General features: G+C 42.6%; 1 protein-coding gene across 4 annotated transcripts; it reads right to left on the bottom strand.

Annotated features, from left to right (window-relative positions):
* Positions 1-34,198: 34,198 nt before the first annotated feature.
* Positions 34,199-219,020, bottom strand: DGKA (diacylglycerol kinase alpha). 4 transcript variants are annotated; one of them, XM_075852117.1, is made up of 25 exons: positions 218,692-219,020; positions 129,330-129,415; positions 116,097-116,187; positions 115,896-115,972; positions 115,041-115,179; positions 100,948-101,028; positions 88,704-88,753; positions 87,891-87,965; positions 84,451-84,570; positions 82,799-82,916; positions 80,697-80,785; positions 80,370-80,489; positions 79,135-79,233; positions 78,146-78,232; positions 77,730-77,803; positions 77,134-77,208; positions 76,776-76,861; positions 75,259-75,348; positions 67,078-67,238; positions 60,618-60,682; positions 58,905-58,995; positions 55,427-55,619; positions 50,124-50,244; positions 37,601-37,661; positions 34,199-35,068 (listed from the first exon to the last, which is right to left on the bottom strand). In XM_075852117.1, exons 3-25 carry the CDS (start codon positions 116,167-116,169, stop codon positions 34,988-34,990), a joined length of 2,226 nt encoding a protein of 741 aa, XP_075708232.1. In that variant the 5' UTR covers positions 116,170-116,187; positions 129,330-129,415; positions 218,692-219,020; the 3' UTR covers positions 34,199-34,987. The 4 variants fall into 4 exon arrangements, with proteins under 4 accessions (XP_075708232.1, XP_075708231.1, XP_075708233.1 ...); XM_075852116.1 differs by lacking the exon at positions 129,330-129,415; XM_075852118.1 differs by lacking the exons at positions 129,330-129,415; positions 218,692-219,020 and adding an exon at positions 129,251-129,325.
* Positions 219,021-267,335: the final 48,315 nt, after the last annotated feature.

Here is a 267,335-nt window from a genome sequence, read left to right as displayed (position 1 = left end):
CTAGCTTTAACTTAAATTGCGCCACTTTTGATATATGTGCTAGACTAGGAGTGGTTACAACTTTTTCAGTATGTGATCTACTTTTTGTGGAGCCTGAGTTGATCTACTAGGACAGCTGTCAGGACCAGTGGCTTTGCTACCAGTGGGCATCCAGGGCAGAAGCACAGTTGTTGACCCAGGTCCCCAGGCAACTTTCACATTAAATTTTATCTGCGTCCTCAGGACACAGATACAATCGAATATTATGATGGAGCAGGGAGCTATCAGCTCCATACTTCACCACCCACTAGGGTGCAGGCCACGTTAGGCCTGCAGCCTAAGACGCTGGGACGTTGCGCTGTCCGTCTCGGTGTATCATAGGCTGCAGGGTTGAGGAGGCTGAGAATCTGTAACGCCGTTCGTTGTGGGAATGAGGCTAGGTGAGTACAAGCTTGTTTTATTTGGTTAGGGGGGGGGGACTATCTACATTGGGCAGGGGTGTGGCACTATCTAAAAGGTGCAATGTGTAGCATTGTCTACAGGGGACACTGCGTGTCTCTCTCTACAGGGGACAGATAAGCCTCAGAGTTTTGCCGCAGATCCACAGTTGGAATTGCGTATGGCAAATCCGACCTGTACGATAATAAACTTAGGCCCAATTTAGATGACAGGGATAATCGGCCATCACACAGCTGCATTAAAATTAATGCATGTCTATTGGACTAGTCACACGGCCTTTATTTTTATTTTTTAATGGACCGCGTGAACAGCACAAGAAAAAATAGGACACGTCTCCTGTACTAGGAGAACACTACTGCAATGCTGCCCCCCACATGTTTCCTTGAGTCAAATCTTTCCATATTGAAAAACTAAAGTTCAAGCAACCTTTATACCCAGTGTAATGATGGAACGATATTTCTACTCATTTAGAATTGCACAATAAAATTTATTTCCTATAAAGTAAACATCTCTCAGGCCATTGAACTGTACAATCAAATGTTGGAGGTGGCGGTTTTATTGCAAAGTAGTGTATAAGTACCTCAAGATAAATTGACCATTTACACATCATGTAGCTTAATATTGGTCCAAAATCTACATACATAGCCTAAAATGTTGTTGGATGAAAACACTTTTCTATAGCACAGAAAAGCTGAATGTGTTTCTCAATGTTATCAATAACAGTTCTGCAACAATCTACCACATGTGATACATCCATAGGCTCTGTTCACATAGAGCTTTTTGGCGCTGATTTTGATGTGGAAACCACGTCAGAATCCGCTCCAAAAAATCCCCGAAACCGCCTTTCATTGATTTCAATGGGAGGTGGAGGTGGTGCTTTTCCCCTCACGGTTTTAGCCGCTTGCGGGGCAAAAAAAGTGACATGCTCTTTCTTCTTGCAGTTCTGTCTCTGACCTCCCAATGAAATCAATGGGAGGCAGAGAAAGGGGTTTTTGCTGCGTTTTTTTGCCCGTGGCCCCCTCAAACTTACACAGGCTGCGGCCGAAAAACTCAGCGAAAAACGCCGCTAAAACCGAAGAAGGTGCAGGCAGGTCAAAATCTGCCTCAAAATTCCTAAAAAAAAACAGGGCCTTAGGCTTCGGCCTTAGGCTGCATGCACATGTTGCATAATTTAAAGGTCGAAACTGCACTTAATATTGCAGGGATTTTATGCATTTTAGACTAAAAAGCAAGAAAAATTGACATGCTGCGGATTTTAAAATACTTAAAGGAAAAATTGGCAAATGCCATCCAAAAATTTTTTAACAATCATTTTATAAGAAACCACAGAAGGTGTACACCCCCAGTTAATAGAGCGTAAACTGGAGGGGGGAGGGAAAAGATAGGACATTGTGTGGTTGTGTTCCCATTGCTGTTAAAATATCTTTATTAACTGTTGATAATATTTAAAAAAATCAATAGTCGGTAAAAATGTGACGAATGTGAGACCCGTATTTCTGCATTCTTAAGGGACAATTAGCCCCAATATCCAATATGTGCCCAACCATGTTATTCTGTAGTTGTCACGTTATATTAACCATAAATGATGTAGGTGCCTTTTATGACGGATTGTAAATATCGTACTTGTCCACACCTGGATTGAGATTGAAGCACCTATATCTGCACCTCAGGGGCTTTGCTAGGGTCTTAAAAGATCAGGGGCACAAACCCAGAAACATATGCAAAGCACACTGATGCAAAATGCAACGCATGTAAATCTGTCACGCTCATGTGAAGGTAGCCTTAGATACAGGGCTCCAGCAGTAAGTATCCTTGTACTAAGCCTCTGGGGCAAATTTGGCATTTCTGGGGCCTCAAGCAAAGTTATGTCCCGGCGCTCTAATCAAAGACACCTGTAGAGCGTTCCCCACACAATGCCCCCTGTATATAGCATCACAACCCCCCTGTATGGTTCCAAACACATTACACCTGCCATACATTTCCCTTGTAGACAGTGCCATGCAGTCCCCTGTAGGTAGTCCCACATATGCTCCTTGTCTCAGCAGACAGTATCACACAAGATAGGCTTAGATACAGAACTATGATTAAGAACTGAAAAGTTCGAAACGCATAGGCGTTCTCTCCCAGGATTTTTTAATTTCTTGTTTTAATTTTGACTTAAAGAGGCTCTGTCACCAGATTTTGCAACCCCTATCTGCTATTGCAGCAGATAGGCGCTGCAATGTAGATTACAGTAACGTTTTTATTTTTAAAAAACGAGCATTTTTGGCCAAGTTATGACCATTTTTGTATTTATGCAAATGAGGCTTACAAAAGTCCAACTGGGCGTGTTGAAAAGTAAAAGTACAACTGGGCGTGTATTATGTGCGTACATCGGGGCGTGTTTACTACTTTTACTAGCTGGGCGTTCTGATGAGAAGTATCATCCACTTCTCTTCAGAACGCCCAGCTTCTGGCAGTGCAGATCTGTGACGTCACATCGTGTAACGTCAGATCGTGTCGGCCACATCGGCACCAGAGGCTACAGTTGATTCTGCAGCAGCATCAGCGTTTGCAGGTAAGTAGCTACAATCGATTTACCTGCAAACGTCGATGCTGCTGCAGACTCATCTGTAGCCTCTGGTGCCGATGTGTCCTCGCTCGTCTGACACGATGCAGGACCTGGGGAAGTGACGTCACAGCGTGATCTCTCGAGAACACGGCTGTGTCTGCACTGCCAGAAGCTGGGCATTCTGAAGAGAAGTGGATGATACTTCTCGTCAGAACGCCCAGCTAGTAAAAGTAGTAAACACGCCCCGATGTACGCACATAATACACGCCCAGTTGTACTTTTACTTTTCAACACGCCCAGTTGTACTTTTGCAAGACTCATTTGCATAAATACAAAAATGGTCATAACTTGGCCAAAAATGCTCGTTTTTTAAAAATAAAAACGTTACTGTAATCTCCATTGCAGCGCCTATCTGCTGCAATAGCAGATAGGGGTTGCAAAATCTGGTGACAGAGCCTCTTTAAACAGTTTTGTATTTTTTCACATCATATCGAGTGCTGGACCTCTACATTTTTTCCTTGGATTTCTACCTACTCCCGACGTAGCTCTCTTGCCCGTACACCGAATAATCATGGAATGTGGTGTCTTTACTTCGAATGAGTGGTGAGTGAACCAATTTTTCTTGTATATTTTTTACTTAGATACAGTGCCCCAGCACTAACACCCCCCCAAAAAAATTTGTGTGTATATGTATGGGCGCGTGTGTGTGTGTGTGTGTATGTGTGTGTGTGTGTGTGTATATATATATATATATATATATATATATATGAGGCAGCATATCTGTAGCACTCTGACCCTATAGCTATGGGTACGATTAGACATAGTGGCTCAGCAGATAGTATCACACATGATATTAGATATAGTGGCTTAGCAGACGGTATCACACATGATAGGATTAGATATAGGGCCCAGCTTGCTGATATTGCGGCTTCAGCGCTGGACCCAGGAAAGGTAAGAATAATAATTGCTTTGCTTTTGCATGTGTTACTAATTGTTTTTGTGTGTTTGTGTGTTTTTTACGGGTTTGATCGTTGGACTACGTTGGATTTGAGGACTACTTCGATGACAGCTTTTTTTATTCACAATAAAATGGTTACTGAGGGTTGTTTTTTTTAATAAAAAATACAATAAAAATTTTTATGTCCTTGTATTTTTTTTAACTTTATTACTACTGCCATATTAATAATAGCTGCTGGCTGATTGACAGCGTCGATTACTAAGGTGGGGCTTAGTGTTAGCCTGTGCAGAGGCTAACACTAACCCCCATTATTACCTTGGTACCCTAGAAAAAGCCGGAAATGCCAGCGAAACGCACGTTGGGCGTTCAAGTTTTTTTAAATAGTCAATGTTGGTATCCAGCCCTATAACCTACCAAGACCATGCTGATATCGTGTCTCTCTCTAGTCCTGGTCTGGCTTGCTTCTCACTCTAGCCACCTTGCTGCCTCCACTCTGTACACGAGCGGAGTTGCTACAGAGCAAGGTAGCAGTGCTCATTGCTTGCACATACTCTGTATCCAGCCTCCTCTTCCCTGCTCTCGCTTCTCCTGTTCAGCACACCAGCGTAGTTACAACAGTGCTGGGGAATAGTGCTTAGCCCTCCAGCATACAATCAGAGCGCTTTTCACAGCACTAATACACCAGGGACAGAGGCTCATGGATGTAACCGCAATTCTGTTTGCCTAGACCAATAAATAAAGCACCTACAGCAGAACTAGCTGTGGGTGCCAAGTTAAAGCAAAGCACTTTCAGCTGCCTTGCTGACTCCACTCTGCACACGAGCGGAACTGCTATGCTCTTCCCTGGCACTTTCTTCCTCGGTTCATCACATGAGCAGAGTTATTATAGTACAGAAGAGGCCGTACTGCAGACAAAAAATAGAATAAGGGGAGGCTTCCAGGACTAAAATAGATGGGAGGGGTAACAAGTTGGTTGGCCTATGGGAGTTTAGGATTGGGTCAGAAGGAGGGCTAGTAGGGTAAGGGGTGGGGTGTGTAGGGGCATGTACCTTCTCCTTGTGTTTTCTCTCCCTCTCTTCGCCAGGACGCTGAACCAGGAACATGTCCTTCCTCTCCTCTTCATCCATGGCATCTGATGAGGATCTTCTGCAGCAGCTGCTGACCGCTGCTGCGTCCAGGGACCCTGGATGGCTCAGTGCGCAGGTAGCGGCGCCCGGCTTCCTCTCAAAGCCAGGAGTCATCGGAGGTTCAGGGCGCAGGCCTGGAGCGCTCCCCCGCTGCGTCGGCTCCATCTCTGCCAGTTCAGCCAGAGGTAAGAGCACGGCGCTCCCGGGAGACAGGTGTCAGGTGGAGAGAGCCTGTCTCCCCGGTGACGCCAGATGCGGCCGGCACTTTCGCTGCGACGCGCACCTAGAGGCGCTCGCGAGCTCCTGTCCGGCTGAGTCCAGAAGTGATCCCGCGGGCACGGCGCTGCACGCGTAGCCCCTCTGTGGACCCTTGAGGCCGGGCTGCAGGGCGGACGACTGCTGCTCTACGATCCGGTCCTGGGAGGAATCGCAGAACGCGGCGGCACCCGGCGGCTAGACCACAATGATGCAGCCTTCACTTCTGGCCACCCCCCTCCTTCCATCCGGGGTGGAAGTTTGTCGGTGGCCCTGCATGGCGAGGTTCCAGCCAGAGGGCCAGCTGGGCTAGAGGCGGAGATGTCGATCGGTGATGGTGTCAGTGGAGGACGCAGACTGCGGTCGGTGGTGTGGGTGCCAGGCAACAAGCAGAAGGTGACTGGTGCTTCAGGCTAGCGGAGGAGCGAGGCGAGCCGCCAGGATGATGTGATGTCTTTTTCCCAAGTCCCATCCAGGAGCTGGAATTCCCCGTGCACACATTGCCAATGCGGACAACGCCACAGCGGGAACGGAGCAATGGATGATGGTGAGCTGCGGACCTCTATGCGTGGACACACGGGTCCAGCTGACGGGATCACAGCCCCTGGGCAGCCTGGTGAGTTTGACGCCTACTTTACCTTTTCTTGCTTTATTGATGTCGGGTGTCGGTTCGAATTTAGTCGTGTCGGGGGTGGTTGCCGTGGGGTCCGGGGTACCCGCGTCGCAAGCGCATGGGGTCTGGATAATCTGGCGGATTTAGTGGGTTGCTTAAAAGAGTTAGTGAGGCGGCTGGGGGGGTCCCCATCCCCAGGGCAGGCAGTCGCGTCACCAGTTGCAGTTTGGGCGGGTTCTCACCTTAGTGCCCCGGTTCTTAGTGTCTGGGTAGTGACACGCTGTGGCGGTTTTGGTGCAGACGGAGTTGCCGAAGGAGGTAGACCGGGTGCGTTTGGATGATCGTGCGTGGGGAGAGGTTTATGTATGTTATGAGGGCTCGTTAGGGGCCCATTTAAAACAGGAATTTAGGGAGCGTATTTGGAAGGATGAATACGTTGAAATATTTTCTCTTCTGCCTTAGGAGAAATTTAATTTGGATAAGGTTAAGCGTGATGAAACTAATAAAGACGAGGAGGAAAAAAGGAGGTACCGGTTGATCCCAAAAATATCCGTTAATTGGTTGCAGGCTTTTGCTATATTGGCGTGTGTTATTGGGGAAAAGGCCCCGGACAATTGCTGGGCTCTCTTTTGTTATTTGGACGCAGTGGGGGAGGTGCACATGGCTTATGGGGGTCAGACGTGGCTCCAGTATGACGAACAATTTAGTCAGATAAAAGCGGTGCGGCCAAACATACGGTAGGACCATAAGGATATAGCCTTGTGGTTAAAGGTGACGGCGCTGTTTAAACAGGGTCAGTCCTTTCCCCGGAGCGGGAACGTGGCGGTAACTTCCAGTCAGGCAGGTCAGGCCTCGGGTTCCAAGCTTGGAACGTGTTGGCAGTTTAATGAGGGACAATGTAAATTTGGAGGCACTTGCAAATTTAAGCATGTCTGTTCGCACTGTAACGGTCAGTCGCATGGGGCTTCCAAATGTTTTAAAAAAGGGTGACGACAGGGGGAAGCCAGTGTTTCCTCTGGTCATGGGGGAGACGCCAGTGAGGCTCACAAAGATGGCCCCCTTTCTAAGTAGATACCCCGATAGGGAAGGAGCTCTGCTGATTAGTTCGGGTTTTGGTTCAGGTTTTATTATTCCGCCTCCGCCTCATGTGGTTCCTTTTACACAGCGCAACCTTCGGTCTGCCTATCAGCATGCAGTGGTGGTGTCGGAAAAACCTCAGAAGGAGGTTGAGCTGGGTAGAATGTCAGGCCCTTCCACGACTGTTCCAGTGCCGGGTTTGGTAGCATCGCCCCTGGGTGTGGTTCCGAAACGGGAACTGAACAAGTTCCGTCTTATACACCATTTGTCGTTTCCTAAAGGGGCGTCGGTTAATGATGGTATAGATCCGGATTTGTGTTCCATCGTCTATATGTCACTTGATGCTGCGGTAGCACTGATGTGCGGTTACGGAAAAGGGGCTTTGATGGCAAAGACCGACATCGAGGCCACTTTTAGTTTACTGCCGGTGCACCTGGACAGCCAGCGGCTGTTGGCGTGTTACTGGAACTGGGGAGGGGTATTTTGTTGATCGTTGCCTACCTATGGGCTGTTCTCTGTCGTGTGCGTACTTTGAAGTTTTTAGTTGTCGCTGGGGTGGATTCGGTTATTCTCTATCTCGACTATTTTTTGTGCGTCTGTCCGGCGGGTTCTGGTGTATGCGCAAACTTGCTGGAGATGGTTACATGGGTGTCACGGGAGTTTGGTGTCCCATTGGCGGTGGAAAAGACTGAGGGCCCTGCGACGTCCATTTGTTTTTTGGATATTTCAATTGACTCGGTGGCGATGGAGTGTAGATTGCCAGATGATAAGCTGGTTGCTTTGCGTTCTGAAGTTGACAGAGCTTGTCATCTTAAGAAAATCACGCTACGTGAGTTGCAGTCGCTGCTAGGGAAGTTAAATTTTGCTTGCCGCATCATGCTGATGGGTAGGGTGTTTTGCCGTCGGTTATCGGCTTGCCATGGCGGGAGTTAGGGAGCCACATCATTTTATTAGTTTAGTCGCTGATCACAGGGAGGACTTGCGAGTGTATCGCTGATGCGCTTTCTCGCTCACAGTGGGATCATTTTCGTCAGCTAGTTCCGGACGCGGAATAAACTGGTGTGGACTGTCCCAGTCATCTTTGGGAGCTGGTATCCGGGCTGCAGGTACCTTAATCGAGCGATCGCTGGCCAGCTCGACGTGGGCGGCGTATTCTGCCGGATGGCGTCAATGGGAAGAGTGGATTGGGTCTCTGGGGGATATGGTGTCTGATGATGACAGGATACTTGCTTTGTTGTTTTGGTTGGGGGATGCTTTTTCTGCTGGTTGCACGGTTGCCAAGGTCAATCGCTTTGTGGCGGCCATTGCTTTCGGTTTTAAGCTCCGGGGGTTAGTGGACGTCACAAAGCATTTCTTGGTGAGCCAGGCATTGCGGGGACTGAGAAAAGGTGTGCTTGTGAGGGATCAGAGGCGTCCAGTGTCATTCCAACTGCTTTGTGAAATGGGAGAGGTGGTGTGGCAGGTGTGTAGATCGCCATATGAGAGCAAGCTGTTTCGATTGTCCTTCTCGCTGGCTTTCTTTGGAGCTTTTCGGGTTGTGGAATTGGTGTCGCCTAGTTCGGCTAGACCGGGGGGTTTGATGGAGGATGATGATGATTTGTATGAAGATAGGGTGGAGATAGTTCTCCGTTGTTCAAAGACTGAACAAATAGGTAGGGGAAGACGGGTAATGTTGTTCGCATTGCCGGGAAATGCGGTATGTCCAGTTTTCTGCCTCAAGGAGTTTTTAGCGTGTAGAGGTCTCTCGGATTCCCCGTTACTTAGGCATTCGGACGGTACTTTTTTGTCTAGTTTTCAGTTTGTCTCGGTGTTTAGGAAATGCCTGGTGGGGTGTCATGTGTGGGCAGACCAGTACTCTGTCCCCTCAAGTAGGTTGAAAAAAGTGGTGGTGGGGGGGGAATGCATCACGGGATGCATCCCCCAATTAGTTGGAAATCTGCTTCTTAGGGTGTTACCACTTTTGAAGGCTGTGAGATATATGGTGGAGGTCATCTACAAAAAGGTAATCGGTGCCCCCGAGCCGGGTTACGGCTGGGGGTAAGGTATTGGTGGGCAGATGACCAGTAAATAAAATATTGGTGGCTTCAAGGACTTGTCCCTGTCATTCTTTTTGGTTTGTTATGACCCTGATAGGGTCACAGGGTGTTATTTATGTTATGATGAATTCCTCTGTGGGAATTCAAAAGTTATGTTATTTTGTTATTTAAAATTCATTGTTATTTAAGATAATAAACGGCTGCTGTGGCCATTAAAATCCAACTCTGTTTCGGTGTCTGCTTTATTAAAAGGTAAGGGGAATATAGGGGTACATGACTCTACTTATTTGAGTCATGGGGAACAGCGCTTAGTGCTCCAGCAAACAGTCAGAGCACTTTCTACAACACAGATACAACAGGGACAGAGGCTCTAGGATACAATTGCAATTCTGTTTGCCTTGTTTAACCCCTTGAGTACCCAGCTCATTTTGGCCTTGAGGACCAGACCCATTTTTTCAAATCGGACGTGTCACTTTATGTGGTAATAACTCTAGAATGCTTTTACCTATCCAATTGATTCTGAGATTGTTTTCTCGTGACATATTGTACTTTATGTTAGTGAAAAAATTTGGTCGATAAATTCATTGCTTATTTGTGAAAAACACGAAAATTTAGAGAAAATTTGAAGAAATTATGATTTTTCCAATTTTAAATGTATCTGCTTGTAAAACAGATAGTAATACCACACAAAATAGTTACTAATTAACATTTCCCATATGTCTACTTTATGTTTGCATCGTTTTTTGAACATCCTTTTATTTTACTAGGACGTTACAAGGCTTAGAACTTTAGCAGCAATTTCTCATATTTTTAAAAAAAATTTCAAAAAGCTATTTTTTTCAGGGACGAGTTCAGTTCTGAAGTGGTTTTGAGTGCCCTATATATTAGAAACCCCCATAAAATACCCCATTTTGAAAACTGCACCTCTCAAAGTATCCAAAACAGCATTCAGAAAGTGTTTCAACCCTTTAGGCGTTTTACAGGAATTGAAGGAAAGTAGAGCTAAAATTTTCAAATTTCATTTTTTTTTTACAAAATTCCTATGTAATAATTTTTTTTCTGTACCACAGAAGGTTTTACCTGAGAAACGCATCTCAAATTTTAGAAATCTCCCACATGTGGCCCTAGTGTGCTAATGGACTGAAACACAGGCCTCAGAACCAAAGGGAGAGGTTTATGTATGTTATGAGGACCCGTTAGGGGCCCATTTAAAACAGGAATTTAGGGAGCGTATTTGGAAGGATGAATACGTTGAAATATTTTCTCTTCTGCCTTAGGAGAAATTTAATTTGGATAAGGTTAAGCGTGATGAAACTAATAAAGACGAGGAGGAAAAAAGGAGGTAAATGTGAAAATGAAAATCTACTTTTTTTCTGGAAAAACGTAAAAATTTCTAATTTTTGCAAGAAATAAAGGAGAGAAAGCACCCCAGCATTTGTAAAGCAATTTCTCCCGACTACGGAAATACCCCATATGTGGTAATAAACTGCTGTTTGGACCCACAGCGGGGCTCAGAAGGGAAGGAGCGCCATTTGGATTCTGGAGCTCTGATTTTACTGGAATGGTTTTCAGTGCCGTGTCACATTTGCAACGCCCTGGAGGGAAAGGGACCTAAACAGTGGAATCCCCCCAAAAGTGACCCCATTTTGGAAACTATACCCCTCAAGGAATTTTTCTAGTGGTATAGTTAGCATTTTGACCTCACAGGTTTTTTGCTGAATTTATTGGAATTAGTCTGTGAAGATGAAAAGATACTTTTTTTCGGGAAAAAAAACTGAATTTTCTAATTTTTATAAGGAATAAAGGAGAAAAAGCACCTCAACATTTGTAAAGCAATTTCTCCTGATTACGGTAATACCCCATATGTGGTAATAAACTGTTGTTTGGACCCACGGCAGGGCTCAGAAGGGACGGAGCACCATTTGGATTTTGCTGCTCAGATTTTGCTGAATTGGTTTCTGGGGGCCATGTCGCATTTGCAGAGTCCCTGAAGTACCAGTACAGTAGAAATTCCCCAGGTGTGATCCCAATTTGGAGACTATACCCCTGAAAGAATTAAATTAGAGGTCTAGTGAGCATTTTGAGCCCTCAGGTGTTTTATAGATTTTATTAGAATTGGTCCGTGAAAATGAAAACATTTATTTTTTCCAATAACCTGTAGATTTAGCTCATAATTTTTCATTTCCACAAGGAATACAGGAGAAAAGACACCCCAAAATGTGTTACACAATTTCTCCTGAGTAGGTAAATACCCCATATGTGGTTGTAAACGGCTATTTGGACATACGGCATGGGTCTAAACGGAAAAAGTGCAATTTCGTTTTTGGAGTGGAGATTTTACAAAATTTGTTTTTGACTCCATGTTGAATTGCGCTGAGGTACCAGTACAGTGAAAACTCCCGAGAACTGACCCCATTTAGGAAACTACACCCCTCGAGGAATTCATCTAGAAGTGTAGTGAGCATTTTGACCCCCAAAGGTTTTGCAGAAATTAGTGCACAGTGGATGTTGCAGATTAAAAATTGCCATTTTCCACAGATATGCTATTTCAGTGCCCAATGTGTTGGGCCCAGCTTGTACCACTGGAGACATACGCCCCATAAATTGTTAAGCGGTTCTGCAGAGTACGCTAATACCCCATATGTGGTCATAAACTGCTGTTTGGGCACACTGCCAGGCCCAGGAGGAGTGCCATTTGGCTTTTGGAGCGCAGATTTTGCTTGGTAGTAGTTTTGTTTAGTGTTTTACTGGTGTTTCAGTTTATAATGTGGGGGCATATGTAAGCTGGGCGGAGTGCATCAGGGTATATGTTAGCTGGGTGGAGTACATCAGGGTATATGTAAGCTAGGTGGAGTACATCAGGGTATATGTAAGCTGGGCGGAGTGCAACAGGTCATACATAATAGGATGATGTAATAATGGGGAGAATGAATAATAAAATTAATTATCCATGGATAGTGACGTACGCTTTGAACCAATCCTTTATGCACAGGCCGGATTATTGGGTGTAGGAGTCGCACTTCTAAAGGGTTGTCTGTGGTGTTGTACAAAACATCCGCACTCCAGTATTGCCTAATCTTTGACTTCTTCACTAGCCCCATACGTAGCACAGACCCCAAAATGTCAGTTTCCGCTGCATTTACAGGGTCTACTAGTGGGGGCTGCAAATAATCACGTGGAGTTCTAGCTGAAGAACTGCTACGCATATAAATTAGTTTGGGCCGTCGTTTTGCATTATTGCGTTCCAAGAGTCATAACTTTTTATTTTTCCGTTGACGAGCTATGTGAGTGCTTGATTTTCATGGGATGAGCTGTCGTTTTTATTAGTATAATTTTGGGGTACATGCGATAATTTGATCAGTTTTTACTCCATTTTTTGTGAAGTGAGGAGACCAAAAAACAGAAATTCTTTCACTGTTTTTTTTATAATTTTTTAACGCCGTTCTCTGTGCAGTATAAACAACATGTTTACTTTATTCTGCGGTTCGATACGATTATGGCAATACCAAATTTATATAGTTTTTATATGTTTTACTACTTTTACCAACTAAAAACACTTTTTTCTAAATAAAATGTTTGTGTCACCATATCCTGAGAGCCATAACTTTTTTATCTTTTTGTCGACGGAGTTTTGTGAGGGCTTGTTCTTTGCGTGACACACTGTAGTTTTTATTGGTACCATGTTTGGCTTCGCACGACTTTTTGATCACTTTTTATTCCATTTTTTTGGAAACAAACGAGACCAAAAAAGGAAATTCTGCCATTGTTTTTTATTGTATTTTTTTTACGGTGTTCACCGTACAGAATAAATAATATGATATTTTTTTAGGTCAGGCCAATACGAACGCGGCATTACCTATTATGTCTAGTTTTTGTCTTTTTTTCATTTTTTTCTAATTATAAACGGCTTGATCAGGGAAACACGGCGATTATTGTTTTTATTACGTAAAACTTTTATTTATTTATCTAAAACTTTTTTTCACTTTTTATTTTACACATACTAGGGGACTGGAAGATCTGATCTTCTGATCCCCTGTACAATACACTGCACTACTGTATGTACTTGTGTAGTGCAGTGTATTGTAACTGTCACTTTACAATTGACAGTTGAGCCTATTACGTCCTGCCTTGGGCAGGACCTAATAGGCTCCCGTACCTGGCAACCAGGAAGCCGTTGCTAGGCGTGGGGGGGGGCAATGGGGTGCAGAGGGAGCCCCCTCCCTCTGTATCAATCACTTAAATGCCGCTGTCGCTATTGACAGCGGCATTTAAGGGGTTAAATTACAGCGATCGGAGAGGACAGTGATCGCTGTAGTTGCAGTGGGATGTCGGCTGTATATTACAGCCGACAACCGATGAAGATGGAGCGAACACAGCTCCTGTGCCCGCTTCATCCTCTGGGCGTTACTATACGCCCATTTTCGGGAAGGGGTTAATAAAAAGTGTTATTTTTTTTTTTTTTACACCGCTTTCTCTGATCTCCTCACGGATCTCACAGAAATGAGGAGATCAGAGAAAGTGACCGGAGCTTTCTCCTGTAGACGACGTCAGACGGCTGTGTTTGGTCAGTCTTCAGAGACTGACCAATCACAGCAATCGCCGGCATTGGGGACTGCTAATTGGTCCCCAGGCCGGTAACAGAGACGGTTAGCTGTCAATGACAGCTGCCGCCGCTGTTATATCACTATGTGATTTCACATAGTGACAGTTTATTCCTTCTCCGCAATAGTACGGCGAAGGTCTGCTGCAATGAGCGCCCTGCGACGTACTATTGCGGAGAAGGTACGCAAGGGGTTAATAAAGGGAACCTGTCACCAGCATTTCACCTATTGAACTTTACTTATCCCTCACTGGCCGCTGCTATCAAAAGTTCATTACCGTTATCCCCTCTCCTAAACTCCTCCTCCGACTGTAAATAAAGGTCTGCAAACATTTTGCGCCTTTTATCGTAATAATCCAGTGTCCCATTGTGCGCACGCACCAGAAGAGGACATCAATGTGCAAGCGCAGGATTTTGTGTGCTGGGGGAAGGCGTGGAGCTGTCAATTAAATCTAAGGAGGCGGGGTAAACTCGGAAAGGCTTGAGGAATGAAGATATGACTCTTTTATGCTCATTAGCATACGTGTGGGAACACTAAATAACTGAATACTAAAGCTACAGAGCCGACTTAGAAGACAATTATAGGTTAAATAGAAATTATTTTTCACCCACTTTCACCAGGTATTGCTGGTTTAATAGGTGAAATGCTGGTGACAGGTTCCCTTTAACCCCTTAACGCCGAAGGACGGATATATCCGTCTTCTGCAGCTGCTAGTTCGCGCAGGAGGACGGATATATCCGTCCAAATGATGGCGCGGGTACTGACACTGTACCCACGCGATCAGCGGCAGGAGCACGGCTGTTATACACAGCCTGGCTCCTGCTGCAACTGCCGGAATCGAAGCGCGCTCCGATTCCGGCAGTTTAACCCATTAAATGCCGCTGTCAATAGTGACAGCGACATCTACTGTGTTTGACAGAGGGAGGGAGCTCCCTCTGTCACCCCATCGGCACCCCCGCAAAGAAATCGCAGGTCGCCGTTGGATTTCCATGGCAGCCGGGGGCCTAACACAGACCCCCAGGTCTGCCTTCAGCAAATGCCTATTAGGCCATGCCGGAGGCATGACCTAACAGATTGCCTGTCAGTTTTACGCTGACAGGCAATAATGCTTTGGTATACTAAGTATACCAAAGCATTATATATGCGATCAGCAGATCGCATAGTGAAGTCCCCTGGTGGGACTAAAAAAAAAAATGTCAATCAGTTAAATAAAGTTAGTTAAAAAAAAAAAAAAAAAAGTTTGTCAAAATCAAATCAAACTTTTTTTTTTTGTAAAAGTGTCAAAACAAATAACACATGCATATCATAACGACTTGAACAATAAAATTAACACATTAAACCGCCGGATGAACGGCGTCCAAAAAAACCGCAAAAAACAACGGCAAAATTCTCTTTTCTCCCATTCCCCCCATAAAAAAATTAAATAAAAGTTAATCTATAAGTCCTATGTACCCCAAAATAGTACTAATGAAAACTACACATTGGCCCGCAAAAATCAAGCCCACATACGGCCACATTGACGAAAAATAAAAAAATTACGTCTCTTGGAATGTGGCAATGCAAAAACAAGTAATTTTTTTCTAAAAGGCTTTTTATTGTGCAAATGCAGGAAAACCTATAAAACCTTTACATATTTGGTATCCCCATAATCGTGCCGACCCATAGAATAAAGTTATGTTATTTACGCTGCATAGTAAACGGCGTAAATTTATAACGTGAAAATCAATGCTGGAATAGCTGCTTATTTTCAATTCTCTCCTAAAATAAAGTTAATAAAAGTTAATCAATATATTATAAGCATCTAAAAATGGTACAATTACAAAATACAACTCGTCCCGCAAAAAACAAGCCCTTATACGGCTATGTCGACGGAATAAAAAAATAAATTACGACTCTTGGAATGCGACCATGAAAAAACAAAAAATAATCCTTGGTCATTAACGTGCAAAATCGCCTGGTCATTAAGGGGTTAATACATGTTCAAAAACAATGCACCTACAGCAGAACCAGCTGTGGGGGCTAAGGCCTCATGCACACTTCAGTTTTTTCCTTCAGGGTGCTATCCGTTTTTGTCACAGATAGCACCCTGAACCCATTAATTTCAATGGGGCCATGCACACTTCAGTTTTTTTGACGGTCCGTTGCTCCTTTCCGATCCAAAGTAGAGCATGTCCTACTTTGGTCCGGGATTCCGTGACCGTGAGGCCCATGCAAGTCAATGGGGCCGTCAAAAAAACTGAAGGCACACGGAAGGCATCCGTGTGCCGTCCATGTGTGACGGAGCCGTTGCCTAGCAACCGCCAGGCGGGCAGAAAGACATTAGAAAAATATTACACTAATCGGCAGCCATTTGTCTCTATCAATAACTGATAGAGAAAAGAGGCTGCTGATTAAAAATAAAATAAAAAGCATTTCATACGTACCCGGTCGTTGTCTTGGTGACGAGTCCCTCTTCTTCCTCCAGTCCGACCTTCTTTTGTGACGCGGCAGCCTGTGATTGGCTGCCGAGGCAGCCTGTGATTGGCTGCCGAGGCCGCGGCGACATGGATTGAACGTCATCGCTGGAGGCCGGACAGGAGGAATGTAAGTATGAACTTTTTTTTTATTACATTAAAATTGTATTTTCCGCGCGCCGAGCATGGTACTGTCCAGGGTGCTGAAAGAGTTACCGCCGATCAGTGCAGCTCATGCACTCTGGACAGTACCATTCTCGGTGCACGGAAACGGAAACATGGAGTGCACATGGCCGCTAAAACGGGTTCACGGACCCATCAAAAGCGGCCGTGAAAACGGTGACGTAAGTGTGCATGAGGCCTAAGTTAAACTAAAGCACCCATTCTGCATCAAACCTTTACTTCCTCAACACACCTAAGCCCTTTATAGTGATAAGAATATCTTCACAACAAAAGCAGATGTAGTAATCAGGTCTCTCTTGATACTGCATAAGTATTCTACTAACACTATAGTGTTTTGAATATGATTATTATTCTCATATAATCAGAGAGCAATGCTCTCACATATAATTATAACATAGGATGCTTACATCAGGGCAAATAGCAGCAACAGGTTAAATAGCCAACTCACCTCCAAACAAACCACCGATCCACAATTCGCACATGGCAGTATCAGGCATGGATAAGTCCAGAGCAGGACACACACAGGGATAGGAGAAATTCCAGCGATACAAATCCACGGCAATGTAATAAAATCTTTTCTTCTTTATTCTAACATTTAAAACATCCACAGCATTACCAAGGAACACAGGTTTCACTTACGCGTTTCGGATAAACATCCTTAGTCATAGCTAACCTCTGATGGAAGCTGGAAGCTTTATAAGAGTGTGCTAATGAACACCTGTTAAAAACAGCCTGTTCTAGTGTCTCATCGTATTCCCAGCAGTTCATACTGGAATGAAATTCCATTCTTTCAGACTGCTCAATCAAGCTAATGCGGCTGATTGTTAACCCCTTAAAGGAACAGTGTCACCAAATTATTTTTTTTAATATGTTAAAGAGGCTCTGTCACCAGATTTTGCAACCCCTATCTGCTATTGCAGCAGATAGGCGCTGCAATGTAGCTTACAGTAACGTTTTTATTTGTAAAAAACGAGCATTTTTGGCCAAGTTATGGCCATTTTTGTATTTATGCAAATGAGGCTTGCAAAAGTACAACTGGGCGTGTTGAAAAGTAAAAGTACAACTGGGCGTGTATTAGGTGCGTACATCGGGGCGTGTTTACTACTTTTACTAGCTGGGCGTTCTGATGAGAAGTATCATCCACTTCTCTTCAGAACGCCCAGCTTCTGGCAGTGCAGATCTGTGACGTCACTCACAGGTCCTGCATCGTGTCGGCCACATCGGCACCAGAGGCTACAGTTGATTCTGCAGCAGCATCAGCGTTTGCAGGTAAGTTGCTACATCGATTTACCTGCAAACGCTGATGCTGCTGCAGAATCATCTGTAGCCTCTGGTGCCGATGTGTCCTCGCTCGTCTGACACGATGCAGGACCTGGGGAAGTGACGTCACAGCGTGATCTCTCGAGAACACGGCTGTGTCTGCACTGCCAGAAGCTGGGCGTTGTGAAGAGAAGTGGATGATACTTCTATACACAACGCCCAGCTAGTAAAAGTAGTAAACACGCCACGATGTACGCACATAATACACACCCAGTTGTACTTTTACTTTTCAACACGCCCAGTTGTACTTTTGCAAGCCTCATTTGCATAAATACAAAAATGGCCATAACTTGGCCAAAAATGCTCGTTTTTTAAAAATAAAAACGTTACTGTAATCTACATTGCAGCGCCGATCTGCTGCAATAGCAGATAGGGGTTGCAAAATCTGGTGACAGAGCCTCTTTAAAGATGTTAGTGCTTTATTAAAAACGTTTGGATTAATTTGTGTGTTTGTGTGTTACTTTTTTTTATTTTTACACTTTTTCTTCCCTATGGGGGCTGCCATTTTTTTTTCCATTTCTGTATGTGTTGATTAACGACACATACAGACATGGAATACGGCAGCTCCAGTCCCATAGGGACTGCGAACGGGGCCCGTTCCATCCACTTTCGTGTACGCCGCTGTGTGGGAACAGCACATACACCGCACCCACACAGTTCAATTTGAAATGCGCGCCGTCCGGCGCCATTTTCCTGTGGACCGGAAGTCGCGGCCGGACAGTAAGATTACTACTTCTGGTCGCGGCTTCCGGACTTGTGCACATGGAGCAGCGGCAGCAGACGGAGCGGATGGACCGGAGGGAGCGGCGGTGACTGGAGCAGGTAAGTTATTTCTATGTATGTTCGTGTTTCAGTGTGTTTACTACTGTATGTTAACCTTCTACACTGTGTGTTAGCTCAAAAAATGGCGACACACAGTGTAGGAGGTTAGACCGTTCAAACCCCTCGTTTATCCCGGCACTAGCCAGGATAAAGGAGGGGGGGATTCGGAGAGCTCACTAGAGCGAGGGATTTTTACCCAATTTTGCAGCATAAAGCAATGTGGTTGCTTTACCACATGCAATGCTGCAATTTTGGGAATGGCTCCATCTAGTGACCAGTGCTGGGAAATATTATAAATTGAATCCAATTTATAATATTTCCTGACTCGTGAAAAAAAAAAAAAAAAAAATTAGAACAATGTTTAATCACCTATACACTAACTGTTTAATTAAAAAAAAAAAACATGTTTTGCTGGCAACACATTCCCTTTAAGGACGCAGCCACTTTTGGACCAAATGACACAGCCTCATTTTTTAAATCTGTCACTTTATGTGGTAATAACTCCGGAATGCTTTTACCTATCCAAGTGATTCTGAGATTGTTTTCTCGTGACATATTGTACTTTATGTTAGTGAAAAAATTTGGTCGATAAATTCAATATTTTTTGTGAAAAACACCACAATTTAGAGAAAATTTGCAAAAATTAGCATTTTTCTAAATTCAAATGTATCTGCTTGTAAGACAGATAGTTATACCACACAAAATAGAGACTAGTTAACAGCATTGTAATAGTGCCAATAGGGAAATCAATAAGAGAAAACCGAGATTTACCTTTACTTTCCAATTTAGCCCTTTTGAATCTGTCATTAGATCATCTATCTATAAAATCTGGCATATTATAGAGAGAGATCCTGATTTGAGAGACTTGGCTTTGAATAAACCACTGATTAGCTTCAGACGTAGTAAAAACATCAAGGACAATGTTGGTAAGCAGTACATTTAACCCCTTCCCGCACCTTGACGTTAATGCACGTCAATGTGTGCAGTCACTTTGCGCACCTTGACGTGCACTAACGTCAGTGCTTTGACAGTTAACCGCCGCGCGGCGCTACACCGCAGCGGCGGTTAACTGTGCAGGGTGTCAGCCCTGCTCTCCCCGTTGCCGATCAGCGGCATTTCGCCGCTGAAATCGGCAATTAACCCCTTCGATGCGGTGGTCGATTGCGATCACCACATTGAAGAGGTTTACAGAGGATCGGCAGCTCCCCACATGTATTTGCAGGGGCTGGCGATCCTTCTCACGGCAACCAGAGGCCAGACAATGACCTCCGGGTTGCCATGTACGGAAGCCTCGGAGGATCAGCCTCCGGCTGGTCCTCCGATGCTTCCTGTCAGTGTGACAGTTACATCACAATGACAGTTAGAACACATTACACTACGTGTGTAGTGTAATGTGTTCCAGCAGCGATCAGAGCAACAAGTCTAAGTGTCCCCGAGTGGGACAAGTAAAAAAAGTAAAAAAAAGATAAAAATGTTTTTAAAAAGTGTAAAAATAAAAGTTAGAAGTGACATAAACAAAGAATGCTTTTTTTCCTATAATAAGTCTATTATAGGAAAAAAATTAACACGTTAAAAAAAGTACACATATTTGGTATCACCGCGTTCGTAACGACCCCAACTATAAAACTGTAATATTATTTTTCCCGCACGGTGAACACCGCGAAAAAAATAAACGAAAAACAGTGCCGGAATCACAATTTTTTGGTCACCACCCCTCCCAAAATATAAAATAAAAAGTGATCAAAAAGTCGCATGTACGCCAAAATGGTACCAATACAAACTACAACCCATCCCGCAAAAAACAAGCCCTTACACCGCGTTTTTGACTGAAAAATAAAAGTTATCGCTCTCAGAATATGGTGACACAAAAAATAATTTATTTTATAAATAAGTGATTTTATTGCACAAACGCAGCAAAACATAAAAAAAATTATATACATATGGTATCGCCGTAATCGTACCGACCCGCATTATAAAATATAATGGTAATTTATAGCCCAGGGTGAACGCCATAAAAAAAAAAGAATAAAAAACATTGTCAGAATTGATGGTTTTTGGTCACCTTGCTTGCCAAAAAATGGAATAAAACGTGATCAAAAAAAATTCTGGTACCCCAAAATGGTACCAATGAAAACTACAGATTGTCCCGCAAAGAATAAACCCTCACACAGCTCCGGTGGAGAAAAAAGAAAACAGTTCTGGCTCCCAGAATATGGCGATGCAAAATGTGCAGAGTGTCCAAAAGCGGATAAGATTGGGCGCCATTTATCAGTGCGATACCGGCCACATATCTGCGGATTATTATTTATTTACTGCATTATTATACCCTGTTATTATACCCTGATGTACCCCGCACAGATAACATGTACCCTGATGTACTCCGCACAGATAACATATGCCCCCACATTATAAACTGAAACACCAGTAAAACCCCAAACAGAACTACTACCAAGCTACATCTGCGCCCCAAAAGCCAAATGCCGCTCCCTCCCTTCTGAGCCCTGCAACATGCCCAAACACCAGTTTACGTCCATAGATATGGCATTGCCATACCCGGGAGAACCCGGTTAATATTTTCTGAGGTATTTGTCTTCAGTGGCACAAACTGGGCATAACATGTAGTGCACTAAAATGGCATATCAGTGGAAAATTGTAATTTTCACTCTGCACCATCCGCTGCTCATTAACCCCTTCGCGCACCATGACATAGCATGTCGTAGTGTGGGGGGTGATGTATGGAGCGTCTCATGTGAAAAATAAAGCATTTAAAACGGCAAAATCACTGTTTTTTGGTCACCTTGGCTCTACCTAAAAATGTAATAAAAAGTGCTCAAAAAGTTGCATGTACCAAAAAATGGTACCAATAAAAACGACCGCTCTTCCCTCAATAAATAAGCCCTCATACCGCTCTATTGACTGAAAAATAAAAAAGTTGTGGCTCTTGGAACGCGGGGAGGAAAAAACTAAAAAGGAAAAGAAAAAAATGGATTAGTCCAGAAAGGGTTAATTACTTTCTAATGAAAAACCATTTATGACCACACGTGGGATATTGCCATACTCGGGAGAAATTGCTTTACAAATGTTGGGCAGCTTTTACCCCCTTTATCCTTTGTGAAATTGAAAAAATGCAACATTTTAGTGGAAGAAATGTAGATATTCATTTTCACGGCCTAATTCTAATAAATCCTGCAAAAGACTTGTGGGGTCTAAATGCCCACTATATCCCTAGATAGATTCTTTAAGTGGTGTAATTTCCACTTTTGGGGGCTTTCCACTGTTTTGGCCTCTCAGGGGCTTTGCAAATGCGACATGGCACCCAAAAATCATTTCAGCTAAATTTGAGCTCCAAAAGACAAATAGCGCTCCTTCCCTTCTAAGCCCTGCTGTGGGTCCAAACAGCAGTTTATTACCACATATGGTATATTTCCGTAATCGGGAGAAATTGTTATACAAATGTTGGGGTGCTTTTTCTCCTTTATTCCTTGTAAAAATTAAAAATGGCTACCTTTTTTCAGAAAAAAAGTAGATTTTTACCTTTACAGAATAATTCCAATGAATTCAGCAAAACAACTGTGGGGTCAAAATGCTAACTTTACCCCTAGAAAAATTCCTTGATGAGTGTAGTTTCCAAAATGGGGTCACTTTCCAGGGGTTTCCACTATTTTGGTCCCTCCAGTGCATTTCAAACGCGACATGGCACTGAAAACTATTCCAGCAAAATCAGAATTTCAAAATCCAAATGGTGCTCCTTCCCTTCTGAGTCCTGCTGTGGGTCCAAACAGCAGTTTATTACCACATATGGGGTATTGCTATAATCGGGAGAAATTGCTTTACATATGTTGGGGTGTTTTTTTTTCTTTTATTCCTTGAAAAAATTAAAAATTTCTAGGTTTTTTCAGAAAAAAAGTAGATTTTCATCTTCACATACTAATTCAAATAAATTTAGCAAAAAAACTGTGGGTTCAAAATGCTAACTATACCCCTAGATAAATTCCCTGAGGGGTGTAGTTTCCAAAATGAGGTCACTTGTTTTTTTTTATTGTTTTGGCCCCACAAGACCTCTTCAAACCTGACATGGTAAAATAAAGGAGGCCCCAAAATCCACTAAGTGCTCCTTTGCTTCTGAGGCCTGTGTTTCAGTCCATTAGCACGCTAGGGCCACATGTGGGATATTTCTAAAAACTGCAGAATCTGGGCAATAAATAATAAGTTACATTTCTCGGGTAAAACCTTCTGTGGTATAGAATTTTTTTTATTACAAATGAATTTTGTAAAAAAAAAATGACATTTGTAACTTTCACCTCTACTTTGCTTTAATTCCTGTGAAACGCCTAAAGGGTTAAAACACTTTCTGAATGCTGTTTTGAATACTTTGAGGGGGTGCAGTTTTTAAAATGGGGTGATTTATGGGGACTTTCTAATATATAAGGCCCTCAAAGCCACTTCAGAACTGAACTGGTCCTTGTAAAAATCGCCTTTTGAAATTTTCTTGAAAATATGAGAAATCGCTGCTAAAGTTCTAAGTCTTGTAATGTCCTAGAAAAATAAAAGAGTGTTCAAGAAACGATGCCAAACTAAAGTAGACATATGGGAAATGTTAACTAGTAACTATTTTGTGTGGTATTACTATCTGTTTTACAAACAGATACATTTAAATTTAGAAAAATGCAAATTTTTGCAAATTTTCTTCAAATCTTGGTGTTTTTACAAATAAATATTACATTTATCGACCAAATTTTTTGCCTAACATAACGTACAATATGTCACGAGAAAACAATCTCAGAATCGCTTGGATAGGCAAAAGCATTCCGGAGTTATTACCACAAAAAGGGACACATGTCAGATTTGAAAAATCGGCTTCGTCCTGAAGGCCAAAACAGGCTTAGTCCTGAAGGGGTTAAATATAACAACGTAAATTGGCTAGATAAATCTATCCCAAAAGGGAATTATAAATGTGGCCACTGTAATCATTGTCGCTTCCTTCTGAAGTCTAGATGTTTAAAAATAGGTGGTATAACTGTCAGGGTGCGCCAATTCATTAATTGCAAAAGCAAATTTGTGGTGTATGTCATTTTCTGCCCATGTGGTCATTTTTATATTGACAAGACAATACACTGCCTACATGTGAGGTTCCGGGAACACTGCAATTCTATTGTAACGGGTGTGGGAGCCCAAAAATTGATAGAACATATTAGGAGCACTCACGCAGGCAGATCAGATGTCCTTACATTTGCAGGGATATAAATGGTTAATCCACCACCAGCAGGTGGTGACCGCAATAGATTGTTACTTCAGAGAGAGGCCAGGTGGATTATAAAAACAAATGCACTAGGTAACCTTGGCCTCAATGACCGCAATGATTTAGGTGTGTTTTTATAACTTTTGTCTTTTTTAACTTGTGCCGTGTTTTATGTTTATATGTTTCTATGACAACCCACGTAACTCACGCATATAAGGGCGTGTAGGCGTGTGATGTCAGCAGAAGGCTTGAGAAAGCGTGTCTACGCGCAACAGCAGTTGCCTGTAATCTGTGTACTCAGTCTCTCCCCCCACTTCATTTTTTGAGCAATAAAGCATTTGAAAACATCTAATACGGTGAGTGCGGCTCTATTTCCTTCTTTATACATTGAGTGACTAGTTAACATTTCCCATATGTCTACTTTATGTTTGCATCATTTTTTGAACATCCTTTTATTTTTCTGGGACGTTACAAGGCTTATAAATTTAGCAGCAATTTCTCACATTTTCAAGAAAATTTCGAAAGACTATTTTTTTAGGGAACAGTTAAGATCTGAAGTAGCTTTGAGGGTCTTATATATTAGGAACCCCCACAAATCATCCCATTTTAAAAACTGCACCCTTAATGTATTCAAAACAGCATTTAGAAAGTTTCTTAACCCTTTATGCGTTTCACAGGAATTAAAGCAAAGTGGAAGGGAAATTTGAAAATTTCATTTTTTTTGCAGAAATTCAATTTTAATCCATTTTTCCTGTAATAGTGAAGGTTTTTACCAGAGAAACACAACTGAATATGTATTGCCCTGATTCTGCAGTTTTTAGAAATATCCCACATGTGGCCCCAGTGTGCTACAGGCCTGAAACAAAGGCCCCTGAAGCAAAGGAGCACCTAGTGGTTTTTTCGGCCTTCCTTTTCTTAAATTATATTTCAGGCACCATGTCAGGTTAGAAGAGGTCTTGTGGTACAAAAACAAAGGAAACCCCCTAAAAGTGACTCCATTTCGGAAACTACACCCCTAGAGGAATTCATCTAGGGGTGTATTGAGGATTTTGACCACACAGGTATTTCATAGATTTCATTAGAATTGGGCAGTGAAAATGAAAAATTACATTATTTTCCAATAAGACGTAGCTTTACCTCAGAATTTTAAATTTTTTCAACAAATAAATGATGAAAAGCACCCCAACATTTGTAAAGCAACTTCTTCAGAGTACGGAAATACCCAACATGTTGTCATAAACTGCTGTTTGGGCAGAAGGGAAGGCACGCCATTTAGCTTTTGGAGTACAGATTTTGCTGGTTTGATTTCTCGGCAGAGTAGGGAAATACCCCACACGTGGTCATTAAAGAGGCTCTGTCACCAGATTTTGCAACCCCTATCTGCTATTGCAGCAGATAGGCGCTGCAATGTAGATTACAGTAACGTTTTTATTTTTAAAAAACGAGCATTTTTGGCCAAGTTATGACCATTTTCGTATTTATGCAAATGAGGCTTGCAAAAGTACAACTGGGCGTGTTGAAAAGTAAAAGTACAACTGGGCGTGTATTATGTGCGTACATCGGGGCGTGTTTACTACTTTTACTTGCTGGGCTTTCTGATGAGAAGTATCATCCACTTCTCTTCAGAACGCCCAGCTTCTGGCAGTGCAGATCTGTGACGTCACTCACAGGTCCTGCATCGTGTCGGCACCAGAGGCTACAGATGATTCTGCAGCAGCATCAGCATTTGCAGGTAAGAGATCCCGCCGTCAGAAATGATGGATAACCCAGTCATGAATATATCCAGTTATAAACTAACAGAACAACAGATATCCCTGTTATCCAAGGGGATGGGATTTGCTCTTACCAATGACTATGACGTATACAACACCTTACTGGACGTTAACAGATTTGCCATATCTCGGACAGTCAAACTGCATTTTTCTCTTATGAAAGCTCAACAATCAGATGAAACCACAGACAATACAACTGGCAACGGTGACACCACAGCTATCTCCAGCGCATCCAATACCATCAATACGTCATTCATGGAACAATATAACATCCTTTTGTTGCGACAGTTGCAGGGCGAATCCATCAATGGCAGCAATAATCTGAATAATACCTTCATGACGCCCAATCCAGATTTCTACCCTGTCCAGTCATGTCCTTCGGTCCTGGATAAATTCCAGGAGATTGTAGTAGCAGAACTTGTCAAATTAAAACAGAAACAAACAGAAATAAACAAACCTGCGTCCAATCTCAGCCTACGTTTCCAGAAAAGCGCCCTCCATCACTTCGTTACTTTCCCCCAGCCTCTTTTCTAGTGACCCTAATATTAAACCACAAAAAACCTGGCTCACTACAACTGGCTTTTATGGCTGTGGACACAAAAAATTTATTACATGCAGACATGCCCACAAATCGCGGGAATTCAAATCCACTTCCAATGACAGAGTTTACCAGATCAAAAGTCATATTAACTGCAATACCAGCCATACAGTCTATCTGATCACATGTAAATTATCTCATATCCAGTATGTAGGCTACACAGCAGGTGCCTTGAAAATTCGTATCAGGAGACACCTGTCTGATACCACGAACAGACAGGTCACGTCACTTTGCTGATGTCCATTCTGGTGATGTTGCAGCTTTTTTATTTCATGGCATTAAAAGGGTTACTAAGCCAGTGAGAGGTGGAGATCATAGGCAAATGCTTCTGAGCAGGGAAACTTTCTGGATCTTTATGCTTGAAACCAGAAATCCCAAGGGTATGAACAAAAGACAGTATTTAATATATTGATTATGTATAGATCATTCATATGTTATTCCATGTGTACTATGATTGGGAATTTCTATAGAGGTTAACCCCATCATTGCACTAATGTCTCTGTGCAATTACCTGAGACACTAGAATAGGCTGTTTTTGACAGGTGTTCATTAACACACTCTTATAAAGCTTCCAGCTTCCTTCAGTGGTTAGCTATGACTAAGGATGTTTATCCAAAACTCGTAAGCAAAACCTGTGTTCCTTGCTAATGCTGTGGATGTTTTAAATGTTGAAATAAAGAAGTAAAGATTTTATTACATTGCCGTGGATTTGTATTGCTGGAATTTTTCCCTCTATCAGGGCAAATAGCCCACATTCTACATAATAAGGTGCAGATCATGAAAATTTACTCACCAAAATTGTTATTTCCTGGAGTCCGTTGGAAGCACAACACATATAGGTTTTAGTCCCCCAGGGGTACAATTAAGCAGAGACAGGTTAATTCACAATAAGCATTAAGCAATTAAGGACTTCCCCTATAAGTATGTACCGGTAACCGGGCCCCAGCGTATTTTTACGAAGCAATAGACATAAGTTCTGCCAGGGAGGGAAGCTTGTGCTGCCTACGGACTCCAGGAAATAAAAATTTCGGTGACTACATTTTGGTTTTCCTGATTGTCCTTGGCAGCACAACACATATGGGACTTGCCAAGCAATAGCTATATGGGCGGGATAGCAGATGCCATTTCAAGCACTCTTTTGCCAAATAGAGAACCCTCTGATGCCAGTGAGTCGAGCCAGTAGTGTTTGACAAAGGCTGATGTGGATCTGATCCAGGAGAATATGTCCGAATTCTGCCCATGAGGTAGCTGTAGAGCATGTGGAATGTGCCCTGATCTGCAGAGGAGATTGAAGGCCACTGAGATGATAGCATTTTTCAATAGTTGACCTAATCCACCTGGCTAGGATGGCTTTACTTGCTTTTTGCCCCTTATTAGGACCGGCATGTTGAAGGAACAGTTTTTCTGCTTTCCTAAAAGCCTTTGTCCTTTGAATATAGGTGAGTGCTGCTCTTCTCACGTCCAGTGTATGCCAGTATTCCTGATCTTCACCTTGGGGATGTGGGAAAAGAACTGGCAATAATATTTATTGATTTATATTCCTAAAGGAAGGAACTTTAGGCAAGAACCCAGGCCTACGAACCCTGGTACGTAGTAGAAGACAATCTCCCAGGTCCCTCAAATAGGGTTCTTTGAAGGAGGGTGCCTGAAGCTCGCTTATGCAGCCTGGACTACGTGATTGCCATTAGAAAGAAGGCCTTGAAGGAGAGAAATATGATGGACGACTCTTACGTGGGTTCAAACGGTGGCTTTGTTAGAGCCGATACCACTACTGAAATGTCCCAGAAAGGAGATGGTACCTGAGAGACTGGGCTAAGGTTGCTTAAAGGGAACTTGTCACCAGCATTTTAGCTATAAAGCCAGCAATACCTGGTGAAAGTGGGTGAAAATTCATTGTCATCTAAGCTATAAATATGTTCTAAGTAAGCTCTGTAGCTTTAGTATTCCGTTTTTCAGTGGTCCCACGCCGTATGCAAATGAGCAGAAAAGAGTCAAATCTTCATCTGAAAAGAGTCAGGTTTTCATTCCTCCAGCATCTCAGAGTGGACTCCACCTCCTTTTTGATTGACAACTCCTTAGCCAGTCAGGGCCGGACAGGTGGTGGCAGTGGGCGTGGTTAAGAAGCTCCGTCCCAGAGGGAGAAATAATTACCATAAAAGGCGGGAAAAGTGTAAACGACTATATTTACCGACAGAGGAGGACTTCAGGAAAGAAGAGAACAGGAACGAACTCTGGACAGCTGCGGCCATTGAGGGGTCAGGCTAGTTTAACAGGTAAGATGTTGATGACAGGATCCCTTTAAAGCCTTGAAGAAGGTTTTCACCAACTGCTGGTTGGAGAAACGATTTTGCAATTGGGCATTGATTGCCGTGAACTGCACCTTAAAGGCAATGTGTTGCCAGAAAAACATGTTGTTTTTTTTTAATTAAACATTTAGTGTGTAGGTGATTAAACATTGTTCAAATTTTTTTTATTTTTTTCACGAGTCAGGAAATATTATAAATTAATTCTAATTTATAATATTTCCCATTGCTGGTCACTAGATGGAGCTATTCCCAAAATTGCAGCATTGCAAAATTGGGTAAAAAGCCCTCACTCTAGTGAGCTCTCAGCATCCCCCCCTCCTTTATCCTGGCTAGTGCCGGGATAAACGAGGGGTTTGAACGGTCTACACTGTGTGTCGCCATTTTTTGAGCTAACACACAGTGTAGTAGGTTTACATACAGTAGTAAACGTACACAAACACGAACATACATAGAAATCTCTTACCTGCTCCTGCCGCCGCGGCTCCCTCGGGCCCGTCCGCTCCGTCTGCTGCCGCTGGTCCAAGTGCACAAGTCCGGAAGCCGCGACCGGAAGTAGTAATCTTACTGTCTGGCCGCGACTTCCGGTCCACAGGAAAATGGCGCCGGACGGCGCGCATTTCAAATTGGACTGTGTGGGAGCGGCGCATGCGCAGTTCCCACACAGACGGCGTACATTGAAGTGGATGGGACGGGAGCCGTTCGCAGTCCCTATGGGACTGTGGCTGCCGTATTCCATGTCTGTATGTGTCGTTAATCGACACATACAGAAATGGAAAAAAAAAGCCAGCCCCCATAGGGAAGAAAAAGTGTAAAAATAAGAAAAAGTAAAACACAAACACACAAATAAATATAAACATTTTTAATAAAGCACTAATATCGTTAACATATTAAAAAAAAAATTGTGATGACACTGTTCCTTTAAGGGTATTTAACTTCAACCCTTTATTGAAGCCCTCCTGAAGAAATTGCAGGATAGTATTAAGAGAGACTGTGTTTGCTGTATTCCTAGAGCACCAGGTGGTGAACAGGGTCCAGACTCTGTTATATACTTTGACTGTTGAGGGGTGTCTGGCTGACAGAAATGTGTTAATGACTTCAGACGAGAGCCCCATTTCCGTCAGATTCTGCCGGTCAGTCTCCAGGCCGTGAGATGTAGACTGCAAGGGTTCGGGTGATATACCCCTCTCTGGGACAGGAGGTCCAGTGATACCGGCAGTTTCAGAAACCTGCCTTTCGAGAGAGACAATGCTAGGGAGAACCAGGCCCTGCGGGGCCAAAATGGCAGGATTGCAATGGCTTCCGCTCTTTTGTCCCAAACTTTTCTCAATACCCTGAGTATTAAGGGGAGGGGAGGCAAAATATAGATTCATTTTTCCCTCCAGCTGACAGACAGGCCATCTACTGCTACTGCGGTGTGGGTGGTACAGAAAACAGAAGCCCGAGGACCTTGTTGTTCTCTTCCGATGCCATCACATCCAGGTCAGGCATTCCCCATGTGGCAGCTAAGCTGCTGAAGACCTGAGGGTTGAGACTCCACTCCCCCGGATGGAGGATATTGTGGCTGAGGCAATCTGCAGTGTGGTTCAAGGAGCCCTTGATGTGAACTGCTGAAATTCCTAACGAGTGTTGTTCTGCCCAACTCATAAGTCGTCTGTAGTCGGCCGACATTGAGGCACCCCTCGTCCCTCCTTGCTTGTTTATATAGAAAACAGTTGCCAGGTTGTCCGACTGGACCAGGATATTTCCTAGATGAGATTGAAAGGACATTAGCGCCAGTCTCACTGCTCTGAGTTCCTTCATGTTGGAGGATATTGACACTTCCTTCTGACTCCATCTGTTCTGAAACCATAGGTGATCTACATGGGCACCGCAGCCCCAGGAGGAGGCATCCGTTGTGAGGACTTTCTGTGGTGGGGGAACAAGGTACTTGCCGGACCGGAGAGTGTCCGGGATTAACCACCAGTTGAGGTCTTGAAGGGTGAAGTTGGAGACTTTGAAGAAAGCATCCAGGTTCCTGAAATTTTTGTCCCAAGATCTGAGGATATCTAGCTGTAGTGATCTAATGTGGGCTTTGGCCCAGGGGACCACATCCATAGATGAGGTCATCAGACCTAGGACTTTCATAGCTCCTCGAACAGATATATTCAGATGGCAAATAAGGTGTTTTATTGAACCCTGAATTGCCATAATTCTCTCCGGAGACAACTTAACTGTCATCGACCGGGAAATCACCATGAATCCTAAGAGTTTCAGATTATGTGATGGCGAGAGCTGTGACTTTCTGAAGTTCACAAGGAACCCGTGAAAAGTGAAGAAATTCCAATGTAGTTTGAAGATGTTCTTGGAGCAGGGTCTTTGATGGCGATTTTATTAGCCAGTCGTCCAAGTAAGGGACCAGACATATCCCCTTCAGCCTCAGCGCTGCGGTTAGGACCACCACAATTTTCGTGAACACACGAGGTGCCGAAGGGCAGGCAGGTGAACTGGAAGTGTTGTATTCCATCCTGCGTTTGGACCGCAAGTTGAAGGAACTTCTTGTGAACAGCCAGAATAGGTAGTATGCGTCTGTAAGGTCGATCGTTGCAAGAACATCGTTCCTCTCCAGAAGGTTCATCACCGACCGGATAGTCTCCATCTTGAGGGTTCTCCTCACCTGATATTGATTGAGGAAGATCAGGTCTATAACCAGTCTCCAACTGCCATCTGCATTGAGCACCGGAAACACCCTGGAGTAAACTCCTTGCCCCCTTTCTGAGACTGGAACATCTTCCAGGGCTGCTTTATGGAGAAATACCAGTAGAAGCTGATGGACTATCGGATTGTGATGCCTGTTGAGGACAAAGTGGTATGGGGGAAGCTTTTTGAACTCCAACGAGTACCCCCTCTTGATGGTTGTCGTCACCCACTCGTCGGATGAGGTCACCGACCGAGAGGAGAATCTCTTAAGCCTTGCTCCTACTTGAAGGATCAGCTTGGCGTCATAAATGGTTTGGATTATTGGGGTTTTCCCGCTTCGTTTTAAATGTGCGCTGACAGTCTGGAACCCTTCTTTTGAACTTTGGGGACCTTTTTTTATCCCGAATTTAATGCCTGGTATCCCTCCTTTTAGGTTCGGGAAACCTGGCCCCTTTGCCTTCCCCCATGGAATTCAAGATATCCGTAAGTTGGGGACCAAACAGGGATTCTGGCTGGAAAGGGAGGCTACAAAAATAATTTTTGGTGAGATTATCCCCTGACCATAATTTCAGCCAATGAGCCCTTCTGGCCGCATTCGACAGGGACAAGGCCCTAGATGCATATTTGACGTTATCCAGCTGGGAGTCACAGCAGAACTCTGAAGCGGACTTCATTACTGGGAGGGACTGGAGAATTTCTGCCCTTGAGAGTCCTTCCTCTAGATCCCTCGATAGGTGGCTCAGCCAGACCCGGAGTGCTCTAGCCACCAGCACTGAAGACAAGGACGCTTTGCACGAGCCCACTGCTGAAGTATACACCTTCTTCAAAAGGGAGTCCGCTTTGCAGTCCATAGGGTCTTTCAGCAGAGCTGATTCATCGGATGGAAAAACAGCTTTCTTTGCCAATTTAACCACTGGCAAATCCACTTTTGGTACATTTTCCTATTCTTGGGAGCCAGATTTATTCAGCCTATAGAGGTTCGTGAACCAAGAGCCCAGTTCAGACTTCCTTTCAGGCTTATTCCAATCCCGTTTCATCCATTCCGTTAGGACAGGATGGCTGGGAAAATTTTTCCCTTTGGAAATAGGGAAATAGAACAATCTGTCCTTTTTAGGCTTGTGCTCAACCTCTTTCCCCGTCTCCAATGTATCCTTCACCAATCTGAGGAGATCATGGAGCTTATCCTTACTCAGGATATAACATTCTTCAGGGTCATCAGAGTCTAGGCAGTCAGAGACCACCTCTAAATCTGAACCTCCTGCTGGTATTGAGGAGGTGAAGAGGAAGACCGCCTGGCCCTTTTAGCATGGTGTGCTGTTTTGACATCTTCAAAAGCTACAGATGACTTTTTTTTGAACCATTGCATAAATCCCCTAGAATCCTCCCTGGGAGGGGAGCCGACTGGGGTGGAGCATGATACACATAGATCTGACACAGTGTCATCAGTCAGAGGCTCGAGGCATTCCCTGCAAAGCCTGTGCCTGGATTTGTGGGTCCTTTTCCTACCTTCTCTTCTGGCAGACATCTAGAGAAGAGTAGAGACAAATGTATGGTAGGAAATGTGCATAGCCATCAGCATCAAGACACATCAGGACCCATCAAGGTAAACAGCCGTACTGACCTTAGCAAGCAGAGGGCTGTCCAGAGGCAGAGCGCGCAATGATTCAAATGAGACGCCGGTATTATGAGCCCGCTGCGTCAGCACGTCACATCCGGGGGCGGGGCAGCTGACATCTTTTCCGCCCCCATCCATGCCTCGGTCCGGCAATTCACCTCGGACCCAGACGAACAGGGGATGCTCCAACCCCTGCTACCGTTACCTGGATGAGGTAAGGTGCCCCGTCGCCGTGTACCAAGACTATGTCAGCCATCTTGGTACACCTTCGCGGCTGAGGGACAGAGGCGCAGCCTTGTATGCAGCCCGGAATAAATCTTGTCCTCAGTGGTAGGAAAGGGAACCGTCTACGAACTGATCCTAGAGAGAAAAATACGCTGGGGCCCAGTTACCAGTATGTACTTATAGAGGGAAGTCCTTAATTGCTTAATGCTTATTGCTAATTAACCTGTCTCTGCTTAATTGTACCTAGGGGACTAAAACCCACATGTGTTGTGCTGCCAAGGACGATCAGGAAATAGGTGCCTCAATCTCAATCCAGGTGTGGACAAGTATGATATTTACAATCCATCATAAAAGGCACCTACATCATTTATGGTCAATATAACATGACAACTACAGTATAACACGGTTGGGTACATTTTGGATATTTGGGCTAATTGTCCCTTAAGAATGCAGAAATAGGGGTCTCTACATTCTCATTTTTACCAACTATGGATTAAAATACGCACCGCAGGTCAATTTACGTGTGTGAAAAATTCTGTGAGTGGAGAGATTACTTGAAATCTAATTTTCTTTGATCATACTGTATTATGCTGCGGGTTTGCAGCAGGAAAATTAGCGCTGCAAATCTGTGCATAAAATGCATTGTGTGCATGTGGTCTTAAAGTATATTACCATGCACATGTGCTAATTTTATCCAGCCCAATAGTCTCTTTGTATTCACGCGTAATTATAGTGTGTTTTTACCATTAGATTTTACGTTGTTTTTTTTGCCCATGTGGTAATTACAGGTAAAACACATGTCAAAGTGCAGCCAAGACCATCAGTAATTATAGGAGTATCTTAAACACTTACAGCATGTCCTCAGGATATTTTAAATGGCTAATAGGTGGGGTTTCGAAGTGAGAGATATATACACACACACACACACACACACACACACACACACACACACAGGTATGTGGTACTGTTCAGTTTCACAGCAGCTGCGTTACCCATAGAATTAAATAGAGAGACGTTCATATGCAACCACCTAAGTTCTCGTGAATCACCTATCTGGCATTTATGGCAAATCCTGTGGATATGCTATAAATGTTTAAGATACCGCTTACCTGTAAAAACATACTAGCAGCACGTACCGGCATGTGTGAACATATTCACCTACTTTGAACAAGCAACCAAACACCAGTGAGATATATATGTCCCCACTAAACAGCATCCAATAACTATAGCAGTATTGCTGATACTATTCACTCAACTTGAACATTAAAGTTTAAAAAATAAATAAAATAAAACTGAAGCTGAAAGGTTTTACAATCAAACACAAGTAGATGAATTGGGGAGGGTAATGTAATGCACTGGACAAGGCATTTATTACAACTACCAATCACCGGCATATATTTTATTTCCTACTGCTTACATGATTCTCTAAATCAAATTTGGCAATGTTCATATTCATTCTCAATATAAGCATCATAAGTTAAAAAATATAAATAAAAACAGTGCAATGTGATCTGTTATCCCAAGTTTGTGGTTCGTACCTGTTTCAACTGCAATAAAAGCCAGGACGTGGACAGTCTCCATTTTATCCTGCTGTATCCTACACATGTTGGAAAGTTCATATATGATATGTTATTTCCTACGCATAAAGCTTTTTTTTGTATTCTAAAAATATATTGTAAACATACGTACAATCTGTATGGAATTTTTTGTCCTGGAACAAAGCAGTGAAAAATATCTTATCCTAAAATTTGTACTATGAGATTATCAGTACTGTATAATAGCATTTAAGGGTAAGCTAAATAGGAAAAGGAACATGCTCAAGGGGCATCTAGAGCATAATCGAAATATGTTGTGTATTTTCATTCATACAGTATATAGTGCTCCTATGATAGAGAATTATTATTTCTCTGATGCTCTGTTCAAACATGATCTTTGACAGTTCAGCTGGTAAACAAGATGGTCAGAAGCATTGGTGATAGCAAGGAGGCCAACCCTACAGTTTGGTTATAAGAAGAATCTGAGGGTACAAGGTTAAGCTCGTGGTCCATGGACACTTGGTTCCTTACAGTAGAAGAAGAGTCCATCATCGATCAATAGATATTTAGTCCCACAGCCTTATCTGCTATTTAAGAGAAAAAAAACTTGAGGAACGAGGTGGAGGGGCTAACATCATCGGTGCCTGGTTCTTGTGGGTGATCTTAATCTAGAAGACAAGATGTAATATGTCAGGACAACTAATAAATTGCACAAAAAAAAAATAAAAATGCAGAGCCATGTGTATGAGCCCTAAGGCCCATTTACACGAGCAGATATTCGTATTTACCAATCTTTAATACAATCGAATAACTATTATAGACAAATATTTCCACTCAACATTATCGTCTCAATAATCATTAAATGTATTGTTTGGTCACCTATTTAACAGTATCGCATGTCAGCTGTCAATGAAAAATTCAGATTTACGTCCCACTAATGTTGGCATAAATTATTTGCAGAAGTGTTTTACCGCTAGTCATTCAGCTGCTACACTTTACATTAAGTGATCATCGTATTCGAATCTGAATGATTCTCTGCTCGTGTAAATAGCTCTAAAAGGCGGTCATATGACGGACCTTATTGATTTATAATGGGGTCCCTGATGAGGTTTTCTTCATTTTGACGGCAAAAATAGCACTGTTTGCTGCGCTATTATTGCCGTCAAAATTAATGAAACCCCTGCTGGAGACTTTTATTGCCAATGTGAATAAAGCCTTGATTGCAAAGAAACAGGAACATCCCTTAAGTTGTGCAATATAACGTGATATAAGATGCTCTTTCTATTTAGTGCAAAATTTTAGCACATTGGGTGGAATTTACGGAACAATTTTCTGGCAAAGAAAAGTTACGTTTTGTGCAAAAATGTAGCGCCTTTTCTAGTTTTATGCTGCTCACGACACTTTTGAAACAAATGTTGGCAGGGCTTAGCGGAATGGGCGGGGCGACACACGGCCAAACAATTGCTACAATTTACGCCAGAAACTGGTGTAAATTATAGCGGAAATAGACACCAGCTCCTAGTGAGGATTATGTAACAAATTCATTAAGAGACGTCCGCTTCTTACTAACTTAGCCGAATCTTACTCCTGCGGGCTTCATACTTTGGCTGGGTTCTCATGTCATGGTGAAAATTCATTTTTGACGCTAACTGCAGGAAAAAATGCATTTTGACCACAACGTGAGAACCCAGTCTAAGACTGATGTATGAAACTCCAATCTTAGTATATTTGCCCCATTGAATGGAGAATTTTGTGCTCCTATGTAGGTTGCACGAATATGTATGTTTTTGCTAAAGTTTTTTTTAGCTGTGGTGTCCTTTCAATTAAACACCTAAGTATAGTCATCTCAAATCGGATTTATTTTATTGGGTTAAATGGATGAATCTTCTGGGACAGAACTATTGGCATCAAGAGAAAAATCATTTTCTCAACCATATTTTATACTGATTCTAAGGTAACAATTCTATGCCATATGGTCATGTGGATATCTAATCTTCATACAGGCCAGCCTAAAATGGCTAAAATGTGCCTATAATCAACAAAAGATAAAATAAATATTGCAGTGTTTGACCAGCTTAAAGGGGATTCCTCACCTTATTAAATTATAGTATATCATTAAGTAACTAAGAACAAAGGGTGGTGCAGAACCTTTGGCACTTTCTCTGCATAACACCACTCCCAGCCACGTGCTGTGCACAGTTTGGAGAAGTGCTGAGCTTAAAGAGGCTCTGTCACCAGTTTATAAGTGCCCTAGCTCCTACCTAATCTGATAGGCGCTGTAATGTAGATAAGTGGTTTTTATTTTGAAAAATTATAATTTTTGAGCAAGTTATGAACAATTTTAGATTTATGATAATTAGTTCTTAATGACCAACTGTGCGTTTTTGAACTTTTTACAAAGTGGGCGTTGTAAACAGAAGTGTATGACGCTGACCAATCAGCGTCATACACTTCTCTTCATTCCAGTCCAGCTTGTTTCACTGCACAGCGTGATCTTGCGAGATCACGCTGTGATGGGACTTTCTCCCACAGGTCCTTCACCGGAGTGATGGAAGAGTCAACAGACATCGCCTCCCGCCATGCCAGGACGTTTATCCAAATCTGCAGTGGCTGGAGGCGAGGTCTGTTCAGTCATCCATGGCTCCAATGAAGAACCTGTGGGAGGAAGTCCCGTCACAGCATGATCTCGCGAGATCACGCTGTGCAGTGAAACAAGCTGGGCATGAGTGAAGAGAAGTGTATGACGCTGATTGGTCAGCGTGATACACTTCTTTACAACTCCCACTTGGTAAAAAGTTAAAAAAACGCCTAGTTGGTCATTAAGAACTAGTCAGCATAGATCTATAATTGTTCATAACTTGCTCAAAAATGATCGTTTTTCAAAATAAATATCACTTATCTACATTACAGAACAGATTAGGTAGGTGATAGGGCACTTATAAACTGGTGACAGAGCCTCTTTAAATATTGCTGATGTTCCTTCGTTGGTCAGGCCCCACTGATCAGTAAGTTATGGAATAACTTAGTAATGGAAGAATCCCTTTAACATTGAGATACTTAAGAATGTTGGCCCATGATTATTATGTAGCTTATGCCAGGTTTTGGCGTAAACTGTTCCAAAAAAGAGACGCAAACGATGACGTTCAACAAATTTGTAGCAAAATTAGCGATATTTTCCATAGACAAGCGTGCATTCTTACTGTGCATGGTGGCTGCATCCATGGCTCCCCATCAATCTGCATTGGAAGCGGTTTTGTGGTTCTATGGAAAGTATAACACTTTTAGGTACAGCATAGTACAGGATACATGTAATAAAAATAATAATACATTTTATATAGCGCCAACATATTCCGCAGCACTTTACAATTCAGAGGGAACATCTGCAGACAATATCAGGCATTACATTACACTAAATTACAAAATCACACAAGAGAAGTGAAGACTCTGCTCACAAGAGCTTACAATCTATGAGGAAATAGATGGGGGAATATTTAAAATAAAATAATTATATTTTACAAAATGTAAAGTGCTTGTTCAGTGCTTATGCAATGGTCCAGCCATCTTTTATAAACATAGGGTAGTACACATAGAGCTGCATGAGCCAGTCACCAGCTAGTGTCTGTGTATGACAGACATGAAGTGCATTAGAATGCAAGGAGTGTGGGGGGATACTGCTGACTGAGGGGTCAGGCTCTGATGACTGTGATGGGTGGCAAAGGAAAGGAGTCCGATTAGGGAATGTTATAGGCCTCTCTAAAAAGAGGTGTTTTTGGGGCACACTTAAAACTGTGGTTGTATATACACTACCGTTCAAAAGTTTAGGGTCACTTAGAAATTTCCTTATTTTTGAAAGAAAAGCACAGTTTTTTTCAATGAAGATAACATTAAATTAAATCAGAAATACACTCTATACATTGTTAATGTGCTAAATGACTATTCTAGCTGCAAACGTCTGGTTTTTAATGCAATATCTACATAGGTGTATAGAGGCCCATTTCCAGCAACCATCACTCCAGTGTTCTAATGGTACATTGTGTTTGCGAACTGTGTTAGAAGGCTAATGGATGATTAGAAAACACTTGAAAACCCTTGTGCAATTATGTTAGCACCGCTGTAAACAGTTTTGCTGTTTAGAGGAGCTATAAAACTGACCTTTCTTTGAGCTAGTTGAGAATCTGGAGCATTACATTTGTGGGTTCGATTAAACTCTCAAAATGGCTAGAAAAAGAGAGCTTTCATGTGAAACTCGACAGCCTATTCTTGTTCTTAGAAATGAAGGCTATTCCATGCGAGAAATTGCCAAGAAACTGAAGATTTCCTACAACGGCACAGTGTGTACTACTCCCTTCAGAGGACAGCAACAAGACAAGTATATTAGAGTCTCTAGTTTGAGGGGGCGTGGCCTAGCAGCGCATGTGAGAAGAAGCAGGATCCGGAGCTCCCGCTGCCATTATCCTTAAACTATATCCTGCAGTTGTTAATTTGAACGGTGAATCACGTAACACGAGAGGAGAAGTGGTGGAGAACCCGGGGACGATATTTTGGAACAAAACCGACGCTCATAATGACCCGATCCCGGAAGTCAAAGGCGGCAGAGGACGAGGAGCTGAAGAAGCAAGATGGCGCCGACGTGGGCTCCTTCACGGAGCGTAGAGATGTGAGAGGGGCGGCAGCATCGAGGTTAGAGCGCTTCGCCCGGCACGCACCTACGAAGCCGGCTGTAATCAGGGGGCAGATGAGTAGTAGGGAGAGGATGGCGGAGGGTTCAGGCTCCGGGTCCCGGTTTGAGCCACTGAGGACGCAGATGGAGTCGGATGATGAGGAAAATGGAGAAGGGGTGCCGGATAACCACGCAGACGGATCGGAAGGAGGCATACATGACAAGGCAGTGCCTGGACCCACCTTGGCAGACGTTTTTTTTGGCGGTAAGCCAGTGCAATTCCACTCTAGCCAAACTTACCTGTCAGGTGGGGGGGATCAAAGAGGACATTTCTATTATACGACATGACCTGCAGAAGGTGTCTGAACGTACAACGGCGGTGGAGGGTCGGGTCAGTGAGCTGGAAGACAGAATGCTGCCCATGCGGAGAGATGTGAATGCAACGGCTGTGGATGTAAATTACCTTTTTTCCAAAACGGACGACTTGGAGAACCGTTTGCGCCTAAATAATGTGAGGATGGTGGGGATCCCGGAGAAAGTGGAAGGGGCCCATCCAGATTCTTATTTTGAAAAATGACTGCTAGAAGTGTTTGGCAAAGAATCCTTGACGCCATTGTTTGCAGTGGAAAGAGCACATAGAGTTCCCACTCGACCTGGCCCACCTGGAAGGCTGCCCAGGCCAGTTTTGGTGAAATTGCTCCATTACAAAGACCGAGATCTGATTCTTAGGCAAGCCCGGGAAAGCCAAGATATTAGTGTGAACGGGGCGAAAGTCTCCTTTTATCCAGATTTCTCAGCTGAGATTCAGAAGCGACGACTACAGTTCCTGGATATAAAAAAAACGGCTGAGGAGTCTTCGGGTCCAATACTCCATGTTGTATCCAGCGAAGCTGCGGGTGGTGGCGCTGGGGACTGTCCAATTCTTTGAAAGCCCAAAAGATGTGCTCAGATGGCTGGACAGCCATGAGAATCGTCTTAGTCAGGAGAGGGAAGAAGCTGCTGTGCGCACCTGAGATGGAAGGTTCCTGATGGGACTGTTGCTGGTGGGGGGAGAGGAGAAAGAAATGCGGTTGTGCGTTGAAATGTTGAGTTGTTGGAGGGGTGTTGAAATCCTTTTCTTTTAGAAATGGGGAAGGAAGGGGGGGGGGGATACTGGAAGGTTGACCGTGATATGATTATTTGAAATGTGAAGATAACATGTATATGCTGTATTCTGGTGGCGGGAGGATCGGAGCTTCTGAAGTACAATGCATAGAATATTTTACATGTATTTATACATTGTGAATAAGGTGCTGAAATGTCCTGATAAGGGCGAATTGTTCGCCTGCCCTGGCCCTCTTAGGAGGGTAAGTTTATGGCAAGGTGGGGAGTTGAGGGATATAAAAGGGGGGAAGGGGATGTGTTGCGGGGGGGTGGGGGGTGGGAGGTTAAAGCGTGCCGTATTCAGAAGTGTATTATACTATATGGTATATCTCAATGTCAAATCCAAGCCTTGATTAGATGGGGGGGAAGGGTAAATTTTATGTCCTGGAATGTCAGGGGTATGGGGGAGGCTACAAAACGCAGGGCTATTTTTGATTCATTGAAAAGACAGTCTGCTGGGGTGATGGGATTGCAGGAGACTCACCTGACCAAAGACACGGCCCATCAGGCGCATAGAACCTGGATTAGACACAGTTTCCACTCTTTTCATTCCACATACTCAAGAGGGGTTAGTCTCTTGATACATCGGAGCCTGCCGTTTAGTTGCCTGGACTCATTCAGTGATCGGGAAGGTAGATATGTAGGGGTACATTGTAAACTTTTTAACTGGGAATGTATTATAGTGATACTGTATGTGCCTCCCCCATACTCTGTGGTCCCCGTACGGGAAGTGTTAGAGAAATTGGCTGGCTGGCCGATGGTCCCCACTATACTAATGGGGGACTTTAACAATATAATGGATAAGGCGCGTGATAAGTTCCTGGGGAATGGAGGGGGAATGGAAGCCGGGTTGACATCGTTTGGAAAATATATGACGGAGGTGGGGTTTACGGATGTGTGGCGAGCTAAATGGCCATCTACTGTGCAATATTCCTGTGTCTCTTCTACATATGGATCACTGTCCAGGTTGGATTTGATATTCAGTAATAGTCTGGGAGTTATGTGTGTTGAAGAGGTGGAATACTTGCCGCGCTCGCTGTCGGATCACTCTCCAATGCTAATGAAAGTCAAAACCAGTCCTCAGGAGGGAGGACTTAGAATGCATTGGCGGCTAAATCCGTTCTGGATTCAATTGGTAGGGGGGGGGGGAAATAGCCTCGAGTTTACAGGAATATTTTGAATTTAATTCTGGCACGGTGCCTGTAGACGTCTTGTGGGATGCGATGAAGGCGTATATTAGAGGGGTATATATACACGAGAGATTACGGCCATTAAGAATAGGACTAAACAAATGGGTGTGGAATTGTCAAATAGGGTAACACTAACAGAGGAGAGACATGTTACACATTGCACGGCAGATACGCTTGCTCAGTGGAAGAATGCCCAGAAATTATTGAGGGAACATGTGATGGAACAGGCGGCTAATAAACGACTTTTTATGCAACAGAAATATTATGAGGAGGGGGAAATGACAGGTAGATTGTTGGCCACTATAGCTAGACCTGCACAAGATAGTACGTTTGTTCATTGCTTACAGGACGGGAAAGGGGGGGTGGCCAAAGACACAGGAGGTGTGCTGAAGGTGTTGAAATCTTACTATACTGAACTATATAGCTCTAAAGTTGACTATACGGGAGCGTTATTTGCAGACTATTTAGAGTGCATGACATGGGTCACACTGACGGCAGAGGATAGGGAGGGGCTGGAGGCACCACTAACTCTGGAGGAAATACAACAAGTGGTGAGTTCAATGGCAAATGAAAAGGCACCAGGGCTAGATGGCATACCAGTGGAGCTGTATAAAACCTGCGGTGATGTACTTTTGCCAGAGTTATTGACAGTGTTTCAGGATGGTTTTGAGAGGGGGTGTCTGCCCCGGTCAATGTCTGAGGCTGCCATAGTAGTTATTCCTAAGGAGGGGAAAGACAAGACTATGCCTGAATCTTATCGGCCAATCTCCCTGTTGACCTCGGATGTTAAAATTCTTGCAAAAATTCTTGCTAATAGGCTGGCGAAAGTAGTGACCACCATTGTTGGCCCAGACCAGTCGGGGTTTATGCCATCAAAATCTACGGCAGTTAATCTGAGAAGGTTGTTCCTGAATATTCAGGCAGATACTGAAGATGCTCGGTCTAGAGCAGTGTTATCCCTAGATGCTGCCAAGGCTTTTGATAGTGTAGAGTGGGGGTATATGTGGGCGGTGATGGAACGCATGGGGTTTGGGAACAACTTTATTACCTGGGTGCGACTGTTATACAAACAGCCAATGGCAAGAATTCGAGCTAATGGAAGGATGTCTGAGATCTTTGCTCTGGAAAGGGGGACGCGTCAGGGATGCCCGTTATCCCCGTTGTTATTTGCTTTAGCAATTGAGCCCTTAGCGAATGTTGTGAGGCAGCATCCGGATATTGAAGGATTTCGATATGGGGACTTAGAGGAACGTATAGCCTTATATGCGGATGATGTTTTGTTGTTTTTAAGGGGACTAGATCGGTCGTTGCCGGTAGTTATGAATGTGCTGGAAAGCTTTGGTAAATTCTCGGGGTTGAGAATCAACTGGAATAAGTCAGTGCTATTGCCGCTTACCCCTCTGAGTCTGCCGGTGGTGGTGAGAGGGGTGAATATACCCTGTGTGAAGGAATTTAAGTACCTGGGGATTACAATTTCGGCAAAGGTGCAGGACTTTGTTGCCCTAAACGTGAAACCCTTATTGGAGAAAATCCGAGATAGATCAAAAATCTGGTTGAATTTACCGCTCTCAGCACTGGGACGGGCGAATTTAATTAAAATGATTTTAATGCCCCAGATCCTTTATGTGGTGCATAACGCTCCAGTGTGGTTGCCTAAGTATTGGTTCAGGAGGATTCATAACCTGTTCAGGGACTTGGTGTGGAAAAGGGGGATTCCTCGAATTAAAATGGAAAAATTGCAGTTACCAAAGGAGCAAGGTGGGTTGGCTATCCCAAATGCGTGGGTATATTACTTGGCGGCGCAGTTGCAGCACTTTGCAGGATGGAAAGATAGAGAGGATTGGGATTCCAGGGGGAAGCTGCTATTCTACCTGGGGCAGCGCATGAGTATGCTAGAGGCCTTGGAATCCCATAAATTGAAGAGTCTCTAGTTTGAGAAATAGACGCCTCACAGGTCCTCAAGTGGCAGCTTCATTAAATAGTACCCGCAAAACGCCAGTGTCAACGTCTACAGTGATTAGGCGACTCCGGGATGCTGGGCTTCAGGGCAGAGTGGCAAAGAAAAAGCCATATCTGAGACTGGCTAATAAAAGTAAAAGATTAATATGGGCAAAAGCACACAGACATTGGACAGAGGAAGATTGGAAAAAAGTGTTATGGACAGACGAATCGAAGTTTGAGGTGTTTGGATCACACAGAAGAACATTTGTGAGACGCAGAACAACTGAAAAGATGCTGGAAGAGTGCCTGACGCCATCTGTCAAGCATGGTGGAGGTAATGTGATGGTCTGGGGTTGCATTGGTGCTGGTAAAGTGGGAGATTTGTACAAGGTAAAAGGGATTTTGAATAAGGAAGGCTATCACTCCATTTTGCAACGCCATGCCATACCCTGTGGACAGCGCTTGATTGGAGCCAATTTCATCATACATTAGGACAATGACCCAAAGCACACCTCCAAATTATGCAAGAACTATTTAGGGAAGAAGCAGGCAGCTGGTATTCTATCTGTAATGGAGTGGCCAGCGCAGTCACCAGATCTCAACCCCATAGACCTGTTGTGGGAGCAGCTTGACCGTATGGTGCGCAAGAAGTGCCCATCAAGCCAATCCAACTTGTGGGAGGGGCTTCTGGAAGCATGGGGTGAAATTTCTCCCGATTACCTCAGCAAATTAACAGCTAGAATGCCAAAGGTCTGCAATGCTGTAATTGCTGCAAATGGAGCATTCTTTGACGAAAGCAAAGTTTGAAGGAGAAAATTATTATTTCAAATAAAAATCATTATTTCTAACCTTGTCAATGTCTTGACTATATTTTCTAGTCATTTTGCAACTCATTTGATAAATATAAGTGTGAGTTTTCATGGAAAAACACAAAATTGTCTGGGTGACCCCAAACTTTTGAACAGTAGTGTAGATACATGACTAACATTTAAGTAGAACCCATCCAGGAAACCACCACATTTGGGATGGGATTCCATCGGGTGTTTTCCCCGCGTTTTTATAGCAGTTTTGTTGCGACTTTCATGTACTTCTTAATTGCTGTGAAAAATGCATTGTAAAAACCACATACGGTTTTTACCGCAAATCGCTGCAGTTTTGCAATGCGGTTTTCGACTGTACGGCTATTACAGACGAAGCACATGGCTTGAATGTGCTTCACCTGTGATAGCTGCACAGCCAAAGACCACATTAAAAAACGGTGTCAATTTGCAGTAAAACGGTTTCCACAGCAATTAGGAAGCACATAAAAACGGCAATAAAAACGCGGTTAAAACGCACTGTGGAAACCCAGCCTGAGGGCATCATGTATAAAACCACTTCAGGGGAAAAATGGTGTTTGTTGCCCTTAGGCCACTATTTTCTGGTTTGACACATGAGCACTTCAGAGTTTTATTTTGTCTACATAAATGTATAAATTAATATAGTTTAGCTGGTCACCTACCCGTGCCTTCCTCCTCGCTTGTGTTATGTACCACAAGATGGAAAGAAGGGAGAACTTATTGTTTATCCGATACATATTCTCCCACCTGAACCACTTAGTCTATTGACATAGCGAGCTTAATAGTTAGAACTATGTTATACCTTTTCTTCCTCTTAGGCCCCATGCACATGACAGTGCTTTTGCGGCCACAATTCCCCCGAAAATCTACGGGAGAATTGCGGTCCCATTCATTTCTATGGGCCCATGCAGACAACCGTGGTTTCCACGGTCCGTGCATGGCCCAGGAGCCTGGACCCCAAAAAGATAGGACATGTCTTATTACGGCCGTGTTCTGCGGTCCAGGCTCATAGAAATTAATGGACGCGGCCATGTGCACGGCCCGCGATTTTCGAGCGGCTCACGGATGGCACTCTGCGGCCGGCCGACCCGAAAATCACGGCCGTGCACATGGCTACGGCAATGTGCATGAGGCCTTACCCCCTTAATGACTCGATATCCAAAATGATAATGTTATATTTGTCTGACTTACATTGGAATGTAACTAATCTTTTTTTTTACAGCTCTATTTCCTTACATTCATACTTCCCCCATTCCCCTTCCCCCTTTTTATTTTCTGTACCCCTTATTGAAAAATGTTAATAAAACAGTTTGGAGAAACATTTTTTTAATATAATAAGTTATTTTTAATGATTACTTTCTACTGAGTGACACAAACGCCAATAACTTTGGAATAACTGATCTAAATTCTGCACACAATAAGATGAAGAACAATTTACATTGTAGGCATAAGCTGCATTTTTTAGTAGCTTTATAAGGGAGAAATAGTGTGAATAGGCAATATGAAATGTCGAATATAATTGAACATTTTTCAATACAATGTTTCTTAATGGCCAATACCCGCTAAAATATGTTCTGCATTCTACTTAGCTGAAAATATGCTGTGTCCAACTAAGAGGATGGTGTTACTGCTGCTCAAAGAACAATGGCACTACAATATAATAATAGCAACCATCACATATACACCATACAGCCATAACATTAAAGGGGTTTTCCCATCATGGACATTTATGACATATCCGCAGGACATGTCATAAATGTCAGATAGATGCAGGTCCCACCTCCGGGACCTGCACCTATCTCTAGAACGGGGCCCCCTAAACGCCGTTCTACAGCTGTGTTCCGGCTGATGTATGTGATTCCCGATCGGGAAGAACAAAACAACGTAGCTCGCTGAGCTATGCTGTTTTCGTAAGTTCAATAGAACTGAATGGTAGTTATGGAAACAGCGTAGCTCGCATGCTACGCTGATTCCGTAACTGCCATTCAATACTATGGGAGTTACGGTACCAGCGTATCTCAGCAAGCTACACTGTTTTCTTCTTCATGGTCGGAAATCACACGCTTCAGCCACAACACAGTCTGTCAACTACAATTACAGCAGTTCAAGCAAGGAAATATGCTCTTTTTAGGGGGCAAAGGACAGTCTGTGTATCTTTCTTTTGACTTTCTATATCCGACTTCACTAATAGATCTTTTACATTCTTAGCCCTCCGATACGACATAATGGGAGGTGCATTCAATGCAGCAATTCCACTGTGCCCCTTGGATACAATTGGCCAGTTTTTACGTAGAACATGTGAAATGCGACCACTTAGACGCCCAAAAGTGAATATAAAAGGTATCCTTTCCTGTCTGACCTTATATTTGATTTGTACTGTTTCAGTTTTAAGTCTTTCCTTATGTTTTTGTATAAGATGTCTGGGGTAACCCCTTTGTTTGAACTTCCCAGACATTTCCGTCAATCTGATCTATTTCTGTGTGTTTACAATGCGGTCAACCCTCAGGAGTTGGCTCCATGGGAGAGGTTCAACCATGTGTTTTGGATGATTACTATTTTTAAAAAAAAGCTAATTATTACGGTCCGTCGGTTTAACAAACAAATCCAATCGTTAATCTACCATCTTTCAATTGTACCAGTGTGTCCAGGAACTGCAGCTCACTCGTGGGAAAAACCATAGTGAACTGCAGCGCTGGGACACAGCTGTTGAGTACAAAAAGAAGATTATCCAAGGAGTCACTGTCACCATCCCAGATGACAAAGATATCATCAATATATCTCCACCGGCTTGGATGCGACCCATAAATGTAGATGTGTAGACGTATTCGTCCTTGAAGGAGGACATAAAGATGTTGGCATATGTGGGGGCCACATTGGACCCCTTCGCTGTCCCCCTACGCTGCTGGTAGAACCGGTCACTGAAGAGGAAATAATTCAATGCAAGTCATGTACACCTGTGTGAATTTCCCTATGACATACTGATGTCTCCATTGGATTAACTGTACCATGTGATGTTGTGTACTTACCTATTTAGGCCTTATTCACACGAGAGTGTTCGTTTTTCCTGTGTTGCAGTTCCGTGTGGCATACGTGTACGGTGCACGTCTGCATTTTTTACGTGTGTATGTCATCCGTATCTCACACGTTTTTTCCGTCAGCAAAAAAAACCGTAGGAGGTGTTATTCTTTTTCTCATAATTTCTTTAGCAACTGTTGCGTGAATCACGGACAGCACATGGATGTGCGTCCGTGTGTTGTCCGCGATTTTCACGCACCCATTGACTTCAATGGGTGCGTGATGCGCAAAAACGCACAAGTATAGGACATGCAGTGAGTTTCATGCAGCTGACACAAACTGCGTGAAAAACACAATGTCTGAATGGCCTCATTGAATTGCATATGTCCGTGTGACGTGCGTTTTTTTAATGTGCATAACACGGACGTGAAATACGCTTGTGTGAATAAGGCCTTAAACTCACACTGTTAGACGCATTGTTAGGCTTGAGAAAGACCCTTCACTTGTCACAGGACGAAACGTTGCCATTTTTTACTGGATGTTTGACCAATAAAAGAATCTATTGATTGAAAATGGGAGACGTGCGGCTGTTCAACTATGCTTTTTCTGAGGATATCCTGTGGATATGTCATAGATGTCCCTGATAGGATAACCCCTTTAATACCACCTGCCTAATATTGTGACATTTCCCCTTGTGTCACCAAAACAGCCCGGATCCGTTGAGGCATGGACTACACAAGACCTCTGAAGGTGTGCTGTGGTGTCTGGCACCAAGACGTTAGCAGCAGATCCTTTAAGTCATGTAAATTGCAGACTCCATAGATCAGACTTGTTTGCCCAGCACATTCCACAGATGCGGATTCGGATTGAGATGTAGGGCACAGCTTCTCAATCTTTTTTTACTGGGGCCTCACCATACAGAACATGGTGATGTCTTGGCTTCACCATTGGTCATAGTCCATGCCTTACCTCAATTTATCTTAGAATGTGTCTCCTAACCTCAGAAGAACTGTAACGGCCACGGTCACGGACCGCAGCTTCCACTTACCTGACGACCGCAGATCTCTCTTCCTGCCGACATCTCCCTCCATGGAAACGTCAGCACATGCGGCTGCCCTGCCCTGTAGTGTCCACTAGGGGCGCACGCGCGCTGATTCCCGGTCTTAAGGGGCCAGTACGCAAATATGTAATTAATTATCTCCAGATCACCTTGAACTATAAAAAGAGTTCTGCCCTTTCACTCCTTGCCTGAGCGTAGTTGTAGTCTTCCCATGTCTGTATCGAAAAAATTGTCCCTTAGTGCTATCCTGCTCCCGGTGTTCCCGTGCCCTGCTACCTGTATCCTTTATCCCATGCGGTGTTTTGTGCCTGAGCCTGTCTAGTGTTGGAGTCGTGTTGTGCTGCCTGCTGTCATCCGCCACGTATGGTGCAACATGCTAAGCCTACTGCTATACGCCATGTCTGGTGTCATCTGCCACTCCTGGTGGCATCCACCACGTCTGGCGCAACCTGCTACACCTACTACTTTACACCACGTCTGGTGTTATCTGTCACTCCTGGTCTCAGTTGCCATGTCTGGCGCAAACTGCCCCATCTGTGCTAAAGCCTCTGACAATGTCTGGACTATCTCAGGTACCCTTGTGCTACGAACTCTTTGTACAGACTTTTGCATTGACTGTAACTTGGCCAGCTGCTTCTCCGCTACGGCAGAGCGGCCTAGTGGGTCCACATACCCCTAGATCATGACAAGAGCATTGTAATAAGCACAAAAGAAGTCAGTTATGTAGCTAAACCAAATATTGGTGCAACCATAGAAAAGTCTGTGCAGCATCTAATGACTTCTGTCAAAATTGCCATACCAGCTGCGCCTCACCAACAACTGGGAGCGCCTCAAAGTTTGGGAAGCACTAATTTTGGGAATTTAGAGCGATCACCTTGAATTCTATGGCATGTTCCTCAAACCATTTCTAAACAATTTTTGCAGTGTGGGAGGGCACATTATCCTGTTCTAAGAGGCCACTGCCATTAGGGAATACTATTGCCATGAATGCCAGGACCCAAAATTCCCAGCAGAACATTGCACAGTGCATCGCACTGCATCTGCCAGCTTGTTTTTCCCCCCCATAGTGCATCCTGGTGACCTATTTTCCACAGGTAAACGACGCTCTCGCGCCCAGCAGTCCACACGATGTAAAAGAAAACGTGATTCATCCTACCAGGCCAACTTCTTCTATTGCTGCATGGTCCAGTTCTGATGCTTACGTGCCCCTTGTAGGCACTTTTTGGGGTGGACAAGAATCAAAATGGGCACTCGGACCGGTCTACGGCTATACCGCCTTACGCATGTTATGACGTCTTTCTATCATAGCCAGCAGTAACTTTTTCAGCAATTTCTGCTACAGTAGATCTTTGGGAGATAGAACCAGGCGGGCCAGCCTTCTCTCTCCATGAGCAAAAATGAACCTTTGGCACCCATGACCCTGTTGCCAGTTCACCGGTTGTCCTTCTTTGAACCACTATTGGTAGGTACTAACCAGTGCATACTGGGAACACATTAATTGAACACAGTAATTGGGGACCATTGTTTAGCACAGTTCATATTAGAAACTAAAATGCTACATGTGCTCAAATATTTAAAGATGCACTACAATTATTTCTCCCATGCATCTAAAACAAAAAGTGAATCTACTTTCCACATATTCTTGAAAAAAACAAAAAAAAACTACTGTTGTGTATACAGCTCACAGGTCTACATGATGGTTGTATACACACAAAAACTAAGATTTTCTTTAAAATTAGGACTATTTACAAAGTTGCTTCATTCTTTTTATTTGATATCTTGTACAAATGGATATAAAAGTGTTCATTGCCTAAGATCTTAAATAAAAACTGGTCATACAAAAAGAGGGAATATGAAACACGAACACAAACTTACCGAATTGTAAGCGCTGAGCATTTGGCCAGTCTCTTTCTTGCACTTTTCAATCCTGTATAAATTTGTCCCATCTCCATGGCTCCCTCCAAACCGACAACTTCTAACCTCTTATCACTAAGATCTGTCATAAGAGGAAAAACTTAGTGTAGCAAGCAGAAGCTATGATTTTTTTTAATGATAATAATAATTTGCTTTTCTCATATACTCAGGTTTTCATTAATGCCTGCCATGTAATACGGTTATACTTTACTCTTGCTTACCTTAACCAAAGATAATTCTTAGGTGGAAAATGACCATAGTAATTACGAAAGTTATGGCCACTTACAAACATATATTCCATAATGTTCCACAGTAGTGATCTGGTTAATTACAATAAAAACAAACAAAGGAAAAAGCAGGTATTAAAAAAGGGCACTCACCTCCACTTCAATTAAAGAGGACATTTCACTAGGTCATACAAGTTCAACTGGTTTACTGACCTGAATAGTGTGGTTTCCCTAATTCCAGTACGGTTATTTTTTTCCTGGACCCCTCCATTCCAGAGAAAAGGCCCACTGTTGTGTTGGTTCCCTATATGCGAATTTGCTGTAGTTAGCTTCCCTGCCTCTGATGCTAACCAATCTGTGCGAGGCATCTTGAGGGTAGTTCACGCCCTTTTGGCTAACTATAGCAAATTAGCATATTTGGAGCGAACACAACAGTGGGCCATATCTCTAGAACGGGGTCAGGAAAAAACCAAAAAAACTGGAACCAAGAAGACATTGCTATTCAGGTTAGTAAACCAGTTACATTGTGTAGCGGATACGGGCTCAGATGCGGAGCCCACACCATCACCAATGGGTGTCAGGTGTATATTACAGCGGACACCCGGCTGCATGGCCAGGACCGGAGCTAGTCTCCAATCTGGCCGATTAACCCTTTAGATGCAGCACTCAAAAGAAAACGCTGCACCTATGGTATTTCCTAGCAGATCGGAACTCAACAATGCAATTGCGGGGTTCCGATGACTGCTCTGGCCGGCCGGAGGCCTAACAATGGCCTCCTGTCTCTCAAGTATGGAACCCTGCTAGGTCCCGCTCAGAGGTGGGGAGTAAAAGGCTTCTGGCCGCAAAAGAAAGATGGAGCTGGCTCAGGAGCTGAGCCTGCGACATCAGCTGCGGGTGTCAGCTGTATGTTACCCCCTTAGATGCCGCGAACAAAAGCGGTCACGGCATCTTAGTGGTTTGTAGCGATCGGCATCGACACGATGTGATCGTGAGGATGACGCTTGTTACTATGGCAACCAGAGGCCTAACAATGGCCTCCTGGTCTGCCACATACGACAGCCTATTAAGCCCCGTCCAGAGACGGGACCGAACGGCTTGCTGTCAGTGAATGACTGACATCTCTAATGCATTGCACTATGTGGGTAGTGCAAAGCATTCGAGTAAATAACAGAGGTGCAGGCCCACAAATCCCCTAGTGGGACAAAAAAAATTTATTTGAAAAAAGTTAATAAAAAAGTTGAATAAAAAAGTGTAAAAATAAAAGTTTCACGTTAATAAAAACAAACAATGCCTTTTTTTCCTATAATAAGCCTTTTATTATAGGGAAAATATAAAAACGTTTAAAAAAGTACACATATTTTGTATCGCCACGTCTGTAACGACCCAAACGATAAAACTATAATGTTATTTTTCCTGCACGGTGAACATCGCAAAAAAATAAATAAAATAAAAATCAATTCCAGAATCACTACTTTTTTTATCACGACCTCTCCCAAAACATGGAATAAAAAGTGATCAAAAATTTGCACGTACCCCAAAACAATACCAATAAAAACTACAACCGGTTCCCCAAACAACAAGCCCTTACACAGCTTTTTTGACTGAAAAATAAAAGTTATGGCTCAAAGAATATAGTGAGGAAAAAAATAAAAAAAAAGCGATTTTATTGTGCAAACGTTGCAAAACGTAAAAAAAGAAAGATATACATTTGGTATCGCCGTAATCGTATCGACTCGCAGAATAAAGTAAAATGTCATTTAAATTGCATGGTGAACGCTGCAAAAAAATGTAAGAATAAAAAAGTCAGAATTGCTGGTTTTTGGTCCCCTTGCTTGCCTAGAAATGGCATAGAATGTGATCAAAAAATCGCGCGTACCCCAAAATGGTACCAATGAAAACTACAGATAGTCCCGCAACAAATAAGCCCTCACACAGCTCCGGAAGAGAAAAAAATAAAAAAGTTATGGCTCTGAGAATATGAGAACACAAAATGTGCATATTGTTCCAAAAGAAGATAAGATTGGGCACAATTTATCAGTGCGAGACCGGCCACATATCTATGAATTATTATTTATTTACCGCATTATTATACTCTTATTTTTCCCTGATATAATCTGCACAGATTACATATGCCCCCAGATTATAAACTGAAATACCAGTAAAAGCCCAAACTGAACTACTACTGAGCAAAATCTGCTCTCCAAAAGCCAAATTTCGCTCTCTCCCTTCTGAACCCTGCAGCGTGCGCAAACAGAAATTTACGTCCATATATATGGCATCGCCATACCCGGGAGAACCCGCTTAACATTTTATGAGGTATTTGTCTTTGGTGGCACAAACTGGGCACAACATATTGTGCACTAAAATGGCATATCAGTGGAAAATTGCACCATCCGCGGCGCATTAATATCTAATGAAAACCACCTGTGGGGTCAAAATGCTGACTACACCCCTTAAAATGCCTTAAGAGATGTAGATTCCAAAATAGGTCGTCACTACTTGGAAGTTTGTTTTACTATTTGACTTCAGGGCCCTGCAATTGTGGGCCAATGCTGTGAAAATCACCAAAATAGACCTCAAATGCACATGGTGCTCTTCACTTCTGAGCCCTGTCATATGTCCAGGCAAATGATAAATACCTTGAGGGGTGTGGTTTCTAAAATGGGGTCACTTCTTGGGGACTTCCACTGTACTCTTACCTCAGGGTTTTGCAAATGCAACATGGCGCCCAAAAACCAAGCCAGCAAATTTGCATGCCAAATAGCACTCCTTCCTTTCTGAGCCCTGCCGTGTCTCCACACAGCAGTTTATGACTCCATATGGGGTATTGCCGTAATCGGGAGAAATTGCTTTTCAAATGTTGGGGTGCTTTTTCCTTTATTTCTTGTAAAAATGTCCACGTTTTGTCAGAAAAAAATAAAATTTTCAATTTCACAGAATAATTTGACTAAATTCAGCAAAAAGCCTGTGGTGTCAAAATGCTCAAAAAATTCTTGATAAATTCCTTTAGGGGTGTAGTTTCCCGAATGGGGTCACTTTTGTGGGGTTTCCACTGATTTGGTGGCAGGGGTTTTGCAAATGCGACATGGCGCCCAAAAACAATTCCAGCAAAATCTGCATGCCAAGCAGTGCTCCTGCCTTTCTGAGCCCTGCCGTGTATCCAAACAGCAGTTTATGACCACATGTAGGATATTGTCATACTCGGGAGAGATTGCTCTACAAATGTTGGGGTGCTTTTTCTCCTTTAACCCTTGTATAAATGAAAAATTTCAACATTTTTGTGGAAAAAATGTTGATATTTATTTTCACGGCCTAATTCCACAAAAAACCTGTGGGATTAAAATGGCCAATATACCCCTCGATAAATTCCTTCAGGGGTGTAGTTTCCCATATGGGGTCATTTTTGGATGGTTTCCACTGATTTGGCCCCTCAGGGGCTTTACAAATGTGACATAGCGCCGCAAACCAATCCAGCAAAACTTGAGCTCCAAAAGCCAAACGGTGCTCCTTCCCTTCTAAGCCCTGCTGTGTGTCCAAACAGCAGTTTATCACCACATATGAGGTATTTGCGTGCTCAGCAGAGTTTATGTTACAAATGTTGGGGTGCTTTTTTCTCCCTTATCTATTGTGAAAATCTAAGCTAAAACTACATTTTATTCGAAAAAAAACAGATTTTCATTTTCACGGCCTAATTCCTCTAATTTCAGCAACAAACCTGTGGGGCCAAAATGCTCACTATACCCCTCAATTAATTCCCTCGGGGGTGTAGCTTCCAAAATGGGGTCACTTTTAGGGGGTCCCCACTGTTTTGGTCCCGCAGGGGCTTTGCAAATGTGACATGGCACACAAAAACCATTCCAGCTAAATTTGAGCTCCAAAAGTCAAATGGTGCTCCTTCCCTTCTGAGCCGTGCTGTGGGTCCAAACAGCAGGTTATTATCCCATATGGGGTATTTCCGTAATTGGGAGAAATTGCTTTTAAAATGTTGGGTTGGTTTTTCACCTTTATGCCTTGTAAATAATGAAGATTTCTACATTTTATTGGACAAAATTTAGATTTTAATTTTTACATCCTAATTCCACTAAATTCAGCAAAAAAACTGTGGGGTTAAAATGCTCACTATACCCCTTGATAAATTTATTGATGGGTGTAGTTTGCCAAATTGCATCTTTTTGGGGGGATTCCACTGTTTTGGCACCACAAAACCTCTTCAAACCGGACAGGTGCCTAAAATATATTCTAATAAAATTGAGGCCTCAAAATCCACTAGGTACGCCTTTGCTTCTGAGGTCTGTGTTTCAGTCCAGTAGCATACTAGGGCCACATGTGGGATATTTCGAAAAACTGCAGAATCTGGGCAATAAATGTGGAGTTGCGTTTTTCTGGTAAAACCTTCTGTGTTACAGAAAAAAAAATGAAAACAGATTTTCTGCAAAAAAAAAAACCCGCCGACACTGAACCTGTCAGGTCCACGGGACTGACAAATTCAGTGTAAAGCGAATGATACAGCTGCTCTGTTCAGAGAATACAGAACAGCTGTACCTCCAAAAGTAAAAGGAATTTTTAAAAACGGTTAACAAAGTTACACTAATCACATGGACTAATCTGTTTATTAATAAAAAAATAAAAAAGCCCTCAAAAGGTTTACAAAGTCTTTAAATCACATAGAAGCTGCCATTTGTGTGGGGCTCATTCCCACTTGGTCAAACAATCCCCCCTTATATTATTTTCTATATTTAGTGATTATTGGGGTACAATAAAGATTTTGCTATTTAATTGAAGTGGAGGCGAGTGCCTTTTTGTCTGCCCCTTTTCCTTTGTCTGTTTCTATTGCATATTTTAGGCATTTACATGCGCACCCCTTCTAGTGTTATTTTCACCAATATTCAGGATGGTGCCAACCATTTCTAGTATATAGTAAATATTTACCAGAAATGGTCAATAAAAAGTTATTTTTGCTGTTATTTTTAGAACCATGATTGTCCCTTACCTTCCTAGCATACATATTATATGTTATATCACGTTTATTACTCTCACCTTGAACACATGACTTTAGCGTTTCCGGATCAGTGATAGCTTCAGGCAGATTCTGACATGAAGCCTTTCGAGGTTCACCCAAATGTTTCTTTGTTTCTCCCCACAGATTGGAGCCACCATGCATGCTGGGAATATTAATAACAGCAATGCCTTCAAGAGACACTGAGCTAAGATCCAAGTGAGATCCACAACACTGTGGCAGATACAAGAACAATTACAGTATTATTGATGGCTAAAGATAAAGGTTTACTCTACATCACGGTATATAGAAAGCTTTAAAAACAGGACAGTTAGGGGTTCATACACAAGGCATTGCTGCATGCACAGATCCTGTATAATGGCACACAGAGTCTGTGCATTTATATTAGGCCCTCTCCTTTCCGGTGGAAAACCTGCATAATATCGGCATGTGTTTGAACACGGATTCATTATACGGCCATGTGCATGAGCCCTAAATCAGTATAAGATGGTAATAAAATGTCATTTAATGCCATTTCTACACACACTATATTCCTTTATAAAAATGATTACAAGTCAATTAACCTGTTCGCACAAATGGGTGTACCATTACGTCCTAATTATGGTTTATTGATCCCAATAGGGCTCAATGGTACGCCCAGTGGATGGCACGGGCACAGGAGCTGTGCCAGTGCCACCCGCAGCAGGTGCTGGTTGTAATATACAGCCGACAGCCCGCTGTAACAGTTGGGATCAGAGTTACATCCGATCATAGGCAATTAACCCCTAAGATGCTAAGTAGCTATAGAGGGAGTGGGATCACTCTGTTGACCCATCGATGGGTTGCCATGGCAACTGACCGGGCTTGTCATGGCTATATGCCTATTAGGCCTCGCCAAAGGAACAGCTTAATGGATTACCTGTCAGTTTTTTTTTTTTTAAACTTTCATTTTTATTTGCCTTTTTTCAATTTTACATAATAACATTTCAATACAACATTGAACTTTGAAAAACAATTTAACATTTGCCAAAATGTATCGACATCGTTACCTTCACAAAATATTACACAGTAGAACGTCCATACAAGAAAGAGTTTAGAGTTTACAATTAATTCCAACACATAGCCAACCCTCCCATTCCACCTCCAGTACCTGTCAGTTTTACACTGACAGGCAATAATGTATTGGTAAACGTTGTATGCAAAAGCATTATGTAAGCGATCAGTAAATTGCATTTTGAAGTCCACTAGTGGGACTAAAATAAAAAATTGGAATAATAGTTTATCAAAGTTTATTAGAGAAAAAAAGAACAGTTAAAATAAAGCCATTTTTTTTTCTTAAAAAGTGGTATTTAGCAAAGGTATTAAACAAATAGACATATATAGTATCACCTCGCTCGTAACAAACCCATGTAATAAAGTTAACACATTCAAATTATAAGACGAACGGCCTAAACAAAAATGCAAAAAGGAATGGCTTTTTTTTCCATCTCCCCCAAAAAAAGTTAATAAAAGTTAAATTAATAATTTATATGTACCCCAAAATGGTTCTATTTAAAAATATGACTCGTATTGTAAAAAACAAGCCCACATACAGCTACATTAAAGGAAAAATAAAAAAGTAAAGATTTTATTTCCATGAAATGTGCCAATATTGTGCAAAAGTAGTAAAACATAAAAAAGCTATACATATTTGGTACTGTAAGTGTAATGAAAGTAACATGTTATTTATGCTGCATGGTTAACGGCATACATTTTAAATGCTAAAAATTATAGTGAAATTGCTGTTTTTAACCTTTCCTCAAAAAAAGATAAGTGATAATCAATAAGCTATATATACCCAAAATTGGAACCATTTAGAAATATGACTTGTCCTGCAAAAAACAAGCCCTCAAACAGCTCCGTTGATGGTAAAATGAAAAAAAGTTATGGCTCTCAGAATGCCACACAAAAACAATAGAATTTTAAAATAAATCATTTTTAATGTGCAAAAGTAGTAAAACATAGAAAAAACTATATCAATTTGGTATCGCTCTAAATCGTAATGACCCAAAGAATAAAGTTAACATGTCATTATTACTGCACGGAGAACAATGGCGGAATTGCTGTTTTATTTTCATTCCCCTCCAAAAAAAGATAAAAGTTTTTTTTTAATACATTATATGTACCCCACAATGGTGCCATTATTAAATACAACTTGTCTCGCAAAAAACAAGCCCTCATATGGCTACGTTGATATAAAATTTAGAGAGTTCTAGTCCTTGGAACGCAGTAATGAAAAAAATTGCTGCGTCCTAAAGGCCAAAAAGAGCTGCGTCCTGTAGGGGTGAAGAAACTCGGCAGATTCTAAATTGTATTTTACGTCAGACGTTCTTGTCACAATTCTAGTGAGATTATCATTAGAGAATACAAAAAGGACAGTAATGCTTATTATTTATAGTGATATATATGATATATATATATAGATTTTTATTTTTTATAGAACAAGTTTTACGTTTTACCAGTAGTTTTCATTGATACTTCGTGAACAAACTAGCTAAACTAAAGCTTAAAGGAGCATTCCTATCTCTAACCTTGTGGTAGATTCACAAGATGTGCCATAAATGCATGATAGGTGAGAGTACCACCTCTGGGTCTCCCACCTATCAGGGTAACAGGGGTCACACGACCCCCATTCAAGTTTCACCTTAGCATCTTTTCCCATAAAAGTGATTGTAGAATTACAATAATATGATCCTAACAAAACAAAAACGTGGAATTACACTCCAATACAATATTCAACCTATATAGAGCTTCTATAGGGGTATACAGACCACAAAAATATTATTTTTTTTTGTAATAAATCAAAAAGTAAAATTTTATTAAATACATTTAAAAACAACAAAATCATAAACAGATAGATACATACATAAAACCGCTGGGTGCCGGTAGGTATCAGAATGAATAACAATGTGGCAACGGTAAATGAGAGGACACCAAAATTTAGAGTAAGAAGTATATCCTATATAACACAGCCTCTCATCCACAGCTGCCTGGTGAGCCCAAGAAAAAGTAACAGTCAACAAAGCGAATATTAATTACAGTGAAATGCTCACCTAAACACACAAGGGAACCTAGTTTACACCCAGCCACCTCGACACACGTTTCGAAAATGATCTTCCTCCACAGAAGTGCTCACCAGGCAGCTGTGGATGAGTGGCTGTGTTATATAGGCTATACTTCTTACTCTAAATTTTTGTGTCCTCTCATTTACTGTTGCCACATTGTTATTCATTCTGATACCTAAAAGGCACCCAGCGTTTTTATGTATGTATCCATATGTCTGTTTATGATTATGTTGTTTTTAAATGTATTTAATAAAATGTACTTTTTAATTAATTTATTACAAAAAAAATGTTTGTGGTCTGTATACTCCTATAGAAGCACTATATAGGTTGAATAGAAGTTATTGTAGTCTATGGAAGTTACAGAACGAGACGCAGCCAATCGAGGAAAAACGTCCTCAAAACAGTGAATGCTAACCTCAATAGTTACATACTCCTTTAATTTTTTGCATGTAGAGAACACAGTTTCTGATGTAGCAAACTCAAAATACCAGAGTTTATTCTTCATCCTGTTAAGAGAAAGCACATCACACCAACAGGTTATATAGTAACATTATATGCAAAAGTTCTATTTTATGGGTCTCTGGTGTTAAAGGAAAAATACCAGAATATAGAAAAAACCCTATAAAATAGATTGCAAATCTCAAAGTAGTTTCAACAGCTTACTTCCATGATGAGTTATCAGTGCTTGAAATTTCCCAACTCAGGGACGCACACCTATCTCTAGAACGGGGCCCCCCCTAAACCCCCTTCTACCTTTCTTGGCTCCCGCTGCCTCCCGGCCACTTTCTGATTAGATGGTCAGGAGTTACGAAAACAGAGTAACTTGCTGATCTACGCTGTTTCCGTAACTCCAATACTAGTGAATGGCAGTTACGGAAACAGTGTGGCCTGCTTCCTTAAAGGGAATGTGTCGCTAGAATTTTTTTTTTTTTTTTTTTTTTAGTTAAACAGTTAGGATATAAATGGTTATACATTGTTCTAATTTTTTCACAAGTCAGGAAATATTATAAATTAGATTCTAATTTATAACATTTCCCTGTGCTGGTCACTAGAGGGAGCAATTCCCAAAATTGCAGCATTGGCATGTGGTAAAGCAACCACATTGCTTTATGCTGCAAAATTTGAGAAGACACACTCACTCTAGCGTCCTCAAACAATCCCCCCTCCTTTATCCTGGCTAGTGCCAGGAGAAAGGAGGGGATTGAATGTTCAAACCTCCTACACTGTGTGCCGCCATTTTTTGAGCGAATACACAGTGTAGTAGGCTTACAAACAGTGGTAATCACACACTAAAACACGAACATACACAGACATAACTTACCTGCTCCTGCCGTCGCCGCTGCCCCCTCCGGTCCGTCCGCTCGCTTCAGAACACATGTCCGGAAGCCGTGACCGGAAGTAGTCATCTTACTGTCCGGCCGCGGCTTCCGGTCCACAAGAAAATGGCGCCGGATGTCTCTCGACCGAAGACTTTCCATTTGGACTGTGTGGGAGCGGCGCATGCGCCGTTCCCACACAGACGGCGTACACCATAGTGAATGCGAACGCCACCCGTTCGCATTCTCTATGGGGATGTATGTGCTGTATTCCATCTCTGTATGTGTCGTTAATCGACACATACAGAGATGAAAAAAAAAATAGCAGCCCCCATAGTGAAGTAAAAGTTAGAAAAAAAAAAAAAGTAAAACACAAACACACAAATAAATAAAATGTATTTTAATAAAACACTAAAAGCAAATGGATGTAAAAAATTTTTTTTTTGCGACACACGTCCTTTAACTGCCATTCACTTTTATGGGAGTTAGCTCAGCGAGCCATGCTATTTTCGTAACTCCCAACCATCTAATCAGAAAGTGCCCGGGAGGCAGTGGGAGCTGAGAAAGGTGGAAGGGGGTTTAGGGGGGCCCCGTTCTAGAGATAGGTGTGGGACCCGCATCTATCTGACATTTATGGCATATCCTGTGGATATGCCATAAATGTCCCTGATGGGCAAACCCCTTTAATACATGTGGGCCATTGTGTTTATTTAAATCACCATCCACATCCAACTGGCTTGAATAGCGGCAGATTTGTTTGTATAATACAGGATCATCACAAATATACCTGTAAAATATGACATCATATTTACCTGCTGTTGAATTTCTCAGGATATTTCTCCCTCATAACATGAAAACGGTGAGCGATGGAAGCGTCCTGCAGAAAGAAGACATCAGACATATTTACTAGTGGGACTCAAGTGTGTGATGGAATTCCCCAAGACTGTCCATGACTGATAAGGAACATGGCACAGCTACAGAACCATGTTGTGCCTGAAATTATTCAGAAACATTTTCTGGAAATCTTTAGTAAATCAGTCACAGACTACAACTTAAATGTTATGGTCATTTGTCTGATACAAACAAAAATGCCATTTGTGTTTCAGAAAGCATTGTGGTGGGCTTTACATGTAGTAAATTCGCATAATTGCATTCATAAATCGCCCCTTTTTTAGGAGCTTTCCATGCTTAGTATTGGATTTAACTTTAAAAAGAACCTGTCACATTGAAAATGCAGTCTACTCTGCATCATGTTATAGAGCAGGAGGAGCAGAGTAGATGGATATACAGTTTTTGGGGAAAAGATTGAGGATAACTTGTAATTTGTATTCATTCAAACCTCTGCTCATTCTGGGCATAGGAGTCCAGTGGGCGGTTCTACTCAGTGATTGTCTATTTATTCACACTTAAACAGGGAAGACTGACTATCAATTTTTGAGTCTGCCCACTGGACTCCTAAGCCCAGAATGAGCAGAGGTGTGTATAAATAACAAGCAGGGCTGACCTTAGGATAGATTCCACCTCGTGCAAAGTTTTCTTTTGGCGCCCCACCCCCATCATTAAAAAAAATGCCCCATAAAAAAGTATAATGCACTTTTTAGTGCCCCCACACAGTATATTGCCCCATAAGTTCTACACACAGTATATTTTCCCCTGTAGGGCCCCTGCATAGTATAATACCCCCTTAGTGGCCCCCACACAGTATAAGATGATCCCCCCTTCATGCCACACACAGCCACCCCTTGTAAATAGTGCCCCCTGTAAATTGTGCCATACAACCCCCAAGTAGATTCTGCCATACAGCCACCCACCTTCCCCCTCCCCCTCGTAGACAGCGCCCACCACCTCCTTTGTAGATAGTGCCATACAGCCCCCATCTTCCACTTGTAAACAGTAGCCCCCCCCAAACAAATAAAACAAAAAAAAATTGTACTCACCTAGGTCCTTTTCCAGCGACTAACAGAGCTGCTCCACAACGCTAACGGGATCCTTGCGTAGGCCAGCATGATCCAGTAGACTAGTAGACTGTAGACTAGTAAATGGCAGAGCAGGGAGATACCTCCCTACTCTGTCATAGGATTCATTGGTATCTGCGTCCTAGAGATGCAGATACTATTGAATGCAGCATCGCTACCACTGTAGTAAACATAGCGCTTTATAGCAGGGCCACCGGGCATGGGGGGGGGGGGGGAGCGTCCTGTTGGGCGGCACAGGCACCCTCATGCCCGGTGGTGCCGCTAGCAGCCGCTATGACTGATACAGTGGTAGTTACACCACTGAGCAGAAAAGGAGCGCAGCTTCACAAACACAAACCGGGGAAGGGAGCCAACGCAGCACCCCCTTCCACCTACTGGAGTGAGGCGCCCTGTGAGATGGCACAGGTCACACACCCCAGAGGCCGACCCGGATTACAAGTTATACTGAATCTTTTCAGACAAAACTGTATATCAATCTATTCAGATCCTCCTGCTCTATAACATGATGTCTGCATTTTCAACGTTGGAGATTCTGTTTATATAGTGTTAGTTTTGCAATAACAATATTGCAAAGTGTATGTCCGAATTATTCAACATGGCAAAAAAGTTTCTATTCAATTCTAAATCATTTTAATTTCTGACTCCACCTTTGAGCTACTTTAATATAATATTTAACTGCCTAAATAGCAATATGATAATATAATATTACGGAAACCAATATTATTATTCACGGCCTAAGAAAAAACTACTGCCTTCCCAACCGCACAAAACAGACTGCCTGGCAGCCTGTACATACTCTTTTGTATTTGCCTGTAGTTTGCAGACAGAAGATAATCTGTTGGGAATTTGATGTTTTCCCTGCAGGGAATTAATATATTTCTCGTCAATCATTGAGAGACAGAACAATGGATATATGCTCCTGCCACTAGGAGGCAACACTAGGAAGGAAAGAGTTTTTAGCCTAGTGTCATAGGAGCCAGATATGCCCTAAAACTCAGGTCTGCTGCTTTTTTTTAATTTTAGTTTTATTTCTTTTCTTTCCTTAGCTGCAGATGGGTTTTAAACTCGTTTACAGTCAACCCCCTGCAGATGCCAGGAAACCAGGCAGTCCTCTGCTCTGTTTCTTCCCCTCCACCGGTCATCTAACTTGTTTTTTCTGCTTCCGCAGACAGAGTGTTAGGTATATCATCAGCCATTTCCACCTCCAGCCACAAGAGGCCACTATAACCCATTAAACTTGCCATTTTCCAAGATGGCCAGTTTTACCTCGGAAGAATCCATCTTGGTTACCGTTTCCTGTTTGGGCCTATAAATCGGTACATCCTGATATAGCCTTTGCTTGAGTATCTGTTTGCTCTGCTCCTGCTGCTTGCACTTGCTCCTGTTGGAACATTTACCTGCTTGTGTACCGACCCGTCTTCATCTGACTACCTGCTTGTGTACCGACCCGGCTTCATCTGACTACCTGCTTGTATACCGAACCAGCTTCATCTGATGACCTGCTATATCTGTATGTTTGCTCTTCAGCTAAAAAGGACCCAGCTTAAAGGGAAGGTGTCACGGAATTTTTTTTTTTTTATATGTTATTGCTTTTAGTATGTCATTAAAATTAATTTTATTTATTTGTGTTTTTGTGTTGTACTTTTTTCTTTCTTTTACTTCTCTATGGGGGCTGCCATTTTTTTTTCATCTCTGTATGTGTCGATTAACGACACATACAGGGATGGAATACGGCACATATATCCCCATAGAGAATGCGAACGGGAGCCGTTCCATTCACTATAGTGTACGCCGTCTGTGTGGGAATGGCACATGCGCCGCTCCCACACAGACCAAAAGGAAGGTCTTTGGCAGAGCGACATCCGCGCCATTTTCATGTGGACCAGAAGTTGCGGCCGGACAGTAAGATGACTAATTCCGGTCGCGGCTTCCGGCCATATGTTCAGACGCAAGCACTAGGAACGGAGGCGGCAGCGACAGCAGGAGCAGGTAAGTTATGTTTGTGTATGTATGTTCGTGTTATACTGTCTGATTACCACTGTATCTAATCCTCCTACACTGTGCATTCGCTCAAAAAATGGCGGCACACAGTGTAGGAGGTTTGAACATTCAACCCCCTCCTTTCTCCTGGCACTAGCCAGGATAAAGGAGGGGGGATTGTGTGAGGACACTAGAGCGAGTGTGTCTTCTCCAATTTTGCAGCATAAAGCAATGAGGTTGCTCCCTCTTGTGACCAGCACATGGAAAGGTTATAAATTAGAATCTAATTTATAATATTTCCTGACTTGTGAAAAAATTAAAAAAATTAGAACAATGTGTAATCATTTATATACTAACGGTTTAACTAAAAAAATTAATAAATTATTTTCTAGTGACACATTCCCTTTAATACACCAGTATCGTGACACAAAGTATCAGTGCTCCACTATACAGTGCATTCGGAAAGTCTTCAGACCCTTTCACTTTTTTCACATTTTGTTATATGGAGGCCTTGAGATAAATAAAAAAAAATGTCACGTTTTTCCCCACCATTCTGCACTCAATACTCTCCATAATGACAAAGTGAAATTTTTTTACATTTTTGCAAATTTATTAAAAATGAAAAATTTCGCATGGACGTTAGTATTCAGACTATTTACTATGACATTTGAAATTTAGCTCTGGGGCCTCCCATTTCTCTACATTACCTTTGAAATGTTTCTACACCTTGATTGGAGTCCACCTGTGGTAAATTCATTTGATTGGACATGATTTAGAAAGACACACTCCTGTCATATAGGTTGATAATGCATATCAGAGCAAAAATCAAGCCATGAGGAGTAAAGGGCTGCCTATAGAGCTCAGAGACAGGATTGTGTGGAGGAACAGATCTGGAGAAGGGTACTAAAAAATTCTGCTGCACTGAAAGTTCCCAAGAGCACAGTGATCTCCATAATTCTTAAATGGAAGAGGTTTGGAACAACCAGGACTCTTCCTTCAGCTGGCTGCCCTACCAAACTAAGTAATTGGGGGAGAAAGGCCTTGGTAAGAGAGAGGTGACCAAGAACCCAATAGTCACTTTGGCTGAACTTATGGCAGAGTGGCCAGAAAGAAGCTTCTCCTCAGTAAATGGTACATGAAAGCCCACCTGGAATTTGCAAAAAAGCACCTAAAGGACTCTCAGACTGAGAAACAGGATTCTGTGGTCTGATGAAACCAAGATTTAACTTTTTGGCCTCAATTCTAAGCGTTGTGTCTGGAGGAAACCAGGCACTGCTAATCACCTGCCCAATACCATCCCTACAGTGAAGCATGGTGGTGGCAGAATCATGCTGTGGGGTGTATTTCAGTGGCTGGGACAGAAGACTGGCCAGGGTTGAGGGAAAGATGAATGGAGCAAAGTCCAGAGATATTCTTAATGAAAACCTGATACAGAGTGTCTGGACCTCAGACTGGGCTAAAGGTTTACCTTTCAACAAGACAATGACCCTAAGCACACAGCCAAGACAACACAGGAGTGGCTTAGGGACTACTCTGTGAATGTCCTTGAGTGGCCCAGTCAGAGCCCTGACTTGAACCCAATCGAACATCTCTGAGCTTGAGAGGATCTGCAGAGAAGAGTGGCAGAAAATCCCCCAATCCAGGTGTGCAAACCTTGTGACATTATACCCAAGAAGACTGGAGGCGGTTATCGCTGCCAAAGGTGCTTCATCTAAGTACTGAGTAAAGGGTCTGAATACTTATGTCAATGCAATATTTTAGTTTTAGCTTTTCAATAAATTAGCGAAGATTATGAACATTCTGTATTCATTTTATCATTATGGGGTATTAAGTACAGAGTGATGGGGAAAAACTTTTTTTTATTTTATTACAAGGCCTCAACCTAACAAAATGTGAAAAAATGTAAAGGGTCTGAAAACTTTCCAAATGCATTATATGTGTGAGGGTTACTGAGGACGTGAGACTGCGTGCACCCAAAGAAGTCTGAGGATAAGTATATTTCTATTCCTCCTCTGTTTCTTCTGCTGTCTGCGACAGTGCTGTGAGTCCCTTCTCTAGGGGCTGTTTTTTTTTTGTTATTGGGAAGCGATTCCTTCCGTAGGTGTGTTTCTACAGGTTAAGTCCTTACTTACCTTTGTAGCTTTGTTTCTGGTCCCTTACAGGACGGTCGCTGTTCTCGCTCCTTGTCCCGATGTCGCTGAGTTCTGTTAGATGGGCCGCATGTGTGTACTTTCAATTTGTTTTTTCCCAACTCTGGGACTGCTTTAGGACATCCCTTGGTATTGTGTCCCCCAATGCTAAACGAGAAAACAAGATTTTTGTTCTCACCGTAAAATCTGTTTCTCGTTGAATCCATTTTGGGAGACACGGATCCCACCCTCTTATTTTTTGTAGTTATTCAAGGCCCGGGACCTGTAGTTTTGTTTTTGTTTTTCCCAGGACTGTGGACGTGTCTGTATTCTGTTTCCCTACAGCTTTTGTACAAACTGAATTAGCCAGTGCCTGTGGGAAGGGTATGGCTTGCCTTGGCGGAGACCAGACTCTTTCCTACCTAGTATCGCCTCCTAGTGGAAGGAGCATATACCCATAATGGATTCAACCAGAAAACGATTTTACGGTGAGTTCAAAAATCTTGTTTTATTGCTACTCACTAGAGAGATTCTTGAAGCAATTTGCTAATGTTTTCTGAAAAGTAGCTCAATTGGAGATATGCTTTAATAACATTATTTTATGTTCGTTTTTGTCCTATTGTTTAGAAAGTAAATCAGTAGTATATATATCCCCCAGCAAATCAGTAGTATATATCCCCAGATAAACCTAGATTCATGAATATAAAAAATATATATATGTAAATGATATAATAACGGTACAGTCCACTTCAGATATGTCTGGCAATCCGGTTTTGTTTCCCTCCAGTGGGGTACGGAAACGCTGGAGGGAAACTGATGCTAGAAATTATGCCATGCATTTCTATGGGAGCAGCTTTGAAATACGATGCATCAGTTGTGATGTCAGACGTCTCGCTGCACTGGACAGAAAAACACTACATGAAGCGTTTTTCTGTCCGGCTATGGAAGCTTTACCGGTGCCCAACTTTGTCATTAGTGGTGTCTGGCTCAATCATAAAACAACTGGCGGACGCAACGGATATATCTGAACCTAGCCTAACCAATCAAATGCTTAATTTCAGGAGTATAACCTGAATCTGCACTACTGCTGTCTTTCTCTGCAATATTGTTTGTCTCAGTGCTGGCTAGAGGAGCCACCAGTCCCTTAAAAAAAAAATGCTGACCAGTGCCAAATGCTCAGTACATACCACTCCGATGGAAAAGTAGTTATTGATTATCTCATATGGGACAGGGTCTCCTTTTTCCTCAGGGTTCTCTGGTATAACCTCAATGTTCCATCGGTCCATCAATAAAATTGAACTACTTTCAATATCTTTCAACACTTTGACTAGATTTTCGCCATCATATCCTGCAAAGAAAAACATACATATCTGAGACTCGACCAGCATAATACTCATTCATGCTTGTTAATTTCAGAAAACACAACTGCCTCCCTATAGTCAGCTCTAGTATTCAAGTCACTATCATTAAGGGTGCATATGAAGTACACATGTATCCCCCTAATCTATTATACCTATTATCGGATGTTTATTTACATTTCAGTTGTCCTTTTTTTAACCATTTACTTTTTTTCTCCCCAGTTCAGCCTCAAGTTAACATAAAACCCATTTCAAGTATCTTGAAATTAATTCTATGAAAACATAGAAAAAACCCACAATGGTATCCTATATACATTCGAAATACCCTGAGAAAAAAAAATTGCATTGTATTGAATGTGATAACATGTGAATACAAATCTGTATACCCTGATTGGCCTCTTTATTAGAGACACCTGCCCTTTCAAAATTGGATCTTATCTGTATGGAAATTAGACATGTGACTTCGGGGTGCAGCATAAAATCAAGTGAGCAGGTTTTCCGTGGATCAGTTTCAGTGTCAATCCACATTACAATGGGAAAAACGAGCAATCTGAGCAACTTTGAATGAAGCATGGTCGTCAGTACTAGACTAGCCAATGCCAATATTTTAAAAAACTGCCAACCTTGTGGGGTTTTCCTGTGTAATAGTGTTGATTGGAATCCGAAAATGTTGTAATTAACCCCTTCCCCTTTTGGCCACTTTTGACCTTCCTGACAGAGCCTCATTTTTGAAATATGAAATGTTTCACTTTATGTGGTAATAACTTCGGAATGCTTTTACCTATCCAAAATTGTTTTCTCGTGACACATTGAACTTTATGTTACTGGCAAGATTTGCTCAATACCTTCAGTATTTAATTGTGAAAAACAACAAAATTTAGCGAAAAATTGCAAAAATGAGTATTTTTCTGAATTTACATGTATCTTCTTGTAAGACAGGCAGTTATACCGCACAAAATAGTCTCTAATTAACATCCCCATATGTCTACTTTAGATTGGCATCATTTTTTGAACATCCTTTTATTTTTCTAGGATGTTACAAGACTGAACTTTAGCAGCAATTTCTCACATTTTCAAGAAAATGTCAAAAGGCTATTTTTACAGGGGCCAGTTCAGTTGTGAAGTGGCTTTGAGGGCCTTATATATTAGAAATCCCCAATAAAAGTCACCCCATTTTAAAAACTTCACCCCTCAGTATTCAAAACAGCATTTAGAAAGTTTCTTAATCCTTTAGACATTTCACAGGAATTAAAGCAAAGTAGAGGTGAAATTTACAAATTTCAGATTTTTTGCAGAATTAAATTTTTAATCCATTTTTTTTTTTTGTAACACAGAAAGTTTTACCAGAGAGATGCAACTCAATATTTATTGCCCAGGTTCTGCAGTTTTGGGAAATATCCCACATGTGGCCCTAGTGTGGTAATGTACTGAAGCACAGGCCTCAGAATCAAAGGAGCACCTAGTGGATTTTTATTAGAATATATTTTAGGCACCATGTCAGGTTTGAAGGGCTCTTGCGGTGGCAAAACAGTGGAAATCCCCCACACCAAAATTGACCCAATTTTGGAAACTACACACTTCAAGGAAAATATCTAGAGGTATAGTGAGCATTTTGACCTCACAGGTTTTTTGCAGAAATTATTGGAAGTAGGCCGTGAAAATTAAAATCTAACTTTTTTTCAAAGAAAATGTAGGTTTAGCGACTTTTTTCCTAATTTCCACAAAGACTAAAGGAGAAAAACCACCACAAAATTTGTAAAGCAATTTCTCCCGAGTAAAACAATACCACACATGTGGTAATAAACAGCTGTTTGGACACACGGCAGGGCTTAGAAGGGATAGAGCGCCATTTGGCTTTTGGAGCTCAAATTTAGCAGGAATAGTTTGCGGAGGCCATGTCACATTTACAAAGCCCCTGAGGGGACAAAACAGTGGAAATCCCCAAGTAACCCCATTTTGGAAACTACACCCATTGAGGAAATTATCTAGGGGTATAGTGAGCATTTTGATCCCACAGGTTTTTTGCAGAAATTATTGGAAGTAGGCCCTGAAAATGAAAATCTTTAGTTTAGTTAATTTCTTCTCAATTCCACAAGGACTGAAAGAGAAAAAGCACCAGAAAATTTGTAAAGCAATTTCTCCCAAGTAAAACAATACCCCACAAGTGGTCATAAACGGCTGTTTGGAAACACGGCAGGGTTCAGAAGGGAAAGAGCACTATTTGGGAGATCACATTTAGCAGGAATGGTTTGTGGAGGCCATGTCACATTTGCAAATCACCTGATGGGACAAAACAATGAAAACGCCCAAAAACTACACCCCTTGAGGAATTCATCTAGGGGTGTAGTAAGTATTTTGACCCCACAGGTATTTCATAGAATTTATAAGAATTGGGCAGTGAAAATAAAAACAAACCCTTTTCTTCAATAAGACATAGATTTAGTTAAAAAAATAAATCATTTTCTCAACAAATAAAGGAAAAAAAGAACCCAACATTTGTAAAGCAATTCCTCCAGAGTACAGCAATACACCATAAGTGGTCATAAACTGCTGTTTGGGCACACAGTAGGGCTCAGAAGGGAAGGAGCGGTATTTGACTTTTGGAGTGCAGATTTTGCTGGATTGGTTTCTGGGCGCCTGTGGGACCAAAACAGTGGAAACCCGCCAGAAGTGACCACCTTTTGGAAACTACACCCCTCAGTGCATTCACCTAGGGGTGTAGTGAGCATGTTAACCCCGCAGGTGTTTTGTAGAAATTAGTGTGCACTCAATATTGCAAAGTGAAAATGGGATTTTTTTCCATAGATATGCCAATATGTGGTGCCCAGTTTGTGCCATCATAACAAGACAGCTCTCTAATTACTATGCTGTGTTTCCCGGTTTTAGAAACACCCTACATGGGACCATAATATTTTGCCTGGACATTTGATAGAGCTCAGGAGTGAAAGAGTACCATGTAAAATTGAGGCCTAATTTGGCGATTTCCAAAGTATTGGTTAACAATTGCAGAGACTCAGATGTGAAATAATAAAAGAAATCCCTGAGAAGTGACCCGATTTTGGATAACTACACCCCTCAAGGCATTTATTAAGGGGTGTAGTGAGCATTTTCACCCCACAGGTCTTTTCCACAAATGAATGCGCTGCGGATGGTGCAAATTAAAAATTTATATTTTTCGCTAGATATGCCATTTCAGTGGCAAATATGTCATGCCCAGCTTGTGCCACTGGAGAGACACACCCCAAAAATTGTTAAAAGGGTTCTCCTGAGTATGGCGATGCCATATATGTGGAAATAAACTGCTGTTTGGGCACGCTGTAGGGTTCAGAGGGGAGGGAGCGCCATTTGGCATTTGAAGGGCAGATTTTGCTTGGTAGTAGTTTTGTTTGAGTATTGCTGTTTTTTTCATTTATAATGTGAAGGCACATGTAAGCTTGGCAGAGTATATAAGGGGCATAGTCAGGTGGTATAATAATGGGGTAAAAAAACAATAAAATGATCCATAGATGTGTGTTACGCTGTGAAGCAATCCTTTCTGCACAGGCTAGTGACACACTGATAAATGGTGTCCTTTCTTATCCCCCTTTTGGTCCACACTCCGCACCATTTCAGTTTGGGGAATTTTGCTGGGAAAGTGTTGTCCTGGTATAATACGGGCACCCTCGCTTCCAGCAGATATATTTTGGGCCTTACCCTTCCTGGTTCCCTAATTTTAGGGCCTTGATAAATCGCCTCTTGAAACAGAAGAAATGTTCCCCTCAGACCTGCACAACTGCATATTTTTCTTTCCTGACTTATTGGAGCCTTAACTAAATTTATTTTTTTTATAGACGTAGTGGTATGGGGTACAAGCGACTTTTTGATCACTTTTTATCCTATTTTTTAGGAGGCCAGGTAACCAAAAAAACCGCAATTCTGGCATAGTTTCTTTTTAGTATTTTTTTCTACAGGGTTCACTACGCGTTATAAATTACATGTTAACTTTATTCTGTGGGTCAGTACGATTCCGGCAATACCCAATTTATAGCACATTTTTTGTTTTACAACGTTTTGCACAATAAAATTACTTTTGTAAAAAGAATGTATTTTTGCTTTCGACGACTTTTTAGTCAATGGAGCTGTATGATGGCTTGTGTTATGCGAGACGAGCTATAGTTCTTATAGGTACCATTTTTGTATACGTGCGACTTTTTGATCACTTTTTATTCCAATATTTGTAGGGGAAAGTGACCAAAAAACAGAAATTCTGGTATAGTTTTTTAAGGTTTATTTTTACGCTGTTCATCGAGTGCAATAAATAATATAATATTTTTATACCTCAGGTCGTTACGGTCGCGGCAATACGAAATACGTATGGTTTATTATTTTTTTTCAATAATAAAGGACTTGATAATGGAACACGGGGCGATTGTGTTTTATTGTATTACTTGAAACTTTTATTATGTTTTCAAACTTATTTTTTTCACTTTTTTTTTCAAGTTCCACTAGGGGACTCGAAGGTCGGAGGTCCAAACTGATTATTTTTTTTTTCTAATACATTGCGCTACCTACGTAGTGCAATGTATTAGATCTGTCAGTTATTCACTGACAGCAAGCCGATTAGGCTTTGCCTCCCGGCGGGGCCTAATCAGCTTCTATAATGGAAGAGCAGGAGGCCATTGGGTCTCCTGTTGCCATAGCAGCAGTCACCAGTCCTGATTGCCTGTCAGGGCTGGCGATCTGCTAGCAACTGCTAAGATGCAGAGATCGCTTTCGATCGCTGCATCGAAGGGGTTAATGGCAGGGATCGGAGCTAGCTCCGGTTCCTGCTGTTACAGGTGGATGTCAGCTGTAACATACAGCTGACATCCACCACTGATGACACCGGCTCAGCTCCTGAGCCGACGCCATCTCGCCGGCGGCTACAGAAGTCGTTCACGCTTCCGCCGGGCGTGTCCTGAACGGCTTCGGTGCTAGGCAGACCAGGAGGCTAGTATTAGGCCTCCGGTTGCCATTGCAGCCACCGGAACCCCGATAATTTAATTGCTAGCTGCAAACACCATAAATGCAGCGATCGCGTTTGAGCGCTGCATTTAAGGGGTTAATGGCGGGGATCGAAGCTAATTTCAGTCCCCGCCATCATAGCCGGATGTCAGCTGTAAGATACCACTGACATCCGGCGATGATGGCACCGGCTCAGCTTCTGAGCCGGTGCCCAGCATTTGTCGTATGGATACAGCAAAATGCTGGAAGCACTAGTTTTCCATGACGTATCCATACGACAAATGTTGGGAAGGGTTTAAGGAAAAACATCTGGCAAAAGGGGATCATGTGGACGTCAACAAATCGTCAACGAAAGGGGTCAGAGGAGAATGTCAAGAATCGTTGTGGCAAACAGTGGCAGTCATAAGTCAAGCAACTTGCAGCCGAATACAGCGCTGGTGCTCCAACTAATGTGTACGAAAGCACAACTCATTGTACCTTAGCACAGATGGGCTACAACAGTAGAAAACCAGGTGGAGTAAAAAAAAAAAAAAAAAGTACAGATGTAGCCATCTTTAACTTGATTCTGATAACTTGCTGCAGCATGATATCACACAGCAAAAGCCATTGAAAAAAGTCAAGATAAGAGATCTAGCCATTGTTTATTTAATGCGTTAAAAGTCACGATAAAGACTGCTACATCTGTTTTGGTCTGCACATCCTAACAAAATGAAAAATGTACAGGTGCACGTACGCTGGGACCATAAATACCACATCAAAAAAGAAAAAAACATTGCGACAGGACTCTGCGAACGCCAAGACTACCTAATACACACACATATATATATATATATATATATATGCATTACTGCTGAATCTACTTACAATAGTGAGGTTCTTAGCGCACATTTTGATCAAATTGTGTAAGCCCACCTACCACGACAAGCCAAACTTCTATGTGGTGGGTCCCTAAGCTAAAAATACACCTTCGTTCTTGGTCTAAGCCTGCAGAATATAGTGGGGTTAGGTAGGAAACAGCTTTACTCTAATTAAAAGCAGACTTGGGCAAATGGAAGAAGTGCTAGACCAAAAAGGAGACAGTCACCACCTCCATGCACAACATATATAGTTATATAGTTCGTACGGTTGAAAAAAGACACGTTCATCAAGTTCAACCAAGGGATGGGAAAGGGGAAGTAAAAAATTTCTACACATAGGAGCTAATATTTTTTTGTTCTAGGAAATAATCTAAGCCTTTTTTGAAGCCATCTACTGTCCCTGCTGCGACCAGCTCCTGCGGTGACTATTCCACAGATTCACAGTTCTCACAGTAAAGAAGGCTTGTCGCCTCTGCAGGTTGAACCTTTTTTTCTCCAGACGGAGGGAGTGCCCCCTTGTTTTTTGGGGGGGTTTTACATGGAACAGGATTTCACCATATTTTTTGTATGTGCCATTAATATATTTATAGAAGTTAATCATGTCCCCCCTTAGTCGTCTTTTTTCAAGGCTAAATAGGTTTAGTTATTTTAATCTTTCCTCATAACTTTGATTCTCCATGCCCCTTATTAGCTTTGTTGCTCTTCTTTGTATTTTTTCTAACTCCAGGGCATCCTTTCTATGAACATGCAAAAACACAAAAGAGAAAAATTAAAAAACAAAGGTATTGGTTTGCACCTCGTAGCAAAATGAAAAATGTACACGTGCACGTACACTGTGGCCGTAAATACTACATGTAAAGAATGCAAAGACTACCTAATACAATATAGTTCTTAGCACACATTTTGATGAAATTGTGTGGGCCCACCCATCACGACAAGGCGAAACTCTATGAGGTGGGACAGTTCGCAGAGTGCTGTCGCAATGTTTTTTTCTTCTTTACATGTAGTACTTATGGTCGCAGCGTACGTGCACCTGTACATTTTTCATTTTGTTAGGATGTGCAGACCAATACTTTGTCTTTTGTGTTTTTGCATGTTCTGCATGGAGGTGGTGACTGCCTCCTTTTTCGTCTAGCATTCCTCCCATTTGCCCAAGGCTGCTTTTAATTAGAGTAAAGTGGTTTCCTACCTATTTTTAAGTTAGGGACCCACCTCATAGAGGTTCGCCTTGTAATGGCAGGTGGGCTCACACAATTTGATCAAAATGTGCGATAAGAACCTTACTATTGTAAGTAGATTCCGCACTAATGCAGATTTATATGTATATGTATATATATATATATATATATATATATATATATATATATATATATATATATATATATATATAATATATATAATATATATGTGGTAGTCTTGGCGTTCACAGAATCATGTCGCAATGGTTTTTTTTCTTCTTAACCAGGTAGAGTGCCATTGTTATTTAAGGTAAACAGAAAGGCAAGACACCAGTGGGAAAAAAGAGTGCAAAAATTGGATCACTGAGCAATGGAAAAACATCACCTGATCAGATAAATCCAGATATCTAGTGCACCACGCTAATGGAAGGGTTAGAATTTAGAACAAACAGCATAAAATCGATGAACCCTTCATGTCAGTTGTCAACAGTTCAGGCTACTGGAGGTGGGGAATGTTTTCTTGCCACACCCTCGAAACCACTATTACCTGTGGATGGATGTTTGAACAGTAGGGCTACCAAAGCATTGTGGCCAGCCTATTTTATCTATTCCTGGCAGCTGTTTCTAGTATGGCAGAAGGATAATTTAGCGGCAACCGCGAGAAGCTATCCTGTCCGTATGAGCCAATATTCCTGCAGAATTATTAAGTAACCAAGTGGAATCTATGCCACAACAAATTGCTGCTTTTCTGACGCTACTAGATGACTGTCTCTAATAAAAAGCGGATGATTTAGTATATATGCAGAATATAAATGACAAGTAAACACACATAAAATAATACATTACTTTTAATGAGGTTGAAGTTTTATTTAAACTCAATATTCGAAATTGATAAAACATCAGCTGCGCCCTTCAACCAGTTGGTAGTACTTCTGGCTGTTTTTTAACAAATGACCTGCATGTGTGGCAAACTAAACACTAAAGATACTCACCACCTCCCCATCTAAGACATCGAGCAAGGTCATTCCCAGTACCCAGGGGCAGCACAGCTACAGGTGGCCTTTGTGGAAGGTTAGCTTTGTCTAGGAAAGATAAAATGGAATTAGACAGTATACACAAATGTAGTATGCGTTTCTTGATGTAGTTGACACAATTGCTTACATTATGGGTGTATGTTAAAGAGAACTCAATGTGCAAGTGTCTGTTCTACGGTTATATCAGTCATCTCGCTTCCATTGTGTGATCATGGCCACACATCATGACGTTCTGTGTCACAGTGGAGCGCAGTATCGTGTCCCTGATTATTTCATTATTCCACTTCTAAAAATAATATTGATGGAAGTGATTTCGATCCAGGTCAAGAATCTTAGCACTGCACCCCTTGATAAAGCATTTGTAAAATTAATATCAAAGTAGTAGATGCTCTGGATCTGACCCTTCATCACACTTTGTGAGAAATGAATACAGAAGGAGATAAAGAATTTATTCCACTTATAGATCAAGTATAGTACAGAGGTGTCATTTGAAGCTCCTGGGCCCCAAGGAAAAGTCTGTAACAGACTCCCCAACTATCAAACATAATTTACATTACTATCAGCAGTGGACCTTTTGGGTCGCCTCCCGATCCAGTGCTGGGTGTAAGCGCAATCTCTGAACCATACATTGCAGGTTTTTTTAGGCTCTGGCTTACAATTTTTTTTTGTGTTTATTAAAAAAATTTTGTTAAAAATAAACATAGATAGTTTTAGGTGAGTAGGAATATCTGGGTCAGACGGATATCATAAGGTCACATCACAACTTTATCCAATGCCAACCCAGAAAAAAATCTAAATAAAGCTGGCTCACTATTTTAAAGACAACTTTTATATAATTTGTAAATGGAAATATGTACTCTTCCAATGTTAGGGCGGATTTACACGAACGTGCTATACGCCCGTGCAACCCGCGTGGTTTTCACGTGGGTCGCACGGACCTATGCAAGTCTATGGGGCAGTGCAGACAGTCCGTGAGTTTTGCGCAGCCTGAGTCCGCTGCGTAAAACTTGCGACATGTTTTATATTTTGGCGTTTTTCGTGCATCACGCACCCATTGAAGTCAATGGGTGCGTGAACATGACGCGCACCACACGGAAGCACTTCCGTGGGACGTGCGTTATTCGCGCAACAGCAGTAAAAGAATGAATGTAAACAGAAAAGCACCACGTGCTTTTCTGTTTACAAACATCCAAACGGAGTGTCATAATGTTGGCGGCTGCTCGAAAATCACGCAGCCACGCATCCATATGAACATGATAGACGGAGCTGTCGCTCACCTGCCACGCGCGCAAAACGCACACGTTCGTTTAAATCCACCCTAACTTGATGTCTGCATTTGCTCTTTCTCTTTTTGGGTATTGTGATTTTGTTTGGTTATGTACCTATAGACACAAGTAATGGGAGAGTTAGTATTGGTATTAATAAATAAAATGTTTTTTCACCCACGAAAAAGCCCCACAATCGCTTTCTCTTACCAATGGCATCCAAAATCCATCCAACAGTACCATCCCCGCCACACACTAAAATCCGATAATTTGGAGCATCCCGGAAGAAATTGAGACTGGTGAAAAATAAGAGTAAATCTACAGTTACAAAATAGGATCCATAGTGTAAAAGGGGTTTTCCCCCAAAGACTGTTATTACATATCCTTTCCTGAAAAAGTAATGGCTGGGTTAACTGACTTCATATCTTCCAAAGACAAATATGGAAAGAAAATATGCCCATGCATACACCTCCCAGCCACCAGGTGCCAGCTGAATACTGTGTTTCAGGGTAAACATCTTTAATGTATTACTTCTTAAAAATGTATACATTTCCCTTTCTTTTCTTACCCTGGTGCAGGACCCCCTTTAAGTAGATTATACACTTGTCGAGGGTTTAGAAGATACTGGAACTTGCGAAGAACTCTGGAGTGAATAAGAGAGACATTCAGCATTATACACAAGTTTTTTTTACATAGAAATTGTATATAAATTGGATTTATATAAGATGGATTTTAACATATACCTTTGAATATTGGCTGAAATACATGTATTTATAGGGATATATATAAAAAAAATTGTGATCAATTTCTTCAATAGCCTGTTAGAAACATTTCCAGACTGGCACGATTATCTCATGGACCATGACAGTGTATTCACTATTATTTATTTTCACTAAAAGTTTTAATAAAACAATTTGTTATTTTTCTCTCCATTGTATTTTTTAAGAGCATCTCCACCTTTATATGCCAAGGAATGCTGGAGGATTTCAGATGGGAACTTCAATATTTCACATATTCTAAGCAACTAGTAGGGAGTTCAAACTTATTCTTGGTGGTTTATATCAACTTTACAAGGTTGCGCGGGTTATTATCTCTCTATATTCTCAAACTGTATACACACACACACACACATATGTTATTATATAGTGATTAGTATGTACTCACCTCTCACCCTGTTTTCCTCCACTCTTCGGATTGACAAAGACAAGTAAAGGGTGTGTTTCTAAAATTGGTACAATCTGAAAAAATAATAAATATTGTAAATTGTACAAATGTTTGCAGATTTAAATGTGCTGTTTAATGAAGACAATCCCTGTCGATATGCTTTATTAGGGCATATGGACGTCATAGAGAGTGGTTCCCTGCTCGAGACTTCCCCCATATAAGGCGGTAAAGTGCCCCTTTGTAAAGGAGGATCCTACGCTAGCTGTTCCCGCGCATCCATGCATTACAAACAAATGGCCCACATGTAAAGCCACAAATGCAGCGACTGCAGGGAAATGTTTGAGGCTTCACCTAGCTATAATAACTGAAGCGGGACCCACGGAGATTAGATGATCACCTGGCCGACAGGAATTTACCCGTAATGCCTGTCCTTCTGCTGTACTGAAACTCTGTGCCGTTTCTTCTGAGGCAGCAATAAGATTCTTCTGGCTGTTCTGTCGTTCCTGGGTATGAGAGAGCAGTAAATTAGTAATAAATTCATGACAAAACAGTAAACAAAATATTTACACAATAAGGAAAACATATGTGAAGTATGAAAGTTAAGAAATATGCAGTAAACTAAGGTATCGGTAAATGAAAAGATGAGCTATATAAATGTGTATCTAGAAAAAAATAAGACACTGCTCTTTTGTCAAACTGTTTAGTATTGTATTTAGTTGCTCCTTAGTTATATCTTTTTCTGTAAACAGCGTTCATTACAACTTTCACAGCGGCTGGCACACAGCTCTTCTAGAGTATTGAACGGGAAATCGGACTAGTTATGCAGCAATATGAGACGTGTATCACTGGATTACTGATGTTTAGTAGCTTGGGAAAGATGGGCAACAAAACCTGTTAGAGCTGCTATGACAAAAATATTGTCTGCCACCTGGAAGAATATAAATCATATAACTGAGCAATAATGAAATGATGTAATATTTTTTACATTACTTTAGGGGAATATATATCTTTTTTTAAAGATGGCATAGTGTGTGTGTGTGTGGGCGAGGGGGGGGGGGAGGTCGATGGGATGACAGAGGGGCCATCCCTTTGTCTAACGGCTTAGATGCCGCGTTTGCTATTGACCGCAGTATATAACTAGTTATACGGTCAGGATCAAAGTTATCTCCAAAGCTGGCCGCTAGTGCAAGGTGTCAGCTGTAATACACAGCACTCGCAGCATATGGAGTGGGCTTCATACTTCTCTCCCCATGCCATGACATAAAGTTATGTCATGGTGAAGGAAGGGGTTAAGGACTTATATTTACATCAGATTTTACACGTTCGTTATTTTTTATTTTTGATTAGATGCAAAATAACCACGATAGAAATTGTAGAATCTATTAATATCTATTAATAAACCTACCAAGATTACAGGATAAATAGAGGAAGGAGGTAATATGTGGTCCCGCAAGACACCACCGTCACACTTAGGAGGAATCATGGAAACACATTCATCGTGAACCTGAAATAAAATGTATTAGTGTATCTAGATTTAATCAAACTGTATTACTAAGTGTAATGTAAAACAGCAAACATTAGGGATCATCAAAGGTTTTTTTTCCCACAGGATGTAGGAGAATCTACAGTAAATTAAATACTTCGCCTTCCCTATTGAAAACTTTCGCTGGGAAAGATTTTTAAGGCATCCATTTAGTTTCTTATTTAACAAATACAGGAAAAGTAACATGTTATCATATAGAACTGATCCAACAGAGCAATAAATACAGCTAAGGGGGAGATCACACAGAGATTTTTGACAAGTTTTTTAACGCGGAAATCACGTCAGAAAATGTGCCAAAAAACGGTCGAAAATGCCTCCCATTGATTTCATTGGGAGGCGGAGGCGTTTTTTTCCCGCGAGCGGAAAAAACGGCTCGTGGGAAAAAGAAGAGACATGCCCTATCTTCGGGCGTTTACGCTTCTGACCTCCCATTGACATCAATGGGAGGCAGAAGAAGCGTATTTTGCTCAATGGCCGCGCTCAATGGCCGCGGGTGAAAAACGCAGCGAAAATTGTCGTGCAGGCATAGCAAAATCTGCCTCAAAATTCCAAACTGAATTTTGAGGCAGATTTTCTGCCTGCAAAAAACTCAGTGTGAACCCAGCCTTCAAGAGCTTCTTTTACCAAGAGGCTGTTTTTTTTCTCTCCTTGGAGCAGTCATTACAGAATGTTATGATGAATAGATTTCGCACTATGTGACTGTGATTTTCTTCCAGTGATTTACACTGCAGCTGTCCTCAATTTAATCTCTGTAACTTTAAAAAATGGCTGCAGATAATCACGCGCGTAGCATGGACGTATTTTACGTTCGTGGGAATAAGCCCTCAAACACATTTCAGAATCGCAACAAAAACACAACAAAAATGCACAATGTAATCCCAGCCTAAAGGGATAATTCTGCTTTGGAGGAATGCAACTCCTTATTATACTATTTCCAAAGGTGGAGCTTCACTTTCACTATGATTTGCCATATGAATGTACAGTCACACGTACAGTATATTATATGAGAGTAGCCCCTAAAATGTATTCGGTTCCCCGGCATGAATCTAATAAGTATACTCATTACTTCTAAACATTTAGTACAGCAGCATTGTTACCTTTGTATGGCACCAGACACAGCGCTGACCAGTTAGACTCTGAAAGCTTTTTATCTTTTTCTGGCATTTGTCACACTTGCCGGCCTCACAGCCCCCTCTCACCCATATGTGAGTCTGTTCCTGTGGCAGTAGAAGTAACATTAACATTGTTTAGCCAGATGAACATAAATAGAGTAAGTTAAGTCTCTTGGTAACTACAAAAAACACAGTGATGGGAGAATGAAAGTAAATGCCAACAGATAAGACAAGGACATGGCAACGGAGTTAGAAAACATACAAGCAATGGTAGCATACTGAGTGAAACTGGGCTACAGTCATGACACTTACACTGGCATCTTTGCGGGACTTGGCATACGTGCTGATGCAGTTATTCGGTGCCTTACGAGCACAGCGTTCATGAACAGTAAACTTACAGACTGCAGAGAAAAATGTAGATTTTACACATACGTGTGTTCCTTACTCATTGATGTAAAAAAAACTAGTGTACTTATTTACACAATAAACCTTTGTTTTTGTAATTATTTGTTTCCTTTATTTTAAGGGGTATTCCGGTTTCAGCAAATTAATGTTGCTTGTCTTATAACTAAAAGTTATACAAATTTTCCAGTCTACTTTCTGCACTAATTCCTCATGGTTTTCAAGATCTCCGCTTTCTCTGTTATTCAGTAGGAACGATCATTGTTTACTTCCAGTGGATACAATTCTGTCCATGGTCATGTGACAGACACACAGGTACTGGGGTCGTTAAAAAACACAGATCGGATACATATACTGTACAGAGCCGTGCACCTGTGTCCATCACATGACCATGAACAGAATTCTATCCACTGGAAGTAAACAATGATCGTTCCTACTGAATAACAAGCAGAGATCTTGAAAACCATGATGAATTAATGCAGAAAGTATATTGGAAAATTGTATACCTTAAGTATCACATTTCATTTCACAATCACATTCATTTGTTGAAACCAGACAACCCTTTGAAAGGGGCCATCTAGTTGCAAGCATTTAGATTGTGAGCCCCAATGGGGACAGTAAAAGAGGACCTCTATACAGCGCTGCGTAATATGTTGGCGCTATATAAGTAACTGAAATAATAATAATAAGAGTCTACTTCCCAAACACCCTTTTGGTTTTTACTTAGGTAAAGGGGCAGACAGCAGTGTTGAGAAGTGGGGATGTGTTTCTTTGAACTGGCGAAACAAGACCTTCCATATGGATAATAGTTGCCCCACAGAGTACCGCTATGTAGAAAGGGTCCTGTAACATGGTGATAAAGTTAAAGAGGCTCTGTCACCAGATTTTGCAACCCCTATCTGCTATTGCAGCAGATAGGCGCTGCAATGTAGATTACAGTAACGTTTTTATTTTTAAAAAACGAGCATTTTTGGCCAAGTTATGACCATTTTTGTAGTTATGCAAATGAGGCTTGTAAAAGTACAACTGGGCGTGTTTAAAAGTAAAAGTACAACTGGGCGTGTATTATGTGCGTACATCGGGGCGTTTTTAATACTTTTACTAGCTGGGCGTTCTGATGAGAAGTATCATCCACTTCTCTTCAGAACGCCCAGCTTCTGACAGTGCAGATCTGTGACGTCACTCACAGGTCCTGCATCGTGTTGGACACATCGGCACCAGAGGCTTCAGTTGATTCTGCAGCAGCCTCGGCGTTAGCAGGTAAGTCAATGTAGCTACTTACCTGCAAACGCTGATGCTGCTGCAGAATCAACCGTAGCCTCAGGTGCCGATGTGTCCTCGCTCGTCTGACACGATGCAGGACCTGTGAGTGACGTCACAGTAGTGATCAGGCAGAAGCTGGGCGTTCTGAAGAGAAGTGGATGATACTTCTCATCAGAACGCCCAGCCAGTAAAAGTAGTAAACACGCCCCGATGTACGCACATAATACACGCCCAGTTGTACTTTTACTTTTAAACACGCCCAGTTGTACTTTTGCAAGCCTCATTTGCATACCTACAAAAATGGTCATAACTTGGCCAAAAATGCTCGTTTTTTAAAAATAAAAACGTTACTGTAATCTGCATTGCAGCGCCTATCTGCTGCAATAGCAGATAGGGGCTGCAAAATCTGGTGACAGAGCCTCTTTAAGTGGGTTCAGAATTTCTTGACATTAAAACATTAAGAGACCAATTTCCATCATTAAACAAATATATTTTACAAAACGATTAACAGTAGGAGTCTGAATCAAACAGACGCTGAACATTCAAGTTTCCTAATTTTCTATGCTGTTAGCACAATTTGCGAAGTTTCAAAATATGCCAAAACAACAAATCCTCTATTTTTTTTTCTCAGACTGCACAAATGATTTTTTTTATATTGGTTAGTTCTGTCATTACAATTACTTCTGGTGTTTGCAGTTACAACAATAAACCACCCATCTGCGGTTACTATAAAGGATCTTCATACTTACAAGAGCAGCACAGGCCTTGCTTCCTGACCCCAAAGAGCAGAGCTTCACAAACATTGCAGTACACCGGGCGGTTAAAATGCTTCAGACGCCACAAATGCTGCCCATCATCCTTTATATTCTGTGAATGATAAGTGAAATACAAAACAATTTTCCGGAATATTTCTGACTGTAAAAGGCTCGTATTACGTTCTGAAATACACTTCAAATATGCCTGCAAACCGCTTACCATCGATTTCAATGAGAAATACACTGTAGTAAATACGAGCCGTTTTTTTTTACGCTACTAAATTAAAAACGCCTCGTAAAAATACACTTCAGAAAAAAGAAGTGGCATGTCCCTTATCGACGTGTATTACGAGCTTCCAATTGACACTTTAAAATGGACTTGAAAAAAATGCCTCAAAATATACTTGCAAATATCAAAATTGCTTTGAAAACTAGCTCCAAATATGCCTGGATTCAGACGATTTTCTCTTTAAATCAGCCTCGTATTTTTCAGCCTGCACATATGCCATTACCCTTAGGGACCTTTACACGGCCCGACATCGGTGTGTTGTTGTTTGGCATAGCAAGCAGGGTAGCCCGCTCTATGAATTATCAAGGCGTCACAAATAGGCTTCTACCTGGCTATACACGTTGTGCCTCATAACGTATACACTATCCCTCCATGTTTCACACACTTGCACCCCATTATCCATTTATTTCTATTGAGGCACTTCACTCATTACTGCCCCCTATATTTCACTTATAGTATTACACTTGCACACACACTATTCATTTATTATTTCTTACTACACATCCCATGCACCACACACCACTCCCCTCAAGACTAGTGGGAGTGGCTATTATTATTTAAAGCACCTGCTCACACTCCATCAGCGTTTCTGACCTGGCTGTGTCCATTTGCAAGTATGGCCTTTTTCGGTGTTTTCGTAGAAACAAGCGCCCATCGACAAGACAGCTCATTGATCCGCGCTCGTTTGCCCCTTTCACAAGGAGCAGTGATTGGTTATGTATCAGGGTGATCGATAGTTATTAGGATTTTTTGTCCACATACATTTCCAATATGTTGTCAGTACAGATGTAGCCATGTTTATCTGGACTCTGATAACTTGCTGCAGCGTGATAGAACACAACGAAAGCCATTGAAAAATTCAAGTTAAAGTTTCTTGAAACTGTGTATTTAATGCGCTAAGAGTCCAGATCAAGATGTCTACATTTGTATATCTCCCTGTGCTGCCGACTAGTGACACTTTTATTGACCTCATAAATTAGAGGATCAGCAGATGAATGAGCGCTTGCTTGTTCATCTGCTGATCGTTGCCCTGTTTGCACAGGGCAATGATCGGGAATAAGCGTTTATATGAATGCTTATTTGCCCGATCTTTAGCCTGTGTAAATGGGTCATTACATTTATAGACCTGTCTGTGAAACAATAGCTCCAATCAGCTTAAAGATATCATCACATAATTTTACATTGATGGCCACTTCCCGTGTAGAAAACCTCTACGACACTCTTTGATTGTACATGTACGTAAGGAAACTAACTGAATACTATTGGCCATTTTTCATTAGAATTTCTCTTTAAGGCAAACTTCCATTCAGTATTCATGAGTAGTGCATACAAATCAGAAACCGAAAAGTAAACTCACAACTTCCATTCCTAGCAGCACCAGTAGAGGCACTGTTGTAAGTCCTCCTTTCAGCCACTCCTCATAGGAAACCATGCCATTGCCATCAGAGTCTACTTGTCTCATCATCTCTTCCAGCATCTACAGGGAGTAAATAGAGAAGTCATTGGCAAAGCCACCACTGTACTTCATAACTATAACATAACTATTACATTGTGCTTAAATGTTCAACTTTGTTTTTCGGGATACAAAACTTGTGACCAACAATATATTTAGCAAATAGATGTACGATCTACTAAAGAAGTGTACCATCATTCATGAAAATACAACGCTCTTGTGACCAAGAGCATGATGAGTATTTTTGGTCTCTACTAAACTATTGATGTCCTTTAAAAATAGAAACATACCCAAAAGTGCAGAAATTAGGCTGAATGCCCAGATCTTGACGTGCATGGAAAATAGAAAGATTGAGTGCCACACAAAATGCAATCGGACAAACATATACTACAAGCGCTCAAAAGGCACATGGACATGGAATTCAAGATCAATTAATAAAAATGTATTTATTAAAATAAAAATTAATATTACTAATTAAAAATTAAAGTGGCAGCGCTGGTCATAGACCACTCGGGGACCTGAAAAGGAAGAAACGCTCTGTGCACCTGTACAGAGATTTATTTCCTATACAGTTTCCTGGCAACCTATAGCAACCGCAGTCAAGAATTCACAAAAAGTGCGGGCTTCATCCGAGGCCTGCAGCAGAAGCTAGTGAATCTCCTTACTAGTGTCATATACAAAACTGGTGCTTGTTGTTCATGAATACATTCCTGGTGTTGTATCTTTTGGAGGGACATTATATTACTTGTCACCTAAATGCCTCTGTCCCTCTTTCATCCTGAAATATAACCTTTTTGCAATTATTAGATCTAGATTTAGAGGAATCTAAGTGATAAGTATACTGATTTATATGTTATATAACCATTCCCCATGTAACCACAATGCAGCACCATGGGTGTTGTTTCATCCGGAAAAAAAAGCATGAATGACTCAAAAATCACTGAAAGAAGTTAAAATGGAAAAAGCTCGGGGGGCGTGGCCAACTGCCGACAGGACCAGTCGCATGCTCTAGGAGCTCCGCTCTCAGTCCCGATTTCCCTACCTTTATCCTGCTGACATTCCGCTACAATTTCGCAGAGCCAGCAGACGATCCCGCCGACGAAAAGAGGGTAGTATGAACCGCACACGGCAATCCCTGGCTGCAGAGAAGCTGAAGGAGTTTGCTCGCGCTGCTCCTCAAGATGGCGCCGGCGCTTCTTCTTCCTTGCCGCCTCCCTCACCAGAGAGAGAACAACAGGATGTCCCGCCTGCACCCGAGCCAGAGCTCACGCTGATACAAGTGGGCTCCACGAGCCTGTGGGCTCCACGAGAGAAGGTCTTGCTGTAGTTGATCATTTTAAATACCTGGGCATACATATTGCCAGAAAAGCGGCTCTTTCCCTACAACTCAATGTGTATCCTCTATTGACCGTTTCCAGAGAAAAGTTTAAGACCTGGGCAGCCCTTCCCTTGTCGGTCATGGGGCGAATTAATCTGATTAAAATGGTGATACTTCCGAAGAGTCTTTATATTCTACAACATATCTTCACTCCTATACCAAAGTCCTTCTTCCGACAACTGGAGTCTCACATCATTTCCTTTATATGGGGAAGGTCTAGGTCAAAACTGGCCTTACAGAAGCTACAAAGACCGAACGAGATGGCCGGTATCGCACTCCCGGACATTTATCTATACTATTTGGCTGGCCAACTCAAATACCTTGGCGCCTGGACTCAAGCCAATTGCCCTCCGGGCCTTGAGGGCATGTTACTGGACTATTCTGCGCATGAATCACTGTGGCCGGTGTTGTTTCATCAGGGAGTACCAGGGTCCTCTTTACTGCCTGTCTGTCGAGTGGCAAGGGGAGTTTGGAAAGTGGCTATGACTATTTCAAATTTTTCGGACATCCCCGCGGAAACTCCTCTGTGGCAAAATATGGTGCTTGACTCCCTGGTTAGGTACCCGAATGCCGCATACTGGATTAATGTGGGTATTACAGTGCTTGGAGAGGTGTATGAAAATAATATATTTCTGTCTTTTGAACAAATGCAGGAAAAATTTCAGCTTCCTCGACAACACTTCTTCAGATATCTACAGTTGCGTCACCTCCTTGCTACACAGTTTCCGGGACAGCGTCAGCCCATCTCCTCCTATCCGCTCATTGGGGTGGTCCATTCACAGGGCCCCAGAGGTCTGATATCTACTATTTACGCTCATCTGCTTGAACAGAAGGCTAATGCGGCCCCGTTGCCGATTGTTTCCAGGTGGTCTCAGCTAATTCCATCTCTGACGGAGGACACTATTGAAGACCTACTGCAATCACACTTGCATGTATCACCTGCTGCCAATAACAAGCTCATCCAGTTGTACTATATCCACCAGGCGTATCTGACACCTCAGCGTTTATTTAAAATGAAATACATATCGGAACCTGCATGCCCGAAATGTTCTCATGCACCAGCTGACTTCTGGCATATGGTATGGATGTGTCCACATATCCGGTCCTACTGGTCAGAGATCATCGGATTCCTCAACTTAATGCTGCCATTCCCTGTAGTGGGGTCTCCAGAATTGTGTCTATTCGGAATACTGGTCGATGATATATGATCCATTCATACTAGAATCTTTTTGCAGGAGACCCTATTTTTGGCCCGTAAAGGCATATCTATGAGATGGATGGATCGCCGACCTCCTAAGGTTGCAGTATGGAAACAGATGGTTAATTCTACTATATCGTATGAACGTATCATTTTCAAACATAGAGATAGGCCAGACAAATTCCATAAGATATGGGACCTGTGGTGCAGCAACTCCGACACCACGTACTCACCTGGGGAGCTGGATATAGCAGTAGACGCGGCGAGGGGGGGGGGGGGGTAGCTGGAATTTGGTTTGTCTGACTAAGCAGTGGATCTTCCGGACCTCTCACATATAAACACATTTGTATGAGCCTAATGATGTATATGATCTAATTGATAAATTTATTCTCTGTGATTTTTTATGCCTCATTTGTGTAGCGGAGAAAACAGTGTGGAAATGTTGTTGAGATTTGTACAGCACCTGCGAGTGCTCTGTTGTATTGATAGGGACACTGTTGTCCTTTACCTTTTTTATGCCTTATTTTGTGATGAAACAAACGTACTTTTCAATAAAACGAGTTTAAAAAAAAAAAAAATGAAAAAAGCTCATCATTTTGATTCTTTGCTAGGCCAGTTTCAGGTGGCCATAATATGGCTGCAAGACCCAGAGTAAAATGCGCCAGTATTGCGGCCGTATGAAACTTAATTTGCCCTATGACTACCATGTCTGTGTATGAAATCCATCCTGTCTTGGATTCAAGAAACTCAATGGCCAATAAAACTTACTGGTTTAAGTTCAGTAATATCCCAGTCCAAGTACTCGGCAACTCTCATCATCTGTGTTATAATCCGGTCCACTTCCTATTGTATATAAATTATATAAAATGTGTAAGATAAATAAACAGGTATTAATATTCCTAAAAGTAAATCATACAGCAAATTAGGTTTTTTTGTGTTGTTTTTTTTTTTAAAGAAAAAAAGAAGGGGGGGGGAGGGGACTTTTTTACATGCTTTACACGATCAATGTTTATGCCTAGAACTAATAATTAACCAGTTCAATTCCAGACTTGTAATAAACGCAATCCGTTCTTCTAATGCTGCAGTTTAATATCCCCTGTTTGGTCCACACAGAACATTGTTTTTGCCCTAAACATCCCAATATCTCATCTGTAACTACAGAGCTTCAAGGGCCTAATTTTAATCAGAGATATAAGAGCAGAAAAGCCATGGAAACATTTTTGTTTACAACCAGAGGCTGGAAACCCATTCTGCACATTCTGCAGAGGTGCATGGATCGTTGCAAGAAACAGCTTGGTGACATAATTAGGGAATGTATTTTTAGCCTCTGGATATAAACCAATGTGTGCAGCCCCTTCATTCTCAGGATTGGTAGGGGTCCCACCATTCAGACTCCCACTGATCAGAAAGTGATGGTATGGGATAGGAACATCCATTTAATATAATAAACGCTTGAAAACTAAAATTGTGAATATTAGTGGTCATCTGAAATGTGTACTTCTTTGTACTAGGTTACACCAACAATAGAAAGTGTAGTGCTGGGAAAGATGCATACATAAGAGGTGAAACTTTTAAACTCACAGAGCTGTCCAGAAGTTCATTGTTGTCTTTATCGTACAACTTAAAGGTGACTGTGAATGAAAAACAAAAACACAATTACCAAACAATTTACAAATAAGTATACTGTTTACCAAGTAGGAAGAAAAAACAGAACCAAGATCCAGCGCTGGGTGTGCGTTAAAAAGGAACTCCTGTTCCAATTTTATTGGTATAACAAGGATAAAAATGATAGAACTATATGGAGTAGTTCTGTGGCAGAGTACAGGAATGAATGTTTAGGTGAAGGATAGCAGTAAGCCCTGTTCAAATGTGCCCTCTTCCCCATTCATTAATTTTGTGTTTACCAAGTACCCATAGCGGGCATTCATACCAACTAAAAATCATGTGATGATTGAAAAACCGCTTATCATTGCATCCAAGAGTTCAGAACAGGTATTGTGATCAACACCTTGGTTAAGATCCTGGAAGAACACTTGCCATCCTTTGGACATCAAAATAGTAGATCATACTTCCAAAACTAGTTGTACTACCGTTTTTTTACAAGAAGATGGCAATGTCCTACTTTATATCTCCTCACATCCGCAGAAAGTAACAAGGCAACGGTCACTACTGATTCTTTTTCCATTACTCTTCCAAACAAACGTAAGACATTATTTTATTATGGTGAGATTATCACGGTTAAATATTTATGAGACAGCACGGTTTATTTATATGTCTGCTCTGCATTGTTTAGGGAAAATCTGTGTTATTAATACCGTGTAGTTCTATGGTATCATATAAATATTGCTGAACTAAATTAAATTCTAAGTACTCTCGGTGATAAAAATCAGTGCTGTGCGGACACACCATTGACCTTCGGAATGGTAACACGCAGTTGTCTTTTTATTCATACATTTCCAGGAGGAATAACGTATTTTTTGGATAACAGAAGTATTTACTAAAAAAATAAATAAAATAAAAAAAAGGATGTCAGGAGAGCTCGCAGGTCCTCTTTAATCCTGTCTGCCAACACAGTGACAATGTATGACCTTTGTCTTATCAGTTTTGCAGAAAAGCATAAAAAAGTTTATATATTCATTTACAAGATTTACTATTGAAATTACAATTTGTCCATTATATCTAGCACAAATTTCCCTGTATGCAGCAATCTCATTTGTTTTTATTGTCTTTTTTTTAGTACAAAAGCCTTACAAGCACAGTTAAAGAGGCTCTGCCACCAGATTATAAATTCCCTATCTCCTACATAATGTGATCGGCGCTGCAATGTAGATAACAGTGGTTTTTATTTTGAAAAACGATCATTTTTGAGCAAGTTATGAGCATTTTTAAATTTATGCTAATTAGTTTCTTAATAGACAACTGGGTGTGTTTTCACTTTTTACCAACTGGGCGTTGTACAAAGAAGTGTATGACGATGACCAATCAGTGACCAATCAGCCTCATACACTTCTCATTATTCCAGCCCATTGTTACAGTGTGATTGTGCAGTCAAAGAAGCTGGGCTGGAACAATGAGAAGTGTATGATGCTGATTGGTCACTGATTGGTCAGCGTCATACACTTCTTACCAACTGGACGTTGTACAGAGAAGTGAAAACACGCCCAGTTGTCTATTAAGAAACGAATTAGCATAAATCTAAAATTGCTCATAACTTGCTCAAAAATGATCGTTTTTCAAAATAAAAATCACTGTTATCTACATTACAGCACTGATCAGATTATGTAGGAGATAGGGCATTTATAATCTGGGGACAGAGCCTCTTTAAGTAAAAAAATAATCCTGGGAGGGGCCATGCAACTTTAGCTTGCCATACAAGTTAGATTAAAGTAGAACGAACACACCTTTTCTGCCCAACAATCCAATGCGTATAGGAGCAGCCCAACAGTTGGATATCAACATGCCCACACCCTTTCTTCTCTGTATTGAAATAAACAGGCCTGGTCTGCTGAGCGTGATTGTTTATGTAGGAGGGGGCATCGGGAGAAATAGAGCTGAACGATTGTTTGGCAACAGCGATCTTGCTTTACTGAGCGAAGGCCTATATATATATATATATATATATATATATATATATATATATATATATATATATATATAGTAGTGTTAAAAAAAAAATAGCAATCCAATATCAGTTACCTGATAAATCAATGATTTTGGTAGAAGTGATAATTCTACATAGCAAATAATTTACTTGTAAGTGTAGAAAAAAACGGAGCCAACAATTAGGACATGGATGCCGCTCCTTCAGAGTAATTGAATCATTAATTGAAAGGGGCTTCTTCAAAATAATAGCAGTGAGGAGTTCAATTGGTGTGGAATAACAGGTGTAAATTTTAGCCCTTATTTAAGGTAGGAGGGTGGCAATGTTGTGCATATTGATTATAGTGCATTTCCTTCTGAAATACTGGCGAAAATGGGTAATTCCAGACATTTATATGATGGAAAATGTACTTTGATTAAAAAGTTGATTGGAGACGGAAAAACATATGGAGAAGTGCGGAAAATTATAGGCTGCTCAGCTAAAATAATCTCAAAAGCCTTGAAGTGGCAACCAAAACCTGAAAGACGTGGAAGGAAGCGTGGAACTACTTTTCAAATGATCGAAGAATAGTCAAAATGGCAAAGGCTCAACCAATGATCATCTCCAGAAAGATCAAAGAAGATCTGAAGTTACCAGTGAGCACTGCTACAATCAGAAGACGATGAAGTGAAGCCAAGTTACTAGCAAGAACTCCCCGCAAAGTCCCGTTGATGAAAAAACATGTCCTAAATAGGTTAGAATTTGCCAAGGAACACATTGACTGGCCCAAAGAGAAATAGCGCAACATTTTGTGGACTGATGAAAGCAAAATTGTTCTTTTTGGGTCTAGTGGTCTCAGACAGTATGTCAGACAACCCCCGAGCACTGAATTCAAGCCACAGTACACTGTGCAGACAGTAAAGCATGGTGCTGCAAAAATCACGATATGGGGATGTTTCTCATAACATGGTATTTGGCTTATTTATCATATACAAGTGATCAGTTTGAATATATCAAAATACTTGAGGAGATCATGTTGCGCTATGCCGAAGAAGAAATGCCCTTGAAATGGGTGTTTCAACACAATGACCCAAAACCCACCAGTAAGCCAACATCTTGGTTACAGACAAACAGGATTGAGGTAATGTGGGAGTGGCCAGCCCAATCCCCTGACCTCAATCCCATAGAGAACTTTTCAAAAAGAAAAAAACAAAAAATATTTTCCAAAACATACCAGGCACTCTTTGGGATAAGAATAATTTTATATAAATTTTTATTAAATTCCATATAAAAATATATTTTAAAGATTTTTCATATATAAATATATCTCTTTCCTCTTTTATCCATAATACAAAGATTTTTTATAGGAAAAGAAAAGGGTTTGAGAAAACACATTTGTTTCAAACTAGATGTACATAATTTAAAAAAAAAAAAAAAAAAAAAAAAAAAAAATGTCTCCTGGCCAGGATACCAACACAGACTTTTATAACATTACTGCCATTAATTTATCCCCCTCTAAACACAATGACATGTCATGATGAGATATCTAGGTAATAGGTGTTCTATACATAAGCCAAAATCAGACCCATATAAGAGAATTGCTATAAGAACCGGTTCTGAAGATTTTTTTATCCAGACACCATTGGTCTCCGTTCACACTTGCGCTTTTTTCTTTTTACTCCTTTTCTAATTTTGGTCCGAAACCAACAGAAACAGTTCCTCTTGTGTGATAGCAATGCAATTGTATATAAGGAGTTAAATATTCATCTTAAAATCTTCCTATACTCGGGGGCAGCCGAGATTTCACCCAAAGGTGAGCAAATTTAAGCAATGGAGCACGCCCCTACATTTAAGAGTCGGAATCCTGCTATGCTGGTATCCACGTTAAATTTTTATTCAGACACCATTGGTCTCAGTTCACACTTGCAGTTTTTGCTTTTTCCTCCTTCTTTTAGAATTTTGGTCCGAAACCAACAGGAGCAGTTCCGCTTATATAATAGCCATGCAAATATAGATAAAGAGTTGAATACTCATCTTTATGTTGATCTCGCAACTCAAGGTGGACTGAAAGTTCACTCTTTTTCACTATGTTCCTCCTCCTGGAGCAATTGTAGAGTTAAGGCAGATTTTAAAAAAATATATCAATCGCGTTTTTCACCCCTTCAATCTCATCATTGGCAGATCACAATTCCCACATGGAAGGTTCTCCTTATATCCACTCCATCCACGGTCAATCCTTATGTTGAATAGCTTGGATCTTCCTATACTCGGGGGCAGCCGAGGTTTCACCCAAGGTGAGCAAATTATAGCAATGGAACACACTCCTCATTGGAGAGTCGGTATGGTAATATGCTGGTATCCACGTTGGTTTTTTCTGGCAACACTGGAGACTGCAAGACGAGGCAAGGTTGACGTCACTACCTGCCAGGTGTAGACTAATTGATCAGCTGACATGTTTCATCCCGAACCGGGATTTCCTCAGAGCCATTTTGTGAGTTCAGTAAAGTCTGGCATCTTTATAGTGCCAAATTTAAAGGGAACTGGACCCATATGTAAAAATATTACATTAAGTACTCATAGAATCCAATGATTCAAATCCAAAACGTCCAATTATACACATGTTTTGTCCATATTTATAGATTCCCCTCAGTATTTCGTCATACATTTCTATCCGGGAATATACATATATATATATATATAAAATACCAAAACATATACACACAGTACATTGCAAGTAAATTCCCATTTTTTGGATTAAGAAAAATTCATTTATCCCTAACAAACCCATTAGTGATCAGCAGTGTCTATAATAAATAAAATATAACAGAAAATTATATAAATAATAAATAAGAAAATAAAATAAAAAAATAAATAAAAATAAATAAAAAATCCAAAAAATTAAATAAATGATGAGAGATCCATGTTGCATTTCAGATGGTATAACACTAATTTGACGCTGCACCTGTCAACGGACTGTCCATAAAGCATTAAGCCCATAAAGTACCTATTTATTACAGTAATATGATAGTGTCCCGCTAATTTTTATCTGCCGAAAATCAGGCAAGGCATCCTCTGTACCCGGGTGACAGGGAGTGGGTTCAACCCCGAGAATATTTCCGGAGGGACCGAGTCCCCATCACCCAGGGACAGAGAACATCCATAGGACCTATCAATTTATCCAGAGAAAAAAAGTATTTATAAAAGGAAAATTAGTTCGCTGGTTGGTGCGTGGAAAAATCACGGGACGCTGTTACACAGCCGGCCCTTAAGGATCCACGCAACCCCCACCCAAATGCCAAACCTTGTGGGGTGACATAAAAAATGTGGTTTATGAGGCAAAACCCAAAAATGAAGAAGAACTGTGGAATGTCGTCCAATCTTCCTGGACTGGAACCTGTTCAATGGCGCCAGAAGTTGGTCGACTCCATGCAGCACAGATGTCAAGCAGTTCTCAGAAACAATGGTTATGCCACTAAATATTAGTTCAGTAAAGGGAAATCGAAAACATTTTTTCAGTTTATACATTATATTTTTTGAGTTTTTAAAGAGGCTCTGTCACCACATTATAAGTGTCCTATCTCCTACATAAGGAGATCGGCGCTGTAATGTAGGTGACAGCAGTGCTTTTTATTTAGAAAAACAATCTATTTTTATTTTCTAAATAAAAAGCACTGCTGTCACCTACATTACAGCGCCAATCTCCTGGCGCCTCTGAACAGGTTCCAGTCCAGGAAGATTGGACAACATTCCACAATTCTTCTGCATTTTTGGGTTTTGCCTCATAAACCGCATTTTTGATGTCACCCCACAAGTTCTCTATGGGATTGAGGTCAGGGGATTGGGCTGGCCACTCCCACATTACCTCAATCCTGTTTGTCTGTAACCAAGATGCTGTTCGCTTACTCGTGGGTTTTGGGTCATTGCTGTGTTGAAACACCCATTTCAAGGGCATTTCTTCTTCGGCATAGCGCGACATGATCTCCTCAAGTATTTTGATATATTCAAACTGATAACTTGTATACGATAAATACACATAATGTGGTGACAGAGTCTCTTCAAAGAAATAGCAGTGCCAGCGTTTTTCTTTAAACAACCTAATATTCCTTTTTCTTTACTTTCTGTAAAGGATGAACACAAACTGGATAAATGTTATTGTTTTGATTTGGAATTGAATGTGTAGTATTTCGAGTACATTTGCATTTAGGCAAATAAAAGTTATTAGGCTGTGTTCACATCACCGTCGCTTTCCGCTGAGGGGTTCTGTCGGAGGTTTTCATCAGGTTAACCCCTTAGCGGAAAGGCAAACCGAAAACTCAGCTTCCGTTTCCTTCACCATTCAACTCAATGGTGATGGACACCTAGCTAATGGTTTCCGTCTGTCACCATTGCGACATGGTTCCGTCATTTTGATGGAATAGCGCTATTGGTTCCGTCAAGAACAACGGGAGACTTGTCACGGCTAACTGCACCCTTCCACAGCCTAACTAAATGGGCTGAACATTCTTAGGATATTTAATGTGTGCATATAGGTCTATACATAATGGGTGAGTTTACTATGAGTGTGGGTAGGTAGGTATGTATGCTTATGTAATTATATACATAGTGTGGCAATCCAGTTAAACATTCTGGACAGGGCGTTTCTTTATTTAGAGTATACTTTAATAAAAGATGTATTTGGAATATTGTAATTGTTTTATTTGATTATTATAATCATTTTCCATGACGCGATACACGGCAACCCCAGCACGTATGTCTTTGTCTGTAAAACAAGGAATCTGTTGTTCAAAATTTTAATCCCACCCCTGCTCGTAGGCTTCCTTTTTGAAACTTGGGCCCTTAGAGTGTAGTTTTAGAATTTTGCAGGATTATGTTGTGTTTTTATATTTTCTCTACTGTACTAAAAAGTGTAGGCTGCTAGACTTTTCAAAAATAACACACACAAAAGGTTAAAAGGGAACGGTCAGGTGATTTATGCTGACCTATTTGAGAGCAGCATATGATAGGAGAGAAGCCGAGCGCTGTGATACATAGATTTACATGATTTGATGCAGGATTTCTGATAAAAAGCAGAGTAATTTCCGACAGGACAACTAGAAGAGACAGTTAGAGTCCTGCCAACCCCATTGACACACGCTGATTGAGAACCTAATCAAACACAAACACACACACACACACACACACACACACACACACACACACACACACACCTGTCAATCAGCCTGTGTGGGTCGGGTTAGCAGAACTCTCACTGTCTCCTCTAGGGGTCCTGTCAGAAATTACTCTGCTTTTTATCAGAAATCCTGCTACATGTCACATAAACGCATAGATGACTGTGCTCAGCTTTTCTCCCCCTACCATATGTCAGCATAAGTCACCTGACAGGTGCTCTATAAACATTAAGGTGTATTTTTATTTATTTTTATGGAAGTTAATGGCAGACATACATTGGTCACTTTATTAGTATGGAAATTAGACAAGTGACCCTGGAGGGCAGCATAAAATTAGGGGAGCATGTTTTCTGTGAATCAGTTTCAGTGTCCACATTAGAATGGGAAAATTGAGACCTGAGCAAAAGCACAACTCGTCGTTTTTTTTTTAGCATGGATCAGCTGTAACAGCAGACGACCAGGTCAGATGAATCCAGATTTCTGTGGCACCATGCTGATGGGTACAGCAGAATTTGGAGCAAGAAGCATGAATTGATGAACAGTCTGGTGAACTGTCAGGTTGCTGGAGGTGGAGTAATGGCGTGGGGAATGTTTTCTTGGTACGCTCAGCATTGGGGCCGACCAAGTTCATTCCTTTATGGCAGCTGTTTACCCAGTGGCAGGACACTTTAGCGGCAAATGCGAGAAGCTATTCTGTCCGTATGGGTCAATATTCCAGAAAAACAATATCAACACCTATTGGAATCTATGCCACAACAAATAACTGCAGTTCTAAAGGCCAAAAGAAGATCCAACACGCTACTATGTGGGTGTCTCTAATAAAGTGGCCATTCAGTGTATGTCATCGCATAAGGTATTAAGTTGCATACATTATCATCCGTATGGGCAGTATATATTTTTATTTTACGCATATGACAGCTTTATGGCCCAATCTTGTGTAAACTAAGCCCAACCTATATATATTTATTACATTGTTAATACAGTTGCAAAAAAACACATGAAGATCACTTTAAACCAGGGGATAAGAAAGAATGTGGATGAAAAGGGTGAAAGGTGTAAATCTGAGAAATTCATTAGGCATGAATCGATTTGCCCTAAAATTGTTGGGCATTCCTCCCCAACCGTACATAGGGTGCACTGAATCTCCACTCACATGCTACTTTCATATCCTCACCATGAGAGTAAAGACATTTACACTTGATTAATATAGAAAATGTAACATGAGAAAAAATTGTGATCTGCTGTCCTACCTCACAGATTGATCGACCAAAATCTGAAAATTCAAGTTTCAGTGAGGATAACGCAAATATTTCATATTCCCTCATTCACACTCGCTAAAGTCCTACAAATCTCAATTTATGGTGCTGTTTGGTTTCTTCAGATTGGAGATCTTGAAATGTGTAGGATTTTACAAAAGGTATCTCCATCCCAGACCCCCTTACCAAAAATACCTGTGCTTATGAACCTTCTTGTTCTCTTGAAAGTATTTGAATTGTTTATTCAGGTTTTTGTGCTCCAGAGCTGTTCTATCTACTGTGACTAGGGACAGGCAGCGGCAACCATAGTCAGCCATTTTCGAAGCTATGGAGAACTGTATTTTGTTAGCTAGTTACAGAAGCTATGTAGATGAATGCAGGTACACCAGACTCCCTCTTTCCTCCTTTCCCTCATGGTCATGCCCCTGTGCCATCTGAGCCCACCTTGATAAGTAAATATGGGGAAGGCAGCCCAAAAAGCAACCTAGGGCTAACTCTTCCTTTTAGCCTTTTCAGCCATGTCGTAGTAGACAGCTGTCAGATAGAAAAATGCTTTCCAATATGACAGATCCACTGCAGATCCGCTTTAAGTACAGATTGAAATACACATATTATATATACACACACACACATACATATATATATATATATATATATATATATACATACACACACACACTATTGTTCAAAAGTTTAGGGTCACTTAGAAATTTCCTTATTTTTGAAAGAAAAGCACAGTTTTTTTCAATGAAGATAACATTAAGTTAATCAGAAATACACTCTATACATTGTTAATGTGCTAAATGACTATTCTAGCTGCAAACGTCTGGTTTTTAATGCAATATCTACATAGGTGTATAGAGGCCCATTTCCAGCAACCATCACTCCAATGTTCTAATGGTACATTGTGTTTGCTAACCATGTTAGAAGGCTAATGGATGATTAGAAAACACTTGAAAACCCTTGTGCAATTATGTTAGCACCGCTGTAAACAGTTTTGCTGTTTAGAGGAGCTATAAAACTGACCTTCCTTTGAGCTAGTTGAGAATCTGGAGCATTACATTTGTGGGTTCGATTAAACTCTCAAAATGGCTAGAAAAAGAGAGAGCTTTCATGTGAAACTCGACAGTCTATTCTTGTTCTTAGAAATGAAGGCTATTCCATGCGAGAAATTGCCAAGAAACTGAAGATTTCCTACAACGGTGTGTACTACTCTCTTCAGAGGACAGCACACACAGGCTCTAACCAGAGTAGAAAGTGAAGTGGGAGGCCCCGCTGCACAATTGAGCAACAAGACAAGTACATTCGAGTCTCTAGTTTGAGAAATAGACGCCTCACAGGTCCTCAACTGGCAGCTTCATTAAATAGTACCCGCAAAACTCCAGTGTCAATGTCAATGTCTACAGTGAAGAGGCGACTCCGGGATGCTGGCCTTCAGGGCAGAGTGGCAAAGAAAAAGCCATATCTGAGACTGGCTAATAAAAGGAAAAGATTAATATGGGCAAAACGAATCAAAGTTTGAGGTGTTTGGATCACACATAAGAACATTTGTGAGATGCAGGACAACTGAAAAGATGCTGGAAGAGTGCCTGACGCCATCTGTCAAGCATGGTGGAGGTAATGTGATGGTCTGGGGTTGCTTTGGTGCTGGTAAAGTGGGAGATTTGGTAAAAGAGATTTTGAATAAGGAAGGCTATCACTCCATTTTGCAACGCCATGCGATACCCTGTGGACAGTGCTTGATTGGAGCCAATTTCATCTTACAACAGGACAAAGACCCAAAGCACACCTCCAAATTATGCAAGAACTATTTAGGGAAGAAGCAGGCAGCTGGTATTCTATCTGTAATGGAGTGGCCAGCGCAGTCACCAGATCTCAACCCCATAGAGCTGTTGTGGGAGCAGCTTGACCGTATGGTACGCAAGAAGTGCCCATCAAGCCAATCCAACTTGTGGGAGGGGCTTCTGGAAGCATGGGGTGAAATTTCTCCCGATTACCTCAGCAAATTAACAGCTAGAATGCCAAAGGTCTGCAATGCTGTAATTGCTGCAAATGGAGCATTCTTTGGCAAAAGCAAAGTTTGAAGGAGAAAATTATTATTTCAAATAAAAATCATTATTTCTAACCTTGTCAATGTCTTGACTATATTTTCTAGTCATTTTGCAACTCATTTGATAAATAAGTGTGAGTTTTCATGGAAAACACAAAATTTTGAATGGTAGTGTATCTATTTATAGATATATATATATCTATAAATAGATATATATTTATAGTTTTGAGAAACAAAAGTTCATGTGCATACCTTAAAGCAACACAATGTTCAACACTATTGAAACACAGTTACTTAAGATACAGAAGTAAAACATACAACGAACGGTGCCAAGAGATATTATGGCTGGCTTCACAGGATGAAAGATTAGGCATAAAGAGCTGTAGGTCGTATGTTTACTGAGCCACACAGAATCAATATGTTCCCTAAACCAGACTGAAGTTAAAACCTTAGAACGTGCTCACTGACTATATCAAGTGCCTCTAGCGTTTTCAACTGTGTGGAACGCACTGCAAATAACAGAGACTACTGTCTAACTAGGACTACAACTACCATGAGACATGGCAGTTAGAATACTACAGGATAGGTCATTTGCAACAGCTGACCTATTAAATGTGAAACATTCTATTAAACTTATCATTTCATGGTCACCGGGTATATCCCTGAGTATTTCTACTGAGCTCTTCTACTAACTATTCCAATAATTTGGACAAAGGCGTCATGATTTTGCAAGTTCTTTTTCTCCATATACATTGAGAAAAACACATCTCCGGGATTATACTAAGTTTAGCAATGCAAACTGGTGTTGGTGTTTCAATGACCTGATGAATTAGATAAAAATTACAAAGTATATGAAATAAAGAAAGGTAGCTCAATCTCTACATATCATCTATACAGACTTTCCAGTTTCTTCCCCACACATTGTATACCTGCAGCAAGCTATGAGGATAGGGCTAAAAGTACTCACATCAAACCCATGGTTATTTCTTGGAGAAGAGATTTTAATGAGAGATACTCAAATAGATGGACTCAAAATGTACAAACAGTTAACAGAACATTGTAGATATAGTGATAATACCCCTCAAAAGGGAAGATACAGAAGAGAGAGATTAAAGGTGGTTGATCCTCACTGGTAGTGGTAAATCAGAGAGAGAAACTTTTCACATGCAAATTGGATAATATACAGTAGGTGTCCACACTAACTATGCAGGATAAATTGATTAAAATGTATTTACACGGGCAGGTTTTGTGGAACCTTTTTGGCGTGACTAACACAAAATCGTGGCAAGAGAATGCAGCAGTTGTGCCAAATCATGGCAAATATGGCACATTTTTAAAAAATTTGCGGAACCGTAAACCCTTTGCAATGCGAATTGTGAAATCCGCAGCAATTATATGGCAAATGTGCATCAGATCTACATGTAAAACATGCAGATTTTGTGACTGAATGGCAGCGAACAAATCCATGTCATAAAAATACTCCAGGTGTCAATCCAGACTCTGTTTAGCTCTCATCCGTCAGAGGAAGAGGTGAACGAGAGTCCAAATGGAAAGAATCGCTTCCTTTAGAATTACCATTGATTTCAATGGTAATTCTTTTATTTCAGATGCTTTCCGCTTGCCTTCGTTCGCTGGGTTTACGTTTTTTTTCACAGAAGCAAAAATGCACTTTTGCTTCTGTCAAAAAAATGGAAACCTAGCGTACGTAGTGTGAACTTAGCCTAACAATGCTTTTCACAACAATTGTAAAAAAACAAAAAACGCTACTTACATGCAAGTTTATCCTCTGCTGTACCCCCTTCCAGCAAGGAGAAGTAACAGGAAACATCATTCAGGCTGACACGACCAATTTCTACAAAATGAAAAAAAACAGCATACAGAATCATAAACAGAGGAGACACAATCATTCTACAGAAAAGTACGCTTTCTGCATAGTCTTTTTGTCTTTATGTAAAATTGATGAAATCCATAAAAAGGACTGTCATTAGGAGAATAGAATTAGGAACTAGGTGGTGTATTAATTGCTGTGTGGTTAGTAAATTGTGTCTGAAATGCTTTTACTTCACCATTTACAGGACAGTAAAAACACTTTGCTTGTTATGGAAATGCATGTTGTTGTAATATAATATTCACAAAAGATACATCATAAATAACTCAATATACAAAAACAGTAATTATGATTAAAGTGGAGAGCAATACTTGTGACCTGGTTTAATTGTGTCTTCCAACAAATCCATAGGTGTAGCTATAATGGCGGCCATAATTGTGGGCCTGAAGCCTGTTGTGATCTCATGGAATATGGTCAAACATGGCAGGTTTGATGCAGAAATTTGTTTGCAACTGTTCCAAACAAATTAATGGGGATTGCAGAAATCCACGCACATGCTGCAAAACAAACCCATTTATATGTAACCCGGCCTCATACTAGAGCGAACGTCTGTTTTTTTCTTTATTTTTGACAATTATAGAAACACCAAAAAGGCTTGTTTCAGTCTTTGCAGAAACCACTAGGATGACTGCGCAGAACTAAGGCCCCATTCACAAGCGTATACGTTTTCTTTAAAAAAAAACGTGGACCATTGAAAACGTATACAAACGAGTACCATTTTCTGTTTAGGTCTGTTTTTTATAGCGTGTACGTTTAGCATATACTCATATGTTAGTATACGTTTCTGTCCGTTTTTTCCCTTAAAAAAAAAGTAAACTTTTTTTTTTTTAAAGTGAACTCTGATAGAAAAAAAATCCAAAAAGTAAAAAACTGATAGATTTACTGCATGCTGAATCCGGGACGGTTGGGAGGTATGAGTTAAGTGCTGTGGCTTCTTTACAACTGCAACCTCCATCCCTTTGTTTTCTGGATCGGCGGAGGGTCATGCACATTGGCACAGAGTTTGTACAGCAGAACATGCACTGCTGTGTAGACCAGTGTGTACAGAGATATTCTCTCTAGAAGCAATGCTCAGTCTCATGGAGTATGCCACATTTTTTTTCTTGGCATCGGACAGAAAAAAAACTTGTATTAATGTACCTCATGGGCATAAGCCCTAAAAATATTAAGAAACAAAGGAAAACATGGCAATCGCATGCTCAAGAGGTGACTCACCCACTTCGGCCTCTTTCACACTGCAGTATTTTGGTCAGTAGCAGGGAGCCGGGCTCCTAGCATCATAGTTATGTACGATGCTAGGAGTCCCTGCCTCTCCGTGGAACTACTGTCCTGTACTGAAAACACGATTACAGACAGCCTCCTAGCATCGTACATAAGTATGATGCTAGGAGCCCGGCTCCCTGCAGTGTGTTTGGTCCGGGACTTGCGGCCGAAATACGTTCCGTCCATTACGGACGTAACATGGTCGTGTGAATCCAGCCTTATGAGTCACTATTTGTAAGTCAAAACCAGGTGTGGGCCCAAAACACAAAAGAGGGGCAAATAATTCCATTATACTTTTTCTCTATGTACATTAGGTTCCACTACTGGTTTTGGTTTCCAAATACGAATACTAAAATACACCCGTGTGAATGAGACTTTAACCAGAAGTACATACTATTTATTTGTTTCACATTGTCATATTGCACTACAAATTCCGGGATTAAAATGGACACAAGTTTACATGTTCCTTTGCAGTTGTTTCTTTGTAAAGGTGTGTTCCCATCTGTATTCAGTAAAACGAAAATACCGGAAGCAAAGGATCCGTCGCATGACACCAATAGCGCCCGATGGAACCCACTGACTTTAAAGGGGTCCATCTGGTTTTCATCATGGTGTCCGTCGTTTTGCAACGCAAAATGGAGATGCACGCTGAGCTATTTTGTCTGGAAAAAAAAACAACTTTGCAATCTGTGACCGAGGCTCTTAACGTAGCCTGCAACGCAGATGTAAACAAACCTTAAAAAGAAGGGATCATGATGAATAATTTTTATGGGACTGAAACTAAAGCCAAAATGCATCAGTCTTTGTCAGTTATCATTGATGAATGGGTGATGGGCTGTAGAAAAACCTGGTCAATTTGACGTCAGTTTTTCAATTCGTTACGATCAGTTGCAGAGCAAAAACATATGAGGGTATATTTTGTCAGTGATTTTTCCGCATTCTTCACAAACGCAGCAAAACCGCACTATTTATGTAAAAAACACAATAAAAGCAATTTGGATAAATACATCCTAATGCAAACACAGCAAGTGTGAACCTAGCTCTAGACAACATACCGTATAGAGATCAGTTATGAGATTTCATGGTATAAAACGTAAAAGATTAAGTGGAGACAAGGATGTGCTGTTGCTACATCGCTACATCTAATTCTGTGGAAACCAAAGCATTGTATCACATCCTTCTACAAATACTTGAGATGTAATATGGGTACAACGCAATGACACATTGTAGTCCTGCTTCAATGCGCCATAGTATCACAGCCAGGAAAAGTAAAAACAGCAAGCAGACTGTCCCATATTGCTTGCTGACTATGATGCAGCAGCTGGACTACCAGTTTGGTTGCAGGGACCGATGTTGCCATAGCCCTAGTCTAAATGCTACGATACCAAAAAATCATACAGGTTGCAGCAAATTGGAGCCAATATACTGCAGTCTGATTTACCAAAACTGGTGCAAACGAAAAGTGCTAATAACAACCATTACAAAAAAACAACAAAAAGAGCTGGAGTCTGGTTGCTATGAGCAACTGCTTCACTATTGCATTGCATCAGTTTTGATAAATCTCCCCTAACGTACATTACGTCTGCTCCACCTGCTGAGGGAGATGCTAACAGGCATGGCGGGCCCGATGTGGCCACTAAGCTGCAGGTTGTGCAGGTTTGTACCAAGTAATTTTAAAGCCCAGGGTGACATTAACAGATCAAGTGTGTTTATGTGATGAGCCAGTGGCCATTTTCTCTTCCCAAAATTAACCACTTCCAGTGTGGCCATTAACATTTCAATCAGTAGCAGTTCTGCCATTAGTTATATCCTGTAATATTACAAGCAAAATTACCCCTTAGGTTTCATCTTTAACAGTGGGGCTGTCAGAGGGTCCTCGAATATATATCCCTTTACAGAAAATGACATGAAGGTCATGCCATTGGTTTCTAGTCAATTACTGGCAGCAACCAATGTGACGCTAACAAAGCATAACAAGCGTCATGACAAATGTTGCTGTGACAGAACTATTACAATCTTGTGCCTATATCCTTCCCCAGTCCAGTGTCACCTAGGGTATATAGGGCTGCCAGTCAGTCATCCAGTAAAAGAAGAAATAATATAGTATTCCCAGTGCTCCGATACTGCATCACTCAGGCCAATATACAAGACCTCATTTTATAGGTGGACAATAAGGGATAAGACAGTAGGTGAATTCTGCCTGAAAAGCGATGTATAGAACTGCTCATATGTTCTTTTTCATGTCCTGCATGACATCCAGTGTCCTCATTTTTTTGTGTTCCTATTATCACAATTAGGTTAATCAGTATACAGATTTTCAGGAGAACTACAGCTTAAGGGGAAATTATTTTGTAAATGCAATACATATTGGATTATGATTTGCGCATGCACAAGTTGCTGAGGGCGCTCCATATTACTGTAGTCTGTTAATAGACACCTTAAGGGGCAGAAAGCTATACAATTGTCTGTGTGCGACCAGAATTATCTGAAATAAATATAGCGACCCTAGTGACCCTGAAATAAAGTGCTGAAATATGACACACTTTAGAAATGAAGCAATCACTTACACCTTTCTTTTCCCCGTATCGGAAAAATACAAGTAAATGATTATATATATATATCTAGACCAGATTGTTTTGTGACGGATTTTCAATTCCCCTACATACTATGGAGGGAAGTGAACAACATTCTGCGCCAGTTTTCTGACTGCCCCGTTTCCCCTGGGTGGAGCTTAGCGATAGGGGGTGTAGCCATTCCCGGCCTGATGCATTTACTTTAAATTATGCCAGAATCTGGCATAAATTATAGCGTAAATCTATGCAAGCCAGGAAATCTACGTCAATTATTGTTGGGCGGACAGCCGAAGATGCAACAAACATATTAAGAGGCGTGTGCCCCTTAATAAATTTGCAGCATCTTACTCCAGCTTGTTTTATTGTTTTATTAAGACTAGCGCAGTTTTAATACATCTCCCCCTATGTTTTTAGCCCTCTTTTTTGAGAGGACCAACCCTCCAGAAGACATTTTTTACTGCAATTTTGTGTAATCGTCTATATATTAGTGTTGTGGACATCTTTCTTCATATATACAGTTGGGTCCAGAAGTATTTGGACAGTGACACAATGTTCATCATTTAGCCTCTGTACATCACTGCAATGGATATTAAACAAAGCAATGAAGATGTGATTGAGGTGGAGTCTTTCAGCAAACGTTTAGGAATTGCAGCCATTTTTTACACAGTCCCTTCAAGCGCAAAAGTAATTGTATAATTGACTGATAAGTAGTTTCAAACCCGAGTGTGGCCTCTTCCCTCCTTATTACATGAAAATGAAAGAGATAAAAGGTCCAGAGTTGATTTCAAGTGTTGAATTTGGCATCTGTTCATTGGAACTCTAAATATGCGGCCTAAATGAGGAGAGGTGTTAATGCGAGTAGAGGAGGCCATCATTAGACTAAAAACTAAACCTATAAGAGAGAGAGAGCAGAAACTTTAGGAGTGGCCAAATCAACATTTTGGTACGTTCTTAAAAAGAAGGAATGCGCTGGCGAGCTCCACAACACCAAAAGGCCTGGAGGACCATGGAAGTCAACTAAAGTAGATGATCGTAGAATTCTCTCCTTGGTGAAGATAAAAAACCCTTCAACATCTAGCCAAGAGAAGAAACTCTCGAGGAGGTGGACGTATCAGTGTCACACTCTGCACTGAATAGACGCCTTCATGGATGTAAATACAGATGGTTTATCTCCAGATGCAAACCACTGGTAACACAAGAACACAGAGGGCAGATTAGACTTTGCTAGAAAACATCTAAAAAAGTTGCCCAGATCTAGAACAAGATTCTGTGAACAGATGAAACCAGAATGATGGGAAGAGAACAGTACAGTACGGAGAAGGAAAGGAAGGGCTCATGATCTGAAGCATATCACATCATCTGTCAAACATGGTGGATGTTATATCATGGGCATGTATGGCTGCCAATAAAACTGGGTCACTGGTGTTTATTGATGATGTGACTGCAGATAGAAGTGGCAGGATGATTTCTGAAGTGTATAGAGACTTTCTGCTCCGATTCAGTCAACTGCTGTAAAACGGATGACACAAAACATACTGTGACCGCATCCCAAGAGCTTCTTAAGGCAAAGAAATTGAATACTCCTCGACTGAACATGCTTTTAACTTACTAAAGATAGGCAGAAAGCGGGGGCGTGGCCTAGCAGCGCATGTGAGAAGAAGCAGGATCCGGAGCTCCCGCTGCCATTATCCTGAAACTATATCCTGCAGTTGTTAATTTGCACGGTGAACCACTTAAAACGAGAGGAGAAGTGGTGGAGAACCCGGGGACGATATTTCGGAACAAAACCGACACTCATAATGACCCGATCTCGGAAGTCAAAGGCGGCAGAGGACGAGGAGCTGAAGAAGCAAGATGGCGCCGACGCGGGCTCCTTCACGGAGCGCAGAGATGTGAAAGGGGCGGCAGCATCGAGGTTAGAGCGCTTTGCCCGGCACACACCTACGAAGCCTGCTGTAATCAGAGGGCAGATGAGCAGTAGGGAGAGGATGGCGGAGGGTTCAGGCTCCGGGTCCCGGTTTGAGCCACTGAGGACGCAGATGGAGTCGGATGAGGAGGAAAATGGAGAAGGGGTGTCGGATAACCATGCAGACGGATCGGAAGGAGGCATACATGACAAGGCAGTGCCTGGGCCCACCTTGGCAGACGTTTTTTTGGCGGTAAGCCAGTGCAATTCTACTCTAGCCAAGCTTACCTGCCAGGTGGGGGGGATCAAAGAGGACATTTCTATTATACGACATGACCTGCAGAAAGTGGCTGAACGTACAACGGCGGTGGAGGGTCGGGTCAGTGAGATGGAAGACAGAATGCTGCCCATGCGGAGAGATGTGAATGCAACGGCTGTGGATGTAAATTACCTTTTGTCCAAAACGGACGACTTGGAGAATCGTTTGCGCCGAAATAATGTGAGGATGGTGGGGATCCCGGAGAAAGTGGAAGGGGCCCATCCAGATTCTTATTTTGAAAAATGGCTGCTAGAAGTGTTTGGCAAAGAATCCTTGACGCCATTGTTTGCAGTGGAAAGAGCACATAGAGTTCCCACTCGACCTGGCCCACCTGGAAGACCGCCCAGGCCAGTTTTGGTGAAATTGCTTCATTACAAAGACCGAGATCTGATTCTTAGGAAAGCCCGGGAACGCCAAGATATTAGTGTGAACGGGGCGAAAATCTCCTTTTATCCAGATTTCTCAGCTGAGATACAGAAGCGACGACTGCAGTTCCTAGATATAAAAAAACGGCTGAGGAATCTTCGAGTCCAATACTCCATGTTATATCCAGCGAAGCTGCGGGTGGTGGCGCTGGAGACTGTCCAATTTTTTGAAAACCCAAAGGATGTGCTCAGATGGCTGGACAGCCATGAGGATCGTCTTCGTCAGGAGAGGGAAGAAGTTGCTGTGCGCACCTGAAGGTTCCTGATGGGACTGTTGCTGATGGGGGGAGAGGAGAAAGAAATGCGGGTGTACGTTGAAACGCTGAATTGTTGGAGAGGAGTTGAAATCCTTTTATTTTAGAAATAGGGAAGGAAGGGGGGGGGGAATACTGGAAGGTTGACCGTGATATGATTACTTGAAATGTGAAGATAATATGTATATGCTGTATTCTGGTGGCGGGAGGATCGGAGCTTCTGAAGTACAATGCATAGAATATTTTACATGTATTTATACACTGTGAATAAGGTGCTGAAATGTCTCGATAAGGGCGAATTGTTCGCCTGCCCTGACCCTCTTAGGAGGGTAAGTTTATGGCAAGGTGGGGAGTTGAGGGATATAACAGGGGGGAGGGGGATGTGTTGCGGGGGGGGTGGGGGGTGGGAGGTTAAAGCGTGCCGTATTCAGAAGTGTGTTGTATTATATGGTATATCTCAATGTCAAATCCAAGTCTTGTGTAGATGGGGGGAAGGGTAAATTTTATGTCCTGGAATGTTAGGGGTATGGGGGAGGCTACAAAACGCAGGGCTATTTTTGATTCATTGAAAAGACAGTCTGCTGGGGTGATGGGATTGCAAGAGACTCACCTGACCAAAGACACGGCCCATCAGGCGCATAGAACCTGGATTAGGCACAGTTTCCACTCCTTTCATTCCACGTACTCAAGAGGGGTTAGTCTCTTGGTACATCGGAGTCAACCGTTTAGTTGCCTGGACTCATTCAGTGATCGGGAAGGTAGATATGTAGGGGTACATTGTAAACTTTTTAACTGGGAATGTATTATAGTGATACTGTATGTGCCTCCCCCATACTCTGTGGTCCCCATACGGGAAGTGTTCGAGAAATTGGCTGGCTGGCCGATGGTCCCCACTATACTAATGGGGGACTTTAACAATATAATGGATAAGGCGCGTGATAAATTCCTGGGGAATGGAGGGGGAATGGAAGCCGGGATGACATCGTTTGGAAAATATATGACGGAGGTGGGGTTTACGGATGTGTGGCGAGCTAAATGGCCATCTACTGTGCAATATTCCTGTGTCTCTTCTACATATGGATCACTGTCCAGGTTGGATTTGATATTTAGTAATAGTCTGGGAGTTGTGTGTGTTGAAGAGGTGGAATACTTGCCGCGATCGCTGTCAGATCACTCTCCAATGTTAATGAAAGTCAAAACCAGTCCTCAGGAGGGAGGACTTAGAATGCATTGGCGGTTAAATCCGTTCTGGATTCAATTGGTAGGGGGGGAAAAAAATAGCCTCGAGTCTACAGGAGTATTTTGAATTTAATTCTGGCACGGTGCCTGTCGACGTCTTGTGGGATGCGATGAAGGCATATATTAGAGGAGTATATATACGAGAGATTACGGCTATTAAGAATAGGACTAAACAAATGGGTGTGGAATTGTCAAATAGGGTAACACTAACAGAAGAGAGTCATGTTACACACTGCACGGCAGATACGCTTGCTCAGTGGAAGAATGCCCAGAAACTATTGAGGGACCATGTGATGGAGCAGGCGGCTAATAAACGACTTTTTATGCAACAGAAATATTATGAGGAGGGGGAAATGACAGGTAGATTGTTGGCCACTATAGCTAGGCCTGCACAAGATAGCGCGTTTGTTCATTGCTTACAGGACGGGAAAGGGGGGGGTGGCCAAAGACACAGGAACTGTGCTGAAGGTGCTGAAATCTTACTATACTGAACTATATAGCTCTAAAGTTGACTATACGGGAGCGCTATTGGCAGACTATTTAGAGGGTATGACATGGGTCACACTGACGGCAGAGGATAGGGAGGGGCTGGAGGCACCACTAACTCTGGAGGAAATACAACAAGCGGTGAGTTCAATGGCAAATGAAAAGGCACCAGGGCTGGATGGCATACCAGTGGAGCTGTATAAAACCTGCGGTGATGTGCTTCTGCCAGAGTTATTGACAGTGTTTCAGGATGGTTTTGAGAGGGGCTGTCTGCCCCGGTCAATGTCTGAGGCTGCCATAGTAGTTATTCCTAAGGAGGGGAAAGACAAGACTATGCCTGAATCTTATCGGCCAATCTCACTGTTGACCTCAGATGTTAAAATTCTTGCAAAAATTCTTGCCAATAGGCTAACGAAAGTAGTGACCACCATTGTTGGCCCAGACCAGTCAGGGTTTATGCCATCAAAATCTACGGCAGTTAATCTGAGAAGGCTGTTCCTGAATATTCAGGCAGATACTGAAGATGCTCGGTCTAGAGCAGTGTTATCCCTAGATGCCGCTAAAGCTTTTGATAGTGTAGAGTGGGGATATATGTGGGCGGTGATGAAACGCATGGGGTTTGGGAATAACTTTATTACATGGGTACGACTGTTATACAAACAGCCAATGGCAAGAATTCGAGCTAATGGAAGGATGTCTGAGATCTTTGCTCTGGAAAGGGGGACGCGTCAGGGATGCCCGTTATCCCCGTTGTTATTTGCTTTAGCAATTGAGCCCTTAGCGAATGTTGTGAGACAGCATCCGGATATTGAAGGATTTAGATATGGGGACTTAGAGGAGCGTATAGCCTTATATGCGGATGATGTTTTGTTATTTTTAAGGGGACTAGATCGGTCGTTGCCGGCAGTTATGAATGTGCTGGAAAGCTTTGGTAAATTCTCGGGGTTGAGAATCAACTGGAGTAAGTCAGTGCTACTGCCGCTTACCCCTTTGAGTCTGCCGGTGGTGGTGAGAGGGGTGAATATACCCTGTGTGAAGGAATTTAAGTACTTGGGGATTACAGTTTCGGCAAAGGTGCAGGACTTTGTTGCCCTAAATGTGAAACCCCTATTGGAAAAAATCCAAGATAGATCAAAAATTTGGTTGAAGTTACCGCTCTCAGCACTGGGACGGGCGAACTTAATTAAAATGATTTTAATGCCCCAAATCCTCTATGTGATACACAACGCTCCAATGTGGTTACCTAAGTATTGGTTCAGGAGGATTCATAACCTGTTCAGGGACTTGGTGTGGAAAAGGGGGATTCCTCGAATTAAAATGGAAAAATTGCAGTTACCAAAGGAGCAAGGTGGGTTGGCTATCCCAAATGCGTGGGTATATTACTTGGCGGCGCAGTTGCAGCACTTTGCAGGATGGAAAGATAGAGAGGATTGGGATTCCAGGGGGAAGCTGCTATTCTATCTGGGGCAACGCATGAGTATGCTAGAGGCCTTGGAATCCCATAAATTGAAGAGGGAGGCGAGAGGAAAACCTACCTTGTTATTGCTTCATAAGGTTTGGTGGGAATGTAAGGCCTTACTGGGAGTTACGGGGTGCTCTAATTACATGCCCATCTGGAACAATCCATACCTTGGGGAGGTTAGCACACTGGAGGGATTTCAGGAGTGGGAGCAAAATGGAGTTCGAATGGTGAGTCAGCTATATGATGAGGGAATTTTTAAACCTTTCTCACAGCTTCAGGAAGAGTTTGGCCTCCCCCATAGGTTATTTTATCAATACCTTCAACTGCGGCATGCGGCACAAGCACAGGCAAGGGTGCTGGATATGGGTTGTTCCAGTATGGGAGTGGTGGAACAGATACTGGGGGCAAAAGACACAAAAGGGCTTATATCTCTAGTATATGGCACGCTGCTTCTTAAATTTCTAGGAGATCCGATGGCAGAAGTTAAAACAAAATGGGAAAGAGATGTGGGAACATTGACAGAGGACGAGTGGGGGGAAATATTAGAGTCACCGAAAGTCCTCTCCCTTAGTGTGGCGCATAGGAGGTCGCAGCTTTTTCTCCTACACAGAGTGTATAGAACACCTAAGGTGCTCTGGCAAATGCGGCTTAGATCTACAATGGAATGTCAAAGATGTTTATTGGATGGGGCAGATCTGAAACACATGTTCTGGAGTTGTCCAAGGTTGCACGCATACTGGGGAGAGATTAAAGAAATGGTGTCTCGGATATATGGCAGGGAATTCCCACTGGATCCTAAGATATACCTGTTGGGCTGCATGGGAGGGGTGGAAGAAGATAGGGCTGAATTGCTATCCATTAAAAAAGTACTATATCACGCAAGAAAATTGATTGCTAAATACTGGCTGCAGTGGGATCCCCCGGAGGTTTCTGAACTAGTGAGTTATGTTACCTATACGGTGGCTTTGGAGCGAAGAATATATATGAAACGTGGAGCGATTCATAAATATGATAAGCAATGGGGTAAATGGGCACAATACTATGGATTGGGAGGTCAATAAAAGTGGAGTGAGATATACCAAGGGATAGAGACACGGACGCGCAGGGGGGGAAGGGGTGTGGAAGGAAGTTAAGGTTGGGGGGTGGAGATGTTATTAAAGAACCATATGGGAAATATGTAATGTATACACAGAATTTATACGAAAAGATGATATGTGTAATGTAAATTTTATTTCTCTGCTGAAAGTGGATTTATAGCAGATGACAGATGTATATTGTGTATTTTCAATAAACAGTTGTTTGATTTAAAAAAAAAGATAGGCAGAAAGACCCAAAAACAAACAACAACTGAAGGTGGACAGCAGTAAAGGCCTGGCAACGTTTCTCAAGCGAGGAAGCTCGGCATTTGGTGATGTCCATGGGTTCTAGTCATTGACTCCAAAGGATTTGCATCCAAGTATTAACAATAATCCTTCTTTTTATAACTTTGTTAGTTTGTCTTATTACTTTTGAGCCTGTGAAAAAGGACGGATGATAGAAAAAATTTCTGATATTCCTAAATGGTTAAAGGGGGTTTCCCATGAAGGACATTTATGACATATCCACAGCCCCCTAATCCCCGTTCTAACTTTTTGTGCCCACACGGACTACCGGCCTCATCCTGATTAAATAGTAGGGAGTTACGGAAACAGCGCAACTCGCTCAGCTAAGCTTTTTCCGTAACTCCCATAGTAGCGAATGGCAGTTACGGAAGCAATGTAGCATGTGAGCTATGTGGTTTCTGGAACTACTATTCAGTTCTATGGGAGTTACGGAAACAGTGTAGCTCGGCGAGTTACGCTATTTCCGTAACTCCCGACCATATAATCAGTAAGTGGCTGTGAGTCAGCGTGAGCACAAAAAGCTAGAACAGGGTTTAGGGGGGCTGTTCTAGAGATAGGTGCGGATCCCAGAGGTGGGACCCACATCTATCTGACATTTATGACATATCCGGTGTCATAAACGTCCTTCATGGGAAAACCTTCATTGCTTAGTTTCAAATCCATTGTAGTGTGTAGAGAGGATAAATGATGAAAATTGTGTCACTGTGTAAATACTTCTGGACCCAACTGTATATATACCTACGTACATAAAGTCGTATGCAGAAGTTTGACCATCTCTTAATGATATATTCTTTTGATTCTGTAAGTGAAATGAAGGTAGCACAACCTCTGCACGAATTTATTACAGTACAACCAATAAAACATAAAATGTACCATGTCAATGATTGGGGACGTTTTTATTTGATCCATTAGTGTTCATGTTTTTGTAAGGATGAGTTCAAAGTCACAAAAACTACTTTTGCTACGTTTCGAAAACTCCACATGAGATACCAGCCTAAAAGCTCATAACGTAAAGAGGACCTGTCCGTTCTCCCGACAATCGAGTGTTACCATTCCCTTTATTAATAGGATGTCTCCCTACTCAGTCTAATACGGTCAGCACTGATTGCACATTGTTAGTGTGTAGGGATATATCCCTTTGACAAGAGGAATAATAATGCCCATTTGTCATTTTCATTATGCATTTCCAGGAGGAATAACAGAGGAATGGCACAATGCAGGGTTTTAAGAAAAGATACCCCAGAATTTGTATTTTACGAAGAATGCAAGTATTCACTATAACAGACAAGAGAGCTGACAGATCCACTTTAATGAACTTGTTTGGCCTTAATCCATGTCACGTGTGAACTATTTCAGAACCGTGTGACCATTCAGGAAGCCCCTCCCCTAGGTATGACCAAGAACAAGCTATTACTGCGAATCACCATGGTTTAGCAATGCGTTTTTCGGGTTCATGGATTCAACGTGTTTCACCTGTACAAGTCGTTCAGCCGGAAACTGTATAGCCAAACCTTTGGTAATCCTCATTTCAACCTGTAGTGGTTTTTGAACGCATGGCACACAGTTTTTTTCTTTTGTTTTTATTGTTTTTGATTTTAACACTAATATTTAGTAACGTTTTTAATATGTGTTATTTTGTACAAAGTGTTTTTCCAAGCATTTTTGAAGTTAAGTTATATTGAAAACCCTATGGAGAAAAACGCCTGGAAAAAACGCCATCCCTTCAGCATGCTGCGTTTTGATAAAAATGACACTGACCCCAAAAACTAACCAAAACACTATGTACATAGAAATTCTCATATTATAATACAGACTTTCAACTAGCGTGTGGCCAAAGATATAATAAAGAAGGCTAAAAAAACATCTAAACACGGTGTGTGAAACCAGCCTTCGGGTATAAAAGCAGTGACCTGTGTTTGTATTAATTGTAATACATGTGGCCCTTTACAGGCCATGTTATTCATTTTAAATAGGGCTTTCCTTAAAGTCAGCAAATGTAAAATGTATTCTACTTATTGTCTCTATTTACAGTAGTTAGCACTGAATGCGCTTGCTAAAATATATCACCTGCAGTCTGACTTATTAAAGGGATTGCCCAGGGTTGGAAAAACAGGGCTGCTTTCTTCCAAAAACACCTGTCCATAGTTTGTGTCTGGTATTGCAGCTTGGCTTCATTGAAGTGAATGGAGCTGAGCTGCTGTGAACAGGAGTGGTACTGTTTCTGTAAGAAAGCAGTTATGGTTCTGTAACCCTGGACAGCCCCTTTAATTCCTATATTTATACATTAATCTGAATATTCAGACATTGATGAGTTTATGTGTCAAACCTGCAGGCCATTCAGAATAGTACATTCTTCGGCATTCAAAGTACTTAGCTTAGGCATATAATAAGAATAATAAGATCAGTCAAAAGCTGGCATGCTTGTTCATGGATTCCAGGTAGCAACAGGAGATTTGTTTCCCCCTTTACTACAAAGAGTAAGCATGATCTTAAAAATAAGTGAAAACGGCATAAAACGTAATAAAAATATATTACACAAACATGATAGAAGGTATATTTGCTCACTATATAGTTATAGACTATATATAATTCACAGTACCAAAGTATTTATCACAACATTTTTCCTCTTACTATATTGCAATGGGCATTTTCCAGAGATTTACTTACCGTTTGCCCCATCTGTTTCATTCCCTTTATTGGGTACGGCCTGGAAAGACATGAACAGCCGCTGGGAGAGATCACGAGAAATGTCATCTGTATCCAGGTAGGCTTTCAAGAAACTCTTAAACCCCTCAAAATCTATTGACTGGAAAACATAAAAGCAAAGTTTTAGACACATGTTGGCATAGAAATTTCTCAATAATGTGTGTTTTAATCACAGGTACTAAAATCTATATTCATATTCATGCTGTTTTCTGGAAGCAGCAGGACGCCACTTTGGATTTATGTTTCTTTCAAAACGGTCACGAAAAGGAACATTAGAGATTGTATGCGAATCCTACAAACTGCTTAAAAAACAACATCATATAAGTGAACATGTTCTTACTCATAAAATAAACCAACTGCTATCCGAGACATGTTGAAAATTATCAGCAAAATTGTCAGATCCTGGGGTGGATAAATAAATGACATACATATGTAGAGTATATGTGATGTGCCCAAACAACCCTTATATGTTTGCATATTGGGCTCATTGTCATGTTGAATGTAGAATAATTTTAATAGTTAATATAGTATAAAACGGACAATTAACAAATGCCTAGATTGAACTCATGACTTTATATCTTAGAGCACTGGATACTGCAGGATAAATGATTGTATATGTATATTTAGAGAACACATATTGCGAAACAAGCATCACATGGAAACCTAGGTCTTCGCAAATCATCTAAGGGCACATCTGTGTGACACAGAACTGGGAAACACCCTGACGTAATATTACTTTTAAGCTATACCCCAGCACAGGAGACACCCAAACACATGAAAAATGTAATAAGAATAGAAATCTGCAGAAAAGCTCACCTCCTCTGTAAGGTGGGGGCTGGAGGTGCCATCTCCGTAAAACTCCTGCAGAACATCTTGAACCTTTTTGGTACTGTCTAGAAACAAAATAGCATTTGATTTGAACATCTCCGGCACAATTTGCTTGCAGTCTTCTCCTCTGTCTAGGACAATTGAGCCTGAAGGTTGGGTAATAAGGATCTATAGGGGATGTTTACTCACAATCAATGTACTTCTGCAGTTGGGTGAACTCCTCTGGGCTGAGGATTGCCCACTCCTTGTTCTCCTCACACATTCTGGCTCTGCGACAGCCCTGCGGCAAGACAGCAAGATGGGGTGAGCTGATCCAATGTGCAAGGAAGGGGAGAGAGATAATGAAAGAAAGTGGAAGCTGCCTGGGGATGAACGGGGTGCGATTCCGGCTAAAACCTTGGATCACATATTAGCTGATCTAACACATTCTCCCAGAGTTTTCCAGAGCCACCGTGCTGCTGTAATAATGGGACAGAGACAGATTGAGTGGCAGTGTGACAGAGAGAGGGGGAGTGGGATGGAGAGAACAGATAAAGCCAGGGAAACACACTGGATGTGTGCAGCAGAAAAAGAAAGTGGCACTGGTTAAGATAAGACAGGAAGGGGCAAAATGAAAGGCTGAGAAAAGCTGTAGGAAATAAGAACTGACAGGCGGAGGAGACGGTGGAGAGGGGGGATCTAGCAGTGAGTGGTGGGTGTAGTGCAGAAATATAAAAGTGGCAGAGGAGGAGATTTAAAGACAGAGAAAAGGTAAGAACACACTGATTATGGAGACAGCGTTGTATTCAGACAGATCAGCAGAATAACACTGAGCCATTATCATTTTAGCCTGAAGGTTTTTTTTTCCTAGTCTATGTCCTCTCAGTCCATAAACCTACATAGTGGCTGGTAAGAAAGAGGTCGTGTTATAAAATACTTGTTCCACGTACAAGATAATTCTTTGTTTTGAAGCATCAAGAACAAAACGTGCACATCTACCATATATTGTTCTTAGGAACAAGATGACACACTGACATTTACATGTGACATCTAAAAAAGCACAAATAATCATCCCCTACTATAAGTAAAACACGTCTGTTCTGCCAGACAATACAATACAGTAATAAAAGATGAAATCCGAAGTAGTAGTAAAGTCAAATCATATGTATAGCGTGTCAGCATGCTGGCCTCTCTGGCATAAAGTAGCCCCTACACTTATTGTTTCTTTCCATGAGATACCTTGGACTAGTTTCCTGTATACATGGCAAATGTTTATAGAAAGCAAAAAAACTGCTCCTCAACAAAACACAACAAAGTCATATACACAAGTTAACAGCTTTTCTATCAAGTCACCTGTTGTGTTGGAGGTGAGAACCATCTACACCGGGAAAAAGTCTTTGTGAACATCACTCTCAAGCAATGTCAAGAGAATAATCATCAAAAAAAACAGGTCTTCTAAGCTTGTCCTTCTATACACAGCCAACAGCGGATACCTGAACCTTGTGGCAGAGCAAAGATTGCTAGAACAAATTCCTTCAGTATGGTCCCTAAAATCGAGTCATATTTTAAGAGCCAGTTATTTATAAGAGGAGGAAACCGAGGGAAGAGACCACATATGTGGTATATAGAGGATTGAACCATTCTCTTTTCTTTTATTGGTATGGACTTAAATATTTAATGCCATTTCCAAACTATTAAAAAAATAACAATGAAACATTTGATTTCCAAAATATCTCAACAAGTGATCTCATAATGTGATTATGGGAGCAGCTGCTAATAAAGAGGAAACAGCTCATGTAGTACACGCTTCTCTCCAGTCAGCAGACTCTTAGGGAAAGGAGATTTTATCTATAAAACAACTGATCCAAATGAGAGGAATTTTCAATGAGACCAGTTACTCTGCGATATGAAAATTGCAGGCATAAGAACACGCAAATGTATGGAACCCCTATCAAAACACTTACTGGTTGACGGGACAGTTCACTTTTCAACTTTAATATGTAGTGAAGGGTTTTTAACAGTATTAACAAAGAAAAAAAGTCAATTTGCAATGGTCGATTATTTACAATAAAACATGTTGGGGAATTTAATAAGACTGGCGTTTAATAGGCCATTCTTAATCTAAAGAAAGTCTAAGTAAGATGCGTCTGCCTCTTAATAAATCTCTGGCTGTCCGTGAACCATAAAATCAAATCTACGCCAGCAAGGCGCTTGCGTAGATTTGCGCTATCAGTTGTCAGGCATAAATGATAGTTTATTTATTGGGCCGCAGTGTTTTTGAACTAATATTCTATGTAACTATTTAGTAAAGTTCCTAACATACAGTCTGTATTAAATCTGAAGACTTTTCTTCCTATTCTCCCTACCTCTGCCCTGCCGGAAGTTCTGATTTTCATCTGTGTCTTTTTTCCCCCTGACACGCTCGTGCACGAGAGTTAGAATACACACAGCCCTGTTCTTTACTAATTATTCTGCCCCCTCTGTGTCTATTGGCCCCCCCACTAGTTCTCCCTTCCTCTTTAGTTTATCCCACCCACCTGCTTTATCTGAGGTGCGGTCACAGAATCACATGATCGCACCTCAGATATCTAATGTGATCCCCACTATCCCTAAATATATGTACCCCATGTATATGTATAGGAGGTCGCCTTGTCGTGGCAGGTGGGCAAACACTTTTTGATCAAAATGTGCACTAAGAACCTCCCTATTATAAGTAGATTTAGCTTTAGTGCATATTTACTTATATTTAGTGGTTTAGGTGGCATTAGTGTCGCAGTGTGCTGTCGCCATTCTTTTTCTGCTATATATATATATATATATATATATATATATATATAAATAAATAAATAAATAAATAAATAAATAAATAAATAAATGGTGCTGCCGTTGCAGTACAAGCAAAGAATGAACGGAACGGACATTGAGGAGGCCGTGGACCAATAGGATGCCTCAAACCCGGGATTTCTGACGTGCACCCGGGTTTGAGGCATCTCATATCTTCCTAGAATATCTTCCTAGAATATATCTTCTTAATACTCTGTGGTGTGCCATTCCTCGGTTATTCCTCCTAGAAATGTATTAATAAATGAACAACTGGGTGTTACCATTCCCTTTGTCAAAGGGGGTGTCCCTAAAAAGTGTCACTGTCAGCAATAAATGGACATTATCAGTCTGTCTAGTGAAAACCCCCCAACCGGCAACACCCAGTTTACAATTTATTCATACATTTATAGGAGGAATAACAGAGTAATGGTACAAGGTAAAGTTCTAAGAAAAGATAATCCAGAAACGTTATTTCATGGGGAATACAATTATTTAATAAAAATAAACCTGTCAGGAGAGGTGACAGATCCTCTTTAAATGCAATGAATTTGAAAGAATCATGAACTTCAATCTTTGTGGGTGTCTAAAACATTCAAACTGTTGGGAGCTATACTTGCGAAATCCCAAAGTAAAGAATTAAAAGGAACGAAAAAGGGAAAAAAAGGCAGGTCTTAGGTTTAGAGAAAATTTTGGGGAGTGGCTGATTGTTAACGACTCTTATCTTGATGGGAACGAGAAAAAAAATTAGCTACAAGTCTAAAGGAGATCAATACAGCAAAGGTCAATGTAATCACACCAAGGCTATAAAATCTTAGGTATTTTTTTATAACTTTACAGGTTTCTTGTTCACCAGGATAACTTGTGTTTACCTCTTTGAAATCAAACAATTCCATCCAATAAGATTTAACGGGGTTGTACACTTTAAACAATCCTGTTCTGTAAGGCCAGGGCTACACCTAAACATTTTGTAGCACTACTGATTGATATTAACTCTTGACCTACAGTTGAAGTCCAAATGAGTACATTGAGTTATATGCAACCTTGTGGACTGCACCTGTCACTCAACAGTTAAAATCAATCAGTTGTGCTACAAAAAGTCTATGTGTAGCCCTGGCCTTAGGGTGTGCCGCTGGTGGGACCTCTTGAAAACCTAGCAGCAATGAAGTTAAGAATAACATGGTGCACATTATAACTTTCAAGCTCATTTATAGAGGTCTAAAATGACAGACATTTTCCAGCCTAGACAACCCTTTAACTGGTTGCCGACACAGTACGAGAATGCTCGTCCTGAGCGGTGGGTACGTCGCGCATTAGGACGAGCATTCTCGTCCTGTGTGACAGCCGTCTGTGCACGCGATCGAGAGCGGGACATCGGCTGTAAAACACAGCCACGGCCCTGCTCTGACAGCGGAGAGGAGAGAAACATCTTCTCTCTGCCGTTAACCCTTTGAACTCCGCGATGAAAGCTGATCGCGGCGTTCAAGGAGGGGGGACTGCACTTTGATCGAGAAAAATAACTGTGACGCGATCAAAGCCCACAACTCATATGGCCAGACAGCCCAGGGTCCATTGAAGGACCCCAGGGCTGTCTGAACATATTTCCTGTTGTTAGGGCATACTGAGGTATGTCCTAACAACTGCCTGTGTACAATCAGTAACAGGCTAATGTACTGGCATATAGATCTATGCCAGTACATTACAGTTACAAAATCAAAATCAAAATGATAAATCCCTTTATGGGATTAAAAAAAAAAGTTAAATGAATGTAAAAAATTTTTTATGATAAATAAAAAGTAAAAAAATACACAGAAACAGATTTTTTTATAATAAATAAACTTTTTCAAATATAAGTCCCAAAACATGAAATAATAGACATATTTGGTATCGCCCCGACCGTAACAACCTGTACAACAAATCTATAACAGTATTTATGATGATCGGTGTATGGTGTAAAAAAAATAAATATTAAAACTGCAGTGGAACGGCTTTTTTTCTGCAATTTCGCCCAAATAAAAATGTATAGAAATTAAACGATAATGTATTTGTACCAAAAAATGGTACGTACATAAAGTACAACTCGTCCCGCAAAAAAACAGTCTTATACAACTACGTCGTACAAAAAATAAAAGAGAGTTATGAGCGTCGGGATGCAAAGAGCGAAATCTAAAAAAATTGTTCTGTCCTGAAGGTCAAAATTGGCCGTGTCCTTAAGGGGTTAAATAAACCTGTAGGTAGCGTTTAGTCTTTAACAAAAATAGCTCTACATCATTTATTAAAATCACCTATGGGGTCTGGGACAATTGAAAAATATATTTTTTGATAAAGTGTCCTAGCAATATGCAAAGCAATCCAAGGAATCCAGCACTCCAGTCTCAGGTAAAGGATATTTCCTTATTCAGAAAGCTTTCAAAACATAACATCAAGCTTCTTATGCGTTTTAAACCAGTATGGCTTGACTAACAGCCTCCCAAAATAGGCTTGTAACTTGATGTCATGCTTTGAAATGTTGATGAATAAAGAATTACCTTTTCCGGATACTGGAGCGCTGTACGCCAATGACTTCTTTGTGCACCTGCAAAGGTTTCAGGCGCAACTTCCTAATCGTAGAGGTCACGCAGCCGTGGGGTGAGCACATTGAACTTCAATATTCTGTGCTTTGGATTTTTTTTTTTTTTTTTTTACTGTTTGCTGTTTAATTACTTAGGTAAGCAGAAACTGAGAATAGAATAGTAAAACCAAGAGAAAGAGAGTACGCTACACAGATCACTGATAAAATGTCATGAATGTGATAATTGTGGATCAAGGTAAACATGCCAGATATAGTACAGAGCAAATTAATACTTAACCTATTGATTCTTTCCTAGCAAAGGATGATGTATCAGGGATGAAGAACGCGGGAGGTATAGGAAAATAACTATTTTGATTCCATTTGAGGGATATCTTTATGCCTACCCTCAACTCAACTTATCCATATCATGTGACTAATAACATATGACAATATGAAATATTCAGGTTTGCTGACTGTATGGTTACATGTGCTTATGTTTATTATTGTAGATAGATGAGGAACAGGCCCGGTCATGGTGAATGCTTCTCGTCTCCTTATGAGATAGAAATGATTGTCATGCTCTTACTTTACAATCCATGTAATCCTCTTGCAAAACACTTTTAGTGATTTAGGACTTGTGGCAGCATTTTCTAGGTACACAATGTATTATAGCAGAGATTATGCATTCATTATTTGGAAATCAAAACAAGCAAGTAAAATGTATAATCTGTAGAAAAATAAAGATTTATCGGGTATCACATAAATCGTGCAGAAGCAGAAACATATTCACATTTTTGTTCTTTAAAGTGCTGCTGAAAATGTTGGCGATATTAGAAGGTATTATATTAATATTGTTGTATTATTAATGAAGGGGGAGGGGGTTTCAGCGCCGAGTCGTCCACATGCATAATATAACAGCTTCTTCTAGTAATGGCTGGCCTATCTTGTGACTGGCTGAGCAACACTAAACATGATTGGTCATAATGGTCCAACTTGACAAACAAAAAAAAGAGAAATTGCCAAACTGAATACTTCCAGGAGAATATACCATAACAACCCCATCTTCATTTGAGAATCCCTTAAATTTCATGGGTTAAGTTTTGTCTGCTCTCATTTTTGTGCATTCAGCAACAATTTTTTTTAATTTTTACACATTTGCAATTCCACAGAACATAGGGATGTGCAGGACGCAGCTGTTAGTCTAGATAGCTCAGGATCCCCTCGAGTAGTTGAGTGTGCCCTGGGGTATATGGGGAGAATGGACAGGAATTGATTATTGGGGTTTCTGAAAAGAAACTTGTCAGTATATAGAGAAACTATGTATCTCCACTATAGTGGTATTATTAACTTTATAATAGGTGTTGTAGTGCATTAACATAATGGGCCTATAGGTACAGACCACATATAATAAATTAACAACTAGAAATAAATACAATTTACATAAAATGACATTGTCATTGTTTGGGTACATGATTATTAACCCCTGAAATGACCATCCGCTGTCTTTTGATGACAGGCAGTGCAGGTCCCCGGTCTACAGTGACGTCACTGTAGAAAAGTCATATGAGTCATATGAGCAGCGCTCCTGGGAGCGCTCATTCTCTAAGCAGGAACTGTAACTAACAGATTCTGAACTTAGAGCAGCCTTCGGAGTACAGCTGGGATCAGAAAAAAAATTAGACACCAGCTGTTTAATCCTTTGATAGCTGTGGTCCGTGATCGTGGCATGATGATCATAGGGGACTCGCCTCTTCGATCATGTCCCCAGTGACGCGATCGGAGACTGGAGGAACACTCTGCAATCAGCCATGGGGTCCTGGAAAGGACCCATGGGCTGTCTGCTCAGTAAGCCTGTTAGGGCACACTATGTGCTGCCCTAACATCAGCCTGTATCATCGTGACAGTGTAATGTATTAGCATATAGGAGTATGCAAATACATCATAAGTAAAAAAAAATAAAAGTTAAAAGTTATCCCCTCATGGGATTAAAACAAATGGAACAATTTTTTTTTTTGTAAATTATAAAAAAAATAAAAAAAGAATACATTATTTTGCATAAAATATTATTTATTGCCCATACATTACATAAAAACAAACAAACTACATATATTAGGTATCTACAAGACCGTAACAACCTGAAGAATTAATTTAACAGGTTATTTAGTGTGAAACATGACCGGGATTAAAAATAAACCATGCCGAACATCGCTTTTACCTATATTCACAACACAAAAATAAATTATATAACTTAGACCAGGGGTCTCAAGCACGCGGCCCCTGGGGCTGTCATCTGCCCCTGGTGCTGCCACAGAGCCGGAGTCCCATGCAGAGCGCTAGTACAGGCTCTGCTCCGGGACTCGGTGGAATTCCCTGACGTCGCTGTCCATATATGGACAGTGTGTTAGGGTCTTCCCCAGAGCGGAGTCCCGGGCAGGGCGCTAGTATCGGCTCTGCTCCGGGACTCTGTGGAATTCCCTGATGTCGCTGTCCATATATGGACAGTGTTTTAGGGTCTTCCCCAGAGCGGAGTCCCGGGCAGGACGCTAGTATCGGCTCTGCTCCGGGACTCTATGGAATTCCCTGACATCGCTGTCCATATATGGACAGTGTGTCAGGGTCTTCCCCAGAGTGGAGCCCCGGGCAGAGCGCTAGTGTCGGCTCTGCTCCGGGACTCTGGGGAAGCCTCTGACATCGCTGTCCATACATCGACAATGATGTCAGGGGCTTCCCCAGAGCAGGAGTCCCAGTGATGTCAGGAGCACAGCTGGAGTCCCAGGAAGAGCCTACTAGCGCTCTGCCCGGGACTCCAGCTCTGGTGTTGCCTCGAAAATCTCGGTGCATATATGGACAGTGATGTCAGGAGCAGAGCTGGAATCCCAGGCAGAGTGCTAGAAGTGGCTCTGCTCCGGGACCCCAGCTCTGAGCAAGCCCCTGACATCACTGTGGCAGCATCTACCAAGGGCACTGCGGCACTATCTAAAAAGGGGCTGCCCAATCTTGACATTTGTGTCTGCCAAACGCTGCTAACTGAGCCGCCAGACTGCATTTAGCGACACTTAAACTGGAAAACTGGATTGTTGAAATAAGCATGTGGAGAAATATCTCAAATTTTAAACCTAGCGGTATTATTATAGTAATGTAGTATTATTATTATAGTAATATAGTGTTATAGTAGTTCAAATAACTAATTGATTAACAATAACTTTGTATTGTATCAAATTTGAAAGTAATGCGGCCCGACCACTGCACATTTTTTCTATATGTGGCCCACTTACCCGGCCGAGTTTGAGACCCCTGACTTAGACAGTACATTTTTTTACCCCCAAAACGCGCAGAAAAAATAAAATAAATTCTCCCACATAAAACAAGGCATACAGCCATGTCAATGAAAAAAATAAAAAAGTTATGGCTGCTGAAAGACAGAGGCAAAAATGGAAAAATTTAGCTGGCCATTAAGAACTTTTTTAGGCCCGGTCATTAAGGGGTAACTGGGACATAGAATATAGGACTGTTGCACATATAAATGGTAGTAAATTCTCACCCTGCCTGTAGTTTTCTTGTACCATATAGGGAGAACAGTTAATGAATATTTTACGAGTAGTGCTCTTAGCCAACTTAGAAACAATAGAAGTATTTTTAAAAGCCAGTTTTCATAATTATGTTATGCCAAGACCATAAAATGGCATATACAGGTGGGAGGGGGAGCTGTAAAAGCACTGCTATCTATGTTATGGAAGTCTATGTAATGGAAAAGTGTCCCTGAGCAGAAATAGAATTGTAAGATAATGCAGTGGTGGAGTGTGAGGCTGGGACATTTATTGCCTTCCAGATCTACCCAACATAGTGCTTGAAACAAAACATAGACATACCCCATCTTTTCTCTTGTCATCTGGAGTGCTGTAAATCACTCCTGTATTCTGTTCATGACATATATTCATACGTATTGTACATGCTCACAGTAATATCTGTGTAATTACTTTCCACATTAAGAGACTTCACAATAGTGTGCAAACTGCAAGACGCATACCGAGAGCGCAAGTGTTGTAATGAAAGAAAATGGAATACAAAATCTAAAGAGGAGTCTCTTTATTAAAGTAGTCTATGGATCACAGTGACGCAGCTTCAAGTGTACATTTCTAATTTATGAATAGTTTCTCTTGTAAACACTTTGGCTTTTCTTTGGTTTATACATAGCAATATCCACTATGAAGCAAATAAAAACGTGTAATCATATCGATAACGGCAGTAAAAAAAAGCTAAAGATTGGATGAGGTGACCTCATAAGACATAGCAGGGCTATACTGTGCTAAAATGTGGGCATTTTTCTCATAAAGACTGTTCCTATCCTAGAAAAATATCTATTGGGCAGCTCATCCTAGTGACCCATTAATTTCGAGCCAAGATCTATATGTCTAATCTATCCTTCACTGTGTAGAATAGAAGTTCTATTGATACAACTGTATCAGATAATACCAATCGAATTCTGACAGTTTCCAATACTTACCAAGATGTTCTTGTGTAAAATTTTGCCTTGGCTGTATGTAAACAACATGGCGATGTTAATACAACATCCAGTCATATGTACTGCAGTCTATATCATGACATTACTATGGACAACGCATCACCGCACTAGTAACATTTACAGGTCACAGTGTTGCTGAACAAGGTGATCTGGCCAAAATATTTAACAAGACCATATTGGTAAGTTTTCTTATATTTAGTTATGAGCACATTCTTTTTAACAATCTAATATCGACCTAATCTTGGAAAACCCATTAACAGCTAGAAGTCCCCCTCCTTTTTAATAATGTTGATCTTTAAAAACAGCAATATGGCCACAAGCATAGTGTGGGGTCATCTGTCTCTCCGACAGACTGATCCTATTTGCATATAGTTTTAAAGGGGCATCACAGTAATCTACAGAACGCTGCAGAAGTGTAAGAACATGAGGTGCGGATATTTCGCAATACATACCCTGGTAACATTTTGCAGCATCTATAGCAGCATCTGTGCCACTGGCTGTACGAAGTCTCGTTCACATCTGTGTCAGGCTTCCATTCAGGGGTTCGTTAGACCTTTCCGTTAGGGGAACCCAAGAAGGAAAGCCAAACGGAAACCATAGGTTCCGTTTGCATTACAATTGATTTAAATGGTAATGTTTCCATTGCAAATGGTTTCCATTTGTCTCCGTTCCGTAAGGTTTCTGTTTTTTTTTGCGGAAACAATCGCGCAGACGACTACGCTATTGCTTCCACTAAAAAACGGAAACCTTACAGAAAGGAGACAAATGGAAACCATTTGCAACCGAAGCATTACCATTGAAATCAACGGTAATGCAAACAGAAGCTATGGTTTAAGTTTGGCTTTCCGTTCATGGCTGCCCCTGACGGAAAGTTCTAACGGACCCCATGAACGGAAGCCTGATGAAGATGTGAATGAGGCCTAAACCTGATGCACAGAAATCAACAGAAGCCGTTTTCTGTTACAGCACTCCGCATCCAGGCTTCTACACCGATTTTTTTTTTTTTTTTTTTAAGAGACAGGGATTAACAGAGTGTATCCAGTCATGTAAAGACTAGCTTGTGAAGAAAGGCATCTTGCTCAGTAAATAATGGGCACAGTTTGTTGCTGGGACTCCCATATGATCGATTAAAGTGTGCCTTCATTTAAAGTTTGACTTTTAAAAAAAACAAACACCTAGGTGAATTATAATCGAAATGAAAATTTAAATGCAATATAAATTATTTCTCTATCTTACTCCTGTCCAGGGTTATCGCCCATGATCCAGTTCCAGCCATAGATGTAAATTCTGGCATGGCTGTCTGTTTACATGGGTGCTCACTTTCTAGTTGTGACGTGAACTAGGGGAACCGTGCTCACAGCAGTTCCTTTAGTTCACGCGCTGTGGTGCGCGTCTACTTGTGAGCACGCTCGGCAGCTCATCCAATCATCTTTCAGAAGCTCCTGCTTCTGTCTCGGTCTCTCCTCAATGTTGCTTTTCCGACTCCAAACCAGGGGTATATTCCATTAAACTAGGGACTAGGAGGGAAAGCATAGGATATTGGTAAGAGGAATACATTGAGAATATGATCATATTGTCCAGTTAAAATAGATTATGTAAAGTGGAAATACTTTACAGGTACACTTTAAGAATTTCATGAGCAGTGCCTATTATCCCTAGTTCTTAGGACACGCTCATAGGTGGTGTATACAGTAAAGGTTCCAGATTGGGTCAGACATTTGGGACACATATCAGGGTAGTCTGGACTAAATTTATGGAGTCTACTATTAATGTAATATGCCCTGTGAAGGAGGTTCCTCAGAGCACCATTCATATGCTTACACAGCCTGATAAAGAACTTCTTAGGGTATGTTCACACGCTTATGAAAAAACTTCTGTAAAATACGAAGCTGTTTTCAAGGGGAAACAGCCTCTGATTTTCAGCCGTTTTTTATGCATCAAGCGTTTTTTGATGCCGGCCGCTTTTGGAGCTGTTTTTCTATTGAGACAATAGTGGTCTATTTTGCATTGAGTGAAGTTCTTTTTCTGAACTCTTATTTTGCATTGAAGCTTGTTTTTTTTCTGAACTGCAGTTGCATCACCATGATCCCTTGTGATGTCCGAGTTGAACTTTGACCTATGACTTGGCAGTTTTTTCAAACCTCTTATTCATGTGACCACACTGACTATATAATATGACTGATTTATGGTACTGCACACTTGGCCTGATGAAGACACTGGTTCAGCGTTGAAACGCGTAGTCTTTTACAATAAATTATTTATTTTTGTATTTCAAAACACTGGAACTGCTTCTACCTTTTTTACCTGCAGCGCCGTTTATGGTCCACAAATTTTTTCTTCATGCCTAGATTTTACAGCAAAAACCACCTCCAGTTACCGGATGGGACCTGGCTGCAGCGGTCTAATGATACCTATTTCATTATAAGTCTACAACAGCATTGTGCCTGTGCTAGCACACCGCCAAGGGGTGAGCTCAATTGACTTTCCTCTGTTTTATTCTATTACTTTTGGTGATCTGCACTATGTGGCGCCGTGTGTTTTTTGCTTTCTCCTCCAGTCATGCTCAGAGAGTATCGTGCACGATGCCTTGTAAGGTTGCCACAGCAACTGTGTCGCCAAGCATACAGGAGCATCTCTCCATGCCCATTGTCAGGTTGGGCGGGAGAGCACATCTAGGAGCTACACTTAAAGCATAGTTAGGGGAGACCCGATGTGGAGTGTTTAAGGTTAGTTTCTACTCATCATGAGTCAAACCGTCACTCTACCACTGCTCTTTGGCTGGCAATACCTCTCTATGGCATCTAAAATACAGGAGATCTGCAAAGAGGACTGATACAGTCTTTCTACCTGGGTTTTCAAAAAGGAAGCAAGGGATGGAAAAATTATTCAAATCAAAGTAGTCCCGAGGAACTATGACTGCAGGTAGGGCAGATGGAGTGATTGATGTAACTCTTTATCGTTCTTAAACTGTTAGAAGGATTTTATTAGATTTCCTAGGCAGGTATCACCCAAATAGTGGATTCCCACAGATTTCCAACACTGGACGCAGGAAGGGAAAGCAACTCAGAAAGCAGGAGTTGTCCTACAATGGAGTGTATGGGTCAAAACCCGATATATAACAAAGATCGGGCCACCGACCACACCATCAATATCTGTCTTAGAGTTGGGGGATTACGGAGCTCATATTTTTTGGCCCCATATCGGGAGAGATAAGGATTCTCCCAGCCTGGAATTTTCTTGCCTACTTAATGTTTTACCACATTTGTATAATCTAGCCATATAAATACTTCTGTGAATGCTTGCAATCCATTGTATATATCTGTATATACATTTATGTCCCACAGTTTATGACCAATAAAGCCCTTACCAAATAAGTCTGTGACTGTGTTACTGCCACTACACCTTTAAGTGATTGCTCATTTTCCTGTTCATTAATTATAGCATATTCCTATTTAGCATATATTTACATACTTTGTTAATAGCCGTCCACCAAACAAATGTCCTGTGAAATGGCAGAAAGAAGAACAATCTGTAACAAAAGGTAGGATACCCTTCTGCTTAGGTCTTATGCCAGTATATACAGTTAGCTGAATCTTGACCTTCTGAAGATAACCGATGTCCGTGTTTTCAAGAAATCTGCAAGCAAAAGATACATCTATTTTAGGAAACAAAGTTTACATGGACTGTGCATGCACAGAAATGTACAGGGTGGGCCATTTATATGGATACACCGTAAATAAAATGGGAATGGTTGGTGATATTAACTTCCTGTTTGTGGCACATTAGTATATGGGAGGGGGGAAACTTTTCAAGCTGGGTGTTGACCATGGTGGCCATTTTGAAGTCGGCCATTTTGTATCCAACTTTAGTTTTTTCAATGGGAAGAGAGTCATGTGACACATCAAACTTATCGAGAATTTCACAAGAAAAACAATGGTTTGCTTGGTTTGAACATTACTTTATTCTTTCATGAGTTATTTACAAGTTTCTGACCACTTATAAAATGTGTTCAAAGTGCTGCCCATTGTGTTGGATTGTCAATGCAACCCTCTTCTCCCACTCTTCACACACTGATAGCAACACCGCAGAAGAAATGCTAGCACAGGCTTCCAGTATCCGTAGTTTCAGTTGCTGCACATCTCGTATCTTCACAGCATAGACAATTGCCTTCAGATGACCCCAAAGATAAAAGTCTAAGGGGGTCAGATCGGGAGACCTAGGGGGCCATTCAACTGGCCCACGACGACCAATCCACTTTCCAGGAAACTGTTCATCTAGGAATGCTCGGACCTGACACCCATAATGTGGTGGTGCACCATCTTGCTGGAAAAACTCAGGGAACGTGCCAGCTTCAGTGCATAAAGAGGGAAACACATAATTATGTAGCAATTTCAGATATCCCGTGGCCTTGAGGTTTCCATTGATGAAAAATGGCCCCACTATCTTTGTACCCAATATACCACACCAAACCATCAATTTTTGTGTTCCAACAGTCTTGGAGGGATCTATCCAATGTGGGTTAGTGTCAGACCAATAGCAGTGGTTTTGTTTGTGAACTTCATCATTCACATAAAAGTTTGCCTCATCACTGAACAAAATGTTCTGTGTAAACTGAGGGTCCTGTTCCAATTTTTGTTTTGCCCATTCTGCAAATTCAGTGCGCCGATCTGGGTCATCCTCGTTGAGATGCTGCAGCAGCTGGAGTTTGTAAGGGTGCCATTTGTGAGTAGCTAATATACGCCGAAGGAATGTTCGACTGATGCCACTCTCCAGTGACATGCGGCGAGTGCTACGCTGTGGGCTCTTGCTGAATGAAGCTAGGACAGCCACTGACGTTTCTTCATTAGTGACAGTTTTCATGCGTCCACATTTGGGCAAATCCAACACTGAACCAGTTTCCCGAAACTTGGCAAGCAGTTTGCAAACTGTAGCATGGGAGATGGGTGGTCTCGTAGGGTGTCTTGCATTGAAATCTGCTGCAATGACCCGGGTACTGCGTTCACCAGACATCAACACAATTTCTATCCGCTCCTCACGTGTTAACCTCTGCGACAGGTCAATGGCTGTAAACAAAGAGAAGCTTGTAAATAACTCATGAAAGAATAAAGTAACGTTAAAGCCAAGCACACCATTGTTTTTCTTGTGTCACATAACCCTCTTCCCATTGAAAAAACTAAAGTTAGATACAAAATGGCCGACTTCAAAATGGCCGCCATGGTCAACACCCAGCTTGAAAAGTTTCCCCCCTCCCATATACTAATGTGCCACAAACAGGAAGTTAATATCACCAACCATTCCCATTTTATGTAGGCGTATCCATATAAATGGCCCACCCTGTATAATGGAACCAAGCGCCGGTCCATATCTTTATTTTTCATGTTTAATCAGCGTTAGTCCTCATGCACATGGCCATATTACAGCTCCATTTTGCGTGGCGTCATAACTGGAGACCCAGAGAAATGCATGGGGTGTTACTGTACCTCCGTATGTCTCCAATTTCATATGTAGGCATACCAATGTATTTTATGTCGGATTCCATACAAATCTAATAGAAAAAAAGTAGCATGCTCCATTGGATGATGTATCACAGAGGTATTCACCCCTATAAGAATTACTTCTGCTACAAGGCATTGCGGCTCCACAGTACACAGCAGCCTGGGGATCCACGTGCAGCAGAGCTGTGTGCAGAAGACCTTGTTCTAAATTTAAAAAAAGTATGCAAACGTATACTGTAATGTATAAAGTGACTGTAATGGACACTACATGTACATGGTACATAAGAAACATACAGAACTGCTTGAATGTGACTATTGTGAATAACAGCCAGACGCTATGAAGAAATATGAATAGATATCATTTTGAAATTTACCTAACGTTGTTATTGCCATGACTACCACTTATCAGCATTGCCCTAGGACGCATGCGCTTCCCTTACAGAGGCTCCATACGTATGTTCTCCATGTTCTGATGCAGCTTAAATGAGCTTTAAAAATGGATAATTTCCGAAACATCACTCAGCATCAGAAGTTTGGCCGCTTGCCTGATAAGAATCACTGCTAAAAAAAAAAATTATTCAATTTGAAAAATTACATTATTTCTACAAGTATCAATTGACATGGAATTAAATTGATTTGGTGAACTCCGGTTCAGGACCAGGCACCGTTTTGCCATTTTTAGCACCCATTAGTTAAACGGCTATGACGTTTTTAATTGTTGGGCTAGCAATGTCATTTTTGCTAGTTTTTTTTTGTGATCAATGCAGTTCTCTATATTAGCATTTTTATACACATAGTTGTTGTTGTTTTTTTTAAATCATTTTTAGGCATATAGTTTGAAAAAAAAAAAAATCGTACCGAATTTTTTTCTGGTAATAATGTAGGGTTATCCTAAAATAGACTTTTATTTGTAATAGTCTACCATAAATTACATGTCTAATTTATAATAAATTAGGTCAGTGATTTTTCTGTGGCATTTTTTGCATGCTGCGTTTTGAAGAAACTCTACTAACCCCAAAAATTATACAAAAATGCTGTTTATGTAGGCTGTCATATCTTGTTATAGAATTTAAGGTTAAATCCGGCCAAGGCGCTTTTAGGCAAAAAAGCCTAAAAGCGCCTTGGCCAGATTTAACCTTAAAGTCTATAATAAAATATGACAAAGCCTACATAAACAGCGTTTTTGTATAATTTTTAGGGTCAGTAGAGTTTCTTCAAAACGCAGCATGCTTTAGGTATGTCGGTTTTTATGGCGTTTTCCATAGGCTTCTCTATAGGACTTCAAAAACACATGTAGAAAATCACACTAAATAAAAAACCGCCACCAAAATCTAATGTAAAAAGACGTAATTAAAAATGGTTGAAACGCAGGGAGTTTTAAAACACTAGAGAAAAAAATATATATTTTTGAAGGAGGCCTTAATGTTATCTTCATTATTAAAAACACATCCCGACCATTACAGACATCATTAAAAAAGTCAATACAAACTGTCAATATGAATATATTTATGCCTGTAGCATACAAAGACATGACCGATTCTGTAAAGATTGGATGTGTTGGAATAACTGTATATGCCGTACCACTCCCTTTCTAGTGGGAACTCATACGTTGTCTGTTGTATAAATTATTTTTTTCTCTTAATGATGACCTGTATATGTTCTTCTTAACATTTATTTTATTTATCTTTCTTTTATTATCCATATTATTTTGAATCCCATTTTCTCAAAATGTTAAAACTCATAGGAATTAACTATTTAATTATTTGAGACTTTAACTATTTACTTCTATCTGCGAGTAGAACTGTTCACATATTTTCTGATATCGCAACTGTTTAATAAAGACGTATTGAAACAAAAAATATTTAAATAAACATGTAAATAAAGGGGTGTAAAAGTAGCACCAACTGTTAATACAGCCTTGAAACTTTTTTTTAGTTTTGTGAGTTTAATGACTTGTCCAGGCAAGAGATTTTTCTTACTTCATATATATAGCTTTGTCATATAGTATGAGAAAGCTAATTGGAAACTACAGCAGAATGATAAACACAAGGGGACTGAGAACATGATGCAGACTTGAACTGTCTGTCCTTCTCTGCCTTCTATATGTTGTTTTGTTTTTTTTTAACTTAAGGCGTACCTAAGTTTTCATATGTGTTTACATGATAAATAACACTATTTCTGGCCATTATATGACTTGTATTCTGCATTTTATTTTGGCAGTTTTGACCTTTGCAGGCGCTAATTCTCAGTTTTCTGGGCTAGTTGTTGGAGCCTAACTGCTATCGTGTTTGCCATACACAGCGTGTGTCTCCTTTCTGCTCCTGTCCCACTCTCCTCTCCATATATTTTTATTGGCAGCATGTCGGTATCTCTCTCACTGCTCTTGCTGCCCCTCCCCACTCCATAGTCTTCTATGGGCAGGGTGTATATGTGTCTTTCTTCCTGATCTTTTCTCCATAGACTTGTATGGAAAGCGGGTCTGTGTCTCATTCTCTGCTCCCTCCTCCCCCTTGCTTCACAATGACTTCTATGGGCAGCGTATCTGTGTCTTTCTCTCCCTGCTCCCTCCTACTGCTCCCCCTAACCTCTCAATAGACTTTTATGGGGAGGCAGGGAAGAAACACACGCTCACTTCCTGCGGTCCGTGTCCTCTGCCCTGTAACTAGAGACAGATTTTTTTTTTATTACAACAGGGGGTGGTAAGTAGATTGCAGGAAGGGAGACACCTAGAGGGAGTAACTTCCCATAGAATTTGCATGGATAAAAACAACTACGTTTTAATAGTAAGTAAATTACGAAGTTGATATAGATCAGTTATACTGTTAGATTAGCATGAATTGTTTGAAAGTTAGTGTCCATTTAATATTTAATATGAATAAGTAACACAAAAATTAAAGTCTTGTTTTAAAAAGGCCCTATGTAGAATAAAGATTCAGAGTTGGGAAATCCTGCTTATCTATAACCCACAAAATCTCAACATTCACTGTAATTTGGAATTTCAGAATTAAAGTGCTATAGGAATAATAAAAGGACTGGGTAAGTAATGCTGGATCAGACATGTGCGAGTTTAAAGCTAGGTTATGAAGGTCTGAAAGTAGGCTGGATAAGACCTTTGTTTGGAATTTAAGACAGAAACCAATCATGGAACTAATACAGTCCTACAATTGGTGTTTTAAAACTTTATAGTCATTAAGGAAATCTGCAATTCAGGCACCTCACTTTTCCTATGTTGGGGTATCAGACATTTAGTTTGTAAAGGGGTTTCCTTAAATAAACGTTGATGGCCTATACTATATACAAAGGGACAGGTGTACCGAACCCTAAAATTTGGTTATATATTGTTACTTGAAAATTCGACTGTAAGCGAGATCTGATGTGATTATACGCAGAGCAGAGGACTATGTCAACGTTATAAAGATAAAACATTCTAATGATGTAATGGGAAGTGTTTTAGCATAATTTATAACAATTAACAACATTTGCAGCTTACTATCATGTCTTGCAAGACTACCTATTGCTCTAATAGGACACAAATCACAATAAAATTCATATCAAATATATATTTGCAGAAAATTGCAGAATTATCACTACCAACAGTTTTATACTAAAGGTATCAGGCAAAAAAAGTTTTCAACAGCACTACATGCTAGGAAATTACATGCAATTCACTACAGTCTAACATCTGGCCACTGCAGAAAATTACTCTAAGTTACCTCAGCGCCAGAAAGACGGCAAATTTGCAGGTTGTAAAAGCATCCCGAGGGTTATTATCTGGACAAATAACATTACAGAAGACTTAAAAAAAAGAAAAAACAAAGAAAAGAAGAAGCCAAACCATTCTTTACTAGAGTCCCCTGTGGCAACATCCATTTGCATACATTAAATAGTATCACATCACAATCAGTATGATTTCCCATCCCACCAGGCAATCAGACTAGCACTTGTCTCTCTCTCTCAATTAACTTTATAGGAATGAATTAGTGCAATTATTGCTGCCACACTTTGCCTTTAGCTTCAGTTGCTGAAAGATCAATAAGTAAATGAGAAGAAAATATATGAAAGCCAGGAAAGAAAGAGAAGGAGTATATGATGCTAGATTAGACACAGAAAGACGGTATTTATACACAAATGGGTCTGGCATCAGTTTCCTGCCATATACCAATAATACTCCATTATAAGATCATTAGTCTTCCATATCCCATTAGCCTTCAGCTTCCTTATTAAAATGTCATAATAGTTTGCTAATCCAGAACACTAGACATCTGCCTCTTTGTGATGGTCGATGTTATGCAAGATTTAAAGAGCAGTTTGAAATTTTGGTATGGTGCAAAAATGTCCTGGTTATAAAGTCATTTTTGCACTGAAATTGTGCACCATGACAGGGTGACTTGTATGTTGCTGACTGGTATTATTTCCTCCTAAAAGGTTCTTAGTCCTATGAGCTATGACTAAGAACCTTTAGTTCGAAACGCGTAAGGGTCCTTCCTTGGGGTTTTTTTTTTTTAACTTGTTTTAACCAGGTGAATGAAATATTTTTGTTTTTATACTGAATCGAGTGCTGGACATTATGTTCTTTATTTTTCCCAATTGATCTGCCGGTTACCGATGCAGAGTCTTTGTCCGTCGCACCGAATTGGATTTCATGCGTGGTGTCCATGAAACATCAGGTGCATGGTGAGCGGACCAATATTTTTTCTATTTTGTCTATCTGTGGAAATTACCATGTCATAGCAAAATGTCTGTAAGGGCCACTTCAACTTACAGGTCTTTCTCATCATTTCCCTCTACCTTGTAAACCACAAAGTTGGAAAGAAACTAGGGCAAATACCCAAATTAATTAAATTAAACGTGGTAGGTGCCGCACAAGAATCTTTTAGTACAGAATCCTGAAATCTAAATATCTTACATGCTGCCCTTAGAGGAAGAGACGTGCTATGATTGACAGTGTTTTTTACTATAACTAATCATATCTGGTGGCAGGAGGAGGAGGAGCTCATATCGAACATATCGGTCTCCTACTCCCAGCGCCAACTCACTAAACTTTTTTTTATTTCTTTTATGAAAAAGTAAGAAAATAGAGATTACAAATGAGAATGATCCATAAGCTTAAAAAACAAACAATCACATTTTTTTTTTTTAGGCCATATTGCCCAGCCCTAACAGAAACTGTTTCTCCAGTCAAAAAATGTAAATCAATTTGGCCGCTCAACAGAGGCAGAACTAGAGGTTTCCAGGCCCCTATGCAAATACTGTAATAGCCCCCAGTTATAGGGCTCCTTATACAGGGCAAAGATCCCATTTTGGTCCCCTCAGGTGTTATTACACACTCTGCACCCCCTATAGTTCTATAGTTATGCCCCTGCCAGTCACATGGAGATCTACAGCTCCAAAATGTTACTTAACTGAATGCCTATATTCTGGCGTTCCCCCGTATCCCCTAATAGGCTGCAGCTAAAGCCTTACTTCTACTTGACAACTTGACCACCGAACAGCACTGGCATATGCCATTTTGCCAAGTTTTCTGCAAAAATGGTGGAATTTGTACACAACATTCACAAAACAATTCATACTAAAATCTATGTGGAGGTGAATCCACACTAATATAATCCCTGGACACAGTATGGGCCGTTAAGAGGTATAGCTTGAAATTTCTTGGCCTGACGCAAAAACTGCACCTTTCTGGGCCCCATGTAAAAACTGTACCTTGGCCCACCACTTAAGATACCACCATAAATGAAGGTACTATACTATACAGGACTTATAATTAAGAAGCATTGATTTGTACCATGAGATATTTCCATTGAGCATGAGTACATCATTTTGCAATGAGAATGCTTTGCCAGTGCACCTCTATCACCACCCATTTATAGTGCCCCTGTTTCCTTGTGTCCCCAAGCACAGAAGAATGGAATAGCAAAGTCTGCAACTCCTAATCAGTTTCTATAAAACTAACTCTTTCTATTGCTTTTTATCCTAAATGTTTTTAGTGAAAATGTTCTAATTACAGTTACATTTTTTTTTTTTAAAGACACAGGTCCATCAAATTCAACCTCTCACAATAAATTACACGTCATTCATTGCTTGATTAAATTATAACACAATACCATTTGTCAGTAAATTAACATCTAGCCTTTTTAAATGTTGACATAGTATCTGCAATCACTACCTCTTGGGGTAAAGCATTCAATAGTTTGACTACTCTAACTGTAAAGAACCCTTTCCTATATTAAATGTCTGAAACACCTTTCTACCACACGCAGTGAATGTCCCCATGTCCTTTGTAGAGTCCTTGGAAAGAACAGATTATGTGCTTGTTCTTTGTATTGACCATACATATACATGTTAATAAGATCACCTCTAAATCGTCTTTTTTCCAAGCTGAACAAGCCCAATTTCTCCAGTCTTTCATTGTAAGCGACACCTCCCATCCTATTTAATAATCTAGTCGCCCGCCCTTGAACCCTCTCCAGTTCTTTATAATGACTCTTTGTTTTCAGTCCCTTAGACAATTCTTGACCCTCGTGCATACATGGTCCCCCAGTCCCTGCGTCTGTAGCTTCAGAACAAAGCTGATCAAGAAGATGGAACACTAACAATTTTTTATAAAACTCCCTATATTACATGTAAAGTATGGACGGCACAATAAACTGCAAGGATAGCTTCACTTTTGTACAAAAGTGTAAAATAATATTGAAATATTGATTCTGCAAGTAAAGAAATATTTCCAGTGTGGGCCAGAAATATTGGGAAGCATTACCGGTGTCATTGTGGGAACGCGTGTGTTACCAGGTATCAGGATGATGTCCCCTGCGTGTGGGTGTTAATGTTTACAGGTAACAGATTGTCTATGTGGGAGTAAAGATCGCATATTTGCAGGTTTTCTGCATTTGTGTATGTACACTGTGGTAATAATATTTACTTCCGTATTTCACAACAGAAAGCTGGATCCTGTGAGTAGGTCTATAATATCTTTTTAAACATGATATTATGGTCTACCATTGGTTCACATAATGCTGAATGCTAGCACAATTTTTTGTTGCAGGCCGGAAAGTACGAACACACAAAAGGCCATTTATCATTTAGCACAGATCTAGATATTTTTTTTACTGTTTTTACATAAAATCTGAGCAGGATAACAGCTAGATCTGAATAATAATCTAATTATATGTTATATCAAGTCCAGAGTCGATGCAGCCGTCTACCAGGAAATGTTATAGCACTTCATGCTTCCCTCTGCTGACAAGCTTTATGGAGATGCGGATTTCATTTTCTAGCAGGACTTGGCACCTGCCCACACTGCCAAATGTACCAATACCTGGTTTAATAAACACAGTATTACTTTATTGGCCAGCAAACTCGCCTGATCTAAACCCTATGGGGTATTGCCAAGAGGAAGATGAGACACCAGACCCAACAATGCAGACGAGCTGAAGGCCGCTATCAAAGCAACCTGGGCTTCCATAACACCTCGAGGCTGATCGCCTCCATGCCACGCCGCATTGATGCAGTAATTCATGTGTAAGGAGCTCTGACCAAGTATTGAGGGCATATTCTGTACATACTTTTCAGAAGGCCAACATTTCTGTATTAATTGAGCTTATATAATATTCTAATTCTCTGAGATCCTAAATGAACGTTTTCATTAACAGTTACCATAATCATCAAGATAAAAAGAAAAATATGCTGGAAATAGATCAGTGTGTGTAATGAATCGATATAATATATAGATATGAGTCTCACTTTTTTAATTTGATTACTGAAATAAATAAACTTTTTGATGATATTCTAATTCATTGAGAACTAGTATACATATGTGTGTATATATATATATATATATATATATATATATATATACACATATATGTGTGTGTGTGTGTGTGTGTGTGTGTGTGTAACAAATACGCAGACGTAGCTGATGTAACTGAAGATATACTGTATATTCAGTGTAATTTGTAGACTTTGTGGCTGATAATCTATATTGAGCATTAAATTAACCACAAGAGGGAGCATGTGAGCTTACTGCATACAGTGTTATTCTTGCGTTCAATGCATAAGAGAATACAGTAAACTCTTACGGTGGTCAGAATGTAGAGCAGATTATTTCTGTAAACGTTATAGGCAGGCAGTCAGTCCACAGCCTAGTGTAAACGCTGCAGTGAGTCAGTTCACAGTCTAGTGTAAACACTGCTGTCGATCATTCCACAGTCCAGTGTAAATGCTGTGGTCAGTCCACAGTCTAGTGTACATGCTGCAGTCAGTCAGTCCACAGTCTAGTGTAAATGCTGCGGTCAGTCAATTCAAATTCTAGTGTAAACACTGCAGTCAGTCAGTTAGTCCACACTCTTGTGTAAACTATTTCTTTATTTTTCGTAATAATTTGGCAACCAAAAAAAATATCTTTTGGCTCCTACATTTTTATACTTTGGAACCAAAAGCGCCCAAGTGATTTTTCTTAGCCTGGAGCCCTGTAGATGTAAATAAAGTATAATAAATGGGCTAATCTTGGAAGCAAAGTTAACATTGTATTCTTGATTAACCTATCCTAAACGAACACATCAACATAGGCATGCTAGAGTTGTAGTTTTTGTCTTTCAACTGGAGAGTCAAGGTTTTAAAACACTGATGTAGAGGAACATAGAGAATGTTTTTTCTATGTACTACACTACATAACTTGGCATGTAGAGGAAGATGGGTAACAATACCTTATTTAGTTTGTAGTAAGCAGCATAATCTTTAGCCAAACATATTTCACTAAGCACAAAAAAATGTGTTTGTTTTTTTTTTGCTTGACGTTAAAAACAGAATAAAGGTGTATAGCAGTTGTATACTTTTCTGGTCATACACAACTTAAAAAACTACATTCCAGTACCACAGGCTTGATGTGAATCATTGTAGGTCAGTGACAAACAGTCCTCGCTGGGCATCATCCTCCCACCTATCTACTGCACTATAGCAGGAAAATAATATTCCTCCCACACATCCAAAATCAAGGACGGCCAAATGCTGTTATGTTCTATTCTCTAAGGCCAAGCCGCTCACAAGACATGAAATCAACCAAGTCCTACTTTTGTGTATTTCACATTATGTGATTTTCCTTGTAGATTATTAGCCAGCCCTCCATTCTTTGTAGCTAAGGATATCTCTATTGCTCGAACATTTCAAGATTTTCTTCTCTTTTTTTGTATCCATTCCTAGTTTGCATGCTGCACATTGCTTATAGATATAATGCACGTCAATACAGAATTATACATAGATGAGCGGTGCTGCATGCAAAGACAAATATTGGTACCCCTAAATTAAAGCAATACAAAGATGATTTTTTAAATTGTTTTGTTTTAATGGGGTGTTTTTACGACGGTCACTATCGGGCTTTATTCTGATTCAATAGGCTTTTTACGGCGCTGCATCAGAATTAAGCAGCGCCTCCGGCCGGAGGTAGCTGAGGGCTTGGAGCAGTGATCTTGTATTGTGTGCGGTCCCCAAACACAGGATCGTTGGCATTCATTCTGGTCCAAACAAGCTTGGTCATTAAGGGGTTAATAAAAACAATTGTGCAGTACTGTGGGTAATAATTTAGTACATGTTCCCACAGTACATAGATGTGGTTCAGTATAAATGGATACTTTAAAAGATTGACACCTTTTACACCAGAGTTTTTAAAAAAAAAAACAAAACTGCTTCATGGGGCGCATGTGCACAACTGAAGATGGCAGACAAATAATAACACATAGCTGTGGTTTAGTAGAAGTCAAGAGTAGCGAACTTTGGTCAACAGCATGAGAACTGGCCCAAACTCAAAGTCCTCAGCCACCAGATGGCCAGAACAATTGTAGGAGACAGAATCCCTTGAAAAAACCAAAGTGAAAAAAATTGATCAAGCCTCTCATAGAGCCGTTCAAGATGGCGTACACACTGCGGTCTCTCAAGACACTTACAGGGAGTCTGAGCACCACTATTATGATGTTAAGGAGTTTGATTATCAATGCCCCAATATCTATGTACACAAAACGGAAGAAAAAATGCACACCATAATATATTTCAGGAATATACAAAAAGTTTATTAAGATAAAAACCTAAACAAAATCCCAGAGACAATTACAAAATTAAGAAAGTCTATTAATAAAGATAGTCCACAGCTTGAGCCCAGTAATCAAATGGGATGTACGTGTTGTGCCCTGTTCACATCATGATTTCAGCCACCGTTTGATGAAAATACTGGGAAAAGCTTTAGAAGTATACCTCCGATGGAAGGCATTTGACGAATACACTGGGAAAAGCTTTTGACCTATACAACTATTTAGGCATACAGTGGGATACGTCGCCCATAGAGTCCCATAGCCTCTATTATGTCATTACATACAACAAAAAACAAAACAAAAACTACTGTACTAGCCCAACGGAGACCAAAGAGTGTCCGTCAGGTGGATGGAGCTCTATGGATACACTTAGCGTGTACCCCAGGAGCTCTTCCAAGCGTACATGCTCAGCTTAGATCATTAACGTGTGGTAAACAGGGCCCAAGTACCCTTGACAGCTCCATTCAAAAGCACCGCCGCACACCTGCATTAGGTACCTAGAACACCACCTTTCCTTACATCTGAACTTTTTAAAATAACTGTGCAACCTTTGAGTGCTAGTTTTGCTTTTTTTGTGCCTTAACTTTAAAGTTACTGGTTATGGTACCTGACACTAATTTTTGTCACTCACTGTTAAAACATTATTTAATATAGAGAATTTTACATCTGGTGCCCAGGATAACACAGTGATATGATCCAAACTAATTTCAATCTTACTCAAAGGATGAGGGTCAGAGTTTTTTACCATTTTCTGGTTGTATGAATGATTAATGAAGGTCATTAGTATATGAGAATTTTGGGATGTTCTCAGGATTGTTACACCAAGGAGGGCTTGCTTTGGTGATATCCTGCAGTTGATCATAACTTAATGAGAACTTTGGGCCATTCCCATCAAATGTGGGACACGAACCGTCTCCACCAAACCCCCCAAAAAAATTGCATGGAAGTTTGTAGGAGCATCTTAACCATTTGGAAGAGGGCGACATATCATCTCATTAAAAATTTATAAACAGTCTCTATCAAAGTGAAGTTGATGGAGATTTTGGAGGTCTTTATACCTTTTCTCCTTCCAATCCAGCCTTTCAAAAATTTTGCCCCAGTGTCTCTGTCAATGCTTCTCGTAGAAACCATGTTAGAGTATATTGAGGAAATACTGCCCTTCCTCCACTGTGATTTATTAAACAGTATTTCATATTGAGTACTAAGCAGTATATATTATGTATAATTTTGAAAACGTCAAATTTGACTATCTAAAGTATTCAGAGTCTGAAAGGTTGAATAAGAGGTATATACAGTGAAGGAAATAAGTATTTGATCCCTTGCTGATTTTGTAAGTTTGCCCACTGTCAAAGACATAAACAGTCTAGAATTTTTAGGCTAGGTTAATTTTACCAGTGAGAGATAGATTTTATAAAAAAAACAAAACAGAAAATCAAATAGTCTAAATGATATATATTTATTTGCATTGTGCACAGAGAAATAAGTATTTGATCCCCTACCAAACATTAAGAGTTCAGCCTCCTCCAGACCTGTTACTGCTGCTTCCAGTCTTACAGAGTGGACCATTAGGTCTATGTGGAGATATGCAGGCATGTCCATGCTTGCATAGATAATAGAATTGCAATGCAGAAGTTCTGCTCTATTTCATAGGAAGTGCCTGCAAGCAATATAGTCGATGCGTAGCTGATAATTTACTTCGGACACAAAGCCTGAAATGGCAAATGGTGAAATACCTTCAAATTGACTCATTTAGCCAGTGTACGATATAAAAAGCCCATGGCAAAAGCTGTAACAGACTAAAATAGCTATGAAAAAAAAAGAAACCTTTACAACTGGCATCTTCTTTCATTATGTGAGAATAAAAGTCTTGCTCATCATGTAAAGTAAAGGCCCTATTACACCGGCCAATAATCGGCCAGTGCAGCGTGCGCCGATCATCGAGACATCGCTGATTGGCGCTCATTTGCTCCTGTCACATGGAGCTATGGATGGGGATGAGCGGTCGTTACTCCGATCGCTCGTGCCCATATGTTATTATCATGCGGTTGCGCGTCTCCCTGTTTACACAGAGAAATATGCTGCTGACAACGATAATATTTTACTTTTTTAAAACCATACGACCAGCAGATGATTGTTTGCTCGTTCATCTGCCGATCGCTGCCCTGTTTACACAGGGCAATTATCGGCAACAAGCGTTATATGAACGCTTGTCTGCCTGATAATCGCCCAGTGTAAAACCCCCTTAACTCAAATCACATATCCATATCAATATAGCAGGCTCTTTATCTGGTCATTTATCTAAAGATTAAGCCCTCATGCACACGACCGTTGCCTTGTGCACGATCCGGGATTACGGAACGGACGGCCCAAAGGAGGGTCATCCGCGGGCTGTCTGCAATCACAGACCGTTTTAACACAAGATGTGAAAATTACTTATCCTACTCTTTTGAGGTATGGGCTTCTGGACAAATCACGTACTGTGGAAACCACAGTCGTGTGCATTGGCCCATAGAATAGAATGCGTCCTATACCATCCGCAATTGCAGATTTGTATGCGGCCGCAAAATTATGGTCATGTGCATGAGGCTTTACTTAGTGTAGATGCATGTTTTTCTGATGTGGTGCGATCTAATTTAGCGAAAATCACTTCAGCAAATGTTTCCAACTGGCTGATAATCACTGCTATAGTCCTTAAAATTAGTTTGACATATTTCATATTTGTGTCGTCAGAAAGCCAATATTGTCAGCATAGAAATTAATGCCCTCCTATGTTCATACTTCAACCACTGTTCTAAAGTGATAAAAATTGACATGTAACCTTTCTAAGTTCTTGGCACAAATTATATACAACCATCATCATTGCATTTAAATTCAGATCGTTGCAGAATCCTAGAGTGTAAATCCATTGCTGCATAAGTATATAGAGCCAACCTCACATTGGCCATATACAGTCTTGTTGCAGACACCTATTTACTGCATGGTACTGATGTGGAGAGCATGGGTTAAAACGATAGAAAATAGCTTGGCTTGCAGTCTCTGAGTGGGCTGCCAGAGAAATAGCGCATTGTGCTGGGAATTATTCCTCAATTGGAACAGTAAAGCTCGAGGGAAGCGGAGTGTTTTCCTTAGAGGGAACAGCCTTAATGATAAAACACTTTGTACTTTTCCTCTAGACCTATAAAAAGACCTGGGCCGCTTCATTTTTGCCTTATTTAGGAAAAAAAAGCTTTCCTTTTTATTTAATCACAGGGACAATACATTATTTATGGTGGAGAGACGTAGCAGCACTGTGATTCCCTACATAACTGAGGAATAATGTGAGGTAATAAGCAGCGGTAAATGTATAATCCGGGGCTTAGTCTCACAATGTTCAGTCCTGTGTAGCAGATATACTTTTATTATCGGATAACTGCAGGATAAAATACATAACATTGTTTAGAAGGTCCACTGCTATCGGCTCGAAATAGGCAGTATGAAAAAAGGTTTTCCTGTTTTGACAAGCAGATTACACATTGGAGTTTGCCAACCTGTACAGTACTGTACTGTACCTATTGTTTTCAAAGAAGCCTCTTCATGCTTCCAGAGCGAATGGTCATGCTGGCTATGGTCAGGGCCAGTTTAAGACAAATTGTGGCCCTGGGCAATGTTAAAATTGGGGCCCCCATGCTGAATTACTGTATGAATAATGCAGTCAATTCAGTGGGCGGTGTGCAGAGAACTGCGTCTAGGAGTGTTGCCTCTCACACAAAAAAATTCTATACACACACACACATATATATATATGTATAAATTATAGTTATTAAATAGTTATTAAATCATACCACTATACCAGATGAAATGTTACCTGCATACTGATACTGAACACAACTCACTATTATAAGACCAATACTACCAATAATACAATATAAGGTGCAAATAATACTGCCACACCATAACCACATAGTGATTGAATAATACCGCCACACCATAACCACAGTGACTGACTAAAAACCACTACACAAATTTAGCGTCCATGGCCGCGGGCCGTCCTTCGGGTTTACTCACCTCCCGACACCCGCAGCCATGGATCAGTGAGCGCTGGTCCCCGTCTCCTTCCTAGGAGACGCCAGCGCTCACTTCCGCTCCGGTCCGCTGTGTCCCGTAGGGTGCGCTCGCACATTCGTGCCCGTTCTTAAAAGGGCCAGCGCGTGCACATGAAAACAATCATCATCAGCTCACATGATTTCCTGGACTGTAAGAGGGCCCCTGCGCTTCTGATTCTTGCCTGAGCGTTGTTAGTGTATCCCAAGTCTGTCTTGCAAAATGGTCCCTTAGTGTTTCCCGTTCCAGTTGTTACCCGTGCCCTGTTACCTGTTCCTGTATCCCGTGCTGTGTTCTTGTTCCTGTGCCTACTAGTGTTGGAGTCATGTGTACTGCACCTGCTGTCGTTTGCCACGTCCTGTGTCATCTGCCACGTCTTTTGTCATCTGCCATGTATAATATCATCTTCCATGTCCGGTGTGATTTGCCATGTCTGGCGCAACCTGCGGCACCTGCTGTCATCCAACATGTCTGGCGTTACCTGCTGCACCCACCTCCATCCGTGCCAGAGCTGTGGCCACTGTCTGGACTACCCAGGTACCCTAGTGCGGGACTTTGTATTACTGGGGTGCTCTGTTTGGCCAGCTGCCTCCCCGCTACGGCGGTGCGGCCTAGTGGGTCCACATACCCACCAACCGTGACAACAAAGACCAATATTACCACCATATAGTGGTGCATGCCAGTTCTATACAGGAGCTCTGAAGACCATATAAGTGATTACAGCACATTTATATCCAGTGACTCACAGATGATGTTTTCTCTGATTAGAGTGGTTCACTTTCCCTTTTTTCTCCATGCAGCCCAGACCATTGCGACAACTTATTCCAGCCACAACTCGTCTCTGCAAAATTTTGATACACAGACATGTTGGTTTCTCGCTTTTCCAGGACCCTCCCCACCTATACCACATCCTCTAAACAAACTCGTAATCCACAGTGCCCCAGATCGTAGTAATGATCCCTCAGTGCTCGACACAATAAAAGTGCACCCCCAGTACCACCTCTGTGCCCCCACAGTAATAATGCTCCCTTTGTGCCGCCTGTGTAAAGTGCCATACACAGCCATGTGTATATAGAACCACACCGCCCCCTGTAGATAGCACCACACAGCGCTCCCCCCTTGTATATAGCGCACAGCCCCCTTGTATATAGTGCCAAACAGCCCCACCTTGTATATAGTGCCACAGCACCCTCCTTGTATATAGTGCCACACAGCCCACCTCCTTTGTATATAGTGTCAAACAGCCCCCCTCCCTTGTATATAGTGCCACACAGCCCCCCTCCCATGTATATAGTGCCACACAGTCCCTCTGCCCTTGTATATAGTGCCATACAGCCCAAAAAAATAAATTTAATGAATTTTTACTTACCTAGCCCCGTTCCCACGATGGACTGAGCACTTCACAGACTCCCTGCGGGACCCTTCCTCATGCCAGCGTGATGCAATGACGTAATCATGCCAGCCTGCGCGGGGATTCTTCCCAGCGCCTTATATGCTGCAGGCCTAACGTGGCCTGCAGCCTATAGTATTCAATTGTATCTGCGTCCTGAGTATGCAGATTCAATTGAATGCGGCTGTCGCTAGCACCGGGGCTACAACTGTATGCGTCTGTCCTGACTCATAGTCCTAGATCTTTCCATGCTCCAAAATAAACTCATGGAATTCTGGTATTTTGCAATGAAGTGTTAATTGAACATGAACTCCGCTTTCTTTCTGAGGAGATGGGCAAGCATCAGCAGGTATGCAAATGAGTCAGATCTTCCCCAGTGTATGATATGATACTTTCCATGTCAATCAGTTCCTAATTTATTATCACTGCCAATATCTAGTGGACACCTTTCTAAAGAATATCTCCAAACCAAACTAAGGAACAATTCACATCATGTTTGTGATGTATGTTTCGCAATAGGAAAGCTCCATAAACTTGTCCATAGGACTCCATTAGTCCAATGGAGGCCAAAAGATTGACCTTTTAGCCTCTGTCGGCCTAGTATACATCGGCATACCCCTTTTTTTTTTTTTTTTTTTTAAGGTATGGAATAACATAGTAGACTATGCTGTTCCATACAACGGGATCCCATTAAAAAAAAAATCAAAACATCTAGCGCACAGTATAGATTTTTTAAAAATAGGAGCTTATGGGTGACGTATGCCACTGTATGGCATACATCACAGGCATCTGTTAAACATATACATCATAAGCTTTTCATGACTTACATGTTAAACATATGCTATAATAGTCTATGAGTGATAAATGTCACAGCCTACATTTAATGTATACAGCGGGAGCCCAAAAATTTGATGTGGACAGCTTACTGCCATGTGTCAAATTTAAAGGATTCCTCCAGGACAACATGCGCAAATTTATTGCACATAACCATGGATGCTCTCACAATATATTTGCCAGATCTTATGGACCAATGCTACAGGTGCTGTACATAAGCAAACAAGGAATACTTTATGTCTGCGTTCTTGTTTTGTCTGGGGCAGTATTATAGCTGGCAATATTCTATGGGACACTATTTTGGCTGACACTATTGTTTCATTGCCATGATGTATTAATACAGTAAGGTAATTTAGTATCCACACACAAAAAGATTCCAAGTCAGATTATTTTCTAACACTTTCAATAACAATTACAGATTCTATTACTGTATACTTTATTAATGACTAATAAGCAATGTGATAACATTATTTCCCTGCCCTGTAACTATAATAACATGGTGTTACGATATATCAAATAGAACACTTCATATTCCATGTTATTTTATATGTTTGTGCCAGTCTTATGGATAATTTTTGCAGTGTTTTGTAGCAAAAAGCAAACTAAAAGCAGAGGCAAAAGTTGTTATAGCACAAAGTTTCCTGTTTGACACGACGGTTGGTTACAAAGACGTCTGATCAGATAGAGCCACTCTAAGAATACATCTTCCTCCTTTCAAACGTTACCCATCATAACGATCACCCACACAGCCCACGCATGTAAAGTTAATCTTAATACCACAGAACAGACCTCAAAGAAAAATAAAGTTTTTCTTCGCTATAGAAGAGAACTGGGTTGCATGAGTCATATACACACACATGTATCAATAAGACATAGATGTTATTCTGTTGGCAGATCTATTGTCTATGGGGTCTGGTAGGCTCTTGGCAATGGGCTGCCCTCGGGGGGAAAACAGGGATGCCAGACACATATGAGAGACGTTTATCCACCTCTGTTTTACTGCAATAGCATGCATGTTCAGTCAGATCAAATTTCCATGGCATAAATCAGGCATTATAACCATTGACTGCACCAATTTCAGCACCAAGAAGATGGCTCAGATTTTCGATGTGGTTTCAGCATCGATAATCGTCCCCATAGGTTAAGTAAATGTAAGTGAATAAGACTTTTCTAAATTCCGTTCAAATGTATCAGACAACAATATGTGCAGAAATTTAGGGCGTGCTGTGAAAATTAAAATCTGTAGTATTTTTTTTCTATCTGTTGCAGAAATTGCTGAGGATTTCACCGATTGCATCGAAAAGGGTGAAATATATAGAACAATGCACTCCAATATACTAACTGTATGGGTTCTTCTTCATTCCATTGGCACATTCCCCACCAATCCCCACTGCCACCTTTGATGGTGTCATCCATAGTGACATTACCATGGTTTTCAAGTGGCGTATTGACAGTATGGATGACACTAACAATTTCAGGGGGCACCAGGCGGCGGTGATCGTCAGCCTTGGATAAAAGAAGAATTCATATGGTGCGTACATAAAAAAAAAAAAAAAGTTAATTTTCCCTTTTAGGAGCCATAGAAGTTCATTTAGATGTGCCCTGAAAAACCATTTTCTTGAAGAAGCTAGTCGTGAGCTGTACCATATAGGTGTTTTACTGGATGCCTCTGTTTGTAATCGCAAAGCAGACTGCACTTTTTTGTACAGCAAAAGAAGAAAAAAAAGATATACCGATGTATACCAGCTCGACGGAGGACGAAGATGGTTCCTACACCAATATACAGCAGAACGGGATTCTTTACTTCAAGAGCAGTGAGACTAGAGGAAGTTGTCGTAGTGAATTCCCTAAAAGATTTCAAATGGGGCCGAGATCCCTTTCCCGAGTGTATCAATATAACAAGATATAGGTACTGTATAAAAATCAAGTCAAGAGCAGCACCATGAAAGAAAACAAAGGTGGATGCAAACCTAAGGATAAAGACTATATCCTATGTATAGGAACGCATAAAATAGGCAGCACTCCTGGACATCAAGGTGAAAAAAACAAGTGGTGAACTTTAACCCCTTGGCGAAATGCCATGTACTATTACGTTGCTGTCACCAAGGGTAAGTATTGAGCGCGCTCACGTTCTGAGCGCGCTCCATACTCTACGGGCGACGGCTGTGTTATACAGCCGACACCTCACTCCAGCAGGCGGAATCAAAGTTCACTTTGATTCCGCCCGTTTGACACCTTAAATGCTGTGGTCAATAGTGACCGCGGCATTTAAAATTGTTAAAATCAGTGATCTTCCGTTTACAATGGTTGTTATGGCAGCCTGGGGGCCTAATAACAATAATCTGGCAGGGATTCAAAGGAGACTGTTCGTATCACGATATACTGCAATAAATTAGAATTGCAGTATATCATGCAAGCGAACCAACTGGTTCACGTCTCCTTATGGGGACTAATAAAAAAATAAAAAAGTAAAAAACAGTTAAATAAAGTTTTTTTTAATGTTTTAAAAAAAATTATTGTATTAAACGTAAAAAAAAACAAAACACCTTTTCCCATTTTTCCCCTAAAGTAATGTTAAAAAAATTAAAAAAGTTAACATAACTGGTATCGCCGCATCTGTAAAAGTCCAAACTATCACAATATAGCGTTGTTTAACCTCCTCTGTGAGCGGCGTAATTTTTTTTTATTCTAAAACACGCAAATTGCTGTTTTTTGGTCACCTTAGCTCTCAAAAAAAAATGAAATAAAAAGTGATCAAAAAGCCGCATATACTACAAAATTGTATCGATGAAAATTACAGCTCACATCGCAAAAATTAAGGCCTCACATCGCTAAATTGACGGAAAAATAAAAAAGCTATGGCTCTCAGAACATGGCGACACAAAAAGAAATAAATTTCAGCAATTTTTTTCAGCAAAAAAAAGTGGTAAAACATAAAATAAAACATAGAAATTTGGTATCGCCGTAATCATATCAACCTGTAGAATAAGGTGCACATGTAGTTTTTACCGCCTGATGGATGCCGTAAAATCAAACCCCACAAAAATGGCATAATCACTGTTTTTTTACCATTTCACCCCACAAATGATATTTTTTCAGCTTTCCAGTACATTATGCGGTACAATAAATGGTGCAATGATAAACTACAACAACTTGTCCCGCAAAAAACATGCCCTCATACGGCTATGTCGACAGAAAAACAAAGAAGTTATGGCTTTTGGAAGGCGGGGAGGAAAAAAAACGAAAATGAAAAGACTGAAATTGGCCAGGTCTCCAAGGGGTTAATCCATAAGCGACATTTCGGCAGATGCAACTGCCTTTCTCAAGCTCCAGGAATGCTGCTTATTATTTTTGCATTACTAGATTACTGGAGAAAGCTTGTTGATCCAGGGATTTATTCTAATTGCCAGATTTGGAGTTGTAAAGTATTTTTTCCCCCTAAAATTAGGAAAATTGGCTTTTGCCTTAGTAGGGAGTTTCCCTTCCTCTGGATCAACATTGCAGGAGAATAGGCTGAACTGAATGGACTTATGTTTTTTTTAAGCCTTTATAAATATACACAGTTTTGGCTTCCGTTGGCTGAATGGAGGCCTATGGATAGGTTTGACGCATGCGATCTGAGCTTTCAATGTGCGTACAGCAAATGGACACTGCAAACATTACGTATTTATTCTGTTTGCACTGTATTAACCCTTTAGGGGAGTGGCCTAATTTGGACATCAGGACACAGCCCCATTTTTCAAAATCGGACATGTGGCAGCTTTGGATTGTATTTTCTTATCCAACTGGTTTTTTTTTCGTGACATCATAATTGGTGGTAAATTTTGGTCAATATTTTTACCCTTTATGAGAAAAAATCTGAAATCTAAAAGAAAATGTGGAAAAATTAGAATTCTACTAAATTTGTTTTAAGTGAACAAATAGAAGAGCAGTTGTCCAGAAACGTTGGACAGGGTGTAACAAGTAATACTAATATAATTCGTAATGAGAACAGCATTACAATGTAGTAATATCTAATACACAGTTCCTTGAGCTTAGAAGACATTGAATACATCTATGCATTCTAGTAAATTTGAAATCCTCTGCTTCTAAAATGGATAACCATACCACACAAATGGTAAACGTTATTTACGAATATGTCTTATTTATGTAGACATTGATTTTTAACTTCATTTTTTTTTTTAGGGCATTATAAGGCTTATAACAGTAGATTTCTAACGTTAATCTGGTTTCCCTTAGTCCTAGCAGAAACACAATAATGGGGTATCTCTGCCCCTGTGAACTAATAGGACAGATGGAATTTTTAATTTATTCAAACTAATCAACTAGAGTCCCCTCCCTACATAAGGACGTCTAGCCCCTCCTAGCATGTGTTTATTGTAAAGTAGTAGCCTTAATTAGGGCGAGAACCTTGTTCTGCTGCTAGGACTAAGGGAAAACAGATTAACGTTATAAATCTACCCTTCCATTACGTCCTGCAGCAGCACAAGAATGGTGAAATAGCAAGAAGAAACCACATAGGAAGGGCCCTCTTGACTGGTGGAATTCAAGATTGACCGCTCAAGAGCCCTCTCTTCAGAGAACCAAAATTCAGCCCATAATGGTTGATAAATATTAAGTCCAAGCTTCAAGCTGCACAGTAAATTTGATCCAGTAGGATCAAACTTTATTCAGCCCAAGAGTTGTCCACTGCTCTAGTAGAGTGGTTGTAGACTAAATGAGGTGAATCGGAGATTAACACTGTAAGCCAAACTACTGGCCTCTATGCTTCATCTACCCAGGGTAGGTTTAGTGGACTTTAAGTCTTTGTTTCTTTACGGAAACAAATTCTCAACCTTCCTAATCTCTTACTCCAAGCAACTAGATCACAAGACAACAGCAGAGATCTAGGAATAGAGATTATGTTCCTCATGAGAGGAAGACGCGTGCCAGAACACTGGAAGGGAGTTGACCTGATTTCAGGTTACAAATGATGAACTTTGGAGTGAAGTTTGGTAGTAGCTCCAGCAAGACTCTGTCCTGGAGGAATCTGATGCATGGATCCACTGATGACAACGCTTGAATTTCCCCTGTTCTGATACATGTTATGGTTAGGGGCGGACACCCCTCATGTGCAAACCATGCCGATGCACAGGGGACCAGTATTATAGAATTGATGGACTGAAACCGTGCTCACAGTTACTGGTGCACCATTTGAATGACACAACCTAGTGTGCCATTGTAAATCATTGGAGAGTATGGGGCCCCACACACCCCACCCCCTACATGGGGCTCTCCACCCCCTTTGTCCGCCCTTCATTATGACCAGAATGAAATAACCTCTTAGGATATGTAATTTATGTGGGACCTCTTCCCGAGGTTGTGAGGTAGTTGATCATAAACTTCTTAGGACTAATGCAAAATCTCCTTTTGCAATAGGTCTGAGGATAAAAGGTCTCATTTAGCAGACAGTTTCAGGAACCTTTTCACCAAGGGCTCTTGTGACAAAGATCTTACCCAAAATGCACTAAAATGACATTCAATTTTGGACCTTCCAAGTCGATACGCAGTCCTTTTCCGAATCCTTCCTGATGGATGTGTAGGATTTTGATAAGCTGCAGCTATCCACTCAAATATCACAATCTCTGCAGCTACTGTGCTCTCAATTGGAGGGTGTTTTTCCTTTTAAAACCCACAGCTGGGGCTGCACACAGATCGTTGTTACACAGCAGACATGCTCCAATATGTCGGGGTATATTGCTCCTTCTCTAGCAGGCAACGGCTTCTGCTGAGAAGCTTCTTCCAATCTCTGCGCTCAATGAGGCAGTGCAGCAATATGTTCAGACTAAATGCATACATGAACAAACGGAATTGGATTGCTCTTCATACTAAAATTTCTCAAAGACTCTTATCTGAGAAACGCTGAACTCTCTGGACACTTCCGCCCTCAGCTTCCTAGAGGGAGAAAAAAAGTTTAAAGGTGCATTTCTTGTACCAACAGCTAAACCCTAAAAGCAGGTTGCAGCAGCAGTCTCCAGACTGCATAATGTTAAAACACCCTTAGTACACCTCCTAGGAATGTCAGAAGTTCAGCATAACAACATGAAAACAGTAAGGCTACATTCACACGACAGTTAAAAACAGGCGTGTGACGAACCTGACCAGAACAATGATATTCTATGGGTGTATTCACACAGCCGTTTTTTTAACGGCCCGTGAATATTGTCTGTCAAAAAATAGGACAGGTCGATTGGCAAGGGAACTACTAGTACTATCGGTGGTATACTCACTGATGCAGGGCCGTCTTCTTCCGGTGTGGTCTCTCGTCTTCACAGGTTCTGCAAAGGAGACGTGATGACGTCATCGCGCTGCCTTCGCAGATCCCATGCAGATGAGAGACCACACCTGAACACGAGAGACGGCATTGCACCAGTGAGTATGTCGGGCAGCTGAAAGTTAAATGTAGTGCATTGTTGCGCTCACTACAAGGGTAGTGTGGCGCTAGTATAGGGGGCATTGTACATAGGGTGCTCCGTGCGGCATCAGCTACAGGGTGCTCCGTGCGGCATCAGCTACAGGGTGCTCCGTGCGGCATCAGCTACAGGGTGCTCCGTGCGGCATCAGCTACAGGGTGCTCCGTGCGGCATCAGCTACAGGGTGGTCCGTGCGGCATCAGCTACAGGGTGGTCCGTGTGGCATCAGTTACAGGGTGGTCCGTGTGGCATCAGTTACAGTGTGGTCCGTGCGGCATCAGCTACAGGGAGGCAGTGTGGCATCAGCTACAGGGAGGCAGTGTGGCATCAGCTACAGGGGGTCTTTGTGGCATCATCTACAGGTGGTCTTTGTGGTATCATCTACAGGGAGACCGTGTGGTATCATATACAGGGGGTCTGTAGAAATAGAAATAGGTCCAGAGAAAATAGTGTCTAGGCGAACATGTTACCTTCCTTTGGGTGTTTTCAGGGGGCTGGGACAAAAAAAGCCTGACAAATGAAATTCATCAGGTTTTTTTTAACGGCCATGAAAAACGGATGCAAAAGGGATGTCAAACAGCCATTAAAATTGGACAGACGGACTGGAAATGGATTAAAATTTGGAGACACACTGATGCAAAATGGCCATGAAAAACTGACAGCTGATCAGCTTTTAATGGCCATTTTTTTCACAGTCATGTGAATGTAGCCTAACACAATGCAAACAGCAGTATAAACCTATCTTGTCCAAGTCCAAAAAGACAGAAAAAAAACAAAAACACATGGTAGGAGGGGCTAGACGTCCTTATGTAGGGAGGCGACTCTAGTTGATTAGTTTGATTAAATTAAAAATTCCATCTGTCCTACTAGTTCACAGGGCCAGAGATACCCCAATATTGTGCTGCTGCAGGACGTAAGGGAAACTCAATAGCAGTTTTTCAAATTTCCAAAACCTCTTTTGTTAGGCATCTAGCAAGAGATCAGTCTTGTCCTTGTCTGACGAGAGCTGAAGAGTGAGAGCGTACGCACTCTCCTCTCTCCAGCTCTTGCACAGTCCGCAGCAGTGACACGCCCCCTTGCCAGTTCGGCAGATGAGGACAAAACTGTGTGATCTCTCGCGGGAGATCAGTCTTGTCCTTGTCTGCCGGGAGTGGAAGAGAGCGTGCGTGCACACACGCTCTCTTCACTCCAGCTCTTGCTGTGATACCATCTGTAGCCGATAGGACAGTGTCACAGCCATGTTACACGCCCCCTTGCCATTACACACCCCATTGACCGTTCAGGGGGTTATTTAAAGAGGCTCTGTCACCAGATTTTGCAACCCTTATCTCCCATTGCAGCAGATCGGCGCTGCAATGTAGATAAGAGTAACGTTTTTTGTTTTTTTTTAAAACGAGCATTTTTGGCCAAGTTATGACCATTTTTATATTTATGTAAATGAGGCTTTCTAAAGTACAACTGGGCGTGTTTAAATTTAAAGTACAACTGGGCGTGTATTGTGTATGTACATCTGGGCGTTTTTACTTCTTTTACTAGCTGGGCGTTGTGACTAGAAGTATCATCCACTTCTCTTCACAACGCCCAGCTTCTGGCAGTGCAGACACAGCGTGTTCTCGAGAGATCACGCTGTGACGTCACTCACTTCCTGCCCCAGGTCCTGCATCGTGTCGGACGAGCAAGGACACATCGGCACCAGAGGCTACAGTTGATTCTGCAGCAGCATCGGCGTTTGCAGGTAAGTCGATGTAGCTACTTACCTGCAAACGCCGATGCTGCTGCAGAATCAACTGTAGCCTCTGGTGCCGATGTGTCCTCGCTCGTCCGACACGATGCAGGACCTGGGGCAGGAAGTGAGTGACGTCACAGCGTGATCTCTCGAGAACACGCTGTGTCTGCACTGCCAGAAGCTGGGCGTTGTGAAGAGAAGTGGATGATACTTCTAGTCACAACGCCCAGCTAGTAAAAGAAGTAAAAACGCCCAGATGTACATACGCAATACACGCCCAGTTGTACTTTAGAAAGCCTCATTTACATAAAGATAAAAATGGTCATAACTTGGCCAAAAATGCTCGTTTAAAAAAAAAAAAAAATACGTTACTCTTATCTACATTGCAGCGCCGATCTGCTGCAATAGGAGATAGGGGTTGCAAAATCTGGTGACAGAGCCTCTTTAACCTCTTCAGGATACAGCCTGTTTTGGCCTTCAGGACACAGAAGATTTTTTCAAATCTGACGTGTCACTTTACGTGGTAATAACTTTGGAATGTTTTTACCTATCCAAGAGATTCTGAGATAGTTTTCTTGTGACATACTGTACTTTGTGTTACTGAAAAATTTGGTCAATAAATTCAGTATTTATTTGTGAAAAACACCAAAATTTAGAGAAAATGTGCAAAAATTAGCATTTTTCTAAATTTATAAGTATCTGTTTGTAAAACAGATAGTAATGCCACACAAAATTGTGACTAGTTAACATTTCCCATAGGTCTACTTTAGGTTTGCATAATTTTTTGAACATCCTTTTCTTTTTCTAGGACATTACAGGGCTTAGAAATTTAGTAGCAATTTCTCACATTTTCAAGAAAATTTCAAAAAGCTATTTTTTCAGGCACCAGTTCAGTTCTGAAGTGTCTTTGAGGGCCTTATATATTAGAAAGTCCCCATAAATCACACTATTTTAAAAACTGCACCCCTCAAAGTATTAAAACCGCATTCAGAAAGTGTTTTAACCCTTTAGGCGTTTCACAGGAATTAAAGCAAAGTGGAGGTGAAATGTACAAATTTTATTATTTTTGCCGAAATTCATTTGTAATGCATTTCTTTTTGTAACACAGAAGGTTTTACCCAAGAAATTCAGCTCAATATTTATTGCCCAGATACTGCAGTTTTTAGAAATATCCCACGTGGGCCTAGTGTGCTACTGGACTAAAACACAGGCCTCAGACGCAAAAGGTGCCCCTAGTGGATTTTGGGGCCATCTTTTTTTTACAATATATTTTAGGTACCATGTCAGGTTTGAAGAGGTCTTGTGGTGCCTAAACCCAATATGCTATGCCCAGCTTGTGCCTTCACTGCTGCCCTCTCCTTCTTGGTCTCCAAAATTCAGTTTTTTCTTATAAAATAATTTATTTTTTCCCTGAAATCCCAGGAAAGTCTCAGTATTGCTGGCTGTTCTGTAGAGAACAAAGACATTATAGAGCGCCACTTGGGTGAGGTATACAGCCAATTATTTTTTTTATACCACACTTTTGATTTTCTTAGGGCACTGTAGGGCTGCAGTACCTGGTCCAAAAGATCCACCCCTCCCATGAATTGGTTATAGTCCTGGATGCACACAGACTTGATGGTCTGCTCTGTGGCTCCTCTGACTGGAACTGGGGTGGATTGATCAGCATGGAGTGTGGTCAAGACAAAGACATCACGCTGGTCTTTTTACTTTACAAATATTAAATTGTCAGAGGGAACAACACTACTTTCCCCACGGAGCAATGTCTGTTCTAAAAAGGACTTGGGGAGACCCTTTTGATTTTGCCAAATTGTGCCACATGCTAGTGGGCCCCTGGCAGCAAGGCACTTCAGGAGAGGGATGCTGTTGTAATAATTGTCCAAATACAAGTGGTATCCGTGGTCCAGTATGGGGTGGAGCAAATCCCATACTATCCTCGCACTTATTCCCAGGACAGGGGGACAGTCTGGTGGCTCGGTCTTCGAATCCTTCCCTTCATATACACGAAAGCGCAGTGTATACCCGGACACACTTTCGCAGGCCTTAAACAGCTTCACGCCATACCTAGCCCTTTTGTTGGGCAGGTACTGGCGGAAGTGTTATCTGCCTTTAAAGTGGACTAGGGATTCGTCCACTGCTAGGCATTTTTGGGGGATATAGACCTGACCATATTTTGAGTTGTAGTGTTCAACTACTGGCCTAACTTCATAGAGTCTATCATAATTGGGGTCGTTTGGGTGTGGGCACTCATTGTTATAGTGAAGGAATTTTAATATACTTTCAAAATGGGTCCTGGGCATGGCAAGAAAATAAAGAGGGGAATGTTAAAGGATGTCTCTGTTCCAATATGAACGTATGGTGGGTTTTTTGGTAATGCCCATACTCAATAAAAGGCCCCAGAACTGGCAAATTTCAGTGGGGTTTGTGGGGGTCCATTTATAGGGCCTGGCGTAATAATTTGGATTGCGGGCAATAAATTGCTCTGAATAGACGTTAGTTTGCGCCACCATCAAGTTCACAAGGTCAGTGAACAACAGTTGGAAAAAGTTCATTTCACTGAAACCTGCGGTATCTACATTGATGCCTGGAGTCGCAGTGAATTCAGGCACCTGGGGCACAAAATTATCTGCAGGGATCCATGTGGAGTCAATTGTACTGGGCTGTGATTGTGCACTATTGATGCCTACCCTGGGACGCCTATGTGGCGGTTCATCAGTAGAGGAGTCACTAGATGAAGAGGACACTAAAAATGTCACTTCATCCCCACTGCCAGAATCAGATTCCTCAAAGAGCAAGGCACATGCCTCCTCGGCAGTATACAGCCGCTTAGTCATTTTTTATTTTTCTGTAAAACGAAACGTAAAATTTTTTTTGTGTTTTTATTATTTTGTGTTTTTTTTTAATTTATTTTTTATAGAACTATAACTAATTCCCTAAACCCAAAGTAATTATTTTTGCAATCTACAAAAACTAACAGGTAAAAGGTGTCAAGATCAGGTGGATGGAGAGGAGGTATGGAAGTTTGGTATGGGCCACAGATTTGTCTCAATTTAGGAGCAGGATACAGGAGGGTAGAGATGAGGCAATGAAGGGGTGAATTTATTTTACACCCCACACACACGTCACTGGGCAGTGTATTACAGGTGATACTGGAGGCACAGAGTGCTGATGAGGCTGATTGGTGCCAATCAGGCACAGGAGGGTGGCGATGAGGCAATGACTGGGTTAATTTTTTTTAAAAATTTTCCTTTATACACTGGGCAGTGACAGGCGTCTTGGTGAACAGGAGGCTGAATGAGGCACAGGGGGCTGGATAAGGCACGTAGGCGGATACAGGTGCCAATCAGGCACAAGGCGCTGGCACAGGAGGCTGCCAATCTTATGATGGGGCACCAAGGGTACTGTTCTGTGGCACAGATGGTTGGTGACATAGGGCACAGATCACCTATATGGGCCACAGGCCACCTGTGCCCGATATAGGGCACAGATCACCTATATAGGACACAGTCCAAGTGTAATGGGCACAGTAGACTGTCTTCTGGGCGATCCAGGGGTAAATGTATTTACTTATATATTTTTGCTGACAATCTGCAATGGCTCCGTCTATGATCACTTCCCGAGAGAAGTGAAGCGGTCAGAGATGGAGACTACACTAAACTCCCCCCTCCAACTGACATACTAAACTGTGATTGGTCCATCTGCACTGATGGACCAATCACAGAGATCGCCGGCCGGGGACTCCTGTGATTGGTCCCCAGCCGGAATCACTAGTTACTATGCTGTCACAAACAGCCGTCTTTATTAAACTCCTGCCGCACATCCCGGTGCGGCGGAGGTTTAAACGCAATCACGTAACTGTACGAGCGGATGTGGGAACAGACCGCATCCCACGACGTACAGTTACTTGAAAATGCTGGACGGGGTTAAATATCGGGCACCAAATATAACAGCACCGATATCTAAATAACGGAGGAGGGTAGAAAAAAGATGATGTAAAGTGCCCCAGGATTTGTGCAGCCCTGCCCATTACATGCTGCACATGTATGGGGAGGTGAAAGGTTCTCTTTAATGATCATCTGTTTATGTAGTCTGACATTACAAGCACGGGGCTGCTGGACAGTCACTACCAACTGAACACTGGAGAAAATACGTGACACATTCCGCCTCACTGACAGCTTTGTACTGTACTGTAGGGTCAGCATAGCGGATTTTAAACCGAGGACTAAGTGTGAATCATGGTATATTACATGACTTGGCTTGCAAGGGAGGGGAAACACTACTTTGTGACATATTTTGGCATTAGCAATAAGGACAAAGTTGCTTATTTAAATTTAATTAGGTACTGGTATTTTGCTAGAACCCTCACCAAGTAAAGTCCAGAATCTCCCCCCAACCAAAAGAGGTTGGACTTAAATGAGACCATATTACACACTGCGCAAAGTTAATTCCACAATTTTGGAACAAACACCATCAGTTAAAGGCTATGTACACAATTGAAAACTTTTTGTTTTAATAAAAACATCAGTGTGATTGGTGCAACTTTGGAATTACTTTTTATTAAAAAAATATTTTTATACTTTTCAGATGCAGCTGCTTTGCATCCTGTATACAGAGCAGTTATATCTTGCTCGGAGACCTGAATCCGTCGGGTGAGCGGGAATGACAGGTTCAGTGACAGAGGGTCCTGCGTGTTGGATCCACCTGTTATTGATCACATCTAAGTTATGAACTTGTGATCTGTAATAGCTCGATCCTGCGTCTCAGTCACTGCTGCTGACTTGATGGATACAGGTTTCAGGGCAAAATACAGCTGCTCTATATACAGGATACAAAAATCAGCTGCATCTCAAAAAGTAAATATAATTTTTAATAAAAAGGAAATTACAAAGTTGCACCAATCACACGGATAGACATTTTCATATTAAAAAAAAACCGGTTTCAAAAGGTGTACATAGTCTTTAAAGCTGAAAGTCACATCCCAACGAGTGAAAATAAATAAAAATAGAAATGGAACGTAAAATATATACTAAGACCTCGTTCACATCTTCATTGGAGGCTCCGTTAGGCTCCTCCGTAGCAGATCTGGCGAGAATACCGGAAACAATAGCACAGCATGCTGCACTATTGTTTCAAGTATAACCCTGATGGAACCAATCAGTTAGTGCAACGGAATCGCCACTTCCGGTATTTTCATTGTTCTGCTCCTCTGACAGAGCAGAACAACGGAGAGCAGAACGCAGATGTGAACGAGGCCTAAATAGAACACCAATGGTGGATACGTACTTCTATGTATAAAATAACTAAAGAAAACAGAAACAGTATTTTTCATTTATCACAAAACAACTCAATAGTGCACAAAGTATATAAGGAGTTGTCTTTCCCCTATGTGCTCTTCAATCAAGTCAAGACAAATATTTCTAGAGCTAAACAATCCTAGCCAACAATTGTCCTAACTAAGACGATTGCCATCCCTGTGCACTAAACAACATGGAAGAAATGCAATAATGTAATATGCGGGTATTGAGATGAGGCACAAAAGGGCTCAATCAACTAGAATTTATTGCTGAGCCACTTTACACAAATCAGAATAAATGTGTTTATGGGAACTTAGACCTTTAAGGAGTATAAGCGTTCATGAATCTTTGCCCAGTCTATATTTGGATATAAATTTGGCAGCAAATCTAATACACGGGAAGTAAAGAAGAGACTACTCAGTAGATGAAAATGTAAAACTATTGCTTAGAAACTCTTTCTAGACTTCCTAAATTAAAACATGTATTCCCCAGAGAAATAAACACCCCTGTGTTATTACAACAAGGCTTTGCAGTAATTCATTTCTAAATACATATTTTAATGATGCTCTTTTATAGCTGCTGAGCTCAAAAGGAGAAAGTACATGGCAAACAACACCTATCATAACTATGCCAAAATTACACAATGAAGGAGCAGACATGAACTGTAAAGTATCCAGAGGCCAATATCTCAGTTGAATGAACACTTCCCTAATAAAACATGGTGTGGTTACTTCTGTTTACTTTTCCTGACATCAGCTATATGAGAGACATACAGTATATGGCCAAACGTATATGGACACCCCTCATAATTATTAAGTTCAGGTGTTTCAGCCACACCTAATACAAACCGATGCATAAAATAAAGCACACAGTCATGTAATCTCCATAGACAAACATTGCTAGTAGTATGGGTTGTACTAAAGAGCTGAGTGACCCTAAAATGTGGCACTGTCATAGGATGCCACCTTTGCCACAAGTCAGTTCTTGAAATATCTGATGTGCCCTGGTCAACTGTAAGTGCTGTTATTGTGTAGTGGAAGCATAAGAAGAGTTTCAGTCTACTCACTAAGCAGTAGACCATGCAGACCTGCAGAGTGGCTGCCAAATGCTGAAGTACGTGTAAAAGATTGCATATCCTCACTATGACATCAAAACTGTGAACCAGGAGCTTCATGAAATGGGTTTCCATGGTCAAACAGCTGCACACAAGTCTAAGGTCACCATGCACAATGCCAAGCGTTGGCTGGAGTGGTGTAAAGAACGCCACCACTAGACGTTGGAGCAGAGGAAACCTTTTCTCTGATTGATGGATTATGTTTCATTATCTGGCAAATCTGATGAACGAATGTGGGTTTGGCGGATGCAGGAGAAAGCTTCCTACCGAAATGCATAGTGTCTACTGGAAAATTTGGTAGAGGTGGGGTAACTGTCTGGGGCTGTTTTTAAGAGTTTGGGCAAGCCTCCTTAGTTCTAGTGGAGAATAATGTTAATGCTACAGCATACAACAACACACAATTGTTACAATTGTTACACAATTGTTTGCTTTCAACTTTGTTGCAACAGTTGGAGGAAGGTCCCTTCCTGTTCCTGCATGACTGTGCCCGTGCACGAAGCAACATGGTTTTGACATGTTTGGTATGGAGGAATTCGAGTAGCCTGCACAGAGTCCTGACCCCATCCATCACCTTTGGGATGAATTGCCAGACCTTCTTATCCAACATTAGTGACTGACCTCCCAAATGCTCTTTTGGCTGAATAGGCACAAATTCCAACAGACATTCCAAAATCTTACAGCATGCTTCTCACATGAACTATTTACTTAAAGAAGCACTCTTTTTTTTCCACTCGACGTTTTCAAGTGTAATGTAGTCATGTGTATGGACTTACCTGGTGCTATGTTTCACAGGACACAACTACAATCTGGGCCGCTGTTGGGGTAACGTGGTCTGTATTCTAACAACCCAAATCCTACAGCATCTACTGTAGAAACCAGAGGTCAGTATCTCAATGCAAGTCAATGAGACGGACATCTAGAATGAAGATAACGTGACCCCCCCCCCACAGCGGCCCGGACAGAGAAGCTTCCCATGAAATATACACCAAGTAAGCAATTCACATGTCTACATTGACCTACATTGCATATCAGAAAGAGGCAAAAAAAAAAAGCCTGTGCTTCTTTAATCCTTGAGAACAGTGCTAGTTGGAAGTTTACATTTTTCTGTTTACCCTAAACAATCGTACCTATATAATCTTCTCCAAAACAAATAAATTATTGTTTACGATCGCTTGTTTACATAAAATTTTCAATGTTTGCTCTGGCAAAACCACAAATAATATCAAAGGGAGCATAACGTAGATATCGGAACAACAACATCAATAGGCATTTTAACTCCTTAATGACCGGGCATGTTTGTACCTTAATGACCAAGCCAGATTTGTCAAATCTGGTATGTCTGACTTTATCAGAGAATAACTCTGTGAAAGTTTTGAATATCCAAGTAATTATGACATTGTTTTTTCGTCACATGTTGTACTTTATTTTAGTGGTAAAAGTAGACTGATACGATTTGCGGAAATTAATTAAAAAATAGAGAAATTGAAGAAATTTTGTAAAAATTATCATTTTTCCCTATTTTTAACTGCAATATGTCACATATGTACACACATACTGCACAATTTTTTTTAATTAAATATATATTTCCATCTCTTTACTCTATTTTGGCAGCACTTTTGAAAAAAAATTTTTTTTTTGAGCAATTTGGAAGACTTACAAGTTTAGTAATCATTTTATACATTTTGAAGTACATTTTGTTTTCCTGCACCAAGCCAGGTTTTCAGAGGCTCATAGGTGTCAGAATGGTGGAAACACCCACAAGTGACCCCATTTTGAAAACTACACCCCTTAAGGTATTTATTAAGGGGTGTTGTAAGTATTTTGACCCCACAGTTTTCTTGTAAGAATTCATGCAAAGCAGGCGTAAAAAAATATAATTTCACTTTTTTCATAAAAGTATCACTTTGAAGACCGATTTCTGTGTAAAGTGACCATGAGAATGAAGAAACACACCCCAAAATATATCACCCTGTTTCTCCTGTTTTCAAAAATGCCCCCATTGTGACCCTAATGCATTGCTTGGACACACGACAGGGCCCGAAAGGGAGGGAGCACCCGGAGGCTTTCAGGACTCATATTTTGCTTGAAAATGTTTTAGGCCCTACTGTATATTTGGAGAGGTTTTGAGCTGCCAGAGCAATAGAATCTCCCCATAAACGACCCCATTTAGAAAACTAGACCCTTTAAGGTATTTATCTAGGGGTGTAGTGCGTACTTTGACCCCACAGTTTTTTGCTAAATTTAATGCATAACAGGTGAAAAAAAAAATTATTTCACTTTTTTCATAAAAGTATCAGTTTGAAGACCGATTTCTTTGTAAAGCGAACATGAGAATAAAGAAACACACCACAAAATCTATCACCCTGTTTCTCCTGTTTTCAAAAATATCCACATTGTGGCCCTAATGCGCTGCCTGGACACACAGCAGGGCTTGAAAGGAAGGGAACACCCGGAGGCTTTCAGGACTCATATTTTGCTTGAAAATGTTTTATTCCCCACTGTACATTTGGAGAGGCTTTGAGCTGCCAGAACGATAGAAACTCCCCATAAACGACCACATTTCGAAAACTAGACCCCTTAACGTAATTATTTAGGTATATAGTAATTATTTTGACCCCACAGTTCTTTGCTAAATTTAATGCATAACAGGTGAAAAAAAAAAATTTCACTTTTTTCATAAAAGTATCAGTTTGAAGACCGATTTCTTTGTAAAGCGACCATGAGAATGAAGAAACACACCCCAAAATCTATCACCCTCTTTCTCCTGTTTTCAAAAATACCCACATTGTGGCCCTAATGCGTTGTTTGGACACACGGCAGGGCCCCAAAGGAAGGGAGCACCCGGAGGCTTTCAGGACTCATATTTTGCTTGAAAATGTTTTAGGCCCCACTGTACATTTGGAGAAGCTTTGAGCTGCCAGAACGATAGAAACTGCCCATAAACGACCCCATTTCGAAAACTAGACCCCTTAAGGTATTTATCTAGCGGTATAGTTAGCATTTTGACCACACAGGTTTTTCGCTAAATATATTGGAATTAGTCTGTAAAAATTAAAATGTACTTTTTTTCTGAAACAACATAGAAATTTTTATTATTTACAAGGAATAACGAAGAAAATGCACCCCAACATTTGTAAAACAATGTCTCCCGATTACGACAATACCCCATATGTGGTAATAAACTGCTGTTTGACCCACAGCAGGGCTCAGAAGGGAAGGAGCGCCATTTGGATTTATGATTTTGCTGGAATGGTTTTCGGTGCCATGTCGCATTTGCAATGCATTGGAGGGACCAAAACAGTGGAAACCCCCCCAAAAGTGACCCCATTTCTGAAAAACCTTCAAGGAATTTTTCTAGGGGTATAGTGAGCATTTACACCCCACGGGTCTTTTGCAGAGTTTATTAGAATTAGGGCGCGAAAATTAATATCAAAATTTTTTCCACTAAAATGTCGAATTTTCTCATTTTCACAAGGGATAAAGGAGGAAAAAAAACAACCATTTTTTATAAAGCAATTTCTCCCGAGTACGGAAATACCGCACATGTGGTCATACGTTTTTTCATTAGAAATGAATTAACCCTTTCAGGACTGATCCATTTTTTGCTTTCATATTTTAGATTTTCACTCCCCGCTTTCCAAGAGCCATAACTTTTTTATTTTTCCATCAATAGAGCGGTGGGGGGGCTTATTTCTTGCGGGAGGAGCTGCAGTTTTTATTGGTACCATTTTTTGGTACATAAAAAGTGATTCAAAAGTTGTAGTACATTTTTTTTTTAGAGCGAAGGTGACAAAAAAAAAAAAACTGCGATTTTGGCGGTTTCAATTATTACATTTTTTTAAGGTGTGCACTGTGCAAATTAAATAATGGTATATTGTAATAGTTCGGACTTTTACGGACGTAGCGATACCAATTTTGTTAATTTTTTTACATTACTTTAGAAGAAAAATGCGAAAAGGTGTTTTGTTTTTTTTAACTTTAAAAAAAATAATTCTCACTACTAATAACTAGAATTCTTCTACACATTTTATTAATCAATCCCCTTAGGGGACTTGATCCAGCGATCATTGGATCACTGGTAGAATACACTGCAATACTAAGGTATTGCAGTATATTGTTGTTCTTACAGGCTTCTGTAACAGAGCGATCGCTGTACCTGTCCGTTAGTACCGAGGGGGCCTGCTGTAATACACAGCCGACACCCGCAGCGTATGGAGCGGGCTCAGCACGTGAGCCGGCTCCATACATCAACCGCCGCATCATGACGGGCAATTAAGTCATAGTGCGCAAAGGGGTTAATGCGCAGCGGATGGTTCAAAGTGAAAATTGCAATTTTCCACTGATATGCCATTTTAGTGCATAATATGTTGTGCCCAGTTTGTGCCACAGAAGACAAATACCTCATAAAACGTTAAGCGGGTTCTCTCGGGTATGGCGACGCCGTATGTGTGGGCGCAAATTGTTGATTGGGCACACTGCAGGGCTCAGAAGGGAGGGACGCCATTTTGATTTTGGAACGCAGATTTTGCTTGGTAATTTTTCTGTTTTGGGTTTCGCTGGTATTTTAGTTTATAATGTGGGGGGCATATGTAATCTGTGCGGGGTACATCAGGGTATATGTAATCTGTGCGGGGTACATCAGGGCATAATAAGAGGGTATAATAATGGGGTAAATAAATAATAATTCATAGATATGTAACTGGTGTCGCACTGATAAATGGCGCCCGATCTTATCCGCTTTTGGAACGCTCAGCACATTTTGCATCGCCATATTCTGAAAGCCAGAACTTTTTTATTTTTTCTCCACCGGAGCCGTGTGGGGGCTTATTTGTTGCGGGACAATCTGTAGTTTTCATTGGTACCATTTTGGGGTACATGCGATTTATTTATTTTTATCACTTTTTGTTCAATTTTTTTGCAATCCTGAGCAAAAAACAAGAATTCTGACACTGTTTTTTAGGTTTTCTTTTTGCGGCGCTCACCGTACGCTATAAATGACATTTTTACTTTATTCTGCGGGTTGGTACGATTACGGTGATACCATATATTTATAGGTTTGGTCCTTTTTTTTAGCGTTTGCACAATAAAATTACTTATTTATAAACAAAAAAAATTTCTGTGTCACCATATTATGAGAGCCGTAATTTTTTTATTTTTTAGTAAAAAAAGCTGTGTAAGGGCTTGTTTTTTGCGGGACAGATAGAAGTTTTTATTGGTACTATTTTTGGGAACATGCGACTTTTTGATCACTTTTTATTCTTTATTTTGGGAGGGGTGGTGACCAAAAAAATTGTGATTCTGTCGTCGTTTTTTATTGATTTTTTTGGGGGTGTTCATCGTGTGGGGAAAATAACATTACAGTTTTATAGTTGGGGTCGTTACGAACGCGGTGATACCAGATATGTGTACTTTTTTAACGTGTTCATTTTTTTTCTATAATAAAAGTCTTATTATAGGAAAAAAAGCATTTAGTGTTTATAGAACTTATAACTTTTATTTTTACACTTTTTTTTAAAACATTTTTATTACTTTTTTTTACTTGTCCCACTAGGGGACATTGAGACTTGCAGCTTTGATCGCTGATAGAGTACATTACACTACACACGTAGTGTAATGTACTCTAACTGTCATTGTGACGTGACTGTCACACTGACAGGAAGCAGAGGAGGAACGGCCGGAGGCTGTTCCTCCGAGGCTTCCGTACATGGCAACCCGGAGGTCATTATCTGACCTCCGATTGCCGTGACAAGCATCGGTAGCCCCCACGATCATTTCGTGGGGGCTGCCGATGTGCTTCAAACCACTTAAATGCGGCGACGGCAATCCGTCGCCGCACTTAAGGGGTTAACTGCCGAAAGCAGCGGCGATGGTCCGCTGTCCGGCGAGACTGATGTCTCAGCTGTCTAGGACAGCTGTCAGCGCGCGTCTGTCACTCTGTGTTTACACAGAGTGACAGTTTGAAATGCGGACGAAAATGCACATCCTGGTGCGGGAACTAGCAGCCGACCAGGACGTGCATTTTCGTCCTTGGTCGTGAAAGGGTTAAATAGCAAATGCTTCTAATGAATTACGCCTGTAAGATTAATTTTAACATCATGGCCCAGATGTACCAAGACTAGCGTATCATACGCCAGTCATCTAAAGGCCGCAGGAGTAAGATGTGCGTTATTTATAAAGATTGTCGTAGATTTCCGCTTTCTGGTGTAAATAAATGTGTAAAAGTGTCGAAGGCAGCATAGAAATAAATAAAAGTTGAAAATTTTTGCACAAAACAGCCAAGCGCCTAAATTTGCAATTGTTTCCCGCCACTTGAGTGACGTAAACCCATTTATAAATTCTTCCCCGAGTGTTCTGATAAAGACTATCTGACACTAGACAGGGCCCGGGGGAAGGGGTTAGTGTGTGTGTATGTGATGGAAAAGAGAAATAATCTGTGTCATGCTGTGCAGATCTTGGTAATATTTTAGGTTCCATGGGAGGCTATAAACCACAATGCTTCCATAAGGGGGTAAGCAATCTTGCCTTTATCTAAGAGCAAATCACATTGCCCCCATTACAGTACCAGCCGCAGAGTCCCCATTACAATATTACAGAGCCAGGTGCAGTGTGTCACGCGTGTGAGGTATGTGAACCCACTCGGCCACTCCCCTGTAGCAATAACGACACAGGGCAAATGTGGTGCCTATTTTCAAAAAGGGCTCTAGGTCTTCGCCGGGTAATTATAAACCAGTAAGCTTAACATCAATTGTGGGGAAAATGTTTGAGGGGCTATTGAGGGACTATATACAGAATTATGTGACAATAAATAGTATTATAAGTGACAGCCAGCACGGTTTTAATAAGGACAGAAGTTGTCAAACCAACCTGATTTGTTTTTATTAAGAGGTGAGCAGAAGCCTAGACAGAGGGGCCGCTGTGGATATAGTGTTTTTGGACTTTGCAAAGGCATTTGACACTGTCCCCCATAGACGTCTAATGGGTAAATTAAGGACTATAGGTTTAGAAAGTATAGTTTGTAATTGGATTGAGAATTGGCTCAAGGACCGTATCCAGAGAGTTGTGGTCAATGATTCCTACTCTGAATGATCACCAGTTATAAGTGGTGTACCCCAGGGTTCAGTGCTGGGACCACTATTATTCAACTTATTTATTAATGATATAGAGGAAGGGATTGATAGCACTATTTCTACTTTTGCAGATGACACCAAGCTATGTAATATAGTTCAGACTATGGAAGATGCTTGTGAATTGCAAGCGGATTTAAACAAACGGAGTGTTTGGGCTTCCACTTGGCAGATGAAGTTTAATGTAGATAAAGGTAAAGTTATGCACCTGGGTACGAGCAACCTGCATGCATTATATATGTCCTAGGGGGAGCTACACTGGGGGTGTCACTTGTTTAGAAGGATCTGGGTGTACTTGTAAATCATAAACTAAATAACAGCATGCAGTGTCAATCAGCTGCTTCAAAGGTCAGCAAGATATTGTCATGTATTAAAGAGGCTCTGTCACCAGATTTTGCAACCCCTATCTCCTATTGCAGTAGATCGGCGCTGCAATGTAGATTACAGTAACGTTTTTATTTTTAAAAAACTAGCATTTTTGGCCAAGTTATGACCATTTTTGTATTTATGCAAATGAGGCTTGCTAAAGTCCAACTGGGCGTGTTTAAAGTAAAAGTCCAACTGGGCGTGTATTATGTGTGTTACATCTGGGCGTGTTTACTTCTTTTACTAGCTGGGCGTTCTGACGAGAAGTATCATCCACTTCTCTTCAGAACGCCCAGCTTCTGGCAGTGCAGACACACAGCGTGTTCTCGAGAGATCACGCTGTGACGTCACTCACTTCCTGCCCCAGGTCCTGCATCGTGTCGGACGAGCGAGGACACAGAGGAGACATCGGCACCAGAGGCTACAGTTGATTCTGCAGCAGCATCGGCGTTTGCAGGTAAGTCGATGTAGCTACTTACCTGCAAACGATGATGCTGCTGCAGAATCAACTGTAGCCTCTGGTGCCGATGTGGCCGACACGATGCAGGACCTGGGGCAGGAAGTGAGTGACGTCACAGCGTGATCTCTCGTGAACACGCTGTGTCTGCACTGCCAGAGGCTGGGCGTTGTGAAGAGAAGTGGATGATACTTCTCGTCAGAACGCCCAGCTAGTAAAAGAAGTAAACACGCCCAGATGTAACACACATAATATACGCCCAGTTGGATTTTTACTGTAAACACGCCCAGTTGTACTTTTGCAAGCCTCATTTGCATAAATACAAAAATGGTCATAACTTGGCCAAAAATGCTCGTTTTTTTAAAAATAAAAACGTTACTGTAATCTACATTGCAGCGCCGATCTGCTGCAATAGCAGATAGGGGTTGCAAAATCTGGTGACAGAGCCTCTTTAAAAGAGGCATGGACTTGCGGGACAGGGATATAATATTACCACTTTACAAAGCATTAGTGAGGCCTCATCTAGAATATGCAGTTCAGTTCTGGGCTCCGGTTCATAGAAAGGATGCCCTGGAGTTGGAAAAAATACAAAGAAGAGCAACGAAGCTAATAAGGGGCATGGAGAATCTAAGTTATGAGGAAAGATTAAAAGAATTAAACCTAATTAGCCTTGAAAAAAGACGACTAAGGGGGGACATGATTAACTTAGATAAATATATGAATGGCACATACAAAAAATATGGTGAAATCCTGTTCCATGTAAAACCCCCTCAAAAAACAAGGGGGCACTCTCTCCGTCTGGAAAAAGAAAGGTTCAACCTGCAGAGGCGACAAGCCTTCTTTACTGTGAATCTGTGGAATAGTCTACTGCAGGAGCTGGTCACAGCAGGAACAGTAGATGGCTTTAAAAAAGGCTTAGATAATTTCCTAGAACAATAAAATATTAGCTCCTATGTGTAGAAATTTTTTACTTCCCCTTTCCCATCCCTTGGTTGAACTTGATGGACATGTGTCTTTTTTCAACCGTACAAACTATGTAACTATGTAATAACATTCTCTTGGATAAGAGCACCTGGAGAAATGATCTGGAAGTTAATTGAAGTAGCAGACACGTGGCACAGATGATGGCAGAGGACACTGTACGTGGCAGAGAACATCGGACGTGGCAGACAATACTAGTCGTGGCAGACAATACTAGACGTGGCAGACAATACTAGACGTGGCAGATGACACACGACTCTAAATATAGGCTTAGGCTCAGGAACAAACAGCAACAGGATACGGGAATCAGGATATGGGAACACTGGGAGTGGGATACAACTAAGGGACCATTTGCATAGAATACAAACAACATTCAGGCAAGGAGGGAAAGGGCAGGGTCCTTTAAATAGTCAAGGGTGCAAAGGGATTGGCTAGGGAACTTTCAATTTGGTGCGTACGCTGGCCCTCTAAAGGCCAAGAGGAGCGCGCACCCTACACGTGGCTGTAAAGGATCTGCCAGGCACTGCGGGGTTAACTCCCAGAACTAATCAGTCAGCACCTGAGAATACATCCCTGAGACTGACTCCTGCTTCCACCATTCAGGCTGGCAGGCTTAGGAGTGGGAGAGCCTATCGTAACCTGGCCAGACTCAGCTAGCTCCCGCCCTCGGTCTATTTAAGCCTGCACTTCCTGTCCCTCGGTGCTTGTTATTGCTTTGGTTTCCTTCCTTGTGGTTCCTGGCCCAGCTACAGCTCCTGCTATTTTTGATCCTGCTCCATACCGACCCTGGCTTACCGACTACTCTTCTGCTTTTCGTTTTGTACCTCGCACACTCCTGGCTTGACTCGGCTCGTTCACCACTCTGGTTGCTCACGGTGTTGCCGTGGGCAACGGCCCCTTTTCCTTGCTTGTGTTCCTTGTATGTTTGTCGTGTTTGTCGTGCACTTACTGAGCGCAGGGACCGCCGCCCAGTTGTACCCCGTCGCCTAGGGCGGGTCGTTGCAAGTAGGCAGGGACAGAGTGGCGGGTAGATTAGGGCTCACTTGTCCGTCTCCCTACCCCCTGCCGTTACAGTGGCAGTGGGGAATTCGGCAGTCAGGGGTAAGTAGGTTGTGCTGGCGGTCCTCGACCATGGGCACAACACAGTGCCATTATAAAAGATTCAGTCTGCAAAGTGCCAGCTTCAACAGTTCTCCCATAGCAAAACCGATATACAGCATTGCCCCCATAAATTAACCTGGCATGCAACAGTGCATAGGGTCACCTGCAAAAGTGCTACCATAAAAGTCGGCCTGCAACAACGACCGCTTTATAGAGGCAGCTTGCAACATGGCCCTGATGACAGAGGTATCATGCAACAGCATCATCTCACAGCAGACATCATTAAAATATGCTGCCATAGTGAACGGCAGCATATTTAATGCCAGGTCTGCTGAGCTATTATACCAAACAACACAAAAAAATATTGTTTTGCTTGAATAAGAGCGAATTATGGAGTGGGCTAATGTTTAGGAGTTCGCTGCATTCATGATAAGAGGCCACCGTATTCTTTCCGATGAGCTATTATACAAGCGGTACAATTTTTTTTTGTTTCATTTGATATAAAAGCTCAGCGGACTAGGCATTCTAACATGCTGTCCTTAATGATGGATACAATTTGAACAGAGCCAATATGCAACAATGCCCCTCCCCGTAATAGAGGTAGGCTGCAACATTGAAAAAATTAAAAGGAAGAAGTCTGCTACAGAGGTATGGCCTGGGGGCAACACACTTAGCCCACTAGAACTGTGGCACATACCCCACATTGAGAATCCATACCTTTATGACCAGTAGCGTAACTACCGCCCGCGGATTGAGGGGTCCCGTGCCGCCAGCCGACACGCCCCCCATATGCCCGGGGGCGCCGCTAGCAGCCGGTATGCCTGCTACAGCGGTAGCGCTGTTACTATGGGGCCCACACCACTGAGCCTCCAACAAGTATGGGCCGGGCGATACAGGCCCTCTCATGCCCGTAGGCGTCGCTAGCACCGGAGGGGGCCCCGGTGCTAGCGACAGCCAAATACATGCCTCTAGCGCTGAATGGCCGGGCATTCAGTGCCTTACAATGGCACGGATTGGCTAGCGGCGAGATGACTTCTGTATTTGAAAGGCGCTGATTGACGGGGCAAGTCATTCTGCCCCACCAATCAGCGTCATTGGACGATGCTCGTTCAGCTCCAGCAGACCTGCTCAGAAGAGCAGATCTGCATCGCCAGCGAACAGCGTGGGAACGGGATCATAGGAGTATGTTACGTTTTTTGCTTTTTTCTCATAAAACTGTGAGTGGAATTATCTATAGTGGGGGCTCTATCTACAGGGGGGTGTCTATATGTGTGAATGTGGGCCACTATATACAGGGGGGTCTATATGTGGGGATGTGGGCAACTATCTACAGGGGGTGGTCTATATATGGGGATGTGGGGCACGATCTGCAGGGAAGTCTATATGTGGGGCACTATATACAGAGGGAGCTATATGTGAGGCACTATACAGGGGTGGGCTATATGTAGAGCACTATCGATAGGGGAGCTATTTTTAGGGCACTTTCTATAGGGTGGGCTATATGTGGGACACTATATACAGGGGTGGGTTACCTGTGGGGCACTAGCTACAGGGTGGCTATATGTAGGGCACTGTCTACAGGGTTGGGCTATATGTGGGACACTATAAACAAGGGGATCTATATGTGAGGCTATCTACAGAGGTGGGCTATACATGGAGCACTGTCTATAGGGGAAGCTATATGTAGGGCAGCACAGTGCCTCAGTGGTTAGCATTATTGCCTTGCAGCTCTGGAGTCCATATGTGGCCACTATCTACAGGGGCTGTATGTGGGACACTATCTACAGGGGCTTCTATGTGGGACACTATCTACAGGGGCTTCTATGTAGGTCACTGTCTACAGAGGCTCTATGGGGGTCACTATCTACAGGGGGCTATGGGGGCACTATCTACAAGGGGCACGGTGTGTATGTGCGACAGTGTATGGTACTATTATAATCAGGGACACAGTGTATGGCGCGATTATAGTTAGAGGTGCAGTGTATGGTGCTTTATTATATTTAGAGGGGTTGAGAAATTTAACTTTGTTTATAGGTGCAGAAATGTTTTGAAAGTGAGAAGCTGAAGACATCTGAGCGGAAAACTGCAGAAATGGGTCATGGCTGGGAGAAATCCATCATAGATGTCTGGACCGGAGGGAGAAGAAAAGAACTAGAATATTAGACATCACCGGTGAGTCACTTAATGTAAATGTTTATTCTGCCTCTAATCAGTAATGTAGTCACTGTATGATCTGCAGCGAGAGGATGGGTGGTATGATAATTTTTTTGTGAAACAGCATCTCCCAGCATATCCTCACCATTGTTCGGGCCATGCTGGGAGCTGTAGTTTTACGCCGTACAAACCTATACGACAGGGCTTGCACTAAATTGAGCTGTATTTGTTTTGGTGTTGTATGTATGTACTGAGCTTTGTTCTGGTGCTGTACATACGTATGGGTTTGGTTCTGGTGCTGTATATATGCACTGACCTTGGTTCTGGAGATGTATTTATGTACGGAGCTTGGTTCTAGTGCTGTATTTAGGCACTGAGGTTGGTTCTGGTGCTGTATATATGCACTGAGCTTGGTTCTGGGGATGTATTTATGTACCGAGCTTGGTTCTAGTGCTGTATTTATGTACGGAGGTTGGTTCTAGTGCTGTATATAAGCACTGAGCTTGGTTCTGGGGATGTATTTATGTACTGAGGTTGGTTCTGGTGCTGTATTTATGTATGGGCTTGGTTCTAGTGCTGTATTGATGTACGGAGCTTGGTTTTGGTGCTGTATATATGTACTGAGGTTGGTTGTGGTGCTGTATATATGTTAGAGCTTGGTTCTAGTGCTGTATTTACGTACTAATCTTGGTTGTGGTACTGTATTTATGTACTGAGCTTGGTTGTGGTACTGTATATACCGGTCAAGAGTTCGCTATGGGGCCCAGTCTTTCCTAGTTACGCCCCTGACCGGTAGGATTAATTTTCCCCATCTAGAGAAAAGGAGCTTTTATAGGTCTCTTTTGGAAGTGCTCTATCAAGAACTACAGTAGGCTTAATGTTTTTTTTTCAGATTTTCAGGCCACTTATTCGAACACTTTAAACTGATGTATGGAAATACTGTTCAACTCTAAGAAAATGGAGTATTTGGCCGTACTAAACAATGGCAAATAAATAATGCCAATCAATGTGTGGTTCAAATATAGATATATTAAAAGGTTCAGTTACAAACATGTATCTGAGCAGCACTGGAAAGGCCTCAATGCTATGAGTCAGGAGGCATCTAGGAACAAGGTAGGGAAAACAATATCCATGTATTTAAAGGATAGAACAGACAAAAAAAATGTTTTCCCTCTTATAGATCTGTATAAAAATAAGGTATATTTGTGTTTTCCATTCATAGATAAATAGACTGAAGACAAAGGTTCAAAGCTTGTTAATGCAAGGGATGTAGACTAAAATTAGCCGCACATAAATCTGTCCTATGCTAAACGATAATAATCCCGTTCACATGCACACCGGGCTGGACCGCCATCAGGGCAGTACTGGCGGTACTGCTGCCAGGGACCCGAACCAAATCATAAAAAGGGAGCCTGTCGCAGGGGTTGTTTCCAGTTGCCCAGAGACCCCCCCTGTGACAAATGCCACACCTGGAAATCAACACCAGACCTTTTACCTGCTTAATTGATGATGGATTAACGAGGGAATAGCCCATGCAGGCTATTAAATAGCTTTTGAGAGAATTGTCCAATTACCTTTGGTCCCTTGAAAAAGAGGCAGCTACATATTAAAGAGCTGTAATTCCTAAACCCTTCCTCAAATTAGGATGTGAATACCCTCAAATTCAAGCTGGGAGTCAGCACTTTATACTTATATAATTAATATGGGCTTATTCAATATGTTTTAGTAAACAGCTAAAATGGCAAAACTTGTGTCACTGTCCAAATAATTCTGGACTTAACTGTACATACATATAAACACAGAGACGCGCGCGCACGCATACACACAGAGACGCGCGCGCGCACGCATACACACAGAGACGCGCGCGCGCACGCATACACACAGAGACGCGCGCGCGCACGCATACACACACGCACGCGGCTTTTTAACACAGCTGTATTTGGGCTGGCATTTTCTTTATATATATTTTATTTAGCTAAAAACAGGTTTGGGGAAAAGAACTTTCCAAGCTGTGCTCTTGTTTTTGGTAACATTTAGAAAGAGGGAAAACAGCTCATAGCCATATAAAAAATAAACTATATAGCCAAAAGTATGTGGACAGCTGACATCACACCTACATGAACTTGTTGAACATACTATTCCCAAACTATGGCTGTTAACATCCCCTACTCTTCTAGGAAGGCTTTCCACAAGACTTGTCTGTGGGACCTTATGCCCATTCAGCCACAAGAGCATTTGTGAGGTCAGGCACTAATGTTGGACGAGAAGGTCTAGCTCGCATTCAGCATTCCAATTCTGGTTGAGGTCAGGGATCTGTGCAGGCTACTCCCCTTCCTCCTTACACGAAACTCCACAAATCATGTCTTTAAGGACCTTGCTTTGTGCACAGGGGCAAAGTCATGCTGGAACAGAAAAGGGCCTCCCTCAAAACTGTTGCCACAAATTTGGAAACATACAATTATCAAAAAATGTCTTTGTATGCTGCAGCATTGACATTACCCATCACTGGAAATTGAGAGCCTAGCTTAGACCCTGAAAAAGAGGCCAGACAACTACATGCTTCCCAACCGTCCCTGAACCAGCGGGACAGTTCCGAATTTTGGGCGACATCCTGGGAGGCCCGCAGCACGAGTTGGTTTCAATTGTATCTGTATCCTCAGGACTAAGATACAATTGAATCCAATGGTGGAGCAGAGAGCCATCAGGACCCGCTCCACCATTACCTATGTGATTCCTGCCATGAGAAGCTTGGCAAAAACAAGCGTGATGCAGTGATGTCATCACGCCTGTCAGCACTGAGCCACACTCAGCACAGACCAGAAGAGACCTCCAGAGGAATTTCCCCAATTCATCGTGGTAACAGTACCAGGCGAGTATTTCTTTCATTATTTTTAGGAGGCATTCTACTGTGTGGGCTCTGTGGGGGAATTATTCTGTGTGTGTGGGAGAACTATGGGGGCATTATATTGTGTGTGGGGCACTCTGGGGGCTTTATACTGTGTACGGACTTACTATGGGGGCAAGATACTGTGTGTTGGGTGCACGATCACTATTATATTCTGTGGGGAGGAACTATAGGGAGAATATACTGTGTGTGGGGCACGATGGGGTCATTATACTGTGTGGGAGGGGCTATGGGGCATTATACTGTGGGAAGGCACTAAGGGGTATTATAGAGGCAGGGTTAGAGGCGTGACTTAACATAAAAAAAATTGCTGCATGAGTTCTCCCTTTTACAATTGTACAAAGTTAGAAGATATGAAATTATCTCTCCTCCATCAAAGTTTTCATTCTCCTGGCCCCTGCCATCACTCCAGACAGGACCGCATCTGCCATAAGGCGAGGTGAGTCTCTGACCTCAGGGTACAGCAATTCTAAGGGGCGGCACAGCAGCCTGACTCCAATTCCAGGTATTAGCAGCTGTATTATGTGCTGCTACCTTAATAAAACGTCCTGATCTACCTTAAAAGTTCCCCCTCCAGCTCTCCTTACTCTTCACATGAATCTCTTCCGCTTCTGTAATATGATACAGCTTGGAAGTCGGGACATGAGGGGGGGGGGGGGTGGAGAGTGTCTGCAGTCACAGTGTCAAGTGCTGGGCTGTGAGCAGATGCGCTGGAGTGGAGACTCTCACCCCAACTGAACATCTACCACTATCCTACAATAAGTGCATGTGTGTACAATGTGTACTTTATATGTGTATACGATGTGTGCATGTAATGTGCATATTAGTGTAGGTCTGTTATATAATGTGCGTATAAAAAGCAGTGTATGTGATATGTACATCTATATATGAGTGTGGGTATATATATATATATATATATATATATATATATATATATACATATACACACACATATACACACACATACATACACACATACACACACACACACACTACCGTTCAAAAGTTTGGGGTCACCCAGACAATTTTGTGTTTTCCATGAAAACTCACACCTATATTTATCAAATGAGTTGCAAAATGACTTGAAAATATAGTCAAGACATTGACAAGGTTAGAAATAATGATTTTTATTTCAAATAATAATATTCTCCTTCAAACTTTGCTTTCGTCAAAGAATGCTCCATTTGCAGCAATTACAGCATTGCAGACCTTTGGCATTCTAGCTGTTAATTTGCTGAGGTAATCGGGAGAAATTTCACCCCATGCTTCCAGAAGCCCCTCCCACAAGTTGGGTTGGCTTGATGGGCACTTCTTGCGTACCATACGGTCAAGCTGCTCCCACAACAGCTCTATGGGGTTGAGATCTGGTGACTGCGCTGACCACTCCATTACAGATAGAATACCAGCTGCCTGCTTCTTCCCTAAACAGTTCTTGCATAATTTGGAGGTGTGCTTTGGGTCATTGTCCTGTTGTAGGATGAAATTAGCAACAATCAAGCACTGTCCACAGGGTATGGCATGGCGTTGCAAAATGGAGTGATAGCCTTCCTTCTTCAAAATCCCTTTTACCTTGTACAAATCTCCCACTTTACCAGAACCAAAGCAACCCCAGACCATCACATTACCTCCACCATGCTTGACAGATGGCATCAGGCACTCTTCCAGCATCTTTTCAGTTGTTCTGCGTCTCACAAATGTTCTTCTGTGTGCAGTGGCGGACACAGACTGCAAAAGGCCCCTGTGCAGATAATGTGCCAGGGCCCCCCCGCCCCCCCCCCAATACCGACAAAGTTACCTAAACATATATATGCATATAAAAATAAACCTTACTAATAAAAATTATGAAGGAAGATTTATATTGTACATTTTATTACCAGTTTAGAACACAAGTAACACATTTTTTTCCGGGTTAAATTCTTATCTAAACTAAGTCCCTAAATGTGGGCAAAGAAAATGAAAAACCTATACTCACCTCCTCCGGCGCCTCCGTTCCCCCTCCGCAGCCCCTATCCCTTTCTGTGTTTACAAAGCTGCTGTGGTGACGCGCGGTCGATGGCACATGACCGCTGCAGCCAATCAATGCCCTCAACAGCGATTTGCTGTGGAACTACTGTCCTCAGCAGCACACCAATGAGGAGTTATTGGCAGCAGCGGTCACGTGCCATCGGCAGCGCGTCACCAGTGCAGCCTTGTACACTTGTAACACAGACCGAGACAGGAGGATGGGGGCTGCGGCGGGTGAACGGAGGCGAGGGAGGAGGTGAGTATAGTTTTTTTATTTTCTTTGCCCACATTTAGAGACTTAGGTTAAATTGAATCATTGAATATAACACAAAGCACTCATGCAACTGAGATGCAATAATTTAGATGATCTTATCATGCTTAGCTTACTGCACTGTTACCTATCAAGCAGGACTGAATCTCAAGATATCTACAGAGGGGGCTGTATGGCGTTATCTACAGGGGGGACTGTATGGCGCTATCAACAGAGGGGGCTGTATGGCGTTATCTACAGGGGGGACTGTATGGCGCTATCTACAGAGGGGTCTGTATGGCGCTATCTACAGGGGGGTCTGTATGGCGCTATCTACAGGGGGGACTGTATGGCGCTATCTACAGGGGGGACTGTATGGCGCTATCTACAGGGGGGACTGTATGGCGCTATCTACAGGGGGGACTGTATGGCGCTATCTACAGGGGGGACTGTATGGCGCTATCTACAGGGGGGACTGTATGGCGCTATCTACAGAGGGGGCTGTATGGCGTTATCTACAGGGGGGCTGTATGGCGTTATCTACAGGGGGCTGTATGGTGTTATCTACAGGGGGGACTTTATGGCGTTATCTACAGTGGGGTCTGTATGGCGTTATCTACAGGGGTTCTGTATGGCGTTCCCTACAGGGGGGGTCTGTAGGGAAAGTCATACAGCCCCCCCCTGTAGGGAACGCCATACAGACCCCCCTTTAGGGAACGCCATACAGACCCCCCTGTAGGGAACGCTATACAGCCCCCCCTGTAGGGAACGCTATACAGCCCCCCCTGTAGGGAACGCCTTACAGCCCCCCCCTGTAGGGAACGCTATACAGCCCCCCCCTGTAGGGAACGCCATACACCCCCAATCACTCAAAAAAATGCGACCTACAGTGTGAAAAGACAAAAGACATGTATCCCCTATCCACAGGATAGGGGATACATGTGTGATCGCTGGCATTGATAGGGAGAGCGGGGGACCGAAAGTCCCCCGAAGTTCTCCATCACTCACCTCTGACTTCCGGTGTCTGCGCAGCTCAAGTGTGACCGGCGCTCCATTCATTTCTACGGAGCTGCCGACACAGACCCCGGAAGTCCGAGGTTTGTGATGGAGAACTTCAGGGGACTTTCGGTCCCCCGTTCTCCCTATCAATGCCAGCGATCACACACGTATCCCCTATCCTGTGGATAGGGGATACATGTCTTATGTTTAATGGCAGAGCGGGGAGATACTCCCTGCTCTGCCGTAGTGTTCCGTGGCATCGCGCTGTAGCAGCCATAGCGGCAGCTAGCGGAGATTCCGGCCAAGGTGGGGGCCCGTGCCGGCAGGTGACGCGGGCCCCCTCATGCCGCGGCCCCGTAGCAGCCGCTACGGCTGCTATAGCAGTAGTTACGCCCCTGTGTTAGGGGGAGTTCACACTGAGGTTTTTTTCGCGAAAAACGTCAGAAAGTGCCTCCCATTGAAATCCATGAAATTTTTCCTGCGAGCAGTAAAAACCGCATGCGGGAAAAAGAAGCGCAATGCCCTTTCTTCGGGCGTTTCTGTCTCTGACTTCCCATTGACAACAATGGCAGGCAGAAAATGCGTTTTTTGCTGCGTTTCCCTGCCCACGGCCCGATGGCCGAAAAACGCCACAAAAAAACGCAATGAAAAACGCGGGAAGTGTTCTACCGGCAGGGCAAAATATGCCTCAAAATTCCGGAAGGAATTATGAGGCAGATTTTTCTACATAAAAACTTCTCCCTTCTGACATGAACTTTTTAACTTCATCTACCTGTCCTCTGCAGTCTGCACGTCCTCCACTCGTCCTGTGTCTGTCCTCCGCTCATCCTATGAGTTCTCCGGCAGTCCTGACTGTACTGTCCAGCCGCCCGAAGTCTTACGTCGCACCGCCCCCTGTCCTCTCCCCTGCCTGAGCGCTCCTCCTACCACCAGCATCGCCGTCCTGTCCTATTCATCTGTGCCAGATTGGCAGTGCAGTGTAGCGGCTATCACCGGGCCCGGGCACCCGCCCCCTCCCTCCCGATTGGTAGTGCAGTGTGGCGGCTATCACCGGGCCCCCGCCCCCTCCCTCCCCTCATGCCTAGTGTTGTGATGCTACTAGGCATGAGGGGGCCCGTGCCGCCAGGCCTGGTACATAAAATGTAATGTGCCTGTCAGGGCGACACGGGCCCCCCCATGCCGCGGGCCCCGTAGCAGCTGCTACGGCTGCTACTGTGGTAGTTACGCCACTGAACGGGCCCCCTTCCCACGCGGGGCCCTTGTGCAGCTGCACCGGCTGCACATGCGGTATGTCCGCCCCTGTCTGTGTGATCCAAACACCTCAAACTTCGATTCGTCTGTCCATAACACTTTTTTCCAATCTTCCTCTGTCCAATGTCTGTGTGCTTTTGCCCATATTAATCTTTTCCTTTTATTAGCCAGTCTCAGATATGGCTTTTTCTTTGCCACTCTGCCCTGAAGGCCAGCATCCTGGAGTCGCTCTTCACTGTAGACGTTGACACTGGCGTTTTGCGGGTACTATTTAATGAAGCTGCCAGTTGAGGACCTGTGAGGCGTCTATTTCTCAAACTAGAGACTCTAATGTACTTGTCTTGTTACTCAGTTGTGCAGCGGGGCCTTCCACTTCACTTTCTACTCTGGTTAGAGCCTGTTTGTGCTGTCCTCTGAAGAGAGTAGTACACACCGTTGTAGGAAATCTTCAGTTTCTTGGCAATTTCTCGCATGGAATAGCCTTCATTTCTAAGAACAAGAATAGACTGTCGAGTTTCACATGAAAGCTCTCTTTTTCTAGCCATTTTGAGAGTTTAATCGAACCCACAAATGTAATGCTCCAGATTCTCAACTAGCTCAAAGGAAGGTCAGTTTTATAGCTCCTCTAAACAGCAAAACTGTTTCCAGCGGTGCTAACATAATTGCACAAGGGTTTTCAAGTGTTTTCTAATCATCCATTAGCCTTCTAACACAGTTAGCAAACACAATGTACCATTAGAACACTGGAGTTATGGTTGCTGGAAATGGGCCTCTATACACCTATGTAGATATTGCATTAAAAACCAGACGTTTGCAGCTAGAATAGTCATTTAGCACATTAACAATGTATAGAGTGTATTTCTGATTAATTTAATGTTATCTTCATTGAAAAAAACTGTGTTTTTCTTGCAAAAATAAGGAAATTTCTAAGTGACCCTAAACTTTTGAACGGTAGTATATATATATATATATATATATATATATGTGTGTGTATGCAGAACTCTATAGTTGTATTTATTTCACTGGTCCAGTATATGGAGGCATTAGGTTACAGACACATAGTAGCTGCTGTCTTAGGCTTTGTTCCCACAGAGTTTTTTGCAGGCGGAATTCCTGCCTCAAAATTACATTTGGAAGTTTGAGGCAGATCTTCCTCTCCCTGCACGCCGATTTTCGATGCGTTTTTCGCCCACGGCCATTGAGCGCCACGGGCATAAAACGCAGGGAAAAATACTTTCTCTGCCTCCCATTGATGTCAATGGGAGGTCAGAGGCGTAAACGCCCGAAGATAAGGCATGTCCCATCTTTCTCCGGCGAGCCGGTTTTACCGCTCGCGGGAAAAAGACGCCTCCGCCTCACATTGAAATCAATGGGAGGCATTTTCAGGCCGTTTTTCGGCGCGGTTTCCGCGTAAAAAAAACTCGGCAAAAAACTCAGTGCGAACATAGCCTAACAATGATACAGCTGCAAACCGCGCCAACATTTTGTATTCCCACAAGTCATCGCAGTTTTCAAATGATTGTTAATGTCCATGTGTGTTTTTGCAGACTTTAACAATCATTTGGAAACCGCACCGATTTGTGGTAAAACGGCATGTGCTACGTGTTGTAATGGACATTTGTTGTTACGATCTGATTGTTTGCATTAAACGAGTGTTTCTCAAGGTGCAGTACAAGTACAAAAAAGGTACATACTGCACCCACAGGGAGTACATGTTTAGCACAAACCATTAGAGTAGGAACACTCTAGGCAGAATTAGGACGTACTACACAGCGTATCCACCCTGGTAGCCGCAGGGAGTTCCGTCCGAAAAGCCGCACCAAAAAAAGCTGCGTTTTTTTAGGTGGCATGTCCGCTGCGGAAATCCCACAGCAATAATACAAAAAATAGTTTAAACTCACCTGCCTGTAGTCATAGCGACGCGTCTGTCTCTCTTCTGAGTGCAGCTCGGCCTCCTGTGATGACGCTGTAGTCCATGTGATCACTGCAGCTGTTAATTGGCTACAGCAGTCAAAGGGGGCGAAACATCATCCCAGGAGGCAGGGATGCACTTCGAACAGAGTATCGCGTCGCTATGAAAATGGCCGGGGGTAAATATTTTTATTATTTTTCAACCCAAATAGGCTTTTTTCTGATTGGCAATTTTTGCAGCGGAATAACAGGTTTTCCGCTGAAAAAATGTAATCGGTACCTGTCAGGTAGTTTTAATCCCTTGTACTGAAACCATGCAGTAATACAGGACCTGAAAATATTTCCAAACATTCCCCTGTATGTTTTTTTAAGATGCAGCAAAACCTATAAAATCCACTTTTAAAACGGCGCACACTATATGCTAATTAGTCATTTAAGTGTCATTGGGCGGTGCCGCTATCCTTAAGAGTCACATAGTCCTGCCTCCAAACCCACCTTTCCATGCTTGATTGACATCTTCCTGGCTGTTATACATCAATACCAGTCTCCTCCAACTTTCCTCTGATGCACCATTGCTTAGTACCCCATGGGCATGCACCGTGCAGCGAGGTGTAGTCTGCTCGTCTTTATCGATGCACCGTACATGCCAGGGGTGTACAAGGCAACGGAGGAGGCTGGTAATGATGTAGAACAGCCAGGGGAATGTCAATCAAAATCTGGGGGCGCCATTTCAATTTTTGCCTCAGGCAGCAGAAAAGCTAGAATTGGCCCTGACTCCAGAGAACATGTGACCACTGCTTGAGAGTCCAGTGGCGGCGTGATTTACACCACTCATTCCGACACTTATAATTTTGCATGATGATCTTAGGTTTCTGTGCAGGTTCTCCACCATTGCATTCCACTTTATGAAGCCCTAGGCGCACAGTTCTTGTGCTAATGTCACTTCCAGAGGCACTTTAGATCTCTTTAGTGAGTGATGCAACAGAGGATAAGTGATTTGTATGTGCCATACGCTTCAGCACTCAGCGACCCCGCTGTGGGTTTGTGTGGTCTACCATTTTGTGGATGAGCGGTTATTCGTAGATGCTTCAACTTTACTTGTACTTAAAGTTTACCAGGGCAGATCTAGAAGATCAGACGAACTAAAACTTGTGGCAAAGATAAATCCTATGACATTGCCATGTTTAAGGACACTGAGCTCTTCTATACGACCCATGGTACTAGCAATGTATGGCTATGGAGATAGTGTGGCTGTGTGCTTCATTTTATGAACCGATTCGTAATGAGCATGGCTGGAACACTTGAACTCTAATTAGGAGGGGTGTCCAAATACTTATGACCATATAGTGTGCTCTATAACGATACAGATGCATTCAAAACAACACTATTTTTGCAGATAGTAAAAACACCACAGTACCCCATAACAGAGGAGAATTGAGAACTCTTCAGAGAACAGTACAGGAGTGCTCATTGTCATCATCCTGGAGAAGACAGCTGTGCCATATGAATTTGCCTTCCCCTGGGGCTGCACTTTAGGCACACAGAGGATACCAACAAATTTAATGGAATCGGAATGTATGAAATGCCCGTGAGCAGAATTAAACAAACAGAATGCATTACCGGCTTTATTTGTTCATTCTTGTACATATGAGGAGATATTTACAAACCCATTCCACGTTGAAACAAGGGAAAAGGTGCACCAAAATGTACTTGCCTTACATGGAAGTAACGAACAGGTAGCCCTATTGGGCCCAGTAACCAAGAGTGAGGTGCACTGTAATCTCTCAGAGGTGAGGTGCTGCTAATGATCACGGTGTGTCATGGAGAGGGAGATCACAAGGGGCAGTTAAAAACTGAATGCAGATTAATGAGAGATCAAGTGGGGACCAATCTAATCAGAAGCTTTTCAACTCCTGTACGGACGTGTTGAAGGTGTTCATGGTGGAGTGGAGCCCCATTCCACTTGTTAAGCTCATGTGTCTTAAAAACCTAAGGGTCAGTTCACACAGAGGTTTTTGTCACGCAGAAAAAAAATCTGCCTCAAAACTCCTTCAGGATTTTTGAGGCAGATTTTGAAACATCAGTGTTTGACGCTTTTTTTGCAGCGTTTTATGTTGTGGTTTTTGTTATGCTGTGTTTAAACCAAAATACCAAAAAAAAGCAAGTTGTTTTTTTTTAAAAAACGTGGCAAAAAACACATGAAAACGAGCAGCCAGTTTTTTTTTTTTCTGCCTTTCATTGATTTCAATAAAAGGTCAAAGACGGAAATCACTCCAAGAAAGAGCAGGCCGCTTTTTTTTCTGGGAGCTGTCAAGAGTTGCCCGGGAAAAAAAAAAAAAAAAGCCTCCGACTCCCATTGAAATCAATGGGGGGAGGGGGGGGGGGTTATTTGGGCGTTTTCGGGTGCGGTTTCTGCTGCAACATCAGCACCAAAAAAACGCTTTGTGAGCTGACACTTTTTGGTTCAGGAAAGTAAATAAAATAATTGGTTAGGCAGATTTCACTCCAGAAGCCTCAGTATTTTCATTTCATTTGAATAATTCCTGCCAGCGAGTCATTGTGCCATTATCTTTATAGTCAAACAAATGTTTCAACAAAACAATGAAATTCATCAAAAAAAGCACAAAATGCAGCACTATTCCTGTCAAAACTACGGACACCACGATGGAACCCATACAAGGGTGCAGTCACACGTGGCGTGAAACTTATATGCGGATTTAATGTTAATCATTAATTATCAAAGTATATGTGCATCTCCGCACAGAACCCGCAGAATAAATTGACATGCTGCAGAATTGAACGTCACTCCGCAGAACACTTTCCACACAACTTTTCTGCATTTTGTTTTCCGCAGAATGTGGCTGAGATTTACGAAATTTCTTTCACTTTGCTGCTACGGTAAATGCTGTGGAATTTCTGCACATAATTATGCTATAGAAATTCTGCAGGATTTATACTACGTGGGAACCCAGCCTTAGGGTTCTCGATCTGGAAAACAAAGAGTCTCTGTTTTTCGGCCTTCTCCACATAATTCAATAGCAGTTAAGAGAATCTTAAGAAAGGGTATGTGACCCTATTGATGCAAAGATCAGTGTGGTGGTCCCAGCTACTGAACTTCACCTACTTGACATTTAAAGGGAACCTGTCACCAGCATTTCACCTATTGAACTCTCGTCACCCCTCACTGGCCGCTGCTGTCAAAAGTTCATTGCCGTTATCCCCTCTCCTAAACTCCTCCTCCGACCATAAATAATGGTCTGCAAACCTTACACGCCTTTTATGGTAATAATCTGGCAGTCTCGTTCTTTCCTCTTATGCCCACCCACCGCAAAAAACTGGCCCGTCTTGAATGCCGAAATCTCGTCTGAGATCGCGCACGAGCACGTCACATATAGTCCGACATCCTTCCCGGATTCGTTCTGGCCCTAAATCTAGTTAATGCGCGTGCGCCGCTATGGTGACTTGTTGTGCGCATGCAACAGAACAGGATATCGATGCACAAGTGTGGGATTTCGTGTGTGCTGTTGGGCAGCGAGGAGCTGTCAATCAAAAGTTAGGAGGCAGTGTTAATAAGAAAGGCTGGAGGAATGAAGATATGACTCTTTTCAAACTAAGATATGACTCTTATGCTCATTAGCATACGGCACGGGAACACAAAAAAAACTGAAAACTAAAAAAGGTACAGAGACTAGAAGATAATTATAGGTTACATAAACATGATTTTTCACCCACTTCCACCTGGTATTGCTGGTTTAATAGGTGAATGCTGGTGACAGGTTCCCTTTAAGACCGGTCTAATTAAAATGTTGTACTAATCAGATATGAGATCATCCCTTTAAAAAGGGAAAACCCAGTAAAGCTGGAGTCTCCAACTTTAATAGATTTTTGCTATGGAAAACTCAATGTTTTCAGGCCATTGCTTAGAAATAGTTGCTGCAGTATGCAAAGGATGATGTGCATCTTATTTAAAAGGCAACTTATTTAAGACCACATAGCAAACAGCGGTACAGATATAAAAGTACAAAATAATGTTACATAGATTAAATAGTACAATAGCACCAAAGTGTATAAGGTGAATTATTAACAAAAACCATATGGATACATCGATATGCATACATATAAGAAAACAAAAGCAGCCTTTCCATATCAGTAGAAAAAATACAACAAAATCTGATAAGGACCAGTCACTGGTAGCAAAGTTCAGGCCCAAGCAAACCGAGCACTGTCAAGTCTATGAGCTGGTATGAGAATTGGCTATTCAAGAGCCCCACACTTTAGAAAACGTATTGTCACGTTGGGTACGTGGACACACTGGGCCGTACTGCCTTGACGGTATGGCAGCTGGCCAACAGGACACAGGCCACAGTCTATAGTTCATATAGTGTATCTGTGGTAGCTCAGACAGTAGCAAGACAGGCTTGGCTGGGACTAGGCAGCAGGCAGGTGCCAGGCGTGATGTAGCAGGACAGGCGTGGTACTCAGCACAGCACGACACTTGACCAGGATAGCATGGGATACAGGAACGGGAAACACTGGGAACTGGAAAACACTTAGGAGACCATTTGCATAGACAGACTAGGGTAACGACAACAAGGCTCAGGCAAGGTAGGAAGGGGCTGGGCCCCTCTTATAGTCCAGGGTGCTCATGGGCTAATTTTGTACTAATTTCAGGTGCGTGCGTTGGCCCTTTAAGAGCGTACACGAGCGTGAGCACACATCCTACGGGACCCGGCTGAAAGAAGCGGAAGTGAGCGCTGGCGTCTCCTGAGGAGGAGACGGGGAACAGCGGCCACAGTTCCATGGCTGCGGGCGTCAGGAGAAAAGTGAGACTGACGGCCCGCTGCCATGGGCATGACAATTATCAGGGCGTCCACGTGTTTCATAGGGGAGTTTAAAAAGTGATTGGGTAGAATTAACCAAAGCAATCCATGCCGACAACGTAGGAACCTTTGGATGTTTACAATTCAGGAGTATAGTTTTTTTTAGCATAAAATAATAGGAGTGTCATAAGGGATCTAACAGCTATAGTAGGTATAATGTCCTCTACCAATAATAAGAGACAAGTTCTGGGTTCAAGTATACGAGGAAGTCCTACTTCAGTTACAAGAAATTCTAATACCTCAGCCCAGAAATTATTAATAAATCGGACACTCCCAGAACATATGTAGGAAGGAGCCATTGGCTTCCTGGCACCGTGGACAGACAGGAGTAGGTACAGTGAAGGAAATAAGTATTTGATCCCTTGCTGATTTTGTAAGTTTGCCCACTGTCAAAGTCATGAACAGTCTAGAATTTTTAGGCTAGGTTAATTTTACCAGTGAGAGATAGATTATATAAAAAAAAAAAAAAATCACATAGTTAAAATTATATATATTTATTTGCATTGTGCACAGAGAAATAAGTATTTGATCCCCTACCAACCATTAAGAGTTCAGCCTCCTCCAGACCAGTTACACGCTCCAAATCAACTTGGTGCCTGCATTAAAGACAGCTGTCTTAAATGGTCACCTGTATAAAAGACTCCTGTCCACAGACTCAATTAATCAGTCTAAGGGTATGTTCACACGAGGGCGTCCGTAACGGCTGAAATTACGGGGATGTTTCCGCCTGAAAACATCCCCGTAATTTCAGCCGTAATGGCATGTGCAGGCGCTTGGAGTCAATGAATAACGGCTCCAATTACGGCCAAAGAAGTGACAGGTCACTTCTTTGATGCGGGCGTCTATTTACGCGCCGTCATTTGACAGCGGCGCGTAAATATACGCCTCGTGTGAACAGACAAACGTCTGCCCATTGCTTTCAATGGGCAGATCTTTGTCAACGCTATTGAGGCGCTATTTTCGGACGTAATTCGGGCAAAAACGGCCGAATTACATCCGTAATTAGTGCGTGTGAACATACCCTGACTAACCTCTACAACATGGGCAATACCAATGAGCTTTCTAAGGATGTCAGGGACAAGATCATAGACCTGCACAAGGCTGGAATGGGCTACAAAACCATAAGTAAGACGCTGGGTGAGAAGGAGACAACTGTTGGTGCAGTAGTAAGAAAATGGAAGACATACAAAATGACTGTCAATCGACATCGATCTGGGGCTCCATGCAAAATCTCACCTCGTGGGGTATCCTTGATCCTGAGGAAGGTGAGAGCTCAGCCGAAAACTACACGGGGGGAACTTGTTAATGATCTCAGGGCAGCTGGGACCACAGTCACCAAGAAAACCATTGGTAACACATTACGCCGTAATGGATTAAAATCCTGCAGTGCCCGCAAGGTCCCCCTGCTCAAGAAGGCACATGTACAGGCCCGTCTGAAGTTGGCAAATGAACATCTGGATGATTCTGAGAGTGATTGGGAGAAGGTGCTGTGGTCAGATGAGACTAAAATTGAGCTCTTTAGCATTAACTCAACTCGCCGTGTTTGGAGGAAGAGAAATGCTGCCTATGACCCAAGGAACACCGTCCCCACTGTCAAGCATGGAGGTGGAAACATTATGTTTTGGGGGTGTTTCTCTGCTAAGGGCACAGGACTACTTCACCGCATCAATGGGAGAATGGATGGAGCCATGTACCGTCAAATCCTGAGTGACAACCTCCTTCCCTCCACCAGGACATTAAAAATGTCTCGTAGCTGGGTCTTCCAGCACGACAATGACCCGAAACATACAGCCAAGGCAACAAAGGAGTGGCTCAAAAAGAAGCACATTAAGGTCATGGAGTGGCCTAGCCAGTCTCCAGACCTAAATCCCATCGAAAACTTATTGAGGGAGCTGAAGATCTGAGTTGCCAAGCGACAGCCTCGAAATCTTAATAATTTACAGATGATCTTCAAAGAGGAGTGGGCCAAAATTCCATCTAACATGTGTGCAAACCACATCAACTACAAAAAACATCTGACTGCTATGCTTGCCAACAAGGGTTTTGCCACCAAGTATTAAGTCTGGTTTGCCAAAGGGATCAAATACTTATTTCTCTGTGCACAATGCAAATAAATATATATAATTTTGACAATGTGATTTTCTGTTGTTTTTTTATATATAATCTATCTGTCACTGGTAAAATTAACCTAGCCTAAAAATTCTAGACTGTTCATGTCTTTGACAGTGGGCAAACTTACAAAATCAGCAAGGGATCAAATACGTATTTCCTTCACAGTATACGTCCCATTCTAAATAATTTGGAAGGGGTATAGTAAATTTGGTGGAAAATTTTTATTTCAAGAAGTCGATCCCGCAGAGATATCAAGGGACCAGTTACAGCAGATATTTTCTTATGATAATCTGTGGAAACGGAAGAGAGTCTGAGACCATTGGTCCAGGGCTCTATCAACAATTGCCTGTAAATTGTGGATAATGGTTTAGCCAATGTCTCCTGCATCACCCAATCCTTCACCAGGGATGTACATAGTCTAACATTATATCCCGCAAATTGCGACCAAAGAGGGTGTCTAAGATGGAAGGAACGGAACCTAAGAGGAGTTGGGATCTGGTGTTTGGATCTAAGTTGTACAAAGGTAGCCACTTTATTCTCTAACACCACATCCTCACTAGGATTAGAAAGTCTTCGTAACTGTGCAACCTCAATAAAGCCGTAATTTGTTCAAGATTTTGATGCTGGAACCTTCTTGCCTTTCTGTGGCAGAAGCTGGTTATACCAAAGCGGTGTCCTAGGCAACCTGACAATGCATCTTAGAGAGGAAAATGCCCAACCACTACACAGCATTGCAGTAAGCACTTTTAGACAAGTACTGCATTTGTATGTGGCCCATTTGGAGTTAAGATTAAATATAATAATGACATTAAGCAAAGCAAATTATGTAATGTTTTTTCGGGAAGAAGAGAAGGATTCCGGATTTAAAACATTCGTAAATTTCTGACATTGGACAGAATAGCACGGCATCCCACTGAGGACATGTGGCAATCACAACATTATGGCTACTTTGATGACAACATTTTAAGTTATAATTTTTAACAATTACTTTGAGTCATGGTCTCATCGATTCGTGCTAGATGTGGTCGGAATTAAAGGGTTTGTCCAGCATTAGAAATTAGGGTCTGATTTATTTTCCACACCTGTCCATAGGCTGTATCTGGTATTGCAGCTCCTCTCCATTGGACAAATGGCGTCTATATGCTTTATTAGGGCATATGGAAGTTATAGGGGGGGGGGTCCCCATTCAGTACCCCTTTTTATGAGCCAGAGCAGAACGGCCAAGTAATGCTACATTTCCTCTGCAGCAGCCAGCTGCATCATTGCCTGGCAAAATCATCTATTTGCCAGGGTCTCGGAGCCAGGCAAGCGGTAATCTGCTTATGGTCGATACAGCTCTTCCATTAAAGGGTTTCTATGATGAGAGAGGCCGTTTAAGTGAATAGGACTGAACTGCGATACCATATGCTACTTTAACACATATTTATTGACTTTTCACTTGCAGCTCTTATAGATGTGCTGTAGGGAGGATAAGGGATTGTAAATAAACAGTGTGCACAAAGAAGGCAGAACAAATTTAATGACACCATCCAAAGTCGTACATTACCAATAGCCTATAATGAGAACCAACTCAACCAGTTCTGATTATACCTTTATTACCTGTATTATGTTAGGCCCCATGGAAAAGACAGTGTCCATAATCACGATCCGTGGGCAGCCACTCGCATTTGCATGCCGTGCGCCCGTATAAAGTATGGGAGCATGGGCCGTAAAAAGAAAAAAGATAGGACGTCCTATCTGTTGCGGAGCCCTTCTACGGCACGGACACCTGCCCGTAAATATACTAGGTGGTGTCCGTTGGCCATATAAATAAATGGGAGCATTACATATGTGGGTTCGATTAAACTCTCAAAATGGCTAGAAAAAGAGAGCTTTCATGTGAAACTCGACAGTCTATTCTTGTTCTTAGAAATGAAGGCTATTCCATGCGAGAAATTGCCAAGAAACTGAAGATTTCCTACAACGGTGTGTACTACGCCCTTCAGAGGACAGCACACACAGACTCTAACCGGAGTATAAAGAGAAGTGGGAGGCCCCGCTGTACAACTGAGCAACAAGACAAGTACATTAGAGTCTCTAGTTTGAGAAATAGACGCCTCACAGGTCCTCAACTGGCAGTTTCATTAAATAGTACCCACAAAACGCCAGTGTCAATGTCTACAGTGAAGAGGCGACTCCGGGATGCTGGCCTTCGGGGCAGAGTGGCAAAGAAAAAGCCATATCTGAGACTGGCTAATAAAAGGAAAAGATTAATATGGGCAAAAGCACACAGACATTGGACAGAGGAAGATTGGAAGTCTGTTATGGACAGATGAATCGAAGTTTGAGGTGTTTGGATCACACAGAAGAACATTTGTGAGACGCAGAACAACTGAAAAGATGCTGGAAGAGTGCCTGACGCCATCTGTCAAGCATGGTGGAGGTAATGTGATGGTCTGGGGTTGCTTTGGTGCTGGTAAAGTGGGACATTTGTACAAGGTAAAAGGGATTTTGAATAAGGAAGGCTATCACTCCATTTTGCAACGCCATGCCCTGTGCACAGCGCTTGATTGGAGCCAATTTCATCCTACAACAACAGGACAATGACCCAAAGCACACCTCCAAATTATGCAAGAACTATTTAGGGAAGAAGCAGGCAGCTGGTATTCTATCTGTAATGGAGTGGCCAGCGCAGTCACCAGATCTCAACCCCATAGAGCTGTTGTGGGAGCAGCTTGACCGTATGGTACGCAAGAAGTGCCCATCAAGCCAATCCAACTTGTGGGAGGGGCTTCTGGAAGCATGGGGTGAAATTTCTACCGATTACCTCAGCAAATTAACAGCTAGAATGCCAAAGGTCCGCAATGCTGTAATTGCTGCAAGTGGAGCATTCCAAAACGAAAGCAAAGTTTGAAGGAGAAAATTATTATTTCAAATAAAAATCATTATTTCTAACCTTGTCAATGTCTTGACTATATTTTCTAGTGATTTTGCAACTCATTTGATAAATATAAGTGTGAGTTTTCATGGAAAAACACAAAATTGTCTGGGTGAGCCCAAACTTTTGAACGGTAGTGTATATGCCGCGGATTTTATCCATTGCAATAAAAAAATCTGTAGCTAAATACCAAAACGAAATCCATATGTAATACATTTTGCCACAGATTTTAGGCCGCTTTAAAAAAGGGAAAATTTTCCTTGTTTTTTTTTCTGTGTGTGTATGAAAGTACGCGACATCGATGGTGTAAGGCCTAGGTAAAGTGGTTTTGAAAAAGATGGTATGCAAACCAAGAGTTGTTACGGCTGGTGTTGCATCTTATCTGACCACAGCAACAGAAATAACACTTTTTAACACTTGAGAGGCACAGTCTCTTAGTAATACCAGTCAGAGGTCTGTAAATGGACTGGTCTGTTGCTAAAGTGTACCTTCCATATAAGTTGAGTATTAACATTAAAGTATTTCATTTTGACAACCACTTCCATACGTCCGAATAGTGGAAACAGGCATCATATAGGGGTCCCTGCTCTGGCACCTCCTCTATGAACTAGAGTGGCGTTCCCGCTCTGTTGGTCTGATTGCAACCATGTATTACATAATCACCTATTCAGTCATTAGGACATCAATAACTATACAGTGAAGGAAATAAGTATTTGATCCCTTGCTGATTTTGTAAGTTTGCCCCCTGTCAAAGACATGAACAGTCTAGAATTTTTAGGCTAGGTTAATTTTACCAGTGAGAGATAGATTATATAAAAAAAAAAAAAATCACATGGTCAAAATTATATATATTTATTTGCATTGTGCACAATGCAAATAAATATATATAATTTTGACAATATGATTTTCTGTTTTTTTTTTTAAATATAATCTATCTCTCACTGGTAAAATTAACCTAGCCTAAAAATTCTAGACTGTTCATGTCTTTGACAGGGGGCAAACTTACAAAATCAGCAAGGGATCAAATACTTATTTCCTTCACTGTAACTAAGAAATGGTGCATTAGACTGTAATAAACAATATTATACATACTGTCCTAAGTATGGTCTGTTTGATTTTTATATTTAAATGAAACTGGAGGAACAATTTAACTCCTGAACTTTGTTAGACTCAAGAAAACATAGGAGTGCCATTGCTGAAGCTACATCATGTTTACATAGTACTGTAATTTCCCTTAGGAAAGCTAATCCGCAAATGTCACAGGCCTTAGCATACTAAATAAACTACCCCGATATATATTTCTGTATACTATTGATAATACTTAAAGAGGCTGTCACCAGTTTATAACTGTCCTATCTCCTACTTAATCTAATAGGCGCTTTAAATGTGGATAACGATTTAAAAAAAAAAAAAATTTTTTATTTTTTACCAAGTTATGATATTTTTAGTTTTATGATAATTTGCTCTAAATGTCAAACGTCGTTTTTTTACTTTTCACCAAGTGGGCATTGTAAAGAAAAGTGTATGATGCGGACCAATCAGTGTCATACACTTCTCTTCATTCATGCCCAGCTTGTTTTACAGCACAGCGTGGTATCGCGAGATCACGCTGTGACGGGACTTCCTCCCAAAGGTCCTTCACGAAAGCCATGGAAGACTGAACAGACATCACCTCCAGCGCTGCAGATTCGGAAAAACGTCCTGGCATGGCTGGAGGCGATATCTGTTGACTCTTCCTTCGCTCCGGTGAAGGACCTGCAGGAGGAAGTCCCGTCACAGCGTGATCTCGCCAGATCACGCTGTGCTGTGAAGCCATCTGGGCATGAATGAAGAGAAGTGTATGATGCTGATTGGTCAGCATCATACACTTTTCTTTACAATGCCCACTTGGTGAAAAGTAAAAAAACGCCCAGTAGGGCATTTAGAACAAATTAGCACAACTTGGTCAAAAATAAACATTTTTAAAAAAACCAAAAAAAAACAAACTGTTGTTATCTAGATTAAAGCACCTATTAGATTAGGTAGAAGGTAGGGCACTTATAAACTGGTGACAGAGCCTCTTTAAAAATCCCATTCAGGACAAAATATTACTACCGATTGTGAAAAGACTTCGGATAGTCAACAACATGGGGCTGTATATGCTCTCGCATCAACAAGGCAGATCCAGCTGCCGAACAGGAAAACGCTACTTTAGCTCTTGCAAATTAAATAGATCTGTATAGATTCTATTATATTGACTTTGCATTACATCTTACAGTTATCTTTTTGTTAGTTTAACTGAATTCTACAAATAGATTATTTCGATTATTGGGTTATTTATTGTCAACACATTAGGACATTCCCTGCATATAAAATTACCTTTTATTTTTAGAGAAATTACATGTCAATGATTTGGCTCTGTTCACACTTGCATTGTGAGACTGTCAGGGATTTCATCAAGCTTTTGAGTATTTTTTACAGCAAATGTAGAGAGGTCTGCAGTGCCATCTGGTCATAAAAAATAATACCAGAACCCGGAGACCCCCCAATAAAGCATACCTCACGTTTCAGATTAAGCGGTCACACGTGTACATGAGGAATAACAGTATTTCTGACCATTATATGACATTTATGTGACATCATTTAGAAGTTTTCCCCTTTGCAGGCTCTATATTTAATTCTCATATGTCTTTGAGCTAATGGGCAGAGCCTAGCTACTATCATATCTTCTGAACACTGGACATATAGAAGTGGAGACTCCTGCTCTCCTGTCTCTATCACACACACTATACATATATACACATATACGCTTCAGCAGCATGGAGGAGACTATATAGCAGTACTAAGCTGTGTATCCAGCACTGGGGTGGCATAACACTTCCTAGGTAGCTGCTGCAGCATCTCTATGTGTGTCTCCCTGCTCCCTTCTCCCCCTTCCATCTTCTCTTGAAGAGATGGAGAAAGCAGTAAATTCAGACTGAGTTAGGATATATTCACATGTAGCATGCAGTTAAAAACGGCATATGAAAAAAGCGTGCATTTTTAGGCTGGGTTCACACTACCTATTTTCAGACGTAAATGAGGCGTATTATGCCTCGTTTTACGTCTGAAAATACGGCTCCAATACGTCGGCAAACGTCTGCCCATTCATTTGAATGGGTTTGCCGACGTACTGTGCCGACGACCTGTCATTTACGCGTCGTCGTTTGACAGCTGTCAAACGACGACGCATAAAATGACTGCCTCGTCAAAGAAGTGCAGGACACTTATATACAGGGCACTTCTTTGAAACGTAATTTGAGCCATTTTTCATTGAAGTCAATGAAGAACAGCTCAAGATTACGGGCGTCAAAGATGCCTCGCAAAATGCGAGGAGGAGCTTTTACATCTGAAACGATGCAGCTGTTTTCTCCTGAAAACAGTCTGTCTTTTCAGACGTAAAAGCCAGTTCTCGTGTGCACATACCCTTACTGCAATTTGGTGCCTTTTTCAATGCAGCGGATCAGGACGCAGTGATTGGATGGCATCAGGTCAAAAACGTTCAGTCACCCATGGCAAGTTGTTTGAAAAGTTAGTGATCATTAAAGTCAATGGGGTCCATCGGTGACTGCTTTTTACCATTTGCTTATAAAGGGAAGCCATAATGCTATCATGAACAGAGATGAACGGTCTAAAAAAGCATTAGAACTGATGCAAACCGTGTGTCAGCCACTGAGCTCATTGCAAATAAAAATAGAAGCAGACATTGTTTTTTGCATTCATACCTAAAATAACTATCAACAATAAAATTAGATCTATAGATCACTTAACTAATGAGTTAAATAGATAATATCAGAAATATTACTAAGTTTGTTACACAAATATACAGAAGTATAAGGTAGAAGTGAGCTGAGCATTTACTGTCCGTTCGGTTTATGCAGAAGTGTGATATTCAGAAGCATAGGATCACTAGACCAGAAAAACACAATGCTGTATAAACATATCCGCAAAAAAAAAAAAAAATCTTTGGCACTTAAACTCCAAAAAACTCAAGGTATTTTATAACGAATTGAAAATAATGTTGTTTAGTACAAGCTGGAGGAGTATAATGCAAAAACAAATATTCCTCACTTCTATTCCTCCATCCGGAGAAGGACATATGGGCCGAATCGTCATGGTCCATCCAGTCATCTCTACAACAAAAAAAAAATACTCCCTCTGCTGGCTATCACAGGTTCCAGCACATGCTTGTGGGGATGTTGCCAGTTGCACAATAAATTATACATTTTATTTATTTCATTTTAAACAAATTGATATTAGTATTCAGTGATGTAAGCACAGTTAAGGGGTCAGACTATAACAGATAGGATGTGGTTATCACCACTACAAAATGGAATATCTGTAATCGTATATAAGGTTTGGATGCATGAAAAATTCATGCTCAGTTTGAGCCACTTTACATACTATACCATTTAAGAGAACTCCATTATCAGTCTTTCCCTAGCGTAATAATATTGGTGGAATCGCACTTTACAAGTGAGAGTAATCCAATAATAGTTTCGGATGCTGGGAATTTCAGATTCCCCTCCACTGCCCAGCAGAAGACTACATCACTATTTATGGCAGCCTATATCCTATCAATGAGTTTGTCTATTACTGAAAGCACCTGTAGTGTTCTTATTGGGTCACACTTGTAACATGAGTAACCGATAACATCATATTAGAGCTTATGCACACGGCATTGCTACAAGAATGGACCCTGAAGGGACTTTGTGTGCTGATGTGATGTAAAACACCCAATGAGTGGATTTTTACAGAATCTGTGAGTAAAAAAAAAATCACATGCGTGCCTCCATATAAAATCGGAGGCGTATGGAGGTATAGTAAGGGCAATGTAATGCAGATCTACACAACATTAAGAGATTGAAATGAAGTATATGTAGGAGTATCCATGTTCTCTCATTTTAATTGTGCTTTCTGAGGCACTGGTGTGACAGTAGATATGTCCATGACTTTCAGTGAGAGAAACAGTGGTGGACTTATAATGGGGAAAATAATAATTATTATAGCCTGCAGCCCAATTTAGCAACCCATACTAACCAAGAAGATAGACCCTATTTATTTCTATAGGACTCAAACATGCATCTGCTTGTATACGTCATCTGTTAATGGGTCAATGTGTAATGTATTGTAAAAACTGAGGAATCTAAGGCAAACTGGTGCCAATTTGTTAGAATTTCTTTTTAAATTAGTTTAGAGAAGGCTTTATTTACATCTGCCTCGGAGTCTCCGTCACAGATTTTATCATATTATATGTGTACAGAGCCTAAGCTAAAGATAAAAAAAAACACAACTGAGCACACTGTATCTGAAGATCCTCATGGATCCTCCAGTTACTGCCACCTCTGCACCAGCTTAGCTATGAAGCAAAACTACTCATTGCAATTAGTTAAAGCTTGATGTGATGTTACGGTCATAGTTGCCAACAGTCACAAATTTTCCGGGACTGTCCCGAATTTACAGAGACAGTCCCGGCAAATTACTGTTCCAGGCAACTGCCTTATTCAATTGTATCTATGTCCTCTGTAGAGAGTGCCACCCCCCCCCCCATAGAGGAAGTGCTCCTCCTCCCTGTAGATAGCTTCCCACACAGCCCCCTGTAGATAGTGCTCCACACAGCCCACCCTGTCGACAGCGCTACACTCCCCCTCCCTGTATATAGCTCCATTGGGACTCCCTCTAGGAGTGGAATCTCCAGCGTTGCTGACGCTCTGGCGAGGGATTTCCCTCCGGGAGGAGCCCCTGACATCAATTTCCATAACTGGACAGTGACCTCTATGGGGGGGGGGGGGGGTCACTAACTGCACGCGGGGTGGCCCTATCTACAAGGGTGTGCATGTGGCATCAGTGGCAAAACTGATGGTATCCATATTTCACACAGACCCATTGACTTCTATGGGCCAATTCTGCGTTAAAAATGGATAAAAACATATAGCATGCTGCCATTTATTTATTATGGACAAATAGTCTGTAAAAAAACCTGATGTTTGAATCGGCCTATTAAGCACAGGCCGGACTGACCCTGGCACAGTGGAGGGTAGGTCAGACATGACGGGGAAAGGAGGGAGGATCGTAGGCACAGCACGAAGGGGAGGATTAGTAGAGGGGGTGGGTCCAGGAGAAGGGAGGGATCCAGGAGGGGTTATTTTAGGACGTGCTACCGATTTCCCGGTCTTTTGGACGGGAGCAGCACACAGAAAAGACATCCCTGCCTGCCCGCCCCCTTTTTTGTTATTGGAGCATTTGGTCATGGAATTTGAATGACCTGTGTGGTGGATCATTTTGGGTGTTTTTTGTAATGGCAGCTTGCTGGGGAGTCCTTGGAGTTAGACAAATAATTATGGGGGGGGGGGATGCATCGTGGGTATGGTTCCCCCCGGGTTTTAAAGATGAAAGGACACTGTCTGGAGGTTGGATATAGTGTGGATTCCTTAGGGTGTTATCCCTTGTGAGAGGTGGCAGTTACCTTACGGCATCGGCCAGGAATATTGGTGCCTCTGAGCCGGGTTTTTACGGCTGGGGGTAAAATGGTGGGGCAGATAGCCGGTAACAAATTGTATATTTATAGCTCCAAGTACTTCTCCTAGTCTGTGTGTCAATGTTTGTTTGTCAGTGGTGTCTGACGTGTTGGGTTATAATTTATTGTTTGTGTATTATTGGTTTATTATTATTTTGTAATAAATAATATGAGTATTATTTATGGTTAATTGAGTCAACACCTTAATGACCGGGCCTGTTTGTACCTTAATGACCAAGCCAGATTTGTCAACTCTGGTATGTCTGACTTTATCAGAGAATAACTCTGTGAAAGTTTTGAATATCCAAGTAATTCTGACATTGTTTTTTCATCACATGTTGTACTTTATTTTAGTGGTAAAAGTAGACTGATACGATTTGCGGAAATTAATAAAAAAAATTGAAGAAATTTTGTAAAAATTAAAATTTTTCCCTATTTTTAACTGCAATATGTCACATATGTACACACATACTGTACAGTTTTTTTTAAATTAAATATATATTTCCATCTCTTTACTGTATTTTGGCAGCACTTTTGAAAAAATAAAATAAATTTTCAGCAATTTAGAGGACTTACAAATTGAATAATCATTTTATAAATTTTGAAGTACATTTTGTTTTCCTGCACCACGCCAGGTTTTCAGAGGCTCATAGGTCTCCGAGTGATGGAAACCCCCACAAATGACCCCATTTAGAAAACTAGACCCCTTAAGGTATTTATCTAGGGGTACAGTAAGTATTTTGACCCCACAGTTTTTTGCTAAATTTAATACATAGCAGGTGAAAAAAAAAAAATTAGTATCAGTTTGTAGACCGATTTCTTTGTAAAGCGACCAGGAGAATGAAGAAACACACCCCAAAATCTATCACCCTGTTTCTCCTGTTTTCAAAAATACCCACATTGTGGCCCTAATGCGCTGCCTGGACACACGGCAGGGCCCAAAAGGAAGGGAGCAACCGGAGGCTTTCAGGACTCATATTTTGCTTGAAAATGTTTTAGGCCCCACTGTACATTTGGAGAGGCTTTGAGCTGCCAAAACGATAGAAACTCCCCATAAACGACCACATTTCGAAAACTACACCCCTTAAGGTATTTATCTAGGGGTATAGTTAGCTTTTTGACCACACAGGGTTTTCGCTAAATATATTGGAATTAGTCTGTAAAAATTAAAATGCACTTTTTTTCTGAAACATAGAAATTTTTAATATTTACAAGGAATAACGAAGAAAATGCACCCCAACATTTTTAAAGCAATGTCTCCCCATTACGACAATACCCCATATGTGGTAATAAACTGCTGATGGACCCACAGCAGGGCTCAGAAGGGAAGAAGCGCCATTTGGATTTCTGATTTTGCTGGAATGGTTTTCGGTGCCATGTCGCATTTGTAATGCACTGGAGGGACCAAAACAGTGGAAACCCACCAAAAGTGAGCCCATTTTGGAAAAACCTTCAAGGAATATTTCATGGGTATAGTGAGCATTTAGACCCCACGGGTCTTTTGCAGAGTTTATTAGAATTAGGGCGCGAAAATGAATATCAAAATTTTTTCCACTAAAATGTTGAATTTTCTCATTTTCACAATGGATAAAAAGGAGGAAAAAAAAAACCCACCATTTTTTATAAAGTAATGTCTCCTGAGTACGGAAATACCCCACATGTGGTCATACGTTTTTGTCATTAGAAATTAATTAACCCTTTCAGGACTGATCCATTTTTTGCTTTCTTATTTTAGATTTTCACTCTCCGCTTTCCAAGAGCCATAACTTTTTTATTCTTCCATCAATAGAGCGGTGTGAGGGCTTATTTCTTGCGGGAGGAGTTGCAGTTTTTATTGGTACCATTTTTTGGTACATAAAAAGTGATTAAAAAGTTGTATTAAATTATTTTTTTAGAGCTAAAGTGACAAAGAAAAAAAAAAAAGCGATTTTGGCGGTTTCAATTATTCATTTTTTTTAAGGTGTTCACTGTGCAAATTAAATAATGGTAAATTGTAATAGTTTGGACTTTTACGGACGTAGCAATACCAATTTTGTTCATTTTTTTTACATTACTTTAAAAGAAAAATGGGAAAAGGTGTTTTTTTTTTAAACTTTAAAAAAAATTCTCACTACTAATAACTATAATTCTTCTACACATTTTATTAATCCCCTTAGGGGACTTGAACCAGCGATCATTGGATCACTGGTACAATATACTGCAATACTAATGTATTGCAGTATATTGTTATTCTTACAGGCTTCTGTAACAGAGCGATCGCTGTTCCTGTCCGTTAGTCCCAGGTGTCAGCTGTAATACACAGCCGACACCCGCAGCGTATGGAGCGGGCTCAGCACGTGAGACGGCTCCATACATCAACTCCCGCACCATGACGGGCAATTAAGTCATAGTGCGCAAAGGGGTTAGTGCACAGCGGATGGTTCAAAGTGAAAATTGCAATTTTCCACCGATATGCCATTTTAGTGCATAATATGTTGCGCCCAGTTTGTGCCACTGAAGACAAATACCTCATAAAACGTTAAGCGGGTTCTCTCGGGTATGGCGATGCCATATATGTTGGCGCAAACTGCTGCTTGGGCACGCTGCAGGGCTCAGAAGGGAGGGACGCCATTTGGCTTTTGGAGCGCAGATTTTGCTTGGTAGTAGTTTTGTTTGGGGTGTCGCTGATATTTCAGTTTATAATGTGGGGGCATATGTAATCTGTGCGGAGCACATCAGGGCATAATAAGAGGGAATAATAATGGGGTAAATAATAATTCATAGATGTGTGGCCGGTGTCGCACTGATAAATGGCGCCCCATCTTATCCGCTTTTGGAACACTCTGCACATTTTGTATCGCCATATTCTGAGAGCCAGGACTTTTGTATTTTTTCACCACCGGAGCTGTGTGAGGGCTTATTTGTTGCGGGACAATCTGTAGTTTTCATTGGTACCATTTTGGGGTACATGCGATTTTTTTTGGATTACTTTTTATTCAATTTTTTTGCAATCCTGACCAAAAAACAGGAATTTTGACACAGTTTTTTAGGTTTTCTTTTTGCGGCGTTCACCGTACGCTATAAATTAAATTTTTACTTTATTAAGCGAGTTGGTACGATTACGGCGATACCATATGTATATAGGTTTGGTCCTTTTTTGTTAGCGTTTGCACAATAAAATCACTTATTTATAAAAAAAATAATTTTCTGTTTCACCATATTCTGAGACACATAATTTTTTTATTTTTTAGTAAAAAAAAAAGCTGTGTAAGGGCTTGTTTTTTGCGGGACGGATTGAAGTTTTGGGTACATGCGACTTTTTGATCACTTTTTATTCTTTATTTAGGGAGCGGTGGTGACCAAAAAAATTGCGATTCTGTCTTAGTTTTTTTATTGATTTTTTTTGGGGTGTTCATCGTGCGGGAAAAATAACATTACAGTTTTATAGTTGGGGTCGTTACGAACGCGGTGATACCAAATATGTGTAATTTTTTAACGTGTTCATTTTTTTTCTATAATAAAAGTCTTATTATAGGAAAAAAAGCATTTTCTGTTTATAGAATTTATAAACTCATTTTTACACCTTTTTTTTTTTTTTTTTTTTTTTTTAAAACCTTTATTACTTATTTTTACTTTTTTTACTTGTCCCACTAGGGGACATTTAGACTTGCAGCTTTGATCGCTGCTAGAGTACATTACACTACACACGTAGTGTAAAGTACTCTAACTGTGATTGTGACGTGACAGTCACACTGACAGGAAGCATCGGAGGACCGGCAGGAGACTGCTCCTCCAAGGCTTCCGTACATGGCAACCTGGAGGTCATTGTCTGACCTCCGATTGCCACGACAAGCATCGGTAGCCCCCACAATCACTTCGTGGGGGCTGCCGATGTGCTTCAAACCACTTAAATGCGGCGACGGCAATCCGTCGCCGCACTTAAGGGGTTAACTGCCGAAAGCAGCGCGATGGTCCGCTGTCCGGCGAGACTGATGTCTCAGCTGTCTAGGACAGCTGTCAGCACGCGCCTGTCACTCTGTGTTTACACAGAGTGACAGTTTGAAATACTGACGAAAATGAACGTTCTGGTGCGGGAACTAGCAGCCGACCATGACGTTCATTTTCGTCATTGGTCGTGAAAGGGTTAACTAACTTTTTCCATTTATTTCTTAATAAAATGGCTGCTGTGGCCACTTTATCCAAACCCTCGGTGTCGAGTCTTCTTGAGAGAAGGGTGTGGGTTATGACTGGGTAACGGATAGTAGGTAAGTGTAATTTGCATACACATACATCACTCGACTTACCCCAAGTCAAGTATAATGTGCCAGGATGCTGTCCGCTCTACACTCGGACGGGAATTGTTCGTCTGAATGAGCTCCTAATGTTAACAGTGCTAATGTTAATTTCTATGACGTAGGTAAAATAGACCTTGTAGATGTATCAGTGCTCATAGAAGCCACCAGTTATTACAGCATGTTAAATACTGTGGCACGTTGAGAACGAGGCAATGTAGTGTTGACATTTGTGTTCATTATGTCAAATTGCATTTGAATTTTCATGCAGTTGAAGTTCACCTGTCAGAATGATCAATATTTGCGCATTTGCAACTTGTAGAGTTGCTAACTTGAATCCAATTACCTCTCTTTTCTATTGCACATTTTCTAATAGAGGTGTTCAGCCTTTCATCACAAGTTCCATACAAAATAAAAATAAACACATATTTACACAGAATATAGACAATCCACAGCAAAGTGGTAAGCTCAAAAACAAGCCCACACTCTGTCAATGACAATTTTTCTTGAGTTATACAGTGCAGTCAGCGGCCTTAAACCATTGACCTAGTTCTTCATCTTTCCATGTAAGCAAGAGCTGCTGATAACATTCTCAAATAAATGACAGAGCAGCAGGAACTGCTTACCATAAAGACGTTAGACGTAAAGCTGCGATTCTAGGCATGGATACGAATAGGACATGCCAAACTATACAGGAATAGGGAGAGTGGGTTATATTCTGATCAAGACATTTATGCATTTTATGCATCCTTACTCATAGATCTCCCTGTCAATTCACCCAAGTATCTACAACCTTCTCTTATACAGTGAAGGGAATAAGTATTTGATCCCTTGCTGATTTTGTAAGTTTGCCCACTGTCAAAGACATGAACAGTCTAGAATTTTTAGGCTAGGTTAATTTTACCAGTGAGAGATAGATTATATATAAAAAAAAAAAAAAACAGAAAATCACATTGTCAAAATTATATATATTTATTTGCATTGTGCACAGAGAAATAAGTATTTGATCCCTTTGGCAAACAAGACTTAATACTTGGTGGCAAAACCCTTGTTGGCAAGCACAACAGTCAGACGTTTTTTGTAGTTGATGATGAGGTTTGCACACATGTTAGATGGAATTTTGGCCCACTCCTCTTTGCAGATCATCTGTAAATCATTAAGATTTCGAGGCTGTCGCTTGGCAACTCGGATCTTCAGCTCCCTCCATAAGTTTTCGATGGGATTAAGGTCTGGAGACTGGCTAGGCCACTCCATGACCTTAATGTGCTTCTTTTTAAGCCACTCCTTTGTTGCCTTGGCTGTATGTTTCGGGTCATTGTCGTGCTGGAAGACCCAGCCACGAGCCATTTTTAATGTCCTGGTGGAGGGAAGGAGGTTGTCACTCAGGATTTGACAGTACATGGCTCCATCCATTCTCCCATTGATGCGGTGAAGTAGTCCTGTGCCCTTAGCAGAGAAACACCCCCAAAACATAATGTTTCCACCTCCATGCTTGACAGTCGGGACGGTGTTCTTTGGGTCATAGGCAGCATTTCTCTTCCTCCAAACACGGCGAGTTGAGTTAATGCCAAAGAGCTCAATTTTTGTCTCATCTGACCACAGCACCTTCTCCCAATCACAATCAGAATCATCCAGATGTTCATTTGCAAACTTCAGACGGGCCTGTACATGTGCCTTCTTGAGAAGGGGGACCTTGCGGGCACTGCAGGATTTTAATCCATTACGGCGTAATGTGTTACCAATGTTTTCTTGGTGACTGTGGTCCCAGCTGCCTTGAGATCATTAACCAGTTCCCCCCGTGTAGTTTTTGGCTGAGCTCTCACCTTCCTCAGGATCAAGAATACTCTACGAGGTGAGATTTTGCATGGAGCCCCAGATCGATGTTGATTGACAGTCATTTTGTATGTCTTCCATTTTCTTACTATTGCACCAACAGTTGTCTCCTTCTCACCCAGCGTCTTACTTATGGTTTTGTAGCCCATTCCAGCCTTGTGCAGGTCTATGATCTTGTCCCTGACATCCTTAGAAAGCTCTTTGGTCTTGCCCATGTTGTAGAGGTTAGAGTCAGACTGATTAATTGAGTCTGTGGACAGGAGTCTTTTATACAGGTGACCATTTAAGACAGCTGTCTTTAATGCAGGCACTGAGTTAATTTGGAGCGTGTAACTGGTCTGGAGGAGGCTGAACTCTTAATGGTTGGTAGGGGATCAAATACTTATTTCTCTGTGCACAATGCAAATAAATATAATTTTGACTATGTGAGTTTCTTTATTTTTTTTAATATAATCTATCTATCTCTCACTGGTAAAATTAACCTAGCCTAAAAATTCTAGACTGTTCATGACTTTGACAGTGGGCAAACTTACAAAATCAGCAAGGGATCAAATACTTGTTTCCTCCACTGTATCTATCCCCATTATGTTCCTCTTAATGTCACAGTGTACTAATCACTCATTCTAAGGCTACATGCACACCTTGCATATTTTGCTGCAGAAAACACACATAAAAATCGCAGGAAATGTGCAGGTAAAAACTGCACCTAATTGGCCCGGCTGCAGATGGCTCCGGTCACGGAATAGCGGCTGAGCTGCAGCTATGCTCCTATTCAAGTGAATAGGCACAGAGTTGGAATTCTGCCGAATGGCCGCTATGCAGTGGTCGGAGCCATCTGCTTCCGGCTCCAACTACTGCATACCGTTCAAAGCATTCAGCACGCGGAGGCAGCCGGAGCAGCTGATCGGTGCGGGGTCCGGGTATTGGACTCGCACCGATCATATACTGATGACCTATCCCGTGGATAGGTCATCAGTTGTCCGGTCGTGGAAAACCCCTTTAAAGTTTCATGATGTACAAAACATGAAACTCCATAGAATGCAAATACACTGGTTTGATTCATTTACATCCCCTAGTTTCCGGTTTCAGCAATCAAATGTTATTCTTTGTATGATGAAAAGTTATATGAACGATCCCACTAGCTACAGAATTTGCAAAAATTGGCCTATCAGGAAGTCACTTTTTTTCAATGTGTGATCATGCCTGACACAAGTCGTTTCAGCCGATCATGGGCACGATTTTCCAACCTGTCCGATTAGATTTTCGGCATAAGTCTGCCGTCAAGCATCGCATTAATATTCACGTTAATTTTATAAGCGGAAGTCAGTCGAAATGACAAAAACAATTTCAGCCGACTCTACTCTTATGTGCAAGGCAAGCTTAAAGCAAAAGTGGCCAAACCTCGTCTGTATGGGACCTACTTTTAGTGGAGGCAATTAGGACATCTTCCAGGGGACAAGGACAGGTACATGTGGCGCAAATGACACTGTTGAATTTTTTTTTCCCAATGTGCCTTTTTTTAAACACGATGGTGCCGCAATTTTAACTCCTTCCCGCTCCTGGACATACTATTAGGTTATAGTAACTGCATCGTTCGTGCTCTATGACCCAATAGTACGTCACGGGTCACGGAAGGATTGGCCATTTCGGCCGTCCTCCCGGCACATACAGGAGCTGTGACAACTGCTGTCTCGTACAGCAGTTGCCGTAGCACCTTCAGCGGGGACCAATCGCGGTGTCCCTGCTGATTAACCCCTTAGAAGCTGCGTTCAATATCGATCGCGGCTTCTTAGGGATTAAACTACCATCGACGGCCCGCTGAAATATAGCGGGCAGAGATGGCTGCTATGGCAAACGGAGGCCTAATAATGGCCTCCGGCTACACCATCTATGGAAGCCTAGTGGGACCTGATGAAGTCAGGACCTGCTATGCTTGCTGTCAGCGAGTAGCTGACAGCTCGAATACACTGGACTATGCATGTAGTGCAGTGTATTAGAATTGCGATCACGGCCTCCTGCCCACAAGTCCCCTAGTGGGACAAAGTAAAAAAAGTTGTACAAAAATAAAAAAATAACGTTTTTAAAAGTAATAAAAAGGTAAAAATCCCCCTTTTTCCCTTATCAGTCCTTTATTATTAATAAAAATTAATAAACAAATAAACTATACATAATTGGTATTGCCGCATCCGTAACGGCCTGAACTAGAAAAGTATTTAGTTAACTATCCCGCACGGTGAACGCCATAAAATAAAATAATAATAAACCCTACCAGAATCACAATTTTTTTGGTCACTTCACCTTCCAAAAAATGGAATAAAGAGAGATCAAAAAGTCGCATGTACCTAAAAATGATACTGGTCGAAACTACAGTTTGTTATGCAAAAAAACAAGCCCTCACACGGCTTTCTTGATGGAAAAATAATAAAGTTAGAATAGAATAAAAAAGTTCTTAGAATAAGTCTACACAATGAGTAATTTATTTTTTATAAAAAGTATTTTATTGTGCAAACGCCATACATAAAAATAAATAAATTGCTAATCATATGGTATCGCCGTAATCGTATCGCCCCGTAAAATAAAGTGAATATGCAATTTATAGCGCATGGTGAATGCTGTAAAAAAAAAAAAAAAAAAAAAAAAATGAATAAAAAAACAATAGTAGAATTGTTTTTTAGTCACCACGCCACTTAAAAATAGAATAAAAACATGGATCGCTTAGACAAGTTTAAAGAGGCTGTCACCAGATTTTGCAACCCCTATCTCCTATTGCAGCAGATCGGCGCTGCAATGTAGATAAGAGTAACGTTTTTTGTTTTTTTTTTTAAAACGGAGCATTTTTGGCCAAGTTATGACCATTTTTATATTTATGTAAATGAGGCTTTCTAAAGTACAACTGGGCGTGTTTAAAGTTAAAGTACAACTGGGCGTGTATTATGTGCGTACATCGGGGCGTTTTTACTTGTTTTACTAGCTGGGCGTTGTGAATAGAAGTATCATCCACTTCTCTTCACAACGCCCAGCTTCTGGCAGGGCAGACACACAGCGTGTTCTCGAGAGATCACGTTGTGACGTCACTCACTTCCTGCCCCAGGTCCTGCATCGTGTCGGACGAGCGAGGACACATCGGCACCAGAGGCTACAGTTGATTCTGCAGCAGCATCAGCAGGTAAGTAGCTACATCGACTTACCTGCAAACGCCGATGCTGCTGCAGAATCAACTGTAGCCTCTGGTGCCGATGTGTCCTCGTTCATCCGACACGATGCAGGACCTGGGGCAGGAAGTGAGTGACGTCACAGCGTGATCTCTCGAGAACACGCTGTGTGTCTGCACTGCCAGAAGCTGGGCGTTGTGGAGAGAAGTGGATGATACTTCTATTTACAACGCCCAGCTAGTAAAAGAAGTAAAAACGCCCAGTTGTACTTTAGAAAGCCTCATTTACATAAATATAAAAATGGTCATAACTTGGCCAAAAATGCTCGTTTAAAAAAAAACAAAAACGTTACTGTAATCTACATTGCAGCGCCAATCACATGCAATAGGAGATAGGGGTTACAAAATCTGGTGACAGAGCCTCTTTAAGCATTCCAAAGTGAAATATGTCAGATTTGAAAAATGGGCTCTGAGTCTTAAGGCCAAAACTAGGCTGCGTCCTCAAGGGGTTAAAGATTACAGCAATTTATTATTGCCCTTGCTGCATTTCTATGCCTTTTTCATACAGCACCCTGCTCTTCTCCACTCCTATATGTTAAAGAGGCTCTGTCACCAGATTTTCAAACCCCTATCTCCTATTGCAGCAGATCGGCGCTGCAATGTAGATAACAGTAACGGTTTGTTTTTTCAAAAACGAGCATTTTTGGCCAAGTTATGACCATTTTTATATATATGCAAATGAGCCTTTCTTAAGTACAACTGGGCGTGTTTAAAGATATATGTCCAAGTGGGCGTGTATTGTGTGTGTAACATCTGGGCGTTTTTACTTGTTTTACTAGCTGGGCGTTGTGAATAGAAGTGTATGATGCTGACGAATCAGCATCATCCACTTCTCTTAGTTACCACCCAGCTTCTGGCAGTTCAGACACACACCGTGTCCTCGCTCATCCGAAGCGATGAAGTTCCTGTGGGAGGAAGTGAGTGACGTCACAGCGTGATCTCGCGAGGACATGCTGTGTGTCTGTGCACTGCCAGAAGCTGGGTGGTAACGAAGAGAAGTGGATGATGCTGATTCGTCAGCATCATACACTTCTATTCACAACGCCCAGCTAGTAAAACAAGTAAAAACGCCCCGATGTACGCACACAATACACGCCCACTTGGACATAACTTTAAACACGCCCAGTTGTACTTAAGAAAGGCTCATTTACATAAATATAAAAATGGTCATAACTTGGCCAAAAATGCTCGTTTAAAAAAAAACAAAAACGTTACTGTAATCTACATTGCAGCGCCAATCACATGCAATAGGAGATAGGGGTTACAAAATCTGGTGACAGAGCCTCTTTAAGCATTCCAAAGTGAAATATGGCAGATTTGAAAAATGGGCTCTGAGTCTTAAGGCCAAAACTAGGCTGCGTCCTCAAGGGGTTAAAGATTACAGCAATTTATTATTGCCCTTGCTGCATTTCTATGCCTTTTTCATACAGCACCCTGCTCTTCTCCACTCCTATATGTTAAAGAGGCTCTGTCACCAGATTTTCAAACCCCTATCTCCTATTGCAGCAGATCGGCGCTGCAATGTAGATAACAGTAACGGTTTGTTTTTTCAAAAACGAGCATTTTTGGCCAAGTTATGACCATTTTTATATATATGCAAATGAGCCTTTCTTAAGTACAACTGGGCGTGTTTAAAGTTATGTCCAAATGGGCGTGTATTGTGTGTGTAACATCTGGGCGTTTTTACTTGTTTTACTAGCTGGGCGTTGTGAATAGAAGTGTATGATGCTGACGAATCAGCATCATCCATTTCTCTTCGTTACCACCCAGCTTCTGGCAGTTCAGACACACACCGTGTCCTCGCTCATCCGAAGCGATGAAGTTCCTGTGGGAGGAAGTGAGTGACGTCACAGCGTGATCTCGCGAGGACATGCTGTGTGTCTGTGCACTGCCAGAAGCTGGGTGGTAACGAAGAGAAGTGGATGATGCTGATTCGTCAGCATCATACACTTCTATTCACAACGCCCAGCTAGTAAAACAAGTAAAAACGCCCCGATGTACGCACACAATACACGCCCACTTGGACATAACTTTAAACACGCCCAGTTGTACTTAAGAAAGGCTCATTTGCATAAATATAAAAATGGTCATAACTTGGCCAAAAATGCTCGTTTTTGAAAAAAACAAACCGTTACTGTAATCTACATTGCAGCGCCGATCTGCTGCAATAGGAGATAGGGGTTTGAAAATCTGGTGACAGAGCCTCTTTAAGCTGTTTATTAGCTGCCAGAGAAAGTGTGAGATACACACCAAATAACTGCCCTGATCCAGGGTCTTAAGAAAGGTACACAAACATAAATCTATGAGAAGTTCACACATTTCGTTAAAGCAAGAGGGAGGCCTGACATCAAGATCTACTGGTCCCCACTTTGAGTTTCACCTGTAGATAGTGATCTACTATTTAGCCACCACTACTCTAGTCTGCCAAAAGATACCATACCTATTTACAACATGTGCAGGAGTAGACAAAGTAATGATAGGTCTGTGCAAGCTAATTTTTTTTTATGCAAGGAATGATGGACAGTCCTATCAATGTCCTAACAAACATCTTGACACCAGGTGGACAAACTACTATTGAATTTAAGAGGCAGTTTGAATTTTTTAGTGGCCAGACTAAAAAAATCCATTGCTATTAACAGGAAAAAACATAAAAGTTAGGTACCAGGAGCCATTTTCTAGGCACATTGGCTACCTGACTACTGGGATTTGGCAAGCCCTGGTCTGGATATTTACATGCAGAAAGATTTTACTGTGATTGGACCAGGCAAAATAAAACCCTGCTATTCCCCAAAATAGGGATCTATTGTTCACATGCTGCAATTGCTGTAGTCTGCTGGAGGTAGCAATGATAGAGGTGTGAATTCTCTTTGAAAGGGCTAATGAATGGTGAACTATATTATTAGGGTGTAACACAGGAGGGCAATATATTCCAGGCAGAGGTGAGGACCGATATATACCTACAGAACGGAAACATGTTGGTATTTAAAGGGGTGTACAGTGTTGGAAAAACATGACTACTCCCTTCCAAAATCAGCACCACACCTGTCCATGGGTTGTGTCTGGTATTGCAGTTCAGCTCTAGTGAAGTGATTGGAGTTGAGCTGAAATACCAAACACAACCAGTCGACAGGTGTGGCAGGGTTTTCGAGTCCTGGAAAACCCCTTTAAGTATAACAGGCAAGTTAATATCCCCTCATTTCGGGTAGAACGCATTCGGAGCCATCTTCATACTTGAAATGAAAATATGTATTTCTATTTTGTGAACATATTTGCACATTATCGTGTTATCACAGTCATGTATTTTTAGCCATATGCTCTTTAGTGTAATGATATTAAATGCTGTTTTATTACTCTCATTTATCTGTAAGCAGATGTTCTTATTATATTATTAGATAATGTGTCTAAGACTCATTAGTTCTACATTTCCACCAACAGCTCCATAAGGCGCCCTGAACAACACATATATATTTATTTTTTTCTGACAAATTATTGGCACTGTTAAATGCAGAGTTTACAGGTTCGAATTTTGACAAGCTGAGCAATTGTTGTTGTTATAAAAAATAAATTTGGGCGCTGAATTTGTAAAGAATAGGCGTACCAGTGTCCAGTACCAATGGTACTGGTAGTCAAAGCCATATAAATCATCACACATGGCACTATAAAGGAGGTAGAATGGTAGCAACACTTTTCTTATTCATAGACAGAGCAAATACAGTATATGACTGGCGTGAGCCATGTTAAAAAATGGGCAAGTACTCATATCTGCATGATAAATAAGGAACAGAATTAGTGACACGTTTACTATACGTCTCATTAGACAAAATTGCATTATTGTAGGTTTGAGTGATTGCAATAAAGCAATAACTAAGAGCAGAGAGCAGGACGAAGGAGGAACGCCGCACATACCCCACACCCCTGTAGATAGTGCCACGCCACACACCCCACCCTGTGGACAGCGCTACACCCCTCTTTCTATAGATAGCTTCATTGGGGCTCCCTCTAGGAGTGGAATCCCCAGCCAGAGGATTCTGCTGATAGACGAGGCCTCTGACGTAACGGTCTGTATATGGACAGTGACGTCAGTGGCTCCTCCTGGACCAAAATGCCCAGCCAGCGCGTTGCCGACGCACTGGTCGGGGTTTCAGCTGATAGACGAGGCCTCCCACGTCACTGTTCATATATGGACAGTGACGTCAGCATGGCCCGCCTTAGGATTTATGGCACCCCGTGCGAAATTATCTTTCGGCGGCACACCTCCATCATTAAAAACAAATGCCCCATAAAAAAATGATAATGTCCCTTTAGTGCCCCCATACAGTATAATAATAATATAATATATTACAACCACTTCAAGGACACAGTATTTTGCCCTCTAATTGTGCCCACAGTATTATGCCCCCTGTAGTACCCCTACACAGTATAATGTCCACTTAGTGGCCCCCACACAGTATAGTGCCCCCCTGTAGATTTCGCCATACAGCCCACCTATAGACAGTGCCATAATCCCCCCACCTCCTCCTTGTAGATCGTGCAATATAGTCCCCCACCTCCCCCTTGTAGACAGTGCCCCCAAACTAAAACAAAAATTTTACTCACCTAGGGGGGCTGTGGGGCATCATATACAGGGGGGCTGTGCGGCATCATATACAGGGGGGCTGTGCGGCATCATATACAGGGGGGCTGTGCGGCATCATATACAGGGGGGCTGTGGGGCATCATATACAGGGGGGCTGTGGGGCATCTGCAGGGAGGCTGTAAATAGTGTCTAGGTGAACATGTGTCTTTCCTTTGGGTGTTTTCAGGGGGTTGGGACAAAAAAAAAAGCCTGACAAATGAAATTCATCAGTTTTTTTAACGCCCATGAAGAACGGATGCAAAACGGATGTCAAAAGGCCATAAAAAAATGTACAGACGGACTGGAAATGGATGAAAATTTGGAGACACACTGATGCAAAATGGCCATGAACTGACAGTTTATCCGTTTTTAATGGGCATTTTTTTTTTCCACTGTCGGGTGAAGAGCATTAAAGGGGCTTTCCCATGAAGGACATTTATGACATATCTACAGGTTATGTCATAAATGTCAGATAGATGCGGGTCCCACCTCTAGGACCCGCACCTACTGTATCTCTAGAACGGGGCCGCCTAAACCCCATTCTAGCTTTTGGTGGTAACGCTGTCTCCCGGCCACTTCCTGACTTTATGGTCGGGAGTTACAGAAACAGTGTAGCTTGCTGAGCTACGCCGTTTTCGTAACTCCAATACTAGTGAATGGCAGTTACGAAAGCAGCTTAGCATGCGAGCTACGCTGTTTACGTAATTACCACTCAGTTCTATGGGACTTACAAAAACAGCGCAGCGCAGCTCAGCGTTCACTTCCCGACCATAAAGTCAGGAAGTAGACGGGAGACAGCATTAGCACCAAAAGCTAGAACGGGGTTTAGGGGGCCCCATTCTAGAGATAGGTGCGGGTCCCAGAGGTGCTCTATACTTGTTCCACTACTGACTTCATCTATGTGTAATATATAGTAAAAGAAAGGAGGTGATAAAATTAAAAGGAGAAGTCACGTATTGAAGGTTTCATATGGGACATCCTGAGATCGCTTGTCAATGTCTGTTCAAGTCTTGCAAGTATAAACAGGTGACGGCAAATCTGTTTCTGAATAGGTTATGTAATAAAAGCCTGCGTGTGCAAAGTCTTCTTGGCAAGTAATCTTAAAGGGGTTGTTCAGCGTAGCTGTGTGGTATTGCAGGCGTCCACTGATAGCAACTGACACCGATTAATAATGATGGGCACCTTACAATGGTTTTCAGGGTGTCTATTAAAATGAATGGGCATCCAATTTAAGAATTTGCACTATGGCTGCAAAACGGAAAATTAAAAATGAAGATTATAAGTAATATGAATTTATAAAATTTTCTATACCAGAAAAAAAGTTGCAAAAGTGACTTTTGTGCAGTTTCAGCCACTCACAGCACTTTTTGTAAGCGGGTGGAGCTTAGCAGAAGGGGCGGCCCACACATGTACAAAGTCAAGTGAAAGTTTCTTGCCACTGTGTATTTATTGCGTTTAAACTCAAGATAAAAGATGGCTACATCTGTATATAACGGTTTATAGCAGCGACTACCAAAAAATTTCAGCAAATTTTTTTTGAGAAAGTGCTACATTTTGCAATGATTTCGCTGTAGTCGCAGAAGAAAAAAAAAAAAACAAAAACGACATGACCGCTACATCTGAACATACCCTTTGGGTATGTTTATACATAGCGGATACGATGTGTAAAAGCACACAGCATATCCGCCCTGGTCACTGCAGGGTATGCCGGCCGAAAAACCACACCAAATTGTGGTGCAGTTTTTTCAGCCAAAATGTCCGCTGCGGAAAACTGTGCGTAAAAAAAAAAGTTTAATACTTACTCATAGCCATAGTAACGCGTCCCTCTGCCGTCCTGCCTCTTCACAATATCACAACATCTGCTGTTTGCTGCGGGTTTTACCTCCCCATTGAATTCAATGGGGAAAACACGCAAAAGAAAAGCAGCGATTACGCAAATACAATTGACATGCTGCGGATTAAAAAAGCGCATCCCTGGTCAATTTCTGAGTGTTTTTTCCGCTTATTTACATAGCGTGTGGATGAGATTTGTTCCAATCTCATCTACTCTGCTACTACTGCATTAGGCCCGATTCACACGGGCGTTGCACATCTCGGACGTGAAAAACTGCATCCGTGCTCTGCGCTGCGGGACTTGATGTCACGCATCCCACATAGATTAGAGTCTATGGAGGGATACGTGAAGCGTGAAAAAATAGGACATGTCCTATTTTCTCATGGACCCGTCACACGGTCCGTTGAAACAACGGCCGTGTGAACGGCCACATTGAATTACAAAGGTCCGTGTGACGGCCGTTGTTTCAACGGCCGTCACACGGACGTTTAACACGTTTGTGTAAATAAGGCCTTATATTGGTATTCACAGTATCAACGCTACATGTGAACTTACCCTAAAGGCTTATTCAGACGAACGGGATATACGTCCGTGCAACGGACCTATATTAGTCTATGGGGCCGTGCAGACATGTGCGTGATTTTTACACTGCGTGCGTCCGGAGAGCAAAAGTCACGACATGTCCGTTCTTTGGGCGTATTTCGCGCATCACGCACGCCACACAAAAGCACTTCCGTGGGAAGCGCGTGATTCGCGCAACAGCTGTGAAAAGGATGAATGAAAACAGAAAAGCACCACGTGCTTTTCTGTTTACAAACATCCAAATGGAGTGTCATAAATGATGGCGGCTGCGCGAAAAGCACGCAGCCGCACATCATACCGGGCTGACACACGCGGCTGTCAAGTGCCTTTTGCGCGTGCAAAATGCCGCGTTTTTTGCGCACGCTCATGTGAATCCGGCCTCAAGGCTGTGTTCACACGCTTAACAAAAAACGGCTGAAAATACGGAAAACAGCCTCTGATTTTCAGCCGTTTAAGCAACATGGTGCTGTTTTTCTATTGAGTCAATGAAAAGCGGCTCCAAAAACGGCTCAAGAAGGGACATGCACTTCTTTTTATTAGGCTTTTTTTATGCATCCATTCTTAAAAACGGCCGCGTAAAAAACGCCCCATGGGAACGGTACGCCATTTTTCCCATTGAAATCAATGGGCAGATGTTGAGGCCTGAAAAACGTCTGAAAATAGGTATTGTGAACATACCCTAACTCTGCGGACACAATTAAGACCTTATTAGAACGTGCAGAGAACCCCTTTGAAGTAGAAGTCCACACGGACTACTAAAACCCAACACAATCAGCAGTTAATATCGGGGAAGCTGCCGTCTATTGCAGCGAAATGTTGTTTTAGGCCAGGGCTACAACTAGACTTTTTGTATTGTTACGCATTGATTTTAACACTTGAGTGACAGCTGCAGTCCATAAGATTGCATGCAGCTCAATGTACTCATTTGGACTGCAGTTGTGGCTCAATAGTAAATCAATCAGTAGCGCTACAAAAAGCCTAGGTGCAGACCTGGCCTTACACAGTGGCCACTAAAGTTAATGGGCAACCATACAATACAGGATCGCTCTGGCTAAGGGCTTATTCACACGAACGTTGTATAAGTCTGTGTGATGGCCGTTAAAACAACGGCCATCACACGGACGCATGTATTTCAATGGGGCAGTTCACACGGCCGTTGTTTTAACGGTGTAAAAGGTCTGTTGAAAAATAGAACATGTCCTATTTTCTTCCGTTTTCACGGCTCCCTCACGACTAAACTCAAGTTTTTCCTGTCCGAGTTTGCACTCATTTGTGTGACTGTGCCCCAATAGTGAGGGGTCTGAAAAAGGGGACACCCTCTATGATGTCCATATACCCGAATAGGGCTCAAGGAAAAAGGTTGTCCTGAGTGGACAATGCTTTTTAGGCTGGAATCACACAGGCAATTTTCGTGGCAGCTTTTGATGCAGTTTTTGGTACCAAAAGGAAAGACTGATACTTTTCCTCTCTTTTGTATCCATTCCAAACTTGGATAAAAAAAACTGCAATGTGAGATTACAGCCTAAAAAGCGCGGTGTGCATGGACAGCTTCCTGCAGTTTAGGTGTAATATCTATGTATCAACCAATACTCCTTATAATATTTAATTTATAGCTCCAAATCAATGAGATCTGATCAAATTAAAATGCTAATTTATCCTTCTTTTGTGATATTAGACACATCAGATCATTTAGATTTTTTTTGTGGAAACATTTGCAACTCCTCTTTGAACATTACCCCGTGCCTGCCATAGATCAGACATCACCGCTGCATACCATATATTATTGACTCTGCAGCAACCACCTCTGCAGGCAGGACGTGCTGGCGCTTGTAGTTCCATAACTGACAGAGAGACATTGCCTTGCGGTTTTTCTAGTTCTGCAGGTTTTTGGAAATAGGTTGAATCTTGAATATACATCTATAAGGAAGCGCAACCCCAGACAGTCTAATAAATACTGGCAATAGAAGAACATGCTGCTCCATTCACATTCATGGTGACCAGCACCTCCATTAAGCAGATGTCTGCAATGAGGGTATGATTAGATTAACTATTGCTCTGGCAGATATCAGCAGTGGAAATGCAGTTTTTTAGGCCAAAACTTCATGTTTTCCCTCAGGTGAAGAAGCACAACATACATGACAGCCAGCACTGCTCTTACCTGGCTGCACTAACTGCAGGAGCTGCTCTTCCTCAGTGGTCAGAGACCGTCTTGTGTCTTCTCTCTGCTCTCTTCTCCTCAGACAGGATGTAGCAACAAAACAAAAGAAAGATAAAAAGCCAAGAACGATGTAAAACACGGAGGGGCGGTGAATAAAAGTAATAATATGTCACCAAGATGAAGTCTCTGTCAGGAAGTGAAACTTCACCAGTGTAAGTAACAATAGTGGTTACATGTTACTGAGGGGGAAGATTAAAGCAGGGAGAGACTCCAGTGAGCAGCTCACACCCTCTCTGAGGCGGCCTCTCCCCCTGACACACATCTGTGGAGTGACTGACACAGCAGAGCCGGAGGAATCCCTGCCTACTGTACATGATCTTTGTACTGCAGGAAGAGGCCGCCTGTGTGTGACTGGAGCTCAGAGCCCCTCACTGATGCTGATGACGCCGGAGCTACAGGGGAATCCTCAGAGACGTAGACGGACAGTTTCAGCGGGCTGCGGCTTCTTATTTCCTGGAGTAGGAGAGGAGGGATGCGAATTTAATTAAAATGGCGTTTTATTTATGAATTAATATGTACATTGAGTTAATTTTTTTTTCTCGAAAAAGGTCTAAAATACAATAGTGATTAATATCATAATAAATCTTTAAAGAACGGTCAAAGGCAATTATTTTTTTTAATTTTTATATATACATATTGGAGATAGCATATCTATAAGGGCTTGTTCACATCAGCGTTCGCTTTCCGTTGAGGGGTTCCGTCGGAGGCTTCCGTTGTGGAACCCCGCAACGGAAAGTCAAACGGAAACCACAGCTTCCGTTTGCATCACCATTGATATTAATGGTGACGGAAACATTGCTATTGGTTTCCGTTTGTCACCGTTCCGGCAGGTTTCCGTTTTTTCGACGGAATCAATAGCGCAGTCAACAGTTGACTTTCCGTTGAGGGGTTCACCCGACGGAAACCTCAGATGGAACCCCTGAACGGAAAGCGGACGCTGATGTGACCGGCCCTAAGGGTATGTTCACGCGACCTATTTTCAGACGTTTTACGCCTCGAATTACGCCTGAAAAAAATGCCCCTAATACGCCTACAAACATCTGCCCATTGCCTGCAAAGGGTTTTACGATGTTCTGTTCCCACAAGCCTTTATTTTACGCGTCGCTGTCAAAATACGGTGCAGGACACTTCTTGGGACGTTTTTGGTGCTGTTTTCCCTAGACTCTATTGAAAACCGCTCCAAAAAAGGCAGTAAAAATGCAGCGAAAAACGCGAATTGCTCAAAAAACGTCTAAAAATCAGGAGCTGTTTTCTCTTGAAGCGTTAAGCTTGTGAACATACATCAGTTGTATGAGCATCAGTTTTTTTGTCTCTCAAGTGATTACAAATGTATCGCTTTTTCACGATTTTTACTTCAAAACCATCAGTTGTCGTCCGTTTTTACCATCTGTTTTTACCACTGTGGTCGTCTAGGGTCTGAAAACGTGCCAATTTTATCAGAGTGGTGCATAGTTTGTGATAGATTGGATACTTGTGCACCATGTCAGGGCTCTCCTCTGCTGCGGCCTCCATGCTACACTGAAGTCTGACACACACATTGTCATGTCACGTGTACTTTATTCAGTGCAGCGCCAAGGCCGGCGCCTAGAGAGAGCCCAGAAGCCAGCTGCTGTCCACTTACCTCACCTCAGATCTTCGACGCAGCCTTGTGAGCCTACAAAGACGCCAAACACTAGCCCTAATTTCAGGTAGTAGCTAGTTTTTGGCGCCTTTACAGCTACCCAATCCCACCGCACATCTCCTACCCACACCACGCTGGGATTGCTGTAGTTTCTATTCATACAACATGGTTCGGGTGTCGGCTGTGAAAAACAGCCGTATAGGTCAGTTCCATGTTTGTGTCCGCATTGCGGATGCTGTGGCCGTTGATTCCCTCTAGGAGGACTCCCTGACACCACTGTACAGTGACGTCAGTGGCTACTCCTTGAGCGGAATCCCTGTTGCCGACTCTGGCCGGGGATTCCACTCCAGTAGGAGTCCCTGACGTCAAAGTCCAAATATGGACAGTGATGTCAAGGGCTTCCGCTTAAAGTAGCGTTGTGCCTGGGGAATCCTCGGTGTGCGGATTAGCTTTCTCTGCTCCTCCGCTGTGAACTAATTCTGAAGCAGGGACCTGATATAGTTCCCTGCTTCAGTATTAGTTAAACTGTTGACAGCGGGACATACCCCGGGACCGTGACGGTTGGGAGGTATTTAGGGGCTCAGCTTGGAGCGGAATCCCCGGTTATGCTATGACCGGGGATTCCACTCCCAGATCACATCCACCTGCCCGCCGAGTGCTGCTGGAAGGTGGATGCGGGGGGCTGAACGCCTCTAAACATCTGCCCATTGATTTCAATGGGAAAAACGGCGTTCCGTTCCCACGTAAAAAAAAGTGCATGTCACTTTTTGAGCTGTTTTTCATTGTGCCAAGAGGAAAACAGCTCCAAAAACGGCCGCAAAAAAACGCATCAAAAAACTTTTAGGCTGGGTTCACACGAGCACATTAACGTCCGTAATGGACGGACGTATTTCGGGCGGAAGTCCCGGACCGAACTCAGTGCAGGGAGCCGGGCTCCTAGCATCATAGTTATGTACGATGCTAGGAGTCCCTGTCTCTCTGCAGGACAACTGTCCCGTACTGTAATCATGTTTTCAGTACGGGACAGTTGTCCTGCAGAGAGGCAGGGACTCCTAGCATCGTACATAACTATGATGCTAGGAGCCCGGCTCCCTGCACTGAGTTCGGTCCGGGACTTCCGCCCGAAATACGTCCGTCCATTACGGACGTTAATGTGCTCGTGTGAACCCAGCCTAAGGCTATGTTTACATGCTTAACAAAAAAAAGGCTGAAAATATGGAGCTGTTTTCAAGGGAAAGCATCCTCTGATTTTTAGCCATTTTTTTAAGCAATTTGCGTTTTTTACGGCTGTTTTTGGAGCTGTTTTTCTATTGAGTCAATGAAAAACGGCTCCAAAAACGGCTCAAGAAGTGACATGCACTTTTTTTTACGTGGGAACGGAATGCCGTTTTTGGATGTTTGGAGGCGTTCAGCCCCCGCATTTATAGCCATTTTCCGGGCTACATGTTAGGGTTTTATCGGCTAACACTAACTTCCATTATTAGCCTGGTACCCACTGCCACCAAGGGTGCCGGGAATAGCCGGGTGCAGTCCAGTACCCAACCATCTGTAGTTATGGTCGGGCACTGGGGCGGTCGGATGCTGGTATTATTAGGCTGGGAAAGCCCAAAAACAGTCTGCCTTCCCACCCTGGTAATTTTAGCCTGCTGCTGCTATGTTGTATCTGGCTGATTATAAAAAAGGGGGGGGGGGGCACCATGTAGTTTTTTTCCCTGTTATTTTATTTATTTATAAAAAAACAACTATGTGGGGTTCCCCAAATTTTTCATAACCAGCCAGATAGTTGTGTGTGGGCGCACCCTACGGGACCCGGCCGAGGTGAGTGGACGTGGGCGCTGGCCTCTCCTGAGGAGGAGACTGCAGCCAGCGCTTGCAGGCCGTCAGGAGGTGAGTGAACCTGACTGCCCGCAGCCACGGACATGACACCGATGCAGGGGGATCAGCTTAAACTGTTCGTTCAAGAGAAACAGTGCATGCGCACTTCTGGCCTCTGCTTATATTGCGGCCTCGCTGGCCATGTCGTGCGTCTGTGTCCTCAGAAGCCAAAAAAACCCAACGCCTAGAATTGGTTGGAGAGACAACCCTGGGCGATACTGCATTTAATAGAGAACTCTCCTCCAAACTGTTCATTTCTGTGACCATCGTCGCTGGCGAGAGGCCCCATACGGTCTCTGCCTACCTGGACTCTGGCTCTGCGCCAATTTCATCTGCCAAGACCTTGTGGATCTTCTTCAGTTGCCCACTGTTCTGCTGGAAAGGCCATTGATCGTTTGCCTCGGTAGATGGACTGCCATTGCCTGACCCAGTTTTGTCTGTGACCAAGCCGTTAAGACTCCAAGAGGGAGTTCTTCACTCTGAACTCATCTCCCTTTTTGTCCTGCCCAAGGCCGTCGACCCCGTGCTGCTGGGTTTGCCTTGGCTTCGTCTTCACGCCCCAGTCCTGGATTGAAACTCTGGAGAGGTTCTCCAGTGGGGGCCCAAGTGTCTTGACCGCTGTCTGGTGCATATCCATCTGCCTCAGTCTCCTCCGCATCAGTCACTGGCAGGGTTGCCTCCTTGTTACTCTCTGTTCTCAGATGTTTTCAACAAGAAGGATGCAGAGACATTGCCACCACATCGAGCATATGATTGCCCTATCGACTTGGTTCCTGATTCGTCCCCTCTTCGCGGTAGAGTATACCCTCTCTCCTTCTCTGAGACCCAGTCTATGTCAGCTTACATTAAGGAGAATCTGGAGAGGGGCTTAATACGTAAATCCTCATCCCCGGCCAGAGCCGGGTTTTTCTTTGTCAAGAAGAAAGATGGATCCCTCCGACCCTGCATTGACTACCGGGGCCTCAACCAGATCACGGTTAAGAACAGGTACCCATTGCCTTTGATTTCGGAACTGTTTGATCGCATACGGGGGGCAATTTTTTTTTTCTAAACTAGACCTGCGGGGGGCCTACAATCTAATCCGCATTCGTCAGGGTGACGAGTGGAAGACTGGATTTAATAAATGTTATGGACACTACAAATACCTGGTCATGCCCTTCGGCCTGTGTAACGCCCCCGCAGCGTTTCAAGAATTTTTCAATGACATTTTTCATGATCTCCTCTATGTCTGTGTTGTGGTGTATCTCGATGACATTTTGATTTTCTCCCTAGATTTTGTATCTCATCAGAGTCATGTACGCCAGGTGTTGCTTTGATTAAGGGAGAATCGTCTTTATGCCAAGTTGGAGAAGTGCGTGTTTGAAAAGAAGTCTCTACCCTTCCTGCGCTATATCATCTCCGATCAGAGTCTCAAAATGGACCCTGAGAAGGTAAAGGCTGTCCTGGAATGGCCACGCCCCCAAGGCTTAAGGGCCATACAACGCTTCCTGGGATTCGCCAACTTCTGCTGGCTATTCATTCCCAACTTCTCTTCATTGACAGCCCCCATCTCTACCCTCACAAAAAAGGGCATGAATGCCAAGGTGTGGACTCCAGAAGCAGAAGCGGCATTTAAAACCTTAAAAAAGCCTTCACGTCAGCCTCTATTCTTCATCACCCTGATGTATCCCTACAGTTTTCATGCCGGTGCACTTTTGTTCCAGAGAGGTTCGAAAGGCAAGACTGTGGTATGTGGCTACTATTCTAAGCTGTTTTTTCCCGCAGAGCGCAACTACTCGATTGGGCATCGGAAGTTACTGGCCATCAAGCTTGCCCTGCAGGAGTGGAGACACCTACTGGAAGGCGCAGCTCATCCATTTCCTGGTCTTCACAGACCACAAGAACCTGACCTATCTACAGACGGCTCAACGGCTGAATCCTTGTCAAGCCAGGTGGTCGTTGTTCTTTTCTCGGTTCCGGTTCAAACTCCACTAGAGGCCTGTTGACAAGAATGTGAGGGCCGATGCCTTGTCTAGGTCATTTGAAACAGAAAACACTGTGAAGTCCCCACAGAATATTATTGATCCTTCCTGCATCTTCTCTGTTAACGCTCTGCATGTTAGAGACATTCCTCCTGGAAGAACTTTTGTACGTCTGGCAGACAGAGAAAGAATCCTTTGCTGGGATCACAGTTCCAAGCTGGCAGGTCACGCGGGTGCCTGTAAGACCCGAGACCTAATTGCCCGTCAGTTCTGGTGGCCCACGCTGCCCAAAGACGTCATGGACTTTGTCTCCTCCTGTACGGTATGCGCAGCAAACAAAGTTGCCCACTCCAGACCAGCTGGTCTGCTCCAACCACTGCCTGTGCCCGATGCCCCCTGGCAGCATGTTCCTATGGACTTTGTCACAGATCTGCCTCTCTCTACGGAATGCAGTGTGATCTGGGTGGTGGTGGATCGAATTTCTAAAATGGCTTATTTTGTTCCCCTGACTGGCCTGCCTTCTGCTGCTCGACTGGCCGACCTCTTCATTCAACACATCTTCCGTCTGCACGGCTTGCCCCTGCATATTGTCTCTGATTGAGGGGTACAGTTCACCTCAAAGTTCTGGAGAGCACTCTGCGTTCTCCTCTGTGTAAAGTTGGACTTCTCCTTGGCCTATCATCGCCAGTCCAATGGTCAAGTCGAGAGGGTTAACCAGATTATCTAGAACTATCTGCGGCACTTTGTCTCCAGGCAGCATGATGACTGGGTGCAGCTGCTCCCGTGGGCTGAGTTCTCCTATAATAACCATACTAGTAAGTCCACCAGCTCCAGTCCGTTCGTCATCATCTATGGCCAACATCCTCGAATAACTCTTCCTGTCTCTACTGTGTCCCAGGTGCCTGCAGCTGACTCTACCTTCAGGGATTTTCTGCAGATATGGCAACAGACCCGATCTTCTATTCTGCTGGCGGTGGACTGCATGAAGAGAAAGGCAGACACTAGAAGACGAGAGCCTCCTCAGTTTCTTCCAGGTACGAAGGTCTGGCTGTCTTCCAGGAATATCCGGCTGAGGGTGCCGTCCTGCAAGTTTGCTCCCAGGTTCCTCGGACCCTTCGAGATCCTGCTACAGATTAACCCTGTGTCTTACAAGCTTCGGCTGCCTCCTACCCTCAAGATCCCTAACTCCTTCCATGTCTCCCTGCTGAAGCCCGTGGTGCTGAACCGCTACTCCAGGACTCCTAGTTCCGCAGTGGCTCCTGGCGGTTCGTCAGGGACTTTTGAAATAAGGGAGATCCTGGCCACCAAGATAGTGGGAGGAAGGAAGTTTTATTTGGTGGATTGGAGGGGATTCTGTCCAGAGGAGAGGTCTTGGGAGTCAGAGGAGAAAATCAATGCCCCTGTCCTCGTGAAGAAGTTTCTCTCCCGCTCTGGTCCCAAGAAGAGGGGTTGTAAGAGGGGGGATACTGTAATGTCTTTGGCGGCGACCCGTCGTTCTGACTTACCCTCTGACGGCCGCGGCCATGGACACTTGAGTTCCCTGCAGCGTCTTCCTCCTGTGAGACGCGGCCACCCACTTCCTGGATCTGAGACTGTCTCCCGCAGGGCACGCGCGCCTGTGCGTGCACGGGCTTAAAGGGCCAGTGCGCGCACACTTGCAGGAAGTCTGCAATCAGTCCAAAATGCTGCTGGACTATAAAAAGGGCTCTGCCCTCTTGATCTTTGACTGAGCGTTGTTGTATACTTAAAGTTTGTCTTGCAAATTATCTCCTAGGTTTTCCAGTTCCCAGTGTTACCCGTTCCTGTTGCTTGTACCCTGTATCCTGTGCTACCGTGCCTCTGTGCCGTCTAGAGTCGAAGTCAAGTTGTGTCTTCTGCTGCATCGACTGCATCACACCCTGCCGGGTGTCCATCTACTGCCGGAGCCTTATCTTCAGCCTGAATCACCGCTACTGTATGCATTGCCTCAGGTACCCTTTCTGGACTATAGACTTTGTACTATACCTGTTTGGCCAGCTGCTATCCCGCTATGCGGTACGGCCCAGTGGGTCCACACCCCGCGCTGTGACAGTATTTAAGCCTACTATGTGGTAGGCTTAGATACAGGGCCAATCAGACAGGCTTACACTACCGTTCAAAAGTTTAGGGTCACTTAGAAATTTCCTTATTTTTGCAAGAAAAGCACAGTTTTTTTCAATGAACATAACATTAAATGAATCAGAAATGCACTCTATACATTGTTAATGTGCTAAATGACTATTCTAGCTGCAAACGTCTGGTTTTTAATGCAATATCTACATAGGTGTATAGAGGCCCATTTCCAGCAACCATCACTCCAGTGTTCTAATGGTACATTGTGTTTGCTAACTGTGTTAGAAGGCTAATGGATGATTAGAAAACACTTGAAAACCCTTGTGCAATTATGTTAGCACCGCTGTAAACAGTTTTTCTGTTTAGAGGAGCTATAAAACTGACCTTCCATTGAGCTAGTTGAGAATCTGTAGCATTACATTTGTGGGTTTGATTAAACTCTCAAAATGGCTAGAAAAAGAGAGCTTTCATGTGAAACTCGACAGTCTATTCTTGTTCTTAGAAATGAAGGCTATTCCATGCGAGAAATTGGCAAGAAACTGAAGATTTCCTACAACGGTGTGTACTACTCCCTTCAGAGGACAGCACAAACAGGCTCTAACCACAGTAGAAAGAGAAGTGGGAGGCCCCGCTGCACAACTGAGCAACAAGACAAGTACATTAGAGTCTCTAGTTTGAGAAATAGACGCCTCATTTCCTCAACTGGCAGCTTCATTAAATAGTACCCGCAAAACACCAGTGTCAACGTCTACAGTGAAGAGGCGACTCCGGGATGCTGGCTTTCAGGGCAGAGTGGCAAAGAAAAAGCCATATCTGAGACTGGCTAATAAAAGGAAAAGATTAATATGGGCAAAAGCACACAGACATTGGACAGAGGAAGATTGGAAAAAATTTGTGAGACGCAGAACAAATGAAAAGATGCTGGAAGAGTGCCTGCCATGCAAGAACTATTTAGGGAAGAAGCAGGCAGCTGGTATTCTATCTGTAATGGAGTGGCCAGCGCAGTCACCAGATCTCAACCCCATAGAGCTATTGTGTGAGCAGCTTGACCGTATGGTAAGCAAGAAGTGCCCATCAAGCCAATCCAACTTGTGGGAGGGGCTTCTGGAAGCATGGGGTGAAATTTCTCCCGATTACCTCAGCAAATTAAAAGCTAGAATGCCAAAGGTCTGCAATGCTGTAATTGCTGCAAATTGAGCATTCTTTGACGAAAGCAAAGTTTTAAGGAGAAAATTATTATTTGAAATAAAAATCATTATTTCTAACCTTGTCAATGTCTTGACTATATTTTTAGTCATTTTGCAACTCATTTGATAAATATAAGTGTGAGTTTTCATGAAAAACACAAAATTGTCTGGGTGACCCCAAACTTTTGAACGATAGTGTATATACAGGGTCCATGTGTAAAACACAGCCAGATACAGGACCCCAGCAGACAGTAATGATACACTTATCCTCCTCTTCGGCTCCGGGTGCAGCCGATGTCCTCACACCAACGTCGTGACGTTGGTACTTCCGCTGCGCTCAGGAAGTAGGGGGGTAAGAATAGTGTCATCACCATAGTAACAGGGGCCCCTGTATTTTATTACATCGGCCCTAGTTACAATAGTAACTGTCTATAGATGTGGTGCGGTTTGCCGCAGCAAACCCTTGGCTTTGGGGCCAGGTCGCAATTGTGACCACTGTGATCCGCATAGCTACACCACTGAATGTTTCAGTTGCCCGGGGTACCGGGTTAAAGATCCAGTGCTTGGGGCCCGGTGCTAGCAATGCCCCTGGTCAAAGCTCATTTTGGTACAGTGCTCTAAATCCCCCTTAGGGTATGTTCACACTTAGCAAAAACACTGCATATTTTACGCCATGGATTTTATTACGGAAAATCGACTGTATTACAGTAGCAGCACAGTTTGATTGGCCGCAGCAATAACATGGTATGAAATTTCATCCCAAGTGGCCGGGCTGCGCTCCAAACCAGAGGATCACGTTGCTATGACAACGGGATTAACCTTTTAAAAAAAGTTTTAGTTTTTTTCTGATTTGCGATTTTTGCTACAGGATCAAAGCTTTTCCGCAGCAAAAATCGCAACAGTTGCCTATTTGTTGCGGGTATTGCCTCCAGATTGAATTCAATGAGGAAAACCCGCAACAGAAGAGCAGTGATTACGCAGCATAGATTGACATGCTACAGATTAAAATAAATAAATAAATGCACCGCAGGTGAATTTATGAACGTTTCTGGTTTTTTCCCGCAGTGTGTGGATGAGATTTGTTCAATTCTCATTCACTCTGCTGCTACTGTATTACGCTGCAGATTTTCCACAATTAAATCCATTGCTGAAAACCTGCAGTGTTTTCACTGAGTCCCTACCCTTACTCTACGGCTCTGTGTAGGGACGCGACCGCTTTGGATCTTAAACTGGGCACCAACCTCTAAAGAGATAAATTATAAAATTAAAAAGCACACAATTTTAAAACACTTTAAGGGTAGGAACCCACACAGCGTATCCAGGGCGGATACACTGCATCTGCGAAGAGTATCCGCTCTGAACATCGCAGGTAATGCGTCCGAACACCCGTTTTTTTCAGGCGTAAATTCTGCTGTGTAAATTATTTTACATACTTACCCCTTTCCTCCTCTGTCGTCCGCTCCGGCCTCCCTGGATGACGTTGCCGGCCTTGTGACAGCTGCAGCCTGTGATTGGCTACAGCGGGCACATGGCCTCAGCGCCGGCTCCAGGTTTATGTGGGCCCTTGGGCAACACAGACTTAGTAGGCCCCTTTGTGGGGGAACTCATGACGGCACTAAAATGGCAGAAAACGTCACTTTGTGCCCCCGTATAGACATTAGGCCCTGTTAATGCCCCCATATAGAAGTTAGGCCCCCAGTTTGTACCCCATAAATTTAGTGCGCTCTGTATATAGTGCCATACAGCCCCCTGGTAGTGCCACGCAGCCCCCCTTCCAGGTAGTGCCACACAGCCCACCCCTCCCAGGTAATGCCACATAGCCCCCACATTCCAGGTAGTGCCACACAGCCCCCACCTCCCAGGTAGCGCCATGCAGCCCCCACCTCCCAGGTAGTGCTACACAGCCCCTCTCACTGATAGTGCCACACAGACCCCTCCTCACAGGTAGTGCCACACAGCCCCCCTCCTTGGTAGTGCCACATAGCCACCCTCCCTAGTAGTACCAAACAGCCTCCCTCATGGTAAGTAGCGCCTTTGGGGTTCCCTCTAGGAATGAAATCCCCAGCCAAGGCATTTCCAATGCTCTGGCTGTGGCTTCTGCTTCAGGAGAAAAACCTGACGTTACTGTCCATATATGGACACTGTTTTATCAAGTGCAACCCCAGAGCCATAGTCCCTAGCACTACTAAAATCCGCCCTTTTCTTACTGCGGAAACAGCCAAAACTCTCATTGTTGCTCTGATTCACTCTCGTCTTGACTACTGTAACTCATTACTAGTCGGTCTTCCCCTCACCAAACTCTCCCCTCTCCAATCTATCCTCAATGCAGCAGCCAGGCTCATATTTATGACCAACCGCTACACCAACACCTCTAATCTGTGCCAGTCACTGCACTGGTTGCCCATCCCCTTCCGAATAAAATTAAAACTTATTACTCTCACCCACAAAGCTCTCCACAGTGCTGCACCTCCTTACATCTCCTCCCTCATCTCTGTCTACCACCCTACTCGGGCTCTACGTTCTGCTAACAACTTTAGATTAAAATCCTCCATAATCCGAACCTCCCACTCCCGTCTCCAAGATTTTTCTCGTGCTGCACCCGTTCTCTGGAATGCGCTACCCCAGACAATCAGATTAATTCCCAATATCCACAGTTTTAAACGTGCCCTGAAAACACATCTATTTAGACAGGCCTATAACATTCCCTAATCTGACTCCTTTCCATGGCCCTCCTTTTAGATAAGTCATCAGAATAAGATTCCCTCACACTCCTTCTCTTCATGTCCGTCATACACGGATACTGGCTGGTAACCGGCTCATGCAGCTTTATGTGCACCACCCCATGTGTATAAAAATGGCTGGACTATTGTACTGAACAAACACTGTTACACTTTGTGTCTCCCTTATTTCCTCATAGATTGTAAGCTCTTGCGAGCAGGGTCCACACTCCTCTGGTTTGACTTGTAAATTAACTTTGTCACTGTGTAGCGTCCATGGCCGCGGGCCGTCGGGTTCACTCACCTCCCGACGCCCGCAGCCATGGATCTGTGAGCGCTGGTCCCCGTCTCCCTCCTAGGAGACGCCAGTGCTAACTTCCGCTCCGATCGGCTGTGTCCCGTAGGGTGCGCGCGCACGCTCGCGCCCGGCCTTAAAGGGCCAGTGCGTGCAATAAGGAAATCGTCATCATCATCAACTGCCACGATTTCCTGGTCTATAAGAAGGCCCCTGGCCTTCTAATCCTTGCCTGAGCGTTGTTAGTTTTCCCAGTCTGTCTTGCAAATGGTCCCTTAGTGTTTCCCGTTCCTGTTGCTACCCGTGCCTTGTTCCCCGTTGCTGTTTCCCGTGCTTTGCCTTAGTATCAAGTCGTGCCACGTCCTGTGTCGTCTGCCACGTCCTGAGGAATCTGCCACGTCCTGTGTCATCTGCCACGTCCAGAGGAATCTGCCATGTCCAGAGGAATCTGCCACGTCCAGAGGAATCTGCCACGTCCTGTGTCATCGGCCACGTCCGGAGGAATCCGCCACGTGCTGTGTCATCTGCCACGTTCGGAGGAATCCGCCACGTCTGGCGCAACTTGCGGCTCCTGTGTCATCCGCCACGTTTGGCGCCATCCGCTGACCCCATCTCATCTGTGCCAGAGCTGCGGCCACCATCCGGACAATTCAGGTACCCTTGTGCGGGACATTGTATTTCTGTGGTTTCCTGTGGTTTGGCCAGCTGCCTTCCCGCTTCGTGACACTATGTAATGTCTGATATTGTTTGTTTCATGTTCCCTCTAAATTGTAAAGTGCTGCGTAATATGTTGGCGCTATATAAATAAAGATTATTATTATTATTATTATTATTATTACTAGCACTCTGCCTGGGACACTGCTCTGCTCCTAACAACACTGTCCATGTCCCCAGAGATGAAGTCCCAGGGCAGAGCCGCTAGTGCTCTGCCTGCGACTCCTTCTCTCCGTCTGACATCACTGTCCATGTACGAACAGTGATATCAGGGGCTTCCCCAGAGACGGAGTCCGGAGCAGAGCCGCTAGCGCGCTGCCTGGGACTCCTTATCTCCTCCTGACTTAACTGTCCATATATGGACAGGGATCTCGTGACGACGGCAGCGATAGCGCCCGGCGGCCGAGTGGGTCCCCCGAGTGGGCCCTTCATGGCCTGCTACGTTATCCAGGGAGGCTGGACTGGAGAAGAAGCAGGGAACTCTGGCTAAGTATATCTTTATTTCATTTTTTCTTACTTACGATTTTTGCAGCGGAAGCACTGTGATTCCGCCGCAAATATCACAACACACACCATTTTGTTCCGGGTTTTAGCGCCTCATTCAATTCAATGGGAAAACCCGCAACAGAAGAGCTACAATTCCACAGCATTAATTGACATGCTGCAGTTGAAGAAACCGCACCGCAGGTCAAGTTATGTGTGGTATTTTCGGCGGTATTTATCCGCAGTGTAGGGACAAGATTTGTTGAAATCTCACCCACACTGCTGCTACAGTAAATATGCTGCGGATTTTCTGCAAGTAATCCGTTGCGGAAAATCCACAGTGTTTACGCTGTGTGTGTTGCTACCCCAAAAAAGTATTTTTCTTTATTTCAAACCTTTTTTGCTATCAGTCATAGTTCCCTGAATGCGCTCAGCAATGTAAATAATGGATGTTTTTATTTTGGTTGCCAACGACCTAAGACTAAGAATCTGAACCGTCTCCAAGTCTTTTTTTCATTCTGCACCAGTTCTCTGGAATCTTTCTCTGCCTTTTGGCTAAGATCAAGTGTAGTACCTGCTTGAGCTGAGGTTAGTAATCATCCCCGCCGGTGGTAGAACCGCCATCGTTGGGGGATGACAGAACACAGTGGTGAGGGCAGGGAACCACAACGGTCATTGCTCTGGTGTATGCATTTGGTTTAAAGGTACCATTTGTAGGTGACCAAGCAACCGCCGGATCGAGGTCATAAGATCGGGTAGTTCGGAAGGCAGAGTTGCTAAGTGCCCCAAGGCTGCTGACTCTGGGGTGCCCTAAGTCACTTGGGATGGAATCCCACTGAGTGAAAGCACATTTGCACGCACTTGTCTTTCTGAGCACACACCTTTATCCTCCTGGCTTTCTGGCTGGGAGATGAGGAATTTTTTATACCTGGCGGATGTCCAGGCTGTATCGCAGCGCACATCCACTTGATTCATTTTGTTTTTCACTGTGTGTTCGTCACGTGTGTCCAGGGCCACCATGAGGGCAGTACTGGCAGTACTGCAGTCAGGAGCACGGCCATAAATTTTAAAAAAGGGGCCCGCTCTCTGCTGCTGAAATTCATATACTTACGGCAGTGGGGCCCTTATAATTTCATTTTGGTGAAAGGAACAGGTCCCATCATGAAGTAGTAGAGAGTAAAACCATAAGGCCCACAGAAGAGTGAGATGTGCCCACCCCTCCTCCTCCACAACAGCGTGTGGGGAGGAGACAAGCAGTGGAAACTTCAATACAAGCAGCAAGAGTTTTGAGCTCCGCCTCAGAGGAAGGATACATGCAGCAGTAGGAGTCTTCATCTGACACAGTGAGTACTGAGTGATGTCTGTGTTCATCTGTTGCTGCCCGGAGTCTCCCCAAAAAATCTGCTCCTGCCCCCATAGAAAGCAAAAATCGTACCCACATCTGTATTAGATCCACGGCAGAATAAGATTGTATCATTATCTCTATAACGGCTCTTATCTGTGCTGTGTAACGTGACAATAAACCTGTCTTCTCCCTCTTTTTACACAGCACAGGAGATAAGAACCGTTGTAGAGCTGCTGCTATTGATACAATCTTATGCTGCAGTGTAAACTAATACAGACGTGGGTAAGATATCTGCTTTCTATGATTTCTATAATAGAGGGGGGGGGGGTGACACTGGAGTGGAGAAATTATACATGGGGAGGGGTAGAGGAAGGAGAGAGGATACATGGGAGAAGATTATACCAGAGTAGGGGGAGAGAGCTTATACCAGAGGCATAGTTGCCAACAGTTGCGAATTTGCCAGGACTGTCCAGAATTTACAGAGACAGTCCCAGCAAATTACTGTCCCAGACATGTCCCAGCAATTGTCATATTCAATTGTATCTGCGTCCACAGGACTACTATACGCTTCCTGCTCTGCCATTCACCCTCGAGGAGCGGAATCCCCGGCCAGGGAGTTGCCCACTCTATGGTCGGGAATTCCTCTATGGAGAGTGAGGTCAGGGACTCATCCTGGACTGGCATCCCGTGTAGATAGCGCCCCAAACACCCCACTGTAGATATTGGCATGCACCCCACTGTAGATATTGGCACACCTCCCCTGTAGATAGTGCCACACATACTCCCCTGTAGATAGAGCCACAGTCCCCTCCTATAGTGTCACACACACAGCCCCCTGTAGATAGCGTCACACAGCCCCCTGTAGATAGTGCCGCACCCCCTGTAGATAGCATCACACACCCCTTTTAGGTAGTCCCACACACCCCTCCCTGTAGATAGTACCACACACAGCCCTCTATAGATAGTACCACACCAAGCCCCCTGTAGATAGCGCAACACTCCCGCTGTAGATAGTGCCACACCCCCCCTGTAGGTAGTGCCACACAACACCTGTATGTAGTGCCCAACACACCCCCTGTAGATAATACCACGCACACATAGCCCCCTGTAGATAGTGCCACCCCCCCGCTGTAGATAGTGGCACACACCCCCTGTATGTAGTGCCACACCCCCCTATAGAAAGTGCCACACACACATAGCCCCCTGTAGATAGCACCACACCCCCCTGTAGATAGTGCCTCACATACTCCCCTGTAGATAGGGCCACAGTCCCCCCTATAGTGCCACACACACAGCTGCCTATAGATAGTGCCACACCCCCTGTAGATAGTGCCACACACACCCCCTGTAGGTAGTGCCACACCCCCTGTAGGTAGTGCCACACCCCACTGTAGATAGTACCACACACACCCCCTATAGATAGCGCCACCCTCTGTGGATAGTACCACACACACAGCCTCCTGTAGATAGTACCACACGCACAGCCCCCTGTAGATAGCACCACACCCGTTTTAGATAGTGCCACACACCCCCTGTAGATAGTGCCACACAGCCCCCTGTAGATAGTGCCACACCCCACTGTAGATAGCACCACACCCCCCCTGTAGATTGCGCCACACACCCCACTGTAGGTAGTGCCACACACCCCCTGTAGATAGTACCACACACACCGCCACTGTAGATATTGCCACACCCTCCCCTGTAGGTAGGGCCACACACACACGCCCTGTAGATAGCGCCACACTCACATAGACCCCTATAGATAGCGCCACCCCCCCTGCAGATAGCGCCACAACCCCCCTGTAGCTAGTGCCACCCCCCATTGTAGATAGCATCAGAACCCCCCCCCCCCCCCTGTAGATGTCTGAATGCTAAACTCTGGCCTCAGGTAGGGGTCTGGTGGAAAGGTGTCTGAATTACTTAACAGGTCTGGTGTAGGGTCTGAATTTTGTTTTTCTGGTATTGGGTCTGAAATTATTTAGATGTCTGAATGTCTGAATTAATCTTGTTGTGTGGTTTTTACACAGATAACGTGTGTGCAGCATGTGAAGAGAATGCAAAAACATTATCCAGTCATGCCCGCGGCAGTGGGAAATCTTAGGGACTGCAGCAGCCAGAACTACATTTTAGTGAGTGACTCTGCTGTGTATAGGACTTCAGCAGCTTCAATGCAATGATTTTGGTTTATGTTGCCCCCCCTATACCCAGACAGATTTTTTGCACACACACTGTTTCCCTTCCCCCCCCCCCCCCACAGAGACGCTGTCTATTCCCTGTCATTTCACAGAGCCCCTGTGAGGTTGTGTCTCCCCCTGGCCACCACTGCTACTTTCAGTTCTCCCAGCCCTGGCACTTAGTCTCTCCACTTTGCCCTCCGACACCCACCTCCTGTCTCTGCCCTGCCCCTCCAAAAAATCCCTGCTAGTTTGCTTTTTACTGTGCCCTACCTCCCACCCAGTGGCGTAGCTATAGGGGTCGCAGCGGTCGCAACTGCGACCGGGCCCCGTAGCTAGGGGGGCCCGCAGGACCCCCTCACCACACTAGCGCTTCAATGATTACTCTACATTGCTGGGTCCCTGCTGGGGTACAAAAGAGACCCAGTAATGTAGCTTAAAGCATTGGTGGCAGCTCAGCTGTCAGAGAGTCATTGCGCGGAGGGGGAACAAGAAGGTGGAAAATGATTAATAGATGAATACACTCATCTTACGAGACCCAGGCCCGCCCACTGTGCTGTCCACCCAATCAGCTCACTTCTAGCTGTTTCCCTCTTCCTCGTGACCTGTGCAGAGGGAAAGGAATGGCTACAGCAAGAAGATTGTGTGCATGTCTGCTGCTCCCCGGCAGTACGAGCTGCTCTCTGACCCCACAGCAGATGTAAGTAGCAACTAGTAATCCAGCTATTAACCCCTTCACTGTGTGTACGTATGTCTGTCATGCTGAGCAGTCACACCTCAGGGCTGACCGTTTAGCATAACAGACAAAGTCTATCTATCTATCTATCTATCTATCTATCTATCTATCTATCTATCTATCTATCTATCTATCTATCTATCTATCTATCTATCTATCTATCTATCTATCTATCTCTATTTATTCTATCAATCTATCTATCTATCTATCTATCTATCTATCTATCTATCTATCTATCTATCTATCTATCTATCTATCTATCTATCTATCTATCTATCTATCTCTATTTATTCTATCTATATCTATCTATCTATCTATCTATCTATCTATCTATCTATCTATCTATCTATCTATCTCATATCTATCTATTTTTATCTATTTATCTCATATCTATTTTCTATCTATCTAGAAATATATATATATATATATATATATAAATAAACACACACATACATACAATGGTGTAACTATAGGGGTCGCAATTGCTACCAGGCCCTGAAGCCAGGGGAGCCCATGGCCTCCCACACCATGTCTATAAAGAGTTACAATAGTAACTGGGGCCTTTGTAATAAACTACACGGGCCCCTGTTACTATAGTGACTGACAGTACTTACCCTCCTCGTTCCAGAGCGCAGCGGAGGTCCTGACATCTCTTCGCATCATGACGTCACAACGCTGTGCGCCGCGCACAACATCCCGACTGGATGGAGCCGAAGAGGAGGGTGAGTATACTATTACTGTCTGCTGGGGGCAATGTGAATCACGCTGTGTTGGAGATTCACAGTGTGGTAAAGTGAGAGCACTGCACCCCCTTCAAAACAGCTGATTGGCGGGGGACCCGGCAGTCGGACCCCGACCCATGAGCTATTGATGGCCTATCCTGAGGAGGATAGGCCATCAATTTTTAGGGACTGGACAACCCCTTTAAGCTGACCATGTGGTAGACTTGGATACAGGGCCCAGCAGACAGGATTACACATTGTATGATCCTGTCTGCTGGGCCCTGTATCTAAGCTTAACACATGGTAGGCTTAGCTACAGGGCCCATGTGTGATCCTGTCTGCTGGACCCTGTATCTAAGCTTAACACATGGTAGGCTTAGATACAGGGCACCAGTAGACAATAATCTTATACTGTATAAGATTACTGTCTGCTGGACCCTGTTTCTAAGCCTACCTAGTGATAGGCTTAGATACAGGGTCCAACAAACAGTATCACACATGGGCCCTGTATCTAAGCCTACCATATTTGTTACTAATGTTTTTTTTTGTTTGTGTTTTTTTTACAGGTTCAGTCGTTGGACTACGTCGGATTCGAGGACTACTTCGATGACATTTTTTATTTTCAATAAAATGGTTAATGAGGGTTGTCTGAGTTTTTTTTTATTTCAATAAAATATTTTTTCTGTGTATTTGTATTTTTTTAATCTTTATTACTACCGCCTTATTAATAGACGCTGGCTGACAGCGTCCATTACTAAGGCAGGGCTTAGTGTTAGCCGATCCAGAGGCTAACACTAACCTCCATTATTACCCTGATACCCACCGCCACCAGGGGTACCAAGAAGAGCCGGGTACGATCCAGTACTTGACCATCTGTAGGGATGGTCGGGTACTGGGTGCGGCTGCAGGCTGGTATTATTAGGTTGGGAAGTCCGAAAACAGTGGTCCTTCCCACCCTGGTAATGCTAGGCTGCTTCTGTGTTGTTTCTGGCTGGTTATAAAAATGGGGAGCCCACGTCATTTAAAAAAAATATAATAATAATAATAAATAATTGGAAAAAATGATGTGGGGTATCCTCCATTTTTCATAACCAGCCTGATACAACATAGCAGCAGCCTAGCATTACCAGGGTGGGAGGTCACTGTTTCTGGCCTTTCCTAGCGTGATAATACCAGCCTGCGGCCGCCCCAGTACCTAGTCATCGCTACAGATGTCGTGTACTGGATCGTATGCAGCTCTTCTTTGTACCCCGGGTGGCGGTGGGTACCGGGCTAATAATGGCTCTTTAGTGATAGCCTCTGTAACGGCTAGCAGAAAGCCCTGCCTTAGTAATGGACGCTGTCAGCCAGCGTCTATTCATAAGGCGGTAGTGATAAAAAAAATTAAAAAATACAAATACACAGAATATAAAAATATTTTATTGAAATAAAAAAAATAAAAAAACACACAACCCTCATTAACCATTTTATTGCGAAAAAAATTCCGTCATCACCGTAGTCCTCCAATCCGAAGTAGTCCAACAACCGAACCTGTAAACAAACACATAAAAAAGCAAAACAATTATTAGACTTACCTTTCCATGGTTCAGCACTGGAGCCGCAATGTCAGCGAGATGGGCCCTATATCTAATCCTATCTTGTGTGATACTGTCTGCTGAGCCACTGTGTCTAATCCTATCACTAGCTTTAGGATCGTAGTGCTACAGATATGCTATCTCATATATATGTATGTATATACATACACACACACATTTTTTTTTTTTGGGGGGGGGGAGATATGTATTGGGGCTATTGCCCGTGACCTATTAAGACCTTAGTGATACGACTGGCTGCTAGTGCTGCATCGTTTAGTCACTGAAAGCTGAGGGCTGTCGGCCATGAGAAGAAGTTTGGGGGGGCCCAAGAAGAACTTTTGCATCGGGGCCCATGAGCCTTTAGCTACGCCCCTGCTCCCACCCCTTTGCATCCCCCCCTGATAATTAGGAGGGAGCGGGGGCCCAGACTCCTTGGCAGTATGGGGCCCAGAAATTCCTGCGTGTGTCACAGGATTTTTAGGATGCGGCGCCCTCTTGGGACCCTCCTAAGGTATAGGGGGAAATGTGTGGCCTTTTGGTTCCATTTGCAACTAAGTCTCCCTTCTTCGGAGGGGAGGTGCGACCTTGATGCAGGCTCCTAGGTGGACTTTCGGTTGGCAGCCAGGGGCGTAGCTAAAGGCTCCATGGGCCCCGGGGCAAAAGTCCATTTTGGGCCCAACCCAAACTTCTTCTCATGGCTGACGGCCCGCAGCTTTCAGCTGCATCACTGGGTCTCCTAAGTGGCCCAACGATGTCACTAAGGTCTTAAAACGTCAGGAGCGATAGTCCCAATACATATGTTCCCCACAAAAAATGTGTGTGCATATATATAGCACTACGACCATATGGCTATGGATAAGATTAGATACAGTGGCTCAGCAGTCAGTATCACACATGATATGATTAGATATAGGGCCCAGCTCACTGACATTGTGGCTCCAGCGCTGGACCCAGGAAAGGTAAGTATAAGAAATGCTGTGCTTTTTTTCTGTCACAATTTTTTTTGTGTTTTTTTACAGGTTCCGTTGCTGGACTACTTCAATGACAGCATTTTTTTTATTCTCAATAAAATGGTTAATGAGGGTTGTGTGAAGGTATTTTATTAATATTTTCTCTATGTCCTTGTATTTTCGAAACTTTATTACTACTGTTTTAGTAATGGCCGCTGCTTGATTGACAGCGTTCATTACTAAGGCGGGGCTTAATATTAGCCGGTCCAGAGTTTAACACTAACCCCCATTATTACTCTGGTACCCACTGCTACCAGGGGTAACGGGAGGAGCCGGGTGTGATCCAGTACTCGACCATCTGTAGTAAAGATTGGGTACTGGTGGCCGCAGGCTGGTATTACTAGGCTGGGAAAGCCCAAAAACAATGGACGCTGTCAATCAGATAGCGGCCATTACTAGAGCAGTAGTAATAACGTTTAAAAAAAATACCAAGACATAGAAAATATACTTTTTTTAAATAAAAAAAGCCCCACACAATCCTGGTTAACCATTTTATTGAAAATAAAAAATGCCCTCATCAAAGTAGTCCTTAAATCCGAAGTAGTCCAACAACCAAACCTGTAAAAAAACACAAAAAATCCATTAGTAACGCAGGTGGTAGTCTTAGATACAGGGCCAATGTGTGATACTGTCTGTTGGACCCTGTATCTAAGCCTACCATAAGGTAGACTTAAATACAGGGCCCAGCAGACTGTAATCTTATACAGTAGAAGATTACTGTTTGCAGGAGCCTTGTATCTAAGCCTACCATGTGGTAGGCTTGGATACGGGGCCCATCAGACAGGATCACACCTGGGCCACATATCTAAGCCTACCATGTAGTAGGCTTAGATACAGGCCCTAGCAGACAGGATCACACCATGCCGCTCGCTGTAAAAAAAAGCGACATGCTCTTTTTTGCCGTGGTTCCACCTCTGACCACCTATTGAAATCAATGGGAGGCAGAGAAAGCATTTTTCACTCCGTTCTTTGCCCGCGGCGCTTAATGGCCGCAGGCAAAAAGCGTCACAAAAATTGTGGCAAGAATTTGCAGGCAGGTCAAAGTCTGCCTCAAAATTCCTTAGGCCGGGTTCACACGAGCATGTTCGGTCCGTAACATACGGATCGTATGTCGGCCGCATTTCCTGGACCGAACACACTGCAGGGAGCCGGGCTCCTAGCATCATAGTTATGTATGATGCTAGGAGTCCCTGCCTTGCTGCAGAAAACATGTTTTCAGTACGGGACAGTAGTTCCACGGAGAGGCAGGGACTCCTAGCGTCATACATAACTATGATGCTAGGAGCCCGGCTCCCTGGAGTATGTCCGGCTTACATATGGTCCGTATTTTACGGACCGAACATGCTCGTGTGAACCTGGCCTTAACGAATTTTGAGGCAGATTTTTCTGCCTGCAAAAAAACTCAGTGTGAACAGGGCTAAAGCCTATCATGTCATTGCGTTTTTGTGCTGCAATTTTCAAAATCGCGGCAATACTGCACCATTTTTGCTGTGATTTTTGTAATCGCAGTAAAAATAGTGCAGTTTTGTCGCGATTTTCACAAACGCGGCAAAACCACAACATTTTTACCGTGATTAAGAAAATCTTGGGAAAAATAGTGCGATATTGCCGTGATTGCGAAAATCGGGAAGCAAATGTAAAGTCATGTAAACATGAGTGATTGGGGGAGCACTTACTGTAGGAGCCCTGTAGTGATGTTCACAGCCCTCTGCAGTCTCTAAGGAGCAGAGGAATCGCTGTTTATCGGGCTGCAAACTGCAGGTACTGTACCCGGTAAGGTCTCAGGAGACGTCATGGCTGGTGGGCGGATCTTCTCTCCTGGGTGGAAGAAACTGACTTCTTTCAAGTTCCGCGGCCTCCGGTTTTAATGCTGCTTGTGCAGCACCCTCATATCATTGTTTTACAGAGGTGGTGTGGGTGGGCCCACGGGCACCCCTGGCTTTGGGGCCCGGTCGCAAGTGCGACCGCTGTGACCCCTATAGCTACGCCACTGGTGGCAGCCCAGGTAGAAGCCTTGGAGTGCATTTGGGTCTCCCTCAGCTTCTGCGAGGGGGGATCATTGATCCTCGATCCTTTGGGCCTATGGTTCGGAGGGTCAGGGAATGGTTATGCAGTTCAGTTCCTCGCTCCTTTAGGAGTAGGGCTGCTATAGACCGCATCCTTGTGCATTTTTTGGGTGGCACTCCTGCACTTTTTATGCACCTGGGTGATAGAAAGCACGACTCGGGCTTTCAAAGAAAACCAGCTCTCTGGAATAACCTACCACACACAATCCCATTAATTCCCAACATCAACAGTATTAAGTGTGCCCTAAAAACATATGACCCCTTCATTCAGCAGTCTCCCTCCCTCTCCTTGCACCCTAATGCATTTCATGTCTATCACACACAGATACTGACTGGGGGCAAGCAAGGTAGAGAGGGTCAGCCAGTCGAGTCATCAAAGTGACAAGGTAGGAGAGAACATCTGCCCTGCAAAGGGTTGTAATGATCATAGGGTTAGAATGGAGTTCCAACAGGTGGGACAAGTTTAAACAAGGCAGAGAGGACATTGGTATGGCTGTGAAACACTCAAGGTTCTTGAGCAGAATGACAGAACCCATCAACCATCCGAGTCAGATGGGAAGCCAATTAGTAGGCATAGAAATCGAGCAGGTCAAAGCCACCTCTAATTTTGGGGTGGCAGAGGAGATAGTGGGCCAAACTAGCAATTTTTCCAGACCTAACTAATTTATGTAATAAAGAGAATAAAGATTTCAAAAGAGAAAGTGGGATTTAGTTAGGCATAGTCTGAAAGAGAAGTTAGCTTAAAATAAAACCCCTAGACTTTTCATCAGGTTCTCCTAAGATATCTCAGGAAGTAAGAGGCTCATTTAAAACCTAGCAGGACTGGAATTGGGATATCAGGATAGTGGTAGGGACAAACTCAACAGTTAAGATTTAGTCAAATTAATTTTAAAGTTGGAAAGAAGGCAAAGCATCTAAATTCCGCCATGAGATCTGGGAGGGAGGTCAATGGGTAAGAAAAAAAAGGAAAGGAGATTGTTGGCATAGATGGCAGCTTTGTCCTTTGTTTCATTCATCAGGCCAGTGCATAAAGGGGTTCTATGGTCAGGATCAGTGGGAAAAGTGGGCAGCCTGGTAGCATTGTCATTGAAGATATGGAATGAGGAGGAATGAGACCATTGACCTTAACGCAGGCTGATCGGTTGTAGCACAGAGTAATCTGCCTTATCAATTGGGTACCCAGTCCTATATGACTTTTTTTCAGCTGTTAATTTCAGAAACTTTTGTGAACGTGACAATGTTAAAAAAAAAAGTGTCATGCATATACTGTATCTCGAAATGACCCACAAGTCAATAAATTTGTTTGTTGGCAATGTTGAAGCAACATAAACACTGTGACAAACTGTTATGCATATGTCACATGTATATGAACCATTTTTTTTACTTCTGAATTACAACAGTTCCCACAATTAACACATTTTATACACATACATAGTTTGCAGTCTATTGACATATTCTTTGCTATTCACAAGGTAATCTGCAGAATAAAATGGTACGGTAACCACAGGCTATTTGAGATTTCTGCAGCTCTGCAAGCCTATCATCAGCATGCTCCAGCAGGTAAATGGAGTAATTCAGAGAATTACATTATATTATACGTAGTTAGTACGGTTGAAAAAAGACACATGTCCATCAAGTTCAACCAAATAATTTATTGCAATTTATTGCATCAACAGATTATTCTCACACAAAATGTACAGTCCTGGCCAAAAGATTTGAAACTGACACAAATTTTAGTTTTCACCAAAGTTTGTTGCTTCAGTGTTTTTAGATATTTTAGGCTTCGTTCACATCTGCGTCAGGGCTCCGTTCCGACTGAGATTTCCGTCAGAATGGAGCCCTGACTGACACAAACGGAATCCATAGGTTTCCGTTTCCATCACCATTTCAATGGTGATGGATCCTGTGCCAATGATTTCCATTTGTTTTCGTTGTGCAAGGGTTCCCGTCATTTTGACAGAATCAATAGCGTAGTCGACTATGCTATTGATTCCGTCAAATTGCTCCTGGATGGTTGGGAGAAGTTACTCTTGGAGGATATTTAGATACCATTCTGTATTCATGGAAGTGTTCTTAGGCAAAATTGTGAGAGAGCCCACTCCCTTGGATGAAAAGCAACCCCACACATGAATGGTCTCAGGGTGCTTTATTTTTGGCATGACAAAGGACTCGTGGTAGCGCTCTCCTTTTCTTCTCTGGACAATCATTCTTTCAGATGTCCCAAACAGTCTGAAGGGGGCTTCATCAGAAAAAATAACTTTACCCCGTCCTCTGCAGTCGAATCCCTGTACTTCCTGCAGAATGTCAGACTGTATTTAATGTTTTTCTTGGAGAGAAGTGGCTTCTTTGCAGCCCTACTTGACACAAATGCCAGGCTCCAAAATCCTTCACCTCACTGTGCGTTCAGATGCACTGACACCTGCATGCTGCCATTCCTAATCAAGCTCTGTGTTGTACTGAACTTGTAGCTGAATCCACTTTAGGAGAAGGTCCGGGCACTTGTTGGACTTTCTTGGGCGCCCTGAAGCCTTCTTCACAGCAATTGAACCTCTCTCCTTGAAGTTCTTCATGATCCGATAAATAGTTGATTTAGGGGCAATCCTACAAGAAGCAATGTTCTTGCCTGTAAAGCCCTTTTAATGCAAAGCAATGATGACTGCACGTGTTTTCTTGGAGGTAACCATGGTTAACAGAAGAAGACAATGATTTCAAGCTCCATCCCAATTTTAAAGCAGCCAGTCTTCTCTTATAATTCAATAAGCATGAGAGGGTGATATCAGCTGCCATGTCCTCATTAATCAGGAGGAAAAGATCAGCACTCCTCAGAGGGGACGGACGCTTTATGTAATCTGTCCACTTTATGTTGCTCAGTTTTTCCACTGGCTATTCCAAATAAAGGTGATTTATTTGTACATTCCACAAGGAGTGCAGATCTTTTCCTCCTGAATATTGTTTCTGTGACGTGGAGATCGCTGACTACTTTGTGCACCTGGGAGGGTGAGCTGACATTCCTACTTTTATTTACTGCTTCATGTCCTCATTAACACTTTCTCCTGAGCTAATGAGAAGATCACTGAAATTATGTTAGCAGGCCATTTTGTGTCAGAGCTGAAATGCAGTGGAAATTGTTTTTTCGTGATTAAGTTAATTTTCATGGCAAGGAATGACTTTGCAATTAATTGCAATACATCTAATCACACTTCCTAACAATCTAGAGTTAATGCAATTGCCACTATAAAAACTGAAGCAGCAAACTTTGTGAATACCAAAATTTGTGTCCGTCTCAAAACTTTTGGCCAGGACGGAGGATGAGCTATATATTACTTCCTGAGACAGTGGCACTGTTGATGTTGTGGCCTCATACTAAATACTAGAAATTAATATTTCTTTATATATAGTGTCAAAGTACTTTCAGGCGTTTTACTATTTGGAGAAGCAATAAACAGATAAATAAATCATTTGTGCTTATTGCTTTTACATTAGATACAGGGCCGCACTGTGGTGAGGTGAGCTTCTTGCTCCAGGCAGTGGACTACTGCCTTTCTGAGGGGGCAAAGGCGCCACTGAAACCAACTGCGCCACCCCATCCTGCACTATAATTATACCTGCGTCTATAGGACGCAGATACAATTACATGGATCACTTGCGCTGGCAGGGTAAGAATCCCTAATACCTTGCCCTGCCAGTTAGCGCCTTTCAATGATGCAAGCGGCATGACGACATTATTGTGCTGCTTGTATTGTTCAGCTCCAGCAGACTTGGTCAGAAGAGACCAGGCCTACATTGCTAGAGGAAGGCGCGGGAACGTGATCAGGTGAGTATGTAAGGTTTATTTTTCCAGTTACCAGTGTGAGTGGCATTATGGGGGGGCACAATCTACAGGGGGCTCTATGGGGGGCACTATCTGCAGGGGGAACTGTGTGTGTGGGACACAGTGTATGGTTCTATTATAATCAGGGACACAGTGCATGGTGCTATTATAGTTAGAAATGCAGTGTATAGCGCGCTTATATTTAGGGGCGTAGTGTGTGGCACCATGAGAATTTTTTCTTTGTTTATAGGTGCGGAAATGTTCGAAAACTGAGGAGCTGAAGACATCTGAGCGGAAAACTGCAGGAATGGGCAGTGGCCGTAAGAAGTCATCATAGAGGTCTGGACTGGATAGAGAAAAAAAGAAAACAAATTACTAGAATCTGAATAGACGTCACCTGAGTAGATGTCAGTAGAATCACTCATTGTAAATGTTTATTCTGCCTCTAATCAGTACTGTAGACACTGTATGATCTGCAGTGAGACGATGGGTGGTATGATTATTTTTTTTTGTTGTAAAACAGCAACTCCCAGCATATCCTTACCATTTTTTGAGCCATGCTGGGAGCTGTAGTTTTTTGCCGTACAAACCTATACAACAGGGGTTACACTGAATTTGCAAATCATCTCTGTACTGAGCTGTATTTGTGCTGGTACTGTGGATATATGTCCTGAGCTTGGTTCTGATACTGTATATATGTAACGAGCTTGTTTCAGACGCTGTGTTTATGTATTCAGCTCTGTCCTGGTGCTGTATTTATGTACGGAGCTTGGTTGCGGTGCTGTATATATGTCAGATCTTGGTGCTAGTGCTGTATTTATGTACTGAGCTTGGTTCTGGTTCCATATATATGTCAGAGCTTGTTTCTGGTGCAATAATTATATAGGATATATTTATACTAACAAAATTGCAGTTCAGATGGATGTGTTGCAATTTATTGTCTATTTAATGGGAACTTGTCAGGTAGTTTTAACCCCTTGAACCGCCACCATGCGGTGATACATGACCTGACAATATTTCCAAACATTCCCCTGTATGTTTTTTTTCAGATGCAGCAAAATCTATAAAATCAACTTTAAAAATGGCGCACCTTTCCATGCTTGATTGACATCTTCCTGGCTGTTCTACATCATTACTGGTCTCCTCCAACTTTCTGGGATATGCCATTGCCTTGTACTTCATGGGCACACAGCGTACTGCGAGGTGTACTCTGCCTGGCTTCATCGCTGCACCGCGCATGCCAGGGGAGTACAAGGCAACAATGCATCCGCAAGAGTTGGAGTAGGCTGGTAGTGATGTAGAACATTCAGAGGGATGTCAATCAAGATCTGGGGGGCACCATTTCAATTTTCGCCTCAGGCAGAAGAAAATCTAGAATCCCTGATTAGATATACAGTATGGTCCAACATTGAAATTAAAGGGGTTGTCATTTAATAAAAAAGAGGCAGGTGATCGCCATGGGTCTTGCTTCTTTTACTCCTGGCGGTCAGGCTGCAAGGAATATGTAGCATTGTGAGAAAAAGATCAAATGTCCAGAAGTGGAGCAATTAAAGGGGTTTTCCCACGAGGGACATTTATGACATATCCACAAGATATGTGATAAATGTCAGATAGATGCGGGTCCCAACTCTGGAACCCGCACCTATCTCTAGAACAGGACCCATAATCCCCGTTCTACCTTCTTTGTGTGTCGGCTGATTTTTGACCATGAAGGTGAAAACAGCATAGCTTGCTCAGCTATAGGGATGTCACGATACCAGAATTTGGACTTCGATACCGATACTTCGTTTAGTATTGCGATATCGATACCAATTTCGATACTTTTGCCAACAGTAATAATAAAAAAAATTCTTCCGTTTTCTGATGTGAGGCGCGACGTGTGATGAATTTTGAACGCGCCACACATTAATAGTAATTAATCCCATCATGTTTCTCGGTCATAATGGGTTAATGTGTGAGGTACATGATGGGGTTAATTACTATTAATGTGAGGAACATGGAGGTTAAATTCATCGCACCTCGTGCCTCACATTAATAAGTGAATGAAAGCCGTGTTTATTTCATTTTTTTACAGCGTACATATCATAAATGATGCAAAAAAATTGTTGTGCGGGTTATTACGGCCGCGCCAATACCGAATATGTGAATATTTTATGTATTGAGACTTATTTTAATGTTTATTGTAAAAAAGGTGAATGTGTATTTTTTTTAAAATTTAACAATACTTTGTTTTTACTTTATTTTTAAACTTTAATGTACTGACATATATCAGATATGTGCCAGTACATTAACCTGTGGACGGATAGCACACAGGCAGTTTTTAGGACATACTTGGGTATGTCCTAACAACATGAAATATGGTAAGACAGCCCTGGGGTCCGTCAAATGACCCTGGGCTGTCTGCCCATATATGGCATGGCCCTCGATCGCGTTCCCTGTGACGCGATCCAGGGGCATCCCCCCTGCTCATTTTCTCCTGAATTCTGCAGTCCGCTGTGATCGCAGCATTCAGGGGAATAACGGCGGAGATGAGAGGTTTCTCTAATCTCCGCCGTTATAGAGCGGGGCTGCGGCTGTGTAATACAGCCATTGCCCCGCTCCTGACAGGAAGTGCACGCGCGGTCAGCATGAGGTGATGCGGCCGGCGCTGCACTAATGAGCGGCAGTTCAGGCACTGAGGACAGAACATGGGGGTGTTTTGTAGTGCGCCCGATATGTTCTGTCTTCAGTGCCGACGCTCATTAGTGCAGCGCTGGCCGCATCGCATCATCCTGACCCCGCGAACTTATCATGACTCAGGAGCGGGGCTGTGGCTGAATTACACAGCCGCAGCCGCGCTCCCATACATTCATGTATTACTATACTGAGCTGTGCGGCTGCGCAGCTCAGTATCGAAATACAGGAAATAGCGGTATCGAACCGTTTAGGGATGCACAGTATCGAAACAGTATCGAAGTTTCGATGCACCGTGCATCCCTACTCAGCTACGCTGTTTTCGTAAGCCCCATAGAACTGAATGGTTGTTACGGAAACAGCGTAGCTCGCATGCTACGCTGCTTCCGTAAATGCTATTCACTACTATGGGAGTTACAAAAACAGTGTAGCTTAGCAGGCTACACGGTATTCGTAACTCCCGGTCATAAAGTCAGGAAGTGGTTGGGAGTCAGTGATAGCAGACAAAGCTAGAACAGGGTTTATGGGCCCAATTTTAGAGTTAAATGCAGGTCCCAGGGGTGGAACCGCATCTATCTGACATTTATGACATATCCTGTGGATATCCAAAAAATAAAGTGTTTGAAGCAGCACAAATCCCGATATCAGGGGCGGTGACACGCTGTAAGATCAGACAAACCCAGTCTGAAGTAATGTAATCCTCAGAAAAAGCATGGTTGAATAGCGGCACACGTCTCCCAAAATTTCAATCAATATGTTCTTTTATTGGTCAAACATCCAGTAAAAAATGGCAACGTTTCGACCCGTGACAAGTGGAGGAAGATCCTCCATTTGTCACGGGTCGAAACGTTGCCATTTTTTACTGGATGTTTGACCAATAAAAGAACATATTGATTGAAATTTTGGGAGACGTGTGCTGCTGTTCAACCATGCTTTTTCTGAGGATATCCTGTGGATATATCATAAATGTCCCTCGTAGGAAAACCCCTTAAATGCTTCATCCTTATTAATCCACTAAATTAAAAATGAGTTCACAAAGCCACAACAAGGACGTAGACACTACTGTCCACTTTTATGTGTTTCAAACGCTCACCTTAAGGCTATGTTCACACAGGGAGGATACGCTGTGTAAAAGCACACAGCGTATCCGCCCTGAGCAATGCAAGGAATTCCGGCCGAAAAACTGCACCAAATTGTGGTGCAGTTTTACGGCCGGAATGTCATTTGGGGAAAACTGCATGTAAAAAAAAAAGTTTCATACTTAACTGTAGTCATGGTGACCCTCTGCTGTTCTGCAGCCTGGCCTCCTAGGATCACGTTTCATCCCATGTGACCGCAACAGCCAGTCACAGGCTGCAGCGGTCACCTGGGATGAAACGTCATCCCAGGAGGCCGACCTGGACAAAGAAACACAGTATCCTGGGTAAGTATAAGATTTTTTGGGGAAAACCCACAACAAATAAGCAGCGATTACAAAAATACAATTGACGTGCTGCGGATTAAAAAAACCACACCACAGGTTAATTTCTGAGCAGTTTTTCCGCACAGCATTTATGCAGCGTGTGGATGAGATTTCTTCAAATCTCATCCACTCTACTGCTACTCTATTATCCTGCAGATTTTCCACAACAAAATCCCCAGTATTTACACTACATGCGAACTCACCCTAACGTTTCTTAGTCAAAGCACTGCTTTTAACGGTCCAATTGCTGGACATTTGATGTTTTTTTCACTGTGAATATTCTGTCTCCAGAACGAAACTATGTAAGAGGCCTTAGTACAGGTAAGCATTACATACTCATTCAAACGAATGAGTAAGCCAGAGTAAGCTGTTCTGGCTCATAGTGGGGTCCCCCCATGACACCCATATGCCCTAATATGGCATATGGACAGGGGTTGTCGTCATGGAATTGCACGGTTGCCAACGTGATTTTTTTTTCTTTTTTTATGTATAACTTGTCCAAAAATCAAACATTTTAATGGACAATTTGAGAAAAAGCAAAAAACACGGCGCCACATAGTGCAGGTTACCCAGGTATGGAGTGGTGTACAAAAAGAGTGGTACTCACCTGGTAACGGATGGTAGAAGGCAATAAGGGATAAAGGTACAGCTGCTGCCAGGACTCGGGACCGGTGATTCAAATGAACGACCGCGAAGGTTATGCTGGTTTAGCAGAAAAAGGAGTCACCGCGGGCGCTGCTGCACTTCAATGGAACCAAAATGCTTGGAAGGTTCAGATCGTTGGTAATAATGTACGGAAGAGTATAAGAATAAATGGAATTTATTGATAATATGACTACGCGTTTCAATGCCGTACTGGCATCTTCATCAGGTCATGCATGACCTGATGAAGATGCCAGTACGGCATTGAAACGCGTAGTCATATTATCAATAAATTCCATTTATTCTTATACTCTTCCGTACATTATTACCAACGATCTGAACCTTCCAAGCATTTTGGTTCCATTGAAGTGCAGCAGCGCCCGTGGTGACTCCTTTTTCTGCTAAACCAGCACAATGGACAATTTGGAAAACCATAGTGAATAAAAAAGATAAATGATACATGTCTATATAATGTAAATATAATAATTTGAACAAGCACCTCAGCTTTATAATTATTTTTATGGACACAGGAAAAAGTCCCCTATTTTTATGGACTCTGAATTTACAGATGGTTGTATGTGTAATGCACAAATCGGCTGGCTTCTCCATAGAGAGAGCTCCCAGTGACACTCTGCCTATTGCCTAATACAGGGGAATCTTGAGAAGAGGACTCCCTCATCGATAAGCACATATATGTGGGGAGTGTGCTGACTCAGGGGTTAGCACTGTTGTCTTGCAGAATTGGAGTTCTGGATTCATATCCAGCCAAGGACAACATCTAAGTGGAGTTTTTATGTTCTCCCCTCTAGGTTCTCTGGTTTTCTCCCATACAAAATATACTGATTGGTTAATTGGCTTCCTATGAAATTAACCTAGTGTGTGGACTTCCTGGGCCTGTGTTTTTTTTCAACCTTATCAATTATGTAACTATGTCACAGTACATGTATAATAAACACAGTGATGTTACAGCACAGGGAGAAACGTGTTGTAACCACCAGCGGACAATGAAACAGTGATGTAATACATAAGGGTATAATATACACTGTCACATTAAAACAGGGGTCTCAAACTCAGCCAGGTAAGTGGCCCACATATAGAAAAAAATGTGAAGTTGACGGGCCGCATTACTTTAAAATTTGATACAATACAAAATTATTGTTAATCAATTAGTTATTTGAACGACTTTAAACAATACTACATTACTATAAAAATACTACATTGCTATAATAATACCGTTAGCTTTAAACTTAACGTAAATTTGTGTGCTTATTTTAACAATCCAGTTTTCCAGTTTGTGTCGCTAAATGCAGTCCGGTGGTTCGGTTGGCAGTGTTTGGCAGACACACGAATGTCAAGATTGGGCGGCCCCTTTTTAGATGGTGCCACAGAGCCTTCTGTAGATAATGCCACAGTGCCCAATGTAGATACGATCACACACCCACCCCTAGATAATGCCACAGTGCCCCCTGTAGATAATGCCACATAAACCCCTTGAAAATAGTAACACACACACACACACACACACACACTTACCTCCCGCAGTAGATAGCTTCATTGGGGCAGCCTCTGGTAGTGGAATCCCCAGCCAGAGCATTGCTGACGCTTTGATTGGGGATTCCTCTGCAGGAGGAGCCCCTGACGTCACTGTCCATAGACAGTGACATCAGGAATGTGATTTCAGGGGCAACCCCAAAGCCGGTGTCCCAGAGCAAAGCACTAGTATAGGCTCTGCTCTGGAATTCTGGGGAAGCCACTGACATCAGTGACTATATATGGACAGTGATGTCAGGGGCTTGCCAGAGCTGGAGTCCCAGAGCAGAGCCTGCTTCTAGCACTCTGCCTGGGATTCTAGCTCTGTTCCTGACATCACTGTCCATATATGGACAGAGATATCAGGGGCAACCCCAGAGCTGGAATCCCGGGCAGAGCGCTAATAGTGCTCTTCCTGGGACTCCAGCTCTGCTCCTGAGGGCACAAATATGGACAGTGATGTCAGGGCAACCCAGAGCCGTAGTCCACAGGCAGAGCGCTACTAGCGCTCTGCCTGGGACTGCAGCTCTGCACCTGACATCACTGTCCATATATGCACAGTGATGTCAGGGGAAACCCCAGAGCCGGAGTCTCGGGCAGAGCATTACTAGCGCTCTGCTCTGGGACTCCGGTTCTGGGGAAATCCCTAACATCACTGTTCATGTATGGACAGTGATGTCAGGGGCTTCCCCAGAGTCCCTGGAACAGAGCCTATACTAGCGCTCTGCCCGGGACTCCGGCTCCGGAGAAGCCCCTGACATCACTGTCCATATACGGACAGTGATGTCAGGGGATATCACAGAGTCCTGGAGCAGAGCCCATACTAGCGCTGTGCCCGGGACTCTGGCTCTGGGGAAGCCCCTGACATCACTGTCCAAATATAGACAGCGATGTTAGGGGATTGCACAGAGTCCCGGAGCACAGCCTATACCAGCGCCCTGCCCGGGGCTCCGAGGAAGCCCCAGACATCACTGTCCATATATGGACAGCGATGTCAGGGGATTCCACAGAGTCCTGGAGCAGAGCCTATACTAGCGGCTCTGTGTCCCACGGGTCGCAGATGACAGCCTTAGCCATAGTGATGTTACAGTATGAGGAAAATAAACACAGTGATGACTCAATACACAAATAATTTAGTCATAGCATGAACACACTGATGATGCATCACAGGAGTAACGCACACAATTAAGTCACCGTAGAGCTATAATTCAAAAGGTGAGGTCGTAGAACAGGTATAATATACATGGAAATTACACGGAATTTAAGGGGGCGTTCACACAGTTTTTTTTATGAGTTTTTTTACGCGGAAAAAGCGTCGAAAACGCGCCAAGAAATAGCCGAAAATGCCTCCCATTGATTTCAATGGGAGGTGAAGGCGTTTTTTTGCCGCGAGCGGAAAAACCGTCTCGCAGGAAAAAGAAGGGACATGCCCTATCTTTGGACAATTACGCCTCTGACCTTGCATTGACATCAGTGGGAGGCAGAGAAAGCGTATTTTGCGGCGTTTTTTGCCCGCGGCGCTCAATGGCCTCGGGCGAAAAATGCAGTGAAAATCGGCGTGCAGGCAGAGCAAAATCTGCCTCAAAATTCCAAATTTGAGGAAGATTTTCCTCCTGCAAAAAACTCTGTGTGAACCCAGCCTAATTATTAAGGATCTGCAGGCACAGCTTCTGTATCCACGCCCATAGGTAATCAGTCTGCACCTGCTTCTATGTCTGTGAGACTGACTCCATCTTCCACCACTCAGGATGGCAGGCTTAGGAGTGGGAGAGCCTATCACAGCCTGGCCAGACGGAGCTAGCTCCCGCCCTCTGTCTATTTATACCTGCCTTTCCTGTTCCTCCTTGCTTGTGATTCTTGTTTTGTTTCCTGGCCCTGCTGCAGCTTCTTGAACCATTTGACCCTGCTTCATATTGACCCTGGCTTACTGACTACTCTCCTGCTCTGCGTTTGGTACCTCGTACACTCCTGGTTTGACTCGGCTTGTTCACTACTCTCCTGCTCTGCGTTTGGTACCTCGTACACTCCTGGTTTGACTCGGCTCGTTCACCACTCTTGTTGCTCACAGTGTTGCCGTGGGCAACTGCCCCTTTTCCCTTGCTTCTGTGTACCCTTGTCTGTTTGTCTGTCGGGCACTTATTGAGCGTAGGGACCGTCGCCCAGTTGTACCCCGTCGCCTAGGGCGGGTCGTTGCAAGTAGGCAGGGACTGAGTGGCGGGTAGATTAGGGCTCACTTGTCTGTCTCCCTACCCCGACATTACATAATCACAAGCCCATATACCTAGTCTACCCTGGTCCCTGTCACTACTATGGACCCCCTTGAGACCCTGGCTCAGCAAATGCAGGGCCTCTCCCTACAGGTCCAGGCCCTGGCTCAAAGGGACAACCAGCCTGATGCTACCCTGGTAGTGCCCCTCACCTCTTGAACCCCACCTCAAGTTGCCTGACCGGTTCTCAGGGGACCGGAAGACTTTTTTCTCCTTTCGGGAGAGTTGTAGGCTCTATTTTCGCTTAAAGCCCCACTCCTCTGGTTCTGAGAGCCAGCGGGTGGGTATAATTATGTCCCGGCTCCAGGAAGGGCCCCAAGAATGGGCCTTCTCCTTGGCTCCTGACGCCCCTGAACTTTCCTCCGTTGATCTTTTCTTTTCTGCTCTCGGACTCATTTATGACGAGACTGACAGTACTGCCTTTGCCGAGAGTCAGCTGGTGACCTTACGTCAGGGTAAGAGACCTGTTGAGAAGTATTGTCCTCTGACTTTAGGAAGTGGTGCGTAGCTTCTCGGTGGAATGACCCTGCCTTAAGGTGCCAGTTTAGGTTGGGTCTGTCGAACGCCCTGAAAGACCTGCTAGTTAGCTATCCCTCTTCTGACTCCCTAGACCAGGTTATGGCTTTAGCGGTACGACTTGACCGACGTCTCAGGGAACGACAACGACAACGTGAACGTTTTTGTGTTTCCTCTGACTCCCCCATGATGCCTCCCAGGGTTCCGTTGCTTCGTTCTTCCACGGAAGACTCGGAGGTACCTATGAAACTCGGGGCCTCCGTGTCCCCCCAACAACGTAGAGAGTTCCGCAGGAAGAATGGTCTCTGCTTCTATTGTGGGGATGACAAGCATCAAGTGAACACCTGTCCTAGGCGTAAGAATAAGCAGCCGGAAAACTTCCGCGCCTAAGTGATCATCGGGGAGGTCACTTGGGCGCACAGGTATTTCTCTTTTGGTGGTAGGTCTGCTACCGGCAGTGCCTTTGTGGATTCAGGGTCGTCTGCTAATATCATGTCTGTGGAATTTGCTATGTCTCTAGCAATGCCTTTGATTGATTTGCCTAAACCTGTCCCGGTAGTGGGTATCGACTCCACTCTATCAACCCTGGTTGCAGTTGCATAATCCCAGGTTTGACTGGAATACTGGGGACCTTACCAAATGGGGTAATGAATGCTTGACGTCATGTTTTTCTGTTAATTCTATTTCTCCCCCTGAGGAGGTGAACACGCTACCTGAGTTTGTTCAGGACTTCGCTGATGTTTTCTCTAAGGAGGCCTCCGAAGTGTTACCTCCTCATAGAGAATACGATTGCGCTATCGATTTGGTACCAGGAGCTAAGCTCCCTAAGGGTAGGATATTTAATCTCTCTTGTCCCGAACGTGAAGCCATGAGAGAGTATATCCAGGGATGCCTGGCCAAGGGTTACATTCGCCCCTCTAGGTCTCCGGTAGGTGCTGGCTTCTTCTTCGTAGGGAAGAAGGATGGTGGTCTTAGGCCATGCATTGACAACCGTAACTTGAATAAGGTCACTGTAAGGAACCAGTATCCCCTTCCTTTGATTCCTGATCTCTTTAATCAGGTTCAGGGGGCCCAATGGTTCTCTAAGTTTGATCTACGGGGGGCGTATAACCTTATCCGCATCAAAGAGGGGGATGAGTGGAAGAATGCGTTTAACACGCCCGAAGGTCATTTCGAATACCTCGTCATGCCCTTTGGGTTGTGTAATGCTCCCGCGGTCTTCCAGAATTTCATAAATGAGATTTTAAGAGATTACCTGGGGGTATTTCTTGTAGTGTACCTTGATGACATACTTGTGTTTTCCAAGGACTGGTCCTCCCACATTGAGCATGTCAGGAAGGTGCTCCAGGTCCTTCGGGAAAACAAACTGTTTGCGAAGACCGAAAATTGTGTGTTTGGGGTGCAGGAGATACCATTTTTAGGTCAAATCTTCACTCCTCATGAATTCCGCATGGACCCCGCCAAGGTCCAGGCTGTGGCGGAATGGGTCCAACCTGCCTCCCTGAAGGCGTTACAGTGCTTCTTGGGGTTCGCTAATTATTACAGGAGATTTATTGCTAACTTCTCGGTCATCGCTAAGCCCCTTACGGACCTAACTCGCAAGGGTGCTGATCTCCTCCGCTGGCCCCCTGAGGCTGTCCAGTCTTTTGAGGTCCTTAAGAAATGCTTTATCTCGGCCCCGGTGTTGCTTCAGCCCAACCAAATGGAGCCATTTATCGTGGAGGTTGACGCGTCCGAGGTGGGAGTGGGGGCTGTCTTGTCCCAGGGTACCAGGTCCCTCACCCATCTCCGTCCCTGTGCCTACTTCTCCAGGAAGTTTTCGCCCACTGAGAGTAACTATGATATTGGCAACCGCGAACTCTTAGCCATTAAATGGTCATTTGAAGAGTGGCGCCACTTCCTGGAGGGGGCTAGGCACCAGGTAACGGTCCTTACCGACCACAAGAATCTGGTTTTCCTAGAATCTGCCCGGAGGCTAAAAGCGAGACAAGCTCGATGGGCATTATTTTTTACCAGATTCAATTTTTGGGTTACCTATAGGGCTGGGTCTAAAAATATTAAGGCTGATGCACTGTCGCGTAGCTTCATGGCCAGCCCTCCTTCGGAGGAAGATCCTGCTTGTATTTTGCCTCCAGGTATAATCATTTCCTCTATTGATTCTGATTTAGTCTCTGAAATTGCTGCTGATCAAGGTTCAGCTCCCAGGAACCTTCCTGAGAACAAGCTGTTTGTTCCCCTGCAATTCCGGCTAAGGGTACTTAGGGAAAAGCATGACTCCACACTATCTGGTCATCCAGGCATCCTGGGTACCAAGCACCTCATTGCCAGAAACTATTGGTGACCTAGGTTGCCTAAAGACGTTAAGGCCTACGTCGCCGCTTGTGAGGTTTGTGCTAGGTCCAAGACTCCCATGTCCCGACCAGCGGGCTTACTACGTTCTTTGCCCATTCCCCAGAGACCTTGGACCCATATCTCTATGGATTTTATCACCGATTTGCCTCCATCTCAAGGCAACTCGGTGGTGTGGGTTGTAGTAGACCGCTTCAATAAGATGTGCCACTTTGTGCCCCTCAAAAAACTACCCAATGCTAAGACGTTAGCTACCTTGTTTGTCTAACACATCTTGCGTCTCCATGGGGTCCCTGTCAATATTGTTTCTGACAGAGGGGTACAATTTGTTTCTTTGTTTTGGAGAGCCTTCTGTAAAAAGTTGGAGATTGATCTGTCCTTCTCCTCTGCCTTCCAACCTGAAACTAATGGCCAAACCGAGAGGACTAATCAGTCTCTAGAACAATATATAAGGTGTTTTATCTCTGACTGTCAATATGATTGGGTCTCATTCATTCCCCTCGCCGAATTTTCCCTTAATAACCGGGTCAGTAACTCATCAGGGGTCTCCCCCTTTTTCTGTAATTTTGGGTTTAATCCACGGTTCTCCTCCGTTTCACCTGGTAGTTCCAACAATCCCGAGGTAGAGGTCGTTCATCGGGAACTGTGCACAGTTTGGGCCCAGGTTCAGAAGAACCTAGAGGCGTCCCAGAGCATACAAAAAACTCAGGCAGATAGAAGACGTTCTGCTAACCCCTTGTTTATGGTCGGGGATCTGGTGTGGCTATCGTCTAAGAACTTGCGCCTTAAAGTCCCGTCCAAGAAGTTTGCTCCCCGGTTTATAGGGCCGTACAAGGTCATTGAAGTCCTCAATCCTGTCTCCTTCCGACTGGAGTTGCCCCCATCTTTTCGAGTACACGACGTGTTTCATGCCTCCCTCCTTAAACGCTGCTCCCCGTCCTTGGCTCCCTCGAGGAAACCTCCTGTCCCCGTTCTCACCCCTGAGGGGGTAGAATTCGAGGTGGCCAAGATTGTGGACAGCAAGATGGTCCAAGGCTCCCTCCAGTACCTGGTCCATTGGAGAGGATACGGGCCAGAGGAGAGGACTTGGGTACCCGCCCGGGATGTTCACGCTGGGGTATTGGTCAGGAGGTTCCACCTACGTTTCCCCAATAAACCAGGTCCATCTAGAAAGGGTCCGGTGGCCCCTCATAAAAGGGGGGGTACTGTTAAGGATCTGCCAGGCACAGCTTCTGTATCCACGCCCATAGGTAATCAGTCTGCACCTGCTTCTATGTCTGTGAGACTGACTCCATCTTCCACCACTCAGGATGGCAGGCTTAGGAGTGGGAGAGCCTATCACAGCTTGGCCAGACGGAGCTAGCTCCCGCCCTCTGTCTATTTATACCTGCCTTTCCTGTTCCTCCTTGCTTGTGATTCTTGTTTTGTTTCCTGGCCCTGCTGCAGCTTCTTGAACCATTTGACCCTGCTTCATATTGACCCTGGCTTACTGACTACTCTCCTGCTCTGCGTTTGGTTCCTCGTACACTCCTGGTTTGACTCGGCTTGTTCACTACTCTCCTGCTCTGCGTTTGGTACCTCGTACACTCCTGGTTTGACTCGGCTCGTTCACCACTCTTGTTGCTCACGGTGTTGCCGTGGGCAACTGCCCCTTTTCCCTTGCTTCTGTGTACCCTTGTCTGTTTGTCTGTCGGGCACTTATTGAGCGTAGGGACCGTCGCCCAGTTGTACCCCGTCGCCTAGGGCGGGTCGTTGCAAGTAGGCAGGGACTGAGTGGCGGGTAGATTAGGGCTCACTTGTCTGTTTCCTTACCCCCATCATTACACTAATAGTACATGTATAATAAACAGTGATATCACAGAACAAGGAAAATAAACAGCGATGTTACAGCACAGGCAACATACAGTGTTCATGCAGATGGTACCACTGACTTTTCAGGTTGTAAGGTGCTGCAGAGAAAGAGATGTAAATCATGGTGATGTCACAGAACAGAGATCATGACGCAGGGATAAAGTACACAGAGCTCAAAAAATCCAAGAGCGACAGCATCCTCTTTATGTGATTTTTTATTGATCTCACATCAGTATACAGGCAAAGAAGCAGCGACGGTTCGACCCTTACATGTATCTGGGTCTTTTTCAAGCTATTAGGGTAAGAACACACACGGCGTGTTCAGGGCGGATACGCTGCGTCAAGCTGCACAGCATATCCGTCTTGAACACCGCAGGGAATGCCGTCCAAAAATCCTGCATTTATTAGGGCGGAATTTCTGCTCGCATTAACAGGCTACTGTGTCTGCAGACAGGCCTGCAGACACAGTTTTAAAGCAGTGATAGATTAACGCTATCACTGCTACAAGGCCAGGACCAGAGCTAGCCTCTGATCTGGCCAATTAACCCCTCAAAAGCGAGCAGTGCACTAGCAGATCGGATTGTATCGCGGGGTTCCAATAGCTGCTTTGGCAATCTGAGGCCCAACAATGGCCTCCTGTCTGCCAAGTACGGAGGCCTGTTAGGCCCTACATGGAGACGAAGCTTAAAAGGCCTCTGATCGCAAAAAGAACATGACGCCGGCTCAGAAGCTGAGCCTGCGCCATGAGCCACGGGTGTCAGCTGTATGTTACAGCTGACACCCTGCTGTTACGGCAGGGAAGAGAGCTTGCTCCGTTTCCTGCAATTAACCAATAAGATGCCGTGATCAATAGTGGTCGTGGCATCTTAGTGATTTTATACAATCAGCAACGCCGCGACGCGATGGTTGCTATGGCAACCGGAAGCCTAACAATTGCCTCCTGGTCTGCCACCTACGGAAGCCCATTATGCCCTCCTCAGAGGCGGAGCCTAATAGGCTTGCTGTGAGTGAATGACTGACATCTCCAAGTCATTACACTACGTGGGTAGTGCAACGTATTGGAATAAAGATCAGAGGTGCAGGCCTTCAAGTCCCCTAGTGGGACAAAAAAAAAAAAGTTAATAAAAACATTGTAAAAATGTATAAAAATAAAAGATATAAGTTGAAAAAGCAAAAACTGCCTTTTTTCCTATAATAAATCTTTTATTATAGGAAAAAAATGAAAATGTTAAAAAAATAACACATATTTGGTATCACCGCATTTGTAACGACCGAAACTATGAAACTATAATGTTATTTTTCCCGCACTGTGAACAACGCAAAAAAATTTAAAGAGAAACATTGCAAGAATCAATATTTTTATGGTCTCCACCCGTTCTAAAACTTAGAATAAAAAGTGATAAAAAAGTCGCATGCACCCCAAAACAGTACTAATAACTACAACCTGTCCCGCAAAAAGCAAGCCCTTACACAGCTTTTTTGACTGAAAAATAAAAATGTTATGGCTCTCAGAATATGGTGACACAAAAAAAAAACCACATTTTTTTATTGTGCAAACGCTGCAAAACATAAAAAAACTATATACATATGGTATCGCCGTAATCGTATCGACCCACAGAATAAAGTAAAAATTTCATTTATATCACATGGTGAACATTGTAAAAAAAAAAAAGAATAGAACACATTGTCAGAATTGCTGGTTCTTGGTCAACTTGCTTGCCAAAAAATGGAGTAAAAGTGATCAAGACAATCGCATGTACCCAAAAATTGTACCAATGAAAACTACAGATCGTTCCAGAAGAAATAAGCCCTAACACAGCTCCGGTGGAGAAAAAAGAAAGAAGTTCTGGCTCTCAGAATAGGGTGATGCAAAATGTGCAGTGTTTTAAAAGCGGATAAGATTAGGCACCATTTATCAGTGCGACACCGGCCACACATCTGTGATATATTATTTACCCCATCATTGTACCCCCTTATTAAGCCCTGATGTACTTTGCCTAACCTATATATGCCCCCACATTAAAATAAACTGAAATACCAGTAAAACCCCAAACAGAACTATTATCTGCGGTCCAAAAGCCAAACGGCGCTCCCTCCCTTGTGAACCCTACAGTGTGCTCAAAAAACAGGTCAAGTCCACATATATGGCATTGCCATACCTGGAAGAACCCGCTTAACACTTTATGAGATATCTGCCTTCGGTGGCACAAACTGGGCACAAGATATTGTGCTCTAAAATGGCATATAAGTGGAAAATTGCAATTTTCACTTTGCACCATCCGCTGCGCATTAATTTCTAATGGAAAAACACCTGTGGGTGCAAAATGCTCAGTACACCCCTTAAAATGCTTTAAGGGGTGTAGTTTCCAAAATAAGGGTCACGTCTAAGGGGTTTGTTTTGCTATTTGACCTCAGAGCCCTGCAATTGTGGGTCAATGCTCTCTTCACTTCTAAGCCCTGTTGTCCCGGCGCGGGGTGTGGACCCACTGGGCCGTACCGGGTAGCGGAGTAGCAGCTGGCCAGCAAGGTATAAAACAATGTCTATATGTAATGTCGGGGTAGGAAGACAGACAGGTGAGCCTTTATCTACCCACCACTCAGTCCCTGCCTACTTGCACGGCCCTTCCTAGGTGATGGCGTACAACTGGGCGACGGTCCCTACGCTCAATAAGTGCATGACAGACAAACAGACAAGGGTACACAGAAGCTAAGGGAAATGGCGCAGTTGCCCACGGCAACCCCGTGAGCAACAAGAGTAGTGATCGAGCCGAGTCAAACCAGGAGTGTACGAGGTACCAAACGCAGAGCAGGAGAGTAGTCAGTAAAGCCAGGGTCAATTTGAAGCAGAGGTCAATAGTACTAGCAGGAACAGCAGAGCCAAGAAACCAGACAGAATCACAGGCAAAGGAAGAGCAGGAAATGAAGGTATAAATAGACCGAGGGCGGGAGCTAGCTCCGTCTGGCCAGGCTGTGATAGGTTCTCCCGCTCCTCAGCCTACCAGCCTGAGTGGTAGCAGATCGAGTCACTCTATCAAACCTAGGAACAGATGCAGACTGATTAATCACAGGCGTCGACACAGAAGCTGTGTCTGGCAGATCCTTTACAGTACCCCCCTTTATGAGGGGCCACTGGACCCTTCCTAGGTGGACCTGGCTTATTGGGGAAACGACGATGGAACCTCCTGAGCAATACCCCAGCGTGAACATCCCGGGTGGGTACCCAAGTCCTCTCCTCAGGCCCTTATCCTCTCCAATGGACCAATTACTGGAGGGAGCCTTGGACCATCCTGCTATCCACAATCTTGGCCACCTCGAATTCTACCCCTTCAGGGGTGAGAACAGGGACCGGAGGTTTCCTCAAGGTAGCCAAGGACGGGGAGCAGCGTTTCAGGAGGGAGGCATGAAACACGTCGTGTATTTGAAAAGACGGGGGTAACTCCAGCCGGAAGGAGACAGGGTTAAGGACCTCAATGACCTTGTACAGCCATATATACCGGGGAGCACATTTTTTGGACATGACTTTAAGACGCAAATTTTTTGAAGACAGCCACACCAGATCCCCGACCACAAACAAGGGGTTAGCAGAATGTCTTCTATCTGCCTGAGTCTTTTGTATGCTCTGGGACGCCTCTAGGTTCTTCTGAACCTGGGCCCAGACTGTGCACAGTTCCAGATGAACTACATCTACCTCGGGATTGTTGGAACCACCAGCTGAAATGGAGGAGAACAGTGGATTAAACCTAAAATTACAGAAAAAGGGGGAGACCCCTGACAAGTTACTGACCCGGTTATTAAGGAAAAATTCGGCGAGGGGAATGAAGGAGACCCAATCATATTGACAGTCGCAGATAAAACACCTTAAATATTGTTCTAGAGACTGATTAGTCCTCTCAGTTTGGCCATTAGTTTCAGAATGGAAGGCCGAGGAGAAAGACAGATCAATCTCCAACTTTTTACAGAAAGCTCTCCAAAACAATGAAACAAATTGGACCCCTCTGTCAGAAACAATATTGACAGGAAGCCCATGGAGACGCAGGATGTGTTTGACAAACAACGTAGCTAACGTCTTGGCATTGGGTAGTTTCTTGAGGGGCACAAAGTGGCACATCTTACTGAAGCGGTCTACTACAACACACACCACCGACTTGCCTTGAGATGGAGGCAGATCGGTGATAAAATCCATGGAGATATGGGGCCAAGGTCTCTGGGGAATGGGCAAAGAACATAGTAAGCCCGCTGGTCGGGACCTGGGAGTCTTGGACCTAGCACAAATTTCACAAGCGGCGAGGTAGGCCTTAACGTCTTTAGGCAACCCAGACCACCAATAGATTCTAGCAATGAGGTGCTTGGTACCCAGGATGCCTGGGTGGCCAGATAGTGCAGAGTCATGATTTTCCCTGAGTACCCTTAGCCGGAATTGCAGGGGAAGAAAACAGCTTGTTCTCAGGATGGTTCCCAGGAGCTTAACCTTGATCAGCCGCAATTTCGGAGACTAAGTCAGAATCAACAGAGGATATGATTATACCTGGGGGCAAAACACAAGCAGGATCTTCCGCCGAAGGAGGGCTTGCCATGAAGCTACGCGACAGTGCATCAGCGTAAATATTTTTAGACCCAGCCCTATAGGTGACCACAAAGTTGAATCTAGTAAAAAACAACGCCCATCGAGCTTGTCTCGGGTTTAGCCTCCGGGCAGATTCTAGGAAAACTAGATTCTTGTGGTCGGTAAGGACAGTTACCTGGTGCCTAGCCCTCTCCAAGAAGTGGCGCCACTCTTCAAATGTCCATTTAATGGCCAAGAGTTCGTGGTTGCCCACGTCATAGTTACTCTCAGTGGGCAAGAACTTCCTGGAGAAGTAGGCACAGGGACGGAGATGGGTGAGGGACCTGGTACCCTGGGACAAGACAGCACCCACTCCCACCTCGGAGGCGTCAACCTTCACGATGAATGGCTCCATTTGGTTAGGCTGAATCAGCACTGGGGCAGAGATAAAGTACTTCTTAAGGATCTCAAAAGCCTGGACCGCCTCCGGAGGCCAGTGGAGGAGATCAGCACCTTTGCGAGTAAGATCCGTAAGAGGCTTAGCGATGACCGAGAAGTTATCAATAAATCTCCTGTAATAATTAGCAAACCCCAGGAAGCACTGTAACGCCTTTAGGGAGGCAGGTTGGACCCATTCAGCCACAGCCTGAACCTTGGCAGGGTACATGCGGAATTCATGAGGAGTGAGGATTTGACCTAAAAATGGTATCTCCTGCACCCCAAACACACATTTTTCAGATTCAGAAAAAGAGTTTGCTTTCCCGAAGGGCCTGGAGCACCTTCTTGACATGCTTAATGTGGGAGGACCAGTCCTTGGAAAACACAAGTATGTCATCAAGGTACACAACAAGAAATACCCCCAGGTAGTTTCTTAAAATCTCATTTATGAAATTCTGGAATACCGCGGGAGCATTACACAACCCAAAGGGGATGATGAGGTATTCGAAATGACCTTTGGGCGTGTTAAACGCAGTCTTCCACTCATCCCCTTCTCTGATTCGGATAAGGTTATAAGCCCCCCGAAGATCAAACTTAGAAAACCATTGGGCCCCCTGAACCTTATTGAAGAGATCAGGAATCAAAGGAAGGGGATGCTGGTTCCTTACAGTGACCTTATTCAAGTTTCGGTAATCGATGCACGGCATAAGACCACCATCCTTCTTCCCTACGAAGAAGAAGCCAGCACCTACCGGAGAAGTAGAGGGGCGAATGTAACCCTTGGCTAGGCTTTCCTGGATATATTCTCTCATGGCCTCACGTTCGGGACAAGAGAGATTAAAAATCCTACCCTTAGGGAGCTTAGCTCCTGGTACCAAATCGATTGTGCAATCGTATTCTCTATGAGGAGGTAACACTTCGGAGGCCTTTTTAGAAAAAACATCAGCGAAGTCCTGAATAAACTCAGGTAGAGTGTTCACCTCCTCGGAGAGAAATAAAATTAACAGAAAAACATGACGTCATGCATTCATTACCCCATTTGGTAAGATCCCCAGTATTCCAGTTAAACGTTGGATTATGCATCTGCAACCAGGGAAGGCCTAAAACCAAATCGAACGATAATCCCTGCATCACCAGTACAGAGCACTGCTCCAAATGAATGGAGCCAACAATGAGTTCAAAAACAGGGGTATGCTGTGTAAAATAACCATTAGCAAGTGGAGTGGAGTCGATACCCACTACCGGGACAGGTTTAGGCAAATCAATCAATGGCATAGCTAGAGACATAGCAAATTCCACAGACATAATATTAGCAGAAGACCCTGAATCCACGAAGGCACTGCCGGTGGCAGACCTACTCTCAAAAGAGACCTGAAAGGGAAGCAAGATCTTATTAGGTTTCATATTTACGGGAAATACCTGTGCGCCCAAGCGACCTCCCCAATGGTCACTTAGGCGCGGAAGTATTCCGGCTGGAGTATTCTTACGCCTAGGACAGTCGTTCACTTGATGCTTGTCATCCCCACAGTGAAATATAGGGGGCAGTAATGAGTAGAGTGCCTCAATAAAAATAAATGAATAATGGGGTGCAAGTGTGTGAAACATGGAGTAACAAGTGAATCAAGGCGTCACAAATAGGCTTCTACCTGGCTATACACGTTGCGCCTCATGATTTACACACCATCCCTCCATGTTTCACACACTTGCACCCCATTATTAATTTATTTTTATTGAGGCACTTTACTCATTACTGCCCCCTATATTTCACTTATATTATTATCACTTGCACATACACTATTTATTTATTATTTTTTACTACACATCCCATGCACCACACACCCCTCCCCTCAAGACTAGTGGGAGTGGCTATTATTATTTAAAGCACCTGCTCACTCTCCTTCATCAGCGTTTCTCACCTGTCTGTGTCCATTTGTAAGTATGGCCTTTTTCGGTGTTTTTATATATATATATATGTCCCCTTGTTTTTATCTGTTTTCTGTGTATCAGGAACATTTAGTTCCAGTTAGGGAGTTAGGGACTCGCAAGTCTGGGGATCCTTGTCGTGGATTGCGAGCTTGCGTCCTTTTGGCCAAAATGATTACTAATACCCCAGGTATTTTTCATTATTACTTATATTTGCTTCTTTTGGACACAGCTGGGTCTTTGATGCTGGGAGAGTATGGTCTGTTGTTGTTTGGCATAGCAAGCAGGGTAGCCCGCTCTATGAATTATCAAGGCGTCACAAATAGGCTTCTACCTGGCTATACACGTTGCGCCTCATGATTTACACACTATCCCTCCATGTTTCACACACTTGCACCCCATTATTCATTTATTTTTATTGAGGCACTTTACTCATTACTGCCCCCTATATTTCACTTATATTATTATCACTTGCACATACACTATTCATTTATTATTACCACACATCCTATGCACCACACACCACTCCCCTCAAGACTAGTGTGAGTGGCTATTATTATTTAAAGCACCTGTTCACTCTCCTTCATCAGCGTTTCTCACCTGTCTGTGTCCATTTGTAAGTATGGCCTTTTTCGGTGTTTTTGTATATATGTCCCCTTGTTTTTATCTGTTCCGTTTCCTATTAGGTCAGTTTTGCGTCCAATGGCATTAGATATGAGGCCAGATGTCTTTTTGAGCCAGATAGGGCAACCTTGCGTGCCACGTTTCTCATGGTTATAATACTGAAGTCTCTCTTCCAACTGTGGCCCTGTGACCCTGCCCCTTGCAAGCCCCTTCGTACTGCATAGGTGATATATCTGTCCTCACAGCTCCACTGTTTGATTATACTTGTGGGTTTCTTTTTATGGGGCCCCTGAAATATAAAAACAGTGGGCTACTCCAACCCTGTATTAAATAAATTTGAGAAAGAATCGGGTTTAGGCTGCTCTACTGTGTCTCCAGTAATGTCTGTGTCTGCCACATTTCTACAAAGCTCTTTAGCTGCTCATTAACATTAAATAGCTGTCAGCCAAACCATCATTCGACCTGCAGCTATGTTCCATGGCTCGCCCTGCACATATATGCTTAGATCAGCCAAGCACTTTTACCATGTGGAATAAATGATTGCTCAGGTTAAAAGCCAATCTGTTTTGTATATATTTTTAAATGATAAAATAGAAAGGTCAGGTTTCTTACATAAGGTGTAGACATATGTACAAACGGAAAAAGAAGCGTCATGTCCTTTCTTCAGGCATTTCAGTCTCTGACCACCCATTGACATGAATGGGAGGCAGAGAAAGCGTTTTTTTGCTTGTCGCGCTCAATGGCCGGGGCCGAAAAATGCCACAAAAAACGCGGCAAAGGGAGTGCAGGCAGGGCAAAATCTGCCTCAAAATTCCTGAAAGCATTTTGAGGCAGGTTTTTCCGCCTGCAAAAAACTCTGTGTGAACTAGGGCAACTTGCTATCTGTCAGGATGTGTTTGGTGCAACTTTCTAATTACTTTTTATTAACCCCTTCCCTCTTTGGCCACTTTTGACCTTCCTGACAGAGCCTCATTTTTCAAATCTGACATGTTTCTCTTTATGTGGTAATAACGTCGGAATGCTTTTACCTATCCAATCGATTCTGAGATTGTTTTCTCGTGACACATTGGACTTTTTGGACTTTATGTTACTGGCAAAATTAGCTCGATATGTTCAGTATTTAATTGTGAAAAGCACCAAAACTTTGCGAAAAATTGCAAAAATTTGCATTTTTCTCAACTTAAATGTATCTGCTTGTAAGACAGGCAGATATAACACACAAAATTGTCGCTAATTAACATCCCTCATATGTCTACATTAGATTGGCATCGTTTTTTGAACATGAATTTATTTTTCTAGGACGTTACAGGGCTTTGAATTTTAGCAGCAATTTATCACAATTTCAAGAAAATTTCAAAAGGCTATTTTTACAGGGGCCAGTTCA

The sequence above is a fragment of the Rhinoderma darwinii genome, chromosome 2, assembly GCF_050947455.1.
Source record: "Rhinoderma darwinii isolate aRhiDar2 chromosome 2, aRhiDar2.hap1, whole genome shotgun sequence".
Taxonomy (NCBI): Eukaryota; Metazoa; Chordata; class Amphibia; order Anura; family Rhinodermatidae; genus Rhinoderma; species Rhinoderma darwinii.
Note: the sequence above shows the minus strand (reverse complement) of the source record. Positions and strands in the feature narration are given on the sequence as shown.

What these genes read in the sequence shown, in the direction of transcription:
- DGKA (XM_075852115.1), bottom strand. Translation starts at nt 117,293, where the DNA reads ATGTTCACAAAGACTTTTTCCCGGTGTAGATGGTTCTCACCTCCAACA. An exon ending in AGTCCCGCAAAGATGCCAGT is followed by an intron (nt 80,490 to 80,696) that starts GTAAGTGTCATG and finishes CTACTGCCACAG; the next exon opens with GAACAGACTCACATATGGGT. An exon ending in GCTAAAGTCATGTGTTCAAG is followed by an intron (nt 50,245 to 55,426) that starts GTGAGAGTAATA and finishes CTCTTATGACAG; the next exon opens with ATCTTAGTGATAAGAGGTTA.